Source organism: Tinamus guttatus, unplaced genomic scaffold (genome assembly GCF_059628265.1).
Source record: "Tinamus guttatus ecotype Peru unplaced genomic scaffold, ASM5962826v1 Tinamus_guttatus_pri_ptg000052l, whole genome shotgun sequence".
In the NCBI taxonomy this organism is placed as follows: Eukaryota; Metazoa; Chordata; class Aves; order Tinamiformes; family Tinamidae; genus Tinamus; species Tinamus guttatus.
Window position 1 is genome coordinate 7,471,606 of NW_028288586.1, and position 244,937 is coordinate 7,716,542.

The 244,937-nt window shown below is 38.9% G+C and overlaps 2 protein-coding genes across 3 annotated transcripts; one reads left to right on the plus strand and one right to left on the minus strand.

Annotated features, from left to right (window-relative positions):
- Positions 1-27,919: 27,919 nt before the first annotated feature.
- Positions 27,920-30,289, minus strand: CYTL1 (cytokine like 1). Its single transcript, XM_010219848.2, has 4 exons — positions 30,004-30,289; positions 29,853-29,897; positions 28,413-28,541; positions 27,920-28,250 (listed from the first exon to the last, which is right to left on the minus strand). Exons 1-4 carry the CDS (start codon positions 30,148-30,150, stop codon positions 28,167-28,169), a joined length of 405 nt encoding a protein of 134 aa, XP_010218150.1. The 5' UTR covers positions 30,151-30,289; the 3' UTR covers positions 27,920-28,166.
- A 24,360-nt stretch (positions 30,290-54,649) lies between these two features.
- STK32B (serine/threonine kinase 32B) lies at positions 54,650-210,070 on the plus strand. 2 transcript variants are annotated; one of them, XM_088540022.1, is made up of 12 exons: positions 54,650-54,762; positions 81,562-81,617; positions 90,081-90,232; positions 145,118-145,291; positions 167,103-167,140; positions 171,888-171,977; positions 184,646-184,749; positions 187,410-187,526; positions 188,632-188,757; positions 191,729-191,860; positions 192,634-192,698; positions 209,484-210,070. In XM_088540022.1, exons 1-12 carry the CDS (start codon positions 54,687-54,689, stop codon positions 209,620-209,622), a joined length of 1,269 nt encoding a protein of 422 aa, XP_088396148.1. In that variant the 5' UTR covers positions 54,650-54,686; the 3' UTR covers positions 209,623-210,070. The 2 variants fall into 2 exon arrangements, with proteins under 2 accessions (XP_088396148.1, XP_088396149.1); XM_088540023.1 differs by lacking the exon at positions 188,632-188,757.
- Positions 210,071-244,937: the final 34,867 nt, after the last annotated feature.

Below are 244,937 nucleotides of genomic sequence, written 5' to 3' on the forward strand. Positions count from 1 at the left end.
TAATTTTCAAATCTGAAATCTTTCCATTCTAACTTAAATGTTGTTTTCTTTTATATTTGATGTTTTTAATGCCTGGCATGTCTGATTTTTTTGCAGCTTTCAGTTCAAGAGTTAAATTCTCCTGCATCCTCCGTTCTCCAATTCAAGGTCCCAGTGACTCCTAACCGCTTCCCCAGAGAAATCTTCCCGGGCAGGCAGAGATGCTTGTGATGCCTTTCTCCCCGGAGGGGGAAGCTGGACCAATATTGGGATGCTTTCCAGGAGGTTTGCTCCATCATCTATTTCTAGAGATTTATTCTTCAGCTGCTCATTCTAAGGTTGTGTTTGAGCGTGGGTACGGCAGGGGAGCAAGTCAGCATGGAGGAACAAGTCAACGCGGATGTAACGGGAGCCCCTCGGGAGAAGCACGGCGCAGACCCCGTGCTGCTGGCATCGCACACTGCAGCGAAACATCTCGCAGACAAACCCCTGAGGGATTGCTGTGCTTAATGGGGTTGGTGTCATTTATTCGTTGCTCAGGCGCATTACTCTGGCCCTGGCACGCGCTCTCCTGCGTGTGCCGCCAGCGAATTAGCTGCGATGGCTCCCTCAGCCCCTGCTCTCCACGCTGCACGTTGCATCGGTGTTTGTCACGTACCTGCCTAATTCAGCGACTCAGAGGGACAAGTGCTCAGCAGGATAAACATCTGTAACGGTTCAGTAAATGGGAAAACAGCACTGTAGGATCTTCCCATTCTGAGCAGTGTTATGAGGAAGGGTCTTGTCCTCTTGGCTTGCGCTACTGGGTGCTGGACTGATGCACATATCCCAACTCACCTGCCCTGGATCAGAGAAACGGGACTCAGCACATATTATTTTGTAGATGAAATGACTCCAATAACCCACTTGAATCATCACCTCTTATTTCTTATCCTAAGAGAAACTAGTTTATAAAGCCCCAAGTGCTGACTCAGTGTCAGGCAAAAGGAATGATCCTGATTATGAAAGGAAATGTTTACCTGTCTGAACAAACCTGCATCAGTATTTTGAGCAAAACCTTTAATTTAAGAAGTGCAGTTAAAAGCATGACCATGAAGGCAGAACAAAAATCAAAAGGCCTTGGAAAGAATAGGGAAGAAAAGTCATCAGTTGAGTCAGCATCTTCTCTGCTCTCTTGTGTACAGCACTGCATCGAAACCCAGAACATAAGACTAGATCCAAGATTCTCAAATCTCCTTTTTTTATTGTGACACAAAAGCCTGCCTGTCACTATTATCATTGAGGAGAGGATGGGATATGCTTCCACATCCTGAATCTCTCTTTGAAGGTGCCTTGTGCTTGAGTCCAGTTAGATTTTGGCGAGCACAACGCTGGGGTTGGTTGGCCCTTGGTTATCCACTGCCTTAATTAAACAGATCGTGACATTAATCATTCAAAAACCATTACAGTGATGGCAGAAGAGGTGAAAGTTGGAGGGAGAAGAAAGATCTGGATGGTGAAAAATGATAAATTTTGCAGGACCTACAGCATAATCCATGGTAACAATTGCTTTTCAATCAGCCACTCCTGCCATTTTCTGCTATTTTTTCATATGCTGTAGGACCTGAGCTTTCTTATGCCAGAGCTGCTTTCCTCTCTGCTCCGACCTGTTTTTTTTTTCTTTTCCATTTGACATGGCTGTGATACAAAGTGAAGGGTATGTTGATTTACTCGTCTCCAAAGCAATAACTGTGACACTCATTATCAAAACAGATGTTCATCTTAGACCTGCTGCTTAGTTACGTCCCATTGCAGAGCCAGAGTTACACAGTAGCTGGTCTTTAGATGCACATTTTCAGCAAGCTAATGAAGATATACTAGTTGTCCAGGGTGTCTTCCCTTCCAAGTGTTGAAGCAACGTAAAGAAAAGCAGGCTGATTAATTTCCCAGTGAAACTACCAAGAGGAGCTTGGGTTTCTCTGTGTGCAGCTCTCCTGCTCTTTCCCTTTTTTTTTTTTTTTTTTTAATTTAGAATAGTGATAGAAGCAGTGCAAATACCTGGCAGTGACAGAGTCAATTGAGTTTTGTGGGCACATTGGAGAAACTACAAATATTGAGAGAGCAACAATTAAGGGAACGGTAGTTCCACTTGCTAGCGCCACTAGGCTGTACAAATTTGGTTGTTTCATAGAAGTGTTTCTAAGCAAGAATGATATCCTCTTCATCCCCTCTCAGAGTGAAAGAAGACTTTGTGCCAAAAAATGTCTCATGTAATATTTTTAATCCTCCCCAACAAATCAGAAGTCTGCACTAAACCACGTCATAGGATATTGTCTCACAGATGATTAGTGACTGTTACAGTAATACAGATCAAGAGTCTGAAGTCAGGTTTGAGAAATGACAGTGATCCAATTTTCTGACATATAATTCAATTTAAGATGTCTTCATTTTTTAAATCCTGACTACTAACTCAGTTCAATTAGCGTCTGGTGCTTTTCAGAAATAGGTATGTGGGGCAAGCTGTCCACAGGCAACTTTATTATTCTTTTTGATGGAATGAGATGAGATCCTCAAATTGCATGGCTTTATTACATGACATTTCTTTCTCACTCAGTTTCTGGGGGAATTAGTGAATTAGACTGTTCTGACACTTTCTGCATAGAAATGTCAGGTCACCCAGTCACAGATCTGCATCCTCTCCTCGCACATACGTGACCCACGGTGGCTGCAGTTTAACAGGAGGTCCTGCTCCTTCAAAGAGCAATACTTGAAGGAAAAGTCTGTAACTACCTTCTCTCACTTGTCCCTTACCACCCTGCATAATGAACTTAATTTTTCTCTGCAAATGAGCCTCTCATTTCCTCTTCCGAATCATATGGGACAAGAGTCATACACTGGTCTAAAGGGAAACACTTCCCTCATATACAGCAAAATGTACGGCATACCAAGCACAGTCCTTAAAACAGGGGTATATTACCTAATACATTTAATTGTGCTGGCTATTTAAAGGGAATTAATATTTATAGAGTCTCAGACTGTGCTGCCAAGAACAGAGATTTTTAGTATTCAGAATCATTTGCATTTGGGAAGATATTTTGTGACTCTTTGTTCCCACTACCAAACATCTGCGATTTTACCACTAGATAGCAGTGTGTAGCAATGAATGCTATTTGCAAAGGTGGCTTGTACTAGGTATAACATTCACCCAAACTCAGGGAGCAGACAGAGAAGAGACTGCAGAAGCAGAAAGCAGAGAAAACACCCCCTAATTTCTTTAAATTTCAGTGACTCTTTTCCTGCCACATTTTCTGCTTCATAAAGGCTCACCTGCATCTGCTGAGGAACCAAATGCTCTTAGAATCAAGCCATGAGATGTAAGGCAGAAAAGGGAGTCCTTTGCTCCCTGTTCTGGGAGTGCACGTGCAGGTGTGGAAAGGCTTCCCAAAGTGCTTCAGTGCTCACCCCAAAACACAAAGAATTAATGCTAGATATCATTTAATGCGGCAGCTTGCTGCTGTCTGCATGGAGGGAAAGGGGGGTGCTGGAGAAGCAGGGAGGCTGCAGACGTTCCCATGCGGGCACGAAGGGAGCCCTCTGCCCTTGTTCCTGCTCACATGGCAGCCCTGTGCAAGCCTCGCAAACCTCATCCACTCCTGTTCCATCAGGGGAAAACTAGCTGATTCTTTCAGGCATCTGAACTACAGACAGGTTTATCAGCTTTCCCCATTCCTTACAAGTGAGACTTGTTGTTATTGCCTTATTCTGTCATTTCCTTACATCTAATGTGTTTCTGCTTCTCTGTTTCCTCTATAACAATCCTCTAAAACCTAGTTCCTGTGATGTATTTCTTTTATAGAGAAATAGTGATTTGCATCAGATGTGCATCCATCTTAATTTACAGGTGGTTAATTTATCTCACCTTGGCTGGGGACTAGATTAGATTGATTTGTGGAATTTATTTATACAGTGAGCATTGAGCAGGGATTAGAGTTCAAAGCTAAGTCAGTCCAGCAAGAGCTGCCAGCCAGGTAATTACTTGTAAACAGCTGGAATTGATGACTTGAAAAGCTGCCTTATGTTGAAGAAGAGAGGGAAGTGCTGTGGTCTCTATAAGCTGAAAATTGGTTATATGTCTCTCTTTACAGAAGAAAATAATTTTCTATGCTTGTAGTAAATAAAGTTAGCTGTTTGTACTGAAAGGAAAAAGGGAAGAACTGTGCATACGCCATGTCTTTAAATGTTCCTCTTGCTGGCATTAACCAAATACAAAATATCTGGCATTTTGTCACTTTATGTCAGCTCTAAAAAAGTGTTGTTAAAGGGGAAAGGCTGTGTTCTTTCTTAAATGTTCTTCTTTATTCAGAAATTTTGTCTTTCTACAGAACTGCATGCCCTTTAGGTCATAGGTGTAGAGAAGTGTTGATGTGAGGAAAGAGCAAAAAAATCCCCTAAAGAATTGAGAAGAAGCTTAATTACTGTGCAGCTTTGGAGGTATTGTAATACTTGGCAATGATCATACCCAGATATCCTATGATTTCCTTTTTACCTACCCAGGGATACTACTGACCCTGTTCCCATGTCCTTCCAGACACACCACTGACTGCAAAGTATTGCTTTTCTGATTCCTGTCCTGCCATTGCTGTCTCTGGCAGCCCAGGAAGCAGCAAGGCTGAATGTGACACAGCTCTTGTGTTAGCTCTTGTGTTAGTTATCTCCTGCTTGTCTGTCAGTGTGTCTTGAGATACTTATCACTGTAAGATGCCAGAGTGAATAACCCTTCTTGTTTACAGTGTGCATGAGTGCGCTGGTGGTATTTTTTCCCTTGCCACAGTGAGGTCATTATGTCCATCATACCGAGACTGTAGGGATTTGCTTGTCTTCTTTTAACAAATGCATTATCACATTTTTTTAAATAACCTTTTGAATTACGATTGCATGAAACATATCCTTCCTTTATCTCTTCTGACCCAAGTGAAAGAGATGAACATTTTTAATGCTTGCAAATGCTACTGGAGATTCCTCTTTTTGGAGGAGGTGGAGCCTTGGAGAGGTTTTCCAATTTGCTTGCCCATTTGGGTTACTTTGTTAATTCCTCTAGGCATATACACACTTGGCAGTAAATTTAATTTTCTTCTCAATGAGGGTTTTTGAGGTCTTTTTGAGGAAGGGGATCCTTGTGCTGCTCTGAGCTAGGCTTAGAACCAGGTCACAGTTTATGTTCAGTACCTCTGCAGGAATATGTCAAAATAGCTGCTACATGCTGCCTTAAAAGATAGCACCCACTGCCCTGACCCTGGCATGATTTTGGTAACTCATCATGTAAAAAACTTTTTTCTTTTTCCTTGTCGTTCACAGGAGGAGGAGGAGAGACCAAGAGACCGTTTCCAAACGGCACAGCAGGAGTGTGAGGGGTTGCTGCTGGTGAGTACTCCAGGTCCCGGTAGATGGTGCCCAAGAGGAGCCAGCATCCATCTCCGTGGTGTGAGCGCCAGGGAAACATGCACAGGGAAAGGTTGCTCTGCCCAGTGGTTAGTGGGGAGGCAGATGGTCACTAGCACCCATGGCTTACATACACCAAGGTCCTGAAACTTTCCTATTGCAAGCCCTGAGGAGAGCTGCTCACCAATGCACCACGTAGCCTGAGTGACCCCAACTCAGCAGATGGCCTCCTGGGTAGCACAAGGGGAAGGAGGCAGAGTTAGGTGCCTCCTTCTGTTCCAAGGAGTAGGAGGGAAAGGAAGCAGATCCCCATAGACATGCCAGGATTGTTCCTCATGTGCCATGGAGAGGATGTCCCAGAGCAAGGAAGTCCTGATAGCCCTAATTTTCTTGCATTGCTCTGAGCTTGCTCTGATCCAGAGAGGCCAGGACACGTAGCAGTTCTGAAATGTTATACAGGCTGTCTGCAAACTCGAGCAGGCACCTTGGTACTGCCTATTCTTTGTTTTTCTCTCACAGCTGTGAGCTAAAAGAAGAAGAAGAAAAAAAGAAACTAGACTTCAGCAGACATAATCTAACGTCAGATGAATGTGTCCAATAAAAGGAATAGCTTTCTCTCTAATATGATAGACTTTTGACCTGGTCCAAGAAAAGTATGTGTAAAGATCCGCATACAAATTCTGCATAGAATTCGGATCTTTTTTCTACCCTACTCTTGGATTAAAATATTTATAAATATATATGTGCTCTAGGTGACCCTGCGTGTGCAGGGAGATTGGACTGGATGACCTCTGGATCTCCCTTCCAACCTTAAGCATTCTATGATTCTATGATTTTTAGTGGATTTTAAGACCTGGGACTTTATGCCCATGTCTGTATTGCTTATGCTTTGGTTTATATGTGCAATTAGATATTACTGTGCTTTTAGGCTCGTTGTAGACATTTGATATATTTCTAGCTGCCCAAGGATGAGAGTTGGGTCATCTCCCAATATTGCAGATAAAAAAATAGAGAGAAGCACTTAACATTCCTGCAGCCCACTCCAAGTTGTGCCCTTTTGACACTGTGGCCTTGTAGGGCCTCACTGGAGCTGCTGTCTTACACAAGAAAAGGATAAAGGCTGATGACAGGCAAAGCAAAGTTGGGTGGATCAGTACTGTGGACCTGGCATATTAAAGAAGAAGAAGAAGAAGAAAAAGTGAATTTAATTACTCAGCAGGCAGGGAACTTGATTCATTATGAAAAAGGATTCTTTCCTCGCAGAGAAGCCAGTCCTGTACCAATGCCTTCTGTTTTCTAACAAATTGTAGAATATGGGTACACCTGTGCAGTGGGACCAGTTGGAATCAAACTGGTTGCAACTCTCTTGTTCTGTCAACTTGTCTCTGTAAAAGGCAGGAAAAATTGCAAATCTGGCAGAGAGGCATTGGGAAGAAATATCACTTGCAGGCATTTCTCAGAGATACATTACCTGCTTATAGCAAGCAGAGAGGACACTTCTAGGTGCAGGCTGCACTAACTAACTGCAGTGACCAAACGACACTGAAAATTGGGAGTAAAGTGGGAAGGGAAGTGCAGGCAGAAGAACTCAGCCAGTCACTACCTGTGGTCTCCCTCCTTCCTGGGGAAGGATGAATGATAGACCATGTGCTTGCCTTAATATGGCCAAGCTCTTTCTCCAGGGAAAATGCTGTCTTGTTTCCTTTTATCTCCCTTCATGAGATACTACTTAGCTTTATACAATTTATGGCTCTCAGCTACGGGCAATTTAGGATAAATCTGAAGTTCTGTTCCAAAGGTCCTTTAATATCAAAGATATAAATATTCTTCCTTTTGGAGAAAGTAGGTCATCTTTGTGAATGGAGGTTGCCTCTTCTCAGCAACATCCATTTTCTTAGATTGCAACTGCCACAATGCGTCAAGGAAGAGGAATTTTCTTTATGAAAATCAGTCAGCATTCACAGACCTGCTGTGGGAAGTAAATGTAAAGTGAGACTCACCTGTAAGACCCGCTGCTTGAAAGCAGCAACAAAATCTTGAAGATTTTAATTCACACTGTTTTTTTTTGCTTTCTCTTTCCTTCCCATTCCTGCATAAGTCCTACGAATAACAAGGGGTCGGGTATGGTGCTGCCCTGAAAGCCTTACTGAACTATTGGGTTTTGGTGGTCCTTGCTACGTCACAGGACGGGGTGGATCATCAAGCCCCCAAGCAGCGCCATGGGGTGCAGGCAGACAAGTGCAGGTAGCCAGCATGGGTGATGGGTGGAAAGCCCTCTCTGCTGCGTTAGCTTATCAGGCACAGACTTCACTCCCCCCATCCCTGTTCTGACAGCTAGACCAGCCAAACTGTGTTTTGAATATTTGGGGAACTTTATAAATGGAAAAGTCTCTATAATTAGACTTTTTCTTTCATAGGCAAAAGAATGGACTTGGTCGCTAGCTGCCTTCATGAGTCCTGACTCTCTGGTACATAAGATAAGGGCTGACTTTGCATAGCCCAACATGGAAGAGTTTGTATTATCAGATGTAATGCCATTAACCTCAAAGAAAATGAGGGCTAGCAGGCACTGACTCTAAAGCAACAAAAACCACTTTATTTTCTGATACTGCAACACGGAAAGCAACAGACATTGAAGTGTCGAGAGGACCAACTTCAAAGTGTTTGGGCATAAGCTGATTGGTTCTGGGTCTCAAATCTCTGGAGGTCCTTCTATTTACAGTAGTGTAGATGCTGTGCCTCTCTGATGCACAAGGAATGAGTTATTGCCAAACACAGGAGGCCAGGTCACATGAATTAAAAGTCAAATCCAGTATTTCAAAGCTTTTGGTTGGGGCTTGCTATGATTGCTAATAAATAGTAATTTTAACATTGGTTCCTTAGGAACTGCATTTTCGTGTTCAGTTTGGACCTTGAAAATTTATTTATTTTTAAAAAAGAGAGAGAGAATATCAGATATTCTCAGGCAAATTTGTAGATTTGTTTTGATGAGCCGAATTCTATGGTAGACATATTAGCAAAGCCAATATATTGGCTAGGATATTATTTTAAGTAGTCCTGTAGAGTTTTTCTCTTGCTTGGCTTGATGAATGAAGCTATTGAGGAGAAAGGAAGTGGAAAGCTCAAGCACCCACAACAGCAATTTGTTTGCCTGTTTACTAGGTTTCAGCTTGAATATTAATGCGAGTTCCTCACAGTTCAGCTGATATAGAAGAAAAGAAAATCTCAGGGATAAGAACAATCATGGACTTTATTTTTCATTGCTTTGGGGGATTTAGGTAGGTTCTAGGCAGATGCAATGTTGTCTACATCTCCTGCTTACTTTCAGAGACTCTGTAGTTCTCAAGGCAACCAAATTCATGTTTAGCCTAGTCTGGTAACTTTAGCCACTTACTGGAGAAACTATTTCATTAAGAAAATGGTTTCCCGCTCCATCTAGCAATGTGTGATGATCTAGCTTAGGAAGAGGTGCCTCCAAGCTCCAGCAGCTCCTACTTGCTTGATTGTATGCACATTTACATAAAACAGTCACTAGATTATATATAAGACAGGACCTGACCCAAGATTCCTCCTAAGCAAGCACATTCTCTGTGGCTCAGATACCAGCAGTATTGAGGAGGCTACTCACATTACAGGGACTGTTTTCTAGCCTATGGGCACATTGTGAAGAAGTAGAACTGAGGTTCCAGATACCCACTGGGAAGGATGTATCAAGACTACAGTCATGATACAAAATTGTTTGTTTCTCAGAAGTTTCTTTCCAATTATCTCCCCAAATGTTTTCAAGTTCTGTAGTTTGCGCTCAGACAAAAGCTTCTGAAAAGCTCAAATGTGGCCTGGCGGTTGTTTGTACCAGCAGCAATACCCCTCTTGAATGGTGCTTTTTTTCTATTGAGATATGAGGGAGACTAGTGATCACTTTAGTGATAACTGGAGTTATTTATTCTTCTGGCTAATGGAGCTGCAGTGTAACCCAGATAGGGTCAATCTTCAGGTTCTATTTTATCCAAGAATCCTGTAACCCTCAGAGGTATTTGGAGCTGGAGGAACACATGATGGAGGCTTGTTTGCCAGGCTGCTTTGCTGCATGGGTGAGGCTGAGGGCAGACAGAGCTGGTTCCTGTGTCATGGGAGTACTTGAGCACACGGTGGAGGGGCCACGCTAAGGGTACCCTCTGCCAGCTTTGACAAACAGTGTGACACTCTTTTGCCTGTGTGGTTGTGTGTTCACCATGACATGGGTCATGTAGCTCTGTTATCTCAACTCCGTATCCAACTTCTGACCTATGCTGTCTCTCGCAGTGGCTTATTGGTCACTCCAGGGTGCAGCTGCATAGCTCTAGGGCCTGGGCAGGCAGCTGGGGCAGTCAAGGATGCGATTCCCCAGCAGCTGATGCCAATCTTGGCCAGAGCAGCTCTGCTCACCAGGTGTGTGGTTTTGTTCCCCACCCTGACACTAGCGTGAAGGCAACTGGGAGCTGAGGGAGTGAAGTGAGCTGTCTGAAAATGAACAACTTTTTTCCAAAGGATGGGATGGGTATGCTCAGGTGGAGAGAGAAATGTGGCAGCTTAAGATCTGCTGAAACTGCCTTGGAAACAGCGTCTCTCTCTGTGTGAAGTACTTGGAGGAGGCAGTGCTTCCTTGCTCTGGTGTGCATGGAGAAGGAGCTGTGCACTCTTCTGTGCCTGTCACCCAAGGACTGAACCCTGTGGTGAGGATGGTGCCTATAGAGAGCATGTGTAAGCAAACCAAACAACTTCTCTGAGAGACTGCTCTCAGTGGGTGTGCTTAAACTGCTGCATCAGCCTCTGAAGCATATGACGGAGAGGGAGGGAACAGCTTGGTGAGCCAACATGTTGAATAATACACATTTATGTTATGACTTCAGCTTCTTGTTAAACACTGACCACATAATTCTAAGTGTCAGTCTATAAACTCCTTCCTACAACAAAGTCCACTGCATGTGGGAATATTTGTCTATAAAGATGAGGAGCTTACAATTTTGTGGTGTCCAGCTCAGGAAATGATGGGAAGCACTGGAGCTGGAATATTAAATCTTGTCTGTGGCATCATTTCACCGTAATGCTGCTGCTGCTGAACCGTAAGTGAAATAGTGAGCTCTACCTGCTAGGAACAAGTAAACAGCTACTAGTCATACTCCCTGCATATACACTACCATTTTAATTGCGTCTGTGTTATTGCTTTGTTCCTCAGAGCCTGACAAGGAGTAAAATTAGTTCACATTTTAAAATGTGGCACAACACCATGTCCAAAAAATATAATATTCTTGCTTTAGGTCTCTAGGTGGACTTGCATCTCTGAGATGGGATGGTGCTATTCCATAAATGCTTCTGGAAGGTTTCACTCAGCTGAAAGTTGGTGGACCAGACTCAGTCAGTACTCTCTCTGGGTAGATCAGCATCAGGTTGAGGAAGGTTCTCCTGGATCTATACCAATTTTTGGAAGCACTTTTTGCCATACCTTACAAAATAAAGCAGTGCCCACTTGTAGCAATGCTTCCCACATCCCACCCAGCAAATCCTCATTCTTCAGTTATCCAATAAACAGATATCTGAGCTTTGCAAAACTCTTTGCAAAAAGACCCAGCTGACTAGCTGCTTAGGGGTCCATCAAAGATAAATTAGCAAGAGGCTTCCATCTGAAATAATGTGTCCATTGTTGCTGTTAGCATTTAGTCTCTCTTTGTCACCCCCCAAAAAAAGGAGGAATAAAGAAATTTTCATTTACTAACACTTTAACAAGCAGGCCTAGTAAGAAAATAGCGAGATTCCAGCACCACAGCATTGCAAGCTGTAATTTTCTTGCTAGTGAAACACTTAGAAGAGCTCTTGAAGGGAGGGAAGGAGATAAAAAATAATAACAACAACAAAAACAAAAACTATTTGTGTCTATCTGACTGCATTGCAACAAGATGCAATGAAACATGGGGTTTGAAGGGAAATTAAAGGGAGATAGTTTTATTTTAAATTAAGAATATTAAGTTTTTAACTGACCCTGGATAATGTGAGGGACTGAAGTCCTAATTTCGATTTTCCTTTTTTCTTTCTTATTTTTTTTTTAAGCCATTGCCCTTTGGATGCATTTGAAATTACCTGTGGTATTTTTGGCATTTTCCTTGACAACACAGATCTGTCTAGCACTGATTTCCCTTGAATTCTTAAATCCTTCTAATTTCAAAGAAGTTTCTTGATTGATTTACAAAATTAAGCTTTAAAAATTTTCTTTTACAGATTAGCAAGAACTCAGCATTTTCAAAAAATCAATGATATAGAATGTGTTCATCAAAAGGAATAAGCAAGCAATTCTGTGAATGAGAATTAAATAGAAATTGCTTTTATGGAGATTAAAAAAATCTTTGGGCATCATATAAGTTTTATACTGCAGAAAAAAAATGATTTTTTTTTGCAAGAGTGAGGTTAAAACTCAAATACACTAGTTTGTAAATATCTATTCAAGTCTGATAGGATTCAGCACTTGTTTCCACATTTCTGTCTAGGCCTGAATCTCTTCTGAGAAAATGCAATTTGAGCCTGGTGATAACAGGAGGATATAAATCTATTCTAATTAAAAATAGAATCACAGTCCCTTAAAGCAAGACAATAAACTCTTCTCTTTCACTGAGAATAAGCTGACCAGATTTCTGAATGACAAATCTAGGGTATTGTGGAGCAGGTGCTGTGATCTCTTATCAAAAGCTGGATACAGATAAGGCACAGATAAGACGAAAAGTTTTATTATGACTTTACATGTAAGTAAACACTAATATTTGAACAGGGAATGGTTGTATGGTAAATCATAGAATCATAGAATGCTTAGGGTTGGAAGGGACCTCTAGAGATCATCTAGTCCAACCCCCCTGCATACTCAGGGTCACCTAGAGCACGTGGCACAGGACTGCGTCCAAGTGGGTTTTGAAGATCTCCAGAGAAGGAGACTCCACAACCTCTCTGGGCAGCCTGTTCCAGTGCTCTGTCACTCTCACTGTTAAAAAAAATTTTCCTTAAGTTCCTGTGGAACTTTTGGTGCTTCAGTTTGCAGCCATTTCCTCTAGTTCTGTCAATGGCCACCACTGAAAAGAGACCAGCACCATCCTCCTCACTGCCTCCCTTGAGGTATTTATATACACTGATTAGATCCCCTGTCAGCCTTCTCTTCTCCAGGCTGAACAGGCCCAGCTCCCTCAGCCTCTCCTCATAGGGCAGATGTTCCAGGCCCCTGATCATCCTTGTAGCCCTGTGCTGGACTCTCTCCAGCAGCTCCACATCCCTCTTGTACTGTGGAGCCCAGAACTGGACACAATACTCCAGATGTGGCCTCACCAGGGCTGAGTAGAGGGGCAGGATCACCTCCCTCGGCCTGCTGGAGACGCTCTTCTTAATGCACCCCAGGAATAGCTGCATGTCTCTCTGATGCTAAAATTTAAGGGGGATACTAAGTACCTTCAGTTTTTGAACAACATTAGAAACCTTGCCCATTCAGAGGTCTACCAAAGTTAATATACTTAATAAATATGCCATTTCAAAATTGCCATGAAAGCCACCCATGGTGCTAGGTAATTTGACATACTAGGAGTGTTTTGATAACTTCTCAAGTTAGAATCTCTGATCATAAAAATGTATTAACTGAGAGGGTTTGTGGCTGTTGCCAAGTGTGACTGTGCATAGATCTGATTAATAAACACTACTTTTCTATGAATTACCCTGCTTATAATTTGAAGTGTGCATGTCTGAACAGTGACGATGTTTCTTTGGGAAATGCTCTTTTCACAAATGAGGCAGCAGGAAATAGGGGAAAGCTGGCAGTTCATACACTGAAATGGGTATGTGTGCATGGGGAAATTGTTTAACATCCTTTCTGCTTGCTCACCGTTCTCTTTCCCAATGTTGCTGCAGTAACACGAAGCAATCACATGTGTTTATCTTTCTCCTACTCTTGCTCCCAAACTCTGTAGGTTTGTATTGCACGTGTAACTTTTCCCTCATCTTGTGCACTGTCTTCTGCAGCTGATGGAAATGGGAGTTCAACTGTATTGGGCTTGTCTGTGCGTTTGCCCTGGATCCAGTAGGCATTTGTGCCAGGGTTGAAGTGAAGCTGAAATCCATTGCATGAATGTGTTTAAAGTCAAGCATATGCATAAATGCTCTTTCTTGTGACTGATACCAGCTCATAAATGAATGTAGACAAAGCCTTTTCATTGTTACTGTGATAACGCATTACTGTGTGATAGCAGCATGTGGAAGTTGTCTCTTTGTAAGTCTTGGTGGATGGGCTAACTTCTCTGTAGGAGACATCTCTTAAACACAGTTGTCCCATTTGTGGTCACTAGGAGTCTCAGGGTACTGTGGTGGAAAGGGGAAGCATAGGGCTGGTCTGGGAAAACTTGAAGACCATGGTGGGCTCTTCTCACCATATAAAAGGGAGATGAAAAAAATGGGAGCTGGAAAAGGAGCTTGAAGCAGGAGCTTGAAATAAAGAAACCATGGGGAAAAGGATCAGAAGGAGATCAGAAGGATCAGAAAGTAAGATGGAATAGTGAAGGGAAGGATGAAGAGCTGAAGAAAGAGACATGGAAGGATGGACAACTGATATGAGCAGGTCAGTCTGGCAAGAGAGAACAGGTCAGGACAGGAGATTCAAGGTAGGACTGAGAAGGAAATGTGGAGGGCTGCGTAGTGCTTTTGAGGAAGGTTCAGTTTGATACTGCCTGGGATGTGCTAGATATGAAAGAGAACAGAGCTTTAACTTAAGGTGTTGTTGTTTTTCGCTTTGAGTGAGTGATGTAACCACAGAGAATAATAAGGATAACTTGATCGACGTGAAAACAGGGAAACCAACTGAATTAGCTAGAGTGGAAAAAAAAAAAAAAAAGAAGAAAGTTTAAATAATGTATAGCTGATGTGCCCAGCAAGAGCAAGAATGTAGTTTCTTTGTACCGCACACGGTACAAGTAGATGGTCAGAGAGACTGCTTACCCGGCAGAGCAGGCAGAGAGAAATTGAGTGGGATAGAGAAGCAAAATAACTCGCTTCAGGCCATATGACAGCTAGGTGACAGCTGATTATCCTGGAATCCTTATTAACATACATATCCCAGCTATCTGTAGGGGCAGTACAGGATTTTGGTTATTTCTATCAACAACATTCTGTGTTGGTTGCAGAAAAGGATACCTAGGATGTCAGGGGAACAGATGGAGGCTTTTCTTTTTTTTTTCCTGATTATTCTGAAATAGTAGAAATTTGTAGATAAATCTAGAATAAGCTCTAAGGAAGCCTGAAAAGAAACCAGTGCTTGAGCCACATTTTCTGTGACTTGTATTTGTTGTTCTTTTGAAATTTCATTTATAAAACATGAAGGGAAAAGATGCATTGCGGGAGTTCAGAACTGTAGTCATCACGTTGCAAATGATTAAAGAACAGAGGCTTTTGCAACTTTTCCTGTGGAATGTTTGTTTTTGTCTAGATTCATTCCAGGTGCTTGAGATAAGAACTGAAATTTCAGGTTTCATGAAACTTCAGGTTTAATTTTCTTGTGACCTCTTGGTGCTCTGAGAGCACGCTGGTGCTCTTGCGTGTGTAGAAGGGGGTCGGTGTAAAACGGGAGTTTGGGGTGTGTGAGGGAGTGACATCTGTGGGGCATAGACATGTTTGCCTATTCCAAGTAGTAGTGCATCTTCAAAAGCTATTCCAGATCAGGCTGTTCACATAAAGTGCTCCACAGATTCTGCTGACATCTGTCAAGCCACAGTCAGGCCGATGAGGAGGGCAATAGTGCTTCCATACATTGAAAATCGAGTTCAGGGTGAATATTCGTCAAACCTAGTGGAAGAAGGTAGCAGATCTCCTTTCACCAGAGCCTAGGAGGGTTGTGAGCTTAAGCCTGGCTAGGTCGATAGGTGATTGCCAGAACTCATTTTCTTCTCTCCTTTATCTTTAGATGAGTCTTCCTCCATTCCTCAAGTTTTATCTCCATCTTCTGCTGGGTTATATGAGCACAAGGAGCTCATATAACCTACCAAGCTGCTGATGCTCTGAACTAGCCATAAATTACATATATTTTCACTTTTGCAAGATGAAAGATAGTCCTACCACTCCTGAGAAATTTCTTCCATTTGTTAAAACAATTGTTCTACTGATTAAGGTTTTCATCAAGTGAAATCTATAATGACATGGATGATTTGATTAATTCAGAAGAGAGACAGAAGCCTTTCAAGGCACCTTTTTTGGGGTGGGTGGATGGGAAAAGCTTTAAGTGATAGAAATACAGTCATTCAGTAACTGTCCTCTTTCCTAGAAGAGGATTCCCCGTCTTGCCACAGGTGTGCTGCCTCCAAAGCAGAATTAATCTCCTCTCTTTGTAAAATCCTTATCACAAATCAAAACCAATTAGCGAAGACAAGAGTAATACTTCAAAAGAGGGTTTCTGTGGTGCATAGCAATCTGTGAAAACCATCCTCACTTCAGTTGTTGAGACTTAAACTTTCCAAAGTTTATTTTTAATAATTAGATTTGAAGCAACTCCAAAATACTCAGTTCTATGTGCCTCAGTTTACTGGATTCTCTTTTTCTTTTCAAAACCACTTTTTTATTGCTTCCATCTGGTTCACGTTATTGCCAAACTCAACCAAAATGTGAGTCCTAAACTGGAGCTTTGAACATTGCCCAAATTCAGCAGCAGTAGCTGCACTCCAGGTGATGCCCACAGAATAGGAGCTCCAAGTAAAAGGAAAACAAAGGGAAGTTTGGGTGGCCTCCTAGCTGGGATTTTGCACAAGTGAGGCTGGGCTCTTACCCTTGCCTTCTTTGATACTGAATAACACATTTTTATATTTGTTTTCTATACTGTGATTGCTCAATGGCTTTATTTAATTTTTCCTTGTGATCTCTCTTGGGTGTCTCAATGAGATGAATGAATTTTTTGCTTATAGTTGCAGTAACAGATTTGGAGTTTGCCTGTGCGTGTTCCTCCCAACAGCATGGATATTCATCAGCACCAATAGACTTGTAGGAGTGTCTGGAGGGATGGGGAAGGACAAGAGGCAAGGGAAAACTGTTGAACTTGTGGTACCTGAGCACTGAATTATCGTGTTCTATAGGTGATTACTAAGAGATAAAATCTCTCATTTTCAGAAATTTAGCCTGTCTCAGAAAGCTCTAAGGTGGAAGTTAATCCATCCATTAGTTTTTTATTAGATAAGGTATTTTGCCTATAAGTTAATTTGATGGGCACAGTGGGTGCCCATCTCTGTAGGTGACTGTAGAAACTGCCTGACAGAGTAATAACCATGTGCATGCCCTATTTCTTGTCTCATTTACATGGACTTTTTAATGCTAGAACACAAATTACTTTCTAAGTATTTCTAAATGTTTGCTTCCATTTTATTCTAGTAGATAACAATTTTATTCATACTTTCCTGTCAGTTTCTAGTATATAGTTCCATTTTTTTTCCTATTCTTTTTGTGCCCAATTTTCTCAAGGTATTTGAATGTTTAACTTTGAGAGATTTTGATAATTACGCAGGTTGGATAACTTTGCTGTTGGGAAAAATCTCTTGGAATCAAAGGAACTAATCAAATAACATTTTTCATGCCTAAGTATCTGCAAGATGTGGTCCAGTTGAGTGATTCTTCTAACGTATAGCTCTACAGTGTATTCTAGTACTAATAAAGGTTAATTTATGAATAGCTTCCTGAAAGTTTCACTTAGTTTTTGTGCACTTGGAGAGATGAGATTTTGATTTCCCTTGATATATGGGGATTCATATAATGCAGGAGAGCTTACATAAGTTTACTATTGCAATTTTCTTACTAGAACACCAAGAACTGTCTGTTTTAATAAGGATATTAAATAAAATAGGCACATTTTACTTGGCTACAATGCCTGGAAACACATTTCTCCACAAGACTGCTCTTAATGTTGAAAGATTCATCTCTGAGCTCAAGTTCTATGAAATGTGTTTAAACCCATTCCCACTCAGCACACAACATTTAAATACAGATTTAATTAAATATCTAATTTTTTTGAACTGAGCCTACAGTCATCAGGCAAGGCAGTAACAGGTGACAGCAATCTGTTTGGTGGGCCAACAAGCCACTATATTCCCTGTGGAGCTGTAAAATCTACCCATTAACAAACTGTTCCTCCTATCAAGGGACCAATGTGGGCTTTAGGGGCATCAGAAAGCTTTCCACATCTCTTCACATCATTCCACTCTGTCAAGAGGAAGTGATGGTTTTACTTCTGATATCTCAAATCTCTTCTTTGCAGAAACTCAATTAGTATTTTAATTAAAAAAGGAGACAAAGGGAAGTGGCATGTCTCCCCTAGAGGAATATTCTTAACACAGATTGTGTGGCCACAGAACAGAATGGAGAAAGGAAGTGATCAAGCAAAGCAAAGCAGGAACTCCTGGAAAGACTGCCAAGGATGGCTGTACCGTACTGTCAAAATTTAGTATGGGCAAGAGTTATTCAGCTCTGTCACCTTGCACAATACTTGGGGTTTTTTGTTTGTTTGTCCTTCCTTGGAGAAGAGACTTCCTCCAAATAAAGGTATTATTCCATTCTCCATCCCTGACTTTTATGAAAGATCCAACTGTTTCTGTCGCAGGAAGACTACACTTAACAAAAAACTATTTACAAGTGTAAAAAGTATCTAAGAGGTCTTGTAAGTGGAAAATCCCAGCAGAGAAGTTTGGAAAGACTGTCTTTCCATACAACTGAAACAATTCTTCTAACCAAGCCTGTAGTTAATTCAGTTAGTAAAAACTGATAGTCTGGGGAAAAAGTTACCAGAGAGTAAAAATAGAATTTTCTGAGTCTGTTACACAAAACAGCTTGTCATAGAGAGCTTTTCTTGCTGAGAACCAAACATATACATGTCTTTTTGCAGACACATGGTCCCAATGAGTAGCATCAATGTATAATTTAAGGACACCTTCCTAGTTTACCTCTTGTATACTTTCTTTTTGTGTTTTGCTTTAGTCAGCAGCTCTTTCTTCATCTATGCAGTCTTCCTGCCTTGACTACCTTGGCATGTGTAAAGACATCCTTTTGGAAAGCCTGGAAGGTAGGAAATGTAATTTCAGAGGGAACAGATTTACAATCTGCAGCTTCTAGACTACAATGAGATATTTATAAATTACACTTTTGGGAGTTGATTTACTAGATTCAATTGAAAGAATAAATGAGCACAGTTTATAATGTGGTGCATTCTCTTTGGCACATTTGGGATGATTTAATCTCTGAGAGTTCATGTGTTTTCCTGCATAGATAAATTAAAGCTGGCAATAAACTTTTTCATATTACAGGCTTATAAATGGATCCCCTTGCTTTCTTGTATTACAACAGTCTTCCAATTTATCCAAAACTATCTTCAGCATCATGTCATCAAAATGTGTTTGGCTATTGTCAATAATAGACCCTGAGTCAGCTGTAGAGAGGCAGATTTCAAAATCAATGAAACTAAGTGGAATGGGGAAGGAGAAAACAGTCCATGCAGCAGTTTTTGGAATTGCAGTCTGATGTAGTTACTAGAAATCGTAAATTTGTGGACAGCAGAAAAACAGAAATGGTGAAATGCCAAGTGTTTGATGCAAAGTGTGCTGGAACCAACTGGCACATAGTTATTTAAGGGAGAATCTAAGCTTACAAAGAAAAAAAAATGCAAGTTATTGTTTCTGACTTTGCTTTGTCTTTATAAATGTGTTGCTGTAGTTTCCTCAGTACTGGACCAACTTCAGAAGGTGATAGCTAGGTTTCTGTTGGGATTTTTTGGTCCAGTTCAGTGACTCAGATGCTGAGACATAGTGCTCGTTTTCTAAATGGAAGCAGCAAACATAGGTTACTTATATTTTAAAAATCAACTTGTTCCAGATATCAGTGATAAAGGGTTACATGTTTTTATATAGGACCCACAGAGACTTGTGTTATTTGTTTCTCAACATGGTGCTTGTTGATGTGATAGTGTGGGTGATGGGGAATATTGCTACGGCTAGTGTGCGTGCATCTCCTTTTGGGAGCTCCTTTTGAGCGTAGATGTGGTCCCAGGTGCATCAGTGTGCTGAGACCTTTCAGCTACTCTACTTCAGAGTGGTTCCACCAGCTAGGCATGTGTGATTGCTGGAGTCAGGGAATTGGCAAGGTATACAGCATTGCTGGGCTCCTTGAAGGCAGCATATCCCAAATCCTTGGGTCTGATCACTTCCTACAAGTAAGGGCCGTCAAAGTGTTGGCTCAAAGAGTGGACAGAGTGGAGAGAAGTGTGGAGTTGAACCTCTGCTGGAACTGAACCTCTGCTTTCGTTGAGTGGAGAGACTTTCCTCCCTGATCTCCATTCAACAAGTGAAGGAAGTTGGAAGAGCAATGGTATGCCGTTCTTAATTACCAGTCTGAAATCCCATAGTAACTGTAACATGTTCTTTACAAAGAGATGAACTAATGACAGTCACCCTGACAAAATCCCAAAGCTTTGAACAGAGAATTTAAACAGCTAAATTGCCTCTTCTTGCAGCCTACAAAGGCTTAGTATGCACTGAAGTTTTAAGAGTTCCCTAGGGAATATGGTCCAAACCTACACAGACCTGCTTTCAATAGCAGCTCGTGGTGCTTCGTTTCTTTGGTTCATTATCCCTGCTAACGCCAGATATGTTTTATAACAGAAGGCAGCAGAGCTGAAATACCAGGAATGCCAAATGACAATAAACAATGTAAAATGTATGGTGTAAAGGTGGTGTACAGCACGTGGTCAAACCTGGGCGTAGACTTTGGCCAATCTTTCAGTATAGCAAACACATGGATAATTTAGCAGTTTTTCAGTTTCTTTTCCTTTCATATGATGTTTTTTCACGTATTCTCTAGTGAATGCATCCTAACTCGTCATCATAGCTGCAGCATTTGCACTGTGGCAATAGGGACATTAACAATGCCAGTTGTGGAAGAACTCTGTATTCTTGACTATTCTATAGAATCAAATGGAAGGAAATATTAATGTGCCTACTTCAGCTTATACCCATTTATTAGCATCAGTCTCTTAATCTCATCAGTCCCCTGGACTGCTGGTGGTGTGTTCTGACAAGTAGATGGAATTCCACTTCAATACTGCAAACAAGGCTTGCTGAAAATATCTGTCCTTCACCTTATTTTTGAATTTTAAATATGGATTCTGGATCCTGAGAGACCTCTTGAATTTCACCAGTTTCAAAATTTCATTGATTGCCAAATTACATGGAGCTATATCATACAACTGAGATTGATGCTGAACATGCAGAGTATAAGGAGGCACTTCCACAGCATAATCTCAGTGGTGTTCATTTGCAGTATAGGGTTTTGAAAACAATAAGAACAAATCACTTTTTTTTCTAACATTCAAGATAAATAATCTTTTAAAATGTTCTGAAATATTTCAACTTTCTTTAGGAACCCAGGACTATTCTGAAGTTATTGTTTGCTGCTGAAATTTGGGCATTGTCCATTCAAAAAAGCAATGTGCATAGTACTTTTCACTGTGACCATCAGGTCCTCTTCTGTTTTTTCAATATCATGTGTCCTGTATGAGCTACTGGGGCATATGTGTTATAGAGAACAGACCACATTTTGTTTGTCTGGACACTTGACCCTTAGCATGGAGGAAATAGTTCTTCAAACCAGTTCTGGCACATGAAATAAGAATCCATTTTCAGTTTGGACCACAAATCTAGCTTTGGTCAAAAGCTTGCTAGGCACAATGAGATAGTAATCATTTTGATTGCTGTGTTCAATGAGGGTTGTTAGCAAACCCCAGAGCCAGTCTTATACAACAAGAGGATATGTGGCTAAAGGCAGTGTTCACAGCACAGAATGGAGACTCAAAAGGCCTATGCTCTATTTTTGGCACCATCAATTTGCCGTCTGATTTAGGCAAGCTGTTTATGCCACACTGCTCATATTTAGATCCTTAAAAGTTCATTTAAATAACTAAATAAGCAGGCTGATTTATATGCATCAATGCCTAAATTTAATAATCTTTCTGAGCTGTCAGAAGTATTATGAAATGTAATTAACGTACATAAAGCACTTCGTGATCTTTTCTTTACCTGTCTATTTCTTTATCCAAATTTTTATGCCAGGCTAATGAAAAATGCTAAGTAATTACTGTATGAAGAGATGACTGAGAAAGCTTAATAGCATAATTACCCTTATCAATAGATTTTCTTGAGTGCATTTTTTGTTGTCCTTCTTTGAAGACAGTGATGATTAGAAATGATTCTATTTGCATAATTTATCTTCTGAATCAGAATATTCTGTGAGGACATAAGTGACAAAATTTCATTATAGAAGAGTGGAGTGAAAGTCTGATGCATTTTCAGTTGATTGAGGAAGCATTTCTGCAGATGCTTCCTGGTATCTGCAGATACACAACTATCTTTCTTTGGATTGACAAATGCACAGAATTCTCTAGTTTGGCTTCTACATTATTGGGCATTGATAAAACCTCAACAGAATTTCTATATTTAATTTTGAGCATTAGTCTTCAAAAATGATGGGGACCAGTTGGACAAGCCAGAAGTAGGGCAACAAGAAGGGTTGCATTTTCTAGACTGCTGATCAATGAAGAGAGGTTGAAATGACTGAATTTGTAGAGCAGGGAGAGACACAAGCTTTCAAATGTACTAACATCTGCTGCAAAAACAAAATAAACCATCCAAACCTTAAAGAACTTAAATTTTGTGAAGGACAAGTTAAATACCAGGCAGAAGTTTCTAACAAAAGGGCAAGTGAAGTATGTTTTGTTTGGAATTGCTGTGGATTTTCTAATAGCAATTTTCACTTAAAAACATACAGACAAACTGCTGTCTGGAATGACCGGGGTTATCCAGGCTTGCCTTGGGCCTGAGGGACGTGTTAGCAGGTCTTGAGCTTCTTTCCTGTTCTGTGACTTTGACTTTTTTTCCTCCTTTAAGGTTTGAATAATAATGAAGTAAAGCCAGTGTATTTCCATCCATCACAAAACATCTTTGGTACGGTTTTGGGTTGTTTGTTCCTGTCTGCTTATAAAATCCTCTTATCTATCTGAACACACTGTCTTTAGGGACCTGCAAACATGAAACAAGATTTCAGGGCATGTATGTATGTACTTATTTATCTTCAAAAGATTATTGTTTTAATTGGTTTTCTCTTTGTTGCTAATATCATGTACCTGAGGATATGCTTTGACTCTAAGCTGAGGAGACAGAGACTAAAAATGTTTTGATAATGAGATCATGATCTTTTTCTGGATGTTGTCTTTGAATTTTGTCTTAGAGAGCTACCCTTCCAGACTATTTTTGTTTGTTTTTTTTTTCCTCTTGCAGACCAACAGAGAAATCCTGGGTGGCTCAGGGCTCCTGCACATTTCAAGCCTAAAGGAAAAGGGTGAATCCCAGAAGTGGTACGAAAGAAAGTAGCTGGAGTTTGTTCATTGCAGTTGTCACTTGTATTAACATGTATTAGCAAAACTGAGAAAGGTATCATGTAAAAGAAATTAGTGGTAGTGGTTAAATATTTGCAAGGTTACATTGGCTACAGCACTTTTGCACTGGACCAAGCATTTTGGAAAATTTTGTAGGCTCCTGTCATCTCAATGCTTAAATGCCCCATATAAAGAGAAAAGTGAAATGGAAAATGGACATTCCTAATGCTGGTGTTTGGTCAATTCAATAGTGTGCTCAGAAAAAAAAATAGAATTCTGTGTGTGGGCAATTCTGGTGTTTTGGCAATTTAACCTTAAACAAGGTCAAAAAAGATTACAGCGTACAAGCCAAATTCTTCCCCTATGGTATTTTACTGCATGTCCTTTCCCTTTCTCCTTTCCATTCCTTTCCTTCCCATTCCATGCCATTGGAATTACATAACAGCACATTTGATTTGATTTAATTAGTAGCAAGTCCCCATGTTATCCCTGGATTATCAATAGCACACTGATACCCTGAATGACCTAATTATCCAATCTAAGGCTGTTGTGTTTCCTAACTTGATGCAAAGGGGAGTAGGTGCTTAGTAACACTAGGCTGTTTCTCCTGAAATCCAATATGTGAGGAATTAAGCCACTAGCGACTACTTCAGGAAAGCCCATATGGTTGAGACTGGAACAAAAGAGATAGGAATGGGGCTGATACTAGCAAAACTCACAATATAACATTTTGGCAAAATTGGCAATGTACACCTTTGAATAGTTTTACAGAGCTTGTCCCCAAAACCTAGAGTTATGACAACCTCAGAATTCAGTATGATATTATGGGGGAGATAAATTAGGAAGTCTTTTGAATTAAAACAAATATTCCTCTGTTCCTCATGGAGAAAAGCTGCAGGAATTTTGCAGGGAATTTTTGAAACATGGGCACTTTGAAAGGTGGAGCAGAAAATCCTCCCAGTTGTCCTAGGTGAGAGAGTTGTCCCCAGGATGAGAGAAGTCTGCAAAAGAAACCTAGTCCTGGGATTGACTGCTCTTACCAAGAAACCTTCCTAGCGTAACTGGCAAGATAACAGAACAAATGCTTTGTTATTCTACAGATCATACAAACTGAACACAATTTCTTGAAGAGGTGCTTTGCATGGTATTCTGCACCAGCTAGACACAGTGTCAGTGTCACACAAATTACAACAAATGTGTTTTCCTTAATCCCTTCTCAGTGTCTGTACCTGCCCAGGGCACTCAGGAACATGGCTTATCGTGTTACAGGAGTAGAAAACTCAGTCACATGGGTGATTTTACCACTCCTTTTACTTGATGCAAAAGTCCTGGTATAAAGGTAAAATAAGTGTGCAAACTTGTTGGCTTGATGAAGTCAGAATTGGATGATTTCTCGGCAAATTACGAGTGAAATAGTTCTGTTTGTTTGTTAATGTTTTTCCCCCCTGGATTATGCCACCCTGGAAAAATATACTGTCTCCATTAAAAGGTTTCATCTAATCCTAAATCTCATTAAGGTAGTCTGAGTGACAGTGGGTTACTATGAACTGAAAGAGCATAGTTTTGCTCTCAGCACACTTTCCATTAAAAATGACATTTGAGATACGAAAAAAAGTCACAGCATAAACCATAGGAAATATACTTGTAAAAGCACTTCAGTGATCCGGCAAACCTGATCCGGGGACTAAAATATACAGTATGGAGGATAGGTTTTTAAAGCACATTCAAGTATGTATAGTCCCAAAAGCATCCAGTTATTTTTCTCTGTTTCTGCAGAAATAGGATGTAACAATGTGGGAGAACTGAATTGGTGGTAACTAACTGGGGAGAGGCTGTCACAGTCAGAGTGTGTCCTTGTCAACCATGAAAAAATACAAAAAGCTAAAGTTACTAACTAAAGAAATGCAACAAAAATGATGATTTCTGTTCTGTTTCCAAATCTGAAGAGTTCTCGCAAGATATTTTGTCCTAGAAAAGAAGAAAATAGGGTACATTTCCTCACAAAAGTAATCAGCCTAAAGCAGGAGAATATATTTGGAAAGTGGTTGAAAGAATGAGAATATTATAGGAAAAATCTGGAGATAGGATCATTCTGTCCAAATGGACTAAGGAAGACTTACCTCAGTCAAACAGGACAAATAGGAGTTCTGAGAAAGTTCATGAGAAAATCCTCACCAAATGCTCCATTTCAAAAAGTGTCTGTTTACCTGGAAACTTTAACCAAAGACCAGTTTTGTGAGCTTCTGCAGGACAAGGAAATGTCTCTGGCTCTGCAGCATGCTTGCCAAGGCACAACACTGGTTTTACAATAACCCTGTGTTTAGACCCTCTGGCAGCTGGAGGTGGAAAAAATCGGCCAAAGTTTAGCAGCTTTGGCTGGCTGCTTCCAGCTACCAAGCACACATAGAGCCTGGTCACCGTGCTAGCTCTGCGCACTCTGCGGCCTGTATAGCGCTTTCTTTCCAACTGTGTCCATGGGGCTCTCTGGAGATGTGAAAAGCAAGGCCCATGATGTGGTTTTGATACATATATGGAAGCGTATGGTCCTTGGTATTTCCTTGCTTCCCCGGGTGGTGTTTGAAACCCTGGACAAATGGAGGACCCAGTTAGAGAGAGGGCGGATTTTGAATGCAGAGGCTGATGGCAACTGGTTCAACTCCGTTTGGATTTTTCCTTGAACTAGAGAGTTGCCAGTACTTAAATGCTCAATGTGAAGTCACTGCCAGCATACTAAGAGATGTCCTTTTTCCAGAATATGCTGGCTGCTGAAGAAGTTGGCCTTGAATGGGTGCAGGTGATGCAGAAAATTGGTGTTGGTATCTCTAGAGTGTGTAAAAGATTTTTGCACAAAGATTGCTGGATTGGAGGGATGAAGAATCCAAAAATCAAACCAAGTAGTGATTCTTCCATCGGCAGAACTATTTCAGCTGTTTCAGAGATTTTTTTTTATTTCAGCCTTGTGCTAGATCAGAGAGTGCGCTACTACAGACAACTGTTTACCCAATGCCAGTATAGATGTCAGTGTACATGTTTGGAAGCCTTGAGTTGTTTGTGGACTAAGTGGCTCATCAAGAGTATTGGTAGGACTAGTTAAAAAGGGATTTCATCTCCAGGAGAGACGTACAAAATCTGCCACTTCGCTTGAACCTCCACTTAGAATCGAAGCTAATTGAAAAGGAAGCCAACTTGCTTACTTGCTTTGCTCTGCATCTCTCCTGGTTTCAGTGTTTCCCTCCCTTGCTCTATGGGACGGTCAAATTTTCTGTGCAGTCCTATGGGAAATTCAAATTTCAGAGGCATGGAGATTTCTGAAATGGCTTCCAGATAAATTTGCTGTTCAGAGAGTTTATGAGTATTTTTTTCTAAATCCTGGTCATGAATAGAATAGAGGGTAAACAAGGTGAATAAGCTCTTTCAGGAAATGAATAGATGTACATCAGTGTGTTCTTTTATTGGAGCTCTAGAACACATTCTGCTTTTGGTAGCTATTATTTCTCTTCAGCTTTTGTAATTTGTTTCATAATTTCATGCCTTTTATCTGAAAATACTAGATCATCTACATTAAGTTCTGGGCATTTCTGAGAGCTGTATTCATACTGGTAACATTTATTTTGAAAACAAATACAAAGAGGCCCAGAGAAGATGCAGTGACCAAAATGTAGAAATTGAGTGGGTTTCTTGCTTCCTTCCTTCACTAGTGATTAAGCAAATGGACATGGATCACCTTCCAATACAAGCACATATTTCTATGTATAGATATCCGTCTGCATAAGAGCAATCAGAAAAGATCCATATTGATCAATACTTGCTGTTGTTATATAGATAATACTTGGCACTAGGCTGAATAGTTTGGCAAATTTGTATCAGAATGCTAATGAAATAGGAGAAGAGTAACTAAAGCAGAATTATTATTTCTACAGATCAAGGAATTCTAAAATCAACAACAACAAACAAACACCTTTCTCCACACACAGATGTATTTTTTCTTTAATTGTTATGATTCCTCTGTTTCTGTAAAAGCTGTCAATCTTTTTGGTTTATAACTTCAAACTTTCACTGGAATGACAGAGGTTAGAAATGTCCTTTTCTGAAATAAGCTGTGATTCTCACATAACCCCACGGTTCCAGTAGATAGAATTTACATAAAAGGCAGAGACACGAGTGACCAAGTCAGCAGAGTTGGCAGTGTTACAGATAAATGACAAGCAAATGCTCTAAGGGAGCTTCATGGACTGGAGGAAGGGGCTCTCTGGGATAGTAGCTGCTACTTCCATGAATATGGGGAAGATCCTTTCTGGAGGAAAGATCCTTTTTGGTGCCTTTTCCTTGGCACCAAAGAACTGCTGGTTGCAGAGGTCACATGTCCTGCAGATGCTGAAGGGACACAGAGCATCTGTTTGTATTATCTGGAAACTTTATTAATTTCAGTATATGAGCTGAATCTTGGAGATATCTGATCAAGTCATGAATAGGCTTTTTGAACAATTGCCTCACAACTTACACTTTCACAACACAAAAATATTATTAAGAAAACCCCACTAATTTCATCAAAGAAATTGTTTGCATTAAGGGAAGATTTACCTGGCAGAAATGTAAGCACTGCCAAATCATATAGACACAGCAAAGTATCCATTGCTATGGAAACAAGGCTAAAGATGGCTTATGCTGTGAAAAACAACTTACAAGTGACTGTGAAAAGCAAGTTTATAAGGATGGCACCTTTGGGGTTGGTCTTGATAGACATGATGCAACACAAGCATCTTGGTTTAGAAGGCTGTTTTTATTCATTTTTCCACCATGAAAGGTAACTTTCACCTATATTCATACAAGTCTGACATAAAAAACTATCATTGTACATGCAGGTAGACAGACATCAGCCATTTCAGGCTAAAACTTTTCCTATCAACCACATTAGCAAAATCTCTTCACACCTAACTAGTAAAAGATGAACTGTTTATGACAGGACAGAATAGTGATCATAATAAAATTTCCTTTATATGAGTGAAGTTATTCATAAAAGAGTTTAAAAAATCAGTATCTAGTGTTTAAACAAAACATACTTTATACATTTGGCTAAACATCATACCTTGCCAAATGAAAAAAATGCTCTCTAACCATAGCTTCACTAGCAGCTCAGTAGGTATGTAAGGCATGCAGTTCATTTCCTGCCATGGCTGAGGAAAAAAAGGTAGGTCTAAGATAATATTGCTAGTGTGCCTGAAAAAGATCTTAGCTGTTAATGTTGTAGCTGACTGCATACATATGTTTTGGCTTTTGGTCTCCTTTAGAATATCCCAGGTAAAGCTGTTGGTCTGACTCCATTTTAGCTCTGAATGATGGAGGGTGCAGCAGGAAACAGGACAGGATTTTCCAAAGCGTTGCAATCATCAGTAAGGAACACCAGGTCCTGGAGGAACAAGTGAGATAACTAACATTATAAGGAGGAAGGCACAAAGCAGTGAAATATTCAGATGCTCAGGCCCTGATTCAGTCTTGAAGCCAGGGGACACAGGGAGATGGAGTGGGTCAAAAGCAGAGGCTGCATCCCTGTTGTTGCATCTGGACCTACCCTTCTGCAGTAGGAGATCATAATGGTGTACAGGCTCCGGGCTTTTTCCTTCAGAGCACTCACTTGAAGCATTCTATCACATCTGGGGTATGCCACAAAATCACGGAGCTTTGCCAATACACAGTAATTCTGAAAAACAAGCCAAGGAGATATTTGTAACACTGCACAAATGCAGATCTATGTTAATCACCCATAATTTAAAAATCCTTACTGCTTTGTGGGAACCTTGGATTCCTGCTTCTAATCTATGTAAACCTTTAATTAGGAAAATTAATTTCAAAACAGTATCTGCTCAAAATCAGTGCTCAGAAGAATGTATTTTGGTCTGCAGCACCTTTACCACACGCTTTAGGGAGAGAATCATGCTTTAGGAGACACCAGTGCCAGTACAATCAGCTCCTGGAGCTGGTGGAGTTACCTACAGTATCCGAGTTCACTTTAAGAGAGCTCCTCGCTTAGTTGCTGAAAAGTATTATCAGAGTCTCACAGGCATCATTTCTGTGTACCCATAAAATAGCTAATATTGGGAGCACTAGGGAAAATTTTCTTGGAGTAATTCTCCTTCACACCCTGTATTATCAAAGCAAAGCATCGGTAGGATTAAATTCACAACCCCCCTGTAAGGTAGGTAAGTAAGCACCCCCACTCCAGATTTAAAGCACTGGAGCTGCATTGCTTCATCTTTGTTACAAGAGAGGCTCTGGCAATCCTGGAATTAAAACCCACTGCCTCTTGGCTTGCAAGACTTCACAGTGTAATCACTCCTGCAAAATGTGTCAGACATTTCTTGGCTTGTCTGCTATTTTTTATTTGTTAGTTGCTCAGGGAGCACTGGGAACATAAGTAGTGTGTCACTGTCCCAGGACACAATGCTATAATATAAACTATTTGGGCAGGAGACTATTTGTGTTCCCTGGAGATAACTAAGACTGTCTTTGCTCAGTATCACACTTCTATATTCTCCGAAATACCTTTTTTTTTTTTTCTAGCTTTGGCAAACGAATGTTTAAAAAGGAAAAGCTAGCAAAGTATTCCTTCACTCCCACTTATTAAAACTGCAGTGCTGGTAGCCACATATGCTATAAAACAAAGTAAAATAAGATTAATTCTACTCTTTTTTCCCCTTTAAACTATTACTCTAAGCATTCTTGCTTCTTAAAAGGTGCAGTCAGAATAAATTAATAATATGCAAATGGTAATCACTTCAGAATTACCTCATTTTTGAATCTTTAAACAAGCATAATCTCTGAAGCTTCACAGGGATTTTACTAAGACCCAAAATTATATTTCTTTTTGTTTTTTATTCCCACCTCTCCGGTTAATTAAGCTTTGAAAAATTAATTTCAAAGCACTCTTCTGGAGTAGAGTCTAAGCATTTATTCTCTCTCTTCGTTAGCTGATTTAACTGCACAGCAGCAAGAAAGAAGAGTGAAAACTTACATGTATGTCCAAATACAGCCTGGGCAGCGTCTCCACACATGGGTCCTGCCGGAAAGAAGAAAGACCACTGCAACTTTGTTTTCATAGATATTTCTGCCAGAAACTAGCAACCCCAAGTTTCTTTGCAGGAATGGTTTTTAGATAGACTCACCATGTCTCTGGAGGTCTGTAAATCCCTAAAAGATTCTGTAATTTCTTTGCTCAGAGCCAGCACTCTCGAATAGCAAGTCGGAGGAGCTGAGCTGGCGACCAGGACAGCAGAGAGCAGAGCAATCAGCCTCAGCAGCATCTTCATCATGGGGAGTTTATCAAAAGAAGGAGACAGTGAGGGGAAAAAATCACCGTCAGTGGTTGTGCAGCTACTGGTGAGCTTCAATAGTTAAGTTTGACAAGTCAGCCCCCAATTAAATAGTCTCCTGCATTGATGGAAAAAAAAATGCCTGGGAGAGGTCCAAGCAGCAGCTTGCTGCCGTTTTAAATTTCCTGCCAGCCTCCGAGCCCAAACTCCCAGCACTTTCCTGCCCTGGAGCAGGGGAAGAGGGACTGGGGATAGCAAAACAAACACTATGTTATTCTGGAGAGAAAACAACCTAGCGAGCATCTAAAGGCTACGACTATGTGTAATAAACAGCACAGAGATATCAAAGGGTCACAGGCTCTGATCCTGTGTGTGTTTTGGCACATACGTCTTCTTGGGAACACAATATACAGCCCCAGGACTATGCAAGCTGCTTAAAGAGAAGTAGGCTCACAGGGCTGCTATCTGATGTTGATAGTATTGGTTAGATTGCTTATCATCCTCTGCAGGTCTGAAGGGTTACTGCTATAAAGGAGTTCCCCAATATCTTTTTATCTTTTCAGTCTATGCCAACTCTCTATGTTTCTTAATCAAAATAATAGGACTTCTTACAGCTGCTTGGATAGATGATATATTTTCATATTGATGGTCTCAAATAGATTAATACACCCCATAAGGCTATCATAAACATATAAACACCATTTTGCTTTCTGAGTCAAATTTATGAAGCTCTCTTTCAGTGGGGTCCAAAGTGAACTGATACATCCAGATGCTGGGATGCAGGCATAAAGGCTGAGTGTATGTTGGGTTTAGATGTTAATCGTCTCATAAAATGGAACTGCCCTTGAAAGAAGATCTGGCTACATGTTAAAAACAAACAACTGCTTGTTCCCCACTGCCACCCCGAAAAAACTTGCAGGTTCAGGTTCCAGGCAGAGGGCGAACTGCACAGCCCCTTGTCATTGAAGCAAACTGGGAAGGTCCAGCTGAATTTTTGAGAAGGGGAAAAGACCAATAACTGCACACACACCTGTATGAGACAGGGCTTCCTGCTAGCCACTTTTTTAGAGGAAATCAGGGTTCTGAGAATAGATTTGGGAGGAAAGATGTAGTTTGCCTGCTGCAGACATCCCTGCCTTAAATCCTCCCAAATACATGAGGGCAGGGGAAGGGAGAACCGCATAGTATTCTGTTTTATATTTCTTTGTTTTGTAAAGAATGATCCATTAGTAAAATCATGTGCTCCTGAAGGGTTGAATGAGAAATAAGAATACCCAGTGAGGAAAGAAAAATGGAAAGTGTTTAGAGTTTTGGCAGTGGGGATTTTAGGACTGGCTTTGTCAAAGGGATTGCCAGGTCTTATTTTCAGAAAAAGGATTTGCTTAGGCAAGTGAATGAAATTCTCAGAGAAAAAGATTCAACTTTCTTCAGCAGAAAACAAGAAGACCTTGGAGGATCTACAGTGTGAAGTGGAAACACAGACACCTAGTGCACATTTGAGGAACGGATGCAGCTTTATGCAAGGCTTGTCAGCAAAGAAATAAACTCTTAACCACTGACTCATTACTGTAAACAGGAGTTTAAGCTAGCGATTCTCATTTGGCAAACTGTTAAAACATACTGCTCTTTTAGAAAAGTGGACTTCTGAACAGTATTAATGTTCTTTCAGTAAAAGAAGTCTGTAATCCAGCCACTACTAAGGTCTTCAAAATGAAGATTTTCCTTTCTTTCTTTTTTAAAGTGTGAGTGATACTCTCTTTCCTCATATTTTACCTATATTGAGCCTCCAGTGACAATTTCATTTCAAACCGCAGCAAAACCCCATGGCTCATGTTATAAAGCACAGTTAAATGTCAATGTGCCTATTATGAACCCGGCTGCGTGGCCACTTCTTCTCTGCTGAGAGCCAAACACGAGCAAAAGAAACTCTCCAAGTCCTGCATTTCAGGCTGATTCAGGTTTCTGAAGGATATTGAACACTGCCAGGCTGCAGGATGGTGCTCCGGGTGCCTTATCCAGCACCCATGTCTGGGGAAAGCCCCACAGCATCAAACCATTAGCTCCAAGGAATCATTTGGGAAGGAAGTGTCCAATCCCTGAGTAACATGAGGATTTGGATTTTTTTTTGCTCAAAAGCAGGGAAACCTGGGATTCATTTGTTTCTCAGTCTCTGAAAGTGCAGATTCTTGTTTACTACATCCCTATTGAATGCCCTGGTCACTAAGCTGCAAAGTTGCATCTTATCTTCTTTGAGACATTTCTTACACGTGGCACAGAGAGCAAAGGCTGGATCCAGGCCTTGCTGACATAATTAACCAAGTCCCCAAACCACTTGCTTCGTGACAAGGCAAGACTGCTGCAATAATTTGCTCTGAAGGTTTTGCTCAGCTGCAGCTTTCCTGCGTTGTAGTTTCCCTTTGATCCTATAGAAACTAAAAGAAGAAAAGACATCTATGTAGGCCACGATGGTCACCTTTGCTGTACTCGACAACTCAGGTAGCACCTGAAGGCTCCAATGGTTTGAGCATCACCACAGCCCTTTAGTGCTACTTACAGTGTATGTACTCACTCTTGGTTTATAAAGAATATTCCATTCCAAATATAAACACACAAGCTAAGCCTAGATGCTGCTCATGACATGACTGTTTATACGTATCTTCTATTTATTTTTGAGCCATGTTGTCCCCTTGCTTCTATTTTCCTGAAAACTCAAACAATAATATTTTTCTAAAAGTCAAAGGACTCGTTATGTAGGCAGAAATTTCTCCCATGTTTGAACAGTCTGTCAGGGCCTCAACCAACATTTAAGAAAAGCCCTTTCAAGTTGCTGCCTTCCCAGTACTAAAATCCACTTGCCTAACAAAAATGTTTATTTTAAAATAGTTGGGGGCTGCCATGAGGCACTTCATGAAGTGAGCTTCTGATTATATTGAAACATAGCGACAGAAAAAGAAAAGTAGAACAGCACTTTACAGAGCAAGCCTTGTGTACTTGGGAGGTGAATCAAAGCCCCATGACTCAGCTCACTGTTGTGTCCAAGGCGCCACTTTTTGCTTCAGAGCTGAGCTGAACGACATTGCGAGTTTCAGCCTTGGCGCGGAGCTGCTTGGAGGCTTCTGGAAAACCTTGGAAATGTGGGGTAAGGCCTTTCCTGTGCTGGTGTTTGTGCACTGTTGTCCTTGCACTTTGGCGAGCAGGGGGCCTGCAAGGAGCTGCACGGTATCAAGCTCGCAGTGCAGAAGGAGAGGAGGTGCAGGAGGAGAGCAGCCTGCCTCAGCACGTGGGACTCCAGTCCTTCTCTTTTTGCTCCGTACAGGTCTCCACGGGAGAGGGTGGGAGCGAGGGGCAAGGTTGGGCCTGGCATTGCTGCTGCTCTTGCAACGCTACTTGAGGCCATCAGTGTTTTTCCTCTCCTCTGCTTACGCCGTGACACAGCTTTTTTTCTCCTACACTGCTGTCATTATTTCCAGTATTTTTAAAAATTTGCATACATATTGAGGAAACAGATGTTACTGCTCAAAAGCCTGTTTTTAGATAAAGCGGTTATAGAAGCAGCTAAGTCATCTGGGTCAGGAGGAGAGACTGTATGTCCTGCAGCCCGCAGGCCTTGCTGGTACAAACCTGGCACAAGATGCTTTACCCACAGGTAAACACTTGGAAATGGGGTGTCCTGTGGCCTCAAACCAGAGCAGGACGGTTCAGCAGGGATGCCCTAGCCATGGGTCAGGGAACGGGAGTTATTTCAGCAATAGAAAGCCAAGGGGACTAAGTTGAACTGTCCCCTTTTCCTTTCGCATCCACATGCAAATGTTGCAGATTGCTTCAGGTCTTGTCCCTGTCGGGAGCGTCCAGTCCTCTGCTTACATTCGCTGTGAGAAATGCTGTTGGCCAGTGAGGAGTGTATCAGAGGCAAGGCAAATAAATGTATTCATCTACTAAATTTATGCCTGATATAAGCCCGCGGGGGAGTTCAAGGGGTGAATCAATGCGAGGTCTGCGCTACCCGCTCGCAGAGGTTGTCCCTCCGAGGAGCGCTTGTCTGTGCTGTGCTTAATCCATAAGTAAATGAGGGACTGCATTTGCAAGGGCTGGTGTTCCCGCACCTTTCAGAAGCTTTATGTCACTGGAAGAAAATAAATGGAGGGGACTGAAAGTGCCGCTGTATATAGTAACTTGGTCCAAGCTGAACAGGAATCCAAATAGACTTCTCTGTTGAACTACAGCATGCACGGGCGCTTTCTTGGTACATGCTTAGCATGCTAGCAGGTTCAGTTTTCTATTTATTCTTGCTGAGAAACCCACAAATGTCAAAGCTTGTGTTGCTGTTTATTTCCAGATATAAACAACAGTTCTTCCAGCAGGGTAACACAACCACAAGGCAAAATAAATTCTCATCTCAAGTAGCTGAAAAGGTAAAGTAGAGGCCCATTTAATACATCATGTCCCCATAGTACTGCTTTCTTTTCCATGGACTGCTTTTGATGTTTTAAGTTTAAACATGATGGATGAAATTTTGCCGTCACTGAAATCAGTGACACAAGTGACAGAGTCCTGCAGAACTACATCCTCACTTTACATCTAAACTTGTATTTGGTTCATCAGCCTCAGTATTGCTGAAGCGCTGAAGTCAAACCAAGAGAAAATCAGGCATATTATTTCCTGCTCCTATGGGGGGCTTTGCCTTTGGGATTCATGACTGCCGGAGACATGAAGCTGGTTCAAAGCCATCTTTGCAAGTCCCCTAAAACTAAGTGACATGACAAGTATCTTGTAGAGATATAAATACTCTTGCATGGCACAAAAATATATAAAATAAGGTGGGAATCGTTGATGATCTACTCAACTTGGTAAAATCCAGAAGTCATGAAAATAACTGCAGTTTGATTCTCTTTGAGAAAATTAATAAATTTATCAACCATTTTGTTTTATTCTATAAGCTTGCCTTGAAATAGTGCTAGGTAAACTAAGTATCAGAGAATGTCCCTGTTCTCAATATCCACACAGTGCTTCAGCTGCAGTTTTCAATTAAAGCTGAATTACACTTTTAATTGCAACTCTTTTGCTTCATATCACATTGATAAAAAGGGGAAGAATCCTTTCTGCTTTGGAACCACATGTAATCAATTCCCAGGTGACCAGATGTCCCTGTAAGCATGTTTTTAATTTGTCTTTATTTAATCCAGGTGGCTAAGAAAAGAATCAGTTGAAGACTCTTGCATATTTTATGGAAGATATCTGCAGACATCCCTGCACTGGTCATGATAGTTCTGTTTGGAAATACAACCACAGCTTCACACAGTGCAGGCCACTGAATCACTGCATCAGTAGAGCCAGAGGCGGTATTGCCCAAGGCTGGATGCACACGTTAGCAGTGTTCAACAGGCAGGTTTGAGCACATCAGTGAGTGCAAGGTGCTCACCCATTGCTCCTCTTTTGCTGGAGCAGTTGCCTTCATGGAGAGTTTCCTGGTGAGCCAGGTGCCATCACACGTGGCGAGGACATTGCTGGGAGAGGCTGGGGCTCGTGTTCACCACCTGGGTAGTCAGGTCTGAGTGTGGGTTTGGGGGCACTTTCTCAGCAACAGCATATCTGTGTGTTCTCATTGCTTTAGAAATTTTCTCAAATAGGAACGATGAGAATCTGAGGTACCATTATAACCATGTCTACGCTGAAGGATGGTATTGACAGAAATAACTGGACTGAAGAATTGCCCTGGCTGCAGCGTTATGTTTTTCACATGAACATAGAACAAGCCAAGGTCTCTAACGTCTAAACTTTTAATTTTGGACCATTAAGCTTCTGTTACAAGACAAGCAAACATCTATTTTCTCCCTTCTATTTGGTTGCAGCTTTTTCTTTTTGTTTTCCCTTTTTGTTTGTTTGATGTTTTAGAAGGGTTGTGACCAAAGGAGTGAGAACTTGGCTTGATTTAAAATGTAAATGCAATTCTATCAATCTTCTCCTCTGCTAATAGGCTGCCTGGGCATTTTAAGGGCATATAGTGAAAAGGAAACTGTGACTGCTAAAGAAAAGCCAGCCCCCTGCTGCTCCTGTTCATATTTATTTCACAATCAGCCCATTGAAATGGTGTGATTCACACTCAGATGCTGTCGTTGTCTAGCTGGCAAAGTCACTGGTGAATTTAAAGAAGTTTCCCAAGCTGCAAACCAGGCAAACTATGTTTGGGGCAAAAAGCAATCGTATCAGCAATGAGAAATAGTGAGTCACTGCAGTGATCTCCCTTGCTGAGAGCTGAGGCTACCTGTGCAAATGAGATGTTCTTTTGAAATAAGAAGCTGTCTTCAAAAAAGTGTAGAAAAACGTGTTGCTTTTGAAATGTAAAGTGCCTTTTTGGTATGTATATACACAAAATATACAAGAGTAAAGTCCTGCTTAAGTTTGTAGAGGCAATGTAAACGTCCTTTGTTAAAACCCTGTTCCTCAAGAGAAATACCCAAGAAAGAGAATTGTATGTCATTGCCCAAGAGGGAAAGAAGCTGCCCAGTTCTCCAGTCATCTTGGGTGAATACTAAAGAAAATTCCTGGCCATTTACCTTAAATTATCAAGAGTTAATATATTCATTGCCTGTCTTGTACTCAAGCAGCTTGTGTGAAATAATGATTTCCTGGTAACACAAAAACACGCATGGCCTAAACATAATCTTTACTATATTAATCATTATCTATCTTTGTGACAAGGATTACCATATACCATATTGCTAACAGAAGTTAAAAGTAAAACTTCAGGAGCAAGTATCAACACAAAAGAACAGAATATCCTAGAGAAATAAATAAAATTCAGTAAGGACTGCCTTAACAGTAATTAGAAATCCAATAGTATTATGAGCTTGACTATTAATTTTAAGATGTAATTTCTCCCACAATAATTCTCGCAACTCATTATTTGTCAGTGACAGAAAAAACTCTGAAAAAATCCTGAGTTTATTACAGTGTTTTTTACTTATTAATTATGGGATGAATAGACTGATATTGTTATAAAAAACATGAATGCAATCTTAGGGTGTTTCAGAAGACTTATATCCAGCAGGGTCAAGGAAATATTGTCACCACTGTAAAAGCAGGGCTTAGAGCTCATCTGGAATATGAAATATGAAATATTGAGCCATATTCCAGAAGGATGAATTCAAACTGCAAAGGTGCAGAAGGAGACCTCCTGGGAATGGAAGAGATGGTACAAGCTGGGTGTTTTCCCCTTCTACCACCCTTTCCTCCATGCCCCAGCATTTTCCAGTTGCTGGTGCCTGGGCTGCTGTCATCATGGGTGTGCGGCCATGGGCGCTGTGGCTCAGGGCACCCTGCCTGTTGCAGCCACCCTGTGGACAGCCCATTCCCACCCTGTGGCTCCCTCCAAAAGTGCCACCAACATGTGCTGTGGTAGGGGACAGTAGCCCCGCAGGCAGCTTCTCTGTGGGTGCACATCCCAGGGGCACAGGAAACATGGAAATCCTTGTGCTGGGACCGTAGGAGTCCAGGCAAGACAGAAGCTCTACAGTTTGGCCACGTCCTAGACTGAGGCCAGGAACCACCATTTGGGATGCAGGAGACCAAAATGGACCTGCAGAGGCATAAACACCTCTCGCAGATTTCAAGGTAGGAGATCACAAGTTCCTGAAACAGAAACTGAAGGTCTCTATGAGTCCAGGCTGGAGAAAGATGCAGTAACATCCTGACCAGAGAATTACTGTTGCCCCACGGAGAGCGAGTGGGAATACACCATTAAAATTACTGGGCAAATGGTGCTTCTTGATGCTCTCAGAAAGGCTGGGTTTGCTCTCTGTGAAAAGCACACGTACAAACAGTAAGGCAGCTGCCACCCTCAGAACATCAACCCATTTTATTCATTAGCTGTGCACTAACGAAAAGGTTGGCATCAACTTTGTTCATGTCAGAGAGACACAGTTTCGGTTCTTCCTTTTTGCGTGATTTAGGTGCGTGCACCTCTGTAGAAAGCCGTCGGCAGAGCTGAGGATGATAACATTGTCTGCACCACCGTCGCTGTGGCACCAAAGAGAAGAGGTGCGAGCAGAGTCAAAGAAACCGCACATCATTCAGCGAAGCATCCTCACCATCAAAGCACACGCTTTGATTCTGCTTCACACGCACCATTCAAAGACGGGTTACATTCCCAAATGCAGCGTGTCGGCTCTTGATTCCAGTAAACGGGCTCTGTAGAAACTTAGCTTTATACTTTGCTAGCAGTAGGGACTAAAAAAAAAAAGTCTTTTGTAAGATGCTTTTGTCTAAACTGTGCTATCAAGTGTTGAACTTGCTAGGAAAAGGCTAAATGTATTTGTTACTCTCTGAGGATGCTGTGTCTTACTAGAGAGAGACCTAGTGTCTGGGCTGGGTAGCTCTGTAGAGGAATCCACATTTTGCAAGCATGAGGAGAAACTCTTTTTTTGTTCATTTGTATTTAATACACCTCTTTGCTAACAAAATCAACCTTCAGGGGAAAAAAAAGAATGTTTTGACTTTGTGGAATGTGTTTAAAGAACTATTTGGAAAAGGTGCTGGGTCACAGTCCTTTTACAGCTAGAATGTACTGATTGATATTATTTTCATGTAGTTATTTTATTTTTCCAAAGAGATAGACAGGGATTCAAGACTCCTGATCTAAATGGACTATTATGAAATACTGTTTTTTGATGTTATAATTTGACCATTAATGATGTCAAGCATGAAACTTTTCTTACATCCTGGGAGAATGTACTCCACTTCTGTCTTTATAAAAATCTTTTTTTCTTTCTATGTTGCCACAACTGTAAAGCACAAGGTTCCCCTGGGGAGGTTTTTTGTTTAGCTCTGTGGACACATTACTCCAGGAAACACTGAAGCCAAACCGCACACACACTCACAAAATGTATCAGGAGAGTTCAAACCCTGAACAGAAAACAAACCAGACTGGGCCTGAGGTCTGAATTTCAGTGCATGTTGAATTGTGGTTTTCACTTTTTTTTTTCCCCTCCTCTCTGAGCCACTGGACCTGTATACGTAATTACCAAACACACAGCACTGTCCAGGGCAGTCAGTCCTATATTCTTTGGCCATGTCAGAGTTTAAAAAAAAGGCATATTTACTGCTGATGCCTAAACCGTACTATCACCACGCATATCTACCATGTTTTTGTTCTGCTCCTGTATGAGACAGACGTGGCCAGCAGTGTTTTTTGGCATGAGTCATCATTTAAAAATGCAAAAGATTTACTGCATTGTGCGTAAGTATCATGTGATTCTGGAGGAAAAGAGGTGCAAAATGGGAGATGAGAGATGAAATACGGTTTACTGTTTTATACTTTCTTTTCTTTTGATCTGTGAAAGCAAATATTATGGCATTTTCTCCAAGAGAAAGAGGAGTCAGATTTTGATACCCTCCCTAGCAGTCAGCATCGGGAGTAGGGTGAGTGCTGCACTAAAATGACTAAAACTATCAAAAGTCTGGCCCTTGTTTGGCACCTTGCTTCTGCAGCGAAAAACAGCTTCAATTAGGCCAGAGCTGCTGAATTAAATTGTCCTAATGCTTTGTTTGTTTGTTTTTTTATAGGCTCCACATTTCTGCTGCCCAGGCAGAGGCTTGTTGCAGCTGCGGCCCGTTGCAGCAGCGAAGCCAGGGACTGCCTTCCCGTGCTCCCTGCACCAGCAGCTCTCCAGAGGGCAGAACTGGAGCCCGTGGATGGTTCTTAATGGGTCTGCAAGAAGGGGACGCATGTTGCCTGGCTTCCTTTGCCTCCCTGTGCACGTTCTCCCTCTGGCTGAAGAGCTCTGCTTCTTTTCACCCACATGTCGAGTAAATAAATACATGTGATTTAGGTTAAACGAACAGATAGGAAAAAAGAAGTGGGGACAACACCAGCTTTGTGTGGTACGACTGCCAAAGGTTATTTATAGAGAAGCAGAGGGAAGAGAGGACTCAAGTACCATAACTGGCTTGCAGGGCTTCTTGGGGTATCTGATTCTCTTCTGGCGAGAATGAGGAAAATGTTTCTTTTCCTGGACTGCCTTGCTGGGGAAGCGCACGGTGACCGCGGGGCAGAGAGGTGCCAGCGTTTGACACCGCAGCGCTATGGAGAAACGGCTGCGCTCGCAGATAAACCCTTCACAGAGCTGCAGCGGGTTCCCTGCTGTTTGCTTTGCTCAAGAGCACTGCTGGGCAGGGACTAGGATTTCTTAAGTGTCTGCAGCGGTGTTGAACGTTACCATCATGGCTTAACAAATGACACTAGCCACTGGAAAGCAGAGGCTTAAAATCTAGGTTAAGACTACTCTAAATGAGGGTGCGATGTTTTTCCCCCTCTAATTGCTCCTCCATTTAAGGTGGCTTTAAGTTATGGGTGTGATGCTTTTATTTTCAAAAGAAACACAAGTTGATTTGGGATTAAAATGATGATGCTGGGATTTTTTTATATAGAGCTGGTGTCTGAGTTGCTTGAATTTCCATTGAAATATATGAGCAAGTTTTCAGCAACATAAGGAATAAACATCTGATGCTGACCTCTTTTAAAGAAAACCCTGCTTACTGGGAGAAGACAGTATTCTTTGGGGGCAAACAAAGACTCCAACAAATCACTTAAGGACACGTGAACTGAGGCATATCACTAAATTGGGAAAAGCACTCTTCTCTTCGAAGTTGTGCCTACAGCATGAATGGTGGCCAGAAAAAGTTGCAGGTAGATATTTTTGAGCAACAAGTTGACCATGAGGCAGCAGTGTGCCCTCGTGGCCAAGAAGGCCAATGGGATCCTGGGCTGCATTAAGAAGAGCATCTCTAGCAGGTCGAGGGAGGTGATCCTGCCCCTCTACTCAGCCCTGGTGAGGCCGCATCTGGAGTACTGTGTCCAGTTTTGGGCTCCACAGTACAAGAGGGATGTGGAGCTGCTGGAGAGAGTCCAGCGCAGGGCTACAAGGATGATCAGGGGCCTGGAACATCTGCCCTATGAGGAGAGACTGAGGGAGCTGGGCCTGTTCAGCCTGGAGAAGAGAAGGCTGAGAGGGGATCTAATCAGTGTATATAAATACCTCAAGGGAGGGAGTGCAGAGGACGGGGATGGTCTCTTTTCAGTGGTGGCCACTGATAGGACTAGAGGAAATGGCCGGAAACTGAAACATCAAAAATTCCATAGGAACTTAAGGAAAAATTTCTTAACAGTGAGGGTGACAGAGCACTGGAACAGGCTGCCCAGAGAGGTTGTGGAGTCTCCTTCTCTGGAGATCTTCAAAACCCGCTTGGATGCAGTCCTGTGCCACGTGCTTTAGGTGTCCCTGCGTATGCAGGGGGGTTGGACTAGATGATCTCTAGAGGTCCCTTCCAACCCTAAGCATTCTATGATTCTATGATTCTATGATTCTATGAACTACCTTGTCAAGTGAGCTATGCTTTTGGTGACTCTTAGTTACATTTTTTACTGCGTAATTCACAATCACCCATGTGGCCCTTGGTCCTCCTGATGCACAGATGCCTTAAGGAATTAATTGATTTGGGGCTTTTTTATATTTTATGCATACTTCATTCCTTTAATTCCATTAATCTTTTGGCTCACAGCCTGCAGCAGGGAAACAAAGTGTAATGGAAGATGTTTGAAGCACAAAAGAAGAAGACACTCGATGTGATAATCTATAGTTCTGTTGAGAGCTGGATAATAATATCCAGGGAACATAAGTTGTTATCATTGTTATGTGGATATAAGGGGCCGAAGTCATAGATGGAGGCTCCCACTGAGGTAGGAGCTGTACAGACCATGAAAAGATGGTCTCTGGGCTGGGCACGACTTTGCTATAACCTCATCACGCTGCTCTGTTCAGCTGACTATTTCTTTTCTCTTAAGGCTGTTTCCTTACATCCATTAATAACAATATATTTTCCTTGTCTGGTAATTGCATGCTTTGCTTAGTGTTTGTCTCATGAAATCCGAAAGTGAAAAATGCGTGTGTTAATATGGTGGATTCCTTGCTGTTGTGTCTACTGGCATCAGTGAATCACTCCCACTTGAGACAGCAAAGATTTAGGAGGCAATCAAATTTCTGTCCTTTCCAAGACAGCATTGTTCCACACACTGTTTTCTTGAGTGCTCTATCATTTCTAGTGTTAATGATTCATGCAGGCAGAGCACATACCTCTGAAAATGTCTGTATCTGATTTGGATGCTGTTGCTGACTGGTTTTGTATTTCTGCATATCTGCGATGCTGAGGGTGTCCAGCTTTTCTTCCAATAGTTCTCTATTTATGCTCGAAGCACAAATGCTGCTTATATAGTTTGTTTTATTTGGCACCGCTGGGGATGAATAGCATATTCCTTGTGTCAGTCTTCCTAACCAGTCTCTCCTGCCAGGATCTAACCCTGAAAAGGCAAATTCATCACTGTTAGTTCCACTTTGGTGCCTGGTCCAGAAAAGCGAGGACTTTTTCAGAGTACAAAGACAGAGCTCAGCTCTCCTGCTCCACCTCCTGTATTCAGCTTCAGAAGGTCTCAGCTCAGCCACCGCTGTGACCAGCTGTCACATTAATGTCCCTAATGCTGTCTCCCTAGGAAAGACTTACCTGGGACTGGAACTGCTGGAGGTAGCAGATACTAGACACAAGGTATATTTGCTGTGGTGGTTTCTATCCTGACTGAGGCCAATCTCATGAACTGGTGCCTTTCCCACAGTTAAGGTGTAGAGCAGGAGGTGGTGGTGAGCAGGGAGAGCACAGAGTGACAGGGTGCAGAGAGGCACACGGTGCATCTCCAGCAGGCCCTACACTGGTATTCGTAAAGCCAGCAATCACTAGGTATGTGCTCAACACTGCCTAAAGAAAATACATTGCTTTCTTGGCAAGAGAGTAAATGATCACTCAGAATACAGGAAACAAACAAACAAAAAGAACATTCAGATATGTTTTAAGGCTGTACAGCTCCACTGTTTTAGGATTTATCTAGTTAGCAGCTGAAGTAAACATGCTATAGTTAATTAGGTTTAGGTGGTGTATAAAACCAAAGAACTAGAATGAAAATCTTATGCTTTAATTGTTTTACCATACTTCCTCTGATTTTTATGAATCTGATCATTGCTCTTCTCTGTCTAATATGGAATCTCAAAAGCAGCTGGATTATATCCAGTGCCTTGGTAACTAGACAAAGTATCTTGGGGCAGAGGCTGTTCATGCCAGGACTGGTATTTCTGGATATTCAGCTTTCCTTTGGCCAGTGCAGTAGGAGATGCTTGTCCACTCCTCTGGACATATTACCCTCGAAACAGCCGCTGCACTTCCTGTCTTAGGAAACCAGATGCCTTTTGATCTACTGGTTTTCAAAGATCAACTCATATTACCAGGCTTTCTTAAAAAAAAGGGGGGGAAGTTTTGAATGCTTCTGTGCTGAACTTGAAGAGGTGACATTTTCTAGCATAATTCTTACTGTGGGTGTTGTTGGTATTTATCTAAGATACATATCTAAGGGTCTCAGTGAGATAGACACTGTGTATGTAGTTTGTCATCTTAAAGGATCAGAAGCAATAAGCAATGATGAACAGGAAATGTGGTGTGAACAGCCCTGTCTCCTGAGAGAACAGGGGCATTTTGCTGCCTCGCAAATTATTGCCGTGCCCATGGATAGAAGTGAGTCAGTGGGAGCCAAGGAGATTTGGCCCCTGCACTGTTGCCCTTCCCGCCGTCCCGTGTTGGAGTGGAGGCAGCGGGGGAAGCCGTAGAGACTTTCACAAAATCCTCATTTACGAACAGACTCATGAACATTTTCCATGCCTGCAATGAGCTCCTTGACCTACGTGAGGTCATGGTAGAGTGTGGAGCAGACATGGGTTCTCTAAACAACAAGCTGTGCTACCAACATAATTTTACAGTAGCTTTTTCCCTTCTCTGTTTTTATGCCCCTCGCGGGGCTGTGTGCTGCAGTATTGAAGATTCCCGTCATTTCGGCGGTAATCACAGCAGGCTCCTCTCCATCTGCAGCAGCAGCACCACGGCGAGCAACAAAGGTAACAAATTTCCCTTCAAGCAAGTCCACTCTGACTTCATCCAGGCACACAAATGAGCTCCAAATCCTGAATCCCAGGCTCCCAGCCCAGCAAGACAGAGGCTGCAAACTGAGTTGAAACAAAACAGATAAGCAAGTGGAAACATTTTCTTCCAGCAGAAAAATAACCCAAAATATTTGCACTTTGCCAACCTGCTGGAACCTTTGTTCCTTTCTGTGATCCCGCTGCATGCAGCATTCCCCTTCCCTAGGCTGAGGGCCCGGGCCCGTCGGACGCGGAGCAATGGAAATTGCAGTGGAAATTCCTCACGTTTCTCTGAAGAGGTGACGAGGCTCTGACTTTGGGGAACCAGTTCACCGTGACACAGTTTGGAAAAACTGTCGTCATTGCTGTTGGCCAGAGTCCGCCTTCAGAGCAATGGGATCAGGAGCAGGGACCTCGCTTTCTTCAGCCTTGTTTCTTTAATTTCAAGCTCACCGTTTGCATAACTAACTAATTTAGCTCTAACTTCCAGTCAAAGGCACAATGAGGCTTTCACTCTAGCAAGTCCCCATGTGGAGACTGATGAATGGGAGTCACAGGGGGTGGTCAGCACTGAATGCGGACTCTGCCAAGGACTGACCCTACTCAGATGCCAGGGATTTCTCCCAGCTTTCTGTGGAGTCAGTGGTAAGAAGCACTGATCTGCTCATCTAATCATAAATGCTTGCTGAAAAGTGGAAAAAAAACCCACATTTTTATATGCACACAGAAGAGGATGCTATCAGAAATTATTATCATTTGCATGTTTCCAATATGGCTTTACGATTACCTGTAAATAACACCATTTTTATAAATGATGTCTAACGCTATATTCAAACATCATCATTAAGAGGAGGTAACATAAAAAATCATTTCAGAACAAAACATTGCATTGTGTCATCCAATTTCAGAATATACTTTAGCATGTACTCTTGTCCATTATTATTAATGGGAGAATATAGAAAGATAAAAAAGAAAGTTAGGAAAGAAATCAAATAGAAAATAAATTATGATAAAAAAACTCTGAAGGTTACAGGAGATCCGAAAAATATTAAAATCCAGACCAGACAACATCAGTTTCATTTTTGTGTCAGAGCAAGAGAACAGCGTGTGGGCCCATTTCCTGTAGATATTGATTCTTTTTCCTCACCTGTCTTGACTGACCATCTCCTAAACAAACAGAAAGGTATAAGATATTTAAAATCATTTTTAATACATTTATATTTGTTTGAAATTTTAAACTATTTTTAAATGCATTTAAAAATTTTGTCTTAAGATTTTTTAGGTAAAAGATCATTTAAATGATGATTTAGCATTTGGCAGTGGTTTGCTTCTTGCAGTAAAATATGCCATCATAAAGTTTTCTCACAGAAAAACGGTGTCATAATAGCTAAATAAAGGAGATGTGACAGAATGATGAAGCATTTCATCACATAATAAGGACTTACGATGGCATCAAATCAGTGGAGTGTACAGGGCTGCAAAAACTAGAAATCCTAGAAAACTGCAAATGTGATGAGCATAACTGATTTTCCACTTCTGCACTGACTAGTGTGTGTGGAAAGAATTCCTTCCCCGTATTAACCAAGCATGACTACTCCAGACTGTGTGTCCAATTGTACTCTAATACAAAAAAAAAAAAAAATCCTGTTGTGAATGTATATTATTCTGCAGGTCTACCTTCAGGAGCCACGCTCATTTCTCACAGCTGTCTGGTTGCTAAGGATAGCTGATGTATATGGATGTAGACTGCTCATTGCATGCATATATGCACTCTACTGAGTGAGGATTTTAAAAGAATGCCTCTCCTGATGCTTCTACACATTTTCTTTCTCTTTGAAACATTTCTTGAATGCAAATTGAGATAATCCTGGAGTATAGTAGAACCAAATGCTGAGGTCTCTGTTGGTACCTGGGATTTTTCTTGGCCTGCTTGTACAAACAATTTTGTACTGCTTCAGGTCCATGGTTTAATGGCAGAAGTTCCAGCTGGGGGACAAAAAGCATTGAATAGGAGTCATAGCTTTGTTAGAAGCCTGGGAGTAAGAAGTCAGAACTCGCCCAAAAGGAGACACTTTGCGGTATCGACATCAGAAGGTAGCACAGAGCAATGGGACAGATCTGGAATGGGAACATCTGGTGTGGAGGGTGTCGTGTCCACACTGCAGGTGTGCTGGGGGGTTCACACCAGACTGCTGCTCATCCTACGCCATCCACTGACTGGCCAGCACCAGCTGCAGCATGTCCTTGGGCTAAAATTTCTTTTCCATTCTGCCATTGCTCAGCCACCATGTACAATATCTTCAGAGTCCAGAAATGAGCCCTTTGGACAAAGACCAACTCACATGGTTTTATTGCATCACTCTCAGCAAATGACTTCACTTTTCTAGCCATGAATTTCTATTTTTTATCTGTTAGAGTAGAAAACACGTCTTGAACTGTTTAAGTTTCTTATGTCTAAATGAAAACAGAATGTGTGCCTAATCCTCTGTGAGAAAAGGAACAGGGGAGCCGTAAGTCACCCTGGCACTTGTATTTAGTGTTTTGCCTTAATAGCTCAAATGTAATAGCTTGAAAAGACTGGCCTGTTACTATTCTGTTAAGTAGGGCTCTTCGTCACTTGAGCTGCTCTCTGACTTCTTGAAAGACACTCTGCAGGCTAGGGAGGACTATATAGTCTATAATTTTATATCAGTTGATAGTACCGATAAATTGTCAGTCACAAGAAAGGAGAAGACAAAATACAATAGGACAAGCTATTAATGTTCTAGATACAGCTGTATTACCTAGAGAGGGGAAGAGAAGAATCATTAAGCAGTAAAGCTTATTAAACAGCTGAGATTAAGGGGAACATAAGCTACATGAAGCCAGTATGGACTATGAAAGAGAATGGCTGAGCTGTTTCACTGCTGTGTAACGGCTGCACATTAGACCAGCAAAGCGCCCAGAGCAGACACCCAAGGGAAATGCATATACAGCCTGACCTCGCATGGAATATTTACTGTAGGAGAAGGTGTGTTATGTGACTGACAGCGCTTTGAAGCAGTTAGGCTGGGGAAAAACAAATAATTAAAAAAAACACAAGGAACTGCTGCTCAGGGGAGCAACATGTCCCATTCTGGGACAATATATCCCTTACCTCTTCTACCTAGGTCCTGTTTTTCTCCAGCACTACTCACCTTTATGGCCCAGTAACACCCACTGGAATCAGATTTCCACTCTGTTAAGTAAAGGGAAGCTAATTCAGGCCTTTTTATTTGCTCCTTCATCGAGCTGCAGGAACTTTATTCTGCAAAAATTACTTGGTCCATAAAAACACTGAGATGGAAAGATAAAAATGTGTGCAAAGGTCACAGATCATGAAGAGCAGAAGAGAAATGTGGAAGCCCCTTGTGCTCATGCCCAAGCTGAACATAGTTATGCTCAAGAGCACAGTTTTATAATAAGTTGGACATAGTGAAGTTTCATGGCCTCAGGACCATGTGTGTTTTGATGCCCTCAATGGATTTAGAAAAATTCTTTTCTGACCTGTCAAGTATAAATCCAAAAGCTATGACCAGTGCCTGTACAGACTGCAAATATCTTGTCTGCACACAATGTACCTGCAGGCAGCTAAACCCGTCTCCTGACGATATTTTTTTGTTAACAGTGCTAAAGCTTGACTCGGCTCCCCAAGCTGCAGTTTCACAATATAGCTTTGCCATGGCCCTTAATGGAACACACCCAAGTAAGCCTGCAGAAAGCTGAAACCTTGTTTCTCAAACCCCAATCCATTTGGGTCTTGCCTCATCATAAAGGTAGGCTTCAAAACTTCAACTGTATCAAGGAAGGAACTTACAAGAAGCTTTCACAAGTCTTCCATGGTATTTCTGTGCTGAGGGAAAAAAAAAAAAACATAATGTATATTAGGTTGAATTCCACAGAGACAGATAAAACCTAGAAAGAAACAAAATGCTTTCTATTTTAAGTGATTTCTGCTACATACTGCAGCAAAAAAAAAATGCTTAGGGCTTATCAATCTGTGATTTAATGTAACAGTGTCAAATGACAAAGTAACTTAATGGAAGTGATTAGCCTGTAACTGAAGGCAATTGCAAAAACATCACTCAGTAGTAAGATGGCTGAACCAGGGCCAAAAGTTCTGGCATTGTAATCATTCCTGACGTCCGATTCCAATAATTACAGTTTCTTTTCATTCCTTGAATATGCACAGGATGTTCACTTAATTTCTAGGGACAATAAAGTTTTCTGAGAGATTTCAGTGCTTTGAGGGCTATTTCGAGAGCAAGTGCTCTCTGTAATGCTATATGCTCAGCATATAAGCAATATGAGCAATTTAGTCTTCTTTGATACTTGAGGGATATCATGTTTTCATTTCACAGATTTTATTTTCACAGATAATTGACATATGGTAAATGACTAGACCCTAACTAGAAGGCCAAGCCCAAGCTACTGCAACTTGAATCCAGATACATTCAATGTAGTGCAGCACTGGTGACTGTATTTTATGAGTTTAGGATTCTGTGTTAGTAGATAGATCTGGTTTATAGCTAATGGACTAATTACACAGACATGTTAGATATCATTGCATTTATATCCAGCACATATTTAAAGATACCATGTTCAAGGCTTCTGACTTATCCTCAAAGCTAACTGGGTGTCTAGGAAACCCTGTGTTTGGTGGAGCTGGAGTGTAGGATAGCTGTGATGGAATGATCAAGTTTGGGGCAGGGAAGAATCTAAATTGGTGTTGTTTGTGAGCCGCTTAACCACTATTGGCGCAACGCAGCTAAAGTCCTCATATTCTTCTTTTTACATTTCTTATATATTGTGATACTTGTAAATGCATTGCAAAGTGGGAACTGCCAGAGTTTTAGGCATCCATCCCTGGCTCTGCTGAGACCCTTGCTGCTTTGGACTTTGATTGTTTTAGTCCTTCCAGGAATATGCTGGTAAGAAATAGCAGAAGTAAATAAGACCAGCAAACACTTGTGTTTACAGCAGAAGTTTAGCTGGGTTCAAAATCTGCACAGTAGCTTAGCTGGGGTCAAACACCTTTTTTCTCTCTCCTGAAACAGGGTTGAGGAAAGAGCAAGCTTCGTTTTGAGTAAATGGCTATAGCTGCGCTGGGTTCATGTTGATGTAATGCCCAGCAGCTGCTGGACAGCCTTTTATAAATCTTATTGAAGGGTATTGGCCTCCCTGTTACAAAGTTCTTGGGGAGCAGATGTTTTCTTTATCTAACCATGAGGTTTGATCTGTGTAGCCACTTGATCATGAGTCCATCCTGTGCCCCATTATCTTGTCTAAGGTGAGGCTGGGGTCTGATTAGTCCTCACAATGGGTCATGTGTTGCTGACGTGTAGGGGGATTGGTGCAGAAGCTTTTTTAAAGTGTGTTTGTCTTTAAATTTGTACCTTGTAGATGAGAATGGGGGCTGCATGGGGAAGGGGGAGTTGTTGGCAGAGCAGTTTAGGAAACCAAACTAAACCACCGCCTTGCTGCAGGTCATAACTCTTGCAACACAGAAGTGGCTTTGATCTGTGCTGAGATCAGTTCCAGATCTTTGTCCGCTCTGGGAGTTTGGCAGAGAATGCCAATTAGATTCACCGCTGCTCATGATAAACCTTTAAAAAAAACATACATATATATATAACTCTTTAACACACACTTAGTAAAACCTTAGGGGAACTGAAGCAGTTTTCTCTAAATTCATCAGGGATGACCCTTTTAAACAGGGTCTGACCTTTCTTGAGTACAGCAAGTACTTATGTTTGAAGAGTGACTAGAAATCTATCACTGTATATTTTGGGATTCTGGCCTCCTGTTTCCTTATTGAGTATTCCCAATACATACATTGCCCAAAGTACAAATAAAAAGGGGGTAGTTACATTTTCTGGTATATTTTCTGTCTTTTATCAGCCCTTAAAATTGGAATGAGGGGAAGGCAATTGGATGTGGTTTTGAAAATGCTTTTGAGTAGATTTATCCATGCCCCAGGTGACATGTGGTAAACAGTCAAAACATTCTTATGCCAAGCCAAAGACATTGGCTTAGACCACAGAGCCAATTCTGTCTGAATGGAGAGCACAATGACCACATTTGTAAGTTCCAAGTAAGTCCTTAAACCTTCTCTGGGGAAAAAAATATGACTCTCACTACTCATACTTTTTGGTGACTTGGGGAAATCAATGCGATTGGTGCTCATATCCCCCAGATATTTGAGGAGCACAGCTGTGTCTCTCCTTTGTCTCCTCAATGGCAGCAGGGCTGCAAAGCAGCGACCTTTCCTGAGAAAGAAGTACAGATAGATGCTGTGCATGGGGGACCTTTCCACTTCTAAAGAAGGGACTATTTTTACCCCATCATCGTTCATTTCTGAAATGGACACAATCCTAAAGGTACAAGACCCCTTTCTAGTATCTTTCTAATATCTTGTTTTTTTGCTCTTGGGTCATATTCAAACCCTCAAAACTTCAGCGTAAACAAGCTGCAGTTTACAAATATTAGCATAACAACAGGGTATGCTTTGAAATCAAGGATTGTAAGGTCACCCTGCAAGCGTCATCAGAAGCATTTTAATACAAAAGCTGTAATCACAGAATTGCTAACTACTGGCTCTAAACTACTAAAATGCCCTAAGGGAAGCTTTATAGTGCAAAGTAATTTTTTTTTTATTGCAAACTCTGCATGGCAGTCTGAAAAAGTGCTATTAATCTAAGACATATGCTTAAATGAAAATGCAAAATAATGTCTTAAAATGATGTTCATGCTGATTGCACCATCTGATTTATAGTGAGAAAACCTACCTTCATCAGACTTGTTCTTTCCCTATCAGAAATGTTGATGTTAAAAATAGAACTTTTTAAAAATAAAACAGAGTTTATTTCAAGTACAATTGGGTGATTTTTAAGGAGAGCAGATGAGCATGCGGAAGTTGGATTTCATTCTGGTGTTATAAGACTTATAAATTTTGATTGCAATAGCTTAGAATTATCTACCACAAAAGAGCAAATATTGAATTGTCTTGAAAATGTTTAGGCTTCAGAGAGTTTTACTGGCATGCATACTGTTATGATCTAGAATTTCAGACTTAGCTTCTAATTTAAAAAAGCAGTTCGAAAAACACATGAGTAATTGTTCCTGAAGAACTGTTGCAAAAATTGAAGCAATTGCAAAGGTATTCTAGTTGTTATGAAGAATTTTAAAAATAAATAAATAAGACTGATTTTATGCAACTCTTCAACAGTTAGAATATGTTTGGTGCTGCAAAGGACAGAGTGGAGCCCAGGACCCTTTCAATAAGCATGTATATTTTTAAGGATTGATATTACTCACATTGCAGGTACTAGAAAATTGCCATTGATTTCCTTGGGTCTATGATGGGCCTGCAGCATGCATTTAGCCTTGATGCCTTCTGTTTCAATGGATGTCATTATGAGAACAACATTTGATTTAGCAGCAGAAACACTGATGCTACCAGGAAACTCGTAACATGGTACAAGCAGATCTTTATTCAGAGCAAAGACACTGTGGCAATACAGTGTATTCATTTAATCCTTCAGCGTTGGAAAGCTGAAAATTCCTTTCAATTTTTTTTTTAGCTTTGTATAGAAAATGATGGAAAGGATAGCATCTGTGCTAGCCAAGTGCAAGCATTAGAGGAGTGTAATGGTATCAATTAATAAATCATGAATGAATGGTTCATTAATACATTATTAATTTATGTTAATTTTTCACATCTAGCATTAACACTGCATACTGTTTGTCTTAACTTCCTAGCAATGTGGATGTTTAAATATAAGCTAGTATTTTCCTGAGAGCAAGGGCAAGTGGATTGAAAAACTGCCATAATCCAAATAGGAGTCAAAAAGACACATCAATCTAGTAGGACTAATTAATGAATTGCGACAACTCATTGTTCTGTGAATTGTTAGAACTGTTTTGGTTCATGGTGGGCCTTGTCACATGAAAACATGAAGGGCATCTCAGAAGATTCATTAGACTCTCAATGTGGATGGAAGGCATTAGATTCTTTTTTTTTTTTTAAAGTAACTCTCGGAAATTGTTTTGAATAGCTTTGTTTTGAATTAGCACTTACTGAATGCTAAGTATTCCCAAACTGTTCCTGCCCTTCTGATGTCTATGGATGCATTGTGTAGTTAGTCTGGAGGGTTGCTGGCAAAATAGTTCTTTTGCCAAATAACTCTGACAGGGGAAAGGTAACTTTAGGATGCTTTCACATGAATTGAGCAAATTATGTTAATGTGGTTTAAGCTGTTAGCCCAGGTAGAAATTAACTCCTCTCAATTGAAATGTGTTAAAACTGTATGTGCAGTCCCACTCTGTTGCTAGTGCGAAATGAAATGGTTAACTCAAGTACCACATCTGCTGGTTAATGTGAAAGATAATTGCTAACTGAAAGGCAGTGATTTCTTTATATGCTATTGCTATCTTGTGATGGAATGAACATGACCTCAATAACATGGTATTGTTTCCATTTTTTGATTGCAAACTTAAGCTTGCTGAATGAGTGAGAAGTAAACAAAAGAATAACAAAGCGCAATTGACATTTTTCTGGAATACATGTTAGATGAATAATGTCAACTTCTCAAACTTCCCTATTCTGCAAACATTTTTTCATGTAAATAGTGGCAATTCAAGCAATTAAGGAAGAGGAATCAGATGGTGGTGCAATCTCACCATGCCTTCTTGTGGAATGAAATTGGCGTGTCTGGGTTTATTGGTTTGCTGGGCTTGCAGGCACTGCAGGTCCTGAGCCCTCAGCTCTGCAAGTTCTGACATGCAGAGCAGGGTTTGACCCACTGCATTCTGCTCCCATCAGCCTTCCTCTGAAAGGTTAGAGCCGAGGTTATATACTGGGTGCAAAGGCAGGTGATTCAAATATCTACGGTAGTTAAAAATCCTGAGGAGAGGCTGGAAGTTCTCATATGGGATTTTCCGAACCAATTTTTTGGGGCTTTTCCTAACTTACTCTCCTGAAAGAAGGATGGTAGATATTGTAGGAGGGCATTAGAGGCTCTCTGTCTATAGATGTGAAGATACGTACCCATTGGCTTGGTGTTCTCAGTCTTTCTACCTCTTATATCAAGAGCTTCACTTGTAGATTCTCCATTTTTTTATTATTATTATTTTCCCTTCCCTACAGGTTTATCCTGAAGGAATGCACACACTTTCAGATGCTACAGAACAATGCATTTTCACTGTAACCCTTTGAAGCTTCACAGGTAAGCCTTCCACACTTCTTGCCAGTAGTGAATACATGCTATTATTCTCTTGCGATTGAATGAACTTGACACCAACAACATGGTCTTGTTTCTGTTTTTTCTAAGGTGAATATTTGCAGGAGGAGGCTATTTCTGCGCATAAATGCCAATAACACTTCTAGAGAGACCTCACCCCTTGCTGTATAGAAGGTGATGCGTGTTGCACCTCGCGGCAATGAGGTCACTGCGGGACACTCGAGCTGAAAAGCGTGTGCGGGTGCACGCGCGGTGCCCTGCCGGGTGCGGGTGCACACACAGTGCCCTGCCGGGTGCGGGTGCACGCGCGGTGCCCTGCCGGGTGTAGGTGCACACACAGTGCCCTGCCGGGTGCAGGTGCACGCGCGGTGCCCTGCCGGGTGCGGGTGCACACGCGGTGCCCTGCCGGGTGCGGGTGCACGCGCAGGGCCCTGCCGGGTGCGGGTGCACGCGCGGTGCCCTGCCGGGTGCGGGTGCACGCGCGGTGCCCTGCCGGGTGCGGGTGCACGCGCAGGGCCCTGCTGGGTGTTGCCCCGCGCGCCGCAGGACGAGCCGGAGCTCGCGGGAGCGGCGGCTGCGGCCGCCAGGTGGCGCCGCGGGGCCGGAGCGGCGCGGGCGGCACCGCCGAACCGAACCGAACCGAACCGAGCCGAACCGCGGCCGCCGCCTCGCTGCCCTCGGGCGGCACCTCGGTGCGGGGCCCGGAGGGAAGCGGCAGCGCCGAGAGGGCTGGAGGGGGGAGCCACTTTTTGTTGCTATTTTTTTTTCTCTTTTCTCCCTTTTTGGCCAACTCCACCGAGGTCGGAGGCTCTTCCTCCCAGGCAGGATGATCTAACCCAGTGCAGCGTCCCCCCGCCTTTCCATCCCCCTCAGGAGCCCTCAGCTCGCGCGCGGGGGGGACCCTGGGGCTCGGGCTGCTGCCGCTCCCTGGGGCCGGGGGTGCCGGGCGCGGGCTCTGCGGCAGCCCTGGGAGGGGGCGCGGGGCGCTGCGCGCTCGCAGGCGGCGAAGTAGCGGGAGGATCCGCGAGGATCCAGGTAGATCCGGCTTTTACCTCTCGCCACGAGCCACCATCAGCAGGACCTCCGCCCTCCGCCTCCCTCCCGCCCTCCCTCCCCCCGCTGCCCCTCGGCGCTGCGAGATGGATCAAGTTGGCGAGCGGTAGCCGCGCTCCCTGCCGCGCCGCGCGGCCGCTCTCGCAGGGCGCTGTGCGCGGAGCAGCGGCCGGGGCCGCGGCGCTCCCGGCGGCGCCGGGCCCTGCGGCGGGGCATGCGGAGGAGGCTGCGGGCGGCCATGGGGGGCGGCCACTCCCAGCGGGCGCCCGTCTTCGACGAGAACGAGGACGGTGAGTGCGGAGCTGTCCGAGGTGCCGCCGGCTCCGCGGCTCCTTCTCCTCCTCTGCCCCTCTACCCTCCGCGCCGAGGGCAGCAGCCTCGGGCTCCGGCAGCGCTGCCTCCCCGCCGTGTCTCTGCTCGGGACAGCCCCGGCGCGGGTTTGCTTTGGCGCGGGGGATCCCCCCTTCTCGGTGAGCCCCTGCGCTGAGGGCATGGGGAGCTGCGGCTCTCAAGGCTGGCGCCCCGGCGCTGGGGTTTCAAACACATGGAAGGTAACTTTGTGTCTCTACGCATCCTCACGGAAATGGATGCCTGCTCGCCTCCCGGGTTTGTTTGTGCCTGACTCTTTGCCACTTATGCCCGTCTTAATGGTGATATCTCTTTCCATCTGCTTTCACTGCCTTTACTTTCTGAAACTTTTTGGTTCTACCCTGTTCTACTATTTAAGGCTTTTCTCCTCTCCTAGATGTCATCCTAGCTGTGTCTTGTAAAGTTTTTAGCAGACAATGGGACAGTTTTGTATGAAGTGCTGTGATTCTTCACTATTTATGCATTTCCTTATCATTCTCATAGAGATAGAACATACCTAACTGGAGTTATGTGACTGTGTTTGAATTAAAATCATTTGTTTTTTTAAGCAAAGAGAACACTGTCCTTTCAGTAAACAGTAAGTAGGTAGCAGTGTCATCTCACCAGAAATGCTTTAAATATTACGTAGGGGATACGTATTGTACAATTCATGCTCAATTTTCAGTGTATTCCTTTCCCCATGTACTTTCTTATGAGGTGGTTGTGCTTCAGCAGACTGTATCACACCACTTTGATTTTCTAAGGTCAGTAACACCTATACACTTCCCTAAACATTCAGCACATATGGAGATATTGGTATTGCTTTACTAAGGTGGAGAAAATAAATTAAATGCATTTAAAGTGTGTAAAAGGGTGGCTACTCCTTTACTTGCACTTAAAACATTTGGCATTCTATGTTAGTTGATGAAGCTTCATGAGGTTTTGTTAACAAGATTTCATTGTCTGCAAGGAGTATGGGACAGATATTTACTATCTGAGCATGTTTTGTGATGCAATAGTTGTATTTTCTTTTTCCTTAGCAATATAAAATTTGAGTCATTTACCATAAATCATGTTAAGTAATCTACCCTTCAGTGTAAAATCCTAGTGGTGATCACCCGTGGTTAGTCTTATAAACCCTGAAGCTCACCAAGAAATATCCAGGACTGAAAGTGTGGTGTAAATTGTGTGTAGACATCTCACAGCATAACGCATTCATTAGATCATTGTTTGCTCTTTGCTTCTTTTACTCATTGTGGAAGTTCCTAAGATCGTATCCTTTTTCTCTGAAGGTATTATGCTTAATAAAGCCACCCCAGTCTGAACAAATTCCTTGCTCTTGAAACACTAGCCTATTTTTATGGTGCTTATAAATTATTATTTGGGATGTATTTTTTTCCAAGGAAAACATATCCTCTTTGAAGACTTGTCTTAAAAGGTTTAACCTAAAACTGGGCAGTATTTCATATCCAAGAATCTACAAGATTCACTCTTTTGCACCATATTTGACTCCATACAAAGTTACTTAAAAAAAAAAAAGAGTAGCAAAAGGAAGTAGATTTATTTCTGAGATAAGTTTGCTCGAGAAAGACAGCGCTTATCAGTTCTGATACAACCAGAATAAATGAGTTGTATGTGGATATATAGGCATAAGGTATTTTATGTCATGTCACAGGTGCCTTCTAAAATGAGAAAACTAAGCAAAAAACCTTGTAATTTTATGTTCATGCAAGTTAATGCTAAATATGAAAGAAAACATGAATTTCAGAAGAGGTTTAAAGCCACTTTATTTAATGGTTCACTGAATCAGTAACTAGCTACCTGAGTTTCATAGAAGTATATGGCAACAGCATGGGTGGTGCTGCCTAACAAGTGTGGACAGTATCTGCTCATTCTTTCTGCTTGATGAGTGTAAGTCCTGATCCACTCAGCAGACACTGCTCTGACAGGCAGAAAACCAAGAGTTGCCTGTAGACTTCCTACTGTGTTTGGGATAATAAAAAGGATCCAGCAAGAACCACATGTAAGCCATGTTGCTGAGTTCCCAGTTATCACAGATGGCACATCACATCATTAAAACATATTGATCTTCTTAAAGGTCATAAAACAGTATTTTTTGAACTGTATTGGACCTATATGTTACTATTTTTGTTGGAAGAATATTCTAGAAGTTCATTCTTCTAGAGGTTAGAAACAATCCGGTTTCTAGATTAAAAGAATTCTTGACCAGTTTATATAATATGTAATTAATTTTTTAAGCTTAAACAGCTGTTCTTCTGCCATGATGATTACCCCAGCACGTTGTTAGCTAGTAAAAGTTTCCCTTCTCAATCTTTATTTTATAACAAAATCTCTTCTAGTTTTCTTTCTATAGCTTTTCCATTCTCCAAATCTTTCATCTGCATGTATTCAAACGCATCTTGACTACACACAGCTAGCCTAAATTGTACATTGTATTGTAGGCAAATTTCACCAGGACCTTTTACAGGAAATAATACTTCCTAATCTCTACTGGAAATAGCTTTCCTGGTACAGTCTATAATTACACATGCCCTTTTCATGGACATATCATACAGATAATTCATAGTCATCTTGTGATCAGTTGGCCCACCTGTCCCCTGTTCAGTGATTTCCACTGATGAGCTCCAATTTACAGCAGAAGTTCTTGATATTAGCTCCTATGTGTGTGACCTCACATTTTGCACCGTTGAATTTCAGACCATTTCTATTATACATATCCTCATGATGATCACACTCTTCTTCCCCTGCATTGTTTGGATTCTCCATTATTTTAACAATGCTTTGTAGTGTCACTGCTTTCATTAGCTCAATGCCAGTTTTTGAGTCCCCTGTATATTTTGCAGAAATATTCAGTTGGATCATTTCCAGACCTCATCATCTTTGCTGGTAACCCGCTTCAGCTAGATATTTCCCATTTAAACATAACACTGCATCCCAGCTTGCATTTTGTCAGCTAAATCCCAACTTGTTTGGCTTTGTCGGTGCTTTCTTATACTTTCACTTTACTAAAATTTGGACAAATGGAATCTAACATAACTCTACCTTCTACAAAATAAGTTTCTCATCAAGGAGGAATATCTGGTTATTTTCACACAATTGGCTTCTTGTAAATCTATGTCAGTTTTTATCTCTTTCTTCCTAGCCTAGGCTAAAGCACAGCCATTGCCATAGCTAGGAAAAGCCAGTGAACAGAGATATTTGTTTGCATAAAACTTATTTTGGCTGAATAAGGTCAAAGAAAAGATATGTTTTGTTTCTTGGTTTTTATTGCTGTACAGATTAGATAGATCTCATGTAGCACCACCACAACCTCTGTTCAAAGTTAGATGCTTTAGCGGGTGTGGACTATAACTTTTTGAGACATTTAAAAAATGTTTTCAAGCTAGATACTACTGCAATGTCTGGTCAACCCAGTGGGAAGATAAAAGGAAAGTAGTTTCACTTCTGTTAATACTCATGAAGAAAAAGAATTCTGACTTCTTTGTGATTACTTCCTGTTCTCATGAAGGAAATAAACATCTTTCCCTGGACAAGTGCAGGTTCTCCTGTACTAATAGCACAGCAGGAATGCTTCTTTCATCATGCTATAGACTCATTTAGGAAAGACTGGACTCACAAAAGATTACTATTACTAAATTTGTGTATTTTGTAGAAGTAGATACAGGAGAAAGGATAAGAAAAAATGTAGTAGGGGCTAGAAACTGGACATCTGAACTCATGAGGCAGTTGCATTTGGTTTTAACGATTTGGGGCTTGAAAAATAGGGTTTGATATAGTTACTTTTAAAGTACACTACACTTTTTAAGAACTTGTTTTTTTAACAGTAAGTGACTTTAAATATAAAGTGAATTTATATTTCCAAAACACCTATTACCGAGCATCCTAAGGCCATCAGACTTTGCCAGTGCTTTGCAGAGGTCCGTGTGACATGTTGTGTCTCAGTCCTGTATTCCCATATAAGCATAATGAGGAGTATGAGAGTGCCTTGGTTTATTGCTACAGAGGAGGTCTCTGATTCAGTGTAGTGCTTAAATAACTATTTATCTCTATGCAAGTGCTGCATTTAAGTTGAGATTGAGATGAGTTACAGAATTAAATGACCAGCTGCCCAAAAGAACATTTTACACTAACAGCATCCACAATAGATGCAAATCCTAACAAAAAGACCTGCAGTTAATACAGCTAAATTCAGAACATAAAGCTTAAGTTTACACAAAGTACAGTGGAGGCTGAGGATCTATACAAGTGACATAGGGAAAACTGCCATCAAGGGTTGCATTTGGAGCCAATTTACAGACATGGTTAGATGTCAAGATGAGTCAGATTCAGAAAAAAACAGTGTGCAGTGTCCAGTTATTGTCAGTGGTGTGGCAGTGCTCATCTGCCTGCCACAACAAAGATATAACGGCTAATATGTGATACAGCCACATAACAGCTGCAAGAAGCTCAAATTGTGAAGCTAATAACATAGTCTTTTCCAAACTAATTGTTCATAGGAAATAGCTCTGAAGAATGGATATGGCAAAATAAGTCAAATAGAGGCTTTAGAATCTAAATGCATTCCTCATTAAAATGGGATTCACCTGTCACCTGGATTTTTGTCCATGCAATTTTTACAGGGTAGCCAGGCATCTTTTTGCTGTTTTCTTTTACAAGGTAAATATTTCAATTCCCTGTTAGAACTGGATTAGGTAGGAATGCCATATTCTGATTTATAAATACTCTATGAAGTTCTGTGTCTTATAAAAGGATAAAAGCAAGGTTTTTAAGGCTTTATTTTATGCTAGATAATAACTATTAGAATGAAAGATTAAAAAAATGACTGCTCATTTTTTTTAATCCTTAATTTATGGTCATATTAAGTTGTACAATTATAAAATTTTATTTACCGAAGTGTAGAAGTGAATTCATCCTTATGTGTAGTGCAATATGTTTCAGAAGCCCTAATGCTTGTGTCTTTACAAACACAGAACAAAATAGTGATTGCTTTGAGCTTGCAGTTGCAGCGTATTGTGAGACAGCAGGAAGATGTGGACAGAAAGGAGAACACAGAAGAGCAATAGGGCAATACCAACTGCCTTACCATTGTCAAGTGTTGACATTGCTGTGACAAAGCAGATTGGTTGAAGTGCCATAACATTTTTCCTCATTCTCAGTTATTATCTTCTTGCTTCCTCTTCCTTAAAGTCTTGATAGAGAGTACAAAATAACGTCGACCTCTTCAGACACTAAACGACAAGTGTAATGAAGGTTACTGTTAGATCCCAGACTTCTATTTCCCACAGGAAAATATGAAGAAAAGCAGGACAAATATGGCTTCCATTTTAGCTTCTTACTCCTTGTTCTCTCAAGCAAACTGCATGTCCATGCCCCAAAATGTTGTACAACCTGATTCTCTCATGATGCCAAGGATTAAAATCAAGCTTTTTTCAGGTGACAGCTAAAGTATTTACAATTTTTAACTTCCACTGTTTCAACATCCACATGATTCCACATGATGTCTGCCAGCAATGGCCTAAAGATGGAGTAGAAGATTTGTCAAGACTCTTTCTAAACATATTTTGTATGATTCCTTGATTTGATTTTCTGCTTTAATGGAAAAGTTCTTGTCAGCAACAAGACCTCTGTCTTAAGTAGCAAGACACTGTATAAGTCTCTGCTGCTGTTTTTGTAGCCTTCCAAATTTAACACAGGTGGTTGGCATGGTAGCTACCAGCGAGAGTGTTAAGAAGTTTTTAAGTGGATTGTTCTCCAAAAAGTGCAAGTGCTCAGGAAGCATAACATTTCATCCAAGTTATTCCGTATGTGTTATGTAATGTGCATGGAGTGCAGGAGAAGCTTTTTGAGTAACCAAGAATAAATTTTTCATTGTAGGCAAGTCAATCCAATCCAAGTTGAGGGAGAACTCTCAGTACCAAAGAAACTGGGAGAAAACAAGATTCTCACCTATGTCTCAACACAATACTTTTGCAATCCCTCCTTTCCAAGAACAGCTTTTTCAAGCTCAGCCTAGCAGAGGAGCTCAACAGTCAGTTCTTTATCATGGCGAAGGAGAGAAGAGAAGAGACAAAAATGGGACTGTCTAGTGTGAGTTACTCATTGAATTCAGCAGCAAGACGGGGACTTCCCTGTCGTGTATAATATGGCTGAGGTAGAGTAGCTGTATTAAGCAGTGTGCACCAGGCAGTTCACCTGATATCTTTTGGGTTCTGCCTAATTTCATGAGCTACTCAAGTCCATTACCTTAAGCCACATTCCTACTACTCAGTGTAAGACTATATACAGGTCTTTGCTGAATTTTCTGTCCTATTTATTAACAGTATATACATGTGTTTATGTAAACTTCCTTACTACAGGAAAAGGTAAGAGATTATTATCCTGCAAAGATCAAAACCTTATACTGGCATGGAACATTTTTAGGACTAAATCTTATTCTGAATTTCCTTAGCTTCAATGCAAATTTTTCATGTATAATAATGAATGTTTGCAGAAGTAGAATAGGATAATGTTTGTGGATTTTCTTTTCCTTTCTTCTCCTTCAAACAGTCCAAATGGACAGGCTAGAATTTGTAGGGCACTTAGTTTTATTTTTAAGCTCTGAAAATTCCAACTCTGTAAAATATATTCATAAAAATAGGTTGCCTCTTCTTAAATCACTGGTTTGGCTCTAGAGATTCTCATCTTTCTACATTTTTTAACCTGGCAGTCTGTCAGGAAATCTTTCTTGTTTGTTTCTTTGTTTTCAGTTTTGCATATGCTTAGTTTCTGCTCTAACTATTAAAAGATTCTTCTATAATTTTTCTATAGTTTTTATTCCACACCCTCCTACTCTCTTATATTATCTGTGGCACTAATCTTTACACAAGAGTGGTAAACTCCATAATACATTATTCTTAGAAATGCTCTACCCGATTTTCTGACATGCTTATTAAGCATAATATAAACACATAAATGACTTTTGTTTATTCCATAATTAAAACAAAGGCATTTTATTTTAAACTGAAGAAAACCCTCTTGGAGTATAATTACCAAGTATTATTGGAATTGGAGGCAGCCTTGAATAATACTTTTCATAAAAATAGTATTTTGCCAAGTTTGGGGCAAGTTCTAAAACATACTTTTTTGATCAAAATACCTTTTCATTTTTAATTTTGCTTAAAAATGAAAAAAGTCAAGGACTAGCTGCATGATTGCATTACTAACACTATTCCGTGTAAAACTGTTGTATTAAGTAGCACAAATATACTATAATAGATCATGCAAAAAGTAATTTCCTCCTTTTTCTTGCTTTTGTGGTGATGGTAAGGGAACACCTGCTGTTCCTTATTTAAATCTAAAAATGCAAACTGAGTTAATCTTTCTGTTAATTATTATTTCCTTATGATATTGTTCTGCCTCCCTTGCTGAGCAATGAAAACTATTCTTAGCCCCCCTGATTAGCCAGCACTACGTTGTAGCCACTGTGATTTGTTACACTCAGCCTGAAGTCGAAGATTTAAAGCTAATCATAAGATCATTTCTGAGAAGTAGCAAAAAGTTATTTTAAGCCCAATTAAGCCAAACCTTTTGGCTCCCAAAGTTTTAAACTTTAACTTTTAAACTTTTGGCCCGTTAGGGTTAGAGATATAGCTACATAATCTTAGGTACAGGGCATTGCTACAAAACAAATAAGAGTCTCCACTGAGATCCGTTTGGATAATGGAAGGAAAGGAATAGCTGAAGTAATATGCAGCTTCACAATTTCTCTCTGCCCACCCTTGATGTGATTTTTTCAGTAACATTTCAACTGTGCCATTATTTTCAATTCTTTTACGGACCAGGGACATGTCTTTAAGGTCTTCATCTTATATATTTTAAGATAAACTATTAATCTAAACTATGGTTATAAATAATTAGATAAAATGCACCATTTTATATATTAGATCTATTATACCTATCTGTTATAAAGATAAATACATTTTTTGTGTGAAAGTCTCAACAAGAACTCATTGTTGAAAATCTTTATTGCAAAATGTATTATTCTATCAAACAAAAATGTCACCACTAAGTGCTGGAAGACTGTTCTGGAAAAAAGTCATAAGATAGAGCATTTTTTTCTGATGATCCAAGCTTTCAGCAGTGAAATTGTTGTTTTTGTGGTATTAGAGAGCTCTGTGCTGATGGATGTGAGAAGAGAATAGCTAGAGGAGAGGCCAACTGCCCAGGTTAATTGTAAACATAGGCTATGGGTGGAAAAGTGTAAGTGATGTTGGTCTGGTGGCCAGTCACGTTCTGGTTGTTCCTAGGATAAAATCTTCCCTCTGTATGTCTTTTCACAAGGCTTTACTGAGAGCGCAAAGAGGTCATGTTTGTTTTTTTGGAGGGGATTAAGTAACATGTAGCTTGGAAGAAATGCCACTTGTCAGTGGTTCAGCACCAGTGCTGATCGCTGCCCAGATTTCACCCCTTTGGTCCTCCTAGGTCAGGAGTCACTCGTCTGTCACACAGGAGTAAGAGGGAGCATATGCACAGGTTTAAAGGTGGTGATGGAAAGCCACCCTTTCAGTGGGAAACTCATAGAGAAAAGATACTGCTCATGATATTCAGTTTTATCAGTTTTCAGTGAGATGAAAACTTGAATGCTTTTCTGGGCGCACTGATACAAATACATGTGTTTCAATAACTGCAGGATCAACTCTCAGTATCTCAACCTTCCTCACTTACACATGCGTCTTTTAATCCACAAACATATGTGAATCAATAGCATCCTAAGGCTTTGAGAGACAGTATATCATGGATGTTGCTAAGAACTTCCTGAAAAGTTATATTTTCACTTGAAAAAGAAAAATACAGCCTAGTAGACTACCCTGGGAAGGTTTCTGACTGCTATCGTATGCAGTATGTTTCTTCCAGTCTCTAGTTATTTGAGTTGATTTGCAGTTCTTTTTCTTCTATGTTTGCTGATTAACATACTGACTTCTCCCCGCCCTTCAAAAGAGGGTAGAAAATAAACCTTTTTTTTTGTTGTTATTTTGGAAATTTTTCATTTTGTGTTGTGAAGAGATGGAGAATTTTTTTTTTTTCGTAAACAAAGGAACCTCTCACATTAATTTTTACTATCTTATCCTATTTGGAAAAATAAGATAAGGTTATATTTTTAGACAATCCGTACATATACATGGATGTTTTTGTAGGTGAATAACTCTCATAAAAACATTTTTTGTGTATGCAGCAAGGAACTGTAGAACCGAGTCACCAGCATTTGTTATTTTTATCTATCATTTATAATTAAGCTTATTTGAGATTTTATTTCTGTGATAATGCAGAATTGCTGTGAGTGCATTTAGTAACACTGAATGTTTCAGAAATTAAGACTAAAAAGCCCTCTGCTGCACTGAATGATTTTACCTTTTGCAGTTCACTATCTGTTGGCAGCTAATGACTTCTGTTGCTAAAATTAGAAGTTATGTTCTTGCCATTAGTATTTATTGGCTATGCATCCTCTAAATCAGATGAATCTTTTAATTCATTTCTATTGTGTGGTGATATAAGGTAGGTTTCTGTAAGTTAAACTGGGACTTGGAGAGTCTCCTGACCTGCTGCTGGGAACACAGCGAGTCCCAAGTCCTCCTCTTCCCCTTAGAGATCTCTGTGGCAGCTGATACAAGAGCTGAAGAATGGAGCTGGGGTGGATTTGACTTATTTTGTCAATTTATCTATCTTAGGTTTATATCTTTCATGTTTAGTCTTGCTGGTGGATAGATGATACTAAGACCCGCAATTCCATATTAATTTTTACTGGTTTCATCAATGCTTGTCCTCATTGGCTTTGCTGTAGTTGTTTGTGATGTATTAATAAGTGTACTTTTATGAGGCTGTAACTGTCTTTACTTCACCACTGGAAGTATTGCCCAGAGGTGATTAGCATAATGATCAGAGGAGAAATAATCACCTCCACGTGAAAAACTGTTGAAGTTAGGTGGCATTGTATGTACAGCAGTCAGCCCACCTCTTTCATTAACAATACAAAACTACCAATTCTTTCGTTAGACACATACCTGTAAACTTTTGAGATGAAGGAATTTGAATCTTCTGCAAGTTCTTTATGAAACAATTATATTTTTTCTACTATTCCACACAACCCTGAAAGAAGACTGTGACAAAAAGTGGAATATAAAAATAAGAAGACATTTTGACATTGATTAATAATGCAGGTTATTGCTTGAAATAAAATGGACACAAACTGATCATGTTGGAACCTCATTTCAAATTCAACAAAAGATGGATTTTGAACATAAATGCAAGAAAGCCTTTGGGAGGCATGCAAGAGTTTCTAGTCAAATATGGCAGACAAGATGAAAGAATTCTTATAAAATCAAATGATTCACACAGTGAAATAGCAACAACCCTAGATAGAGTCAAAAAGAGGTCCCTTTCTGCAGTTCTGTTGAGATCTAGACAGACCCATTTTTAGCCAGTAGGTTTGTCTGCTTCTTCCACAAGACTTCTGCTGGGAAACATGTCCACTGTCATAGTGATGAACAATAATCTTACAATGACAAATGAAAGTCAAGCCTACTGCCCCACACTTCAGGCACACTTCTGCCACAAGTTACAGCTGACATCATTCATTTGAAGACCAAAGGATTGGTTTGGACTTAAGAAAAGTGGAAGGTAATCCTAGTTGAAATGTGAATCCGATCCATTACATAGCACTAAGATCCCATTTTCTGAAATCCTGCTTTGCAAGAAGAGCGGTCTTGGAGCTACTACCCAAAGAAGGCTAAAGCAGACTGCTTTCATAGCTTGTCCCTGACATGCAGTATACAGCGCTCTACATGGATAAGACTGAGTGTTGCCTTCAGGAGGATTTTGTTGGTAATTCCATGGAAAGAATTGTCCTTCACCTGGGGATACCTCTTGTGAATTTTATTGTACGAAAAAATGCCTGATACACTGAAATTTGACATTTTATTCCCATAGCAACTTCCCTCAGAGAGCCTTCCAGTTCAGTTATTAATGAGGTTATCCTCATAGTAACTCCGAGGGAGGTGAATACTCCCACGTTCTAGCTGAAAAAGATGCCTCACAGTTTATTATATGTTTCCTGATCTCAGAGGGAAGTCTATTATAGTAAAGTGGAACTTAGACTTTCTGTATTTCAGCCAATGTGTTTTCTTAGGGTGTATCTTTTCTGTCAACCTGTTTCACTTAGCAATAGACTTCAGAGATTCATTTTGTCAGGCCATTCATAAGTAAACAACATCATCAGTCAGAAACCCTCTTTTCTCAACAGATAGGATTTATCTTTTATTATGAAAGATTTTAAAGACATTTTACATCTGAGCAGGTTCTGAAACTTTTCTCGTTAGTTTCAATGTCACGTTAACCCTTCAGAAGAGCTATGAGCAGCGCACAGACTCACAAAGACTTCCCTGCAATTCAAGGGCTGTGATAAGGTCTAGTACATCGGTTCCATTGTTCTTCGATGATTTTTTGATGTTTCTAGTATTGATGCTAAGTTAATAGCTTTCCTGACCTAAACCTCTGTCCTGTAGCAAAACAGAACTGTTTTCATGGCAACAAATTGAATCTTTAATTAAACCTTTCATGGATCTTAAAAAAAAAAATCAAATCCACTGATTTGTGAATCTTTAGTAGTAGAATTCTATAAATTACTGCTTTATAATAGGATGCATGGATGGGTGATTGAGATGATATCAGAAGTTCCAATTACTTTCTGCTGAAACTAGTCTATGCAAAACACTTGCTACACTAGAACATATGTTATCTGAATGGTATATGCTAACAGAATGGAACCTAAATCAGTTGCAAATATCTACTATGGTAAACAAACCTGTAGTTATCCTGAAGATCTGACACTGCCTAACTAAATCCTCGTGATTGTGATCTAGTAGATTGTGTGTCGATAATATTTTTCTGTACATAACAAAAGGTTTATTTTTGTCAGGCTATGTAATTATTTCTAAACAACAACTGAAAATATTTAATATAAGTCAACCTGCAAGCTTTAGAACTAACTAATGATGCTGCTAGTGCTTGCTGGTTTGTTTGCATTTAAAAGAGTGCTTGTGCTGTCATCAGTGATGGCAACTAGCAGTTTCTTTCCTGCTTTCATTTTGGTTAAGAGTTCTGCTATGACTTTAAAGATCAGGGTGAAAAATGGAGACAAAAAGATGTCAGTATGTCGGCTGGATTGTAGCAAGACCGTTTGTCCAGAATCAGCCTCCCTATGTGCTTCTTTGACTGAGCATAGTGGCAATGAGGTCAAGGGGTATGAAATTAGGTCAATTGCAATGAATTGCCATTATCATCCAATGCACTGAACCTAATAATAACTTAATAATTTCAGTTCTTCATGTTGCATAGCTACAGTGCCAGCCAGCCTAGAGAGGTGCTTTCATATTGCAAGTCACATTTAGTCCTATGCCCAAGAAGTGAATGTCTCCACAGTCCTGATGTGTAACTCTTTTCAGATACAACCAAATGGTTGACGTGCAAGCTGGTGCCCAGACTCTAGCCTTTGGCAGACACTGATGATTTTTAGAAACCGAAAGTGGGGGTTATGTAAATCAGTTCACCCTATGAGGAAAGCATAGAATCATAGAATGCTCAAGGTTGGAAGGGACCTCCAGAGGTCATCTAGTCCAACCCCCCTGCACACGCAGGGTCACCTAGAGCATGTGGCACAGGACTGCGTCCAAGCGGGTTTGGAAGATCTCCAGAGAAGGAGACTCCACAACCTCTCTGGGCAGCCTGTTCCAGTGCTCTGTCACCCTCACTGTTAAAAAATTTTTCCTTAAGTTCATGCGGAACTTTTGGTGTTTCAGTTTGTGGCCATTACCTCTAGTTCTGTTGGTGGCCACCTCTGAAAAGAGACCAGCACCATCCTCCTCGCTCCCTCCCTTGAGGTACTTGGAGACACTGATCAGATCCCCTGTCAGCCTTCTCTTCTCCAGGCTGAACAGGCCCAGCTTCCTCAGCCTCTCCTCATGGGGCAGATGTTCCAGGTCCCTGATCATCCTTGTAGCCCTGCGCTGGACTCTCTCCAGCAGCTCCACATCCCTCTTGCACTGTGGAGCCCAGAACTGGACACAATACTCCAAAGCATCTGGCTCTGACATTGTTTTTCTTACCACTGAATTATCCACCACACATATAAAATCCCTGATCAAATCATTAAAGGCTTTCCACAGCAATCTGTGGTTATTTGTTGCTTGAAAAATATTAGCAGACTTAGGAGTGCAAATTTGTCTCACCTTTGTATTAAACCTAAAGGGAAAGGCCCTGTATTTGAAACCCAATTCTCATTTTAACGTACAGGTTTCACTACCCATCACGAAAAAATGACAGTGAGCATTTAAGAAGGGTTTGTTTAAACCAACAAGGGTCGTGCTAAACTAGCCCACCTGATGTAGTCTATCTAGGCTGTCATCAGCCCTCAAGTTCTTGCTCTTGGTCCATGGTACCACATCACCATGTTATCTAGGTCAGATCAACCGCCCTCTATGCCCATGGGTGTGAGAGGCAGCAGAAGAGAGTCTAGCCTATGGTTCCTCTGTGAAGGATCAGCTCTGCACCGACCCCTCTCCTCAGCTACAGTCTTGATCATGGTTTCGTCCTTACTCTTAGCCTGCACTATGTTTTAGCTATACCCCATTTGGGGCTTCCTGATGCCATTTTCTTTGGGTAATATCCTAGGGCAGGAATTAAATTGCCTTTTGCAGTATTAAGCTATGTTCATGCCGCTGTTGTCTTTTGTCTCCTTTTCTTTTTGATAGGCTTAGCTACTGCTGTTTTAAATCTTAGGGGCCTGTCAAGAGATCTTCACCTTGGTTGTATAGCATCCATATTATAGCATTAGCCATACTTGGGATTTCTTGCATATCCCAAGAAAAGAAAAAGCAAGGAAAAATCATCCTCCACAGTAATTTTTGTAGCTCACATAATCAACTGCGATATTAGATAATTATTCTTTCCTGTTTCATATTGAACCCCTCATGGGGACATGTTATCCAGTGGTGCTTGATCACTGGTAGATTGTCCAGATTACTTTTTATAAAGAAGATGAACCTTTCATGTTCCTTGAATTTTCTGCAAAGTTCTGTCAACTTTATTCAGCCTTTATTTTTAGATTGTTAATAAAAAATAATTGTGTATCCATGAGTTTAAATGAGTGCCATAAAGGACTACTTTTTTTTTTGTTTCTTTTTGGGGGGTACATAACTTTGTTTTTGAGTAAAAGCAGTAATATTTTATATTAATTTAAATCTTTCTGGCATTGCTCTTTCTTCTTATTTTCAGACCAATGTTGAGTCAGATTGGCTGCCATCCTGGGATTACCACCTATGACAAAAAACCTGCTTAGCAAATTTTTAAATTCTATATGTACCTTTGTTGCCTGTGCTCATTTATTCCTTACAAGAAAATGGCAAGTTCATAGTCAGTGTATTTTAGTGGGACAGGGATTAGAGTTTGATGTCTACCTCAGTGTAAAATAATTATTGTAACAGTAAAATACAAATTCTCACTTTTACAGGACTAGAAATAATGATTGGTACAAATTAATAAAAATTATCTAATTAGACCACCTCAATTTTACTTTGTCCTTAATAAGACTTCTTACCAATAGTTTCACTGGGTTATTTTATAAGTTCCTGTCATTCTATGTTGAATACCACTTTATGGCATATCCTTGGACTAGAGAATCCTTAATCTGTACCTAATATTACACAAATTCTCTGGAATTGATTGGCACATGGATTTAGTAGAATTTCATTATGTAAAATATTTTCCATAGGACAAACTGAGAAAGATTCTAGATGTATTTGTACTGCTCAGTTTGACATCTTGCTCAGTCACTTGAACCAGGAGGCTGCCTGTAGCCTCCCTCTGATCTCCAGACTATTGGCTCTCATAGAGCTTCTTGCAGCAGGAGTCATAGGTGCTATAATTCTCAACTGGAGGTGACTATCCTGTTCTGCCTTCCATGAAACTAGGCTTTTAACAACTAATCTTGTAGCTTAGCAAAAGCTATTATGATTGTCTTAATCCAATCTAGAAATCTATGCTGCCGCCAAAAACCGTGCTTGTGCTCTCCTTTCTGCTGTTCTATGCAGTGCGTCAGTGACAGTGTTCACGTGATTTCTTGGTAAGCTGAATGAGCCAACTGAAAGCTATTTTTTTTTCCCTTAAGGTTAGCTTCTGGGCAGATCAAGTGCTTATTCTGGATCGCCATGTCATTTCATATCTCTTGTCATTTCATATCTCATGGTGCAGCAACGATTGTAAAGAATGGCAGAAACAGTTTCAGTGAACTGAACCCCCCCCCGCTTTTTTTTTTTTTTGGGGTACACATCAACTTTAGGGCATCTTAGTGATGCTCCTGATCTTAGGGAGAATATGTATTCCCCACTTCATCTCATTGTTAAGCTGGGTGAAAATTGAAATCTTTTCTATGAAAACATTAAAACAAAATGAAATGTAAAATTTCTTTGAAAATTTCACAAAATCATAGAATGGGTGAGGTTGGAAGGGCCCTATAGAGATCATCTAGTCCAACCATCCTGCTCCAGCATCCATGCTGGGTGGCATCCAGGTGGATTTGGAAGATCTCCAGAGGAGACTCCACAACCTCTCTGGGCAGCCTGTTCCAGGGCTCTGTCGCCCTCACAGTAAAGAAGTTCTTCCTCACATGGAGACTTAACTTCCTATGTTTCAACTTACACCCGTTACCCCTTGTCCTATCACTGGCCACCACCAAGAAGAGCTTGGCCTTATCCTTCCTACAGTCACCCCTCAGGTACTTCAATGTGTTGCTTTCTTGGAATTTGGATTTCAGCAAGACAACTGGAAATGCACATGTTCTGTGTGCACACAAACAGGCAATAATAATAGCAAAATGAAAATCATCATCAGCTGGGATCACTCAAGATTCTTTGATTTTGTAACTCCTTCATTTCCTTCTCTGGTGGCAAGGAGTTAAAATGCACAGCAAGTACTAAGTAAAAAGGTGAGAAAGACTCCAAATCTGGATAATTTTCTATTTACTTTCCTTTGAATTGGTATCAAATTCTTAATCAAAGAATCAAGAATTTCATACTACTTTTGTATCCTTCAGATAGACATTATTCATTAAAAACATCATTTGCTTCCTTCATCTCTGTATATTTGCTCAAGGAGACTATCACAGGCAGATCCTTGATTTTCAAATATTCTCTTTTTTTCCTCTGAGTATCCATATATGACTCTGAGTTAGATTAACCTATCTGAATACCACAAGAGCACACAAAACTCTCAGATTATTTTTTAATATGGTTTTAAGGGGCATCAAATCTAGAAAATTGATTTTGTTTTTTAATCTTAGTCCTAAGAAGGACTGTGCTAGAGGTAACAGTCACAAGGCTCTTCTGACTGATGCAATTAACTTGTGCTGTAAACACATATTCCCAGGTAGCCCTTCAGAAAGGAATAGCCAATCTCACCTAATCAGCGTTCAAATTCTTGTGGAGCAATGCACCAGCCAAGCACTTCCACACCTTCCACACAAAAAGAAACTTTTGCTTTTCCCCAAGGTCATGATCATGGCAATCTCCTTCATTCCTACAGCTTCTGGTGAAGCCTTTTTTAGGCTACCACATGGTTCTTAGATCAAATCCTTACTCTAGTTTAAGACAATAGGACTTTTGGTATTGCCTTTAGTGTCTTGATGACAAGACTGTTATCTGTAAATCCCTCCTTGTGGCTCACATAAGACAACATTTCTCAAAAGCTCAGAATGAAAATAAGCATCCTTTTTCACTTTGATTTTGGTGACGGGTCTCTGATTTTTCAGGCAAGGTCTTGAGATTGTAGGATGATGCACAGTGCCAGTTTAAACCTCTCCCACAGAAAAGCTGTAATGATTTGAAATTAATATTTGAAACATACTGAAAGAGAAAACTTATTTTGCAAGTCAACTGTTTGATATATCTTACAGACTCAATGTGTTTAATGGCTTTATTATTTTATCTTGTTATTGGTGCAAACAGCTATAGAAAGAAGTCATTTCACTTAAGTTTAGGATCAAAACGATTCTTGATTACTTAGGATTTGCAGTTTGGCTGGGAATGCAAAATTACATCGTTATTTTTTATAACTTTTATAGAATAACATAAAAAAGGAGTTATGCTTTTTAACAGAATTAAAAGTGAAGCAAGGTTTTGATAATCAGTCCTAGCATCTTTTCCTTTAGCAGCTTGTTGTCAAATGTTGTTGTCAAATGTTATCTTTCTTTGGGATTTCAAATTAATTTTGGGTTATAACAGTGTAAATCATGAGCTGATTCACTCAAGTCACTGAATGCTTTCTCAGTTATTCTGATGTTTTTTTCATAGGATCCGTGAAAAAAATGGTAGACTGTTTTAGTTATTTCCAGTATGCACTTGCACAATTACATCCAAAAAAATCCTCAAGTGCTTAGGAAAAAACCCCACACTTTTAGGATACAATGTAAGGCAAATTTCACCAAATACTGTGTAGAATCCTACGAAGCTGGCACTGGTTTCAGTGAGCAAACTGGGGGTTGTCTAAATGTACCATGGGTTTGATGTGTAGCTAGGTTGCATATCAAGAACTCATGCCCTTGTGGGAGGATTAACATAGAAAAATATGAATGCCTGCAATGCATCACAGCATGTGTTATTTAGCCCGCTCTGTTATTTATGATATCAGATATCTACAGGTAGAATATATGAATAAGACAAGTATAAAATGGTACTTTTCCAAAACCGTAGTACTGAGGTATCTTCCCCATTTCTGACCGTCTAGAGCAGAAGTTGTATGCACTTCATCCTGTTTTACAGAGGATACTACTGAGATATCAAGAGATTCTGTTAATTTTATTTTTTTCTGTTTATTTTATTTTTTTCCATAAACATATTAATTTCAGTAAAAAGCATTGATTTTTGTAGCAGGAGATTCATGACTTTCCCCAGAATATATATTTTTGATGGAAAACTGAGGTTTCTGAAAAATCAAATGCAGTTTCCCTTACTGGCAGTCTGAATGGAATTTAAGTTTACTTTTTTAAACTGATGTCATTTTGAGTGGGTTCAAAATTAAGCGACATCTGCAAAGGAGTTAGAATTTTATCCTCCCATTCCCTTCTGTATCCCATCACGTTGCTCATAATCTAATACAACACTACCTCTGCCTGAACAAAGCATATATCCTGCATGCTATTTGCCCATGCTTAACTTATGGAAGATAAAGTCTAGCCACTAGCCTCATTCCATTGAAGATTAGACATAGTCTTCATCACATGAAACTTTAACTTAATACTGACCTGCCCTGAGAAGAACCACTTTGGATCAATCAGGAAGTCTGAAATGAAAATCCCATGTTTCATTTTGACTGAGAAATGGAAACATGTATTTCCTTAATAAGATAGACATTATTCTGAACTTCAGGTTCTGCATTTGTAGCAGGATGAATTATTATGATCCAATGCTGATATTTCAAAGCATAAAAATTATATCAGTTCAAAATACAAACATTGTTCAACTTATTCTGTATTTTTTTTTCTCAAATCATTAGTTATTGCCATTTTGTTCCATTAGGAAGAAATCCACCTTTTGGAGGTGGTTTTTGAGTATAAAAATATCTGAATTTCCCAAGAGACAGGAATTACATTTTCCATATATGCTTAGTTTGCAAACATGATCAGACTAAAATGCTTTTTAAGAATCAAAGTTGTTATACAAATTTTAGACATTTAGACATTTATCTTACATACAAAGATCTTCAGTTCTTTCTAGCTGCAAACAAATGCTGAATAATTATAAAAAATGATTAACCTAATAATTAGAAACATTTATATTAAGACATAAATGCTCATTAAGCCTGAAAAAAATGAGACATTGTAATGCAATTTAAATGCAAGGCTCCTAAATGCAATGATAGAAAAATGCCATGCTCTGTCATTAATGAGATAAAAGATCAGCTCTGAAACTGCTTTTACCTTGTCCTTTAGTTATGTAAGTCTTTTTAATTAGTATGTTCCCCACTCAATTAAAATACAGGGATAATACATTCCACCCATAAACCTAATGAAGCTATGCAGTGTCTGCATTCTTTGCTCACCTTGAAGATGCAGCTGATTTTAGCATGCCATCAACAAAAATTCATTTCATACTAAATTTAAACAGTATCTTTCTTTACTAGTTCATTTCCCATCAATAGAGCATGATGGAATGTGACTTCTATGACTACCCTAACCATTTTATATCCCTTAATCTAATTTTTAGGCACTCTTCATGTTTCCCCTGTCTATATCCATTCAGGCTGCTGATTCTATCATGAGTACTGAATATCTATGACTCTATCTACTTGATTATTCATCTTGTGTATGTAGAAGTACAATAGCAATTTTAACAAGCTTTGATGGTTGTGAAGTTCTGTCAGCATGGCCTTGTGGCTTGAAGTCATCATCTCTTTCTCTCTCTGGGAAAAGCTGGAGAATGTGAAAAATGAACACATGTGAAAGAAGGCAGAGTTAGTTTGAAAACATAATTGCAGTGCTGCCTGATGAATACAAAGCAGGTCAAACCATACCGATCACATCTACAAAGGAAATCTGATTTAGTTATAATTCTGGTCTTCTGATTCACATGGAAACAGGAAACAAACATACAGCGTCTAAGACAGAACACAGACCTAGATAAAAGTCTATTTCGTTGGCCATGTAGCGTTTTCCTATTTCTGTTTGCCATTGAAATCAATTGGGACCAGGTTAGATGCTTTGAAGTGCACATTTCAAAGCCACATAAGTGTAGCTTCACTGTTTAGCTCTCAATACCTTGAGAGAGATACTGTGGTTTTGGCTACTATCACACAGACCAAATAAATCAATGGACTCATCCAAGAAAAGCTAGAGAAGGAGAATGGTGAGGTTTGGCTCTGGGTACATATTAGGTTGCTGAAATATTTCAACTCACAGAGCCCCTAATTTCTCTTCTGTGTTCTCAAGAATGTGTGTGCCTGTGATTTGACCGCTTTGGATAGAGTGTTTGTTTTCTGAGTTACAGTTATTTCAGGTAATGGGTATTGAGCATATTCAGGCTAATCACATATATAAGCTATAAATACTCCTCAGCTGCAGTAGGAACAACAGATGTCAGCTCTATGTAAAACCCCCCTTCCTATACATATTGCTTCTCAACCTAGATGTAATTTACACTTGAACAAATGATGGGAAACATGAGAGCATTTTAAATTGAATTCCTAAGTAAAACTAAAAATCAAAGGGTTGAAATTTTGTTTTCTCCTGTGATGTCATAAATCAAACATGTAATGATCTGCATCAAAGCAATAGTTTGCTTGTTTTTGTTTGGTTCAAATTACGGTAACATTCATGAATAATGCAGCTGAGGTGAACTCATATAAAAGACTTCATTATTTTAACACATATCATTATGCATATAATGTCGATTATGCAAAAAAAAATCCATTAAAACTATCTGTTGTGTTTGCAGGATGGTTGTAAAAACACAACCATAGTAGTGTGTGTTTTCCTCATAGTTTGCTTTATCTTTTGGGAGTAGTGGAGCAAGAAATATTTATTTTCCACTGAGAAGTTTTATATTGAATGCCTTCAGCATTCATGCAGCTGAAAAAGTATATCTGAGAAATGTTGTGGTCTAAAGTAGGAGAGGTTCTCATTTCAGCTCTGCAGCAACTTGATGTGTGCGGTTTGAGTCAATCATCTGCTACTTCTGTACCTCCACTTCCACAGCGGGGTATACTTTTCACCGCTTTAAAAATTGCTTTCAATTTTTATGGGAACAGCACTATTACTTGAATTGACATTCTCTGCACTCCTGATTACTACTGTATCTGAGCACATAAACTACTTCCTATAGCTAATTTTACAACTGCCTAGAGACACAATGACCCCTGTCTCCACAGACTGGGGCATATGGTGCTGAAGCGTAAGGTCACCTGAGAAGGCTGTGGTAGAAGAGAGATTCCTATGTGCAAGCTGATCTCCAACTACCATGCCATGCCTCTAGATAATCCTCATATTCTTGAGTGCACTAATATACGTGAACAGGTATCAATAACAGCCAGGACCACCCTTTTTCCATGTTTACTGGCAGAAAGTACAACCATTCATTTATCTTATGAATCCCATTAACATCATCCATGCTTTTATTAGATCAAGATTAAACTCCTGCAAAATGCTCTAAATGGAGCTACTTCAAAACCACGAAAATGTTTTTAAAAACAGATATATTTGTAATTAAAGTTATTAATTTAGACTTGAAGATGTGTACGGGAGTTAATTTAAGATTTATTTGAGCATGACTAAATGGAAAAAATAGCTTAATTTAGATGCGTACATAGCTCATCACTGAAATTAACTGGCATCAGTGATTGTAATACTGTATCACGCAACAAATGCCATAAATGCTGAACTGTTTTCTCCCTTAGTCAGCTGAATGTCTCTGTTTTATTCCATAATTGTCAGTTCTGAATTAATGGAGATTTCCTTTTTAGGGTGGGAGGAGGAAGATGGAGGTGGGGAGAATATCATGCTTCCTGATCTTTCCAAATTGATGAAAGTCAATGTACCTAAAACAAGATTGTTATTAAAACTCTCACTAGTTCTGTGAATTTATCTATGTAAAAAAATAGCTGAAGACAATGTAAATTCACTTAGATTTCTGAAAACAGTTCAACTGAAATAAGTACTGTAGAATTCAAGTTCAGAGCTGATGACTAAGTATGGTATGGAGGGGAATCTAGCTGTTAGGCTGGGCATGGCCCAGATGGATCCGGAGAGGTTAGTTCCCAGGCCACACACACACATCTTTTTGGTGTAGTTTGCAAATGAACACTGAGTGAAACATGGTGCAGAGTAATCAGAGATAAGGCAGGTCCTAAAAGAGATTCTAAAGCTCTTGCAAGAGTCTGGGAGAAAGATATGATGTCCTAGGTTATGGTGTGCATGATAGTAAGGACTCCATAGTCCCTAGGACTCCATAGTAAGGAACAAGGGGAATCAGGTAACCAAGAGGTGTACACGCAGCCTTGCGATCTTCAGGATTAAGCAGAAATTGAGTGTGTCAAGACTTCTGAATTTGAGCATCACTTTAAGTGAAAAGCAGTCTCTGTGGCCTTTGCAGTTCTTCTATAGATCTAACCTCAACTGGCCTCTTGGCACACTTTCCATCTGGATATCTGGATTTTCAGGATCTGCCATTCTGATTTTCTCTTTTCCAATCTATAGTCTTTCTACTGGATCTGACCCAGGGCCTAAGGCTTCAGCCCTCGTTCAGGCAAAATTCAAATGTTTTTAACTGTAATTGTACAAAGTCACCGCTCTGGCTGTGATGCCAGTTGCATTTTAAGTTTTTCCGTAGGTGTTATGAAGAGGAATGGTATGTTTGATAAGGCCAGCTGATACTTACGGAAAGGTGGCTATGTACCTGAAAACTGTGCAGTTTGGACCTATTAACTGGTTTAATAATCATAACCTGTGCTTTAGCAGTGGATACAGGATCATATTTTTGGACAAACTTTGTTTCTGTTCATGTTTGTTAAATATGGGCAAACCAGAGGCAGATGAAACCGATTTAAATGGAGATTTGTGTGCAGTCATAATGCTGTTACCGGACCGGGGAGTTCTGTTTGCATTGGTTGCTGTTGATAGGAAGTTAATGCCCAGTTAATTTCATAACCTTTTCTATCTCCATTCATTCTGTATTTTATTATGATACACATAATCACAGGCAGACATGGGGGTGTATATATATATATATATATATAAGTCTTAAAGAAAAGTAATTTTTGTGTGCGTGTGTGTGTGCATGTTTATATAATATCATTTATTAAACACCAAATAGTTTTTGCTAAAAAAAAAAGTGGTAAAATAAATGTTCGAAAAGTTGGATTTTTTTCCTCTTTAGTAAAGATTACTAAGAAAACTATTTTTAAAGGAGTAATAGTCATATTACTGTTGCTGAAGAATGTATCCTTCTGCCAGCCACACCATTATCTCAGCTGGCTTTTGTGCTAGAAAAATGTCATTAGCTACAACACCAGGCTTCACAGGAGAGTTAGACATGTCATGTGTTAGAGGACAAGAATACAATATTTGTGATATCCACATTGCAGAGTAAATGGCAGTGTCTGATCTTGATGATATTTTAAATATTGGAAATGCCAGAGGTCAAGGTGAGCCGTAATTCTTCTCAGAATAAGTAGTGACCCTGTGGTGAATTTTTACCACAGGGAAGAAAAAGCACATCTAGAACATTAAAAAAAAAAAAAAGTGAGGAACAAAAAAAGCCAAAAAAGCCAAAAATTTTCAGTGTGAGATTAAAAGCACCCAAGGAGAATGACTAGTATAATAATAAGGTGGCAGTGAACTTAGCTTGACAGTTCACTGTTGATAGGATGGTTGCTTAAAATATATTAAACTCAGTTAAATATGGTATTTGTCTCAATTTGTCTCATCTGTAGTCTGTCCTTTTTATTCTCCATCCCTAACTTCAACTCTGGGGGAACTTCCCAATTTTGGAATCTACAGCATTGTGATTGTATGTATGAATGATCAAAAGAAATGAATTAGTGAATTATCCATTTCCAGAAAAATCCCAGTGGCTGAAAGCATAGCTCATTTCAGATGCAACCTCAGATGTGTCAGCACACTTTCAAAGCCACTTGTAATGATCTTACTTTTTGCTCCCACCAAGTGTCACAAACATTGTTCCTTGATTTAAGACATTGGCAGACCAGCTTGTGGGACAGTGAACTATGGAAATAAATCACTCCTTTTCCTTAACAAACATCTGAAAGTATAATAATGTCTCACTTTCTCTTCATGTTGGACACAAAAACTGAGAAAATTTGATGGACTGTTGTGGCTTTATAACCAGTTATTAGACTTATTAATAATACACTTTAAACCACAAGGACCAAATGTCTCATTTAATAATTTCCTCTCCCAGTCTGCATTAAAATCCACAATGCTAAATCATTGTAGATATCAGAACAATAAGAAACATTAAAGAAAGAAGAATAGAGAAATAGAATTTACATTTAATTTCCTTCTTGTAACTAAAACTGAATGTTTTATCTTAGCTTTACCAAAGTAAAATAAGCCATTGAACAAACTGGTGCATTTCAAAATCAGCAGTGATGCGGCACAACAATATAGTCAAGTCTTACTGAAATGTGACCTGAATTCAATTCAGATAATTAGAGATGAATCTATATAAGGAATTTTCCAGTTGTAATCGGGAATTGACCTCAGGGAGTTGGGTTCAGATTGATGTTACTCTCGTATACCACCAGCGTAGGGTAGGCTAAGGTAAGTAAATATGATACTATTCGCACCTATCTTGCACTGAAGTAGATTTTTTTTCTAACAAACAACCTTTGAATTTATCCTTTGAATTATGCTGAAAGAAATTTCAGCCTGGTAACCTGTACAGATATCCTTCAACTCATCAAACTCTTCCCACTGATTATTTCTTACTGAAGAAGTGCGCCAAAAAAACTTTTCCCTTACTAACTTGACATTACATAGGAACTAAACAGAATATATAAATGCACAAAATAAGAGGGTATGCTCTTAAATGTAGTCCTAGCCCCTTTAATTAATCTTCCAATGAAATAAATCTGTGTTTTATGTAAAGGAATGTCTACAGAATGGAGGACAAATTCAGTGAAACCAAACTTTGTTAAATTAAAGTGTTTATTAAAACAAAGTAGTGAAATAAACAAGAAGGTTTGAAGGTTGGGGAATAACAGGGAGAATGCCAGTGTACAGGAGGGAAAAATCCCAGAATATTCCCATCAAACAAATGAATGAGATGAACACATTGTTTCAAAACTTTTAATTGCTATGTTGAATTTCTGCCTAAGAAGGTTTTGTCCTACAAAACTTATATTGACAGAAATTTGTGTGAAAAGTGGCATTCCTAAATCAACCATCTTATCCATCACACCATGTTGGACCAAAGGAGAGTATGGGAGAGTGCCCCACTGGTTTCTGTGGGCAGAAACCACAGCCACAGAAGCCAAACGTGCTTCTTCCAAACATCAAGGTGACCCTAGCTCTAACCTGTTTCAGCAAAAAAAAAAAAAAAAAGATTTTCCAGCAATAGCAGGTTAAAAATCCTTTGCAGTTTTATGCATTTTCATTTTAGTAGCCAAATTCTAAAATGAAAATATTTACAATTACCATCTTTCTTTGTAAAGAGTAAAAGTCTGCTACTTTTAACTCTGTCAGCTCTGGATTTGCCGTGGGCTCCAGCAATTACCAGGAAGAGGGTTGCTATAGCTGCGCTAATGAAAGGAGGAACCAGGCTTCCTTGAAGAAAATGTAAGCAAGCATAAATAAGCAAATGCTTAAATATATTATACATGACATTAATAATGCAAATAAGATATTATTCCAACAGGGAAAATAAATTTAGCCTTTTTTGGAAGCTTGATATGTATCAACATTACAATGTTCCTTACCTTGAGGTGGTAACATTTTTTTTGGCAGATATGCAAAATATTATAGGATTGTCTCTTTCATCATGATGTGAGTCACATTTTTGTTATATTTATTCTTGTTACCACATTTTCCTAGTGACAGTCTACCTACATAATTTTGCTGGTGTCCTGTTATTGCAGTGGCACACAGATGAAGGTACATGATCAAAGACAGGAATATAAGAAAGTTTTAAATTAAAAAAAAACCACTGTTAAGTTTCAGTGAACTTTGCCAACTCCAGTTCACTGAGTTTATCTTTAAGTGTGATTCTTTTTTGACGAGTGACTGTAAAGACTGTCACACATTGTCAAGTTTGTGTTTAAATGGCTCTGTATCAATTTTGTTCAGGATGTTATTGGATTTTTTTAAATCACCAGACCTACCAATGAACCAGAGATATGAAGGTCATGCTGTGTTCAGTCTCATGCAACACCAACAATAATGACATTTCTAGAAAATGAAATATCTCACTAACCTTCACAGTATACCACTTCACTATCTAGGGCAGATCATGTTATCATTCAGATTTTCATGAAGCTGGAGTAAATTCATTCTATTGCCAAGCTAAAGTGAATTCTTTCAAAACAACTTATGCTACATTTATGAAATAGGTTTAAAAATATGAGTATTACATATGGCATTAAGGTGGTGAAGTTCAGAGTAGCTGATCCTGCTAACCCATAATGGGACAAGTTTTCATCACTTTAACATAATATTTTCTTGAATAAAAGATGGGTATTGTCCTGAGGAGTGATTACTGTAACAATACTGTGCTTATATCAGACATATCTACAAGCAGATTATATTACTTACCTGAATTATTCAATACTCTTTTAATAGCAATTTCCAGGATTATGATTTTGGCAGTGCTAATTGCTGTCTAATGCAACTAACTTACTGTCTTCTTATGTGGTTAGGGCAGAGATTTGTAGCTTTTTGGAGACATTGGAAGTTGGAGGCATTGGGCCAAGTTGGGCTGATGAACAAATTAATGACACATAGAGCATATTTTATTGCAAGCCTCCTCTTTTTCCAGCTTTTAGATAAATTTAGTGTTTCAAGAGAAACAGTAAATATCACATTGTAAAATGACATTAGGAGGAAACTGCCATTTGTTTTAATTGTTTTCTGCTTCTCATTTAGCACTTGGCAAACTATTTTTCCTTCTCTTTTCTGCTTTATTTTGCAGTTAACTTTGACCACTTTCAAATATTGCGGGCTATTGGGAAAGGGAGTTTTGGAAAGGTAAGAACTGATTTATTTTTAGTAATTAAAAATCTAACAGCTGATTCTTTTGTGTATTTCTGATATGATCTCATTAGATGCTACAATAAAGGAATATAAGCCTGTAAGCATTTGCTTTTTAAAGATATTTTGATCACAGTCATACTGTTATAATACACTCACTAAAGTTAATTGAGCAAATGTTTCTAATAATTAAATCTCTTCGATGAGGATTAGCAGAAGGTGGAAATCAGTCCTCAAAACAAAACAAAAATATACAAGAAGGTGGAACAGACCAGTTAGTAGACAGTCCGGTAGAGTCAGCTTTTTCTTAAATGTCTGGGCTTATTCATGTCTTTAAAATAATTGCAATATTTTAAAGACACTTTACATACATTCAATACACTTAGGACTGTATAAGCTGGCATTTGCTGTAATTATGATCACTGAGTAAATGTTTGTTCAATTCAACGGGCTTGTGTTGAAACAGAGAAGATTAATGGTTTGTTTACACATGAGTAGATGACCTTTCTTTGCTATAATAAAGACTATAACAAGGTTTTAAATTTTAATGTGGGTAAATACAAGGCCATGTGGCCAGAGAAAATCATATTAGAAAAACGTTAGAAACCATTACTTGCAGGAATACATTTGAAGGTGAAATACAACTTCAGTTAGCTGATCAAGAAATAACTATGTTGGACTTGATTTTAACGATTCTTGAGCACATGCCAGCTGAGTGGCAGTGGACTACTTCTGTAATTACACATTGTGCACACGCATAAGGTTTTTTTGGCTGCTGGCCTTCCACACATAAAGTTGACTTTTATTATACAGGAGCCTAAAATGCTTCGCACAGGCCACTGCCTTCCCTGCCTGGTCCCGGCTGCCTGGCAGATTCTATGAGACACGCTCTCGCAGATGAATGTGCTGCTGATGCAAAACTGTAGTCAAGAACTCCTTCAAAAATCAGGGTGGCTGGAGAGCTGTGACTTTTATTATCACAGTGCACTAATGGAGACTTATCTAGGGAAGCATTGCCTCCCATTGCCCACAGTGCAAATTAGGTCCCAGATAAGCACTTAGAAAAGTATTAAAATCATCCCGCCAATCACAAATGCCTCCTGAGCCCCTCTATTTCTTCAAAGCTTCCACATTTGCACTTCACTTTCTCTGCCTTACCAAAGTGGTTCCGACTCTGCTGGACAATTAAACAACCCCAAGTGTTTTTTGCTCAATTGATGGTTGATTCATTCTTCTGCATGGCATCATTGTGAAATATTTCCTATGAGAAAAGAATTCAGGAAATGCTGCTGAATCTTTCTATGTTGATATTTCAAAAAAAATCAAATTTTCGTATGGGTTTATTATTTGTTATGGGCTGCAATGTTCTTCTGAGCCTATTTTGGGAGTGTGTGTGAGAATAAAGTTTTGCAACCTGAAAGAATATACTCAATGTGAGAAAAAAAAAGTGCATAAGGTCCCCTTTGAACTTAAATCCTTAATTTGCAATTTTCAATGCAACATAGGAGTCCTCGGAATAACAAACTTATTTATTCCAAATGAATACAAGCTCCCAACCAATCACCTTATTTTTCCTTCCACAGACAAAAAGAAAGAAACCCATTTTAAAATGACCTATTGTACCACAGCCAAAAGCACAACATAGTAAATCAGTCACAGTTTCAAAAGTGTCTTTCTCTGCAAGTAAGCTTTGCCTTTTCCCTTCATTAAGAAGCCTCATTCCTGGCAACTTCTCCTATTTCTGTCCTTTTGGAACTATCTGGCAGCAGAAAACATCAACAAATGATGCAAGAGCTCTAATCTCTATTGACTCAGAGTTTATAGTTTGGGGTCTACTGTGCTCTAGCATACAGAGCATCATTCAAGACTGGGTTTGCTATCATACTTTCCTTAAGCTACTTTCTTCCTTTACAACTGCTCTGTGGCCATTTTTGTTTTCTGAGAGCAATAGGATTTTTTAAGACATGCTCTAGTTTTTTATTCTATTTTTCTTGGAACAATCTCTCTCTTTCTCTCTCTCCCCCCCCCCCCCCCTCGATCTCTCGATATTTCTTAAATTACTGCGGTTGCTACAGCAACCCTAGGCCTCTGCAGGATGTTACTGCAGGAGGTATCTGGAACAGCGGCCAGGCAGAGATTCTGCGCAACTCAGCTCGCCTATGTGCGCGGAGCTTGGGGTGGCTCCGGTACCCTCTGCTCCACCAGTTGCAGCTCCCACTCTGTCAGTAGCCTTCACAAAGCAGCTTCTTCCCTTTTCCATCAACTGTTGCAATTTACAGTGGCTGCGTTTGCTGTTAAAGGGATTCCCAGGCCATTCAGTAGTTGATGTCCAAAGAGCTTGCCTTTTCTGCAACGGGGTCGCCAGTATTGGGTGCTGCTCCTTCAGTGCTCTCTGCTCTCATTGGGGCAGGTAAAGGCAGGCGCAGTCTCCTGCATGCTCTGGTATCTGCCCTAGCACTTGTTAGGGTAGGAAGAAGAGGATGGAGAGAAAGGAAACAAGGACACTCCTCTGGTTTCTGGAAGCCAGCGGGTTTGCTTTTCTTTGCCTGGGAAGTTCAGTTTGCAGGCAGCTACTGGGGAAATCAAGAACTTGAGCTTTGAGCCTGGTTGGGAGCATTTTGGCCATAGATCCTCTGTGTGTGTAAGCTACTTAAGACCAATAGGTGACCACTGACTGACTACTTGCCTCCCTCCTTGGCACGTGCACTTTTGTCCAGTGTATTTCTGTGTCCATAGGCACATATAAACACAAGTACAGATCTTTGAGCTGCTGAGCAGCAAGCGAGACCCAGACAAAGTATGTGGAACATCTGAAGACAGCCTTGCTGGCCTCAGGAACTTTACTTGTGCCCTTTACTTATGCTTTGATGTCCTCATTTGTAGCATGAAATATTGATTTCTATTTTTTTTTGTTTCTGGCGACTCTGAGGCTAGCTGTTCTTTACATGTTCCAGCTATTACTATTTCCAAATACACTCGAGATGGATCACGTGAGAAATTTCTTATCAACGGTTTTGTCTATACATTTTTTTTCTCTAAGTAAATTCAAAACAGACAATTAAAAACCACCACCAACAAAACATTCTGAACATTTGTCCAAGTGTTGTTTTATGATATGTCACACATTGTAAGTGCTCTCATGTTTAATTCTCGCTATTTTTTTCTTTTATATATAAATATAGCCATTCCTATCAACCAAAATCCCATCAACCCATCAACTATACCAACTTATGTATTTGAAGATTGTCTAATAAATAAAACATTAACTGGGAGTGAATTTCAACAAAACCCACCATTTTTAGTTAATACAATGGTAATCTCATAGTTGCAAACTTACTGCTGCAAAATAATTTGTATTCGGCAGCAACATCTCATTTTCTGGGATATTATGGTATCATTTTTCTTCAAGTTCTCTGTTCATGTTAGCAGGTAGATTGAACAATTTGACCTCCTTAAATTATTTTTAAATTATGATTTCTATGTACAAACTCTTCCTCCTTCTCTTTGTCAAAGATACTGAGACTCAGAGCATAATTCTGATTAATTTGGTTATATAAAACGGTGGCTTCCTCTGCTGAAGTAATTGAAATTACATTGGTGTAAAACAGATGGGAGCCCAAAATCAAGTTTATGCTGATTGAGGGTACTTTACTACTTAATATGCAAAGAATTTCAGAAAGCAAAAACAAAAACCCTGCTGCTATCCTAAAGCAGCATAATGCCCAACTGGAGAATATGAATATTATTTGATAGTATAACCACCTATTTTTTAAACTTGAATTAATATGAAAGCATACTAAGGGGATGCTCAGTCCCTGTTACATCTGTCTTAGTTTTCTCGGGGGATTCTGGCAATGAATCCCTCTATGCCAAGGAAATTCCCCAGCAGTGTAAAGCCAAACTTATGACATTCATTCTCTGGGTTGTTTTAGAAAACGCTGCCTCGTCTGCTTGTAGGCTGAGTCTATGACAATTAATTTTAAGAGTGTGTGAGTAAAAAGCAGATAAGACGGCAGGTTCACAGTCAGATTGAATGTTTTCTCATTGCCTTTGCACTGAACATGAAATGTTTCATTGACTTCTGGCTTGTAGTCCCCTACATGTAGGACTTATGTTCTGCTTTGACAGCGCCACAGTCTCTCCTGGGCTGTGATTACTCATGGCAGTTGTAGGGAGTCTATTGACCTCTGCTTGACCCTATCCATATCTGATATATTGACATGGTTACTGTATAAGAGATGGTAGAGAAGCAAGGCAAGCTTGCCACCTAACAGAGACCATGTTCAAGGAAGCTTCCTCTGTCTGCTGTCTTGCATCCCTCCTGGTTGATGACCTGTCATGTATAGGACCAAGTTTAAGAGGTCCTATATACCAAACTGAGACCAAAATAGCTTTGTTGAGAGTTCTCCTGTTTCCTGCCATTCTGCTCCCAGGACCTAGCATATGGCAGTTAGATATCTCATGAATTTAACTGGAAACATGACAAGTTTGTGCTCTGCAGCAAACTTTTTAGCTATCCCCTATTCTGGTTTCAGAAGTACTTTTTTGAAGATACTACAGTTGCTCCTACGCAGCATTGCACAGCTTTCCACAGCAAACTAGTAGGGTTTGTTCAGCAGAACTCTCCTGCTTCCCTGATCCAGCTCTAAAACTGCCAGGAGGGTACTCAGTCACCAAAAAGGCTTTTAGTGTCTGTGACCCCTTAACGTGCAGATCAAAACCGAGCTGTATGTATTCAATTTTTGCATGGGAAATCGGAGGTAATCAAAGATGCAGAACACAGATTAGAAGTGCACCATAATCCAACTTGTTTCGGAAAGTTTCAGTTTAGTATTGCAGTCCTAGTGTACTTCTTTCTGAGGGAAGATGGCTCCAAGTCCCACTCTGGTGAAATTCCTTCTAACCTAGTAATTTTGAAAACAATTCATCATTGTCATCTCCCATGTAACAGAAAGACACAACTCCATTATGACAACAACTTAAACATGTAGGAACACCTTCATTAGGAAGGGAATGTATTTGCAAGAGACTTTTAAAAATCAGCACCTCATAACACCTAAGAAAATTAACAGGACAAGATTTGTCTTACCTACATTTAAATATGTACAACATGGATGCCTACATCCTAGTTAGTTATCTACAGACCCCTTATACTTGTTAGAAAAGAAGCAGTCCCTCTCGAATTGATTCCCTTGACCACTTAGGCCCTTGCCTTGGAAAGAGATGATCTATGCTCTGAAAGTGCCTGTCCCTCTGTGCTGACTATGAAGCTGTGTAGATGGAGAGTTGATATTCAGTTTGCAGAGACTGCTGAAGCTATGATATCAGTCTGAGCTGAGCAAAGTCACAGGTCTTCATAAAAATTCAAAGACAATGTTCTAGCAACATGAGCATGACAGGCTTACATACTGATAGTAAATAGGGCAAACCTGCATGGACTTCCTGGTATAACAAGTCAGCACAAAATTTCTTTGTTGAGGTGGCAGGTTGAATTATCTCAGTTTTTCTCATCTGAAATAATTTAAACAATAAACAAAAAGACAATTTAACGGTTTCTCGTTAATAATTCACACGTGAGGAAAGCTCTAGGTTTTTCCTTTCTCTCCTGCAGTAGTTGAGCAGTCCAAGCCTCACAGAGCAGCCTGAGGATGCTCTGCTCAGAAGAAGAGCTGACAGCCAGGAGGCAAAAATGACAGAGTTTCTGCATTGCCATTTAGCACCATCAGTAGCAATGTCAGGTGTTTTTCACAGTAACATCAGCATGGATTCAGCCTGGATTTGTTGGCTTTCCGTAGAAAGTATCTTCAGTATGCTAATGAAAATCCCATTGATTTTGAAAACATGTTAAAAGACGTGAGTAGGTGCACATTTCTAGAAAATGTTTTCACCATTTTTTTAAGGCTGTATGTTATGAAAGCCTCTTAGTTTCAAGGCCTTGAATGTCTCTCAAATGTGTTGAAGACCCTCGTCTTTACTGTCAGGTGAGATAACTGAGTGCCTTCTGGAATCACATCAATACTGTAAAATATAATCTCTTTTTATTATATGTTTAGGTGTTCTGTATGATCCTAGTTTTATCCACTTGTCAAGCCTGTCACCTCTTAGCTGAGTAAACCTCATTCTCTCAGCAGTCTTCCTGGTCAGCTGTTTAATACAGAGTCTCTTAGTAAAATGGAACAGGTTCTGTGAAAACCTCTGAGTCTTGGCCAAGTTTCATTTAAAATTATGCATTCATGTAAGTGAATGAACTTCTGAACTTAGCTTCTGAGCCAAACTCCATAACTGTTAGATTTTATAATGTGATTCACTAGGCTGGAGCAGCCAGCTCCAACTCTGTGAGTGTCCACATAATCTGAGACAAAGGAGCAGGATTTGCCACATGCAAGCTCTTTTGAGAGACTGGTGGAGGACGATTCTTTTCCCCCTTCCATTTCAAATCAACTCCCCGTGAGGTCTCTTCTTTCCCCAAGAGGCCAAATCCAATTTCTTATTTTTCTATATCTTAGGTTCTTTCTATATAGGCTTGAACCTTTAGTTGTTTTCAGGACTTCAGCAACATTTTGATTTTCCATAACAGCCCAAGGAGAAAAAAACCCAAAACTCCAGTACTTATCATTGTCTGAGATGGATAGGCTTAGGAAAAAATATTGCCATCTCTATTTTACTTAATTAGCAGAACATCTCCTGGTATTAGGAAAGGTAATTAGAAATGCTGTTGAATTACATTAAAGGTTATCATTAAAGTCTTATTATTAAAGGTTAAAAGTACTCTATTAATTCCTATCTTTGGATTGCATTTGAGCTCAAGAGCACAGTTCAGGGAAACAGAATTCCAAAAAAATGTGCAGTTCAGTTTTCTCCGGGCCAGGTCCTTCTGGAGCGACTGGAATCAGATGGAAGAAGGAAAAATTGCCAATGGAAAGCTCCTGCAGCATTTCCTGTGATGGCAAGGTGTAACTGAGTATGCGTGCCTCCTTCTAGGGCCATGACCCTGGACTCTGGTAGGTTGTTAGCTGGCCCAGAATCTAGATAACATGTTATTAGAATTAAATGTGATATTTCCGCTGTTCTAAATTGTCTCAATTTATCCAAAGTATTTCTCAGCTTTCAGTATGCCAATTCATTAAAATACATATCAAAAATGAAAGGCTTTCTTTTCAGTTGACACAACAGTATAATTTATTTTCTGGGCACTTACATATGCATGTATATGCATATATTATTATATGTGTGTGTGCATGTGTTTATATCCACATATATGCTTAGTATAAACATATGTATATAAATAATTATACAAAATAAAATAAGAATATCCACACCAAATGCATCCTGCATAATATCCCTGAACATACTACAGAGTTGTGGTAGCAAAATCATATACTTACAGTTAGTAGTCTGTATATGTCCTGACCATGAAAAATTCCAATTGAATCCTATGTCTGTATCAGTAATATAAATGTTGCATAAAATAACATTTTCATGTTATGCTCTTTAAGCTGTAAAAAACAGTAGGAGGCCTTAAAAAGGGTGAGATCATTTAATAGGAAAAAACCTTCAGAGGTACCTGGTGGAGGTATAGGTGTGCTCTGTTTGTGTACATATGAGTTGTTATGAGGATGAGATTCATACTAGCTTTGGGATCAGACGCAGATCAATCTTACATTTCTGTGTTGCCACAAATCATACTTAAAGGGATGGTTCTTAGATGCAGTGCTGATTTAGGATTGTGACTCTCCAGCTTCAGTCACAGGGTAACTCAGCCATCATGACTAATGAAAAAAAGCATTGAGTGCTAATGCCGGAGTTCTCTAGAATGAGATTTTCTTCCTGCACTTACAAAATTATTTCATTTCTTGCCAAAAGAGAAAATGAAATTAAAGCAAAGAAATTTACTGCCTGAGACTAAATCATTTTAATGGTCACTTGAGACCTTAAAATTATTATGATGAATCTTTGTATGAAAATTGTCTTTTCAATATTAGCTAAAGGAGAATAATTCTGGTATTTATGTGAAATTTTTGATCCATATGAACCTATGATATATTTGTGATGCAATAATCAAGATGTACATATTGACTTGTGGGTATACGGACAACAACTGCAGTTTTCTAAGTCGGGAGGCAGTAATTTCTGTGATGCGTGCAATAGTTTGGGATTCAAGCAGTTAATGAGTATTCCTCCTAGCTTTACTGACTGGAAGTTATGTCACTTTCTGGGTCTCAATTTCTTCTTATGTAGAATGGGATAAATATACAGGTATTCTTTCATTAATTTATTAGTTACAAGCTATTACAAAGAATTCAGCATAGCTGTAACTTGGACTTTTTGAAAGATTTTGTAGGTTGTGATATCCAGATTACTTTGGATGCTTGAAATATTGTAAAAAAATTTTTTTTAATTCATAATTGATTTTTATTTCTGTAGGGGACAAACTTTGCCTTTTATTTTGCTGTCAATTAGGTGTGCATTGTGCAGAAGAGAGACACCAAGAAAATGTATGCCATGAAATATATGAATAAACAAAAGTGCATTGAGAGAGATGAAGTTCGAAATGTTTTTCGGGAGTTGCAGATAATGCAAGGCCTGGAGCACCCCTTCCTAGTCAACTTATGGTAAGCAAACCTTCTTAAATTTCTATCAGAGATCTATTTTTATCTCCTTTTGCTGAATAAGTTCAGATTCTAGAAGGCTGGAAGAATGAACTCCTTTGAAGATATATAGCTTTTTTTTTTCTGAGGGTTTTGATATTTTAATAAGTATTTTAATGGTGGCCTTTTGGATTGCGATATTCAACATCTCTTTCACATTTTCATTCCTGGTTTCTCCCTGAATTGTTATAGCAGTGTGTGGAGATAGGTTGTTCTGTTGTTTGGTTAAGCTTTTTCATTTCTTTTTGACAATGCCTGAACTAAGTAACTGATTTTAAGAGAGTGGAATATCAAAACCAACTATTCAATTAAAAAATATTTTCAGTTAGTGGAGAAAAATTTCCAAATTCAATTACTCTTAAAAAATGGTGACAAGAAATGTCACGAAAACATATATTTGTCATCTGGAATTTCTCTTATCTTCCCAGTAGTAAAATCTGAATGCCTCAGTCATGTACGAGTGTGAGAAATTGTTGGTCAAGTAATGACCAGATCCAATTATACCACAAACGTAAAACATTTGGTAGCTTTTATCTAGCAATAATGGTAATGGGATGTAGAATTTTTTTACCTGATCTAAATATGACCTATATAGTCTTTTAAAAGGGGGAATAAACTATTATGTTATGAGAACTATTCAGTTAATGAATAGTTTGATTGTCTGCAAATGTTCCCATTGCAAACATACATTCGGTGACTTTTAGCAGTCTCACTAAAGTTCAATGACTAACTTGAATTCTTTGTCTATCCTTTTGTTCTTTCTTGACCTATGCTTTTGAAAAAGTTCTTGTTGATAGTTTAGCATCTTTCATGAACTAAGAGCCAGATTAATTTCTAGCTTAAGTGAACACAGCTTTAGTTTAATTGCCCACTTATATCAGCAGAGGATTCGATCCCAAAATTCATTCAAAAAGCACCTAATCATATACACGTGTCTCAAGTGCTTTCCACTTTAACACAAATGATCATAATTGAGCTTATCCAATGTCTGGTCTCCAGCAGTGGGTAACTGTTATATAAAATTTTCCAACTGCTTGTACTCTGGGGATTTCTTGGCCAAAGATATATTGTGTTTTGTAGCCTATGTATTTTTTTTTCATAAACTAGCCTAATCTCTCTGAACCTATACAAACTTTTGTTCTATAACAAGAGGTGGCAAGGATTTTCACTACATGACTAGATATTGTGCAGAAACAGTCAGAGGTTGATGTGACCTACGAGATACTTTTTAAACATAGCAGTGTTGAAGAATTAAATATTTATTGTGAAACAAGTCATATGCTATATTCCTATTACTGGGTTTTAACTGGCTAACAAATATTCTTTCTTATTTTTTTTTGTTATGCCAAAGACCAAACCTAAAATAGACAATATTTTAAAATGTGTTGTGTTTCATGATGATTTTCTTGTAAATAATTAATTTATTCTTCTCATGCTTCTGAGATACAATCCCAAGATCTCAAGATTCAGATGTCATACTATATATGTACATGTTCTAAGCGAAATGTAATACTCTAAAATTAGCAAAATGTTTCAGGCCAAAAAGATACTATTCAAAATGCACGACTGCACTAACAATGATCTACATCCAGTGCCTCAAGCAATGCTTATAGCTGATCAGACTATCTAGGATGCTTATTTTGGAGGATGAATAATTTTTTTCTTTGAGGGTAATGCACGGAGAGGGCTTTCCCACCACATCAGATGACTTAGTGACAGGTCAGTTGTAACAGATGGAGTCAGAAGTACATCACCTGCATTAAATCATGTGAATGGCTCAGAGGCTGAAGTTCCTGTCTCCCACTCACCAGGGTTGATTTCCAGGACTGTGTATAAGAAAGAATGACATGGACTATATCCTGAGATTTACATCCAGATGTAAAAATAGTGCCTACATTCTGGGACTATCTTGCCAAACCGTGCCATTTACTCACATAGTGATAGAGCCCCTTTTGCATTAGTATCTAAATGTTTCACAACCTCAAGTGTTTATGTAGGCAACATCATCTGGTTATCCTCAGAGCAAAAACATGACTCTGCAAAGGTACGTATCAGCCAGCAGATGAAACAGTACCCAAGCCCTTTCCTGGATGCTGACACATGCCTCTGGAACAGCCCTTGCACGCATCAAGCTCATGCAGACCAGCCCTTCTCCAAACAACCTCTGGGCATATTGCTGGGGTCATAATGTTCTTGGATCAGGATGGTGTTGCCAGCCTCCATCAGGGACTAGGACTTCCTGTCATAGACATAAGTTATTCCATGCCAGCTGGCCTCAGGAATGATGCCAGTGAGTTTAATCTACTAGTATAGCTGGAGAGCGCCTTAAACAGCACAAGCTATTTGACAGACGCATCTTCATCCTTACAACTGAGGGGGATCGTCCTGAAGGTGTAGCCTAATCCTGGGTATATCACACTCTTCTGAGATCTAGCGAATGGGGCATGCAAAGAGCCGCAGATAATTTTCAGAGAATAATTATATTGACAAATGCTTAGCATTTGTCACATACTTATCATTTGTCATATCATTTTTGAAGTTTTTTTTTCCTCAAACAGTCACATTTACAGTGATTCAAAGCCCTGATTCAAATGAGAGACCGAGCTTGCATTTTAACTTGGACAAGAAGAGAGACAAATTAAAAACTGGAGTGCAGACCTGCAAAAAAATAACCTAATGTCCCAGAAAATCTTGTTCTTTGTACCGCGCCCACTGTATGTTTCTCTAAAACACACTTAGAATAGTTCTGGTATATCTCTTAGGTGTCTACACTTGCAGACTGTAGTATCACATTCTGTACCTCAGAACTCTCTAAAACATTTATCTGAAAATTGAGATATCCTAGTCATTGTTTTTAGCTAGTATATTCTGGTATTGAACTACAAGAAGGCAAAAATACAGAAATAACAAGTGATCCAAAAATACCAGTCACATCTGTTTTAGCAACATTAAGTCATTATGAAGCTCTTAAATATATTAAATATATCACATTGATTTAGTTATTCAAACTGCATTTTGTTTATTTACTACCATGTAAAATGGAACACTGCAAGTAGAAGGTGAACATTCCTGTTAAACGTATTTTATGTATTTCCAATAATAACCTTTTAAAATAATGGTATTTGTATTTTTACTGGTTGTTGGTGAATTAGCAGCCTACTTCATGCATTTTGACAGTTAACTTACAGTTTAGATACAATAATAATTTGCATTAAATGAGCTCACAGTGTAGCTATAGCTTATATTGGATGATTAGCAAGAATCCGTGAGATTTCCTCTTATGACTCAATTCCTGGCATGCTAATGAAAGGAAATCATTGAAGCCACATTTCTGCTACAGTAATTGCAGCTCTGTTTGTGTTTCTTTTTTCTGAGTCAGACTTCTTTCTGTTCATTTTGTTAATTACACTGTAAACGTACAAAGGGGCTGTTACAGGAGGTACTAATTCTAGCTTATTTTATAAACTGCAATATGAATTTAAAAAGGTATAATTATGTCATGGTATGTAGGCATGAACTGAGCTGCGGGTCATGTCAATGTTCAGGAGATTTTTTGACTAGAATGTTTTTGAACTCTGTCTTGCTAGGCTTTGTCACACTGACTGAGATTGAGCATCACCCTTCAGAAATCTTGCCTAAGCTAAAATTTTAGTGGTAAAACTAAGAAATCTCATCACTCTAATAAATTAAATGAGCATCACTTTGTGCTGGAATATTTAAATTTGCCCTATGGATAAATGGTTTTGTAGTCTTTAAAGGATGGAGGGGTCTAGAGCCCACTTCTACTTTCCAGGTGAGCGTGCTGACTATTTGTCTAATCCACCAAAACTGATGGCAGGGCTAACACCTTTATTGATGTAAATGTATCTTATTTATCCCTTATAATCTCAGTGAAAATAATTACCTGGATAGACACATCCTGAAAGTCTTCGGGAACTTCTCTCCATTGATTTGACTGACAGCTTATTTTAGCTTTGATTTGCCTTGATTCCTTTTTCCCTCCTCAAGGCCTCAGGCATATGAAGCATGACTTAAGCTTAGATACATAGCCTAGAATCTTCTATTCTTTTGGCTTGAAGGAATATGAATGATGAAAAATGTAGAGAATTTTATTTTCAAAATACTTTAATCTTTTTAAACATCATTTTCTGTAAAAAGAAATTCAGTTTTATCAAAATTTCTTATTTTACTTTTGAATAAATTAAAGTAAAAGCGCTATCTTTTTTAATTCATAATGTCCAATCCCAAATTTATATATCTATATTTGAAAGCACACTTGGAGGAAATTCCATTCATGTGGCTTCTGGACTGTTCCTAATCAGAATTGCTGATTTTCAAATATTATTCATCCTAACGTTCAAATTATATAATAAAATTAATACAATGGTAAATCTCCCAGCAGATCCTTGAATTTAAGAGCACACTAAGGAAATGCATTAATCTTCCTTTGAGAAATTCCATCATCAAAATTTGGTAACTCAAGAAACAAGCAAGACTGTAAGTCCTTTAGTTATATGCGATAACTTCACAAAGAGGAAATGACATTGGGAAAGCAATCTGTCATCACTTAAATTTTTGCGCAGAGAAGGAGAGAAGAGAAGAAGATAATCCTTCTGTAGTGGGTAATTCTGTGGTATTCACCAGTAATCCCTGCACATACAAGGACACAGAATAGCTAATATAAAACAAGGGCAGAGTCTCAGCTCCATAAGATCTATATTAAACAGCTTTTTGAGGCTCATGCATCTTCTCTAGGCTTTATTAAATTTAACTTTACAATCTGAACTTATAAATCATATTATTTGAAATATGGTCTTTCATAACATCTGACACAGAAAAGAATCATTCTTCTCTAAATGCTCATAATAGCTTGGAGGATAACGGCATTTTTCAAGAAGGATTTGGGGCTGATTTATAACCTTCATTTTGGAAATAAAATTGAATAAATGCTCAAAGATGTGTGAGTCTTGTAGCCAGTTTTATCACCATTAGAGGCATTCTTGGTAACAGAAATTCCTGCTTAAAATGAAAAGCAATCCTACCTTTTATGAGACCTTTTGTATGTGTCATGTACTTCAAGCACAGATGAATGAAGTGTAGAAATGCCAGACGCTAACACAGACCCATCCTGAAACTATAACACGCTCGTCCGAGCTCCAACATTTTATCTTATCTTTTCCCACATACCTGGGTGTCCTCCAGTGAGATGTATAGCATGCCCGAAAGGATCTGTATTTTAAATATCTTACACCATGCATTTGGACTGAACTAATATCCAGGCACCTTATCTACCAGTGTGGTTAAATTTGTCATTATGTTCAAACACAAGTAGATTGACTAGCTATTCTGAAAATAATATAACTCCCCACAAAACACAGGCCTTTCTTTTTGAAAAATACAGATGTCAAAAATGGTTTCTTTGGTGATGTAGATAAGAAAAAATATATTTTATAGACCATTCCTCAAAACAGGTGGAACATTGAAGTGTTCTTATTTTTAGTAGTCTTTCTTAAGGCTATTATATCCTTTTAAAATTGCCAGAACATTTTCAAAGGCAGCAGAGGGATACCAATGAAGATTTACTTTTGTCAACTAACAAGTCATTCTCCTATTATAGCCAGAACAATATGCTTGATATATTTAACATCCCATACAGAAGGGTTAGCTGTATTCTCAGAGTGGCTCTATATTTTGATATATATTTTATTTCTACTCATCACCCTCTGGAAACTCTCTGTATTTCACAGGACAGATCTACAAGAGTACATTACTGCTACATGCTAGATTAGAGCAAGACTAATCCAGTGGGAACTGGAACAAATCAAGAGAACGTATCATGCCAAAAATGTGAATGTTGTGTGTGTATGTTTGAATTCACCTGATGCCTCCTGTCTTCAGATTAGATCGGTTATGCTTCAGATGCGGGTTATCTGGGAATGTTTTCATAGGGGGACATTAAGGTCACCATTACTCATAGTTCTTTTTTGCTGGATAGGAGGTATAATTCTTCCATACTATTGTTTGCAGAGATGGTGGAGGAACAACTACCGCAAAAAGAGGACAGTGAGTAACACTGTTCAATTAACTATCCACCTTTGTTATCTATCACTGGCCCAGATGTTGAATTTCTCTGGCACTACTTCAGAGATTACTCTTGCACGAAGCTCACAAGGACCTCTTGCAGCAGGAGCCCTCTCTTTAAATTCCTAGAGGTCTTCTTAAAAATAAAAGGAAGAAAAATAAAATAAAATAAAATAAAATAAAATAAAATAAAATAAAATAAAATAAAATAAAATAAATACTGAAGGGAATGATTGGTTCAGTCTCAAGTCTTATAACGGATTGCTTAGTGTACAAATAGACACACATATGACTGGAACCTATTACGTCTTGTGAAGGCACTCTTATTAGAATAAGCTGGGAGAAATGATGCCTTGGGCTGTCCTATAACACAGCTGTGTTCCTCAAAGTGCTATCAAAGAATATTGTATAAGAAGGTTGTATAACCTACAACCTTGAGGCAAATAAGCACACCTGATCAAGTTTTCCTGCTGGGTGAAGCTGAAAATAACCAATCAAGTAGCACCAGTACCCATTAGAAACCTGGGGTGAGGGTAGAGAGAGTTCTGCTCAGTTTGGGAGGAGTTTGCTCAGTGGATGCAGATCTGTGGCTGTGAGGCTCAGTGAAGGAGCATGTTGGGTTTCATCTAATCTGGAGAGAAGGTATTTTACAGGACACAAGCTGTCTTTCCTAATGTATGATCACCTTTCTGAGCTTCATGTTTCCTTCTACAGAAGACTGTGAGTAAAAAGTCATGATCTAAGAGCAAAAAAAATTTTTTTTTGAAAGGGAGTGGAGGATTGTGGCATTTCCTGTTAGAGTACGGATTGGGTGTTTATACTAGCACCACAGCTTCTGGAAGGTATTAGGTCCTGCTGAGATGGAAAGTATGGCTATGAGTGATGTCTGTGTTCTTAAAGTATGACTTCCAAGTGGTCATGGAGCAACGGATCCTGACCTCCCTGGGGAGGAGGAGCAGGTATCAGCAAAGCTGTGCAGTGTTTTAGATTTCTTCTTGCTTATACCCGTCAGCTTCTCAGGGTTTTGTATTATTCTCCTTGCTTATTTTTACACTGATTTATTGGTATGAGGGAATCTCCCTGTGTTCTAGCACTCAACCCTTGAGTTTGCTAAACTTTTATGCTTGTTCCTAGTGTGTCTGCGGGCTAGGGAAGGAGTGCTATTCCAGATAAGTCCCAGGTGTAGCTAGAGATCGCTCCAAACAGGCCGTTTCTATGCAATTGCTCTCTTCTGGAGGCTGATCATTTAATAGGTACAGACAAAAGCTCTTATTTGCAATTTGTCCTCAGTGCTGGAGAACAGTTCCTGGCATATTAAACTAAATAAATCTGTGTTTCTTACTCCTTTTGTGCACTTAGTTATGATCATGATCTCTCGGCCATGATTTTGATGCTTTCTAGATATCTGATGGACACTAATTGTGTAGATATCTAGATATCTGATGGACACGTGTAGGCAAGAAAACAGTATAAATTAAGGGAGGAAGATATGTTTAAGCTTGTCTTAAACAGATGTTAGGTCAGTGAAGTGGTCTTTGCAGGAATCTCTCTCTGCCCTCAGAGTGCAAGGAGCTACAGTCAAGTACTTTCCCCGTATAGGTAACTATTGAACTAATGCAAAATTGGAACAGGTAAAGATATCAGTCCTGTATCTAAGTTTGAAGGAAGGGAGGAAAAAACTGTCTCTTCTCCAGAGCCTTAGGAAAGGTAATGGTGACGGGAAAAGGTGGGGAGTGTGGTAAGGCAGCAAAAAGGGGTAAGATAATCACAAAGAGAGAATATATGAAAGATTTGGTGAGAGGTGTAAATATTTGGGATATGGTTTATGGCTGCAGAAAGAACAGCAAATGGGCAAAATGTTGTCTCGAGCATATTGGTAATCCCTGGATGCTTGTGTTGACTAAGAGCATTAGCCAGCAAATTAGTAGGAATGTCTTAATTTACTGATGCAGTGTGAATGTATGATCCAGCAGTTCTTCATTTTGTGCTTTTTAACACCTTACAATGCTAACAATCAGTATTGGACTGGTGCCTTGAGCCTACCTACACTGAATTGTGTTCTAGTGACTAATTGCTTCTTGTGAGGAAGTGACTGCCACATTTAAATGCAAGTCCAAATTCTCGGACTTGTTTTAATTTTCTCAGCCTACAAGCATGCTGGAATTGGCCTTTGGCCTAGTTTAAGTTTTGATCTCTTTTTCCATTTAGAAACTGCTGCAACAGGTATTTCATTTTGTGTGTCATTGAAAGCCGGGACTTTTTTTCGGAGCCGCTTTTCTGTATCATTCCTACCAACAAAAAGGCCTATTTTCTGTAGTAAACTATTTTCACAAAAAGTTTTCCCTGCAAGAGGACTTTTATTATCAATACTGAAAATTCAAGCTGTGGGAAAATAATCATTTTAAGAATGTGTCAGTGTCAGGGTTCTCTTGTAAATTTGGGTCTGTATCTCTGTAAAGCTGAAGCAGTCTGCTGTCCAAAGTAGGCCCTCGTGAGCTTGGGATTAACCTTGGCCATGTCCCAGCTCTCTGTTGTGAGGACAGTTGCAGTAATACTCAAGCCTATGTGTGGAATAAGCTTCTACTCTTTCTCCTTGGGCTGAAACAAAACTTCAGCCCTGTGGCAGGGGTATCGACAGGGATATTTGCTGGAGAACAGGGGTTTTGTGCCCTCTGCCAAATCAGACAAAAAAGAAAGCTCCTTAGGTGTTTCAGGCTATTGAATTGCCAATTTAGGCAAGAGGTGCTATGTTCCCTTTCTTGCTTTCATTTGCTTAAAGGTTATGAAATGTGATAGATGGAGTGTGTAATTAAGCCAATAACCAAGGTCTTATAGGTAAAGTGGTTCTCATAATCAGTGACAGAATAATGAGTTCATCATGCGAGTCTACTGTTTTCAGGCAGACATGAGTGATTCTTATCTATGCTGTGGAAACTAGAACTGCAAATAGACTGTAAAAGCTCTGTTTTCTAATAAGAGTTGTCAAATTGCCTGTTATGTGTAGATACTGAAAAGATTCTGAGTGTACTTGATAAAAAACAAGAAATATATTTGGTTACACAGCTTATCTTGTCTACTATTCAGACAAGAAAGAATTTGAGGTGCTGATTGAATGCTCAAAAGAGCATATATTTCATAATATCATAAATATACAATCATGTATGTAGGCACCATTCAGTTCTTAAAAGTGTAATTATAAAAATAATTTCATATAAAAATTTTTAAAAATACTGGGTCAAAATATAGATTTGTTGTTAAATTTCAATTGGAGAATGTGTACTTTTTATCATGGAGTGGCAAAAAAGGGTTTTTTTTTTTTTGAGATCAATGAGAAGAGACTACTTGCCCCTATGTGTAAAGTTTTTTTTTTTTTTTTTCCTCTACAACCTGAGCATTCTGCAATATTCAAAGACAAAAATATTTCATTCAGCTTAAACTAAAACATTTGAAATTGTTCACAGAGCATAATATCCTTCATGTGTACACTGGATTTCAAACCAAAATGCTAATTCATAGAGTATATTGTAAACTATAAGCATTTGAAAGGTATTTAAAATTATTCTTAAGAGGTCAGAAAATACACTGATTTTGGAAGGATTAAATATATATGCCCTCTCAGCTGCTAATGTCAAGCTGGTTTCAAACAATATTAAGGATAATACCTGTCATGGAGCTACAGATGTCTTTTTTTTTTTCTCCTGTGCCATCAAATATTCTTTATGGAAAGTTAAAACGGTATCACTTTTCCAGTCAGTGCAAACAGCTCTCCAGCTGTTAGATAAAATCAGTTTCATTTCCTAAGCAGCTTTTTTGGAAGATCCAGAGTTTACATGCAGCACTGCTGTACCGTAGCTACGTTTGTGGAGCCTGATACAGCAATATTTGTCACTTGCCATCAGCTGTAATGCAGCATGCCTGCATTTAAGTGGCCAATATGTGTGCTATTGTGGTAGCACTTCTCTACGCAATCAGCAGTGCCTGGTGTCTAACAGACCTCCTACTGGCAAATAAGGCAGAGTCAGTTACTGGTCTATATTTAGGAGCATTAATTAACAGAATAATATTAATGAGATGTGGTGTTGTATTCTAACACTTGTTTAACCGGACAAGTGCTGATTTTAAAAACTAGCCTTAGTTATGAGACTATAAAGGTATACAAAGACAGGTGAGAAGGCTTCAGGATTAAGACACTGATTGTAGGTACTCTTCTATATGATGAGTGATTTCTCGTGATTTCTTATCTGAAGCGTCCATCTCAGGCCTATGGAGTTTGGTGGAAGCCATGTTCCTTCAATATCTCAAGTAAAAAGATCAAAGATGAACTTTTTCCTGGGAAGCTGTGACCAACAGTTACCTCACAAGGTTGAGACAGATTAACAGCGCAACCTTGTTCATTCTGGGCGTATGTGTGGTGAGGAAATCCTAGACTTGCAACTTTGTCATGTATATCAATGCTGACAAAGAAATCCACCTTTCCTATTGGTACTGCTTTGCCATCAGTTTGAGCTTGTATTTCATCAATAAGCAATTCTCTTGAAAATATGCATATCACCTTTGAGGTCCCAGACAACTTGGTGGTGTGTCTTTCTCTCCATTCTTGGCCAGCTGCAGGAGGCCTTGGCCTGCCTGGCATGTTTCCCATTACTTGCGTTGTACAGGGAGGGTCTGCGTAGGTGCTGTCACTGGATTTCTCCTGCCCTTCCTTTCCACTCTTCTCCCAGGAGTCTCATGGCTGAGAACCTACTCTGTTGTATGATGGCAGGAGTTGGTTGGTGAATTTGTTCTAACTATTTACTTTGTCATGAAATGCAGCTGGATAGCATGAGTGTTTTAACTTTATCCTCTCCCTCCACTCACCAAGAATATCTTAATAGTGTTTTGGCATGTCAGCTTTGAGATACCTCTGTCAATAAACACTGCATTGTCTGTGGCAACCGTTTTGTTTTCTGTCTAGTACATTTTGTATCAAGTCCACCTTAACTTGCATAACTAATGGCAATAGCTGATGCGTTGGGTTAGGTAAAAATTTAGTCTTATCACAACATTTGACAAATAGAGCCTGCTTTAATTGTGTTTAACTCTTTGTGTTTTTTTTTTTCCTGTAATTGGTTACTAGAATAATTTCACTTCACTGCCTAGAATGTCATTCTTTTTGTTTCCTTTTTTTTTCTCTTACTTGGGAAACATCTGAACATTTGGCATGTCACCAAGACTCTTGAGCATTTGAGGTGTCTGAACTCTTACCTGCTGATGAGGGAAGAACGGTACCCTTCAAAGTGTTCTCCAGTCTCTCCACAAGCAGAGCATCCAGGCTGTACATCACCTCTGTGCACTTGCTGGCACAACCTATTTTGAACCAATGGTACTGTCAGGAGCTGCAGAATAATGGAGTTGTCAAATATAATCAGATTGGGAGGAATAGGAAGGATCATCTAGCTTTCCAGAGCAATGCACAGAGGAGGACAGAAGTCATGATTGACACTTCCTAGACAGGTTCATAGTACTGGGCAGCTGGCACTTCATTCCTCTTACAGCTGATGTCACAGTTCAGTTTTGTATCAGCAGAAATAGACATGCTTCCTGGTTGAAACACTTACCTTATCCCTCTTTTTTTTTTTTTTTTTCTTCTCTTCTGTTCGTCACTCATGTACAGGATGATCCAGTTTAACCTTGGAAAGATGCATCTGTTTTGCTTTATTCACTTAACAGCTCTCAGAAGTGGAAGATGCAAAGTTATAGTGAAACTGAATGATGCTGTTTGACAAGCTAAGACTGGCATCTTGTTTCACAGACGTGATGGGTTTTGTTGCACTCTGGAATAAGCGATAAAGAAGGAAAAAAGATCCAGATTAATCTGAGTAAATAAGGTTTCATGTCTTATCCATTGTTTGCTACAGAGAGATGGATTAAGCTCATGGGAATCTGACCTGTGTTTTCCTCTGTGCTCTTCCCCGTTTCCCATGAATAGAGCCTTAATTCAAAGCAGCAGCAGGGGAGCAAAAGTGTCACAAGTACCATCATGCCTGATCCTCTCTGACAAACCTTTGTCTGAGACTAGAGAAGCAAGATGTGCCTGTTCCTATAACACTGTTCAGACATTAATTCCCATGGAAAATCTTATCTGTAAGTAAAGGACACAGACATTATGACAGCAGATGAGTGAAAGAAGGCAGGTGACAAGATGATATATAACATGGAAAGATCCTTCTTTCTCAACTCATTAACAGAGCGAAGGAACCAGACTTTGCTTCATCCAAGTCCCTTCTGCCCAAATAATACTCCTGAGGTAAGATCTTGAGCAATCAAGACTGAGAACAAAACTGGATTCTCCAGACACTGTCTTTTAATTAAACAGCTTCAGAAGATAAAAAGTGGCTATAATGTATTTCAAAGACATTCTTCTCGCCACCTGGAGTGTTTACCCTCCTTTCTCTGTCACTGAAGTGAGCCTTGGTGTGTATTCCTGCTCTGCTCCCCATTGCTGTTGTGACTCTTCCTCTCTCTGCCAGTGCCTATGCTGCTATGTCTCTTCCCCAAGACAACTTGCAAGGCTCGTAATCCAGATTGGCTCCTAGTGTTGCAGAGCAACTGCCAGCCTTCAATGACTAAATGAAAGAGTAGATTAATTTGACCATTTTCTCTTTAAAAAACAGCAATTAATACCTAGAGGAAGTATTTTTTCTAATCTTGTGCTTTAGACCTCATTCTTTTTAAGCAGCAGCTCTTAAACTATGCATTTCAAAAGTATGTTGTGTGTGCTGCCTTAATGCAACAAATAACAACCCAATATTTCTCCTGTGCAGAAGATATATGGGACATTAATTAGGTTCCATTGTTTCTACATCTTTAATTTAATGTAGGTTTCCATGACAGCAGAGACAAATCAATCAAAGCTAGTAGTTAAAACTGACAATTCACATTCTGGTCACTAGCTTCAAAAATGTGATGTACATTTAAATAATTAGACTGTCTGAGTGCTTGGTCACGTGTTACACTGCTACATCTGCATTTACAGCAGTCTTCTGTAGAAATATAAAATGTTTTTGGATGTTGATCTGCAACTCAGACTGCTATTTACAGAGCAGTCTTTCAAATCCAAGAAAGATGTTTATCTTACAGATGCAGTAACAGCAGTAATAAACAAGGAGAGCTGTTATGCTGTACCTTAACTATATATTGTATGATAGTTGCATATAATGCTAGTTGAAAATAGTTTTAGCAGAAAATTTATTAAAATGGTATCCTGACTTTGTTTTTCCCCAAATCACTTCCTTTTCTAGCAAAGCTTCAGAATATTCAGGAACTTCTTCAGTCTCTAATGCTGACGTCATTCTCCTGCACACTCGTTTTGATACATTTGCTTGCTCTTTTGGTTGGGGGGAAAAGATGAGAGGTTTAGACAGAACTGAAGATCAGGTTTACACACATGTGCATATATATTTATATAAAGGCAGTCTGTTTACTTTCTGTAAAGGTATTTTCAATCAGTATTTAAGCACTATAATTTTGGATTATAATTATTGTATTTGATGGTTAGTTTTAGTCTGTTTCACAGGTATTCAAGACATTTACAAGCTTCCCAGTATAGAACTGTGAAGAAAGGGAATCTGAAGGACAATGAAACCATACATTTTCATAAAGGCTGGCAGAGGAGAAATCTAGGAAGCACAGGCATTTGAATGCTCTCTAGAAACTTGCTGCTCCAAAACAGTCACCTGATCTTGCATCGAACAATATCCCTGCCCTTTAAGGTCTTGTTTCTGTTTTGTAGGATTGAGGGCACTAACGTATTTTATTGACATAAACGCATGCAGATGACCTCTTCCTACAGCCAGCTGTCTTTCTAGTTCTGTTGAGTATGTCTCCTAAATAGCTCCAAGTGCTCAAATGTGAGGGGTTGCATTTGCATCTCGCTGGCAGAAGGCAGAGAAGCTACTGATATTCTTAGGAGAAATGTTTCGTAGCAACACCTTTGGAGTGTAGAAGTCAGGGCTAGATATCTGTATGGCAGTTCTTACGTTTTATGACAAAGTAGCTGAGTGCCTCATTCAACTATTCAGTATATTTATTTGAAAAGTATATAGCATTAGCTGGACAGAGAACTGACCTGTCTCTGAGGTGGGGTGGCCGCCTCCCTGGCTATAGGTGGAAGCTCTGGTACTATGGCTGTGGTGTTTTCTACTCCCTTCCCCAAGCATTTTAAAGGTGGATGTCATCTCATGGAGGTTTACAAAGGCTTAAACAAGTGACCACAATATGTCTTGCTGAGAGCAAGCCCACATGCACACCCACCTCCGGATGCACACAGATACCTCCAAGTAGCTAATGTGTTTATGAATAAGAAAAGAGAAATTTTGAATTTTATCATTCTTATGACTGCAGTAGGAGGTATAATGTGACAAATGATAGAAGACTCTGCACAACTTAAACCAAAACCACTAAAAAGCAATGGGATGTTTATTCAAAAGGAATTGGAGTAGCAGAAAAGAGAACTGATAGTTTCCTTTGGGGTTTTTGAGGAAACTAAACATAGAAAAATAGATACAGTGGAAGAAGAAAAATCGCATGTCCAGGATTCTTAACACAAATGGCCTCGCTGGAAATTTTAGTCAAGTATTGAAAAGCATGTTATAGATTTCTTTTAAGTATGTAGCATTGCCTTGAATTAGCTGCTGCTGTTATGATTTGCCCTTAAAAAGAATCAGACACCAACAGAATATTTGTCTCTGACAATTAAAAGATTCACTTTCAGCAAGAAAGAAATGCTGATGAACAGTCGCTTAGTAAAAATCAAATACAGTCTGTTTCCATAACCATGTTCAAAGGGTATGTGCTGTATCGGGAAGAGCAAGGAGTGGGGGGAAGGAGCATCCTCGATATTTGCCCCAGTACAGCTACACCTGTGGCTTAGCTTCACAAATAAGCAATTTCTAGGTAGAAGTAATGGGTCATCCTGGAGATATATGTATACTGGGGGCAGTCTCTTGCTCTGGTCACCATTTCAGGAGAGAAGTTGTGTTGCCTTTTTGAGAAAATAAGGTTCTTGCAAAGCCTGAGGATGGATGAGGTATTTGTCAGAACTCTGAAAATGAATTTGGTATGTAAAGATGTGATGAGTGGGAAGAGTCGCAAATCAAAGTCCAGACTGAACTTCCTGATACAGGATGTACTGTGGCAATAGCCACCCTCCAAATAGGGAATTACAGGCAACTGTTAGAGAATACTTCCTTATTTGAAATAATCAAAATCCTCCCCTTTAGCTCAGTTTACCATAGAGTAATTCTTTCTGCCTCCACCTCTATGTAACTGTTGACATGTTAGACAAGTAGAAAGCCTCTGAGGAAACAACAGCAGTGATAACTGACCTCTCTAAGTAATGAATAAGTATAGATGTAAAGAAGACAGTATAACTTATTTATAAAGGGACAATGATAGGTCTAGGTGACCCTGCTTAAGAAGAGGTGTTGGACTAGATGATTTTCAGAGATCCCTTCCAAGCTTAAATGTTTTGTGAAAAGACCCTCTGAAGTTCCCTACCACTCTTCCAAATTCTTGGGCTAAAAAATGTATTTTCTTCTCTACTCTAGAAAGCAGTCTTTTATGCAGACTGGATATACCAATACTTTTTCTTGCTCATGCAGTCAAACTTTGCCTAATGACCTTGACAGAATGTAGCTACTTTTTTTTTCTCCTTTTCTCTCTTCTTGGAGTCTGAAGAGCTCCTCATCTAAGTTGCAGTGGACTGTCTTGCGTGATGAGCTTTTTCACTCATACTTCAACTCGTTGGCATTCTTTTCTTAAGAAAACATGAAAGGCATTTGAAATTCCTGCAATGGTGTTTTCTCAGGTCAAAGAATCAAGATTTTAGTTTCTGTTAGCAAGGTTAGTCTTGCAAAACCAAGGGCTCATTAATTCAGATTAATTTTGGTGTAGAAGATGACCCTAACCAGAGCTTGAAATTCTTCCAGTCATAACTACATAGTGGGACGTGCATCATGTAGGTGGTGGTTTGTCTTTTTTGTCAGCATTCCCTCAAACTCCTTGTTGGTTGTTCATGCTTCTGATGCCCTCATGTAGCGAAGCACAGTTAATCAGGGCAGATGTTTTATGCTAACTGGGTATTAAGCTCAGTGCTTACAGGCTAAAAGTTGCAAGGTGGATCTGTAAAAGTAACTTGTCAGAGTGAAGCAGTACAAAGCCCCAAGGACAAAAATGCTCAGGATACCAAGGTGCAGGCACTGCCTCAGGATCTTCAGGGCGTGCAGATGAAAGGTTGCAAGTAAAAGGCGTAATATGGAATTGGAAATGAAAGGCCCTCAGTATTATAGGAATTAAAGTACCTGAGGCACAGTGCAATTTAGAATTATTTTAGAATTGATCTGCAGGAGTTCAGAGCGTATCTCTTCCCCCAGAGCCTTATGGGCAACCCGTAGGACCTATTGTGAATATCTCTGTGTTTTCCCAACCTACGCAATGAAAGGCTTTAACCCTCATTAAGCAGTAAACACCCCACAGTTTATATAATATATCTTTGTCCTTCCAGACCTCCAGTACTGATTTAAATGCCATCGTGTTCACAAAAATCTCCTGCTAATTGCTAGTCTTAAATATTCTCTGCATTATGCTTCCTCCAGCTGCACTATATAAAATTATTTGATCAATATTTTATGGTGGTGACTTCTTTAGAGGCATCGATTTTAATTTTTTAAATCAAAGACAGAGAACTGCCACCGTTCAACAACAGTAATTACCTTATAATTAGAGTTAGGTACTTAGTAATAATGGTAAAATGCAAAAATGATAACTGGAGGCTTTTATAATTAAAACCGCTAATAGCAAGTCATAAATGGTAGCAGCTGAAAGAGGAAATGAAAGCTGCATGTGTGGCATGCTTTCAGAAACCAAATTTTTCTGTTCAGATGAAAATATGAAAAAAAATTGTTTCGAAAAATAGCTAACTATAGAGAAGAAAGTAGCGCCTCTCCTTCCTTCAGTGAAGCATGTCTATTGAATGAATCAGATTGTGCTTTCATTTCAGCTGAAGTTTTTCTCTAGATAAGAAAAGGAGAGAAGGATGCATCTGTAATATCAAAATTATTCATCCATGGACTAGATAAAAGGTCAGAATCTGACTGTGAAGAATATTATTACTTACCCTTCAGGTAGACTTCCTTATACCCTTGAATTTTGAGCTTCAGGAGTCCACAGATCAATGTTGTCAGATGCACTGTCAGTGTCAGTGTCTTAGTTGCATTTACCTTTCCTGTAAATGTACATGATTTTCTGAGAACAACACACTTCTCGCACTACCACCATACCAAAAGTATTGCAAGGAAGAATACCTGCAGGATCATTTAGCCTCACATCCCACAACATTAGAAGCCAAATATGCATACAAGAAAGATGGCAACTTATGACTTCAGAAAGAGGATTTTGAAATTCAGTGCATGAATCAGTTTAGCAGCTATATTATTCACTGTTAGTGTTTTACTTACAGATGTCAACAACACAAAGTTAATTAAAATATGACATTTTTTTGTCTGAATTTTCCACTGCTTAAAGTTGTATATAGCTTCCATGTATAATGTGTGTGAAATGTTTTCATTCTGTTCCTCTTTTTTTGTTCCTCTTTATATATATATATTTATATATCTATATGAATGATTGAGTAGCACTCGTGGCTTCTTTGCACCAGTGGAAGGGATTACAGCAGGTTAAAGGTTAGGAAGTATCAAACCTAAGCTCTGTGTATATTTGTTTTGTGTTCTTGAAAAGGCTTTTTTTGAGGCTAAGTTGTATCACCAGATGTATGTGAGTGTAATTTTTCAATTTAAAAAGACTTTTCTAAATATAATCTTAATTCAGAATAATCTTTCTTCAAAATACAAGTTTTGAAATATAGCTTTGCACAGAAACAGATTGCTCTCTATATTTCAAAGCCTGCTCTCTTACTTATTTTCCTTCTTCTATTCTCCTTGGTCTCCTGGGTGCTGATTATAAAGCAAATAGATTTTTTTGGTGTGAAACCTAAGTTCTGCGTCAGAATTACACCCATAGCTGTCACCAACCAGTCTCCACTTTCAGCAAGTTCAGAGACTTTTTGGCTGGGGATATTTTTGAAGTTGAAAGACATGAAAAGTACAAACATCCCTCCTGTGTGCCATTACCTGTAGTATTCTGCAGAGGAGCCTCAGGTTATTCAAGCATAACTGCTCCCTGGTCAGGGACTGACAATTTTGTCTCCTTTTTCTCTTATTCTTTTCTGTCTTTTACATGACTATTTTCTTCTCTGCTCTTCCTTGTACTAAAACAACGTTTTTTTTCCATGTGTTGACATCAAGTATTCCCTTGGTCTTTTGTTAATGTAAGCAGCTGTCAGTATTATCTCCCATTCTCATATCTATTTGTAATTATGAATGTAATATTTTCTAAAATACAGGAAATACAGCCTCCCTTTCCCAATGCTGCAAGCGTCTTGTTATCCATGCATCAGCTCTTGTCCTGCATATTTCTTGTATATAGGTGTCTGATTAAAAAGATTGTGTATGGCTAATAATTTCTTACTAACAAAGAATCTATTGAATAATGATCTGAGAGATCATTAAAACTATTTTCAATTCAATTTGGTTGTACATTCCTTGTGTTATTACTATTGACTCCGAGGTACTGTGCATGAGCAAGGACTGTTATTTCTGACCTTGTAGTCTTATAGTTAGATACATTGATCTGTGTTTCCTGTATTTGCAGTTGATTTTTGCAGTTTAAAGATCTTATTCATAAACATTCATTACTAAAGCATTAAATAAGCAAAATTGCACAGAAATTAAGGTTAATGTGGGCAGATTTCAATACAGCAAAAACTTTCTAAAGTTATTTGGCTTTTATGTAAGCTGGTGATGTTGCTGATTTATGAGTGCTAGGTGATCACTATAGATGTCAATGGAAGGTGAAAGTTAACTCTTTTGTGAATGTGAGAGGAAGTGTCATTTGTAACAGGAAAAATCTGAGGATTCTCTGTTACATAAATGGAGGGGGAAAGGGTGGAAATAAATGTAATCTCTTGCATCTTAACTAAAACTGACCAAATAACGTTATTCAGATCTGAGATTCACTAATACTCCAATTCTATTCAGGAACTCATCCAGGCAGTCTTGGTTATATTTGGTCCTTTGGGTTATATTGCCTGAAACACAGACTATGATAAAAAAAGGGCAAGGTATTTAAATGTTTAAAGGTCTTAGCACTCTACACAGACTTGTATTTCAAAAGAGGTGTGTCTTTGTCACTACATACACTTCATCCTATGGGCAGATAGGATTAAAACATCCTCTAAAATCTGGGATCAGTGACTAGTTGGCAGTGAAGCTTTAGGTAATCTCTTTATGAAAAGAATTCACTGACAAACCTCCTAATAATGAAGTGTTAGGTCAAAGTTAATTTGAATGTTCCACATTAACATGTCATTCTTTCCTTGTGTTAATGCTGCCCTGAGTACACAGCATTGCATTTCAGCAGCGTAATAATTCTGAGTCATGTCCAAAGTGTCAATAGTGTTCTTCTGTGATTTATTAAACCTGTGTTTCCTGAGGGTTGGTGTGGTGTTTTCATTTTAGTCTGGTAAGACTATGCAGGGTTTAGACCATTCATTTCTTCTTATGCACTGATTCCTGAAGATTTCCTTGTTATGTAACTGGGGTTTTTTTGCACTTCTAGTAAACTTAATCCTTATTTGATGATTATTTCTCACAGGGTTTGACTAGATGATCTCCGGAGGCCCCTTCAAGGATCAACTATTCTGTAATTCTGTGATATTTGATACTAAATTGTACAGGAAACTGTCACCTGTGCTTGTGCCATTCTTTTTAAGTCTACCCTTAAAGCTTCGGGTTCGGGACTGATATTCACAACACTGGCAAAGGCGCAGTATTCCAATGTGCTGATCATTGCTGAAAACAGCTTTCTGGAGTACCTGATCCTAGATCTCAGACGAAGAGTCCGTATTTTTATTTACAGGCTAGCTGCTTCTGTTCTACCTCATGAAAAGGCCATTATTCTGTAGAAAACTCTTAAGAAACCATAAATCAGATCCCAGTTTTAGTGCAATATTCTTTTTTAGATGGTAAAAGAACATCACTTAAATCAAACTTAAGTTATTGCTATTTTAGAAAAATCTTTTTTTCCTAAATAACTTCTATTTCTATTTTTTTTCTGAAATAGACGTCTGATTTGAATCTATTTATTACCTCTAACTTTAAATTTTCAAAAGGGATGATCATTTTTATCCAAAAGACTAGCAGAAATGCAACATACAACATATTCTCAGAGTACAACTGTGCACTGTGAAAAGAAAGTACAGCTGACGTGATAAAGTATGACAAAAGGTTGCTCATTTAAAAATGCTCGTGGCAGCCTTTTAAAAATATATAATTTCTATTTTCTAGAACATGACAGACTTTTGCAGCCTTCAGTCTTACTGGAGAACTCCCACCATGTTCCTTGAAAACCAAAATATTTATTCGTTGTCAGAAATATCAATGAGCAATAATGAAAATAAAATTCATATTATTAGCTCTTACTACAATTTTCAGGTCATATGAGTGGAAGTATTTGGGTTGCTTTTAATAAAATGCTGGGTACCAGTCAAAATGATTTTTTTTTTTAAGTTGATGCTTACAAAGCATTTCCCAACTTAGAGAGGTCATCTTTTATCATCAAATTCCCAGTCGACTTCCATGTCTTAAGGCAATGTTAGATGGAAATCTCACTTTTCAGACAGTGATATTGCTCTGTCATTTCTCATAGGGTGTCTATTTCTTCTGTATTTTGAATGATATTTTAACACCAAAGATTAAAAGTTGAGGCTGAAAGTTGAGTGAGGCTGAAAGGATACTTTCAATACCTCAATTTATCAGCTCTAAATACATCAACTCCCACTATGGTCATATTTTAAAATACTGTATATAAAATATCAACAGTGTATGTTGAAGCACTATATGAATATTTATTTTTCAACCTTGGATGCCTAAAGGCTTATTTCTAAATCATGACTGGACTCTTCTGCTTTGTTGTTGGGTGGGGATTATTGTTCAGCACTAAGATAGTCCTTTTCTGCTGAAGCTGATGAGAACTACAGGTGCCCAATTTTTTTTTAATAATCAAGCTCTAAGTTGAAGTAAACATCCAGCTTTAAGTGTTGCTGTTGCGTAGGTAATGAATATGAGTTCTCTGCATTCCATTATTGTGTAGTGCTCTGCTACTTGAGGAAATCATTTCAACTGTGGTGCGCAACTTCATTGCTGATGATAAAAGTAACATTTTCCACTCGTGCTTTCATTTTTGACTCAATTTCTTGAAAACCTACAATTTTCAATTTCTTGAATTTTTTTCTGTCTGGAATTTCTTGGTGAAGAAAACTCAGAAGCAACATACTGTGTGCCTTTCTGTCACACCTGACTCTGTATGTGTTAACGAATGAAGTAGTCCTGTGGGACAGGATCTGCAGGGAGGTGGTCTGTGTTGTGGACCAGCAGCTCCACTGTGGATGCATTTGCTTAGGACTAGTTCCAGCCTGGTTGCATTAACTGAGCAGTGTTTAGGAGTTGGTAGGCATGAGGCACAACACTAAATTGTGTCTACAAATTTACTTTGAGACACAGACCACCATGGATGTGCTCCAAGGTATTTTGGCTGTCAGACATGAACCTTATGCAAGCTGAAATGACGATGTGGTTGCACCCTCTGCTAGGAACTCTTTGTTCATTTGTTATTCATTCAGGTACAAAGACAAAAGACATGGTGGTGTGAGTCCCTCTGTGTGTGCTTACTTTAACTATAATTCTAGCCAAATACTGTGACAGGCTTTCTTTTTAGTAATGAAAACCTAATGACCCATGTAATGAATAAATTAAATGACTTTATTCATTTTGCACATGTTTTATTACAAAATGAATCCAAAAGAAGCTAGCTTAATCCTGTCTTGATGAAGCACACATTTATCAGTCTCTCAGATATAATATTTGCTGCCAAAGATGTGAGACACTCATATATTTCGCTTATGATGGAAGGATGTGGCATCTAATTAGCCCATGAGCGTTTTGCCACGTCTCAGACTATGCTTGTTTGGAACTCTGTTACTGCTCCATGGGATGTGAGGGCAATGGTTTAGCTTTTTAAAGCAGACTGAAAATACCATATTTGGATTAGGGTATGTGTTCCACAGACCAGCATTTTTCCTTGAAAATCTAGCAATTTGAAAAATGTACTTATCTTCCACTGAGAGTTCGTTAACAATTTTGGTAATAGGTAGAAACAGTCCTGCTGCTGAGTTTTAAAAACTAGTTTAGCAGTACTACTAGCTCCAACTGCTACTCAATTCAGTTCCATCCCCTGCCTTAGTTTCAGTGTTCAAGATCTGTGTGTTCTTCAGAGCAGCAGCAGGTAAAGTAGCGGATGGAGAGGTGAAGCCTTATGGAGGACTTCACCAGCATCTGTTTAGGTTCAAAAATTGGGAAATGGATCATGTAGTCTTAACTAGGTCTTTTGGCCTATGAAAAAATATCTAGCTAACACTGGTATTTTAAACTGCCTTTTCATGCACATATATTCTTATATTTCAATGCAATTAGAGCTCTTCTGAATTTTGCTTCTCAAGCTACTGAACTGCATACTTAAGAAATCTGGTTTCAGAACCTAGCTTTGCTAGAATGGTCTAAGTCCCCTGAAGAAATGTTCCTTCAGTAGTGCATTTAGAGGCAGAGTTTCACTCCAGCCAGAATAACTATTAATGTTGTGTTGTACATGCTTAACCACAGGGAAGAGCAATTTTGATGAAACTATCTTTGCTTTTTATCGTCTCTCTAAAATACATGTTGGTCTCAGAGTATAGCATAGTATGAACTATAATTTCTTTCCATATGAACAGGAAGATGTTTTGAAGTGTTAAATATCTACCCAACCCAGGTGAATAGAAAATAGCTTAAAACACTTATTCTTAAGTTTTGACTGCTATAAATAAGATTAAGTAATTGTTTTGTTGTTCTTCATTTTAAAACATCTAAATTAGGGGTTTGGATTTTGCTTATTTGAAATAGTTCTGTGATTTTTGCACCCCCTCCGCCCCCCGCAAAAAAAAAATGAACTATTTGGGGGGGGCAGTATGTTTAACTTGCTGATCCCAGAGCAGAGATCTGATATCACCATTTTTCTATGTTAAAAAATGCATCTAATGGCTATGCAAATATGATAAACTTCTTATGAGAACTTGCATTTTAATTTTTAAGCTTGCTTCTACACACCTGAGACCTTTCTGCAGTTTTTTCATGGATACGACCCTATGGTAAGCTTGATTCATTTAAATGTGTGAAGGCAAGTTAATATACTCAAGCACAGGTTATTAGGCCCAGTCCATGAAGGATTAATGATATTCTTATGACCTGTTTTTTGCAGACTAGGGTAGATAACACACTAGTCATCTCTAAATCAAAAAAAAAAAAAAAAACAAGTGTAGTCCAAAATTTAATAGGACAGACATAATTATAGCAGAATGAATTACTGGAGAAAATAAATAGCTGGCCATGTAGTATGATGTCTTCCTTTGGTACAGCTAACATACAGATAGGTCCCAATAAATCTGGAAGGTGATTGTTCATTATCAGAATGAATTAAACTGAGACTTAATCCCTAAAATGTTATGAGAATTAATTTGTATAGGAAACTTGACCATTTTTATCAACTAGGGGATTTAGGATGCAGAGAAATATAAATGTTAGTCTCTTAAGGCAAGCTGAGAAGACTTAATGTCTTCCCTCCAGAATTAAAAAATGCACTAATAAGTTCTGACATTGAGCAATGCAACAAGGTTATTAAACTATGTTTTCCTGGTTGAATCTAGTCCCCAAATTTGAAAAAGCAGAATCTGAATCCTGCTTTAAATGCAGATCGCAGCACAAGAGTAGAAAGTATACCAAGTGATACACATATTTGGTAACAGCAATGACAGAATTGCCATTATGTTTGGGCACCCAGTGAATCAATCTTTGATATGACCAGATGCCTCATATCCACAATGTTACCTTTTCTCCTGGTGGAGAAGCAGGACTTGGTCTGCCTGGAAGTCCTGGCACAGTCTGACAGATAGTTGCTTTGGCCAAGCAAATTGCCAGGGTTTAGTGTCCCAAGAGTTGGATGATTCCCAGACATAGGGTAGCTACAGAAATGTAGCTCAGGCAGTCCTGGTGTCCCTGGCACAGCAAAGTGCCTGTGGAGCATGGACTTCACCATCTGTTCGCTGAAATCACAATAGTTGCTTTCAATGCAATTTCTCACTTGCTAGGGGATGGAAAAGTATTTGGTTTTTACCATGATTGAGACTAAATCAAACATACAAGTGGCAAGTTTGGTCACGAATTGTGGAGGCTTGTTCAAAGACAATAGTACCTTGTTAGCAGATAGTTAACCACAAGGGTGTCAGTCTTTGCAGCAGATGGGGGACAGAGCCGAGAAAGACGAGGACTGAGGAACACCTCCCCCTGCCTCGTGTGCGACGTGTCTTGCCAGAAGAAAAGAAACAAAGCCAGACAACCGCGCAGGTGGCCAGATGCTGATTGGTTGTGCGCTTTGCAACACTTGTGTTAAGAAAGTATAAAAAGAAGTCGGTTTGGAAATAAAGTTGTCTCACTCTGCACCCCAGACTGAGTCCGTTTCTTCACAAGGTGCAACAAATGGCGCCCAACGTGGGGCTCGAAGACTAGCTGTCTCTCCGGTTGCACCGCCCAGCTGAACTCCCGGGAATCACGCTGAAAGGAAGCGTAAGGATCAAGCTGAAAGGAAGCTTACTTTGTGTGCACACTAAAAGCCTCTTGAAAGGAAAGAGGTAAGCGGCTGGGAACTATGGGTTCATACCTAATGAAGGAACAAAAGGACGATTTAGAAGCTTCTCCTAAAAACTTGAAACCGCAAAGAAAAAAAATTAGGTGAAGAAGAGCTGCAAAAGGTTCTTGCATGGGCTTCTAAAGACGATCCTTCGGTGAATAGTAAGAATGTTTTTAATCTGGAAAGATGGGACCAAATTGGGGTCCGACTGTGGGATAGTGCCACGCGCGGTGATAAGGCTGCTGCTAACCTGTTGCCACAATGGCGAGTTGTACTCGAAATATTGAAATCTCATAGTGGGTTGCAGTCGAACATAAATGACGGGATCGGGGCCCCTGCCATCCCCTCCGCGCCTCCTTTACCTCAATCGTGTCCTGATGAGAATCAGAAAAGAAAACGTGCTGCAAAAGCCTTTGCGGTACTGCCACCTGATGACCAGGACGATGATCCTTTTGGTCCGGGTCCTATTGACCCTGGAAAGGAGCCAGACCTATACCCCCCGGATCCTCACGATAAATGGGCCTCAGTAAAACGAGGAGCAAAACAGGCGGGGGATGTGGGCATGCTGAAAGCCTTTCCCGTTATCTGTGCACCAGACCAGAATCCGCGTTGGGAAGGTTTGTCGTATAATCTTATTAAGGACGTGCGACGTACGGTGACAGATCATGGCCTTGGCGCACCATATACCACCCACCTTATACAATCTCTTTGTGATTCTTCGGTTTTTACTCCCCATGATTTTAAAACTTTGTTTCGCCTCATTATGACTGATATGCAATACACGATGTGGGAATCGAAAATGAGAGAGCTTGCTCGAGCTCAGGGGGAGGAAAACCAGCGGCTGTCGAAAAAAGGTCCTTTACGGGCTGTTACTGTGGACGTGCTAATGGGGGAGGGCGATCACAGTGCTACAACAGCACAAGCAGAAATCCCCCCTGAGGGCTTGCAACAAGTTAAGGCACTTGCTCTCCGCGCCCTTAAGGCCGTTCCGGAGAGTGGTAAACAAAGACAACCTTTTGTTAGCATAAGACAAGATGCGAATGAGCCATATATGAAGTTTTTGGATCGGCTTAATGAGGCTCTGGAGAAACAAATTGATAATGAACAAGCACGAAGCTACATTTTTAAGCAACTAGCAGTTGAGAATGCTAACCCTGATTGCCAGAGAGTTTTGCGGCCACTAAAGGATCCTACTATTGATGACATGCTAAAAGCATGTATTAATGTCGGTACCAAACAGTATGAATATTCACTGATGGCCGAAACATTTGCAACAATGTCTATGAAAAGGCCATGTTTTGCTTGTGGCCAATTTGGGCATATTCGTAAATACTGTCCGAAAACACAAGCAAACAAAGGAGCGCCTGGACTATGTCCGCGCTGCCACAAAGGACAACACTATGCTAATCAGTGTCGATCAAAATTTGATAAGGAAGGTCGACCGCTAGCCCCTTCGGGAAACTTCAAGCGGAGCGCGGCGGGGGGTCGCGCCATGACAGCAAATCACCCCTCAGAGCGGCCTCACCGGGAAGCAGCCGCCGCTTGTGCGCCAGCACAGGCGGCAGCGCCGGGGTGGACCTGGCCACCACAATAGAAGTGCTAATTACTGATACATCAGTTGTGCTAATTCCAACTGGTGTCCACGGCCCCCTGGGGCGAGGAATGGCAGCACTATTGATTGGGCGATTTTCAACAACGAGACAAGGGCTGTTTGTGTTACCTGCAGTTATCAACGCAGATTTCAAAGGAGAAATTAAGATAATGGTATGGACTCCGATACCACCCTGTACTGTGCCAGCAGGAAGCCGAATAGCACAATTAGTATACTTTTTACCACAGACACCAAACGCTGCAAACATTAACCATGGCACAGGCTCTTTTGGGTCCACAGGGCATGAAATTTTCTGGACTCAACAGATAACTATGAATCGCCCGCAGATATCCTGTACGCTACAAGCAGGACTGATAAAATTTAATGTACAAGGAATTTTAGATAGTGGAGCAGATGTTACAGTCATCGCTGCCTCACAATGGCCAAACAGTTTACCCCTAGTTAAGGCACATACATCGCTTTCAGGAATTGGTGGGCAGAGTACTCCAATGCAAAGCAAAAGATTGATAAATATTATTGGCCCAGAAGGAAGAACTGCAAACATTAGGCCATTTATATTGCCTGGATCCATCACCTTGTGGGGGAGAGACTGTTTGAGTCAATGGGGCATGCAGTTAAGCACGGATTTTTCTTAGGGGTCACTATCCAGCAGCAGGTCCCACCCATGATTTGGAAAACGGACAAGCCAGTGTGGGTAGATCAGTGGCCCCTTCCACAAAATAAACTGCTGCAATTACACAAGTTAGTAGATGAACAATTGCAAGCTGGTCATATAGTTCCTACTACAAGCCCCTGGAACACGCCAGTTTTTGTAATTCAAAAGAAAAATAATTCCTGGAGGCTGTTACATGACCTTAGAAAAATCAATGAAGTCATCGAAGATATGGGAGCCTTACAGCCTGGACTCCCTTCTCCAGCAATGTTACCTCAAACATGGACTTTGATAGTAATCGATTTGAAAGACTGTTTCTTTACCATTCCACTTGCACCGCAAGATGCACCTCGGTTTGCATTTTCTGTACCTTCCATCAATGCTATGGAACCGCATAGCAGATACCATTGGAGAGTTCTGCCACAAGGCATGAAAAATAGTCCTACATTATGTCAACAATTTGTGGCAGCAGTTTTAAGCCCAATACGCAAATATTTTGATAATGTCCTCATCTATCACTATATGGACGATATATTGATTGCTGCAGAGCAAAAGGAAACAGCAGAAGAGGCTCTGCATCAGATTACGCGAGCAGCATCAGCTGCAGGATTAAGAATTGCGGAAGATAAAGTACAGGAAAGTCCGCCTTGGCGATATTTAGGATGGAGAATTTCTGATCATCAAATTCGACCACAATCATTGACCTTAAAGACAGACATAAGGACTTTGAATGATCTTCAAAAACTTTTGGGAACTATTAATTGGATCCGTCCCTCCTTAGGAATTTCCACAGAAGAATTACATCCTCTATTTAAGCTCTTAGAAGGAGACACGAGTTTGACATCCTCAAGAAAGCTCACTCCTCCCGCGCGAGCTGCGCTTGGTAAAGTTGTGGACAAATTAACCACTCAGACTGTTCACAGACGAAAGCAGAATTATCCTGTCAGTCTTTTTGTTTTTTATTCTAGCTTCCAACCTTATGGCCTATTGGCACAATGGATACCACAGGACGCATGTCCATTAATAATCTTAGAGTGGGTGTTTCTGCCTCATAATTTTGGCAAAACTGTCACCACCGCTATTGATATGATTGCAATGGTTATTCAAAAAGGAAGAGAGCGTTTGATGTTTCTAGATGGCACAGAGCCTAATATTATTTATTTACCACTTGATACAAAACAATTAACCTTTTTGACTCACCAGTCTTTTGTTTTTCAGTGTGCCTTGGCAGATTATCCAGGACAGATAAGTATTCACTTTCCAGGACATAAAATCATACAGTCTTTCAACTCTCTTTCTCTATTACCTCTTTGCCATTTGAGCCTTACGCCAATACCTGATGCTCTTACAGTATTTACTGACGGCTCGGGTAGGACAGGTCGTGCAGTTGTAGTCTGGAGAAATGATGAAGGGCATTGGGAGAGCGACATACATGTTGTCACAGGTTCACCGCAAATAGTGGAATTATCTGCAGTCGTCCGCGTCTTTACGCGATGGCCCTCTGCAGTTAACATTATAACAGACTCTGCCTATGTTGCAGGATTAGTCTCTAGGTTAGAACATTCGTTTTTAAAAGAGGTTTCAAACGAGACCCTCTTTGCGCTTCTTTGGAAGCTTAGATGGCTATTAAACAGAAGGATTTATCCGTACTTTATCCAACATGTACGCTCGCACACCTCACTGCCTGGACCTATTAGCGAAGGTAATGCTCAAGCAGACAGCCTTGCAGGAGCTGTAGTTCTGCCAGATCGCTTTGCACAAGCACGTTTGTCGCATGACTTTTATCACCAAAATGCAAAAGCGTTACGGAGGTCGTTCCAGTTGACTCAGGAACAAGCTAGACAAATCATACAGTCATGCCCAGACTGCCAGCGCATTTTACCAGTACCATCCATCGGTGTAAACCCTCGCGGTCTTTCTGTGCTTGAAATTTGGCAATCAGATGTAACGCATATCCCTGAATTTGGCAGATTTAAATATGTACATGTTTCTGTTGATACCTTCTCATCCTGTATCTATGCTTCTGTACATACAGGTGAGAAGGCCAAGGACGTATGTCGACACTTTATTATGGCCTTTGCAATATTGGGAGTGCCAAAAACTATAAAAACTGACAATGGTCCAGCCTATATAGCGCAAAAAACACAAATATTCTTTCAACAATGGGGAATCCAACACATCACAGGTATCCCCCATTCACCCACAGGCCAAGCTATTATCGAGCGCACACATGGCACCCTTAAAAATATGTTACAAAAACAAAAAAGGGGGAGTGTAGGCTTATCCCCACAGGAACGCATAGCGAAAGCTTGCTATGTGTTGAATTTTTTAAATCGCTGGACAGAAGAGGGCCCCCCTATATACCAACATTTTGATTCACAGAGACAACACAAAGTTCAGGATATGCTTGTGTTTCTACAGGCTCAGGGCCAAGATGGGTACCTGCTCGATGGATTAAGCCTTTTTTAACACAGTCATCACCATCATCCACACCACCGTGACATCATCCACACAGCAGTGGATGCTGTCCCAAGCTAAAACCTACATATGGGTAATTCTGGCCAATCAAATTTGACAGGACATGTTATACTATCTAGTCCAGTAAATCCGTTTGTAACCTGTCTAGTAGGACAGCCTGTTGATGTTTGGCATATTTCGTTTATTGTTAGTGTGCCTGCTTTGTTTCTTGTTATGTGTTTAAGGATAGATCATTTAATTAAGTCATGGCTGTTCAAACAAAAACAAATAAAGAAGGGTGAGATGTGGAGGCTTGTTCAAAGACAATAGTACCTTGTTAGCAGATAGTTAACCACAAGGGTGTCAGTCTTTGCAGCAGATGGGGGACAGAGCCGAGAAAGACGAGGACTGAGGAACACCTCCCCCTGCCTCGTGTGCGACGTGTCTTGCCAGAAGAAAAGAAACAAAGCCAGACAACCGCGCAGGTGGCCAGATGCTGATTGGTTGTGCGCTTTGCAACACTTGTGTTAAGAAAGTATAAAAAGAAGTCGGTTTGGAAATAAAGTTGTCTCACTCTGCACCCCAGACTGAGTCCGTTTCTTCACAAGGTGCAACAACGAATAGAAAAGACTTTAAAAACCTTCCTCTAGTCTATCCCACCTCTCTACAAACCAAGATTAGGGGGATCGTGTTATATACAGCACCTACAAAAAAGTTTCTGTATCTGACCACTAAGACAAAAAAGTCATTTTTTTACTTGATGGGGAAAAGTTAAATGGTTTACCAATTATACCACTTGCTCTGTTGCAGACCAGAGAAATAAAACCAGGAGTTCAAACTAAACATCAAGTATTTCACATCTCAAATTGACAACTCAGTTTTCAACAATCTCTTTCCTTGATTTGACTTAAGTATCCGCAGTGTTGTCAACTTTTCTATATGCACAGTGTGAATACTTGTCACATCACATCCCATGGTGTAGGGAGGGATACAGCCCAACTGTGTGTGCTACAAGTTTTCAGTTCGTGATGATAATGTTTTTTCTTCTTTGACAAATGAATCTTTCTTGTAACAAGCTTACAGCTAATGCTACAAACTGTTCAATGTCTGGTTGTAAGTGCTAATTTATGCCTGATTGGCAGTCTATCACTGGCCCACCTTATTAATTAATTTAGCCTTAGAGACTTTTCATGTGAGTGACTGAAGAGCAAGTAAAGATAGAGGAGCTTTACGAAAAAAAGCAGGGAGGAGAAATCACTGCTGCCAGCAATCCACAAGTGCAGTTCCATTTCATCATACTCAGTCAGTTGAATCAGTGATGAGGCCTGTTACATGCCTTCCCGAGATGCAACCAGAAAGTCTTCCATAATTGAGAATCTCTGTTTCAGGAGTATCCTTGTTAGGCTTTACCTTGGCATCTGTTGAGTTGTGTAATATGAAGCATGTTTTGTCTGCTGGAAGTGAAGGTCGTCGTTTGTGTTCCTATTACTTCAGAAAAGGAATAACAAAGCTGTGCTTTGGAGCAAGCAGTGCACCTCCTTTTGAAGGCAATGTGTGATTTGGAGATAGAAAAGTGCTGTAGCAAGGTCTCTGACTCAGATTCCTTGTTTCAGGCTCTGAGGCCTTTACTGCTGAGCAAAGAAGGCGTCCTGTTTAGTTATCACTCTCAGAGTTCACCAAATACTAAAACTACGAAAGCAGGACACTTCATCCAATCAATAATGAAAAAGTATAATGAACAAAGACAAAATGTATTTGCAAAATATTTATTGCAAGCACAAGGTTGAATTTAATAAGGTGAGCTATTTGTATGATACCCTCCCTGTTAGTAGGACATCTGTAAGCATATTAACACTTGCTTCAGTCTGTAAAGTAACATAACAAGGTGTCTTTGCTTATCCAGATTTTGCTGCTGAGATAGCATCAACAAATGATTTTAGTAAAAACAGATCTGTAAAACACAAATAATTGGAGTTCTCAAACTGTCCATGTCCCACTACACAATAAGTTTAAAATAAGACTGTCAAAACTTTTAGCTGGTGTTGTTTCCTCTGCTGTGAAAGTGAAATATTGCTATTTCTGTTAGGAGCTGCTGAATGTGATAGCTCAACAGAGCTCCATTATCCAAGGTCTGAGCGCATGTTTCCGATAGGTGTGCACACAAGCACACCGTGCAGCACAAACATGCATATGGACATGGCAAACCACACAGATCAATGCAGATGGAAAATCCCATGCTTGCCCAAACACACCAGTTGCACCCAGTCTGACCATTCTCAAGTCTTTTGTGATCCCCAAATGCTTTCGCCTTGCATTCCCCAGTGTGTCTCATACCTCTAGGTAGTAACCACATGTAATATGGTTGAAGGAGCATCTCCAATGGACTGAGTGTGGTGACTGCAACCTCCAGGTCTACAGGGCTGATACCCTCACCTGGCTCCTCCCGGGAGTGTCACAGAGGAGGTATTAGTGAGGTTCCCCCACCTGCCATAGTGCTTATGTGCTCTTTATTGTGTATAGTGATGAATCACTTACTGTAGCTTCTAACAGTTTCCACATTAGCTTGAATAAGCTTTCCAGACAGAGCTCTGCAGTTTCAGCTAAAGATTAACTGAACTCCAGAGGAGCAGGGCTTGAACTTTACTTCAGCATAATGGCACAGTTGTGGCCATGGAGTAACATTTTAAAAGTGTGTCACTGTGTGTCGATTGGGTTCCGAAGGCGGGTCGAACATAGAGGGGCTATCTGGAAGATCATGCATGCCTGAAGGATCAGTGGAAGGGCACTTGCGCGTGGGTGGGATACGAATGAAGCTTATGACTGTATATAGCGTTGGTACATAAATGCCTCTTGACATGGTAGTGTCTTTTAGGCTCATTCTTATTTTATGGGAAGAGTCACTTCTGCATCTCCTAATGTTAAATGCAAAACAGCTACTATCTATATAAAAACCTGAATTTTGAAATGCTCCCTGTGCTTACATGAACTGGAACATTGTGTGTTTTTTATTTTTTATATGTCAGCTTTCATATGAAGGTCTAGTATCAGAGTAACATCCTGAGGAGACAAGATTTTTTTTTTTTTTTTTGAAATTGATCTTTCCTACTCATGCTCCCAGGGTAAAATTCTTGTCTAAAATACTCCATCTGTAGCACCATGTTGTCCAGGATGTGCTTGACCTGTTTGAAACACCAGAAGGTTCAGAGCAGGCCACTGCTCTTGGATAAGCCTGAAAATACCTTAAAGACCTTTTTTTTTTTTTTTTTTTTTTTTTTTTTTTTTTTTTTTTTTTTTGCTTAAATGTTTAGCAGCCTGTTGCAGACTCTCCTGAAGGCTCAGTTCAGACTCTTTAAGAGCTTTGATATACTGAATCTGTCTCAACACAGTAAAGAAAATGAAAGAAATTTCTGAGCCAAGAAGGAAATGATAGTTGAAATTGAAGTGCTATCCCCAGAACCTCACTGCTTGAGAAATAGCTTGTAAGCACTGTTTGCTGAACATTGACTCACATGTACTGTGCATCTGCTGGAGGCTTTTCAACTTGGGGTTTTGTGTCTTATTTGTAAACTGAGATCTTTGAAGTTCATTTCAACAGGTAGAATATGGCTGGTTCAATAAGTTAATGGTGGTGTTCCTTCAAAAACATACTTTGTGCTTTGTTCTTTTGGAACTTCCTCCAATTGTTAAGAAATAGTTGACTTGTTTTGTGTGGCACTATCTGACTAGCTTTGATAAATGACTGAAGAACTCGAGTGATTGTTCTTCCTTATTGTTCTGTCTTTATGTGTTTTCAAGTGTTGTTTTCCCCTCCCATACCCCAATATACTCTTCTAACGTATAAATTAGGCTAATCTTTCTTGCTAGGCTTTGTTTTCCAATCTTCCATAAAAATCAAAAAGCTTGTAAATTAACTTATCTTTCTCTGTATACCTTGATTCTGCTGCAAATTGTCAGCTGCTGTTTTGGTTTTCTATTTGTGCAAAGATAACACAGCCATCTATATCCAAAGCTCAGACTTGAGCTTGAATAGCATTCCACCTTCTAATACAATTCTCTGTTATTCCATTAAGTATACAGTGGAGTTTAGAAGTTCAGGAATAATAAAGCCATAACCCTGCTACCTTGAATTATGTATGAAAATGTGGAGTATATTCTGCATGAGTGTGATACACTCCACATGCAGAATATTCTGTGTGATGTATACACAGGTATTACATCAAATACTTACCTTTCTTGCTTATTTGTACTGATTTGAGTTAATTACCTAAGGAAAAGTCTATTTTTAATAACACTGTTTGCTGTGCTATATAATCATTTTCATATGAGCTGAGTGTTAAGAAATAGCACAAAGCGTTCAAGTAAAATCTGTGTCAATATTAGTTAAAAATCTGACTGATTTAGCGTCCCAACGCTGGTTGAAAATTATATTTTCAGTTAAAATAGCCCAGAAATTGATCTGGCAGAACAGCTCAAATTGATATGAGCAGTAGCTAACAATTACAGATTCTACTGATTAAAACATCTCAATACAACTGTAGTAGTAAGAAATTCTTTCTATTAAGTCTAAGCAATTAGACATTAGATTATAAACCCATCTATTTCCCATATGGCTACTTTCATGGGTTAATTCCAAGTGTTCTGACACTTTAATGTCACCATTCTTTTAAAAATTTGTCATAATAAACACATTAAAAAACGTGGAATTAATCTGTCACTGTACTTATATACTATCTTTCCAATAAATAGCAAATCTGAGCTTGTCATGATCACACTTTCTCCTTTTTTGAATCACCTAAAATACCAATAATCCCTTCTACACACAGGTTGGTGAATTTCAAGGAAGAAGTGGACCTGTGACTTGCTAAAAAGCTAGTCACGAGTTAGAAGGCACAGCCCTTAGAGAGAAAATGATTACGTTCCTTAAGACTAAGGCACTGATCTGTGTTTTCCTTTGCTTGATGTTAGGGATGAGCTGAACCCTTATTGTAGAGTAGGTTAACTGAGATAGGAACTGGGAAATCCTGAGCCTTAAGTATCAGGTTCCTCTATTGATAAGATATTGAGTTTTCAGTAACCCTGTTATTTTAGTGTTTCAAAAATTGATAGAATGGAGGCCTACCTATCCCACATAAATTGCTGGGAGGCTGTGAATGCAATGCTGATTAATGTGTTTTAATTGCACTTTAGACCTATAAATGCTTTATAAATTCTGTAATTTATATCTTTGATATTCTTTCTCTTTAATGCTATTGGAAACTCTTTCCTTTCCTGCATAAAGATCATGGCGGGGGGAAAAAAAAGACACTCTTTTGCAAGGAGCTTATATCTTCTGTCCTGAAAAGCTCAGAATTTATGCTATATCTGATGACTTTCAAGGTCCAAAGAAGAACTGCTACTCAGGAGAGCGAACAAGAACTGTGGGGCGAAACCCACAGTGGATTTACACAGGGAGATTTTCTTTTGATGCCAGAGTTAATAGCTAACACTAGCAGTGGCATGATGTTGCACCAATAAACTGATCATGCACCATCACAGATTGCTTCTTCAAACCAGTGAACCAACTGCAATGTAGACAGAGAAGGAAGAGATGGAGCAGGTTTCACACAGATCTCTTCTTGAGGGCATGCTTTTGCTAAAATGAAGTCAAATGGCTCAAGAGCAGCAAAGAAAAACAAAGGTATGAAGAATTATAGTTCCTGGAGCATGTGTCTGGGCAGTGAGGGAAACTGAGAAAGAGCCACTGAGGGAGCAAAGCTCCTGCAATAATAAATGTGTCTGACTTTCTGGGAGAGATGACAACAACGGTGATTTAATAGACAAGATTAATGCTAGTGAGGTATGAGCACTTTAGCTTTATTTTAATCAGGGGATTGGTTCTTTCAATTTGGTAGTTCTCTTTTGGAGAGGCAACTGGGTGTTCTGAAATGGAATGGGAGCCAATTGGAAAACTGCCTTCAGAATGGAAGACTGCATTTTGAAGTTTCTTTAATTTATACATTGTAAAGTTTGGGACTAAAATGTTTAAAAGTAACTAATATGCTGACTTAGTAAAGCTGATTTATTGATGATTTAATCTGGCATTTTTGAAATAGTGTTTTATACTAATTGGATTCATGAAATAAAGGTTCAGATGATAATAGTCCTATTCTTCTTACTGTAATTCATATTGGTGCTTGTTGGAATAATAGCTGATGTGAACACGGAAGAGGGGAGAAATGATGGCTGCTAGAAAGTCTTATCATTCAGAGTTTCAAAATTTAGAGGTTGCAAAATTCAGAATTTTACCCATCCTGTTAAGACACAAGAGATAAGAGGGCAATAATAGAGCAAAACTAGTCACTAGGTGTCTATGAATTACTGATCAAATAGATATTGATTACCAGCAAAGATCTATTTTTATTTATAAATTAGTAATATTGAATATACATTACATAGGCAAAGCTTCTGAAGAGGAACTGAATACTTATTGCTCATCTACCTTTATTTTGTGAGGTACCTTAGTAAGCTGGAGTACTTCTTTTTTGTCATTTCCTTGTATTTTTCCTGAAACAAAAACTAATCCACTGGTAAACAAGATAATTGAAATTGTTAACAGTATAAGAGTATTTTCCAGGAGAGAGAGGAGAGGAGAGGGGAGGAGGGAAAAAAAAAGCAAGGAGGGGAAGATGAAAATCAAGTCTGGATAGCTAGAAAAAGAAAGTGGGTTTTTTTGTTTGTTTGTTTTTGTTTTTTTGAATTAAATGCATGCATCAGAGTGTCTGACAAATGTGCAAACAAACCCTAGTGCAAGAAATTTGCTACCCTAAATTTAGTTATGCAGCTGATTTTGAAGATGAATAGAGATTTGCAGAAAGTAATACAAGAATGAAACAGAAAATAGCAAAGCCCTTACATTTAAAAAGCAATAGACAAGGAATTCATGTTTTCCTGCTGAGAGAGAGAGAGAGAAAGAAGAAAAAAAAATAAGGCCCTGCTTCTCTTTAACATTGGCTGGATTCCGTAATCCTTGGAGCCCCCAGGAGGTCCTGATAAGCTTTCTGGGTTAACTACAAATGCTGATTCTGGTGCCCTCAAATCCAGGTTTTGAATGTGAGTTTCCCATTAAGAGCCGTTTTGAAGTATCCACACAGTTCTTGTTCCTCTGGGCTATTTTAGCCTTGAAATGTGTGGGTTTTTTTTTTTTTCTGAATGTCCACTATTGCATGTGAATCTATACAAAAAGAGCATCATTGAATTCTGTCATAAGGGACCAAGTTTAAAACCTCTCAGTTTGTTAAATCAATGTGTAAATGGCAAAGGAATCTTGTTTTTACTTATATCACTAAGTAGGAGAGATTCACAGCCAACTTTGCAGAGCAGGTATACATTCTATTGTAAGTAGTTACTTTACATATTTTCTTGTGATTACCAAAGACAGTAATGTTTGTACAATGGGATATTCTAAATCCCTATTGTAATTTTGATGATTTTTCAAAAACAAAACAGAAACTTTAAGACACACAGTGTTTCTTAAGACCGGGAAAGAAATATGCAGTAAATTCCCCAGGTGTCAAACCATAGATCTGAAAATATTTAGCTAGGGATGTCCACCAGCTTCTGTGTGTGCTCTGGTTAAACCCTGATGCTTCAAAGGACTTCCTACCTTTTAAATATTTATTTCACACACAATTTATGCTACTGGCAAACAGGCCAAACTTCAGCACTGCTGGCCTCATGCTGCCATCGGCTGAGAGCGTAGCTTTTTTTTTCCTCCTCTAACGTTATAGTAATTGCTGTTCTTCTGCTCCTGTTTCTGTTCCTAGTAAACTGTCTTCATGATGACTGGTGCATCTCTGGTGCCAGTATCAGAGCAAACTCACTCTAACAGTGGCAAAAGAAGGAAGCAAATGGTTCATCATTCCTTATCGGTCTCTCAAATAGCTCTTTTGAAAGTAGTTTTTCTTCTATGGTAATTTTTACCTGTGTTTTATCCCATTCTGTGGTGCTTTATTCAATGGATGTGAATGTAGCGTGTATTTTCATAATTAATCATTTCTCTTCCACATAGTGACAACAACCTTGAAGCTGTGAAATGGTGATTTACAGTCTGACATTTGGGAAAATAATTGTATTGGCTCACTTCTATGCTTAATATTGCTCTCTTGATTATTTTGGGGTGAGTTCCTATGTCATGCTCTGTCTTTTTCTTTCTGAGCACAGACCATCAGTTGTCACATAATAAATGTCATATTACAAAAGTGATCATGGAGCTCTTCTTATTAAATGCTATTCCACCCACTCCTCTTTTTTAATAGTAACAACATATCAGTTAGATATCCTCAAAAAATACTAGACATTTTAGAAGACCTCCTTCCTAGCAGTTAAGATTGTGTTGGGTTTGCTTTTCTGTAACAAGAAATGTAAATTGTCACCCCTTGGGGGATAAATCAGAGACTATTCACAGGCATTTGGTTGAGATGGATATCCTTTGGTGTGGAGCCAAAATGCAGCTAAGGTGCTTTAGCATGGAGAAGGATGGTGTAAACCTCTCCAAGCACAGCCCTGAAGTGGGATCCTGGGAACTGTTAATACATGTGGGAGAGGATATGGACTCTGTGGACCCCACCTGGCAGAGGCCAGTGTAGCTAGTCACTAGAAGAGGTCTCTATCACATAGTGCTCTACTGCTGTTGGTAGCTGGCCTCTGTTTTTCAGAAGTGAAGCTAGAATGACTCAATGTTTTCCAATGACTATGCCATTCCTTCTTCCCCTTTTATGTGATAGCCTGATGGGTAGAGCCAAGGAAATTTCTGTCTGGTTTCCTAATAAATTTCCATAGGCCATTCCATGTCAAATCAGTGCTGACTGATTGCTCCTCCACTGGAAAGCTGGACTGCAGGGCTGCTCAGAGATCTGTTCCTGCTTAGTAGAAGAGCTGTGCTCATGCTGAAGTCAGATGCTGATGACAAAAAGCAGAGCAGCAACAGAAAGCCAATGTTTGCCTTGCCTTTGAAAGGCTGCAAAATCACTTTGTCCTTTCTTGCTTTTCATTTCTGTTTGCAGATGAGCCACACCAATGGTTTATATTAAAATTGATGTCCCTGAAGTAGAGGCAGAGACCAGATGGGCAGACTGATGATGTCCATAGCATGTGCAGTGTGCTCTGCATTCATAATTTCCTCTGTGCTACAAATCTGATATTTCTGAATGTCGTCATTATTGTCGGGCAGGAGAAATGATAGAGAAACTTATACCACTGGCTTAATACTCAGGTGTCTATGTAATTGACTCCATATTTGCACCCCCAACTTGTAGCTATTGATGTATTCTCTGAATGTTTAGGTAGCTATTTAAAGATATAGCATAAGAATTACAGAATAATGTGGGAGTAGGGAAGAAATGAGAACTCTGGTATTTAGGCTGTTAGGAAGAAATTCAGTTTGCTTGACTTTGTTGCTGTATTTCTGAATCTGTATGCAAGGCCATGGTTAGGCCCCGTTAGCAGAGGATGGTTTCTGTCATTATTTGCTGCCTCCTGCTATAGGTTAAGTTTAATACTTAAAATATCGAAAATATTAAAATTTAAAATATTAAATAAACTTAATATTTTTCAGTGCCATATGAGCTCAGTTCTGGGCTCCTCAGTATAAGAGGGATGTGGAACTTCTAGAGAGGGTCCAGTGTGGAGCAAAGATGATGATTAAGGGACTGGAGCATCTATCTTATGAGGAAAGACTAAGCAAGCTGGACCTGTTTAGCCTAGAGAAGAGAAGACTGAGAGGAGATCTGATCAATATGTACAAGTACCTTAGGAAGAATGTAGGAAGGATAGGGCCAAACTCTTCCCAGTGGTGGCCAGTGATAGGACAAGGGGTAATGGGTACAAATTGAAACACAAATTGAATGTGAGGAAGAACAACTTTCCTGTGAGGGTTACAGAGCCCTGGAACAGGCTGCCCAGAGAGGTTGTGGAATCTCCTTCTCCGGAGATCTTCAAAACCTGCCTGGATGCCACCCTGTGCCACATGCTGTAGGTGTCCCTGCTGGAGCAGGAAGGGTGGACTAGATCTCTAGAGGTCCCTTCCAAACTCAACGATTCTGTGAATATTCACAAATGTTTTCCTTGTCCTCACCAGTCCAGCTGCAGCTGTCAGCCTAAGCACCGAGTATCAGATTCACTGCAGTTATTACTGAAAACTAAGACAAATACAACTTGGGAGGAGAGTATACAATGATTTTCTCTTAGCATGAAGCAAAGTAAATTTGCTATAAACTGGAGCTGGATTCAGTTTTTACAAGGGAACTGTTTACTATGAGGAAAGATAATTTAAAGTCAGTTAAATGTTCTGAAAGCACATCAGTTAAGAAAAAAATGTTAAGAAAGCTACCCCCTTCTCCTCTTGGCTGGGGGACCGTTAGTCTGCCAGGCTCTGGGCCCAGTTGCTTATGAGTTGTGAGGAAGAAAGGCCACCCAGAATGACTTTCTGTCTCCTTCCCCCTCTTGCAGACTTCTGGATTGTCTAACTGACACGATCTCTGCCCATCTCCGTGGGCAGACTGTTCAGGTCCCAGGCTTCTAGGTCAGCGGATATCTTGTGCACAGGGGAACAACCTCCCTAGCAAAATTAGAAGCTCAGAAACCTATATTGCATATTTTTTGAGGGAAATACTCAAAGCAAATACTGAGTTTCACCTAGAGACTTCCCCCACCCGCCACTGACCTTGCATCCTGGATTAATAATATCTTTAAATCACAAGAGTCTTGTGCTCTGGCTCTTGTAGAAGTCCTAGAAACTCTTGTAGTGCTCAAGTCCTAGGATAAAAGTCTGGGATTTACTAGGTGTGTTTTGAACAAAAGCCAAAATTTGAAGCACTGCTGCTTAGATCTCCCTCATATCCCCCACAATTTTCAACACAAAGAAAATGACTGGGGGATTCAGTGTAAGATCATGCCATGTGTGTGATGAGGCAGAAAGGGTGAGGAACAGAAGTAGCATTGGATCCTGTCATGCTGGGCAGCCATAAAAAAGCTGTTCAGATGTTGGCACTGTAAGGGAAAGACTGTAGTGCTCAAGCTGTATATTTGAGCTTCCACAATGACTGCATCTGACACTGTCATCATCTTGACTTTCAGGAAGACTTCCTGAAAGACTGTGGTAACCCCCTTGGTAGCTACTGTATACGATTAATATCTATTGTATTCTGAATGAATTAATAGTTACCCAGGAAGCTATAAATGAGCTGGGCGGTAGCACATGAGGAAGTATGTGCTTTTTCTATACTATTCCTTAATCATCGGCTTCCATAAGCTTTAATGGAAGGAGACAGGTGCCTGGTGAAATAGGCTTTGGGTGCTGCCTGAGAATAGTTGCTTGTCTGTTAATGATCCCTCCTTAGTACAATGCTAGTTTCACAGATGATGATCTTTGCTGTTATTTGGGTCTGTCCCTTGTTCCTGACAGGCTGACATGTTCCTGCTTCCTGTGGCTCATTTACACTAACCAGTTACCACAAATAACATCCGTGTACCATGTCAAAATTAAAAACGAAGAGTAAATCTTGAAGACTTGACAGATAATTCTGCACAATAAATGTAAATGTCTAGGATGAAATAGAGCCGTAGTTGTTGACAACTGGAGCTCCTTTTCTATTACTCTGAGTCTACTTGATGAACTCAGCTGTAAACTAAGAAGGCAAGAGGTATCCTAGTTTTATAATCAAATCATGCCATTTATTTTGACTATAATGGGAAGTGGGAAAACAAGCTGAAGCTAAGAGTGACAATGAGATCTGATTGCTCAGGAACTACATTCTGACGTAAAGTTCCGCCATGCCAAAAATATTGCTCTTTGGTAGCAGTTGGCATGAATAAAGAACCGTGAGTCATTGACAACAGTTCCCAGGAAAAAAAAAAAAGAGTAAACAAAAAAGAAAATGGGCAGAATTAGAGTTCTTTATCACACACTATCGTGATGTGCTAAGATCATAAAACACCATTCCTGAGTCAGAGGGGTCCAGGAAGCACATGTTCCCATCAGGTATGCTTGTGCCTGGTGCTGCTCAGGAGGACTTGGCCTAACCTACAGAAGCCAGCTGAGGGTTTACTACATGGAGCTGGATGCAGATTGCAGGGACAAGTGTCTATCTCCATTGGTCTACCAGCTGCTCTCCTAGGATCTGGAGTGCTCTTTAGTATGCTGGCTTATGAGAATTCCCAGAGCTTTGACTAATTAATGACACTAAAATTGGATAATAATACAGGAAAAGCTTGGGGTATTTGTGTTTTTTTTTTTTTTTTTTCATAGAGCCATAGTCTTCCCCAGGACCCAAGAGCCCTATCTAACCTCTTATCCTTCTGCTTTGGAAAACAAAAAGATCCAAAAGCTCTACCAAAGTAAGATACCCAATTCTGTACGGTAAGTAATGCAGGAGAAATGAACACCTGATGAGTATGGCTACAGAAACACCATAAAACAGAGCACTTAAAATCCTGGGATTGGATTATCTGGCTGCATGGATCCAAAACTGCTTTAGTTTAAAAAGCTGTCAGTTGAGACTGGCCACATATTTGTTCCTAGCCTGCATCTTTATGGCAATGCAAGCCAATGAAGGTTATTTTGTGACTGGTTGTGTGTCTGATTGCTACAGCCTTAGTGCCAGCTCAGTTGCTTATCATTGTATGAGAGCAGATGTGTTCAGCTGAGGTGACTTTGAGCAAGCTTTGAAAATTTAACAGCTGGTCTTTAACACTTATGAATGCAACTGAATTCATTCTGTAGGTAAATTCAGGGACCCCAAGCAGTTCATTTATCTTGCTGGATTTTGAAAACAAAAACAGAACAAAGAAATTAAAAATTATCAACATCTGCACAAAATTCTAAATGAGAATCTTGTTTATAGTTTTCATGTATAAGAGTGAAGTTGGTTTTAACCAATCTAAGGAAAGTTTAAACGAAAAAGAACCCTTCCACCTATATTCCACATATATATCCACATATATTATAGCATATATGTTCACATGTATGTGAATGTAACAGATGTGACTCTCTGGTCATTTTAGGGACTTCTCAGCACAAAAGGGACTTCAATTCTTTCTAGGTAACTTCAGATATCAGCCTTCTTTCTTCTATAATCAGTGGAAAGAAGAGGGTATCTCCAGAGGTGGTCTAGACATCTGGAAGTGTCCATCTTTCTCTACTTGCTGCATGGGTTTGCCAGAGAAAATAATATTCTAAGCCAAAACACAGAAATAAGGTGCTTAAATGCAGACAAGGAGAAACTGGATCTAAAGAAGCTCAGTTCTAACAAGCTGAGTGCAACCCATCTTGCCCTCTTTGGCTTTATGACTCATGTTCTAGAAAGGCAAACGATCTTTTCATTTCTAAGTTTTCCAAGGTGTCTCAATTTGGTGTGTGGGTAAAAAGAAAAAGTGGTTTCAGGTATGCTCATGCTGCTTAGAGAACCTCTTAAATCATACTGCTATCTTACATCCTTTCCAAAAAAGTTAACTGTAGGGAAATTTTCAGGAGGAAAATAATTGAAACTTTAAATTGTAACTGAAATAACTTTCTGTCCTTGGTTCTAATTACGATGAGACAATAAATCTGTTTCTTTTTGCACTACATTTTTCACATTAATGCTCTGAATTTCTTCTTTTAGGCCTATAACAAATCTTGTAGGAATAACTGGTGTGCACTTGTGAAGGTAACCCTGAAAGCACTAGTTAGTTAAGATTCCACAGTGTGAACAGTATTTTATTTCAGCTTGTTTAACTTATTGCAATATTTCTGAAATGTTCACAATGTAAAGACAGCATGTATCTCAATAAGAGGAGTGCCTGGCTTCTCTAAAAATGTTAGCAGGTATCCACATATGAAAGAAAGTACTATGCTTTACCACTGTAGTTTTAAGTAAGCCATTTTCAGAAATAGGAGTTGCTTGTGTGAAATCTTTTGAACCAGACTTGATGGGATTTATTCACCAAGGGTAGTGTCAGAGTGTAGGAGATGTTGTGGGAAACTGGCCAGCAAGTGCTTGGGTACTTCTACCATAAAAACAAAAGAAGGTGAATCATTCAAAGCAGAGAGGTGAGGCAAGGAACTGCAGAACCTGTACATAGGCCAGGTAAGTCTGACCTGCTTTTCTAGGTCAAATACAAAGAAAAATATGAAGGTTTTTCTTGAAGTTCAGGAGAGAATCTTATCCAGGCCTAGCTAAATTAAAAAAAAAAAAAAAAAAAAAAAAACTCCATTTTAAGGCTCAACTCATACAGGGTGCTCACAGAGACATGCATACTTGTACACAGTCGCTGAAACACGTAAGGTTTTACACAGCAAAGATACCTTTTCTTAACCTCAAACTGTGTTCATTTTATCATTTAGTGATTTTTTTTCTTGTACTAAAGGTTAAATCTTTGTATGATTGAAGCCTAACTGTGAATGCTGCATCTTTAATATTTGCTTTATAAACCTGAAGAAAGAAGTTTTAAAAAACTATCTTTAAAATAAAACACTGTTGAAGTTAACAATAGGGAGAATTAGGAGATTCACTTGTTTTAATATACCTCAGGTTCGACTGCTGAACTCTGGATTGTAGCAAAGTATGAATCTATACTTACAATTGAGTTTCTCAATAGCTCCTGTTGATCAATCCTTGGAGTGAAATACTCTGAAACTTTGGGTTACTCAGCTCGCTGAAGTCCGTATTTAGTAACTTCAGTCTATATTGACAGAGCCTGGCAAAACTCTTTTTTAGTTTTCCACTAGATGAAGCAAGTGTTGTGGACATTGGATAATGAGATTGTGAGGAAGAGGAAAAAGAAACAGAAAATGCTCCACGATACAAATATCTGCTCAAATGCTATTCTTCAGTGCTCCTTTTCATGGTGTGTAGCCCCAGTTTGGAGAGCCAGTCAGCTGATATAATGCAAAGATCCAAGCTCTGCAAGATGAAGAGAGTGGGCCCTGGGTTTGCTCTGACACTTTAATGTGTTCGGTCTACATTTCCCATTATGCTTTTTCTTTATCGTCTTCCACTAGAATTCACCTTTCTTGGATATCTGTTTCCTGTGTGGATTGTGGCGACTCATTCGCATAAGTAGTTTGTCTGTCTGTTCTTTACTTCAGCTGGTCATGTTTGTGACAAGCAGGGACAAGAGAGAGTAGTTGGCGCTATACAAATAATTGCTACTGCTGTAGTGCGCCACGTGGTTATGAAGTGATATAATTTAGCTGTGATAATACTATGAAATGATATTGAAGATCTTGGTGAATATTCATTAAGTACAATGAATATAGCCAGTCCAACACACATCCAACATAGCTGAGTGGATTTTAGAGTCTGCATTCAGCTGGGAATATCAGCAAATCCCAAGTGCCTTTTCTATATGCTATTATTCACTCAAGCAGAGTAGGGTTCTCGGGCGTAATTGTGATGTACCTATCATAAAGAAGGCTATATATAGAACAGAAGATAGTGGAGACTTTTCCTTAACCCTCTCAAACAAAACGAGGTGTGGCAGATAAAAGACTTTGGAGGGAAATAAAGGCTGATGAAGATTGAAACCGACTGAAAACTGACTGAACTTGGTGAAAGCTGCCATGCTCTTTGTGATAGATGAAAAAGTAAAATGAGCTTTGACAATATTGCATCCACATCTGCTAAAAAATCCTACAGAAATAGGCCAAGATGTGAGCCTCTTTTGCATTCATTGCTAGCTTTGCTTTATCATAGGCCTAATAGAAAATAGACTTTATCATGACACTGTCCCATCAAGTCGGCAAGCATATGAGCAACTGATCCAGAAGAATTGTGTTTTTTTTTTTTCTTGAAAGATAGATTATCTGAAAGCACTTTTAGAGATGGATGACTTAAAGAGAATCACAGTTAGTATATATTAAACAGTTGTCAGCAGCAACGATAACTAGTTATGTGGCTGCTTAGTAGCTTTTCTGCTTTTAGTCATTCATAGTGCAAAGAAATTCTGCCTGTTTGTCTGAAATATTCCAGACTCTAAAACAATTTTTTTTTTATGATGAGGTCAGCAAATGTTCCTATTTACCTCAGAAAATACTGTGGAGTGATTTTCTGCCATGGGCATCTCTATTATATCCCTTAGCTAGTTGGCACTTTTGCCAGGTTTCTTCTCAAACTGCAAACAGTTCTTGGTCTGCAGCACTCACTTATGCAAATATTTCATAGGGTGGATTATCCAGTTTTATTCATGTGTGTGTGTGTTTTTTTTTTCTCCATATGATACGAAACTAAGTTTCTGACAAACTGCAAAGCCCTGCTGTAGTAGGTACTCCTACTAAGGCATTGCAGAGATAGGGTGGATGCATGGCAATCGAAGCAGGAGAGTGGATGCATCAGAACCTGTGTTCTCTTGCTTGTAGTGGGATGTAGGAAACAAGATCTTAGCCACTAATGCTAAAGAGGGTCTCACCAACATGAACCCGTTGTGCTGAGACTCCTTTCTTGCTCTTTCCTGTATTGTCTTTCATGGTGTGAGATCACCTGGCCCTTGTCTACAGGACTGTTAAGTTTGAGAAGCATCTTTATTCTTGAGTTAGAGAGCAGTTAGGGCGTGAAGCTCTCCTGGCTCAGCCTGTCCCCATGTTCTTTGGGAAACCTGTGTTATACTTATCAAGATTGTAGCTAGTGATCTGAGGAAAGTGACTATTTCCCTCTATCTGATGTTTTGGGTCCCAGCTGGAGCAGTATATCTAGTTTGAAGCCCTGCCATATGCGAGATCAACAAATGGTGGGGAGTCCAGTGAAGAACCTCAAAGATTCTTTAGAGGTCTGGAGCATCTGGTTTTCAAGGGGCAGCTGAGGGTTTCTTAAGTTGGAAGAAGGAAAGGAAGAGCAAGTGGGGATCTAATTGCAGTCTTCCACTTACGAAGAGTGAAGATGGCAACCATTACCTGTTTCTCGAATGATGCTTATTCTCACCTAGCAAGCTAGAAATTAAGATTGTATCTTTGGCGGCAGCAAGGTATGGGTAATTAGAGCCAGGTAGAGGAGTGAAAGAGAATAAGCTCTGGGCTGAATCATCTCAGGTGATCAGGGCTTACAAAGAACTCCAGCTCAAAACAGCATCTGTCAATAATCTGTAATATGTGTGTAAAAATGCAGTAATGAAGATTATTTCATTAGGCAAGGGCATAGTGCATAGTAAAACAGTAAGCAGAGCTTATTTGTTTTCCATTTGCCTTTATATTATTGCTGTTTTTTGCTTCCTGTTTGCTGTTTTGTTGCCAAACTTGCCTGGGATGAACCAAGTCTAATGCATGGCTGTGCAGAAGGGAATGAAGAGCAGTTCTTTTTAAGATTGGAGAGGGTTTCTGGCCTCTTATCCTCCTGGAGGAGTTAAAAACGCTTCTTCCATGTGTAGATGAACACTAAAATGCCTCTAATTGACAACCCATAGCCAATTTGTAGCTAATATGATTTTGTATTAGTTACATGAATAAATACTACAATAATGAGATTGCAGTATGTTTCTTACTACCTTTGCTGCAACAGAAATCCTCAGAGCATCTTAAAGCTTCATTTCAGGCTATTCTTTATTTAGTCAATTTTCTTATCTATTCCCTTTGGTCTCATCAGGACTAAATAGAATTTGACTGTATCAAATAAGCAGAAACAACTTTATAGAATAGTTTTCCTGATCTCAAAAGTTTTTTTTCTGTATTTGTACAGAAATAAAAATTAATCATCCATTCTCCTTAATTGCCTTTAGAGAAATGACTCGTGTCTTTCTGAGTTTGGAAACAAATGTCTCTTTTCCTTTTTTTTTTTTTTTTTTTTTGGATAAAAGATTTCTATAAACAGTTTTCAAGTGCAAATTGCAAATCTCAATCCGTGCTTTTCCATTTTCCAGAAGAAATCCACAGAAGTGTAAACAAGACAAACATTATGAAAGAACATTTCAAAAGCGTGTGCTCAAATTTGAGGTTCATACATGAGGGAGTTTGTCACTTGAAACTTGCCTTTGACTGGTAGAAAACACAGCCTTTTTGGAATTTCTTTAATTAGTTTTCACATCTTATTGTTGAAGCGGAGTAACTCAAAAAGAAGTATTTGCTATTTGCAGTCCCTGTGGATATGAAAGTTTTCTGTGTATCTATCTTTGCCACTAAAGCACAGGCAAGTTTTTAATGACTACATAAGAATAAATAAAGGTAATATTAGGAATACTTTGCACCCATACTTTTTTTCTCTACTTATCAAACCCAAAGTGTTCAAGCGATTCTTTTTTTTTTCTTCGCTTCCATCAGATGACTATCACTGCCCAGTGAATGACTGAGCAGTATTGTGTAATGCAGTAAACAAATAGGGCTAATAAGGCAAAGCAAGGCAAACATATCAAGAAATAATGACATTAAAGCCATTAATTATTCTTGCTGTTTATACAGGGATGTTATAGTTGAAGTCTTAATTGAAGGACAATGTATTAACTGTATACAAAGATGCAAGTTGCCTTAAATTTCAGAAATTTATTTATAATAACATTGAATATTAAAAGACATTTTATACTATGCTATATTTTAATCTCATTGTGGTTTAACTTTTCTTTATTAATCAAAACTTTCTGTATGGCATAATCTATAGCACATATGTATCAGCAATCTGTCATCTTTTAGTGTGTGTTCTTACTAGCTCCCAACACAAAATTCCATCCATTTAGAAGTTAAAGCTGTGAATTTTTCCAGATTTTGCATTTTCTTTTTTACTATATTTTCAGAGAAAACCTACTTCCTTTTATTTGATATGTATTGTGTCACAAACTGCATAGAAACCAATTGTTCTGTTTTTTGTTTGTTTGTTTTGTTCCGCTGTTTCCTTTCTTCAAGTAAATAACTCTAATAGGCGATGTGCTATGCATTTTCAGATCTTAGTACTTTCTAAAGGAAAGATAAAATGATTTTTTTTTTTTTTTTAGCCTGGCAATATATAATAATCATTATATGTATTCTGGTCATGCAAATTACGGGGTAGTTAGACATAGGATCCTTGTTACCTTACATTTTTGTCTTAATAATATTCATTATAAGGTATATAGATGCAAAGGAGAGGTAGGATTTCTGTACATTATCCAGTCTTGTGACTGTGATGAACTTACTCACCCTGACTCATTTTTTCCTATAGAGAATCTGCCATCATTTTGCATTGTTCTTTATCTATAAGCAGTTTTTATGCATGGTTGTTTTGTGCAAGTCTTAAAAAATTGAAGGTCAGAGCCCATGTCTTGTATTTGGCTAATAAAGATACACAATGAACATGACTGTTCTAAGACATGTGCAGCTTTGGCTTCTGTTGTTGAGGAAGATAGCAAGGTGACTTCTTTGTGTTTGGGGTTGTGTAGCACTATCCATAATGTAAAAACAGAGTAGGTCAGTAGCAATATTACTGGTGAAAGTTGCTGTTTCATCAATAGCAAAGCTGAGCAGACTCAGTAGGTTTTCTTACAGAAACTGATTGCTGTTTTTCCAGCAATCAGTTTCTTTTTCCAGCAAGTTTCCAGTAAGCAGAGATCTCAGAGGCTTCATCATTGTTTTATCTTCCAAAAAGGATTCTAAAGACTTTTAGGATCCACAGGTTGATGGTGTAGTTTCCTAAGAGATTAGCAAGCATTAGTACACTGGCACTTAATTTTTTTTTTTGTGAGATAAAGATCTGCTGATCCTTGGAAATGGGCTTAGAAACCTGAGTCACGGACACCCTGGATTGGAGTAAGGGCTCTGGAATTTGCATTAAATTTAAAATCTCAAATCCAATCTTTTGAACAATCTGTTTAAAAGGAGAAACGTAGTGCAGACATAGCCGCATGACCTCTTTCAAAGAGACCAGTTTGACCGAGTAACATGGTTACGCCATCAGCTGCCTGCCCACCATGGGACAAGCTGAATGGGTTTATATAAATTATTATGTTGGGATGTGTCTGAGTTTGGAAGGATTCTCACCTCCTAATTCAGGCCAGTTTCGAGCAGCTCTGCGGCAGAATTAAGCAGGGTTTGCAGAGGGGACTCGTCATGGGCAGAGACATAAGGCCAGTCCTCCCTAAGCCCTAAGGATTCATTTTTTTCTAGCCAATGTTAGGAACCAATGTACTGCTGCAGTTCTCTGCTCTGGTGACACTGAATATCTGCAGAGTGCACTTCAGTCTCCATTGTGCTCTGTCTACTTTTTCGGTGCCCAGAAAAATCTATGATCAGTGGAGCTTTGCATTGCTAAAAAAACCTATCTCCTCTCTAGGGTAAACTAAGGGTAAGAAAAGATCTTGCTTCAAATTTCTAATTAGGTGTTACCAAGACATAATCATTTATCATATTCACTACAGAATTACAGTTATTTGAATATCTAAATTGTGCATTTCTTGCCCTAACTGAGGACCTCAGGTTTATGAAGTTTTGTTTGGGTTTAATGGCAAGGTCTTTTCAACATGTTTTTACCCTTAAATTAGTCATACATAAAATATCCATCACAAGGTCCTTTTCTGCAGGTAAGACACATGAAAAAAGAAGGCTGGATAGTGGGGTACCTCATCTGGTAGGATTTCTGCAAAAAATTACCTTAATTAACAAAGAAGATGGAATATAAAAGGAGAAAATGATCTTAAATAAGTAGATACAGAAGAATTAAGGAGACAGAGACAAATAATAAGTATAAAAATGAATACAAAGATATAGTTATTATAAAAACAGAGATATAAATATGAAAACAAATATAACTCATTCATAAAGTGCTTTGTTTTGATTTGTTTCCATAGAGGAGCTTATTGAATTGTAATTTTTCTTCCAGCCTGAAAATAATCAAAAATCCAATTTGTTGTTGCTGGAGGCATTATTATTTTATCTTAATTTGAAGAAAGCTGATTCTAATGCATTAAAACTTTTCTTTAAACAAGCAAAAGCAAAGACTAGTGCTATAATTAGAATTGTTTTCCTATTACTGCTTCATGAGGCTACTTTCTTTTTTTTTTTTTTTTTTTTTTAAGAAATAAACCCTGAATATAAAGAAAATAATTAACTACAAGCCATTCCCTCATTCTATTCTCTCAATTCTGTGAGGATTAAACCTGTGATTTTACAGTAATTCAGTAAATTTAATAATATAATATTGTATAGTGGTCACAAGGCCATAATTCATTCATTCAGGAAGATATTTCTCAGCTACCTGGTTAACATAAAAATCCCAAGCAACTTCTGATTTTATTTCAGAATCAATCAGCCCTTTTTGTATGTCATTTACCTTTGAGCCGATAAAAAGCTTACGAAAGTAAAATTCCAGTGCCTCCTCCAAAAGCCGATCTCCCCTTGGCTAATTTGCCATCAGCCTTTGCCCACCTTTCAAACCTGCAGAAATATTTGCAAAAATTTATTTTTCAGGGGGGCCATTGTCCTGTCCATTTCAGTTCTTAGACCAACAAATCAAACCCACTTATTTTTTTGAAGTATTGAAAAGAGAGTCGCTAAAACGGAATACTTTGTTTCTTGTGCAAAGAAAGAATATTGGATTTGTATATGGGAGAGAGACAGAGAACCAAACTGTTTGTGACTGTGACAAAAAAATCCCGTTGGAGCTGGGGTAGTGAGTTCTCTATCCTCTGTGTAGTGCAGGGTCAGCTCCCAGGTGAGCAGCAGGACCTAGAGAGACTTCTGCTTGGTGGTTTAAAACTTGGTGGTTGCATGAGATACTCAGTGGAGCAACCACCAGAGACCATCTGCTGCTTGGCTTGTCCCAGCTCTCCTCCAGGTCATAGGCAGTGGAAGTACCGGGGCATAATCTCATTTACCCTCCAGAAAATTCTCTTGTCTGTAGCACCTTTTATCTCATCATGAGCTGAACCAGACAGTCTGAGAAATGCCATCCATGTAGGTTTGAGCCAGCTGGATCAAGGCAGCAAGGAAAATGCTGTTATCCATGGCTATCTGCAAGCCGTTTGCACAGTGTGTCAGGTGCAACAATTAAGCATGAGTGAAAATGTCCACTCTGTACACTGAGCATGTCCACCCACACTACCTGCTCTAACTGGCCCTTGTCAACTTGTGCTCAAGCAAACTTGTGTAAATACACAATACTTGCAACAGAATCAACACAGTAACCGTAGATTTACATGAATAACTAAGAAAAGAAACCTGTCTCCAAGTGAGAGAGGGGAACATTGAAGAGGGCATACAAAGTTGTGCAGAATCTGGGTTTTTGTGTGTCCTATCAGGATAGCTGTAATGCCTGCACGAGGTTGGCCAGTGCATCAGTTACAGATTGCAGTCACAGATGTGAGAAGACTGGTGAATGCAAACATTGGCTATGCTTTATATCTCTTCATGCTCTCAAAGTGCTTTGTTCATTACTTTAACTGTTTGGATTCCAGTTATGATGTTCCAAGGGTAGCACCTCCACTGGAAGCCATTCAGCTGTGTTTGTAAGTATTGTACTTGGGTTAGTAAGTTTTTCTGAGACATGCAATTCTGTAGCAGGAGTTAACAGGTCTGGCAGCTCCCAGGACAAAACCCACCTCTCACCCTCCTGACTTGGATTCCCTGAGATACCCAAAAGGTCCCAGAAATTCCTGGAGCTATGAATGGACAGAGGTTGACTATCCTGGGCAGAAATGCTATGTATCCTCCTATCACTCTTCAGTGTTTTCTGGGCATCTGCTTTTGGGTGGATGAATAGATAAATATTAGATAAATCTCTGGACCAATCCACAGTGGTTGTTCCTGTGTCGTTACACAATGTGAGCAGAAAAAGCCTGCAACCCTGTGCACCCAACTGCGTACGTGACTGAAGACTATTCAATATTGATAGTTTCTGACATGATGGAATGGGGCAGAGCTTTCCATCTCTGGAGAGCTCTTTCCATTTCTACTTTTTGAACTCTTGCAAATCATTCTCCATTTTCAGATATGCCAAAAGGTCACTTGGGAAATAATAAAGTGCCACCCTTCCCACTCCTGGTGTGGTGCAGGAAATCAGAGTGTGTCAGCAGAGCCTCCAGCCTGGAGTGAAAATCCATTTCCTGCCTGGGCAAGACCAAGATTTCACACTTATTTCTGCATGTTTTGGAGGGCTCTTTTATCCAGACCAAACATTTTTGGGTATGCTTTGAAATATACTCATCACTTTTCCAGGAATGGGAGTAGTTGTTAAATTTAAAACCAGATTCACTAGAGTCCCTCTTTACCCTACCTTCACCCTTTCCCTCATGACAGCTGAATCATTAAAGAAATGACTCAGGACATTTTTCTTCTTGAGACTGGAGTTGCGTCAAAACTATTTCTGCTGACATGTAATTGCATGATTCTAGACACTGAGAGAGCTCTTTAGTCCCAGACTAGACACAATATTTCATTTATACATTTAAGTATAGAGTTTACAGTCTGTAACTTTCAATTTCAGATTTTTCTTTTAAATATAGAAAGGGACTGGGCAAAATCTACCTTATTCAAGGAAGAGCAGAAGGAAGAAATGATATCTCTCATTACATGTGTTCATGGTTACGGCTACTCCATTTAAAAATACAGCAGTGTCAAAAAAAGAAAAAAAAAGTCTTAAATATTAACTACATGTTTAAGATCCCTTTTGAGATTGCTCCAGGCTCAGCAATGGACAATGTTCAATGTAAATTGAATATAATTGAAGCTTTCTCTTTTCTTGTGTTATGAAATTCTGAGTCTCTGGAGGTGAGCAGACACTGTGCCACCTACCTCACTATTTTGTTTCAGAGATTTGACTTATTAAGAAGTAAGCTTAATGCAAATAAAATGACTTTCCCCTCCTGGCATTTGGCAGATATACAGAAATGCAGCAGAAGAGCAGAGTACCTAGAGACACTTGCTTCTCAGAACTGTGTGCAGAAAGAATAGAAAGCACTTAAATTCAAAACAAATCATCTGTGACAACCCCTAAGCAGTGCCTCATTTCAGGAAGTTCAAGCCTGGGAATAGAAGTGAAACTGTGTAGCCATCAATTAAAATAATCTAATATGGACTTTTCTGCCCTTTTTGCGGGGAGGGGGCTGGAATGTATTTTCTGAGAACCCACTCTGTTTTGCTGCTTTAGCATGTACAACTGAAAGGATAATTATTTAAAAATGTTGCTGACATATAGTAGACACCTTATGGATCAAAGGCATCATTGTGCATCAGCTCTCAGCAGTTCATATCCGCAACTGATACACGCTAATGTAACTTTAAGTCAAAATGAACACTCAAACTGGTTTTCAGACAAGAGTGATTTCATATTAGAAACAAGGTGTTCACCATTAGCCATGTGGGAATTTTTGAATACTGTATCTTAGAAAGTCAGCATTCAGAAATGAAAACCAGAGATTTTTTGTCAGTTTACTCAGGTCAGAAGAAAATAGAGTAATACCAGCATACCCAAGGTAAGTAGAAACACATGGAAATTCCTGCTTGCCCAAGCACAATTTATACTATACATTGGCTGTCTATACCTTTGGATTTACAGGATTTAAATCAGATTAGAATTTGGCCCTCAGAGTATTCAGTATGCAGTTCTGGGAAGGGATCCAGAAGAATTCAGTCCATAACCATGAAGCCTCTGTCACTTTACAAGATATAAATCATACACTGAACAAATATGTAACGTTAGGCAGTACAATTACAGTTTTATTTCTTATTGAATTTGGAGCTACACTGCAAGCTGTAGAGAATACGCAGTAAGAGAACATCATGTACATTTACTGAGTGCACAATATACCCTCAGGGCGTAAGGTTCACATCCTGCCACAATGCTTTTCATAAGGTAGGAAGCTACAGTAGTTCGTGTGTGAAAACTAAGAGCATTTCTCTGGCTTTATTTCTATTGCTGGTACTTAGAAGGCTGTTTTTGCCAACCGAATGAACATACAGTCATCTACAAACCCATAGCCCTGAAAGATGTTCTAAATACTGTTTCACCAACATTCAAGTGTTAAGTTATGGTCCAAGAAATCAAGCAGCACCCCAGCAGTTCATGCTTGCCTTGAATATGCAGAGTCCCATGACCATCAAGGTTTGGCCACAGGCAGGAACTTCAGGATTCAGGTACTATATGCAGCAGTAATCGGTGTTATTTCCGAGCAAATTAGGACCTTAGCCTGAATAAATCTACTTCTGAGAGGCACCCCAGGGGCATGGCCGTGGCCATTTCTTTGCCCGTGGCTCCTCAGCTGTGACTCTTCATTTTAGGTATTCCTTTCAAGATGAAGAGGATATGTTCATGGTGGTCGATCTACTGCTTGGAGGAGACCTGCGTTACCATCTGCAGCAGAGCGTCCACTTTAACGAAGGAACTGTTAAGCTGTACATCTGTGAGCTGGCGCTTTCCCTGGATTATTTGCAGAGATACCACATCATTCACAGGTGGGTGGGTTTCATTTCATGGACTGCTCACTTTGGCAGAGCACAGTAATTTTATCTGGTGTCTGATCACAAAATTTTGTTTGTCTAAAATCTGTACATCCATTTAAAAAGTTTTCATTGTGGCACAGAGATATCCAAGAGTAGAATTTGACTCTGAAAAGGTGTTATTGTTGATGTGGTTGGTATTTTTTAGTATTTTTTTTCTTCTGGCAGTCATTTGGTAGACCCATTTCCATGTATGTCCTTCTCATACTACCATTTATTTTGCCTTGATCAAGCACTGTGGTGTATGGTTTTTAAATACTACATGCAACATGTAATAGCTTTCTGGATGCTTTTAATTTATTTTTAATTCTCCAGTGTTCCATTCTTCATGAAAACATAAATGTTATAATTCAGTACAACTTCATACCAGAGCATGAGGAAAAGGTCACAAAACCAAAGGCTGAGAACGAAGAGTAATTTATTAGCTTCCTGGACCTGCTTGAAGGTCAAAAGGAGGAGGAGAGGTGGGGAAATAAGAGAAATAGACAGAAATAAATTGCAGCAGCAATAGCTGGTATATCATTTGTGCATTTTTTTTTTTGATTACAACGATCTTCTGCTTTTACTACTTTTCAAGTGTTTAAAGTAATCATGATATTCGTGGCAAAAAATGTCAAGCATAACAGTCTATTTTCCTTAAACAATTCTGTATTTAATTAAGGTATGGGAGTTAGATCTGTTGTAATGTTAGCACAGCAGCTGTGGAATTATAAAATGATGGGCTTGATTCTGTACTATTTTACTATTTATAGGCTGAATTTCTCTGTTTAGGCTGTATTTCTCCTTGATTTACAGTGGACTGACAAGGAAAAGAACTAGTTTTGTGAGTCACCAAAGCTGGATGTGAATTTCCGAGGCCAAAATGAACTGATGTGAGCCATAGATCTCCCAGTGACTAATGTAAATAAATTCCTCTGAGTATATTAATTGAGAGCTGTCATCCTGTTCACCCAGCAGAGTTGTCTCATGATTCTGTAGTAAAGAGCCAAGAAAAAACTTTCTGAGCAGGGATTGATTAGAAATCTATATATTCTGAGGTACAGAGGCAAGTGGTTGACCTGTATTATTGAAATTGCGCAAGACAAAATTTAAATTAACACTGCAGCAATTGATTACAATTAAAGCTCTCACAAATGTTACACACTTTTTCTGCAATTCTCAGCATACTGTTAGTATTTCGATACTATTCCATGATCTTTTCCTTTCTCAGGGAATGTTTTGAAAAGACAACTTCAGAATTTCATCTGACCTTTGTTTTTATGCCCTGAGGAATTCTCTTGATGAAAACCAAAGTGATAAGAGATTTTTTCTCGTTCTCATTCTCATGATAAGACATTTATGCAAATAAGCTGTCAAAACATGCATTAGAGAATCCAGTTTCTTGTATTTTGTAACTTGTTACTAAGCTTAAATAAGATGACAAATTATGGCAAGAATGGAAGACTGTATGCAAGTATATGTGACTGCAAGTTTTCCCAACAGTGTCTGTGTTGTTATGGTCCAACTGTAAAACTGAGCAAAACCCAGACGGAAAGAAGCTTTTATTCTTTTCTGTATTACATGATCACGAATGCTAAGAGCTACGTTTTCCCTTTTGACACTAAGTGCATTAAAAAGTAATGCCACTGTCTTCAAAAACTTGATTTGCACCAGGTTAAGTGTAAAGCTACAGGGTTCCAGGAGCAGCTAGATCCAGTGGAAGTTGCTAGCTGCAATTGATGGAAAAATCTGGGGTTTGGTTTCTCTTTTCATTTCACAACTAAAATTTTCACAAAACCAAAACCGTGTTAAAATCCCAGTTTCTTAGCCTGCAAGTGGTGCCACTCGATGGTTGGTTAGGATGTTTGTTTGGATGTGCAAGGTCTGGTTCAGGACTTCGCTGCACTTTAGAAGGTCAGATCCCAAATGATCCAAGTGTCAGCGATCATGGCATGAACATTTAGTCAGGAAAGTCCCGGCACATTTCACCTTTTGCCGTATCTCAGCTGCAAACTGAAATGTAATTCTGCTGGGCAGATCTTCAGGTGCCATGAATCACTGTGACGTAACAGGCATCAAAAGTGCAATGCTCATTTAAACTGCCTGAGAAGCTAAGCCACACTGCACAGCAAAGAGACAGTACTTTACTGTTGCAAATGTGCTATCCCTGCCAGATACTACAGCAATGAGATGATTGGTATTTACAACTCATAGTAGCACACCTTAGCAATACCTTGCTGCCAAATCTTTAAATCCCATTCACTTTTGAAAATGATCATTTGTAGCGGAAAAAAAAAAAAGGAAGAGGCCCTTACTAAATTTCATCCATGCTACAAAGAAAAAATAGTTGAATGATTCATCCGATTTTCATATTGTGGTACTATAAAGAGCTGAATATATGGTGTGTGAGGCAGGAACTTAGCTCCTCCTCAGTATTTACAGATACATATGAAATGTGTACAGGTTTCCATTACTATTACATCTGGCAACACTGTAGAGTTGTTGTTTCAGGATTAGCCTGCAGCTCCAGGAATTTATTATGAAAGGAATTGGCAGTGGTGAGGCAAGGAACTGTCAGCACTTATGAATGAATGTGGAAGTGTCTAGACCAATGTTAAGCCGACTGCTGTTGGAGCTGCCATACTACCCATCTGCATTTGTGCTGCAAAATATTTGCTGGTGTGGCTAGCTTTGCATTTTTGGAGATGGCATTTCAGCAAAAGAAGTAGTGTTTCTTCCCTGACAACTTTAACCATATAGAATGTAGGAAGGACTACTGTTCTGGTGTATTTGTGAAAATCATAATTTTTCGTTAATCATATATATATACAAACAAATGTTTTTCATGCACAGTTATATAATATTGTTCTTATTACAGCACAGACAGCTGCTCTGTGTTTTACTTGTGTCATTACTGCAAATATTTCCCTTTAAATCAGCGTTCTACCAGGACATTTAAATATAACTTTTTAAAAATGTATACATTTATAAATACTTAAAAAGAAAAAGAAGCTACCACTATCAAGCTATGATCTGAATATTACTTTATGCAAATTTTCACTTACCTTACACAATAGCTAATTTAATATTGAGGCATCTGTAAATTGTTTATTACATCACAAGCCCCTTTTTCCCCACAGTCCTGGTATAATAATTTTACTCTTATTTTTTAAAAAGATACATAATCCTTTAAATCCTCCTGACCAGTATTTCCTATAGACCCTTGGATCCAGCATGTGCAGAAGGGCTTCTGGTAATTCACATGGTCTCATCAACTCCCAAATGCTGGACCAAATCTGGCATCCTATATTAGCTGACATCAAGTTTTGAGGCTGTATGACTAAACATATTCTTTCCAGCACTGGTTGTATAATACCAGTGAATAATGTATTTGATAAAAGTTTTCCCATCAAAGGCTGAATAAGTTTATTTCAGATATGAGTAACTCAGACTCCTCTTTTCACAAATGTTGCTGTTCATACATTTTAATAAAACCACCTGCTTCCTCACTAAAGTGGGCTGCACAATTTCATTCAGCTCTTTCTTCTCGCCATAGCAGAGACGTGGCATCTCCCCGAAGGCTTTTGCAGCTCAAGCCCCAACTGGGAGCAGTGCCCGGCCTGTGGAACCAAGGGTGCTTCCAAGTAACATGTTCTGTGCTGATAGAAACACATTTTCTCTTTCTAAGGGGGCAGGTATTAGCTGTATTCCCTTTATGACTTTGCACCATCATTTGGCATCATCGGAAATCAAACTTTGGTCAGAATGAGGCAGGTGTCTGGAAAGGAAATTATGATAATGTTCCAGCCTCATTTTAGTGTGCTTTGTGAACTGTTGGATCTGGATGCCCAATTTTGTATATACATGCATATGCACATATATACATGCATTCACACACACATACGTACATATACATACATAAAATTTTTGGTTGTAGCACAATTTGCCTTGACTTTGCTCAGTGTCCCATGCCCGTCCTGCATGGTTAGTGCAGTCACACTCCATTTCACATACCAGCAAGCTCTGCTTTTATAGCTATTCAGCAACAGCGCAGGACAGGGAGTAGGTAATGGAAAACGGTGACAAACTGAGCATTACGTTCCTTTCTGCCAGCTAATCCACTACAGAATAGGAGTATCTTGCTGCTAACAGCAAGATGAGCTGAACGCTGCTACACTGTGCTACAGGAGAAGGTTCCTGTTGGTTCATTACCTATGAGCCTTTCAAGGAACCCAGCAGTTTGGAGAAGTAAGATAATGTGTCTAAATGATTAAATTCTTTCTCTTTAAAATGGGCTTTTCTAGCTTTACTTGCAGTGTCCTGCACCAAAAGAACAAGCTCTTATTCAAAAGGTTCCCTCGTGAAATTGTCCATTTAGCATGTCAGCAGCAAATAACTTGGGGAGTTATTTGAAAACAGAGCCCTTCTCCTTTTATTGATTTTCCAAGATGTCACAGGCAGAATAGTGCCATCCTGAGGTTTGCCAGGATGAGTTAAAAGGACAGAGTTCCTTATGGATCTCAGGTCACACTGAAATGAGCTCACACTCATTTTCTTGCTCGTCAGCATGAGGAAAAAATGTAGAAGACTGAGTAGATGAAATAGAAAAAAGCAACCAGAGTGTGGCTACTATTCATACGTGCTCCTAAGAATTGTGACAGGTTAAGATGCTACTCACTGAATTTTCTTGGTTTGTTTCCCCAGGTCTCTCCCATTTCTTTTTACTGTGTTCTTTAAACAAGTACAAACCCTCATTATTTCCAAGGACAAATTGCAGGAACTGAGAAATGTCATGTAAGAGAAGCAAATTAGAAAATGTCTCAAAACCAAATAAAAGAAGAAAAGCCATAGAAGCCACAAAGCACAGAAAATCTGCTGAACGCTTATGAACCTGCACTGATCAAAGACAAAGTGATTTACAAATTCTAGACACAAAAGGTATTTAAATTGCAGTTGAGTCCTTAAAAAAGAATTAGATGTCACAAGATATGCATATGCAAAAGGCAAGCCTTTCAACTTTTGAGGGGAGTTCTTTACCTACCAAAAAATATATATATTTTTGCTTGTGAAAAGAGTAAATTATTTCCTTTATCAGATGACATTTTTCAAATAAATGAAGCTGCTTTGGAAACACAGAGGCTGCAATATCCACAGCCCAGGTTACTAATGATAGGTTGCTACTAGGGAAGGGACGTGAGGACCCTCTAAGTCACGCGATGCCCTATCAGGCGGCCCAGTTCTGCCATTGGGTCTGGTGCGCTCTTGTACTGTGTGTGCAGTGTACCAGCCCTTCTCCATTCAGGAGAAATACCAGAAGAAAGAGCACAAGAGGAAGTCCTGCCGTGTCCTCACGGCCTTCAGACCCCACCACACAGAAATCCATACTGCCATCAACAGGGGATTGTGGTGTTCCTGGTAGCGTACAAGTGAGCAGATGAAAGCAGTGCTCAACCCTGCATGGGAGAACAGGGACGGAGAATTTTTTTAACGCTCTCTCTCCTCAATATTGCAAAGTTGTGACAATGTGCTTGCTTGAAATACTTTGCTTAGCCAAGGAAATGTCATCTCACAAGCTCTACATCTTAGGTGTCCAGTCAAAAGTAGTAATTTGAGAGTCCCTGTAGTCTAGGAAGAGATGCAGATAACTTCACAAAATGTTTTAGGCTATCGTTTTAGATGTACAGCAGGAGAGGGAAAATCTGATCCGTATATTAAGCCTGGCCAAGTGGCTTCCATTAGATAACAAACTTCTAGGGGCCAAAGAAAACTGAAATCAATCCCATTCCAAATTTTTAGGTGATGGATTGAGGTTTAAAGAACAAATTTCTTTCACTCAAAAATTAAAGTGATGATGCCAGTATTTTGAGTGTGTAGAAAGTTTAATCACTGTAGTAGATTTTCTTATTGCTTGCTTCTCTAAAAACAGGCAGCTCTTTTTATTTTGATGTAGTTTCATTTCCAAGTGTGCAGAGAAACTGTGGCCTGACCAAATACAGCCTTTCTGTCATGCTGTGAGGCATAGTTTGGTTTAAAAATGGGAAAAAAAAGCTACCACCTTGCCAAAGACCTTGCAGCTGCAGAGATTGTGATAGTTACACGTTAATCCAGAGAGCCGGAGATAACAGCAAATATCTGTAGGATACCTTGTCTCAGTAAACTCTTTTATAAACTATGCTTAAAGGGAACCTGTAGTGTCCATTTGGATTTTATCTACCAGTTCACTGGAAACTCTGCATCTCCCATTTGCAAGTCAGTCACGCAGGGACTATATCAGTTTTTTTTTTTTTTTTTCATTTCATTTTTGGGTTTTTTTTTTCATTTCTGTGTGTCAGGCCGAGGGCTTTCTGAGGGCCCTTTGCATTTGTTCTAGGACTACTTGCCTATGAATTGCTTCTAGTGTCTGCCAAGTGCACCCCCATCTACAACAGCTGGCTTTCCCTGTCTGTTCTTTTTCCTGTCCCCTGGGTTTCTTTAATAATCCCTTTGCATTAATCTGCCTTTTATAAAGCAAAGTGTTATATAGGTAGCCTGCAGGATATATGATATATATTAAAATACTACGAATGTCCCTAATTTCCACAATTTATCATTTCATAGATGGATAATGAAATTAAATGGTCTCCTTCCTTCCTTCTTCTCCCCTCTTGCTATTACATTTTTGATCATGAATCATTTTAATAGATTCATACAGTAGCAGGAGATTCTAACAGAACTCAAGCACTGCTCTATATTCAAGATTATCTCAGGTTTTCATCCATAAATATGATCTTCATTATGCTAGTTTTCAGCTTTAGGACATTACTAGCATCTTCCTCTTCAATGCAATGTGAGCATTACCAGAACCATGTTTCTTTTGTAGAAGTCTTTTAACAGACTCTAGGTGTTGCTTAAAAGCTGAAAGTAGTTTTAGTACAACATTTCTTTTCAGTTTCAGTGTACTAGTGAGAACCACCATATTGATAGCACATTGATGTTGTATTCTAAACATAATAATTAAAAATATGAATATTTAATATTAGATAATATTGGATAAATAATTTAAATGGTTAGGCCCTTATTCTAGAGAGACATTGCAGTATCCACATTATTAATTGCCTGCATCTCCTCTCAGAGCCAGGAGACTGCAACTTCCCCAGCCTCCCCTATTCCAACTGTGAAGGATGGAGGGGATGCACCAAGGCTCCTCTTACCAGGAAGATCAAATTAGCAGTGAAATGAGGTCTGAATGAAAAGGGGGTTGGTAAAAGCTTTGATTAAAGTAGGTAGATGGAGGGAAAGAATATGAAATAAAAGAAGGTGGTAAAGTTCAGGCTAAGCAAAGTATAAACCAGGAGCAGCATATGGGCAAATGCCTATTTCTGCTTTAATGTTTGCATTACCTCTTCAACCTGGATGGGCAACGCGGGAGTATTTTGTCATTCCCTTGGAGATTTCATTACAGTGTAAGCTCCATTTTAATGCATGGCAAAATAACAAAGACTTAAGGTAAGAAGTGCACGTTCACATAATTTTTTTATGACTGCACTAGTTTTTAATGTCTCAGAAAATGCATATATTGCCTATGATGTGGTAGATGACATTTCATTAAAGTATATTGCCTGTTTAAACTTTCTTCCTCTCTTAGAAATGTATTGAACAGTTTTCAGGACAATTCTGAGAGTCCAGGTGAGAGTGATCTGAGTTGTACAGTTTTTCATTTAGCAAATGTATGGTGGGCTCAAAAAATGAGAGTTAGAGGGCTGATCACCTGAGGGAGTTTCACCTTGGAAAACATTTCATCTGGTAGGCACAAACTGTAATTAAGACACTGATTGATGAGAGTTTTGTTCTCCTGAAGCTGCTTTGCTGACTTTTCTCTCTCTTTCTCTCTCTCTCTCTCTTTTTTTTTTCCTTCTTGCATTTATTCTCTCTCTTTACTATGTAGGAGTTCATCAGGGAAATCACTAAAGGTTACTTTAAAACATTATGTCCTCTCCAAATACCAATCCCAACTCCCCTGGATCAGTTTTACAGAACAGAAAGAAAAATTATTATTGCAGTCAGACTAACATGAATAGGAAATAACCCTTCTCTAGTGTTCACCATTTTACTTCATTTGTTTATTTGTTGATCTTCTTACACACAAGAAACTTTGGCACAGTTTTGAATACAGAATGCAGAGGTTGTTGTTTTGTAGTCTAAAGATAGAAACAGCTTCTTGGGCTATTTGTTATTATATTTTGCCTTCACAGTGACTATTATGTGTGTAATCATATTATAGTTTCCTATTTTCTTTCAGTGACTTTGCCCTTTTTTGCATATTTTGCAGACTTTGGTGTAGGGGTATATGTGCTTGGATGTTTAAATATGAGCACAGGCACTTTAAGGGATAAATATGAGTTTCTTATAGTAAAATAGTGGGCCCTCTCCTGATATACAGATACTGTTTCTGTTTTGCTCTCAGATTTAGTGCAGATCATAAGTATTTTTAGGTTCAAAGCATATATTTCTTTGGCTTTATTCAAATTTCAAACATTGTTAGTTATTAGTAAAAATTAAGATGGCTTAAAATCTGTTTTTCTGTCACTGTTATCATTCTATGTCAAATGGTCCTCAGCGAAACCGGAATGTAAAAAAAAAAAAAAAAAACCTTTCATGAAGGTTAAAAAAGCAAGTAATTAAAAAAGTAAGAAAAATAACCTAGCAAAAGTATGATTTTTTTTTTTAAATAGTGTCAGGAAAATAAACTGAGAATCTTATGCCATACTTTGAATGTTTGGCCCATAAGATCATAACTAGGAGCTTAGTTGAAAATGACACCTAGGAAGTGTCTTGGGAGTGCAGAGCGGTATGGAGCGTGGTCAGTGAGAAACCTGCCAGCAGAAAGGAACAATCCGAAACCCAAAATCAGGAGTGACTGAGAGGAATGTGGAGAAGCTGAGTGATGCTCTGTGAAATGGAGGAATGATAGGGGAAATAGGGTTATGCGCTGATGTACAACTGTAGAGTTGGGGAGACTGAAAGTAGCAGAAATTTGAATATATCTCTCTTGTTTATTGTCAGGATTGAACTTTATTTGCCAACCGTGAGAAAGGCCTCCAAGAGTTCTTCATACAGATAGCAGTTAATACACTGGCATGGAAAATAATCTCTCCTGTGTATTACTAGAAGAGGTAGTCATGTGAAGAAATGCAGTGCTAGATTTGCCATGTTGCTCTAGCAAGATGTTATAAAAATTTAGAGATGTTTCTCTTAAAAAAAAAAAAAAAAAAAGAGATCAACGATTTTACTCTTCTCTGTTTTAAATGCAAATCAATCATCAATAGTCACTTGCTGTTAATAATCAATAACAATTACCAATATGGTCACTCTTCAAGATGTGCTGAGGTGAAAACCTGTTACCAGAATGCTGCATCTTAAAGCTTAAAGGGAACCTGTAATGTCCGTTTGCTAATTTAATGTATTATCTAGAGTTATGACTTTAAAATCTACAGAGATTCCAAGCTTGCCTCTGTTAAATTTGAAATATTGCAGAATTATCCCCGCTGATGTTCTTTCAACTCTTCAGATAATACAAATGTAGAAATACTCATCAGACCGATCCCCACAGAGACACATGCACATACACATGTACACAGAGTTCAACACTAATTAAAATATCAGTTTATTTTCCCACCACCCACAGCTGAAGCTAAAAATTCTGAACATCCAGGCAGAGATGTCCATTTCCAGCCAGCAGTCTTTTATCCTACCATTATTAATGAACATTTCCTTTATTGGAAGGAAGATACAACATTAAAAAATACAAAGTAGGAGATCTAAGTCTGAAAAAAAGAATTATTAAGCCTGGGTTTTCCAGATTTTTGGACATATACATCACACTAGAATAATTATTTAATTAGTGAGAAGAGCAATGGTGCTCAGGCTCTTTTTACTGTCTAAGAAATACTTGATCACCAGTTTCGGTCCATCAGACAATATTTTTGCTCCCTGAGATGAAAGATGGCTCCAGCTGTTTTTCCAGCATCCCTGGCATCTCTGTCAGAGGATTGTGCAGATACTCAGAGACTTTCCTGCAACAAATGAAGAGAATATTCTGTTTAATGACACCAGCTATGAAAATTCCTAGGCAGGCAGTCTATTTTAGTTATGGCACAATTTAGTGTGCGAATGATTGTGTTCTTCACTGTGTGGAACTAAGAACTAGGAAAAGAGCACCAGAAGCAGGACTTCTGCAGAACCTGCCTGCGAGCCTGTGATAATACATTACAATAATTTGACAAAGGAATATTCCCCATCGTTTTCATTAATCCATGCATCCTAAATTTTTTCTTATGTTTTTAAAAATATATTCCACAGTTCGGAGATCTAAATATAGGTGTCTGTATTTGAGTTGGTTATTTAGAATCCCAATGTAGCAAGTGGATAACCTAGTCAATACACTTAATGCAATCCAAAAGGCATTCAGCTAATCCAAAAATAAACATTAGTCAACTCACTGGTTCTTCACACTCCAATGACTGTATTGGCCAGAAATCCATTGCCTATAAATAGGAATATAAGCACCTAATTTACACTCAAATAACCTAATCGAAGTATCTTTTGAGCTAAATCCCACCCCTAATTTCAATTCAATAAGTAGCAAGAATAATCTTTATAATAATTGAGGACTAGCAGTTACTGTAATGAAAGTTTCTCTGCACAGAACCTACTTTTTCACTTGTGCTGTATTCAAGTCTCGTAATCTTAACCAGGATGTTGATGATAGTACTACAGTCTGTGGGCCCAAGTAATATTGCAGGTATTTCATTCCTTATCCAATTTCAAGACATTCTGGCATGTTTGATTCCAAGCAGTATGTGGTCTACTTAGTATAGAAAGTTTTCTCAAGAGATGTCATAATGGGATATGAGCTGTGTTCTGGGTCAGATATTGTATATTGTCAGGCCTCATCTATCTTAAACAGCAGTCTGCAAGAATACATATGCCCATTACTCTGGGAGCTTCTTAGTAAATTTTCCTTTTTAAAAGCATTCATACTTAGAAGTAAACTATTATTTTCCAAGGTAGGTGAAGCTAGAGATAGAGGTGTGTCATGAGACTTATGCCTTAATGTGTTAAAGGTTGGTTGGCAGGAACAAATGCAGTATAAAATCAGATATTTGCCCTTCTGTTAGTTAGAATTCATCCATCTGCTGGTGCATTTCACAAAAATAATTGCCAGCTGCTTCTGACAGATCAAGTATAGAACAGGTCAGATTTTTAATCAAATAGCTGTGGTTTTCTTTTCAGGCATATACTCTCCATGCCTCCAAGCCTGCATTTATGCAGCTCACTTTACATATATCAAAACTATAAAGCCACCCTGATGCAGGATGGCAGAGCTCACTTGTCTGTGATGTATCTTAGTAGTGTTTAAGGTGGTCCTTTTTAGGAATAAAGGCCCAAATACTTATAATCACAGTTCCCATGTTGTGGGCATGACTCAGTAGGAAATGGTAGCAGTGGTGAAGGTGATTGGGCGTCCAACATTCCACCTGGTATTTGGGGTTTCAGAGCTGAAAGAAGAACATAGCATCACTACAGGACATATTTGTATTTACTTGCCAATCTGTTGACCTGCTCTTGGCTAGATCATACTTCTGAAGCATGGATCAGCGGAAAATGTGTTTGAAGGGAATCTTCGTTGTGCCACTTCAAAGAGATTCCCACACAGGCATTCACTGAAAGCCTTCAGCCTTTGGAAGCTGCTGTCACCTTCCCTTCCTGCAGCTGAAACCCATACAATATTTTAATTGCCAGCCAATCTGGCTGTATTGAATGTAGTAGTAGGTACTGCACTTGTATATACATTTTTAAAATCTGTTTCCTTCATGTATTATTGTTATGTATAATGCTGCTCTAGCAGTGTTCCGTACCTAGAAATTGAGAGGGCTTTTAAGCCAGATTTCAGTCATATTTCACAGCAATTATAAACTGCAAGCCGTGACTCACTGAGGAATAGTCTCTTAAGCACAAGTGTTTGAAACTCTTTATATTTTCTTTCTGAGTTTGTCTGATAAACTGCGGAAACTCTTGAAAATCTAATAAATCTGAATGGATTTATTCCATATGTCATGCAGTGAAAATGATGGAACAGCTATATGAATTTTAGTTGTTGCAAAACACCCCACTTTCCTCCTTAAGCTCCTTTACAGCTGATAAAGGAAAGCATGGTTGTCAGTAATGTTGTGCTCCTCCTGATTTATCTTTAGGCAGAGGACAAATGCCACCAATTCCTACTCTCAGCTACTTTCACGCAGGGATTTCTGCCTGTCTTGGAAGAGAGCCTCTCTCTTTTACTGGAAGGAGAGCGATATTCATGCAATTGTTGGCAGAGTTCGTGCAGAGCATGGGCTTCCCCTTACTCCTAGTCAGAAGTTCTCACATGGTTCTTCACCTCTGATGAAGGAAGCATCACCATTACAAGCTACGTACTCTTCTGCTGAATCAGAAAACACTTTGAACAGCTGAATTCCGTCCTGTGTCTAATGAGCTGTGTGCTTCCCTTGTCTATTAGAGAGGTCATCTATTCCCCAAAGCTGTACTTGTGTACAAAGAATGTCTCAGCAATACTTGAAACTACAACATGGAAAAGATCAAGCCATCAGCTGTGAGGTTACCAAAATATTACCGATATGTGGTCATTCTAAAGGGCTCCTATATATACACTAAAGATAAGCATTCAACTGAAAAGAGATCTTGTTCTTGTTCGTTTTTTAGTATCACGTTTTTCTAAAAACATAGATTGAAATGAGGTGGTGGTTTGCTATTGTCTGTAACCAGATAGCTGTTCAAGATCCCCTTCAGAGCAACCTTGCAGTCCTGATGCTCTAGTCCCAGGTGATGTCCAATGTTGCTACTAGAATGCAATTCTAGCAAAGAAAGTAGAAAATTTTTTCTTCAAGTCCTTCAAGTAAGATTAAACAAAACACTAAATTGCCCGGGAGTTGTACTGGATAATGTTTGCTTGGAAGAGAACCTCTGTTTCCACAACAGGAATTCTGGAACATACTATGTCCTTTGTTAAGAAAAAATCTCAATTAGATAAATTGTGATGCTTTCCAGCTTCAGTCACTGAGACATTACACAATGCAATACACAGGAGCCACAGTACTGGTTCACTTTCTTCTATGAACAAATCTTTATAACACTACGAAGCTTTAGCAATAGCGGGGTTTATAGGACTTTAGAATCTTAATCTACTTTTCCTGCAATTACAGGATGTAATTACCTCTGTGATAAAATCGATCTTTAGGAAGCAGCAACCACTTAAATATTCTGTATTGGTATTCTATTTTAATCTAGAATTTATGCAAATAAAGTCAGAGCTAAACCTAGCCAAAGATGACTATTATCTGTCTACATGTACTCAGAAATGCAAAAGACTCAGTATGGGATTACTGTATTTAAAATAGACATTTTCTTCAACCCAGGATAACAATATCTATTACATCTATTGCTCTAAACCAAATTTCATATTGTGTTTCTGAAGACCGCTGTCCATACATACAAATGTAGATATCATTACTGCCACCTATTGTTACAAGTTGAGAAATGAAAATACTTTCATAATTATATTTTTCCAAAGGAAGATAAAATTGGAAAACAGCAAAATTGTTCCTTTTTTTTTTTTTTTTTTTTTGTAAATAAGCATGTTTTGGAGGCTTTCTTAACACCTCTGCTTTCAGTGCTATATAAAGTTGGCTACTAACAAGTGCTAAGAAACTCCAAGATTTTCATGGGCATAAAAATTATCACGAAATTACAATCCCATGGGTATCATAATACTCTGCAACACTTGCTACTATATATCTAGGTACTAGAATCCAAAGCCTCAGGCCTGGCATTCTGACTCTCTTTATGTATACATAGGAAGAGGTAACTATAAAGTCAGCATTTTAGAACTCTTAATTAACAAAAGTTCCTTCACTTTTTTCACTTCCTTTTTTTAAAATTATCCTGTGATAATTATTGCAGCAATTATATCTTGCATATGTACCAGAAAATGGTCTTGTTGATCAAGTAGGTTGCTACACAGAAAGAAAAAAAAATAAGGTGTTATTTTCAGCTGGGTGATAGGATTCTGATTAGTATCATATGAATGTGAGCAATCGGACAATTAGTTGGAAGTAGTTATGATTTTTTCTGCATTCTTCAAGCAAAACTAGTGGATCTCAGCTATGCTGGAATTTCCTTCCTACTCACTAGATGAATAGCTAAAAAAGATTAATTCTCCTGTACAAATAGCTCATCCAGCAACACCCATGCTATGGTAAATAGTGTAACTTGCCTCAGGAGTCAGTGATTTGGCACAAGTTTAAATAGATCAGAACTAGTACTTGAAGGTTTCAGCATCTCACTCACTCCTGCTATTCCATTTCTCACCTATTACCTTTATTAGCTTCCCTTATTCCTGCTTCATTTAGTGACCATGAAGCATAAAAGTCTGTTTCTGAGCTTAATTATTCAGCTGATTTAGGTACCAGATATGTTGTCATGTGAAAATTATATACTCATACAAACATCTGGATTTTTTTATTTACAAATCTTTCATAAACTAATACCAAATGTTCTCAGCTAATTTCCACTTTTACCAAAGATATCGATATTTATATGGATTAATATGGGTATTTATAATATATGGTTCACTTCAGTGCTCTGATAGAATGCTAAAAAAACAACATGTTGACTTGACTATTCCATAGCTGAAGCTCATATTTTTCAATTCATTGTCACTTTTATGGCTGTTAAGAATTGTTATACAGCTAATATTAATCTTCATGAAACTTATTCCAAACTACTCAATTCATTATGATGTGACAGGTAAAAGTCTATGATTTAATATGAAAAATCAATGTGACTAATTAAAACTAAATATATATAATTTTTATACAAGGTTCTGGTTGGATATAGTCTGTGGTATATAAATGAGTTATGAGCAAACAATTGAGAATAATTTAATGTCTGAGAGAATCAGGAACTCAGTAAATAGAGAATTACCCCTGTGTAACTTAAAAGTCTTATTCAGAAATTGTTTTATTCTGTGTGTACTGTACATATTTAGTCCATATTCTGTGCATACTGTGCATATTAACTCCACGGTCATATTCTGTGCATGCTCAGTCCATACTCCTATATCTTTCTGTGATGTTCTCTGTAGCCAAGTGTGTAAGCAATGCTTACTTTTAGTCATGATTAATGGGAATATTTTGACAAACTGGAGATATTCAGGATCTGACAACAGGATAGTGGAGCTCCTTATAGGTTTAAAAATAGTTAATGTGATTTTCTGTGACCTTAACAATTTTTTTTTTTTGAGAAAACAGTAACTTTAAACTTTTTTTTTCTGCATAAAGAGAAAAGCATTTGTTTAAGAAATGATCTTCACAATTAAGAAAATAGAAAGATTTAGTCATATCCTAAATGTTTCATTTCAGTTTTTCAGTTTGTCCTGCACAACATACATTTAGATTGTCAGAACTAAGAGAACAATGCACAAGAGAAACATTAATGGGGATGAAAACATGTCTACTTAAGTCAACATAATCTCTTTCATTAGCTTCAAAGGTCTTAGTTTGGGTCTTGTTTCTTTTCTATCCTTATGAGAATAATTTGTTGTTTTCTGTTGGATATTTTGAAATGGTCTACAAGAAACAAACAGTTTTCTGCATGGACATAAGCTGCATTAGCTATAAGCCAACACATTCTAAGTGTCAATATTGTTCTGGCTGCATCCAGAGATGAGCAGCTCTTATGAGCCACAGAGTTTTGTTGCAGGAAGACTTTCCCATTTATCCTGGAGTGGATTTGTAAGGATTTGTAGTGTTAAAGGTAGCTTATAGAAAGCTGTTTGATTCCTGCTCCTGACCTGGTTGGTGGCTGGAGAAAGACCCCTTCCTACCCTGCAGAATAGGGTCATAGAATCATAGGAAGACATCATGTTAGAATGGACCAGAGGCCTCCAGCCCAGGCTCCTGCTCCAAGAAGGAGAGGAGGTATGAGAGCAGACCAGGTTGCTCAGGGCTTTATCTAGCCAGATCTTGAGAACCTTCAAGGATGGAGACAGCACAGTATTCTGGGCACCCTGTTCCACCACTTGACTGTGAGAAAACTTTTCCCCAGAAACACTCTAAGCCTCTTTCTTCTCAATTCACACCTGTATTTTGGTATGCCGGATGATGGTTTTTGAATAACAGTGAATACACACAAGATAGTACATACTATCTATAAAAGAAGTCACTTAAAAAAAAAAAAAACAAACCCTAGAACTTCATTTTGTGGTTGAACTTGATGATCTTGAAGGTCTTTGCCAACCATTATGATACTATTAGCTTGTATACAACTGAGTTTTCTTAGTTATATCTGTTCAATGAAGAGTTCAAATCACAACATTCTTCATTCATAGAAAATAATCTATCATCAGTTAAAACTGGAAATACTACTAATAATTCATTTATTAGGAGTAATGCTGCTAAATTTACTAGTAACTGTAATGTTCATAGGGGATCACTATGGGGTCACTTAAGTCTTATGAAGCTCAAGAGAATGGAAATATGATAATGTATTAGATCACACTCTGAGTCAGCAAGGGAAAGCGTGAAATCCAAAAGACTTAAATCTGATAAAATATTTTTTGGATTTGCTTGATACCTAGTAAAGGGATAGAAGCCATTAAACACACAAATCCAGACCCGTTCAGGAGTGATATAAGTAAAATATCTCCTTCAATAATATTATAAAACAGCTTAGTTGGCAAAGAACACCTGTCCCTTTGTTAAACCAACACATGAAAGCTTTTGATAAAACTGAGAGAAAATGCAAGCAAAAGCAGGAAACTGCAAACAAAATTTAAAATGGCAGAAACCAAACCCGCAGTGTTTGTATATTTGCTGCAAAATATGAAAGCAGCATGAAAGAGATGGGCAGTGATCGTTCTTGGATTCTCTCAGGTTTAACAACAAGCACAGACCTTGTGCCTGGCATTATTATTGGTATGCTTCAAATAGGTGAAGGGTAGCCAGCATCTGTACTAGCTGTAGAAGTGCTTTCCTAAATTAATTAGATTAGTCTTAGCTGGAGAAACTCTAGCCGGTAATGCTGTTACTCACATAAATGAGTACGTCCTTATCTAAGCTCCCCAAATATTTTTATGCAATTGGTCTTGCAGTAATCAACTTCAGAGTTTAATTCTCCATTATATAAATAAAATCCTGCTTGTTTAAGTTATTTCATTTTTAAGAAATATGAACCTTGCTTTTATATTCCAAAAGCAATCAGGAAAGCTCTATTGACCTTCTAGGTATTATTTATTGTTTGATATGCCTGTCGTATCACATATGGCAAGGCACTTCATTTAGCTAAACAACCCTAATCTGTTTGTTCTTTAGTCTCAGGGGTTTGTTTGTTTTTTGTTTGCTTGCTTCTTTCTTTTTATATTCAGCCTTTCCCCAGATCGTCTATTTCAGTTGTTTTCCTTTAGATTATATAAAATCTTGTTCCCTAGAGGACATACCGTTGCTCTAAATTAGAGCAAAACATTTTTTAATTTTTTTTTATAGCTAGTTATTATCACTATGGTATAGTAGTCAACTAAAAGTAATTTCTCTCTTCTCTTAATAAAAGTAGTCATCTGATGGTTGATTTGATCAATCACAGCCCCACCATTTCTAGACCAAGGCTTCAGGTCCAGCCTAGATCAAGAGAGAGCAACAGTGCTCTCTACAAGAGAGAGCAACAGTGCTTTTGTAGCAGTGCACATGAAACTTTTCTAGAGATTTTTCTGAGGTTTAGAAAGAAATTTTAAAACTTCAAGGTTTAGAGCAAATAGCATCACCACAATGCTTTTCATTCCCTCTTTCTTTCCAATCTTCTTCCCTTTCACTCTTTGATCTATGAAAGGGATATGAATATGCAGCCTCTGGAAAGGTAATGTAATCCCCACCAGTAATTCAAATTCCAACTTTCTGATACATTATATATATTTTGTGTCTGCTCTTACTTTTATCTGGCACTGACAATGTAATGATCTAGCTTTGCTCATTCTTACTGACATTGCTCAGAATCTTCTTCAGACAAAATAACCTTAATCACTTGCCATTTCATAACACTAATGAATATTGTTATACCTCCTCAGTACCAAATGATTGGACAGGTCAATTTTAATCTCCTGTCATGCTGAAGATTGGCTATTTATTCCTGTTTTTTTTCTTCATGGATAACCAAGCCCCATGACAGAGTTTATCATGTGGAAACTATGACAATCTTCCATAATAGGCAGGTGTGCTGGACCGTATCAAAGCTTCACTGATTTCCACATAAACACTCCTATTCCAATTCTCCTTTATCTCTTTCATGATCTTTCTTGTAGCCAAAAGGAGGAGGGTGTTGGACTTGAACTTTTACATATTATTTTTCACAAAATCACAGGATAATTCAAATGGGAAGTGATCTCTGGAGGTCTCAAATCCAATCTTCTCCCAAAGCAGGGTTAGATGTGAGATCAGACCAAGCTGTAAAGGACTTGAGTGAGTAGAATCTAAAAATCTCCAAGGATGGAGACTTCACAGCCTATCTTATGCTTAGTTTAGAAACTTATTTTTACCCTAGTTAGTAACATCTGAGAGGAACATGGATGGAAGCAATAACTGACACTGTAGATACCTGAATCTGAGTCCTTGTTATCACTGTGAGCCTTTCCAGTGAGTCGAGTGGATGCACATGCGGAATTAGTATGAACTGGGCAAAATTTTCCTCCATGCAGAGGGAATACCTTCAAGAGTGGATCCCTTCTCAGCCTAGATATTATAGAAGATACAAAGTGATTATTAATAAAGTTGAATGAGTTGAATGATCTTTTTTTTTTAACTTGGAAAACATATGGAGCAGTGTCTTACTGTTCTTTCATCATTCAGGGAATTTCAGTATGACATTGTTTCTAGACAAACAAAGAAAGCTAGAAATAGTTTCCACAGGCAGCAGTGACAAATGTAAATTACCTGATGCTTTTTTCCAATCTTTTCTCACCTGTTCGCACCACTGAGCTTCTTGGCTCAGCTATGATAATAGTTGTATTTGGTCCTACCACTGATTGCAGAGTTTGAAGGTTTCACCTACTCCCATTTTTTGCTTCTTGTTCTGCTTTAATTGTGAACAGAAAGAGCTAGAGTAGCACCAGCCTAGATTGAGAAAGTTTTGTGTATGAGACCAGTGATTAGATGAATGCTCCTGGTTATTACTCAAAGAATACTTTGAAGACAGCCCAGGGCTGAATATGAAATTCGAGTTTATTTGCAAAAGTGTTTGGCTTTCTCTTGTAAGCTCACTCAAGGGATTTGGATTGTGAAATTACTGTTTCAATTTATTTGTGTAGCTGGGGATGTGCATAACAAGAAAATCCTGAAGTTAAGGTATGGAATTTCGTGTGTGCAGTTTGAACTGGCCTTTTAAGAGGAAAAATGTTTTCTGGACATCTGATGTGTAGTCAAAACAGAATTTCACTTACTTAACATGTTTGAATTTAAACTGCTTAACTAAAGGATATTTATGTTTTAAATCTATCTGCCTACATAAGCAAGACTTTAACAATTGAAATACACTTAACTAGACTTTTTATTTAAAGGTACTAGCTGTCTTTTGTATTATAGATGCCAAAAGTGCTCCATTCTGAATACAATTGCATTGCTCTTAGACTTGCCAGGTCTTCATACTGACTGTGCTGAGACTGGGATTTTAGCACTGGGCTATAAACTGAGGACAACCGTGTAAAAGAACAGTACTAGAAAGTTCTAGTTCTAGCAGGTTCTTGAGTAGGACTTTGCACTTCGGATTCTCCTCTGTAATGCGAATCTACTCATTGTGCACCTCTCCAGGCGTGTGCTTCCAAAACAGCAGCATCCTAAGTACCTGAGAAACTTGCTCTGCTTTTAGCTTAAGTTAGCCCATGACTTTTACTTGCTGTAAAAGCAGTTCAGAATAACTTATTTTGAGATATGAGACAGAGTTGTGAGTGAATCAAGGTGCCTTGGGGGCTGACAGGTTGGACCAATTTCCTCACAGCAGCAATTATGCCTCAAAGCAGAGTGTGTAAGGTCAGTGGAGCACGTTGGAGATCTTTTAGGTAAGAAAAGCTGTATGGTGTGTTTGGATTTAGGAGTAAGCCACCATCTGAATTAGTCACAGAAAGATAAGCACGTATCTGATTTTATTGCTCCACTGTTCCTGAACATTGCAGTTGCTACTGCATCTAGAATATATTTGAGGCTATATACAGATGTCAGGTGGATTTGTCAATGTCTTTTCTGGTGATGCTAACACTGTATATTCTATTTAATGGTGCAGAACCATAACAGATATTCACATAAGGTTGTTTAAACTCATCTTAAAAACAAGATGGAAAAGGCATGGATTTGTAATTAGCAATACCTGGGTGCTGCCTCATACACATGGCAGTACATTATAAAGCTGAATTTCTACTTTTCCTCAGTTTTGTTATCAGTGAAATGCTAATGAATCTTACCAATCCAATTCTTAATTTTTATTTTATTAAACTGGGGAAAACAATGTGGAGGCAATGTTTAATGCTTCATTGTTACCAGTAAGACACCTTATCATGAAAGAAAGTCTCATGTCTGTTTCTTTGCCCACCTGAGAACTGCAAGGTCTGCTCATTGAATTTTGAGTAGGCAAACTTTAAAAGATTTAATTCAACAACCAAAGGTGTTTCTTTCTGTTGAAAGTTATGGATATATCCCAGCATAGATGCATAGGTGGAAGTCTTTGCAGCTTGCTTGAAGACTCATTCAACAGCTTGTTTTAATAGCTTGCATTAGCTTCTCTTTTGAATTCAGTAGAATATTCAGCCCAAGGGATAGATGTTTTGCACAACATACATTGACACATCTTCCTCCCTAGATAGCAGCACACCAGTGCCTGACTTCAACTCTGTGCTGAGCACAAGTGAAAGGCAGTGCCACACAACACTCACATCCACCTCGGGAAGCTGAAGGGCAAGACAAATCAGGGAGCCTATCCAGATCAACAAGGGAAGAGATGAGTTTCCACTAGAGCAGCTCCATAGAGTGAGCAATGATACTGACTCAGGAAAGATAGTGGAATGCCCTTAAATGTGGTCAGGGACAAGCTGTTTCCATCCCTCCTGGCAGCAGCCTGAACATAAATCAACTGGCAGATGATCCCAAAACTGCAGCAAGGGCAATGCTATTTCTTTGTGCTAAGACCTAAGGAGAAGAGCTATACTTGTATTTCAGCTTATCAAAATCTCCTCTCTTACCTTCCTTCTCTTCCCTGTCCCTTCTGTCTGTGCTACAGACAGATATGCAGGTTTGGGGTTTAAAACTGGAGCTGCTAGAGTTATCTCAGTAGCATAAGACAGCTGAACTACAAACTATGAGTTATCAGGTACATGAACATGGCTATTAGTAGACTCTATCAGAAAGGTTAGGTCACTGGTATTTCTGATTAAATGATTTTTTTCTGGGCTTGTCACATGAAGAGTCCCACAGGCACTGAGATACCTTCAAGATGAAAATCTTTTCTCTCATTCTTCCTGCTGCTGTAAGGAATAAAGTATGTAATATTGAAAAACAATTCCTTGCCAATGCTAACTTTGTGAAAACAGAGGAGCTGTTTTCATTGGATTTTTAACAATTTACATGTCCCAACTCTTCTACCCAGATGAGAAAAGCTTTAAAATTTGCAAGTCATCTTTGAGTATCAAATGTAATACGCTCTTTTTCATATTTTGCAGGGATATCAAACCTGACAACATACTATTGGATGAGCATGGTAAGTGGCTATTGACTGTTTTCTCTTGGATATGTCTAATTTATGAGACATCAGTCACACGGTGTCAACCTGAGATTTTGGATTCATAGCTGAATCTCATTTGTCTCTACAAAATCCCTCTGTCCAACTTGTGGGTCTTGGATATTTCCTCTTATTGCAAACAATTAAAGTTGCTCCAACACTTACAAGATCTGAAGGTGGAGTAATTCAGTCTGAACTGAGATCACCAGGGTCACGTGATTTAAAACAAATAAACCCTATTTTAATATTGAGGAACCTATCAGGGGAAGAGTTGATTTTCAGAGGTATCGAGCACTTGTAGTTTCTATTCCAGAAGGGCTAAGTAATTTGTAATAGTAGGTTATTTCTCATGTAGGAATTATTTTCCTACATTTATATACAGTTTTGGAAATTTGGTAAATTTGGGAATTTCCCTCTAAGCCTCTGTAAGGTTTTTAGGGCTCTACATGAAAATACACACCCCGTATTCAAAATCATACTGGCAGAACAAGCTCAATTTTGCCATAGCCTTTTCAGCAGTCACATCTGTACACTGCTATGCAAAGGTATGATGTATCAGTGGAAATAAATGTTTGGTTACCATGAGTGTAACGCTAAGTGAGAGTGTGGGAATTGCCCATGAATATCGTTTCAGCCCTGACCAGAAGGCGATTGCCAGGTCTCCTGGAGACTTTCTCCATCCCAGAGGAGTCTCCTTTGAGGACAGATACTAGGGATGTTTTCAGAGTGCTCAATGTGAAACAATGAAATATTTCATATTGGTTCTGGAATCAGGCCTCTTTAGAGAATTGAATGCGGCCCGCCAAGATCTTCTTCCTAGTTCCCCCTCCACTTTGCCAGAAAGCTCTTCCTCTTAGGACAAGTATTTCTAAATCTAGCTGATCTGTTATCCAATGTGCATTTGGAACAGAATTATTCCATTGATGGTTGAAGGGACTACCCGATGGTCTAGGAGAACTGTAATTATTGTATTGTATAGAGAAGGGCATTATAGAATTTTCTTAATGTTATTCTGCTTCCTTCACTGTTTCTTTCATTTTAGGGGTTTAGAACAATGGAACTGCGAAGAAAATGTTTTGAACTTAGAGCTGTTGTATTTTTTTTTTCCTGATATGGCAAAGAAATTAAAGATGCCTTTAAATCAGTTCATGATCTGTTAGCTAGTGTGTTGAAAGAGAAGTCGAATGTCTATAAATACAGAAAAATAAGCAGTGGCATCTGGATTGGTGCATATCTTTTTTTTTTTTTTTTTTTCAGTGAAACAAACTTATTATTTCTGTGTGTATTAGGTACCACTGTTGCTGTTAGCAGTTCTGGTCAATCTGCTGGAACCATAGATTCGGTATTTTGGAATATGAACTTCTGAACAACAGAACTGGCAACATTTATATTATATAAAAAATAACTCTGAGATATGTAAATTCTTCACTAGAGAAGTATCTGGGGTGTCTGCATTAGTGTTAAGCCTCTTCACATGCACAGTTTTTCCTGACATTGATAAAAGATGTGAGTGCAGAAAGCATAACTCATTTCCTTGAAACTATCCTGGCTTTGAAAGTACATTTGATACTTTTACATGCTTATGTGGCCATTAAACATGCCTGCCCCTTTGGAAACACATAGCTTTTCTGAACCCATCTGTAGCAATATAGCAAGGTTTCTAAAAACCTCGCTGATAATAACTGACAGACTGCCAAGTCATGCCAAGTTCATGCATACACTAGCTTACACTCTTGTACATAGTACAGATGAACGCAGAAAGTTGCTTTTTAAATAGCTCAGAGAGCTTGACCTTCTGAGGACGAACCAGATCTGAATTTGCTCCAAAATGTTACAATGCTGAGATTTCCCATCAGTTCTGACTCATTTGGCCCTTACTCCAGACTTGATATTTTTTCTATCTGTCTGCTCATTCACCGCATCGGTTACATACTCTTAGGTTTGAAATCATATATATTTTCCTCTGCTTAATCTTAATCAGTCTGTCTCAGCCACCTTTCAGAGCTTAATGTGGTTCAATACTGTATCAGCTGAGAAGAGAACTGGGATACAGGCCTCCATTTCTGCATTTAGTCTTTGCGTGAGATGATGTGCAAAAAGTGAGACCAAGTTCCCATAATTTTAAATTTTGGAAATGATATGAAATGGCCAATATCCTAGGACTTTTAATCCAACCCATAGCTTTCTTTCCATTTCCTGTATGCAAACATTGCAGTAAAAGTACATGTCTTAGAGGCTGATCAGAAGTCGTCTTATAGAAACTGGGGCAGGGGCAGTATTGACAGCTCTCAAATATTCAAGATGAGAATTAAAGATTCTTTAAAAAATGCGAGTCACTGGGCTCAAACACTCGAGCTTGTTAAACACCACTTGTTTCTACCGCAGCTAGAGTCAGCTCTGGGCTCTCCCATGCTGCAGCTTTTGTCCCATCTTCCCCATCTACCCCTTGCATTACATAAAGGCATTTTTTTAATCAAAGCCAGTACCCAGTGTGTATAACACTTCACGTGTGCACTGAGTTTTGTTAAAAGAGAAGAAATCTAATAAAAGGGAGAGAAAACACTGCAGTACCAGAGAGGCTATTTTCACTGCAAAACAAATATTTGGATCAGTTTGAGTGGATATTATGCGATAAGTATTTTGCAGACTGTCACGCTGGCACTCTAATGGGGAGAATCACTTACAATACTGTCATTTAAATGACAGAACTTCATATTTATCTGTCAAAAAAGAGAATGTATTAGTCTGCCAAGATCCTTGCAGCTTTTCATTGTACTTCGCACGTGAAATTGCTTATATCTAATGCCATGAGGTGGCTGTATGTGGTTCCGTTATCTCTTTCAAGACACTTTCTCCCATGGTGTTTTATTGCAGAATAAACTGCAAACATGCTACACACCTGCCATTGGCTTCAGCCAGCACAAAAGGAGAGTGTCATTTTATAATTTGATGCTAGAATGTCATTTTATAATTTGATGCTAGACTGAGCTATGAACACTAATTATTACTATGGCAGCCTGACACACACCCCTTATGAAGAGATCACTTTTATCTACTCTCAGTTTTTGTCATATTTTTACACATCCCTGTTGATGTTTTCAGAGCTAAATCTCTAGGGAGGAAAGCTTTGTAAGTGGTTTTTGAGAACAAGCTTAAGGAAAGCATGCAAACCATTTCATTGAAAACCGTCAGTGTGTCTCTGATTTGGGGAAGTAGCTTACAATTTGGCATTGGATGTCCTTTTTCTCTTTAAAAACACTGCAGATCTGGCCAAATTATAGAAGCTGAGATTTTCAGTTCACGCAGGCATGATTGCAAGCTTCTTAGAGATTGGCAGGTGCATTTCCATGAGACTCTGAGCGGCGCTGAGGTTAGACAGTAGGCACTGAATAATCTTACACTGAAATTGCTGTTCCTCAGTCAGGCACTGGGGTAACACTCAACGTCAGAACAAAAAGCAAGTCATTTGTTGCACTCATTTCATCTTTTGGCAGCAAATGTGATAACAATCTCCTTCATTTAACTGCATCATGCTCAGAGCCAGCTTTGTGTTTGTCATGGAATTGAGCTGGGATGCTGATCAAAAAATACTATAGGAACCTGTTGTTCAAAATTTTAGTTAAACACATGACATAACACATGTGACTCAATACCAGTGATTGACTTACTGTCCTAACTCTGTAACTAAACTGCAGAGGGTTTTTTAGAAGTTTGGCCAAGTGCATAGTTGAGCTGGAGAAGAATGTACCTTGCTATGAACTCCTTCCTCTAGAATGGCTTTGCCAGATGTAATTGCAGGCACCATAATATTTACATCACTTCATATGAAAAGAATCCTGAATTGGAATATGCACAACTGAATAGCAGATTTAAACATTAAAAGTTTGAAGATACGTTTTCAAGCTAGATTTGCATTGCTTACCTTGTCTGGCAAACTAGGACTACAAAGAAGCACTCGGCTATACGTGGTGGAGCAATTTTAATTCTGCTTGTAGTAAACTACCCCAGAAAAAAAAAATGATGGTAGGCTTGAGCCATCAAATCTGATTAATTCAGTTTAAACCAGCTGTCTAGCTGGTCAGGCATCAAGTCCAGAGGCCAATTTATGTCACATGTCTTTCATCTTGTAACCCACTGTCAAATGAGTGATCATTTGGGACCTGCTGCTGTTACATGCACACTCTTCTGCTACTGTAAATCTAATTTTATAGTTATTGTACTGGAAAATATAGTTTTTCATCCTGACTCCCTTTTTGCCCTGAGGAGATGCAGAAAAAGCCAGACTGATTGTGACTTGAAGTAGATGAGATAGCAGACAGGTGTCACAAGTACATGAGACTGCAGGAGATGGCTCTAGTTAGAGGTAAGGAGAAGCATTTTCACATATAGGGGCACAAAATTCACTTCAGCTCATGCACAATGTTACTACTCTGAAAAGGTGGTTATTGCACTCAGTGTTCATGGCAGAGAAGGTTCACGGGTGATCAGCAGCAAAGAGTTGGCACTAGATGCTAGGGACAGGCACCAGCATATGGAAGAAGAAGCGTGCCATCGTTCTGGATCCAATAAAATTCTTCTAGCTCTGATGAACATGTAAATGGTATACAGAAAATGGTATAAATTTCCAGTTTATTTTCTTTCCACTAGCAATCTAATATTAAATAAAGTAAGAAATATATGCATGCTGGGTTGTTTTGACCTTTGTTTTCACTTTGTGTAATTGCAGGACATGTTCATATCACAGACTTTAACATAGCAACAATAGTGAAAGGCTCAGAAAAAGCTTCCTCAATGGCTGGCACAAAGCCCTATATGGGTAAGTTTTCAAGACTATTATAAATATGTAATAAAATGCACACATTTATGTTGTTTAGCAGTGTATTAAAATACTTTTAGATAAAGTTCTTTTCTTAGATAGTGTGCGTGTGTCAGCAAAGGAAAACATCTGAGATAGGAGGGCTGGGGAATGGTTTGGTCTCTGCAGTGCTGTTAGATTCTGTTTTTGTTTTGTGAGACAATTTGAGAGAGGCTCAGCTTGTTCCTTCGTGTAAGTCCCCACAGTCCACTGAGAAGAACATAAGGTTGTAACTATATTACTGTATATATAGCAGAGCATAATGTAATTTTTGAAGTCCGGGCCTATCTTTAAGCACATTGTTGAACTAGCTTCCTCAAAAATTTGCATCTTGTTTAGTGTGCTAGAAAACTGACCACTTAGATGACTGTTTATTGGCTTTAGGGGACATTTTGTGTTTTAATCATGTGAATTTTAAATGCATAGATTGAAGGCTGTGAGAATAAAATTCATTTCCCCTGACTTCATGTGTCTAAGAGTTAAGCATCTTGGCTAAGCTAATAATTCAGATTTTCCCTGGTGCTGAAAGAGTGAAAACATTTCCTGAGGGCAATTTGTTCTACCCAAGTTAGGCTAGTTTTTGCAGCTAAATATAGCTGTAATTTTGACTTACCTGTGGCTTCACACACATCTACTGCTTCAATTCTGTCCATGCATAAACTGCCTGAAGACTACCTTAAACTGAACTTATCTGAGCTGCAGAAACTAGTCTAAGATGGAGGTGTTCCCCAGAAGGCTTTCTCTGCCATTTAACACTCGTGGATTCTCAAAATACTGGCACGCTAATATATTCTGGAAACATGGACCAAAAAGCCACCTTGCTTCTACTTAATAGCATAGGGCTCAAAGTGTTTACTCAAGATGAAAGCTTGCTCTTCATGCTCTGCTTAGATGAGTTGGTCAACACTGCATGTGTCATCTATGGAGACAGGATGCTGAGATGGGGTGCTTGGGGCCAGTACCCAAGTGTTCAGCCTTGTACCCTGCATCCACTACTGGATGCAGTAAAAAGAAATGGAAAAGGATGTCACAGTCTAACTTACACTGACTGCTTAAGTTTAACAAGAATTCACATGAACATTTTTACCTGTATGTTGTGTTTTGGTTTATAAAAAAAAAAAAAAGACTCAGAAAAAAAAAAAGCTTTTTTTTTTTTTTTCTCTAAAGATGATTTGCTCTCCCCCAGGTATGAACACATACTCACACAGACCTGTACAAGTAAAACTTATATGTGAACTTATATGTGAAAATAACTCCAATTATTCATGTGAAGACTGAAATATTTTTAAAATCCCACTGTTTCCAGGACAGTCAGTTTGTATTTCTGGAAAAAAATTATATCTCTAGGCTCACCAGTTCTGCTTAAATAGCTGCTTACAGTCTTTTATAAGCCATTGGCATTAGATGTGCAAATTCTTGTTATATACATTATTCAAAAAGTACGTTTGGGTAATAGATATTTTGCAGGAGCTCAAACAAATTTAGCATATACTTTTTCCATATTCATATATGATGATGACAGCAGACATTATAGCAATAGAATCTTTTCTATTAATTTGGTGATTTAATTCGGTAATCCATTATACGACTGATATAGTGCTTTACATTTTTAATCTTGCAGTGGTCGCACAGCTTGACATATTATGAAAGTTAACAAAAGAAACTTGAGTGTTTGCTTAGGATTCAACTAGCATTTTAGCATCTGCCTGTCATAGTCTGAATGTATGGAATGAAGAGATCATCTGGGTGTTAAAATGGTCAGAAGCAGATTAGTTCAAATATTCTGCTGAGTGCTAACAGGAAATTTAGTGTCCCGTGGAGATTCTTTCAGCCCATTTATACACACAGATGGACACCACCTTTTTAGTTATTTTGTTTGCAGATTTGTATTCACAAGAAAAAAGCTAGCTAAGAAGACAAAAAATCTGTAGCAAGCTCTAAGTATACTCTTAGTAAGCTCTAAGATTTTGTATTTTAGGGATCGGTTTTAGAATAATGACCAAGATGTTTTGGAATTCCAATTCCACCCCTCTCCTCCCCGCCCCGCCCTCCACTTCCCAAAAAGAAGGAGGAGTAACACATGTTCTTTGCAAAACTGGCATTGCTTAATGAAGTGAAATTCTTCCCAAATTCCTCTTAGCAGACCTAGCTATTGAATGTAGAGATGCCTAAGTCCAGGCTACCCTGCCTAAATTCTATTTTTGTCTCTCTGACTTGTACTTTCTGTTTATTAGGCAGTTCTGGAGTCCTTGAACCTGATAGAAAAATACTAGTCTCAGAGATGGATATGTTTTTCACAGTTTTATTGTTTTGAGATGAATTCCTCAGTTCAAGATCATGACAAATTGTTTCTCCATCTTAAGTCTGAAGTGTCTTTTTCTGCCTGTCCGGAGAGTTAGATAAGGTCATGGATGGTTTCGACCATGCACCCATGGTCAGCCTGAGCTGAAACGAGTAAGGAGAGAGCTGGACGTGGAAGAGGACAAGGGGCAGGATACACACAAAGATGAGCTGCTATCTTGGTTTGCCTCAATTCCTGAAACTATTCTCTCCCTGAATCTTCCTTCCTCTCCACACATCTGACCTTCCCCATCAGCCATCTCTCCACAAGACAAAGTGATAAAAGAAAAATGCCTTTTGTGAAGAGATTTCCATGCCACCCACCAGTTTACTTTCCCTCCAGTAAGTCTTCCTCATCTCTTGGACATGCAAAAGTCATGAGTTTAGAGTGTTAACTACTCTGTCAGAAGAGTCGACCTTGCATTTGTGAGGAGCTGCAGGAAGCAGGAAAGCTTTTAGAGCTGTTACAACTCTCTGTTTCAGGATGAAGAATGATGGCTGAGTATTCTCTGAGGCACAGCATAGGAATCAAAGCTTCAGCAAAACTATCTCAAATATCAAGTGTTTGGCAGATAGGGCCAGACTCTCATTGGTGCTACACCTCCTCTAGTGAATTGACTTCACTTCTTTTCCTCTTAATTTACACCTTTAACTGAGTGGAGGATCATACCTTCAGGGAAATGCTGCAGATAGATACATTTCCGCTACTGGAATCAGAAAAGCATTATTTTTAATCTCTGGTTATTTGACATTGCTATGGTCTCTGGGTTTAGGGCTGTATCATGGATTTTCCATGTGTCTTTGCATAAGTCCTTCAGACAACAACTAAAGAGAAAAGAAGGAAAGGAGCTTGGAGTTTGATAGTAAGTTTTCGTTACCATGAATACGTCAGCCTTTAATCTCAGTGTAACAAGGAAAAATTACCTTCAAGCAAGTCACTTGCTGAGCACCAGAACCAAGGAAACCTAGTGATTCCTAAAAAAAACTTGTTTTACAACATATTAGTTTTGACAACAGCGAAGATATGATGTGTGATTTCCCCATCTGGAACTTTTTTAAAGGCTCCCTCCCTCCCTATCTCTGCCTACTGCCAATTTAAAGAAATATACAGAAAATGTTATCTTTAATCCTATTTGAAATCCATTTGGAATAGGCTGAGAAATTGCCAGGGAGAGATTAATTCAAATGCAGCATGACTGCCTACTTGGATCCAGGAAAAAAAAAAAAAGCAATATACTGTCATTGTGTTGTAGAAATGCACTAGCAGTTCCGATTAATATAGTTTAGAATACAACCTGCATTATAAATCTAAGCATGGTGCAAGTCAACTCCTGCAGCCTTTGCTTAATTCCATACCATATTAGCCTTTTTTGTCTCCAAGTCTTTCTCTAAACCTTTGTCTGCCTTTTCCTGCATATGATATGCAATTCATATAAATGCAATGCAACAAAACCTGAACACTTTTCCAGAAACCTTCCAATTTCTGTATATTCCACCTTCATAGTTGATTCATTCAGACATGTAAAATACATGCCATGCATAGCAATAAAAACATAAAGAACGGTGAATCTAAAAGAAACAAGACCAACAGCCTGGCAAAATCAGCTGCAGCTGCTGCTGCAGTTTTATTCCTCAATACACGTCACCCTTTGACTTGAAATGCTGAAGTTGTTTAAATTTCCAAGGGTCTGTAGAGTGTCTGCCCCATACTACTCCAGCAGTTGCAGCTCTAAAATACAATGCTTGTCTTTGTGTCTTGTCCATGCATGATTTTTTCATCGTGAATTTATTCCCCAAACCTTCAACATCAACTGTGACTGAGGGTGCTGTCAAGGATTTTATTGTAAGAACAGCTCTTAGAAAACACATACATGTCAGGCTGTCATACCCACCCTGGCAAGCACCACAAAATGTCCTTTTAGTTGTCTTTTGACAGGCATGTCTGCTTCCAACGAGTAGATGCAAACACTTGTGGGAAATGCATGGAGAGCGGGTGCAAGGAAAGCTGGTGTGGGGCAGGATGAGTGCAGTCCCCAACCACGGTCCATGCCTGGAACCTGTGTTCTCAGCTTTTTCTTCCTGTGGACAGTCATTGACTTGTTCTTTTGTGATTAAGGGATGATAGGATATGCCTCATTATTTCCTTTTTTTTTTTTTTTTGGTGATGGAATTTCCTTACATCTGTATATTTTTTGTGAGACACATTGCATGTTGTAAACCTTCCCACTCACAGATTATAAATATTTTTTCTATTTCTGGTGGTAGTGGAGTCAGAGGGTTTGAGGTTTCTTCAGTAAAGGCTGAAGTTTTCTGAATAATCCCCCATAACTTTATTTTACAGCAAACCAGTAAGGTAACTTATAGTATTCTAAATGTATCTCATATATGTACCAAGAATCTAAAGCAATAAAATCACTAGTAAATTACTTGAAAAGTTTTGGCTACTCCTCGCTATCTTACAGGTTTGTTATCTCAGATTTTCACAGCTGCTTTCATAGATTGCTGCCATGGTGAAGAATTGCTGAATACTTGAGATTACCAGAAAGGTGTGAATTTACAGAGGCTTTCTGAACATTTAAAGTGGATGACTTGTCCGTATGTATTAATTAATATTGTGTGGGTGTGCAATTGCAGTGAGAAGAAAAGCTAGTGGATATCCTGATATCAACTTTCCAGGTAAAGTTAAAATACCCTGTAGGGACGTTTTAGATTTGTTCCTGAGGTAGTTAGAACACAGCAGGGACAAACCCAAGGTTGGATTTTCAGAAGGGATCAGTCTTGGTCCAGTTTTCATTCATAGTAAACAATGCTCTGAAGTTAAGGAGCGGAGGTTGGGAGGCTCCTCCTTATTCTGGTAAGCAAGAAGGGAGAGGGTTTGGGTGAGGCTCTGAAGCATCCAAAAAACATTAACTTCTAGCAGAGACGGGAGAAGGGGCAGACAGTAGCCCAGTAAGGCATTTCTGGCCTCAGAATTATTCTGCGGTCAAGTCATGCAGCTCCTCCAAGCCTGAAGGTTTTTGCATGCATAAATTGAGGCAAAGATATTTGCTAACCTGGTAGGACTATGTGAGCCAGGAGGACCTTAGTGCTTTTGAGTGCCAAACAGTAGCTGTCAATCAATCAGATGCATATTCAAAGCCTCTTCTTCAAATCCTCGATTTGCAAGGGCAGTTGGCTTCCAGTCACAGGGCACAAGGACTGCCATTTCCACATCAGACCCATCTCCCCCAAAGCCTGTGAGTTTTGCTGAACACAATCTCTCAACAAGTCGTTAGAAAAAACAGGACACTGCAGCTGTGGAGAGTGTTTTGATAGAATAGGGAAGATGGAATAGCTCCTCTGTATCCAGTAGTAGGAAATCATCACATATTCCTAGCTGCTGGGCTGATTTCCACAGGCTTCAGGAGCCCAGAATTTCTGTACAACCACAAGAATAAAGACCAGGTATTGCTCAGTGATTAGGCAATGCAGAAGGTTTCTGAGGACAACACTCTGTGAATCGATGCAGGAGAGGGTGTATATAGCAGAATAATAAGGCATTCTAAATGTAGTGTCTATATGCAGGCAATAGTATGTACAATATTTACTTTGATTGTGTAATTGTAATAATATGAGTATTAAATGTGGCATATTGTATGAATAAAGGCACAAAACCAGTCACACTGCTTTAAGAATTTTAGACCTCACACCAGAAAATTGCGAGCCCAGCATATTCAAACTTCAAGCAGTACTTTCCCTTATACGCTAGAAGTTAGCAACTTACCACAAGGAAGGTCTGAGTTAGAAAGCTGTCCATCAGAATTGAGATCTTTTTAGCACATGAGAAAGTAAACTCTGGGAGGTAAATTGATGGTTTAGTAAGTTCATGTTTACATTCAGGGAAAAAATGAATGTTGTTTTCTTTCCTTTTGTTCTTCAAACAGTTTTTCCTCTAAATATCAGATCACTTGTCATCACTCTAATTTGATTCCTGCTTTCTGTTTAAAACACAACCTAGAAAAAATACTGACCTTTTCTGAATTTATTTTTCAGAGAAAAGTGAAAATTAATATTTTCTCATCTGACTAGTGAGAAAGCTATTAACATTTCCCTGAATCTGTTCAGTCAAAATCAAGTTCGCATTTTATTTAGACAGATCAATCTGTTATCCATTAAGCTTGACTCAGCTCAGACATGTAGCTAAACCATGAACATGTAATATACGTTAAGCACTCACACAAGGAAAATTTAGAAAGGTCTCAGCTTTTGCCAACTTATCCTGTGAAGGCCATTCAAAATATTGTTTATATTGTATATAAGAGGGGTTGCAAGGTTTGGGAATAACACAAAGAAGCAGAATGATACCTAACAGCATAGCATCATGCTAAACCTTAAAAAATGGTAATGGAATCTATTTTCCTGTCAATGAAATCCCACCGTTTACAGTAAAACCAACAACACTGAGTATGAGTTTGCTACGTGACGGGCATGTGTACGACATTGCAACCCCTGCTATACACCACAAACCTCTAGTTCCCCTTACTGACGCGTCTGCTGCTTACTACACAAGTGAGCTCTAACAAGCCATCTAGCTGCCCAGTGCCAAGGCTTTCATGCTCGAATGATGCTTTGGAGATGCCTATCTTAACCTGATCATTCCAAAAATTTGAGACTATGTTTTTTATGTTACTGTCAGTTTGTTGATAAATTAAGAAAAGGGGTTTTGTAGGAACTAATGACCAAGTCTGGTTGGCAGCATTTAGCTATGCATGGGCCATCAGCTCCTCACAGCTGACTGATCTTCAGGAATCACCTGCACTGCTGTCATTACTGCTTAAGCATACTGCAGACGAGGGGATTTGTTAGTAGGTAGCAAAGGCCATTTGAAGAAGGATATTCGTCTTTTAGCTGCACTCTCATTGATTTTGCAAAGTTTCAAAGCTGTCCGATGGAAGTCAGAGGTAATTCAGAGTGAGTAATAGCTCTATATGCTCCCTTAATCAGCCCTTGTCAGACTCCCATGTGGTGCTAGGCAAGTACACCAGGCATGCTTTGATTAGGTGCTCGCTAAGCAAGTGAAACTTAAATCAGTCCATCAGAAAAGAAACTTCACGTTGTGCTATTAAAGATTCATGCCAGAGTCACTCCAAGCCCTTCGTTTTATGATTTGGTCTGATATATTATCTTTATGATTAAACCAGTATGCTCAATCAAAAATGATAACAGCTATTCTTTGTGCTGACCATTTTAAGTGATAGACCCAAATTGACCATTTGATCATGGATAGTCTTTTCAAACTCACTGTTGAGGAATAAATTAAAATGGCCTGAATTTCAGAGACCTGGAGCACTTAGCAGTACTATGAAGTTAAGTGGTACCTATGAATGTTCAGAAGATTTCTAGAAGCCCTACGTAGAAGCTTTTTCTTCTATGTACAAAATGCCAAAGCGCTGTCTTTTTCAGTATGAAAAGTTATGGAAAATTGGGTTGTGTAGTTTTCACTTATTGGTAGAGAGACATCCTAAAGTCTCTGTACTATCTTTCTATTGCTAGAAAGATACAGTGCCAAAAACATTGGAAGGCAGGATTCATGCAGAATCCTACAGAGGATTTTAATTTAATTGTTGAAAAAACATTAGCTGGAAATACATATTAGGGACAATAATGGGATGCACTGAAGTACATTTGATGTAGCACAAAAGTGAGTTCATTCATGTGATTTTTTCCACAAAATAGATAAAAGTCGGTGAAAAATAGAATGTCTGCTATTAGGAGGAAAAAGCAGGATCATTTACAGAAAAATAAGAGAGAGGAGTTTTGGCTTGCTGAGTTGCTGAAGCTAACCATGTGCATTTCCTAATTATCATACAAGCCAGGAAAATATTGGCTGACCTTATCACTTGCCCTGTTAAAGTTAGCAGAAATGGCCTAGCTATTTGCTTAATTTTGCAAAGTTCTGTGTTTCTAGTTATTGAAGCCTTGTATGAAAGGTGATTGCCAATCATATTCTTTTCCACCTGTAAATAGTAGTTCCACCTTGCCAAAGCTAAAGATTTCCAAGCCTCTGATATGTAAATTTCCAAAAGTTCCCTGCATTTTGAGTGATTCTTGCCAGTTTTGTGGTCTGAGTTAAAGAGCCCATGCGGTTCATGTTGTCCACCCCCTTTAAAATGAGCTCTGTCTCCTAATGTACATGTCACTACCTACTAAGGAAAAGTTGTGGTATAGTTTGGTAGGAGAGAAACATCTACCAAAAATTTCATGACCACTGTACCAATATAAATTATGCTTTCAAATCCAGCTTTTTAAATCAGTTATTTTACATTTCCAATTCTATGGACAACAGCAGTGTTCTGCATAGGAGTATGGCCAATTAATCCTAATTTGTTCTAAAAATACTTCAATGAACATGCTGATTCCTTACCAAACAGCTTGTTGTCAGCTGAACGGATAGACAGGATCCTAACTAGAGGAGGGTGTTACATTACTCAGCCCGGTGACTGTTGGATGAGTATGTCTATCATCAGCTGAAGAAAAAGTCAGAGGTATCCTGGTGAAGGATGTTGGTGCTGGCCATCAGGAGCTAGAGTAGCTCGCAGTGACCATGGCTGAAGAGAGGGGATGTCTCACATATGATGATGTTGAGACCTCACTGAGACTTCTGTCCTCAAACCTCTTTGTCACCCTATTCAGAAGGACTGAGATAGAAGGTGGTCACTTAAGCTTATCAGCATCATACGGTCTTAAGTCAAGTCATGATGTAAGGGATCTCAGGAGGTCTCTAGTCCACCTCCTGCTCGAAGAAGGTGAACTGTGAGGCAGACCAGGCTAACAATGTTGAAGGCACTCTTTTGGGCAGCTCTGATAAAGCAGTCCTCCATTATGTCAAAAACTTTTGTTCACAGGGCCAACATGTAAGACCTACTGATTGCACTTTTCCACTTGTCTTTAAACTCATTCTTTGGAAGGCTTGTTGACAAATATTTTAGCTTCACTATTTAAAAGCTGTACTTTCACCCTTCAAACTTCCATTGAGTTTGCTCTGACTGTGCGTGACAGTAACTTCAAACCCCAGATGAAAGAATTTTCAGGGCCAGACCCAGTATTAAACGTATGTATTTTTCTAAAAAGTCTTTGTTTAATAGATGTTGCTAGAGGAAAAATATCTGAAACTCTGTCATTCTTTCATGCAGTCTCTCACTTATGTTCATCTGAATTAACCTTTTCAGGCAGGATTCATGTTTTTAGTTTAGTGCACAGAGATAATAGATGGAGGACATCTTCTCATCCCATATCTGAGAGCCTAACCAGAGTACACCCCAGGCTGCATGATGGCTGTCCAGATATCAAACTCAAATTTTAAAAGATTATAAATAGTTTTTTTTTAATAATAACTTTGAAGAAAATCAATGCAATATTTTAATTTTCTTTTTAAACTTTTCATTCGCTTTAATCTCGTAAGTGTGGACTCTGATTTTGTTCTTTTGACGTAGTTATATCTCATGGCCAGTTATAACATTATGTTCTATATTTCTCTGCTGTAGTTCTTCAGAGCTTGGCTAACACTCGTGGCTTGGAAGACTTGCTCTCCTTCTGTGAAATCATGCTATGATTCCAAAACTGAGCAAGGATCCTGAAGCAGACAAACTCTGAAAGTCTGCCATGCCAGCTAGAGGCCTTCATTTGGACCCAGTGTCTCAGATCAGAACAGTTTTTAGTCACATTAAGCATATGCTCAGTGTAATATTTGCATTTTACAGCTTTGTTAAATTGAGGGAAAAGGTCTTTTGGTTTCAGTAGGGCTGAGATGTCACCATATGAATAATCCCATTTATAGCATACGGACAGGGATATTGTGCCTTCTGACAGTGTCCCCTCATTTTGTGAAGCAGAGTGAAGAGGTTTCCCTAAAATGCAGAGTCAGTCCTGCTGAACAGAAAATATTACGAAAGTAGGGGAAAAGTGCTTATCTGCTTTAAAAAACATGGGGTTGAATGCTCAGTGGTCTCAGGACATTATTATCAGTTTAGGGTGAAAAAACAGCACTTTCTAATAAGCTTGAAAACACCGGACTCAGTGCTGGAAAAGAAAGCATGTTCTACTGGGCTGCTTAATGCAGGGTGAGGTGATGTGAAAGCTTTTAGGCACAGCAGGTACAAGAGAAATGGGTAACTCAGGCAATGAATTAGCAAAACAGCTGCACCTTTCTGCCAGTGCTGCAGGTTATATCAATAAAGTGTTTTCATCTCTACCTTACAGAAATCAAATAGTGATTGCTCACATTATTCCAATGCTAAAATTATAAAATAAAGAGTGAGAGCAATGTTATACCTAGATAGCTGAGCAATGGAAGTCCACAAAAGCTCTCGTTTTTTAATGAGACATTATACATCATCTAGGCACAATGGGGAAAAGCCATAAAAAATGTGGGTAAATAAACTAAATTAACCCTTCACTGATAGATGCCTATATCAGTATTAAAATATCACTTTGGAGTCTGATACGCAATAGCAGAACTTAAGTGCATTGATCCACTAAAGTAAGGCAGAAAAACCTGGCTAACCCACTTAGCATATATCTACATGATAGACTGGCCCTGTGCCATTAAGTTTGGCCTGCAAAGAGCCCCAGCAGAATGCAAACAAGAGCTGAAGTGGACCCATGCCAAGCTTAGCTATATTAGCTAGAGGTGAGACTGAGCTAAGGCAGCATCACAACGTTTTATGGCAGCACTGACTCATGCTCCCCTGGATCACAGCGCTAGCTCATGTTTGCCTCAGATCTACTGTTAGTTATTCTCCAGCCACATATATTCTGGTAAAAACATTTACTTATGTGTCTGCAGTTCTGCTACTGCACATAATTATAGATGTTCTTGCTGGGCAGAGAGTGAAGGACCACTTTCGTTCATTCATTGCTTTTTATTCTATGGATGAGGCTTTTGCCACACCTCATTTACAGATGCCAAAATCCCCTATTAGACTTGACTCTTCAGGGCTTTCTAAACTCAAGGCTTGAGCTGTCAAATGTTAGGATGTTAGAATGACTCCAGGGCTTCAAAACTTCTCTGGAAGGAATGTCTTTCCTTTAATTAAAGGCACTTCTCTAAAGGCTATCAGTAGTCAAATCCCAGGCTGCCAGCCTGAAGGGAGACCAGGCTACATTATTAATTGCAACATGCACATTAGAAAGTGGTGAGATGGCAGTCAGGTAGTAATGTGGTGTGTTAGTCTTAGCATCGCAGCCAGGGAAGAGGCTCACCTGGTAATTGCAATTGAGCATGATGTTACAGCCAGCTCTCGTACTGTCTAGAGATTCCCCAGAGAAAGTGTTGTTTTTGCAAAATACTGAGATTAGGCTGTGAAATAATTAGAAAAGCATGACTGAGTTTTCATTTCATATCCTATCTTATTTATACGTGGTTTTCTGAGGAAACTACACTGACATTATTTAGCACCTCTTTCTTTGATGAAATTAGTCGAGTGGATCTTTGTTTTGAAAATATTTGTTTTCAGGAAAATTATTATGGTAGTTATTATTTTATTGACAGTGTGTTTATTTCCAGTCATAACAGAGTTTCTCACAGTATACAGTCGGTGTCAGAATTTCTATTTCATTTCTGTTTAACTAATTAAATAGCTTTAAAAACCCTTTGATTAATGCTATCCAAATGTAGACAGGATGAGATTTGCTATGTTCAACACCTCCATCAATCATAAAGAATCGTCTTGCTTGCAAATATTTGTCCTAGTAAATATTTGTATTAGCCTAACTGTTCCAATTTACATTTCAGTTAACTCTCCTTCCATAACTTTCTTTTATTCATAAAACATGAAAACTAAATAGATAAGGGTGAAATTAGTGTATTGAATTAATGGCTTTGAAAAACCTTGGCCAGTGAAGGATCCCCCAGAATCACATAACCAAGATGGTAAAGTAGAGGGTTTGTTTTGAAAGCTTCCCATGAAGCCAGAGCTTGCTCAGCTCTGCCTGTGTGGTTAGTCAAAACCCAGTGTAGATACCCGCTTAGGGAACTCTTCTTTGGTAGAGAGATGAGAGAGTATTGCATACAGCGAGGGAGGAACTCGGTTGCAGCGTTAACCCATCTGGGCTCCTCAGCCATTGCAGCAAATGTTCAGCTCATTGCTGTAATGCACTCGTTGCCAATGAGCTGCCTCCTGAAGATTCAACATTAGCAAATGCCTTTAATTCCGGTTAATTGCATCCTTATTCATTTTGAAATTTCAAATAAATTCAAATATTAATAATGATCTATAGCTTACGCTCTTTGATTTGGTTTGTTGTTTCAGCTCCTGAAGTGTTCCAGGCCTTTATGGATGGTGGCCCAGGATACTCATACCCTGTAGACTGGTGGTCGCTAGGAATTACAGCATATGAGTTACTGAGGGGCTGGGTAAGAATGTAAGGTTTTGGTTTTTATTTAACACTTTGCCTGGCAGAAATCAAAAAGTTGGCAGTTCCCCCTGAGCAGATCTTTCATGGTAAACTTCCAGTGAAGGAGGCTGAGGTTTGGGACTGGAATGCAATCTTCAACCTTTCCCGGTTGAAAACATTTTGGGGCAAGTTTTCTCCCCCTGTCAATTGCTTTGTGACGGTTTACCTCAAATGGTTATAGGCTTTTGGTGTGTGCTAAGAAAAAGGCTAATTTTTAATGGCTGCTTGATGATGCTGAATTTGAAGCAGTGATATTTTTTCTATATAGCAGTTAAGTTGAGTCATTATTATACTTTTGATTCACCTGGCTAGTAGCCTAAAAGAGCAAATATGATATCCTAAGATATTTGGTCTAGGTTCAGAAATGCTTATCTGCCAGTGCACTCATTATTTATTTAATCAATGATGTGAATAAGCTTAACAAAAAGGCTTCCTGAGCATGGTCGAGAAAAAAATGGAAAATTCTTTTGGTCCATTTTGGTTCAAAGGATTGAAGTTGGCTGGTTAACTATTTACTATTACCTATGGAAATGATGGTGACATTACCTTAAATAGAGGGATTTTACAGTTAATTCCCATTTTGGAAAAGAATTTTATTGCATTGCAAAATGCTGTACTAAAGGAAAAAGTATTTATTATTATATCACACTAACACAGTACTGCTACCCTGTCCTACTAGGCACTGATATAAGATAATTCAGCCCATAAAAAGTCACACTTTCATATGGAATGATAGATGAAGGAAAATAAAATAAAGAACAACTATTATTCCCAATTTTAGAAGGAAAACTAAGATTCAGAGTGCATGCATGTTGTTCCTTCAGTCCATAAAAACAGATTTTTCAGTATTAATATTTGGCCAAACGATTTTGAATTTCCATAGGAATGCCAAAAGTCCTACTCCTGGTGAAAAGACTTCTTCCAAGCCAAATCTCAGTACCTGCTCTCAAAGTATAGAAGTATTAAAAAAAAAAAAGTCTTTGCAATTTTTTTGCTACCATCATTCTGAAAAATTACTGTGTGTTTAGGCTGACAGCATTCCCAGGATGGAGTATTTTAACCTGAACGGTTAAGGTTTGGCAGTGATAAATACATACTCAGCTCTAATCACAGAAGGTTGTACTAGCTGCACATATAATAAATTGAAAGAACACACTGCTGTTTTAATATCCATCTTTTTCATCAATGGGTTTCCCTAGTAAAGGAGCATAGTGAATGATTGTGCAAGTAAAGCTGCACTCCCAGTACAAACTGCTAAAGATTCTTGGGTTTCTTTAATAAATGAAAAATCATATAGAGAAGTATCCATTTGCCAAGATCAACAGTCATCCACGAATAAGTTTATCTGTCGAGGGGCAAAGCAAAGCGGAGGCTGAATCAAACCAATTTTTAAATAAAAACATTGCCATCTGTCCCCGCTCCAGCCAGCTGCTCGTGCTGCTCCAGGGAGCCGTTCTCTCCCGTTGAGCAAGCCAGAGGGTGGCTTGGCAACCTGCGCCTTTGTACACGCTCGAAAAACATGTATATTTTTTTCCCCTAAATTTTGCAACTGATGCTAAGATGCCCTGCCCTTCCCTTAACTCTGATGGCAGGATGATGACTTCAGACCATGTTGCAGACACATTTCTCTCCTTTTCCAGCCACTAATAATGAGACTCAACAAAAAAAAACCTAAAACTAAAATTTTGTGTTGAACATGGCTCTTTTCCACCAACTCTATCAAATCAAAGTGCATGATGCACACAAGTCAGCCTGTTTGTGTGCCTGAAATACTAGGCTAAAATATCTGAACTATCTGCTTAGAGAGGCAACAAGAATTTAGGTGAGGTGAAGCTGAACAGAATGGTGGACAGTGAAAAAAATCTATCAATGCAGAGTAGCAATCTAACAATTTGGTTTATAAATATATGACTTCAAAAATATGTTTATAATAGTTAAGGAGGACCTAAGTTATAGAGAATTCTTTTGTTTCCAGATGCTACCTTTAATCGAGACTAGATCCCAGCATTCTTCACACATTTTGGTGCTTTTGGCTTCTCACATGCAGAAGAATTCAGGCACTGCAAACACAGTGCACCAGAGCTGTGTCAGCTGCAAGCTCATAAAATGGGTTAATTTTAGATTTCAAATATAAAATTGAAGAGAGTTATAAGTGAGAGAGACTATTTTTCACTGTGTTTTCTTTTGCAGTTTCTTTATACATGTGCACTACATTTTTGAATTTTTCTATTGCTTGATCAATAAGGGATGATAAAGCTTCCTCAAGCCACCACTATTGCACTCTGTCACTTTAGACAAATACTTCCTACTATTACAAGTACAACATAGTAAATAATACACATATCCCATTGTATACCACAAGAATAAAATTATTCATCTAATTTGAACTGATACTCCTTTTATAAAAAGAAAAATTTGAAGACAAAAGGCATCTCTAAGTAATAAATTCATTAAAACTAAAGAAAAGCTCACACACAGAGAAAGATTAGCCTCAAAGTTGTTGTAAGATTTTGGTGTTTCAGTATTTCCAAGATAAGCAATGCTGAGCTCAGAGAAATGTGAATTGTCTAGTCTTTTATTTGATCTTGTTGACTTAATATTGGTTTACCTTTATCCCAGAGGCCCTATGAAATTCACTCGGCCACCCCCATTGATGAGATACTCAACATGTTCAAGATAGAAAGAGTTCACTACTCATCTACATGGTGCAAGGGCATGATAGCATTACTGAAAAAGGTAAGAAAGATAAATCCCCCTCTCCCAGCAGTCCCTCCAGCAATTGGATTGCATCCTGCGAGCAAGACACAGCTCAAAATCTATGTATTTAAAATTTCAATAATTAGAAAGGACTTATTTTTAGACTTTTCTGAATGTTGGTGATGCCGTATTATGTCTTTAGAAGCTAAATTATTCTTTGGCTTAGAAAGGGGTCTTTTGGTGCCCTGAAAGAAATAAGAATCTAGTATTTCTGTTTATTTTAAAACATGTTCATATCAGTAAAATTACTTTGGGAAGCAGTGATTTCCACTCTGGGCCCCACTCTTCAGTCCAAGGGGCAGATGCAAGAGAGAGAAGGAAGGACCATTGCTCTCACTGAATTACTGCTAAAATTTCTGACAAGAGAGCCTAGAAAGGGGCATATCTCTCCCTGCTCCATGTTGCTACAGTTGCAACAAAAACAGTCCAATCATCTCATGTTCTATGTCAGTAGCTGCAAGACAGCCATTCTTCTCGCATGCATCCTGACCCTGGACCATGCTTTCTTCCTGACATCCACACACATTCATTTGCTTTAACTGCTTGGCCATGCCACAAGACTCATCTGTCTGTTCTAGGTATTTGAAATCAACAATCTTGATGGTTTGAGCAGGTAGCATTTCTGAACGTGTGAAAAGAGCGATAGAAGATCAATTTATTTTGCTGCAATGAGCAATCTATTTTTGATAGATGGTGCAATGAGGTGGTTAAATTTAATTGCTGCCAGCATGCTCACTGTAATAATTAATTCCAATAAATTAAAGACTAAATACAAATTGGTAGGCAGCATTGAACTGTAATGTTTCATGTCATTTGGACTCTTGTGTGCTTGTAAATAGGCTTTTATTGCTAATTCATTTCTATATTTAATGCCTGGAACAGCCATCTGGTGGCAATTAAATTATCTTAATATCCTATGAGCTAAGTTATTATTTTTACTTTAGAGAGGGCCTTCTAGAAGGTGTTAGGTGAGTCCCTAACCATCTTCTCGCAATAGGTGTCTGTCATACAATTTATCCGTGAGATACATCTATTCTTTTACATGGTATCCAGTTCCTTAGAAAATGCCTTGTCTTGATCACAGCTCCTCACTAAGGACCCAGAGTGCCGCCTTTCCAGCCTTGAAGACATTCAAAACTCTCCATATCTGGCTGATGTCAACTGGGATGCTGTTCTAGAGAAATCAGTGACCCCAGGCTTTGTTCCTAACGTAAGTCAATATTCCCGTTGAATTGTGTTTGTAAATTCCAACTTAATTATCCCCATCGTTTTGAGTGTTTACTCGCAGATACTTGCATTTATTGCTCTTCAGTGATTTGCTCCTGACAATAGCTTTATTTTGGATTCGTCTTTCATGTACTCAGGTATAGCTAAGAGAAAATTTGGCCCATCTGGTTGGATGGCACTGCTCAGAGGGTTGTGATTAGTGGTGCAGAGTCTAGTTGGAGGCCTGTACTTAGTGCTTTCCCCCAGGAATTCGTCCTTGGCCCAGGCCTGTTCAAGTTATTCATCAATGACCTGGATGAAGGCACGGAGTGCTCCCTCAGCAAGTTTGCTGATGATACCAAACTGGGAGGAGTAGCCGATACCCCAGAGGGCTGCGCTGCCATCCAGAGGGACCTGGACAGACTGGACAACTGGGTGGTGAGAAACCTCATGCAATTCAACAAGGCCAATTGCCAGGTCCTGCACCTGGGGAGGAATAACCCCAGACACCAGGACAGGCTGGGGACCGACCTTCTGGAGAGCAGCTCTGCAGAGAAGGACCTGGGCGTCATGGTGGATGACAGGTTGACCATGAGGCAGCAGTGTGCCCTCGTGGCCAAGAAGGCCAATGGGATCCTGGGGTGCGTTAAGAAGAGCATCTCCAGCAGGTCGAGGGAGGTGATCCTGCCCCTCTACTCAGCCCTGGTGAGGCCGCATCTGGAGTATTGTGTCCAGTTCTGGGCTCCACAGTATAAGAGGGATGTGGAGCTGCAGGAGAGAGTCCAGCGCAGGGCTACAAGGATGATCAGGGGCCTGGAACATCTGCCTTATGAGGAGAGGCTGAGGGAGCTGGGCCTGTTCAGCCTGGAGAAGAGAAGGCTGAGAGGAGATCTGATCAGTGTCTATAAGGGAAGTCAAGGGAGGCAGTGAGGAGGATGGTGCTGGCCTCTTTTCAGAGGTGGCCACTGACAGAACTAGAGAAAATGGCCACAAACTGAAGCATCAAAAGTTCCACAAGAATTTAAGGAAAAATTTCTTGACAGTGAGGGTGACAGAGCACTAAAACAGATTGCCAAAGGAGGTTGTGGAGTCTCCTTCTCTGGAGATCTTCAAAATCCACTTGGATGCAGTCCTGTGCCACGTGCTCTCGGTGACCCTGTGTGTGCAAGGTGTTGGACTAGACGATCTCTAGAGTTCCCTTCCAACCTTAACAATTCTATGATTCTATGATCTCATTAGATCAAACTAAAAACTAATTAACCTTGGTTCACTTTTTGTTCTCCTTCAAATGACAAAATGCTTTGCAGAGTCTGCATTTGAGCTATGTTGGTATAACTGATTGTCAGTGTTAATGCTGAGCCAAAGAGATCCAAGAAGCACAGCAAGTCTGAAAGCCATGCATCTAAATAACATTTGCAACACCTTTTAATATTCCGGTGTGCTGATCCTCTTTCACCTAAAAAATCCTATTTCAAGAGACTTAGCTATTTACTTTGTGACAATTCATTTTTTATTTGGGTGGTTTCTGTTTTGTGGCTCTGTTTTGTTGCTATTTTCATAATGTTTCAGTTTTGCTCATTTAAAATGGCCCACAAATTGAATGGATTTGAGCAATGAATAAAAAGCAATAACTGTGGTGACAAAATGTATTGCCAGGTTGCAATGTCATAGAAGTTATTTTGTGCCATAATTCTTCTCTAAACATTTGTAACAGAATAAGGATTATTTATACTTCTTTATTGCAAACATGGATAAAGAGATAAGGAAAATGGGATAGCTAGATTTTCTCCCCATCCAGGGGTATATTAGAGTTCATGCTGAAACTGACAGTGACTTTTATGCGCTCAGATTAATTTAAAAGTCATATTAAAAGCTCTATCAGTCACTTTGGGCTAGAGGCTGGTATTGCAGGGCTTGTTCCACCTCATTGATCAGGTGTATTAGGAAAACAAGTACAAAGGTAATAAGAAGGAAAAAGATAATAGAGGCAGTTTTCTGCATTCAATCAATGAAGATATAAATGCTGCTGACTGAAGACAGCAGCATTTCTCATTTTTATTCCTTACCATTTAAGATGCTGGGTGCTCTCAAAAACCTCACAACATCAAATAGTTACTTGAATGGAAATTTAGATTAGAAATATCTAGCATAGACTTTGATTTTTGAAAATGCACCTTTCCATGTTGGTAGAGATAGTACAAGGTTGCCACACACAGCTTCACTACAGCATCAGTAAGTAAGAAAAGGAGTACAAATAACACTAAAAGTAGGGGGGGGTTGCTGGTCTATTCATACCAGCAAACCATTTCTCTTGAAGGCAACGCTTGTCTTTGAGTGCAATAGTAACAAGATCAAGATTTCCGATGCAGAAATTACTTCCATGTGCTGGCCTCCATTTTTTTTAACACAGCATACAGAAAGGTATTCTACATGGGAATGTGTCTGCAGTCATTTATGTACAAAACTCAAGGTCAGTCCCCTCCTTCCTTTGGTATCTTGGGTAGTATCCAGGCACTTGAACCTACCTGCAGCCATTCAAAAGCATAAACATATATACATATCTTATTATACATATACATATTTTAACAATAAGGTCTCTTATTGAAGAGGCACTTCCCACCCTGCCTGCACTATTACAGTTACTGTTTCTGTTCTACAACACTTATTTTTGCTTTGATGAATACTTTAAGGCAGATCCCCCCTCTGATTGGAGAAATATGATAGAATTCACCCTAAAAGTACATCTGTGTATAACAAGGAAGAGAATATAACTCTTTGTAGTTGCTTTATAGTGTGATGTTTACCTTTACTCCATTATCTAATCCTCAAGCATTGCTCCAGGCCTGAAAAGGACAGTTTTCATTTTGCAGTTGTGGGTGAGCAGCTGGATTGTTATTGATGCTGTTAACGCTGATTGGACAAACCAAAGAATGCAATAATGCTTCAAAGAATAACTTTATGTTCTTCTGTACCAGAAAGGAAGACTGAACTGTGATCCAACTTTTGAACTAGAAGAAATGATTCTAGAGTCCAAACCTCTCCATAAAAAGAAAAAGCGACTTGCCAAAAACAAATCGAAAGATGCAACTAAAGAAGGCTGCCCACTGGTAAGCTGGAGACTGTAGCTTCAGTCAGTCACATCTCACGTACTTTCTTTAGTGGACATAATCAGTTCAGTTTTATCATCTCTTAAAATAGACTTGTTCTTCTTCTGTGTCATATATAGATGCATAAACCATCTCCTAAGCAAGATAAAAAGCAACCATTTATTTCAGTAGTAAGAGTAACAACATTTTATGCTATAACCGTTTTTAAGATTCTTACAAATGCTCATTTAAAGAATGAAAAACTGTTGCCAGTTGCCAAATATGCTTCCCACACACAGGCAGATAGTTATAAGAAGTATTTATTCACTGTTAGGACTGAAAATGAAAAGTATGCAAAGCACAAAGTCCTTACTTATAGATGGTTTAAAAGCCATCTTGCACAGTCTCTCCTAATGTGTCGTACATAGAAAGACACATTGTATATGTGGTCTAAACTTTCAGGAAGAACTAACCACTTTCCAGACTTGAACTTTCATTTCAGTGAGGTTTTGCAGTTTCTGTTGCCTCTCCTAATGACTGTGAATGCTACTGCAAACTATTCTTCTTAGAGCTGTCAGACAGAAAAATCCTCAGAGATCCTTTGTGAGGAACATCTCCGGGAAGAAAGATTGATTTTGCTATCTGTGTACCTTTGAAGAGCCTGCAAGATGCCTCTTGATAGTATTCATTCATAAACTGTTTTTTTTTCAGTATCATTTCTGTTATGTGATTTTTGTCTATGATTTTCTGTCATTTTTAATCAAACTATTCATGCTGTTTTTTTTTTTTTTAAGAATGTACACCTGCAGCAGTGCTTGGAAACTGTTAGGAAAGAATTCATCATATTCAACAGAGAGAAGTAAGTGCATTCCTTAATGTCTATTTAGTGTTCACTACTGAAATTAGTTTCAGAATGATTTTTTTTCCCCCCAATCTGAACAAAAGAGATTAATGATCACAGCAGCAGGAGCAAAAAGGCTGGCTTTCCATTGATTTCCCTCTTTTACAGTCTCTGGTGTGTTGATATTGTAGTTCTCTCAGCTCCGAAAGCAAGCAGAGGTGCTTATGGTGAAAGTACGTTAGATAGAAATGGTAAACAATTGGCAAATAAACTGTTAAGAATGAAGCAAAGGGAATATAATACAAGGAGCTGCTTTTTCACAAGACCAAAGCTGAAGGAAGGGATAACTCATGAAAATTTAATGATGTGAACTGCAGTGTTCTCAGCAGATACTCTATTTGTACTTTGCCCTATGAAACACATTATTTCAACATCAGTTATTGCAATAGAACTAATTATGAAGCAAAAAGTGTGCCCGATAGGAGGGAATGTACTTCATACTCTTAACATTGGCCAGAAGCAGTAGAAACACAAGTCTGAATCTGCAGAACGTAGATTTTCATCCAACTGGATGATTTTCATCATGCTGGATTTTATGTAGTTTATTGTGTTTGAGCCTGAGCCACTATCAACCTGTTTGTTGAGTATTAAAGATCATCTAAGTATGTACAGAAGCTTTGTTTGCTCTAATTACATCTACAAGACTCTAAAATGACTTTGTGAAATGTTAGAAATTATTTTAAGAGTTCTTATATTTTAATGCTTACAATACATGCAATTACTCTCTTCTCTAATTAAAACTGGAGAAGCAATTACCAACTTTGCATCATTGGGCATGTCATAAAGGAAGTTATGCCCTGGATTACCCCACTTTTCTGTTGCAGCCTGAGACACCTCCATGCCAGCTTGCTGACTGCTCCATGTATTTCCAAAACGACAGCAAGGATTTACAAGGAAAAGCAGTGTCAGACAGATCCCTAATGTCATTTTTCATCATCTCTAGCACAGTGTAAGAGCCATAAACAACAAAAAATCTAGCACATGTCAGCTCATAGATTTTCAGAGACCTTGGTGAACTTTTTTGAGTCAGTTCTGATATCAATGAGCCAGTCAATTCCTGTATTTTGTAGCAGATACTAAATCATAAAAGAAAAGTTGAAGGTTATAACAACCACCTTTGAAAAAGACTCACTTGATAACTCAATTTATTTATTTTTGCAAAAAGTTGTTCACACCTAGTTAATTCCAAAATATGAACCTCTCACCTACTCAAGGAAATTTCCTTGATATCTCAAGGAAACCCTGTTAATAGCAATTTCTGAGAGATATATAAGATAAAACATTAGATTTTGTAAAACACTGTCAAAATCACATTCCATATGTTTGCTGTATTGAACTATTTCTTTTGACATGATTTTGCTTTGTTACTCTTAAATTGTTTTAGTAATACGCAAAGATTTTTTCTTTCCCTTTCTTCATGCTGCACAACCTAACAATGTAGGCTATAGAGGACTCTGAGAGATTGATGAGAGATCAAGATGTTTAAAGTCAAAAAGATGTCAAAGCTACAACACAGGCAATATAGCATGTTTCAGTCATTACTAGATTGGCTTCAGCAAGGTAAAGAAAAAGAATGTTTAAAATAGATCTTCAGCAGATGCTGCATTATCTTAACCAAGATTACGATAGTTTTTTTGATTAGGGATGAAAAAAAGATATACCATTGTACTGAAAAAATGAGAAAAACATAAAGTTAATGGAGGAAGCAGAGGTAATATTTTTTTTAATGCAAAATGAATTAATTAACAAAATAAGAGCACTGACAGACGTGAACATCATCCCAATGCAGAAAAGAACAAGCTATGCTGTAGGTGCCAACATAATTCAAAATGGATTTTCTTAGAGTCTTCTGAAAACTTCAGTATGTATTTCCAATGCTGCACAACCAGCCAAGCTCTTAGGAACAACTGCCACTTCCAAAAGACAAATACTGTTCCTACAATTACAATATCCAGCAATATGTGATCATATAATTAGTCTAGATTTTAACCCCAGAGAAGGTTTTAAGCAAATCTCAGATTAACACAGCCATATGTTTAAATATCCCTCCACATTCCTCTGCACAGAACAGAATTACTTATGTATTTTAGCTGTTTGAAAATATCTGCATAATTCCTTAGATATTCATTATATTCAGTTTTAACAAGGCACATTTTATTGTGCTATGTCTGCATCAGTAGCCAGAGAACAAGGGATAAATCATAAGAAAGTATAGATTCAGCCCATCTGTCAAGTGAACAGATGAGAATCCCTAAATTAGAAGGATATCAGGGAAAAAAATCAAGTGTTTCTAATCAACTAACATAGAGGTATAGTTAGAGTATGGTGTTAGTTTATCTGGTTCCATAATACCTTTCAATCTAATATTAGTTAAATAATTGCTATAAAAAGCAGAACCTGATTTTGTTCGACTGTCATGCTGGTACTTCTGGATTCTCTCTCGTTCTCACCAGTATTATTCATCCTGTACCAGATATCACAGATCTTGAAATATGCTGTACTTATTTTGTTTCCAAGAAGCTTAGGACACTATGAGAAACTTTTAAACTGCAACTAAAGAAAAGTAAATGGAATTTTTGGAAGTAGAAAGCTTTGAAGCAAGTAAATAACTAAGTAAGACTTGAAGAAAGGCTTAGTATGCAACATTCAAGAGACCGCAGTAAATTCACAGTGCAAGTTCATGCTGACAAAGATGTAACGAGAACAATTTAGCTTTCCCATTGTCTTCTGCAGTTAAATAACTGGAAACTGGTATTTATAGGAGAAATGCTTTAAGCAAAATGACTGCACTGGGAAGACAGAGGCCATTTTAGCTAAGCCCAGCATTCAAATAAGTGAGCTCAGTTAAAAAGTTTTTTTCCAGATGGTTTTACCAGAGGAATTCATGCAATGTTCTTTTTCAGTAAGTCTTGTTCTTGAATGCAATTAGTTTTGGCGAATAGTGTTTAATTTTTTAACTGATATATATGCTTTAAAGAGTTATGAGAGTGGCTGAAAGATTTGAAGAATTATGAAGACGTAGGATAGCATATGCAATCGGAAAGCACAAACATACACTGCAGATAATAAGAATAATAGAGCAAATATGTTTTGTTTCCCTAGGAACTAGGAAAGAAGAACTTGGAGTAGCTTTTATGTTTGCTTTTATATTGGATTTAATGGCACAGAACTTCCTGGCCAAAGAAGAGCAATCCATGATGATCAACAACTGGTTGCAAACGTTAGATTTTTGCGTCTTTATTTAAAAACTACTGGTCACATAATTGCATGTGCTGCTATTTAGAATTCACTGGGGAGATGACTAGGAATAGAGAAAGGACCAAAGCCCCTGTCTTTTGCTCATGATCTCTCATATCCCTAGCGTGCAACTGCATGTGGCCGAACTTTTCTAAAGTTAAGAGGTAGCTTTGTGCCCTCATCTTCATTTGTGCAGGAAAACATGAAGCACCCAATATGAAGTCCTGTGCATTGAAAGCAGATTTTATCCTGATTTTGTTTTTCCCAGTGCTTCCCAATGCTTCAGATACCAGAGTGGCTAGATGGCTTTGTTTTTATTGATATCAGTATTTCACTGAATGTGAGCCACAAATTAAGATACATGAGTATCTTCTGTTGAGACATGAATATATATAAATCTTCTCTCTACAATGATTTTATTTTCCATTATTTATAAGACAAGAGTATATACTGCCCTGATCCAAAAAAAGTAAAATAAAATAAAATAAGTAAGGGAGTCTTTGCAATCCAAATTCAAATTTGACAAAGGAAATGTTTTCTTTTGTTCTTTAAGAGTGATAGTAAAATCTCTGTGATATAACAATGTCTATACAAATATTCAAAAGGACTTACTTGGAGAATATGATTTGATTTCAGGGTGTGTTTGGCCTTTTTTGCTAACAAACAGAATTTTTTAGTCCTTAAGTATATTGCTGTAAATGGTTGCTTTATTTTTCCCTGAGTTATGCAGTATCTGTAAACATATTCCATAGCCTTGCCAGCAATTTTTCAATAAGTTGATCTTATTTAGAAGCTGCAGGCTGTAGGCTATATTTTAAATTTCCTTGGAGAAAAAAAAAAAAAAGAAAAAGAAAGAAAGAAAGAAAAGAAAGATTATGGAGATAAACCTATGCTGTTTCTTCAGAATTTTATTAAAGAACTGAGCACATATTATTGTGCTGTCTTAGTGACATTATCACTAAATAAATCTCCACATAAATAAATCTACATCTATTTGCAGATGTCCAAGACCTGAAATAGCCCCATATAAAAGAAGTAGATGCAATGTTTTGTTGTATTGGAATCCTATTGTTGCTGAATTCATGGTTTCTCAATTTCTTCCTCTGCCTGGAAAGATGTATTTAAGATTAAAGTAAAAAAAAACAGAAAAGAACTTCACAGGAAATATCAGCTCCTCAGACAGAATGATTGAATTCTAAAGTTTTATTCATCAAGATCATCAGCACTACAAATATATAAAATGCACATAAAAAGAATTATGTAGAGTTAGTTTAATAAATGGGTTGCAGTGACATGCAAAATTGACATATTTTTAAAAATTGTAATGCCAATTGTCAAAAATTTATTAACAATTTTGAGGTTGGATGTTGTTTTCTTACTACTAATATACTGTTATGGAATTGCTATAACAGTGAGCTAGCTGTATACTACCCAATGATTTCAATGGGCTTCTCCCTTCCTAAATCACTAGCAAAGCATTAAAGCAAAATGAAAATTCATCTCTAAATTGAGGCAGTAGGATGACTGCTTTACATTTTCCTCCCTTTTCTTCCTATCTTCCCAACATTGGGTCATAACCAGTCCTTTCTTAAAGGCATGCTCTGTAACCAGCACAGACACTGGAAATTAATGGAGGTTGGTAATTCACAGCTATTAATATGCATAACATGATGTTTATGATTTTGATCATATTCTAAGCCAAAATCTGTGCATTTTTTATAAGATCAGATTTATTGTCTCTTCTCGTGTAGTTCCTTCCCTTTCATTTTTCTTTTCAGATTCAAATCCTGAGTCCCTGAGTGCTCCTTTTCATTTTCTTTTGATAGCAATTGAATATTCATAATAGTTTGCAGTATATCTCATTGAATGTACATTTCTTAATAGGTATTTTATGTCACTGTACTGTCTCTTGAGATATTTCTATTATCATAATCCCTATAATGCCTGAATTCTTTTTAGGTGAGGCTATGGCATAACTTTTCCTTTCTTGACACTTTTTCTGACCTTGATTCAGCCTAAATCCATCTCTTTCTGAGAATTTTGAGTGGTTGTGCTGCTCTTCACTAATCTCTTTCTTGTTCCTTTTGTAATCTTCAATTTGGTTTACAGTTCTGCTTCCTTATCTCAAAAAAAGATATAGTAGAATTAGAAAAGTTACAAAAAAAGCACTACAGGATTGATCAGAGATATGGCATGGTTTACTCTGAAGGATTCCATAGATTTTAACTTGTTTAAACTCAGAGAAGAGACAACTGAAAAGAATAAAATAGGCTAAGTGCTTATGTGTAATGAAAGTTATTGAGAAGATGACTGAGCAGAGGTTATTCACTTTTGTCTGATAATTCAGGGGCACAAAGTTATCAGGTGCCTGGCTTTAAAAAAAAAAAAGTGCCCTTTTGTTCAACAGGCAATTGCTAAGGTGTTCTGGATCCTAAAACACAAATGGATTCAGGAAAGGATTAGGCAAATAAGGAGAAAGATCCATGAAGAACTGTGAAACATGCAGCCAAGATGCTGTCTCTGGTTCTGGGTGTTAGGATGCGTCAGAAGCGAGGAAGTTCTGCCGTAGGAGACATTTGTCTCTGGTTTGCTGGTAAACTGCTTCAGCACTCTGGTGAGTGCTGAAGTGAGCACTCTGAGAGGCAGAAACCTGTGGCAGAGGAATGGCTGGGTACTGGCTTTTAGGTTATCTCACTAGTTAGAAAGTCTCCATCTTTACAGAGTCTTCCTAATAGCTGATGGCTTGCAAGACAAAGTATATGTATGCATACATACACATATATATCCAGATGTATTGGTATACATGTGTACTTGTATACTTGTATAAATACAGGTATACATGGTGATTAACCAAGGGTGCATATTGTGTTGTGTGATCAAAACTGACCTGCTGGCTAAGATTCCTTCTTGGGTATCCTGTATGAAGCCAAGGCAGCTGCAGAGTTAACTGGGCTTTTTATGAACCTGTGTTTTTCATTTAGGCAGAAAAAACTGCTATGAGGAATATGGAAGAGGGACGAGACAGCAGTGCAGGATGCAGTTAGTCCCTGGAAATCTGTTGCCAGAAGAAAGGGAGAAGGGGCTAGCCAGGTCAGCCAGCTTCCAGACACCCGGGCCAAAGGATATTTATTCCATATAACCATGTATAGATTACCCTCCTACATATATTAACTCTTACACTGTCATGTTTGGCTCTCATGGAACAGCACATTTGATTAGAAATGCCACATTATAGAAATGAGTGCTGCTAAGCAAACATTATCATACCTCAGAGGAAAAAAGAAAATCCAAGCTTTTTGTCTCAGCAGCCAGGAGAGAGGGACGAAAAGAGAAGAAATGAGGGAAGTTGCAATAGTCGTGTCTCAGTGATGGATGGTTGCCCTTTCGTTGGATCCTACTTTGCCATGACATTCTGATATACCAACTCGCTGGCAGGACACAGCGCTGAGGAACTCTATGTTATTATTTCTCTTCAAGGTGTCTGCCCACTATCAAAATTTATGTTCACTCTTGTGAACTGCTGACTGTTAGCAGGCCTGTCTGCTTCAGCTCTGTTATTAAAGTTTTCATGTGCTGAGCTCCAGAATCAGTGTGGAAAGAGCTGTGGCTGAGTTTATCTTTTCAGTAAAATAGACCTAACTCTAGCTCCCAGTGAGGAATTTTCCCTCTCCACCACATTTCATTTAGATATGAACCAAACAGTAACTCATCCTTGAAACTTCTGCATGTAAAATAAAGGAAGAGACTATGTAAGAGCAATTATTGTGAGTTTTACAAAAGGGGACTACCTATCTCTGTATTTCTACACCCAAGACAGTCTATAAAATGTTTGCCTTCCTTGAAAATGTATTTTGTACCATACTGCTGTGAATTATCCTTATTTATGGGCAGGTGCATGTAGTTTATGAACTAGATTCTGACAAACTAGAAAGAACACTTTGTCCTTGTCGTCCCACTAAGTGCAATAGCCAATACATTGATTTCATAGGTGCTTTCATGTTGCTTGTGCACGCGAATCAGCAGATGTATTTAAACTAGAAAAACATCTATTTTTCTTTCTGAGCATGGCTTGAATGTTAGTGTTAATTGTTTGTTTTAGTTTCAATTTCTTAAATAGTTGCTCATCATTTACTGTTTTCATTTATTTACGTAATCTCTTGACTCTTGTATTGCTTTATCAATTCCCAGGGTAAACCTAAGCTCTCAAGACATTGCAGGCCAACATGTTATGGCATCAGATATAATTTGTCACCTGAGTTCCACATAGTTCCACACACTAGTTCACATGTCAGTCACTCCTTGTGTGCACCTGAACCCATTATGCTTGATTATAAATTGCTGGTTGATAGAAAATTATATTCACAACCATTTACTGAGCATAATTACTCAGTAAGAATCATCAACCTGAATCAATTACCCATGGTGTAGGCCTATTTTCCCAAGAATTTTTGGAAAAGGTGGGAGTAAATGTCATGAGTGTCAATGGTACAAGAAGACAGTTCTGCAGCATAGGGCTAATTTCTCAAGAATTTTACTTCTCACATTTAGCATAAAGCATAACTTTTAGTCAATGCCTCAGACATTTAATTTTAAATGGAATTAAAACAGAGTTATTTGAATGATTATGTGACAATCTACTGAGCTATCAAAACACATACATCACAGTATTTTAGGAAAACAGAATGGAGATTATGGTGTTTCTAGTGAACAGTGCCAAGAGGAGATATTCAGGATCAAAGACATGGATTTAAAGGTTAGCTGGTGCAAAACTCCCACTCCCAAGGACTTGGACAAGATTTTCAGTCAGACGTATGAAATAAATGGAAGTTAGATGCCAAAGAATTTTTCAGGATATAGGTCTCTATGGCCCTGGCCGTTACTAGCAAGCTCTGATCCAGACTTTGCGTGGTCAAGTACTAACAGGAGCTTGCCTGGGTCCTTGTGCTCCAATGTATCTTCATTAAAGAGCTGTTGGCAGCAGTCAAGGCTGATGGCACTGGTTCACTTTCTGCATACCTGATCAGGGTGGGTGTGAATTAGCTCTAATCCAGAAATAAATTGGCTCTGCTAAGCAGTTCATGAGCAGTTGGGCAGTTCTAGAGAGGAAGGGACTTGACTTCATGGCTCAGAAAGAGCTAAATGCTCATGAAGCCCTACTTGGATACCGGTTCCCCAAAATACCTGTCTGTGTTTACATAAACACACAGTTGTGTTATGCCTCCTTCAAAGCTACTTGGTACGTGTTGGTTCTCTACAAAAACTTCAGAGTGGTGGGGGAGGAAGAAATTATTGAAGGTATCTACTACTATAGACTCTCATCTTTTCAAACTAGAGTTGCCCAACTCAACACTGACATCGCACAGTGATGAGTGTTGGGTCCACTCCTATCTACCCTAAAGTCTGCTCCAGTCTGCCCCAAGCTACCTCTGTCTCAGAAGAAGATTATGACATCTTCCTGTACTTGAATACTCTTGGAAAATTCAAGCACTTTTCAGAAATTTCTGTTTTCATGACGACACTAGTGTAAGAACTCTGTACACAAGGTGAAGAGAAGCATAACCCACCAGTAGTAACTCTGCTATAGTTACTGCTCCTCAGTTATCTGAGAAGTGTTTTTCTTTTTTAATAACAACAAAAATCCCAACACATTAGCTATACCCAACTGTCTCTCAAGATATTTTTAATATCTATTTTTAATATTTTTTTCCACAGTTAGCATTCTTCTGGATTCTTTCTCATTTTCCCAGTCTCTAGCTTTCATTCATCCATTTTCCCTTTCTTTGTTTCTTCTTTTTCTTTTTTTACTCTGCATTTTTTCCTTTATTTTTGTTCTACATCGTTTTTATATCTTCCTTCTCCTCTTCTTTTTCCTTTTCCATGTGTTTTTCATGTCTCCTACATTTCTTCAAAACAGATAAAGGGCAGCATAATAATGGAGTTGGCACTATTCTGTGTTGGCACAATTCAAGTCCAGGATGCTACCAGAGAATGGAAAGTAGATGAATAGTTTGGCTGCTCGTATAGGTTAACAAACAGATAATTTAATATTACACAGGGTTATTGTATCAATCAGTTCTGATGTATGTTGCTGTGAAATCAGAGCAGGGTTTTTTTTTAGTTCATGAATTTCTAAGATTTGGGCCAGAGTCTAAAGCCCAGGCCCTGTCACTGTTAATGTGTCCTAATCTTGTGCCAGCTTCTCACCGTGAATTCTGGTTTCCGTGGGAAACAAACCTGGGGAAACAAATGCCCCAACAGAGTCTCCTCCCTGGACACACCAGAAGGAGCATGTGTTACAGAAGGAATAGCATGTCATTTCAGGGATTTACCTGGGGCAAAAGTTAGTGCTTTCCTCTTTATGGAAGTACAAGATAGGCAAATTTGCTGCATTACTGATCTATACATGGGCTGTTTTTTTTTTTTCTTAAGAAAGTGGGTAGAAGAATTTACATTGTTTTCTGGTATGATATATTTGGTGGCTATTATGTTTTGGAGAGTAAAAATATTCTCCCCAGATATGCTTGTTCAGTGAAAAATGACTTCATCAGGATGTTTTATTTCATTGCTCTCTTCTTCATTTTATTTATTTATTTACAAAAAATGTAGTTAAACAAAAAGCTGGCAGATGAGAACTGGGAAGCAGAATCACAGAGATAGAAGAGAAACACAACTGCAAAATACTGCCAGATTTTTCAGTTTTGCAATAATAGAAAACAGCAAGAGACAGTTTATAAGAAAACCCTTCAAAAATGCAGGCAGAAAATTATTAAGTGTCCATGTAACAAACTCAATTCTTATTTTCTGCAGTGGCAGCCAGATGACAAGCCAAGCTCCTTATTGTCCCAGAAATCATGCTCAGTTATCAATATTTGTACAGCCATTGCCTGCATTGCCTGCAAGTGAAATGATGGCACAAAAATAATGGGGGAGTTTTTCAAAGTGGGGAATAAAAAGTGGGGCACATAAGATGCCATTATTTTTGAAAAGATGTGTGCACACTGCAGAGCCTACATGTTACTGCTAGAAAATACCTTCATTTTGTAGGATGCAGAAAATGTGAAAAAGTGTACACTTCTTCTATAAAGCATAACTGAGAGATTTTATGAAAGATAAAACTTTGCCTGGGAAAGTTAATCTGTTCTGACTGAAGCATGAGAGATTGTGGGTTTTATAAACCCTGCCTCTATGCAGTGACAAACCAAGAGAAGAGTCTTTTGGGAGCTGCTGGCTGAGCTGGCCTGGAAAATGAGTTATCAACATTGTTAATTTCCTCCCGCATGAAAGAGAGGACAATACTCTGAGTGTCTCCAGACTCCGTTCCTGGAGTATGGAGGAAGGTGCTTTTGTACTCACATAGCACTTACTCAATTTCTTGTCATATTATTGAACTTTTGACACATTTTGAAGGCTTGGGCACAGCAGCTATAATTGAGTAGTGAACAATAGCAGTGAGGCACCAAAGAGACACCCTGGCTGCCTTCAGCACCAAGATGTCTCTAGCCCCAGTTGTGCACAGCTGGCCACTGCCTTGGCTGGCAATGCTGGGCATCCCCAGCTCTGCGGGCATCCCCGAGAGAGATGGCTACAGTGTCTTGTTGTTCTTTGGAGAGTCCCTCTTCACAGCACGTGCATTGTACCATCTTCTGTAAAAAATATTTTTGGTCTGGCTGGGATTTTTGCTACTCCACAATGCCCAGGCATTTTAGGTGCATGGCATAACTTCCAAATTTCTGATGGTTGTGATCAAAAATATCTGTATCTGTCACTTTCTGGCTTCTTCCTACTCCTTTACAAAATTTAATTGCTAGACTATTTCAATTGAGAAATAGAAAGTAATAAGAATGTGATATTTTACATTACATTTGAAATAGGATACGACCCTCTATCCATTTCTATTGTCTGTCCAAACACTCTTTGCTAATTTACTAGCTGGTATTCTAACAGTACAATCTCTGGACTTGAATGTACTTCTGGTTGCTGTGAAATCCACCTCTGTAACTTCTGTATTTATACTCTAGTAGATAAACCAAAGTAATATACACACAGAGAAAAAGTTGGAGTCTAAGTGCAGCCTTCTCTTCCCTAGCACAGTCATTTCCTTGATGAATCATGGTTTTTTATTTTTTATATTTTTTTTCCCCCTACTGTTTTAGGACATGTTTGTAATTAACTTTCCTAGAGGGCCATCTGGACAAGACATCAGCATCACTTACATGTTACTGCTAAAACATACAACTGAGTTTTCTGGGTTTTTTTGGGTTTTTTTCCTAGCTATTTAACAAGCTGTCCCCTATTATTCATGAATTTAAAAAACTCGTATAGTCATGCCTGGTCTGTTCTGACCTTAGACTTCCTCGCCTGTGAAGGATAGAAGAGAAAAATGTTCTATAGATTGAGCTAAGGGCTCCTTTCAAGGGATGTAAAAGTTTGCCTTACTAGAACTTTTCTTCCTGCAGTAAAACAGCAAAAGCTTGACTTTGTATGCCTACCTTTTTCCCAAACCAAAAGCAAAAACATATCTTTTCACCTGCAAAGGTTTTGAAATATCATTAGGCCATGATAACAGCTTTGTGCCTGCAAAATGCTAAATCAAATTCCATACACCATTTTCATTCCTCTGTGCTGATTTTGTAGCACTGGCAAACACAGCTGTAAATTTTCTATAATAAAAAGAGCATTCTGGAGGGCTTGCTACATATATGAGTCTCAGAGGAGCCACAGTTTTGCCTGGCTTGAATTCCCTTTTTGTCGGGAGAAAGTCCGTCCTCAGTGGTTGCTCACTATCTGAAGAAGCGCGTGCTTTGAAGGCTTCAGTTTCAAGCCAGCAAGCTGGCCAGGCACCCTGGTGAGTCCCGCAGTTGTACAAGGCTGTATAAGTCCCTGACCTGTTGACTGGCTACAAACAAGCAGAGAGTGACAGGCAGGGTAATAGTCTCCATAAAACTCCCACACAGGTCAGGAACATTTTGTAAGCCTGACGCTATTGCTTTATATTGCTACAGTTTTTTTTGGACCACACTAATAATTTTTCCCTGTCCTTTGTTCCACTTCCACTTACAAATATCTGCCTCCAGATCCAGTATTGGAGACCAATACTGCATTACATCTGCTAGGATTTCTGGGTATCAAGGCAATAAAAATCTTTCAAAATTTTCCATAGTTCACACAGACACTTTTTATTTACTAAGCTACTGATGAAGGCCAAGATATGACAGAAGGCTCTGTCACTCTTCTTGATACCATTTCATAGTGGTTGGTAGAGCCTCTTTCTTCCTTGCCACTGAGGAGATGGTCAATGGTCGCTGTCATGCGCTGTCATGCGCTATCAAAATTGTACAAATTAATGGTGAAGGAGAAGATAACTCTAGTTGGGTCAGCAGATTTACACTTAATTCTTAGCATAATTGTTCTAGAGAATACTTAACTATTTTATTCTTAGAGAATGTAGTGAATGTAATAGATTGCAATAGTTTGCACAATAGACTTTGTGCAAGTCATTTTCTACCACTTTTCCCTGCAGGTTTTCTTCCATACAGGTGTCCACTAGTTCATGTAGTCTTTTTTTTTTTTTTTTGTCCTAGTAATATTTCTGAAACTGCTTAAATAGTTATGATTGGGTGTCTCTTGTGCCTTAGGCTTTTAGTATATCTTTTCCATTGGACATATCCCAGCAGACAACAGATTAAAGACAAATTTCCAATATATTTTGTCACGTGGTCAGAAAAATGGAGCAAATTAATCCGGGAGCTTCAAGTTTTTTGCTAGTGATTCCCAAGTTTGGCAGGGGTTTCATTAAATGCTTATGATTTGCGCTCTGGCCTGATGTATTTGCAATAGCCTTTTTCTTATTATTTTCTTTGTAACAGCCTTTTTCTTATTATTATTTTCCATGCTGATATTTAGCCAATCATTTGCTCTCTTTGCTTCTTTTATTTTTATATATGCAAGTATATTTTTATATATGCCTGTGTATGTAATGACATATACAGTATAATTACATTTTTTCTTGATTATATATGGCGTCTTCTTTTTTAACCACTGCAGGCACGAGATGCTAAGTCTTTGTATCATTCAGGCATGTGGAGCACAGAGCAGGACTTACAGGCACCACAAAGCTACCAACTTTCATCCCTCTTGGGAACAGCTGCCTTGTCATCTGATGGGCAACTGCAAGGGATGACTCAGGCTTTCTGGCAAGTTCCTTGCTCCTTGGATTGCTCCTTACCTCCTTTTCCTAATCCAGAGCTGTAAGTCCAAGTCTGCAGCATGCTCGGTTGGTAGTTTATCCTAAAAGTCAACCAGGGGTGTGTATTTGACAGGAACACAAAGTTTCATCAAACCAGTCACGATTTCAATTTTCTCTTTGTTTCTGGTTCTTAGTCATAGCTTTTGCAGCTCAGGTTCATGACTAGCCCCAAGCCATGTGAGATTTCTGGATAAGTATTCTTCCTTATCACCTCCAACCCCCTACTCAGTCTCCACTTTTCAACTGGGAAAGCTAATGCACACAAAAGGCCTGTAATTTTTCCTTGAGTGGCAGAGGTGGAAAGAGAATTGGTATCTCCTGATTCTTAGTCCAGTTCTCTAACGGCTAAGACACACTGTCTAGCGTGTTATCCATGTAGGTTACTGACAGCATGCCCTGCAGTAAAAAAGAAAAGAACACATATAATTTCAAATACTGAATAAAGTGATTGATATCATTAAATAGTGGTTAAGTTTTGAATAATAGTTGAATTTGATTATACCATCAGGTTAATAACCCATAGCTTATTTTGATACTTTGTAAGTTATGGTAAATGAATCCAGGTACAGAAATAAAAAAAAATGTGAAAATGAATTAAAATAAAGTACTGCTAAAACAGAGATATTTCTTTGTCACTTCCAAACCTCCATAATCTAATTAGGTAACAATAATAGCCCTAACTGGGCTAGAGAAGGTATGCAAGTCTAACCCTGAATTCATGACCAGACTGCAAAATGTAGGCTGTTTATCTTCACTTGGTGGCACTGAAGAAATTCAGAAGAATGTTGCTTTCAGATGACAATGTAGAGATTTATTAAAATTAAATAAAATGGTAACATCAGAACAGGTTGTATAATGCAGTTAAATACCCAGGTACACAATGGCTACAATGGCTCTCACATTTACACTCTTTGATCCACCAAGGATAATGTATTTCAGACTGGAATGTTGTTTCAGCACTGAGTGAGGCTATTTTCTACCTGGAAATAAATTAGCAATAGAAATCATGTCTGTAGAGAATGAGAAATTGAAGACTGGTGTTTTTTGAACTCGGCATGGTCTTCGTTCTTTTCTTTGTCCTTCTTTCTTTGTGTTGGTTTAAATGGTCTTGGAAGAATTAAGATGGTCTGCGAAAAACCTTGGTATGTTTCTGCTTTGTGTTGTTATTGTGAGACTTCTTATTTCCCCATTAATGTTGCAAGAGCAGTAGATGTTTTGTGTTTCAGTATTTGATGGAACAAACAAATATTAAACAACTTCAAGGAAAGGGTACTTGAAAAAAGCTACTTCAAGGAAAAGGTACTTGAATGACTTTTAGATCAATGCAATGATTCTTCAGATCTCCACAGAGCCAAAATTTGTCTCACTTCATCATTTAGCATGTAAGGGCTTATCTGTTTCCAAGCACTTTCCCAGATCTTTTCTCTTGGTGTCTACAGACATCTCTAAGGGGTTAGTAGCGCAGACCCTAATGTTGTTCTAGACTTCGTCTGGTTCAGACATTCCACTCGTAGTTTCCTGAATCTCCCTTGAAGACCTTGCCACAAATGAATGAATATATAAATAAACCACATTTGCTGCTTTCCTTTTCTTGGTACCAAGAGAATTTTAACAAAAGTTACATACTCCATTCATTTGTTCAGAAAGTTCGTATTTCAGTTTTCCTACAGCCTTGGGTGAAAATCCTCTGTTCTTGCAATTTGTCAGCATTAATTTGAAAGATCTGTTCTAAAGCTCTTTCTACTGACAGTCTGACTCGAGATGACAGACAAATTTCTCATAAAGAAAGGGATGTCCCTAAGCTCCTCTGTCTCAAACGTTGGTTTGGAAAATTCACTGACTTCTCTGCTAGAAGTGTCATATTTCGTGTGCTCTCCTCTAAAATCTCAGTAACAGATGGGCATATAGGCTCACCAGTAAGCTTCCTATTTCTGGTGCACCTGAAAAACTGACTATTATTAGGCTTAATGCCTTTAGCAATTTGTTCCCCTAAAATCTTGCTTTTTTTTTTTCCCCCCTTTTGATTTTAACCTACCAGTGTTTGTGGTCTTTTTTAAAAATAGCCTGTTTGGACAGGGATTTCACCATTTTTACTTTAAATACTCTCCTTTATTCCCCCATTTTAACCATGATGGAATTTTCATGTCCTTTCAAATTTTCCTGAGTATGGCATCTTCATAGCCTTTATGCCATGTGCAAGTATTTTACCCTTTTAACCGACTCTTTAAATTTCCTCTTTGCATGCTTTTTCATTGTTAAGTAGTTTATATGTATTAAATGTTACTCGAGAAGGTTTGCTGGGGTATACGATATATACCAATTATAATCACTGTTATGAAATGCTTCATCCATATTTACATCTGAAACCTACTCCTTGTTGCTTTTTTTGGGAATGCATCAACAGCTGTTTCTAATTTTGTAAAAGCAGATAGTTAGAGAAAGTATGCTCCAAAAAATATCTGTTAATGTTTTCTAAAAAAATGGTTTCTATCTCATAACTTGTACGTCAGTCTACCTATTCTGCATGAAAATCCTTACATTGTGCCTTGATATTTGGAGGAAAACAGCAAGTATCACAACAAACATACGTAATAATACCGCCAAAGCTCATGCCAGGGTTGAACAAAAATCCTAAGAATTTTGATGATAGAAGGATTGGTGATAATGTACATCCTGCTTGGTTGTTGTTATTTTATAGAAAAGTATCTAAAGAACATGGCTTTGCAGTCCCTAAACAGTGTTGATTTTTTTTTTTTAATTTCTATCTGAAACCAGCCAGGAGGTTTTGACAATACCTAAAAACAATAAGAGAAATATTGTACTCATCCTTTGACCTCATTTTTTTTCTCATACTATCAAAGGTTACTAATACTTTTGTGCAATAGCAGAGGGAAACAGCTGCTTATCTTCTATTGTGTGCCTCATTAACCGAGAGCAAGAAATTTTGTTGAGTTATAGTCTGAAAAGAGGTGTAAGATGACAAAAAAGCACTCTAGCTCATCTGGCCAGCTTTAGTGGCCGCAGGATTTAACCAAACCCCAGCAGCACATTACAGAGTAGAAGGAATTTATCAGTATTGAGAAGGAGAAATAGAGGGCAACTGTTAAGCTAGGGGCGTGAATAACATCAAATAGTGAAGGGGTCTACTCTGTATACAGGTGCACGTGGCTACCGGTAAGACAACGGCAACAGCTAGTATTCTTATATAGTAATTTGCTCATGACAAGTGTAACTGTATCAATGTTATTAACCTTTGGTAGATTAAGAAGACAGCAGGATCAAAGTGGACAGACTTCTAGTATGGACAGTAGAGCATCCCTTCAGAGCCATGGAAAACTTCAAGATGGACGTAACAACAATTTGTTGGGACATGGATGCACAAGAGGCTGCAGCAGCTAGTGAGACCCAGCTCCATCACACGTGCCCACCTGGGAGGCCGAGGAAAGTACCTCTCCGTGCATGCCTTGGTCTTCATCCCCTGGAGCCCCAGGAAGCCTAACTCCTTCAAAAAGCAGGATCTCTAGCTTACTGCAAAACCACGGATCACATCAGTTGAGCATTTCCGCTGTGAGCCTGCTCTTCTTTTGACTGTGCCACTGCAAAGATGATCTTCAGCAACTGAGTACAATTTTATATGCAAGTTTGACTTTCCTCTTCAAAAATCCTGGAACAAAACTTGAAACAATTCATTAGGCAGCCTCTCAAGATCGCCAAGATTCTGGTTACTTGCAAGAGACAAAGTTATATGTTTTTGTTTTTGTTGGTTTGTTTTTTGTTTGTTTGTTTGTTCTGATGTCTTTACATTATCCTCTCTGTGTCTGTTAATAAAAATGGTCCGATTTGGAATTTTTGTGAAACTGCTCAACTGCAGTTTCTGGGCATCTGTTGTTGAGTTTATAATGGATGTATATGATGTAAATACGTGAATGTAGTATCAAATAAGTCAAACACCCATTGAGAAACTTTCAGAGTGAATGTATTCACGTTGTTCCTTGTGCATTCTGCTTAATAGTAAAAGATGTGACTCTGGCTAAGTCAAGGTTTTGCTAATGATTTTAGTAGATGCAGGAATATTAGTAGTGTATTGTAACTATGACAAAGAAAGATCTTTTTATTAGTACCAATAGGCTGACTAAGCCAGAGTTGAAAAGTAATTTATTAAGGAGAACTAAAGACATTAGAAATTTGTGCAGATCCATAGTTAGGTGTTATAAAATGTGAAGAAGTTACATGTGTCTCTGTTTTCATGGTTCTATTCTGGATAAGATCAGTCTTGAATAGAAAGCAACACTCTTTATCCAAAACATTACTGACATTAAAGCCTTTTTCTGTTTGTTTTGTAGCATCCCAATTACGTACATTTGTGGTATTTTACAACTTGTATATCCACATTTTGATAATAAATGCATGCTTGTTCTGCCTTATTGTGATTTATTTTTTAAAGATTATCATCCATAACTAAATTTCATTTTCAAATTTTTAAAATAATTAAATTAGGCTTTTGAGAGTGATAAGTATTTTATTTATAATACTCTATTTTTATTGTATTGTTTCTGTTTTATCTTTTAAAAACCAAAGTTCTTTGTAATTGAATCTATTTTAAAATTTGGTTTCACATTATATGTAATTTTTGTCACAAAATTTTCATAAAATACAGTTTTTTACAGCTCCATGAAATGATATGGTGTTCCTATGAACAACAGAACAGTTTACAGCTCTAGTAAGGTAACTAGTAACTTACATCTGTAGTGAATACGGTGCATGTTTACTTGCCTAATTTGGGCATAGACTGAAATAATTATAGGATGAAAGAAAGGAGCAGAGTTCCTCTGGTTCTGAGAGGAGAGGTTTCATTGTCCAGAATAAACTGCTTCATGCTCATCTCTTCTTATAATGATCTTTTTCTTGCTTAGTTTTGGTTTCATTTTGGATGGACCACTGTGGATAACACTCTATACATCTTCTGGAAATTCAGGGTTACAGAACTGGTGGTGGGGTTTCAAGGAACCTTTGGAGATCAACCTTCCCAGCGTAAGCAAGCTCCTCTAGAACAGGGTGCCCAGGAAGCTGTGCTGTTGAGTTGTAAATATCTCCAAGCTCTCCAGAACCACCCTGGACAACTTGTTCCAGTGTTCAACTACCTTCAAAACCACCCTTCCTATATTCAGTTGGAATTTGCTGTGTTTCAATTTGTGTCCGTTGCCTCTCACCCTGTCACTAGCCACCACTGAGAGGAGTCTGGCTCAGTTTACTTTCTCTCGTGAGGTATTTATACCTATTGATAAGATATGCCTTAAGTCTTCTCCAGGCTGAACAGCCCCAGCTCTCTCACCTCCTATGACAAGAGTTTTCTGTCCCTTAATCATCTGTGTGTCCCATTGCTGGACTCACTCCAGTACCTCCATATCTCTCTTGTACTGGGGAGCCCAGAACTGGACACAGGACTCCAGGTATGGCCTTACCAGTGCTGAGCAGAAGGGAAGGAGCACCTCTCCTTGCCTGCTAGCAATGCGCTTCCTGATGAAGCCTCAGAAGGTTGCTGGCCCTCTTTATCATGAAAGCATGCGGCTGGCCCATGTTCAATTTGTTGTCCACCAGGGCAATAAATCCTCCATTTCTGATCTGTAAAGCTAAGAGCTAATTCTCTGTTCTAATTAAAATACATCTTCATCTTGGATCTTGATCCAAGAAAAGAAAAAAAGAAAAAATATATATTTATTTGAGTAATCTCACAGAAATTAATAGCATTCTTCATAAGTAAGTGTTTGCAGGATCCATGCTGTATCAGATAATGTAGACTAGAGACATTAAATTTGTAGAAGCAAGGTCAGTAATATGTCAAGATTATTGAAAAAATTCCAATTTGAAAAACAGCAAAAAGAAGGAATAGAATTAGAAACATTATTTTTGTCTGTAATTACAATTGTTTTGAGAGACAAGAGTTATTATGGGAGATCTCATACAAGGTCAATGATATAGAAATCATCAGAACTAACATATATATATATATAAAGACTGAGACATGAAGTGAATCTTCCAGTCTGCATTTTTACTGTATTTTGGCTCACATTGTAGCGCACCAATTAAATTCTTTCTGCATGCACTAAACCAGAAGATGTGCTCTGGGCGAGCACTCAGTGCCATCCCTCTATCCTTGGGCCTTTAGGCCATGGAAGCAGATTGGAACAAATCTGTAAATGAAAGCTCCTGCAATGTTTCCAGAGTGGACATCAGGTCTGCATCACTGACTGCTTCACTCTGCAGAACCCCTCCAGTCAGGCTGCAGTGTTTGCACACACAGCCATAAAAAAGTCTGTGTTTATAGAATAAAATCTAAAGGAATAATTCATCTCATCCAAAGTCAGATTATCAGAATTTCATCAGTGATAGTATTGCAGACTGAGGTTTTTGTTTGTTTTTCCTGCAGATAGAATTTAACTAGTGGCACGAATCTACTGAACATTTGCTATCTATCTGATCTGGCTGGCTGCAGGGTATCTCTGCCAATGCTCTATGAAGCTGATTTTGAGAGGGCCATGGTTATTTAATAGTTGCCATCTCTTTAAAAATGTTTGCATGTTGTATTGTGCAGAAATGCAAACTCACTTTGGTCATCTTTAATTTCATGATCATTGCTATGTGGTCATTTCTCAAGCAACTTGCTCTGTTTGCACATAAAATCATGGCACTAGTGTTTGGATTTATCCACAGTCCATGATACTCTGATTGACTGTAAGCTGAACTTTATACTGCATATAATTATCCTTGTCAACACATTACACACCTCAGATGATAGTCGAAACCAGAGGAAACCCAAATAAATTCTTAATTCCTCTTTCCTTTTAATCAACATAGATATAATTAACTGGCCTGTCGCAAGACATCATGAAGAAGGAAAAGAACTTGACTCCTTTAGTAGTAATTTGTGCTTTACGAGGATTACAGTAGTAACGCAAGGAAAGGAGTGACAGCCTTGAGATAAGTCTGAGAAATTTTTGGGTAGGATTTGTCACAGGTTTGTCTTAGTCTTAGGTGTGTACAAAATACACACTTCTGCAGCTAGGTTAGTCAGATCTCGAGTCAGAAATAAAAAGAAAATATACTTTCAGGCTCTAGTTCTTTTGCTCTGTCTTGCCCGTCTCTCGTAGCAGCTGGATCTCAGTGGAGCCCTGCCAGGGGAGCAGGAGCAGGTGCCATGGGCAGTGCAGATGCAGGCAGGCACACTGAATGCCCACTGACAGCCACATGAATCCTCTTGGTTATATCACAGACTTTTGGTGGAGATGCATCTTAACTTCTTTTGAAAAAAAAAGGGAACGTTCCTCAGCATGAGAAAGACTAAATTATTTAAGCAGTTTCTCTCCGTACTAGGGAAAGACTGAAGAAGTTATGCCGCAATATGTCCTTGCAATGAACACTACTACTTTTCCAGCACAAAGGAAAACAGGCAAGGCAACCCAAATAAGATATGGAAGGTTTTTTGCAAAATACTCAGTGAGATGGTGGGAAAAAAAAAAAAAAGTGAGGCAGGCATGAAACCAAAATAAGCACTTTGGGACTCATTTATTCCATATTGCTTTATTGCCCTACAAAAGCAGCAAAGTGAACTCAACTTCCAAAGTCTCATCTGTTCTCCTCAAGTCATATCAAGGGTAAAATATTTTGTCTCATTTCTGTTCCAAACAGAGAGGAGAGAAGGGAGTCTATCTAGTTGATTGTTCACACAGCTGGAGGAGCAGTTTGCTGCTGCAGTATTTCATTGCAATGCTCCGTTTCGGATCACACATGCACATTCCCACAGAGCCACTCCATGTTAAATCTGCCAGCTTTACCGTCTGTTCAGCTTGCTCCTTCTACACTGTGTATTAAATATTGGCACGGTAGTGTAAGTGTTTGATTACTAACTGTCATAAAATACGAATGGATCCTTTCATCTGTAGTCAAGAAAAGAATGATTGATGGAATATTTTCAGAATTTTCTCCATAGATTGTTAATGGGTAGTGGTAAAAGATCTTTGTACCCTATTCAAAATTACATCAAATTACATAATAGAGGAATTAATAGGCAGCAATTTAACCATTCCATTTATATAGGTATTTTCTGTTTGCAGAATGATATGATTGCAATTTAAAATTAATTTTTGGCATTTGCATATTAGTGACAAAGACCCGCAGCATCTTTCTGTTTTCTGGTTGGGTGGCTATGCCAACACTTCTGCTGTGAAAAACATGCATTCCAACACAGTTAAAGCTTTGAGGAGGTACGGCTACAGTTTAATGGCATTATGTGCATTTACTAAAAAAAAAAAAAAAACACGATTGTATGCATGAACCTCCTTTGCTAACATCTAGGATCTGCCTCCAGAGAGGATCTGAAAAAAGTCATATATTTATATAATGTCTTCTATAGATCTCTCTGGTACCATGCAAAATCCTCCATGCTAGATTGGTGTGGGTTTTGTTGTTTGTTTGTTTTTAACATAAGTTTTGCAGTTCTTTTGGAGAGTGCATTGTTAGCTAAATAACTAATTCCTTATACATATTGTGCCTAACATCTCTGCTTCCATCAGAGTTGTTACTTGTGTTTACTAATGATTGGATCAACTGCTCTCTGACCAACAGGGAAAAATATTTTGATATTTTTAGCATTCATTTAGCAATGCAAATTTAACCATGTTTATGACAAAACACACAGTACAATCAGGACCTTAATAATGACAGATATTAGGTTTATTCCATACATCTGCGCTCTTGCCTCAGAAATACTATTTTTGAAATATAAGTTCTATTTTTGTGTCATTTTTAATTTGGAAGGAGGAATGTATACAATCAATTAGAACATTTTTCTACAAAATAGCCAAATAGTCCTCCATGAATCCTCCCAGAGGATCAAAATCAAAATTAAAGTCAGCAAGTTTTGTTGTTCAGTATTTGGGGTTCTTTTAAGTCGTAAACAATGAAGTAAGGATATAAGAATCACTGTAACATTCAATCCCCCTTAAAAGAAATTGGACCAAGAACAATTCTAAAATCCCAGTCATTCTAAATCTTATGGCCATTAATAGAATTATACTAAATCTGTGCCGTTTTACTCATATATATTTTCATGAGCAAAAAATTGTTTAGAACTAGAGCTTTGAAGAAATGTTTTATGGTCCTTATTTTTTCACTATTTAGATGTTATGTTACACTCTGGATTTTTTCCACAGTTATTATTTTGTACTTGAAAATTCTTCTTTGAAGAGTGCTATAGAATTTAATTAAGAGCAATACCTTTGCTATAGCCTTTAGTCAATGTGCGAAGATATTAAGGTAATTTCTGTGTGATTAATTACTAAAAAGGGAATGCTTTGTCTTAAGTCCTGTCAGGGTAAGTACCATATCCACACATTTACATGTTAGACACTACTGCAAGGAATTCACAGTTTGACCTAGTTTTATAAGATATAATTTGAAACTGGAGATAAACTAGAGAAAGCATTGCTCAGGGAGGCAGGTAATAATGAAATTTGGTTATTAAATACAATAAGCAACCATATAATGTAGATTTATGGATTTTTTCTCTATTAAATTATATGCAACATTTCCTTAAACACCATAAATATCCCACTTATTTGTGAAGGCTCAGACTATATAGTCTGGAGCAGGGAAGTGCTGAGGCAGTGGTGAGGCAGCAGCACTAGCTCGCTCTTACCTAGCCACTGTTATTCAAGCTTAGGCCAGCTGTAGCACAAGAGATTAGTCCTACTGAGTAGAAAGTATCTGCAACTGCAGAATCAAACAAAAGGGAGAAGCCAGGAGTTGAAATGAAGATGTATGCAAAGAGAAGGACACCCCAGCCAAGGGAACTGCTGCATCTCCTCCAGAGGATTAAGATGTTGGTCAAAACAACACCTACAGCAAAGTCAGGCACCATGGGCTCCTCTCTCTCATTCATGGAGAGAGACAGGCTCTTTTAGGAGAAGATTGCTTTCACCCTGATGTAAATATTTTTACTCAGATGAATTGTATCCCAAAACTTGTTTTTTTTTCTTTCCATTTACTGCAGAGGGAAGCTAGGGTGATGGGTTCAACTACAAATACCTCAAGGTCACATCCATCACCTTTCTCTATTTTATCCCCAAGTCACTCTGGTGATAATTCTTCTTTCTTCCTTTGTCCCTCATGGTCTCCAAACTGGGAGGTAGTCCTCCTGGGAAGAGTAGCCCAACTGGGAAGAGTCATCCTTGAATTTTAATGTTACTTCCTGCTTTGTAAAGCTGGACCCTTGCCAGGGCGACACCAGCAGGCACAGTGTCTGTAAGAAAGAAGCAAACCTGTCTGCTTGCAATGCTCCAGCCCTGTCGCTGGGATCAGGAGGAAGCAGACCCTTCAAGCTGTCATGTCTTGTTTCAGTTGTGTGTAGTTTCATCTTCTTCTTCCATTCCTCTCCCAGATTAACTCAGTTGGCTCTTTTTTGTCAAAACATTTGTTAATGTGTAAACGTTTCCTCCACTACAGCCTTCCCATAACTCCAACTCTCTGAATGTCTGTCCTGGTTTCAGCCTGGTTCACCCTCTAGGTGTGCTGTGGATCCTGTTGAAGGAGACTGCTTGTCCTGCCCTTGTCTTATGCCCGAATGAAACTTTTAAGAGAGTACCAGAGGATGATATCATTTACACTCAAAGTATTCTGCAAGTCAGCTAAGGCATTTGCTGTCATTGCACCCTCATCCTGCTCCTTACTGATCCATCCATTTTTTGGTTGCTGAGCCTGTAAATACATGGAGTTTATGACAGATCAATTTCTCTCCCTACTTTATTTCAGCGGCTGCAGAGACTTATTTTCTGTCCAGGTTGTGTCTATGGTCCCCGCTTTTCACCTAGCCTGCCAGAGGCATTTGTGCCACCAGTCTGTTCCTTTGGTGACATCCATGTAAGAAGGCCAGACATTGATGGAGCTCAGAAATCAGCCACTGGGCTGAACACATTTTTGACTGACACAGACCAATCACTTCCCTCCCAATGTCCTGCCAAATACCACTCAAAGACACACATTCACATGTCCTTCTCCTGTCACCAAAGGAGTCTGAAGACCTAGGTGGCAGCTACTCAGTTATTGTAAAGATGAGTCATAAACTCCTGGAACTGAGGATCTTGGAAATGCTTAGAGGCTATCGAAAACCTGTCAGAGTGGATTTGGAGGATTTTCTTGTTATTTGTTAGCATTGTTCTTCCTTCAGTACAGGGCTTTATTTTACCTATACAGAGTGAAACACAGTAATACTGAACAGATAATAAAAAAGAAATAACACCAAACACACAGCAATAGAACCAGCAAAGCTACATATGTTTTCAAGACAGTTCTAAAATATGTTTTTACCAACTTATAAGCACAGCTATCTGAACAAGCAAAGTAGTTTTCTTGCAAATAAGAGATACGTAATTACACAAATTGTGCAGAGAAATTCTCCTAAATGTATGTAAATGGGAGTGTGCTCTCAATTTCTTCTTTGCAATATTTTCAAGAGAAAGTATCTGTATTAAATTCAAGAGAAAGTTCTGTATTAATAATATTGAATTCTGCAGGTCATACTACGTGAATTATATTAAAAATAGTAACACCATATGATTGCACTCTGTTTTGTTTCATTTTGTTTTCATTTTTGAAGATGAATAGGAACACACAACTAGTCTTTTTCGTATCCTTCATTGCTTCATATTGTCCTCATTCATGTTTGTCTCCTCTTCAAAAATACAAACACTCACCTAACACAAGCACAATTATTCTCCTAGTGCCATGTTCTCAATCTTTCCTCATGCATGAAGCTCTCTGTGTCTCTAAGCTACTGTGCTATTCTTCTGCAGAGAAACTTCTCTCTAGACCACACTGTTTTCTTAAGATTACCCCAGCAGGACTGTAAGTTTTCAAATGGGGTTGTATCATCATTTTAAGATGCATAACTTCATACTGTCACATTTTTCATACTAATGAGGGGTCTTTGGTGAAGAGTTGTCTAAGGAGTTTTTTTTTTTCTATACATGTTACAGCACTATGTATAGCTCACAAGAACTGCCCCTTTCAGTCCTGAATACATCTGTACTGAGTTTTATTTCCCATTCTGTTAAGCACACCTCAAGCAAAATCTTTTTTCACTTCCCATCAGCTGCTCAAGTCAGTCTCTAAATGAATGTTTTTAAGAAAGATTTAAAATGAATTATCTGCTGAAAATATGCTTTTATTATTTCCCTTGCTGACATTTATTCCAAACCTCTTTCTACAGAAAGAATACAGCGATCCCTGTGACTTTTTTTTTTTTTGACCAACAATATTCTCATTATATGGCTGGATGGCAGAGCTCAGAAGATGGTGATCAGCGGTACAGAGTCTAGTTGGAGGCCTGAAGCTAGCGGTGTCCCCCAGGGGTCAGTCCTTGGTCCAGTCCTGTTCAATTTATTCATCAATGACCTGGATGAAGGCACAGAGTGCTCCCTCAGCAAGTTTGCTGATGACACCAAACTGGGAGGAGTAGCTGATACCCCAGAGGGCTGCGCTGCCATCCAGAGGGACCTGGATAGACTGGACAACTGAGCAGTGAAAAACCTCATGCAATTCAACAAGGCCAAGTGCGAGGTCCTGCACCTGGGGAGGAATAACCCCAGACACCAGGACAGGCTGGGGACCGACCTTCTGGAAAGCAGCTCTGCAGAGAGGGACCTGGGTGTCATGGTGGATGACAAGTTGACCATGAGGCAGCAGTGTGCTCTCGTGGCCAAGAAGGCCAATGGGATCCTGGGGTGCGTTAAGAAGAGCATCTCCAGCAGGTGGAGGGAGGTGATCCTGCCCCTCTACTCAGCCCTGGTGTGTCCAGTTCTGGGCTCCACAGTACAAGAGGGATGTGGAGCTGCTGGAGAGAGTCCAGCGCAGGGCTACAAGGATAATCAGGGCCTGGAACATCTGCCCTATGAGGAAAGACTGAGAGAGCTGGGCCTGTTCAGCCTGGAGAAGAGAAGGCTGAGAGGGGATCTGATCAGTGTCTATAAGGGAAGTCAAGGGAAGCAGTGAAGAGGATGGTGCTGGCCTCTTTTCAGTGGTGGTCACTGACAGAACTAGAGGAAACAGCCAGAAACTGAAGCACCAAAAGTTCCACAGGAACTTAAGGAAAAAAAATTTAACAGTGAGGGTGACAGAGCACTGGAACAGGCTGCCCAGAGAGGTTGTGGAGTCTCCTTCTCTGGAGATCTTCCAAACCCGCTTGGACGCAGTCCTGTGCCACGTGCTCTAGGTGACCCTGCGTGTGCAGGGGGGTTGGACTAGATGAGCTCTAGAGGTCCCTTCCAACCTTAAGCATTCTATGATTCTATACACATGTTAAAGAATAACTGAAAGCGTTGGCTGTGAGAGATCCTTTTAGTTCATCTGCCTCGTGTTCACCAACAGCTTTGTAATGTGTATCCATTTACAAGAGAGAAATCAAAAGATACAGGTATAGGAGAACTTTTGTTACATAAAAAGCATTTTTTTTTCTTGTCAATAGGGTAGAAGAAGTCTAAATCCTCCAAGCCAAGTAAAACATTTAAATATAATGAGACATAATGTACCCACATCTGCAAATGTGTCTGAAAATAACATTTTTCCTTGCTTTCTCTCCACAGTTTTGAGATCTGCAAAATTCCTGACAGAAAAGGTAGAATATGGACTTAGAGTAGGCTGGAGAAAAGGAAATGATTCTAGGAGACAGATAAGTACATTGTGGCTCAATATCTGGAATGTGATAATCTCCCACTGTTAAATGATGTTTTTTTCTGGATCAGGGTGTTTATTTTTGACATAGCAAGGCAAGCTTAGACACAAAGCTAGCACTGAAACACTGAAACATACTCCTGTTGCTCCAGCCATAGTGTTATTAAACGGGAAAGCTTCCTGTTAAAAGAAGTGCTTGTGCATGGTATCACAAGCCATTATAGATAAAGAAATTCCTGTGTGTATTTAATCCTAATTTTTGAAGCATTTTGAACTTTCTTCCCTTCTGTATGTCTCCATTTTTGCATACCTGCTCTACTTCTATGACCATCCCCACTTCCTCTCTCAAGAATTTTGTTTGAACAGTGAAATAAGCCCTTCAGCTAGTGGTGGGTTTTTGCTTGCAAGGAGAAATAATTTCCTAGATTTAGTGATATTAATGATTTGTACTTCAAAGAAAGGTCATCTTTTGCTGGAAGCTCAGCTGCCAGCTCAGCTTCTGTTATGAAATCTCCACTGATCTGATAGTCCATCCCAGACCCACTTGGGCATGTCTTCTGGACCTGTTATAACATAATTCTAATATTTGGCTAAATTTTTGGACTTCATTGACTAAAATATTGAAGTACGGTAAATTTAGATGCCTGAACCTTAGAGCCCAGGTTGATTCAGAACTGTGTGTTTGGAGCTGACTTTTCCTAATACCTTACAGGGAGGAGATTTAAGGCACTACAGAGCCGAGAGCAACTGAGTCAAATATACAGAGCTCACCAATAAAATATTCTATGTACTATCTAAAAGTTCCTCCTTTCTTAAGGCAATGGGGCCTTCAGCCAGCTCAGATTTACAGCCTCTTTCCCAAAATGGGTAATGCAAGACTGAGACCATCCACAGCCTAGGGAGCTTAAAATATATGCTTCCAGGACTGTAGCTACTTTTGTACCCCAGTCTCCAAAGAAAAGAATTCCAGATTAACAGGACCTTCTAACAAATCTCCAACTAGGGAAAAAAAATCTATGAAAAAAAGAAAAAAAAAAGCATTATATAGAAGACTGTACAGAAAAATACAATGTACGCAATGTGCAACATCCTTGTAAGTGCTGTTCAAGTCCTACATCCATGTTACTTATGCTCAAGATCAGCTACAGGACTAAAAGTGAATTCTCTTTAAACAATATTCATATTATTCATATACATAATTCATAATCCCTACCATATTCCTCAAATTCCTTAGAGATGGAAACCTTTCTCAGCTCCAGCTTTCTAAAATGGAAACCTTTCACAGCTCCAGCTTTCTAAAATAAAAATGAACTTCAGTAGCTTTGATGTATTTCCAGAATTTATTTTGTCTGGAAGATGATTTGCTACAACAAATCTCAATGCGTGTATGTTTTGCTTTTTATGTTTGACTATAATATTTCTTTGTTAACAAAAATGTTCTAGAAAATATGATGATTATAATATCTAAAAACATCTACCTCATGGCTTTAAGAGATATTAGAAATGACAGTTGCTTCCAAATTTATATTATTTAAAAACAATTATACTTAATGTTCCTTTCTGTTGCATGAAGAATTTGGTACAGTGTCTGGGGTGGGAGGGGAAAATTCTTTTAACATAAATTGCAGTTGGCAGGAGCTCATCATTAACAATCAATCACATACATAGAGTTTTATTTTGCCAAAGAGACAGAAGTGTGTACCACAAGGGAAGATGGGAGACATGAGGCTAAGAAAATTAATTCCATTTGCTGCAAAAATGAATTGGCAAGTGAATACCATTCAGCCAGCCTGCATGAGAGTCATCAAAACCAAAATGTAGAGAAAAGAGTGCACAGTGGTTCCAAAGTATGGAGCACTGTATTCCTTGATCTTGTACCCACAAATCATCTTGCCTAAAAATCAGTCCCTTCAATTTAGAGGATGCAAGAAAAACTAGTAGGGCTCTTACAGGTCTGTTTCCATGGATGATGAAAGCAGCAACATAAAAGCAAGTGTCACCTGAAGTATTTTCTCCTACTTGTAAGGTAAATGCCTGATAAAAGAAATGGAAATCTAACAAAATGTTTTCTTCTGACATGTCCCTGGCAATTATCATGACTATTATTAACCTTATTAAATAGCCACTAGAGTCTACTACAAAAGTGTAGAATGGGTTCTCTTCCCACAATCAGTTTAAATATAGATGTCTTTGGAGAAGATGACCGAAAATAAAAAAGTCAGATTGATATTTCATGATTAAGTCAAATCAAATAATCTCTCCAAATATTTTTGAAGAGATAAATCTTCTGCTTAATACTAAACATGGACTGATATAGAGACAAACAGTACTTATTTTAAGCAGGTTTTGGTCCCTTGCCTATCACTTCCTATTTTGATTAGCTTTCCCAGTTTTAAGATCGAATGATTAAAATTGTCTCCAAGCGTGGTATATGGCTCAGGTTAATTTTACTTTTAAAGGGATGCTACTTTCTCCATTTCTGCCATTCAGAGAATGAAGATAGAGAGGTAGATGGTGTTTTACTTACTGTTTAAAAAAGGTGAGTTCAGCTGTAACTCCATCCCCATGGAAAACCTGCAAGCAGATGTTAAGAAATCATCACAGCAGGAAGTCCATGGTTGTCTGTAAAAGAGAATTAAACACACACAGCACCTGAGTATAGTTCCAAATTCATGTCCTAAGTAAGTCAAAAATCAGATATAGTCAAGAAGCGCACTATAGTTTCAGCCACAAGCAGATGCCTGAAACTCAGCTTATCCTACTTATATGACAGACATTTTATTCTACATCAAAAAAGCTGAATTATAGACAATAAGAGTCAAAAGTAAAATGATGCAGAATGTCTGACCCTCTCTGTGACAAAACGACCTATGGTGGTATTGTATCATCTTCAGTAAAATGATAATGGGCCTGAGGGCAAAATGATCTTTGATAACAAAACATTTTTTGGCATGGTTCCCTAAATACAGTCATCCTACATTCATATGTTCGAGCTAATAGATCTCCAGAAAGAACAGGTAGATGAGGAGAGAGCAAATAACCACTGTCTGAGCTTAGCCAAGGAGAGGGGAGTAGGAGGTTAGGGATGCAGTTAATCGAGGAAGGGACAGGATCTGGAGTCTGGGACTGCTAGGCAGAGCCTGGGCAGGGATAGGCAGCATGTATAGAGTTTGTGCATGAAGGGGTGAGGAGAAGTATGATCTATAAGGATAGGGAGAGATGTGGGATGAAGGCTGCTCTGCCCTGGCAGGACAGAAAGAGCTGGTGAGGTACAGATGGAACAGTTGGTGCCCAGTAGGTCATATTCCCCTTCAGAGCCCAGATTTCTCCCTCTTTCCCAGTATTGGCAGCTACTGTGACTCTACTAGCAAAGTAAATCTCCCTCCTATCTAGTGCCTGTTCCCATGGAGAAAGTCAAATACAGCTATCAGGGACCAAGGTTTGTGCAACAGAGTCAGAGGTTCCAGACTTGATGAGGAAACATGACTGTAGATGAGGTACTGTATGATTAAAGCTCACCAGTTCCTTTCAGTTCCAATGCAGGAAGTCATTTTTTTCCAAAAACATCATTTGATTTCTTTTTCAGGACTAGAAGGCATGCATGTTCTTTTTGAAGCAATCAAAGCACTCTCACAGCAGGAAAACCTCAGTGCCTCCAGAGCTGGGGAGGAGGAAGCCTGACAAGCCATGGGCTGCCAGCAATCAGGGAGATGGGAAATCAGGCTTGCAGAAATGGCTCCTGTTGACATTTCATGTAAACTGAGCTATTCTCATGGAACCTGCGAATCTTCCTTTTCTGACAGGAAAAAAAAAAAAAAAAAAAAAAAACCCACACCTCTCCGCAAATTTCTACCAGTTCAAAACAAGGAAGAAATTCTGATTTTCTGGCTTCTTTGGCAGAGCTAGGAATTTACACACAAAAATAACATTCAGATATGATTATGGCAAAACAGTCAAAAGCTGGAGAATGCCAGCTGGAAATGTACTGGCAAAAGAGCCAGTAAGAAAACAGGCAGAAAGGCCAAGGTAATTTAGCAGAGTCTGTAGAAAATTTCTGTTTTTTTTTTTATTTTTTGAAACCCACCAGCAGTATTTTTCAAAAAGGATCTATCTCTTCAATGGCAGATTGTTTAATGGTCAAAAGCCACAGTCAGTGTTTATACTAGCCGAGTAATGAGGAAAACAACTTCCCACATTTAGAGCAATAAAAATTGCGTAGCCTCAAGTAGGATTCAAATTGAGTTAAAGCTCAGTATAGTTTCCACTTCCAGCAGTCTTTGCTTCCCTCATTTGCTAGTAAGCGGAGGGGCTTCAGTGAGAACCATGACAAATGCACAGAGCTATCTTTGGTGTATGGTTAATACCCTTTCCTCAGACCTGGATTTGACTGTCCTCAGAACGATGGGAGGAGTAAACGAGTATTTCTTCCCACTTTGTGTGATTTTTTAGTCTACTGCACTATTGCTTGAAAGGGGAGAGAAGAACCACCTTCACCTTGAAAGCAAGATTTGAAAAGGAAACAGTCCTCTTAAGCTGTAGAAAGAACTACCCACAGTTCAGTGTTGCAGAGTCTTAATGAGAAAAGTTTTTTTTGTGGTATCCTGAGGATACTAGAGTCTGCCAAAAGCTCTGCAGAGCCTACAAAATTTCCTTATTGCTCCAATTAAGCATTGGTAATGCACTGAATCAGAAGTGTCATGGGTACACATTAGTTTTGAATACGAAAGAAGGGAAGATCTCCTTTTTGGTGCAATTTCTGTGAAGTCTGCATGTTCCCAGCTTTTATTTGTTTAGGATCATGCATTTATGCCCATAGTCAGCATCTGGTCCCAACAGAAACCATTTACAAAGCCAAAAATTCACAGACTGTAAATACCATGGGACATTGGTAGGCTGCAGCAAACAAATATTCCAGCTCATTAAAACATATTGATGGCAAAGGAAAACTGCAGGTTGGGAGCAGAGCCCTAGGTCCTAGCCAAGGGCAGAAGATGTGAAAACAAAATTACACTTGCAAAAATCCCACAAACACACCGCGGGGACCAAAGTTCAGAAGGGCAGAGGAAGTGAAGTCCAAACAAAATGGAGGAGTTGCATTAGATCGACGGGCATGTTAAGATTTAACAGGCACGGTGGTAATAGGTTTATGGTTGGACTTGATGATCTGGAAGGTGTTTTCCAACCCTAATGATTCTATGATTGTATGATTTCCAAGTCTAACCTCTTCTGTGTTAACCAACTACGTAGCAACTCTCCTTCACCCTGTACAAGGAACTGGAGTCCTTGCACAGTGATTTTGGGATCTGGTCCCTAATGTTTGATCCTGATATTAAGTTGCCATGATAAGTAAGTCAGTTTTAATAGCACTTTCTTCCCTGTGTGCCTGATCAATAGAGAATTGTTCTAATTTGTGACGTTAACATGCATTCATTACTACTTTTTGCTCCGTTACATCAAGTGTCTCATTTAAATGTAGCTGCAAAAGAAGGTGTGCTTGCTAAAGGCTAATGACCAGAAAATAGTTTTCTATTTTAGATATTTTGCTGTGATGAGTGTTTAAGAGACCTTACATATTAGTGCATGCAAAGACAACTCTTCTTAAGTCCTTCTGTGTATAGTCTGTCAGACTTGGGTAGATATTTCTGGTCTCTGTCATCCATTCAAGGCAAGACAAGACTCAAAAGGAGAGCCAGGAGCTAAGGATGAAAAGTATTGTCTTATATTTATGTCAAGTCAACAGGCTTACTCCTTTTGATTCTTCCTTTATTTCTCACATTTAAAGTCTTACCTTTTGCAGAATGTTCTTTTCATTATATATTTTGGGTTTTTTCCAATTTTTTTTTCTCATGCTTGGTAGTTTTACCTAAGTATGACAGTACGTAGAAACACTATATATTGGGAGGCTTGACACAGACATAAGCTAGCTGTAGCAGAAAATTTCCACTGCAGAGAGAGCAGATGAAGTGAATAGCCTTCCTCCTTGTCTCCTGCTAAGAAATGCAGCTATGTTACTGCTGAATTCTTTTCTTAAGTTATTAGGGTAAACAGGAAATCATAGCTCTTCCTGTCTTAGGCTGCCAATACTATCATCTCTCAGAGACAATCAAAATTCAGTGGTTATTAAAGATTTACAGCAAAATCAGATATCAGAGAGCTAGTCAGGAAATTCTGTTCCCTCTGAAGTCGATGAGAGTTTTACTACCAGTTCCTATAGGATCAGGATTTCACCCACATGGTAGCAGAAGCTACATTTTGCTACAGTAACCTCTTCCTTGAAGTTTAAATGGCTGAAGAGAGAAAAGATAGCATTGTGGAGCATATGATCCATAGTGTCTAAAGTTAAATTAAAAACGGGTAAAGATGGAATATAATTTGGAGATCTGACACACATAAAGAAACTAGAGGCCAGTTTTAGTAAGAGAAAGGCTTTTGCCGTATCAAATCTAGCTTCTGGATGCCAAAGTGAAGCAGGTAATATAAATTGGACAGTCTTTGACAGAGTGTCCCTTTGATCACCCTGGAAGAATCCAAAACATATGTCATTTGTGAACTTTAACATTATGTCATTTGAAAATTAGCTGCTTTCAATGAGATAGAAGGCCTTTTTATATAATTTTATCAGCAATAATCTTCCTATTCTAGCAAACTTGTATCAGGTAATCCTGACATTCAATTCATAACCCATAAAATTTATATAATAGCCACAGAAAATGCTCATGCATCTGTTTAGACTGAGCATGAAAACCAAACAAAACCAAGAGCTGATATCACTACTGTAAATTTTGTTCTATGAGCCACCCTCAGATGATGTCACCATATTTTTAAGTATTTCTGGTGCACGCCAGATTCTTAGAAAAGTGGCTGTCTAGTTATCACAGTTGTGCTTGAAATTTAAATAAGTTGGCCTTCTAATGTAGATCTTTGCATAGTTTTCAGTGAAATTAATGCTGTATTAATCCTATATTTCACAAAAATACCATATTCACAATCTTTTTAAAAAATTATAAATAACTTCTGTGAAAATTCAAAGGTTATTATCAGAAAGTTTCTAGTAGAATATTTTTCCACTGCAATTTTTTTTTAAATATCAAATTTCATCAGGAGGTAAGCTCAGACTTTTAAAAATGATTTTTGATAAGGTTCAATTCTTTTTGACATGCAAACAAAAATTTGCTTTTTGTCTCTTGGAGAAAAGGAAAATCAAACTAAAAGGGCAGTATTGGTCTTTTTTATTTCAAAAATAATTGAAATAGCAGAATTTCACACAAAATGGAAATTATGGTTAAAAAGTTTTCAAATCAGTTCTGCTATATAATCAAAATAGTTACTATATTTCAAATTTTTGAAAATTATTATGCATATTTAGCATGATGAATTTTATTTGCGCAGTGTGTTGCTTAGCAATGCTAGCAATGGTCCACAGGTTTTATAAGCAGCTACATTTTTTAAAAAAGTAGTCTCAATTTCTGCATCTCACTCCTTCAAGTCCCTTCTGAGTCAGCTATTACTGTAATAAATTGGCCCCATGTTATGGCAAATGTGCCCTCAGGTTAGTCCTATTAAATTACAATTTCAGAAGCTGTGTTACACAAAAACCTACAACAAGCATGGGGAAAAGACCTAGTATTAGACGGAGTAATCAACTAAACTATTGATTTAGAATATGCATGGTAGTTTAGCTGCATTTTAAGGTTTAGACATAAGGATTTTTTTTTTCTTTTCATGTGCTAAAGAACACTACAATGCAGTAAAATGCAGGATAGAAATGGCACTCTTAGTCCGCAAAGCCTTTTCAATTATTTATACACCTCCTAGAGGAACCATCAGAGGCTTCAGGATCATTATGCTTGGACTCGTAAAGTTAGATAAACGGCAGCTTTAGCCCATGCAGACCTGACAGAAAGAAAGGAACTACTATTATCCACATATTCATTGATGGAAATTTTGTTGTTTTAGTTTAGGAAAACAACATTTGCACTTTTGAAAATATTTATCTGCCAGTTTTTCACTGTTCACATTTGGTCTTCAGAACATTGCCTGTTACGCCTCTCCTTTTGGGCCATAGTCCATTTTACAACAACCTAAAGCCAAAAGGAAAAAGAGCTTAGCTTTTAGTCATAGACAAAATCAGAAACTCTTGATTGTGCAGGTCAGTGCAGAAAAAAACAAGGTACCCAAGACGTAAATCTAGTAGTCTGGGTTGAAGCTAAACGAGACTTACAGATAACTCTAGCTAACTTGGGATTTGGGGACCTGGATTCTAAACAAAGACAGAAACAAGAAATGTGGACCTGAAAATTCAGTCCAAGGATCAGTGTTGTGCAATAAGTCTAGACTCATTTAATTGGCTATTTAATTAAATGAATTAAATATTAAAATGAACTTCCTATTGCATTAGATTTTGTAATAATTTCACCTAAACAATATATTTTCTTTATTTTACATGGTTGATTAGTGAAATAAATTTTGTAAATATCTGTAGTGACCTACATGATTTAATGGCCAAAGAATTTAGCTTTAATTTGCTAAGAGACTGAAACAGATGGAGAAAAGAGAAGAAGGTAAATTGTTGGCAGTTGCAATTCGGCAAAACTTTTGTGTATGCTGTGGCCACTCTCTTTCCAAGAACAGCTCCTTCTCATATGTATTTAGGAGACCTAGCCATACCAAACACTTTGGATTACTAAGAAAGGATGATCCAAAAAGACAACTGATGACTGAGCCAGGACTCTCCAAATGCTCTCTAAGTAATTCCAAAGTCATCAAGAAACCTTGAATCAGGGTCTGTGTTTCAGGGATAAATTTTAGGGAACAGTTGTATATCTGAAGACAATACCACTCAGAAAACAGCATTTTTTTCACCATAACCATTTTAGCTCAGGAATCACTCTGCAGAGATTCTAGTGCAAGCAACTTGAAGTTATCATCTGTTCAAAAAGTAGCAGTCTGGTTAAATTAGTTCTGTGCTGCCTACTGCTATTGTTGTTTGTGATTTCAGAGTATTTTTCATAACTGCTTCTCCGGTATCACCCCATAAACCATCATACTTGCTCATATCACACATCATTTACCCTTCTGTGGAACTGTAACTAGGTTTTAAAAGTTAGAATATTGGAAAATGTTCATGTTACATAAACATTTTAACTAATATATAGAGAGTAATTCAGTCCAAGCAGGGGAAAAAAAAAGTAAACTCACAATAATTTTGCAGACTGCTTCATGTGAAGATCATGACACTTTAAAAATGCCTTCTTATTCATCCTAGCAAGAATAAGTCTGTCCTTCAGAGAAACTAAGAATAAAAATACCTTTGAGAATATATCACTCCCCGTTGTTTCCAAAATCAGAGTTAAAGCAAGAATGAGTGGACAAGTATGATAAGACATTTCTTGGTCATACTAAACTCAATTTTAGAAGCTCCGCTGCCACAGAAAGCAAATTATTAGCAGATTATTTGCTAACAAAGAGAATCTTTAAAAACCTAAGGAAATACAAGCAAATTCAGTAATATTAGATCCACTTTAGAAACAGCTGAAGTTCCTGATGCTTTTGAATTCTCAGAGATAATAAAATTATTCCAAAGTTCATTCACCCATTGGTCTGTAATTTTGGAAAGTGAGCTTTGGAAATGACGGCAAATATTAAGCAGAAACACATGACTGGTGTCGAGATATTTTAATAGTACAGGATCTTAATGCTGTAGACAAATGGGTAAATTCTGAGAAGCAATAATCCTAAAATGTCTGACATGGCAGTAAAAGGGGGAACAGGTCCAGAGTTTAAAGTACTGACCTGTTCCTCTGTTCTCAGATCTGCCCCAGGCTCCCTGTTCGACTTGTTTGCAAACAGGTTTGTCACCAGCTTCACTGGGTGCTAGGCCAGACCTTTAAGTCCTCAGCTTTCCATCCCTAAGAGATAGATAATACTTCCCTAGAGTGTATTTGTGACGGATAATCCATTTCTGGCAAGTAATCATGATGATAAATTGGGAGAGGTTTAGATGGTGTGGTGATAAGCACTACAGAATTACATACTATAGTGAGATAAAACTTGTACTGTCACACGCCAAACTGCTGAGAGGCATTTTCTAAAGTGACATTTTCACATTATTTATTGTAAAGAAGGGCCATTATGCTTCTTTTTTCAATTAGCAGTAGAGCAAGTGAAATAAGGCAGCAAAAAGTAAACTCTGACTGATATCACATGATGCTAAGATGCAGACCCAAATGTACCCAAAAAGCACTGAGGTGCATTTTAATTGCAAGAGAGCAGCACCTGCCTGGAGCTGGTGATGGATGGGCTGCAGAAAAGCACAGGGAAGGCTGACTTTGAAGCAGCATGGCAAGCTACACTTCCTGCACAAAGGCCAACTACTATTCATACAAAATAAGCAGGATATTGCACTGCTTAATACAATAAATACTCGGCCCATGGAACTCATCGCCAAGGGATTGTGGGTACTAAGAATTTGCACAGGTACAAGGTACAAGGCTGGGGAAATAGATGGAAAAGAAATTCACTGAGCATTATTAAAAAAATAAAAAACACATTCAGATGCCAAAGAGAGGAAAATAGTTGGCAGCTCAGGCAGGATGATGCTTGCCCTGTCCTTTTTTTTTTTTTTTTCCCTTGGCACTCATTTATGGCACAAGCAGGGACAGGATATTGACTTCAAAAGACCTTTGGACAGACCAGCTAAAGCCATTCCCAAGGGCTTTTGGAATAAACATGTCAGGACACACACTTGCCTGTTGAGGCCTAAACCCCATGTGCTCCAAGGAGAGCAGTTAAGGTGACACTCTGATGCTGCGCTGGGAGTAGCCTGCCAAGGCCGGGGCTCCAAAACAGACTGCTCTGGAGCTGGTTCACCAAGGCTTTTGACACCGTCCCTCACAACGTCCTCCTGGGCAAGCTCCGGAAGTGTGGGATAGATGAGTACACAGTGAGGTGGATTAGGAACTGGCTGGATGGTAGAGCTCAGAAGATGGTGATCAGCGGTGCAGAGTCTAGTTGGAGGCCTGTAGCTAGCGGGGTCCCCCAGGGGTCAGTCCTTGGTCCAGTCCTGTTCAATTTATTCATCGATGACCTGGATGAAGGCACAGAGTGCTCCCTCAGCAAGTTTGCTGATGACACAAAACTGGGAGGAGTAGCTGATACCCCAGAGAGCTGCGCTGCCATCCAGAGGGACCTGGACAGATTGGACAACTGGGCGGTGAAAAACCTCATGCAATTCAACAAGGCCAAGTGCAAGGTTCTGCACCTGGGGAGGAATAACCCCAGACACCAGGACAGGCTGGGGACTGACCTTCTGGAGAGCAGCTCTGCGGAGAAAGACCTGGGTGTCATGGTGGATGATAAGTTGACCATGAGGCAGCAGTGTGCCCTCGTGGCCAAGAAGGCCAATGGGATCCTGGGCTGCATTAAGAAGAGCGTCTCCAGCAGGTCGAGGGAGGTGATCCTGCCCCTCTACGCAGCCCTGGTGAGGCCACATCTGGAGTATTGTGTCCAGTTCTGGGCTCCACAGTACAAGAGGGATGTGGAGCTGCTGGAGAGAGTCCAGTGCAGGGCTACAAGGATGATCAGGGGCCTGGAACATCTGCCCTATGAGGAGAGGCTGAGGGAGCTGGGCCTGTTCAGCCTGGAGAAGAGAAGGCTGAGAGGGGATCTAATCAGTGTATATAAATACCTCAAGGGAGGGAGTGCAGAGGATGTTGCTGGTCTCTTTTCAGTGGTGGCCACTGATAGGACTAGAGGAAATGGCCGGAAACTGAAACACCAAAAATTCCATAGGAACTTAAGGAAAAATTTCTTAAAAGTGAGGGTGACAGAGCACTGGAACAGGCTGCCCAGAGAGGTTGTGGAGTCTCCTTCTCTGGAGATCTTCAAAACCCGCTTGGACGCAGCCCTGTGCCACGTGCTCTAGGTGTCCCTGCGTATGCAGGGGGGTTGGACTAGATGATCTCTAGAGGTCCCTTCCAACCCTAAGCATTCTATGATTCTATGATTCTATGATTCTATGGTTCTCTTCTCTATTAGTACAGGCAGTCAATGGGATGTCATCTCTCCTCAGAAATAAGGATTCAAGTGATTTTTTTTTTTTTTCATATCAGTGGGAAATTGAAAATGTCTCTAGAGTATCAGATTGACCTCAGGAGAGATGATTAGAAATATGTGACCTAAAATGGCAGATGGTACCTGCTAAGGAAATGACTGGTACCACTACCGGCTCACAAACATAAGAAGAGTAAGAAGAGAACTACAAGGGAAAGAGATGTGTATCCGTTAGAAATAAAAGTTCTCTTAGTTCCTTCTCTTCATATTCACTTGTTTACTTCTGCCTGTCCTACATGTTGGACCCCTTGTAATGAAAAAAGTAGCACCTTTATATTGAAACATGCATTAAATCCAATGTGAACATTTTAATAGCGGATATTTGCCACAGTCAAAAGATATACTCTGCAGTTTAATTACAAATTATTCTACACTAATCTTTTCTCTTGTAATTTTGCAACAGTGAGGCTGACCTCACCATGTGTCCAGAAATGCTATCTGTTTGCCTCATCTCAGGTCTTGGGAAGGATCAAAGCACCATATTGTTCACATAGGCACTGGTTTGTGCAAAGGCAAAAAATTTTTAAAAAATTACATGAATGTTAAAAAATTATTACCACTGATGTTAGAGCAGTGGCACATATCCAAGAGAGAGAGTCATTCTCTTTTTCTTTTTCTTTTTTCTTTTTTTCCCCTTTACAAGGTTGCAATGATGACATCATTCAGGAAGAGTCTTATCTCTTGTTTTTTTTCTTTAATTCTCTTTGCCTTTTTCCTTCCTCCCTTCCTGGTTTACACTCTCTCTTTCTCTATCAGAGACCTAGAGGAGACTCAAAAGAATAATGCAAGGAAGGCAGAGTGTGTAAGAGAGAGACCATCCAGCAGAACACTATCCTGTGGGAGATCAGGATGCAGGTCATGGTCGGGACAATGCTCAGATTCCCTCTCCCTTACCCTTGCATGGAGCAAGGAGTAGATTCGAACTGCAATTCCAATGAATTTAAGTATCATTATTTCGTGCTATTTCATGCATGAGTTTGTTTCAGGCAAAGCATTAAATGACCAATCCAAGACAGTGCAAGCAATACCTTGCAGAACTCAGGTGCCTACTCTGCTCTACCAAGAAGCTCATTGGTGCTCTAGAATCATCAGCTGAAATCAAGTTTCAGAAGCGTTGTATCCAGACACATCTTTTTAAAGCCTGTCTACTCTCTGTATGACAATTGCAACCCTTCCTGATGCATCTAGCCAAACTTTTGAGTTTTGAGCCTTCTGATAGCCTGCCCAGATTTTTATTCATTGAATAGAAAGCAGCTTATGTACCATGCAGAAATGCATCTCTCTCCAGACACGTTTGGTTGAAATAGTGCTAATAGAATTGACTTGATAGTCCATAATTCCACATCAACTCTTTTCCAATCATCTTTTTTAAAGCAATTAGCCTCACAATGGCACAGAACCGAAAACACTTTGTATTGTATTGAAATGCATTCTATGTAATCTCCCAAGGATTGAATGAAATGATATGCGTAATAACGATGTTTTTTAAAGACTGGGCTATCTATCTGAGGTAAATTTCCAACTCTCATTTAAACCATGCTTTGCTCTCTCAAAAAGAAAAATAAAGAGCATACTAAAGAATTTATTTTCCTATTTCCTTCTCTTTTCCCTTGGCCCCTCTACAATCCTCCAGGTTCAGGGCACTGGTGAAATAACATCACCAGTCTTTGGGAAGGGATGTCATAACTGTTCATGTCTCAGGTTCACAAAATAAACACTGCATAATAGCACTTATTGAAAAGTTCTCTTTCTTTCTTGAATCTGTTAACATATTCTGCACTTCATTATCCTATGGTTAAATGGGAGAAACACTGCTTTTTCAAAATGTTGTTTCAAAATTTTACTGCAGGAATGGAAGTAATGAGAAGTCCACATTACTAAAATACAAAGCAATTTTTTAGGAATAAAAATCAGTCAGAGAGTGGAAGCAAGAGATGCAAATTACGCTTTAGTGCATGTGTCCAAAATATGTAGTATTGGAATGGCAATTGTCATTCCACCTGCAATTCTCTATACCCTGAAAGATTGTTTCGTATTACCAAAGAGGCAAAATGCGAAGGCCTATTTAGAATTATTTGGTGTGAATTAAATCAAATGAAAATTCCTTAAGCACTGAAAGGATGTAAAAGGATGAATAGAACAGAAATGGATTTCAGATCTATAATTTGTTTCCAGTTACAATACAGAAATTATGCAGAGATTATTTATTTCTTCTGCTTATGGGCTTAGGCTAGAGTAAAAAAGATAATTTTTTTCTTAAAAAAGAAAAGAAAACAGTAAAAACAAATAATTGGCAGAGCTTCAAGGGGTATCAATTAGGATACATCTGTTAACATCGATGGATCTGGCTCTGACTGAAATTTTCGCAGATGTGCAACATAACGCAGCTGATTTGTAGAGGAGGTGGGAGCACTTTCATGCATAGTTAGCTTGTTATTTAATCCACACCTCAGGAAGAATTAAAAAAATATATGTCATAAAACTTCCAATTGGGACTGAGGGAAAGATACCCACAGATATGATCAATACTTTTAATTCTGCACTGCAATTCCATGGCACATAAGTAACTACTTGCGTTTCAAACCACTCCAGCAGTCATTCTTGGGTACAGTGATAACATCCTCAGCACAAAAAACCAGCAGATTTCTTATGTCAGCAATTCAGCCGTGCACTCCCAGTCAAATATATCTCCAAGACAGCCTCATAGGTTCTGTAGATATTAACTGTCATGAAAGGAGTCTAAAGATTTGTTGATGTTCATTTGGATTAACACAATCTACAGCAATAAAAACAACTCTCGCCTTACAGCACATCTAATTACATCTGAAAACTGCAACATCCTGAGCATATTGGCTTCGCAATATGCTTTGCTCTCCCATAAAGGGATCTTACCTAACAGCTCACGGGGCTCAGACTGAGTTCTCACCAACAGTGTTTAGAGAAGGAGCAAGAGCTGTGTCCTTGCAAATGAAAAGCAAGCAGTCAATGTAGTGATCAAACTTCTTTCAGTAAAGAGGCATTTCTTAGTGCAACAGGGTTGGAATTCAGCTGTTTATGAGCAACACTCATTAAGTGAAAATTTTTGGAATGATGGTTGTAATGGCAGAGTCTTCCTTAATTCTAACAGGCAATGAAACAGGCCACGTGTCAGACTTAGGGAAAGGTAATGAACGATTGCAATGCTGGAAGACTTTGTTACCTGGCAATTCCTCACTCACACATTTTGGGGGGTTAGCATTAGTTCCCAAAGTTTAAACATTTGGGAGTTTGATTTTTCAGACTTTAGACACCTATGTTAAGCACTGTAGAGAAGCCAGACAGTATAAAGACTACGTGTATATGGCAATAATAACAGCTATACTGCTAAATCAGAGCAGTTAGAGAATTATCTCTACTTTCAAATTTACATTTCTCCTGTTCATAAAGTTTTTGGAAGTCTCTCGAGTTGCATCTTGGTGTGAACTCCAGGGCTGTCTTTTGTTTAATTTCCTGATGAAAGAGTACGACAACTCTTAAAAACACACACTTCTACTTTGTTATGTCCCACTGGCTCATCAGGAAGGTATCAAATTAAAAAAAAAATAATAATAAAATAAATAAAGGTAGCCAAGAAGGAATACAAAAACAGCTCTAGGTGCCTCTAGAGTTACACTGGAGAAGAATTAATTGAAGATTACATTTTGGTTATTGGATAATTAAATACATACTTCATTATTGGTACTTACATGAGGGCCCAAAATTGTAGATTTAGCCCTAATTATTAGTTTAGAATGACTTTTATGCATATATATATATAATTTTAATGTGTTTTCCCTTTTTAAAAACAGGCTAATTTCCACTAAATACAATAAAATTCAAATAAAAAAAAAGAAAGATTTGCAGTCATTTAGAATGAGCAAAAAGAATTGGAAACAAACCAGACTAAATGTTTTTATTTCCAGTTTTGTTTAGTATGTCTCAAACAAGTTTGTTTTTGAAATGAAAGCCATTCTTTCATTTAAAATATTGACCAGCTCTAATTAGATATTTGTTTGAAATTGTTCCCATGGCAGCTGCAGCCAGAAGCTGAAAAGATCTTCTATTTTTCCGGTGGAAGAAAGATTTCAATGGTGAAAAGCTTTTCTGTTTTGCCTGAGTATACTAGCTGGTCTAATAAAATATATCATTTTCCCTCCAAACAGGGATGTCTTCTACTATCTTTTTTTTATAAAAAGATTCTGAGACCCACAATGAGAATATATCCTATTTTCCTATTCAGTAGCACAGAGTTGACTTCTTCAGTTCTTTTTCTTCTTCTACAGTTTTATTTATTAATAAAGGCTTGCTCTTGATAAAATATTCTATCACTTTCTCACACTCTAATTTAGTTTAAATTTAGGATATGACACCTTAAGGTGCATGACTTGAAATTGAAATTGAAAATGCTTTTGGTGGGATTAATCTCGGTTTTATTTTGCCAGACAAAAGGTAGGGTCCACTCTTAAAAGAGAGAGAGACAGAGATACACTCAAAACCCATTTTATACTGTAGTAGGTGCACAACAACCCTACCATAATGTCTGTACCTGTCCCTGAGCTACAGAGTAAGCCATGGCATTTACCTTGGATCAGACACGGTGACATTTAAACGGTTAGAACAAGGCAAAACAAATTGCATCAGGTATCCTGTGTACTGAAAGCACTTTGAAACCCAGAAGGTGTCAACAAGATTTTGTGCCACATTGAATTTCCTACTGTCATATGCTCCAGAATCCCACTGTACACAGGGGTGGCATTAACCAAATCCTGACATCTTTATTCTTGTAAATAATATTATTACATCTAGCAAATTACTCAAAGACACATACACTGGAGAAGCCAGGAAAATGCATGGCCATTTCTGCAGGTTTTCATTCTCCCCTAAATTTGCAAAGCTTTTCTTATATCATAGTCTTGGTAAGTATTATTTCCAAAGACCAAAAGAAAGGGTCTCCTTATTCCTACATGTCTTTCAATTAGGAGGAAAATGTCTTGCACATGCACGCAAACCCACACAGAGGCAGCAACACAATTATTTATGGACTAAAGCCATTTCATAGTCTCATTTTATTTGTTCCACAGTCTGGGCTCAATATCAGAAATGAACACTGCTCTTTATGGTAACTTGTGAGTTGTTTTTAAAGCTCTTAGTCGTTGCACTCTGCATTTGCATTAGAGCTTCCAACTTTGAACCAAGAGTCTCCAGGAAACTTGCTGACCCCAAGGCTTTTCCACACCAGGTTCAGAGGAGGCGGATGGCTCAGGGAAACCTCCCTCACTGCAGTGCTGCTCATGACCTGATCCTCAGCAGAGACCACATTGCATATTTAACAGCTGGCTCAGAATTGCCTTATTCAGATGTTGGCAGGATTTTTCACTCGGTGTTCAGGCAGGAGTCGTATTGCTGTGCATAGTGAGCCCACCTGGGGCCTCAGTTCCCAAAGCTTTACTCAGTCCTCCCCACAAAGCTTCCTGGCTTCGCTCTGTCACAACAGAGGATAATCAGGATGAAAAGAGCTTGGAAAAGAGCCTGGAACTCTCCTTAGGAGTTTTGGTCTTGGAGTATGTGACAGATTGTCACATTTCAGTGTGACAAGCCTGAGATTGATTCTGGGCTGTCAGGTAGGGAGACGACCTTTAAGGAATCACTTCATCCAAGGTGTTTCACAAGGATGTTGAGCAGAGATGGAACGATAGGGAAGCAGATAACTATACATTCACCTGGAGCAAAATGATTATCCAGGCTTGAGAAATACATCTAAGACACGGACTCAATTCAGTATCCAGCACTTTAGCGCTGTGACAATTGCAAGGTGGTAGAAAATTCAGTAAATGCAAGGATTCTCTTCCTAAACCAGGAACATAAAGGAACCCTAGCTATTAAACACAGCCAGGCTCTTCTCATCAGAGAAAGTGCAGTTTTGGCTCTGCCTCTGCAGCCCGGGTGGACTGGAGGCCTCTGAGATCAGCAGAGCCTTATTAAGGCTCCCAGGCTGTAACTACCAGCTCTCTGCCACCATTTCTAACTAAGCTTAGTTGATTCTGATCTCCTTTTACAACACTCGTCGTCCATGCATGAAACCCAAGTTCTCACTCGCCTCTGTAAGCGTGCAGCCAGGAACATACTCCACAAAATAATTTAAAACTTCATAAAATAATTTAACCCTTCATAAAGATAGTCATGTTAACAGCATGCTGTCCTGATCGGCAAGTAGGATCAAAAGCCAGTTAGCAGAACTGTGAATCTGGTATTTATGCAAAGGGAATTGGCTAGATGTGGTTTTTCCTTTTCTCTACCACTGCCAGCAGAGAGTTGTATTACTGTAGAACTTCCCATTCTAGGGCATGCATCTGTGTCACATGCAGCATAAATTTTGCTGATGGATTCTGTGGCAATCCTGGTATCTTGTTTTGTGTTTTATTTTAATACAAAATAGGCAACACAAATGTAAGTGAAAAAAAACAAATGCAAACAACTTCCTTCTGCTCTTTGCTCCCAGAATTCCATGAGTTGGTTTATATATTAGTATCCTTCCAATAAAATGTACTGTCATGTACTCTAAGATGTCTACTATTTGCCTATCTGCATGTTACGCTGAAGGTGTGACTTCAGGTCTTGGGTTATTTCAGACAACACCAAACTGGGAAGATCAGCAAGCATACTGAAGGACAAGAGTGAAATTTAAAACAGTCTTAACTAATCAAATGAACAATCCAAAGAGAACAGACCATAATGGCATAAGAATAAATGCCAAATAGGAACAGCCAAAGCCCAAGAACCAAATGGAGGAAAACTGAATGTGCTTATTAATTATACCTTCTTCTAAAGAAGTTATGGGCATGAAGGAAAATATTCTACATAATTTATGTGATATAAATGCTGTACACTATTCAGTATGGGAAGAACTGATCTGAGCAGGGGAGCTGGGCTAGATGAACTGCAGAGGTCCATCCCAACCTCAACCATTCTGTGAATCTGTGAATATTGAATATCTCCTGTATGTTCCTGAGCTACAAAGACCAAGTACTAGATGGATGGGTTTGTAAGAGGCATCTTTGGAGGTATTTCTCTCAAAAAATGTGCGTAGGAAAAGCAGAATGTAATATCCCACCAAGACATACTCGGCCAATGCCAGCTCACTAGTTGACAAGAAGTTTAGTGAGAAGATACTTACTGTCCCTTTGTGTGTGGAGGGAAAATGTAGATAGGTATTCACATGGATTTGTAATAGGCAGCATTATAATCTGTAACATTCATCCTCCTGCAAAACACAGGCACATTTATGAAGGGAATCTATGAAAGAGCAAGGACTCGAGCCCAGTCCCCCAGCTTTCATGATAAGAATATGGTTTTTCCTCTGTTCTCCAGAGCAAAGCAAACATCAAAGACACAAATCTTGTCATAAGATAACAAATATATTTTTTCTGTGAGAAAATCACATCTTACATTTTTGGAAAACATACTGGAAAAATTACCTTTGTTAAAACTGCCACTGAGTTACCTTGTACCTTTAAAAAAGGGAGAGAATGAGAATATTTAGCCATTATACAGAGCTGAAAAAAGAAAAATTTATATATTGAAGACTTTGTGAACTTTTACTCATTAATAGGAGGGAAAAATTGTTGAAATTATTATGGGAAAAAATATGGGCCATTCCTATTATTTTAGACGGTTTGAAGATCTGAAACAGCAAACTTTCAAAGACAGTTTCTAATTCCTAAAGCCCCTTTGTTGTTCTCAAAGATGGAAGGATGTAAAAGTAGAGATCACTTTGAAAGAGATCACTTTGAAAATGCAACCAAGCATTGCCTATTTTTAGAGTACATACTGAACAATGACAAATTTACTCCTGTGTATACATAAACCCTAATTTGCAGAAACAGGGAAGATGGCAATTTTGGAACAACGAATTATCATTGACCAACTGGAAATGAAAAGAACCCTGACTGAAATGAAAGAACATAGTTTAATTACTAGTGACAGTAAAACCATAAGAAGACTAAAAATATATCAGAAATATCTGATAACATTGACTTCAACTATTAATTAATACAGACAACACACCTATTTACTCAAAATACTTTCTAAAGACCTTCCAAATTGTACACCTTCTGGAAGCAAGTTTACTTCTGAAACACTCTGCATATTAATATTTTTGTTCAGTTAAGCAGCTACAAGAGCATTCACATCTAGTAATGAGATGTCATTCTTCATTATACAAAACTGAAAAAATAGGACTGAACACCAATGCTCAAACAAATTCAAATTTCAGCCTCAGATTCTCAATATTATTTTGGTCTGGAATTATTACTTGCCATTTTCAATTTTTAATTTTGCATTCAGTTGTCTTCCTCCAAACAGAAGTGGGTAAAAGTGCAGACAAACTTTCCTGAAAGTAGCTTCCTGGTTCACCTGAAGAGAATAGAGCCAACAGAATCTCTTTCAAATATGTTTTGCTTTTCTGCATATACAGCCAATTAAGCTACATACTCTCCTGCTAAAACCGCCTGTGGAATATTTAAATTCCATGGAAAACAAACTGGTTGACGTGGATCCCATGCTTCTTGCTACTGAAGTGGAAAAACAATACTTATTGGTAACAAATGCCCAAATACTCACAGAGAGGGACGCAGTTGTTTCTTGTTAAACAGATCATTTTATAGTGCTTGCCTGCAACACAAAGGCAAATGGTGAGCACATCAGAAAGTCTTACACAAGCATCAAATCTGATTCTCCCCTATCATGGTCCTGTGAAGGACAACAAAATGAATGGAAAGAGAGCCCCTGGCTTGATGGTCATTGCTGCCCATTTGGCAGAAGAGGACTTGAGCGGACAAGGAGAAGAAACCAGGGACTGAGTGTCTATCACACATGGTTGATGGCTGATGTTAAGTCATCACGACCAGGCACCATGTTAGCAAAACATTCTGGTGTAGGACAGGGTAGGAAAATGGGTCAGCTGATTGACTTAGTGGACTTAAGTGTTTGGCACTTTTGGCAATCCTGCAGTCATGGTCTCAGAGAGTGAGAGCAGCTGATGAAAAGCTGTATAATTATTGGCACTGTGTTGTATTAAGATAGCATGACTTTCCCCAGAAGAAATACAGGTGCTAAAATAGCAACTGGATAAATACAAGATAATAAAAGCAAGCAGCACCATTTCCCCAGGTTCAAATAAACCACATAAGTATGCTGGAGAATTGACCTCAATAAAGGCAAATTGTCACTTTAAAAGTTATTCTGAAAACATTAAAATTACGATAACAAACCTTGGCAATTTTAAATATGCCAGTAAATGCCCATTTTCATCTTGAAGAGATCAAAATATCCTAAAATCTGGTTCTTTGTGCCATTATACTAGCCCTACGTTTGTAAGGCAGGATGGGGAAGCAAATTTCGCATTGCAAGAGTTCCTTGTGCAGCTTTCCTGGGGTATTTTGTCATCCATCAATGCCAACTTCTGCTTTGATGAACACCACATGGCCCTGCAAGAGGAATCAAACCAACCCACTTCATGGATTACTACTTCTCTAGGAAGAACGACTTTCTCTGGTCCTTTCCATATTTTATCTTCTTGGACATGGGCTTCAGGTTGAGGGAAGATAAAAGCCCTAGTGAAAATGAAAGTATGTTGTCAAGAATCAGAGCAAGATGAAAAATAATGTACTGCAAGGGAATACAATTAAGCTCCTGCATTGTCAGAGGATTAACTAGAGAGTCTTTCAATTCAAGTAAAATGAGTTTTTGACTTTGAACTTTTGAGTAAATATAAGTTTCTAACCAGTCACGTAACTGGTTAAAAAAAATAAGAGAAGTTGTAAGCAAGTATGACGCATTTCTTTAAGCACCACTTCTGCAATAAGCACACCTTTAGTGGAAACCAGCACCAGATACTTTTGTTCTTCTATTTTGATTTAATCTGTTTAAAATAGATGAAACCAGACCATAAGCAGTCCTTTTCTGATGTTCCTTTAGTAAGAATGAAGGAAATTTTGCACTGTGTAGATTAGGCTCAAAATCCTGATGAATCTGGCCTTATACTACATCCTGGCAATAACTATGAAGCCAGATGGACTTCATTTGAACTGCCTGTCCAGTACACAATTCTTGGAAGATTTCGGCTGTGAAGTAAGGGTGCTAAGTGATAGATAACCAGTACATACAAGAATTAACCCTTTTTGCGCTCTAATGCAACCTAAATACAAGTCAGCTCTTTATGGAAGTGGGGTATTAGCCACTGGGTAGTATTTATTCCATAAGGCATAAGAGATTTTAAGATGTGCACACTTCTTTAAATATGGATTGCAGGATATGAAGCTGATTCACACCAGGGTATGAATTTTCCGCAACTAGAAGAGCTGCAGTCACTGAGCTGCTTCGAATTTGTGATGAGGGGAGCAAGAGTCACAAATTACACTTCTGTAATTAGATATGCTGATCATCTGCTAAGGATTATAAATTGATATTGTAATCAATATTCATATTTTTCACTTTATCACTGTAACTCATTAAAGCTGCTGGCCTCAACATCTAATCTGTGATATCTCTCTTGGTGCTTTCAACAATTTGCATTTTTGTAAATAAACTCATTTTGTAATAAAGGTAAATTACAAAGACCTAACAATGTACATATATTTTAATTTTGGGGGAATTTTCCCACATTTCTTTTGGGAAGGCACTAGTTATCCTAGAGCTTTTAAATCATTTTGTTCATTTTCACCGCTTTACTAGTTAGCATAGCTTCTGCACTGCTGATGTTGATTGGACTTAAGGCCAACTGAAGAAGTTTTAAAAAGGCTTTGAACATCTTAAACTTGTCTGAGACTCAAGATCACATGGCTGTTAACATTTAAACTTTGTTAATGCTATGTATTTCATTAAAATGCCACTGTCATCTTTTAATTAAACAATTTTATTTATTTTAATGTTTGATGCCCCAGAGGGCTGCGCTGATACCCCAGAGGGACCTGGACAGACTGGACAACTGGGCGATGAAAAACCTCATGCAATTCAACAAGGCCAAGTGCAAGGTCCTGCACCTGGGGAGGAATAACCCCAGACACCAGGACAGGCTGGGGACCGACCTTCTGGAGAGCAGCTCTGCAGAGAAAGACCTGGGTGTCATGGTGGACGACAAGTTGACCATGAAGCAGCAGTGTGCCCTCGTGGCCAAGAAGGCCAATGGGATCTTGGGGTGCATTAAGAAGAGCGTCTCCAGCAGGTCGAGGGAGGTGATCCTGCCCCTCTGCTCAGCCCTGGTGAGGCCGCATCTGGAGTATTGTGTCCAGTTCTGGGCTCCACAGTACAAGAGGGATGTGGAGCTGCTGGAGAGAGTCCAGTGCAGGGCTACAAGGATGATCAGGGGCCTGGAACATCTGCCCCATGAGGAGAGGCTGAGGGAGCTGGGCCTGTTCAGCCTGGAGAAGAGAAGGCTGAGAGGGGACCTGATCAGTGTCTATAAGTACCTCAAGGGAGGCGGTGAGGAGGATGGTGCTGGCCTCTTTTCCCTGGTGGCCACCAACAGAACTAGAGGTAATGGCCACAAACTGAAGCACCAAAAGTTCCGCATGAACTTAAGGAAAGATTTCTTAACAGTGAGGGTGACAGAGCACTGGAACAGGCTGCCCAGAGAGGTTGTGGAGTCTCCTTCTCTGGAGATCTTCAAAACCCGCTTGGACACAGTCCTGTGCCACGTGCTCTAGGTGACCCTGCGTGTGCAGGGGGGTTGGACTAGATGACCTCTAGAGGTCCCTGCCAACCTTAAGCATTCTATGATTCTATGATTCTGTAAAATAAAGAGTTAGATAAGTTTTGCTTTCTTCAAAATGGGACTAGCGAAATAGTTGGAGAAATATAAAGTCGTTGCACTCAAGGTTTAATTTGCTTTATATTATAGTAGAGCAACCTAATTCTTAAGCCCATTAGCCTATACAAATTCATTTTTGGTACTTCGCACATTGCTGCATTCTCCATGCTGTAAGTGCTATAGGTCCTCTCTTTTCATGTGGTCTGTCCAGACATTTAGTTCTAACAGCAGCAGTTCTATCTCCTGTAACACTAGGTGTAACCTAAATACTGATACATGCAGGAGGAAGCATTATTGTAGCACCTCGCCTCCATGGTTCCGGCAAATTAAAGGTATTTTATATAAAGGAGCTTTTTAATTTTCTAAATGAGGCCAACATTAATACAAGGAAACTCAATACATTATCACCATACACTCTAAGCATAGCATTCAAAAACAGTTCAAAAAATCCAAATGTGCTTGAATATCATGAAAAAGTAAATACAGTTGTTGCTTTTATTTACTTTAGCTGTTACTGTTTCTAATGTTCATATTTACAAGTTTCCTTCTCTCAACCAGAAAGATTTGAAAATAGTTACTGTAAAATGATACTCTAATAATTTAATCCATGAATAAGAACTTCCAAAAAAAAAAAAAAAAGAAAAAAAAAAGCAAGCTTTTGACAGTATTACAAGCCCCCTGTTACTTCACCAAGAAAAGACTGCGACAGGTTGCAAATAGCTGAACTGTATCCATACTTGCAGTTCTACTAGAGTTATGCTTAGCAACAATAGTGAAAAGCTGAAGTTATCCTGGGATGTAAGGCTAAGCATTCCTGTATTTGCTAAAGATATTGACTACCAACTATAATTGTAGAATGTAGATTACAGACATAGTGTTGCAAGTCTATTAAAAACACATTATTAAGTAGTAAATCAGCTAGAATAACAGAGAAGCAGAGAACAGAGGGATTGTGGGCCATCTACTCCATCTCCTCATATTACCTGCTATACCACAGCTTGTTACAAGAATATATTTAAACAAAATAGTAAATCACTACTTTATACAATAAATACTC

Coding starts and splice junctions, on each gene's coding strand:
- CYTL1 (XM_010219848.2), bottom strand. CDS start 30,150: ATGATGAAGATGCTGCTGAGGCTGATTGCTCTGCTCTCTGCTGTCCTG. Junction 29,898..30,003: donor TACAGACCTCCAGAGACATG/GTGAGTCTATCT, acceptor TCTTTCCGGCAG/GACCCATGTGTGGAGACGCT. Junction 28,251..28,412: donor TGATCTCCTACTGCAGAAGG/GTAGGTCCAGAT, acceptor TTGTTCCTCCAG/GACCTGGTGTTCCTTACTGA.
- STK32B (XM_088540022.1), top strand. CDS start 54,687: ATGCGGAGGAGGCTGCGGGCGGCCATGGGGGGCGGCCACTCCCAGCGG. Junction 81,618..90,080: donor GGAAAGGGAGTTTTGGAAAG/GTAAGAACTGAT, acceptor GCTGTCAATTAG/GTGTGCATTGTGCAGAAGAG. Junction 145,292..167,102: donor AGATACCACATCATTCACAG/GTGGGTGGGTTT, acceptor CATATTTTGCAG/GGATATCAAACCTGACAACA.